At 42.7% G+C, this 245,934-nt stretch overlaps 4 protein-coding genes and 1 pseudogene across 5 annotated transcripts; 3 read left to right on the top strand and 2 right to left on the bottom strand.

The window, feature by feature from the left end:
• The first annotated feature begins 32,691 nt into the window (after positions 1-32,691).
• On the top strand, positions 32,692-42,035 carry SGO1 (shugoshin 1). 2 transcript variants are annotated; one of them, XM_056129647.1, is made up of 7 exons: positions 32,692-32,833; positions 32,911-33,107; positions 37,077-37,159; positions 38,569-38,630; positions 39,338-40,120; positions 41,479-41,668; positions 41,915-42,035. In XM_056129647.1, the coding sequence occupies exons 1-7, from the start codon at positions 32,692-32,694 to the stop codon at positions 42,033-42,035; spliced, it is 1,578 nt and encodes a 525-aa protein (XP_055985622.1). The 2 variants fall into 2 exon arrangements, with proteins under 2 accessions (XP_055985622.1, XP_055985623.1); XM_056129648.1 differs by lacking the exon at positions 39,338-40,120.
• A 12,083-nt stretch (positions 42,036-54,118) lies between these two features.
• KAT2B (lysine acetyltransferase 2B) lies at positions 54,119-169,619 on the bottom strand. Its single transcript, XM_056129308.1, has 19 exons — positions 169,561-169,619; positions 167,824-168,280; positions 134,601-134,727; positions 118,660-118,805; positions 112,655-112,747; positions 111,055-111,236; positions 101,361-101,552; positions 94,486-94,592; positions 88,503-88,628; positions 85,267-85,403; positions 80,855-81,063; positions 79,212-79,338; positions 70,661-70,771; positions 66,750-66,893; positions 63,805-63,919; positions 62,436-62,472; positions 62,139-62,202; positions 61,955-62,039; positions 54,119-56,199 (listed from the first exon to the last, which is right to left on the bottom strand). Exons 1-19 carry the CDS (start codon positions 169,617-169,619, stop codon positions 56,006-56,008), a joined length of 2,712 nt encoding a protein of 903 aa, XP_055985283.1. The 3' UTR covers positions 54,119-56,005.
• A 31,969-nt stretch (positions 169,620-201,588) lies between these two features.
• Positions 201,589-207,463, top strand: PP2D1 (protein phosphatase 2C like domain containing 1). Its single transcript, XM_056129307.1, has 2 exons — positions 201,589-202,507; positions 206,685-207,463. Exons 1-2 carry the CDS (start codon positions 201,589-201,591, stop codon positions 207,461-207,463), a joined length of 1,698 nt encoding a protein of 565 aa, XP_055985282.1.
• Positions 207,464-207,648: 185 nt separating this feature from the next.
• On the bottom strand, positions 207,649-237,700 carry RAB5A (RAB5A, member RAS oncogene family). Its single transcript, XM_056129472.1, has 6 exons — positions 237,556-237,700; positions 232,971-233,225; positions 214,782-214,933; positions 214,449-214,571; positions 212,012-212,105; positions 207,649-209,089 (listed from the first exon to the last, which is right to left on the bottom strand). Exons 2-6 carry the CDS (start codon positions 233,131-233,133, stop codon positions 208,974-208,976), a joined length of 648 nt encoding a protein of 215 aa, XP_055985447.1. The 5' UTR covers positions 233,134-233,225; positions 237,556-237,700; the 3' UTR covers positions 207,649-208,973.
• On the top strand, positions 227,766-227,865 carry LOC130037915 (uncharacterized; annotated as a pseudogene).
• Positions 237,701-245,934: the final 8,234 nt, after the last annotated feature.

Here is a 245,934-nt window from a genome sequence, read left to right as displayed (position 1 = left end):
CCACCCCCATCCCCCCATCCCCCCTGTCTCTGTGGCAGGGCAATCCCCTGTGTTCTCTCTCTCCTTTTGGGTGTTGTGGTCTGCAAAAGAGGCATTGAGTGGCAAACATGTTCAGTCCATAGTCTACTTTCGACATGCATCTCCCCTCCTGGGAGGATCCTCCAAACATCCTTTATTTGGTGCTCCCTTCTCTATCTGAACAGCCCTTTCCTCTAGGATACCCGGCTGGCCTCTAAGTTATGGAGTAATCCTCCTGGTGCTGATCTCAGCTATTCTTGGGTATTAATCTCATACTTTGTTACTTTATATCCCCCAGATGAATGCAATCTTTCTATGTCTATCCCTCTCTTTCTGACTCATTTCGCTTAGCATGATACTTTCCATATTGTACCACTTGTATGTAAATTTCATGACTTCATCTTTTCTAAGAGCTACATAGTACTCCATTGTGTAGATGTACCAAAGTTTCTTTAACCAGTCATCTGTTCTTGGGCACTCAGGTTTCTTCCAGTTTCTGGCTATTGTAAAGAGGGCTGCAATGAACAAACAAGTGCAGATGTCACTTCGACTATACATTTTTGCCTCTCTGGGATATATTCCCAGGAGTGGTATTGCTGGGTCAAATGGGAGCTCAATTTCTAATTTTTTGAGAATCGTCCATACTGTTTTCCAGAAGGGCTGAACCAGTGGACATTCCCACCAACAGTGAAGGAGTGTCCCTTTCTCGCCACATCCACGCCAGCATCGGTTGCTTTTGTTCTTTTGAATGTGGGCCAGTCTCTGAGGTGTGAGATGGTATCTCATTGTGGTTTTGATCTGCATCTCCCTGATGATTAATGATGTAGAGCATTTTCTCATGTGCTTTTTTGCCATTCGGATTTCTTCTTTGAGAAAGTTTCTGTTCATTTCATTGCCCCATTTTTGGATGGGGTTGGATGTTTTCTTCTTGTGGAGTTTAACCAGTATTTTGTATATCCTGGATATCAACCCCTTGTCAGATGTGTATTTGGTGAATATCCTTTCCCATTCTGTAGACTGTCTTTGTATTTTGGTCACTGTTTCTTTGGAGGTGCAGAAGCTTCTTAGTTTAAGATAGTCCCATTTATCTATCTCTGTTTTCACTTACAAAGCAGCACTTCTATGGGTCTACTGTAAAGCTTTTATATTTGGTGTGTGTGGGAAGGGTCACAGTGAGGATGTTGGTGATCAAACTCAGCTTGGGTGCATGCAAGGCAAGCGTTTTGCCCACTATACTATCTCTCCAGGCCCTGTGAAGCTTTTTGAAACTGAAGGTTAAAAAAAAGTTCAACACATAAAAAAAAAGGAAGTAAGTGAGGTACTGAGTAAGACAGATCATATACATTCTTAAAAGACATTGTGTATATGATGCATTTTTTCATAAAAATATCAGAGAAAATATAAAAGTTAATTTTAATGACTAACTGTGACAAATAAGTTAGTTATGTCTTCTTTGTGCTGTTCTGTTATCTTTTCTATAGTTAGGGAAAAAAGTTATCATGAGAAAGTTAAAAGAAAAAACTGATATAAAAATCTCAAAAGAAAATATATATAAGCTATCCTAATCCCCTCATCTCTTCCTTTGTATGAGAAAAGTAAATCTAAAAAAAATCAGACTTCCTCCCGTTTGGCTATGAACACATACTTTACAAGTCACAACTCCCCCAAGGAAAAGAGAATCAACAGATTAATGAAGCCCAAAGACAGAGCTCACACGCATATCAGGGTCCGCTGCTTGTTAGAGCCCGTAGTCTTTAGTGATGTTTTTCATCTCTCAGATCCATGATCTAGACTCATGAGTCCCACCTGACCAATTCCTGCCTTAATCACTTCAGTAATGACCGACTATAGACCACAGACTACCAGCCGTACAAACTCTACCACTGTGAGTTCAAAATCTAGAAGAATACTAAGTCAACAACTGTCGTGAAACATTGAAGAACAATGCCTTTGAAGAACAGTCTGAGAATGTGAAGGGAGGATGTTGAAGGCTTCCAGAGGAGGGTGCCTGAAGTCAATCAGACTAAATGTGAATGAATGAACCTGCAGGAGAAATAGGGCACAGGACAAAGAGTTTCTGCAAAGTCAGAAGAGCAAGAGATAGACAGAGGGCTTCTCAGTCATAACTGTGAAATAAACCATGTTTGTTGTTTGTTTTGTTTCAGGACTGGACAGGCAACTCCTAGTGACAACTCACATAGATGATTCAATGCTAGGACCCAAGGATGTGATATTGCTCTACTGAGTGGTGACAGTGGACATGAGGGTCACCCCTGCAGTGTTCAGATCCCACCATACCAACCATAATCTTGGATGTATGGTGGTCTCCAGGTCTACAAGCCAGTGGATCAGGGTACCAGACATGTAAAGCATACACCCGTGATCTTGTGCTAGCTCCTGTCCTCTTGAGTTTCATCTTTCTTTGGAGCTTCCCACTCATGAAATAAATGTGTTTTTCATTCTGGGGCCAAAGAGATCATAGAGTGGATAAGGCACTTGCCTTGAATGTAGCCAACCCAGTTTCAATCCCCAGAATCCCCTACGGTTTCCCAAACAACACTGGGAGTCATTCCTGAGTGCAGAGACAGAAGTAACCTCTGAGCATTGCCGGATTACCCACAAACTAAAAATAAATAAATAAATTTTTTCAATTAATTTAATTACTAGACAAGTCAAAAAAATCTAGAAGGGAAGAAAGAAAATTTATTTCAGTTCCTACAGAAATAATGGGTTTTGTCTGGTTTGCTCAGCCTCTATCTTATAAATTCCATACATATACATGTTACCTGACAGCTGTTGCTATAGGTTTGTGAGTGTCTGAATTAATCTACCAGTCAACTAACATTTGCCATGGACCTATCAGATAAAAGACTTCAATTCCACATAAAGTATTTAATACAGTGTACCACAATATCAACACTGGTAGTTCTTAATAATAATATCGATTTTCCTATAGAAGTTGGCAAACTTCTTTGTTACAAAAAAAAAGCCAGCTTTTTACTTGGAAGTCATTCAGGCCTTGTTATATCTGCTCAGCTTTCCCACTGTAACACAAAAGAAGCCATAGACAATAGGCAAACAAAAGGGTGTGTATTCCATTAAAACTATTCACAGAGCTGATCCAGGGGCTATGGTGAGCCAGCCCCTGCCCTAAGGCAAAATTTCTCTGTTACTCAGATATCTCCAAAAAATCTGCCCATCTCCTGTCAAGCAATGCAAACAAGAGCAGTAGAAGTTACATCAGAGCAATAAAAGATTGATGTGACCTATTCATTCAAGGCATGTTGACAGGAGTTTAATAGCACTTTGTATTTCTTAGAATCTGACAGTTGAAGTTTTGATGAAATATAGTGTATTCTTTTCTGTTTGAAATGCCTAGAATATTTTCTGCATCGAAATGTAATACACATTATATGTAATAATACACATGATTGGGGGTATGGTGCTCCTAGCAGGTTAACCTGTACCTGTGGGGCGAGTGCATCAGCAGCCTGATGGTGCCTTCCGACTTCCAGATACCTCAAAATTGCTCTGTACCTTTGACCAGACCCCAACAACTTGGGACCAATTTCACCAAGAAATTAAATGGCCAAAAGTTAGGTATGTGGCCAGGAGGTTTGCTCCACGGCTTGGAAGCCGGCCACACATGCTAGGGGAAAAGGCAGCTGAAATAGAGAAGGGAACACCAAGTAAAGAGTGTTTGGAGGATCCGCTCAGGATGGGAGATGCGTGCTGAAAGTAGACTATAGACTAAACACGATGGCCATTCAATACCTCTATTGAAAACCACAATACCCAAAAGGAGAGAGAGAGAAAGAGAGAGAGAGAGAGAGAGAGAGAGAGAGAGAGAGAGAGAGAGCAAAAGGGAATGCCCTGCCACAGATGTGGGATGGGATGTGGGGGGGAGGGAGTCAAGGTGGTGGTAGGATACTGGGATCATTGGTGGTGGAGAATGGGCACTGGTGAAGGGATGGGTACTCAATCATTGTATAACTGAAATGCAAGCACAAACTTTACCTGGTGGTGTTTCACTAATAAGTGAAGTAAGGAGAGCCCGGCAAGCTACCGAGAGTATTGGATATGCCAGACACAGTAACAACAAAGTCTCCAATGGAGACGTTACTGGGCCCGCTCGAGCAAAGTGAAATAAATAAGTAATAATAATAAGTAATAATAAGTAAGCATACAACTTTACCTCATGGTGTTTTCACTAATAAAAAAAAAGTTAGGTATCTGGGAGACACACCTACAAACCACCTCAGCTATATAAGCTCATTTTTGGCCTTATTCAGAGGGTCATCGTCCCTCTCGGAAAGCCCGGCAAGCTATTGAGAATATCCCGCCCACATAGCAGAGCCTGGCAAGCTAGCCGTGGCTTATTCGATATGCCAAAAACAGTAACAATAACAGGTCTCATTCCCCTGACCCTGAAAGAACCTCCAATAGGGCAGCATTGGGAAAGACGAGTAAGGAGAGGTTGCTAAAATCTCAGGGCTGGGATGAATGGAGACGTTACTGGCACCCACTCGAGCAAATTGATGAACAACGGGATGAAAAGTGACAAGTGACAATAAACATGATACACATTAATAATCGAAACCCAAGCACAAAAAATTGTAAATCTACAACTGTATTTCATGGTGTTTCACTAATAAAAAGAAAAAAATGAAAAAAAAATGATACACATTAATCTAATTTGTCCAGAAAAATTTTTGTGTATCTGTAGAATTCTACTAATTTCCAAAAAAAATCACTATAGTTAGATGATTGATTGGTAAGGTAAAGGTAAAGGCCCTCCCGTTGATCGTCGATTTGCTCGAGCGGGCCCAGTAACGTCTCCATTGGAGACTTTGTTGTTACTGTGTCTGGCATATCAAATACTCTCGGTAGCTTGCCGGGCTCTCCGAGAGGGGCAGAGGAATCGAACTCGGGTTGGCCATGTTGACTGCTTGTAAGGCGAACGCCCTACCCGCTGTGCTAGATCCATAAATTGATAGGATAATTTCATTTCTGAAACTTATTCATGAAAAATATGTTATTAATTATTTAAAATCATTGCAATTTTCTGGTCTAAAATTTTTTCTGGGCTTGGGGCAGTAGCTCGGTGGTTTAGAGCTCCTGTCTGGAGAGCACTGTAGCACTGTCCTCCCATTGTTCATCGATTTGCTTGAGCAGGTCCAGTAACGTCTCCATTTTGAGACTTGTTGTTACTGTGTTTGGAATATACGTCACGGTAGCAGGAGGCTATAAATTCAATCCCCAGAGCCGCATGTGCTTTTTCTACTTTAAGCCTGGTAGTTCCTCTGTCTGTCATCACCAGTACCATAAAGCAATTTCCTGCTGCACTGCAGCCAGGTGTATGTGAGCACCACAACACAACTAAAAGATTGCAACCTCTATAAAATAAAATCACCACCCCTATAAAATAACATAAGCAAACAAAGTGGTGAGGAAGCTCAAACTGCTGGTGAGCATGTGTTTGAGAACTACAGTGACCCCTAGCGAAGTACAGAATGCATGAGAGCATCAGAAAGAGTGTGATGCCCAGTGAGCATGTATGGAAGACTGCAACCAAACTGTGACCCCCAGCAAGTATTGCTGCTAAGTACACAGGTAACACAGCCTGATGTGTAACCATTCCCAGAGAGTATCATAAGTACAGTGACCGCAGCCAGACGTATATATGACCTCACTAACAATGACTTTCTATGAAAGGAAAGGGAAAATAAATTTATAAAAACCTTTTCAGGACAGAAAAAAAATGTAATTGATTTATTTTATAGAATAGGTTTTATTCTTTAAAAAAAGACTATTCACCTATCTCTACTTTTCCATTTTTCTTCAGGATAACTAATGCCAGGTCAGTGACATAAACTGTAGCTTCTTTCAATTGTATGAAAATGGATCCCTAATGACTAAGAAAGCAAATTCATTTAGAATATTGCAATATGCTGCAGGTAGAAAAATATCTGTCAAAATGATCTATTCACAGCCACAGAGTCTGGGATGAGAAGAAGCCAGACAAACACTTGAAGCAGAACAGGGTCTGTTCAGAGGAGCTGCCAGAAATGCAAGGGGAAATGGCCAAAGGCATAGGTTAAGTAATACCTCTCAATGTCCAACCTGATCTATTTTCTCATGTAATGATCTCGATCTTCAGCTTAGTAGTGGATTCTACTGTTCAAACTGTCTACTAAAGTTTCAATGTCAGTGACTGTACTTTCATTTCTAATAGGTAAGACTTTGTTTTCTGTGGGTTTTTTTCAAACTCATTGGTTTGTTTCATAGCGGCATCTTCTTTCTCAAAGTTTTGATTCCCTATTTACATCCTATTTAATAATAATACCCTATTTAACAAGTTTATTATTTTATCCTGCAAGTTTAAGTTTTCTATCAGGAAGTTTTTGGATAATCTAGCTTGCCATATTGTCAGAAAACAAAAAGTAGCACAATGTAGCATAATGCAATAAAGATTAGTTGAATATATTGACTAATCAAGCATGTCAAATCTGGTGAGAAATAATTACATAATTTTTCAGAATTGATAAAGTCATGCAAGACTATTTAATTTTGCAGTGTTGTGAGATCCACTAATGTTGTTACTTCTTTTGAGGCATCTTACTTAAAGCACAGTAAATAGAAAGGTAAAAAACTTAGTAAACATTAAGGAGTCATGTTCTTCCTGCCACAGATAAATGGCTAAAAAATATTAAAAATAAGCATATGGTAAAACTGAGAATATATATCTTTGTCAGCAAAAGTTACTATATGAAACAAATTTTTAATTAAAAAAATTATATGATATATTAAAAGCATTACAGAAGAGTAAAAAAAATGTTGAAATAAATTATGTGATGTTGAAGGTTTGCTACATATTTTGATGAAACACTAATGTTTCTTTTTTTTTTCCCTTTATTGTATTTTATTTTTTTTTTACAGTTGTAGATTTACAATTTTTTGTGCTTTGGTTTCAATTATACAATGATCAGATACCCATCCCTCCACCAGTGCCCATTTTCCACCACCATGGATAATATCCCTCCCACCCCCATCCCCCCATCCCCCCTGTCTCTGTGGCAGGGCAATCCCCTGTGTTCTCTCTCTCCTTTTGGGTGTTGTGGTCTGCAAAAGAGGCATTGAGTGGCAAACATGTTCAGTCCATAGTCTACTTTCGACATGCATCTCCCCTCCTGGGAGGATCCTCCAAACATCCTTTATTTGGTGCTCCCTTCTCTATCTGAACTGCCCTTTCCTCTAGGATACCTGGCTGGCCTCTAAGTTATGGAGTAATCCTCCTGGTGCTGATCTCAGCTATTCTTGGGTATTAATCTCTTACTTTGTTACTTTATATCCCCCAGATGAATGCAATCTTTCTATGTCTATCCCTCTCTTTCTGACTCATTTCGCTTAGCATGATACTTTCCATATTGTACCACTTGTATGTAAATTTCATGACTTCATCTTTTCTAAGAGCTACATAGTACTCCATTGTGTAGATGTACCAAAGTTTCTTTAACCAGTCATCTGTTCTTGGGCACTCAGGTTTCTTCCAGTTTCTGGCTATTGTAAAGAGGGCTGCAATGAACAAACAAGTGCAGATGTCACTTCGACTATACATTTTTGCCTCTCTGGGATATATTCCCAGGAGTGGTATTGCTGGGTCAAATGGGAGCTCAATTTCTAATTTTTTGAGAATCGTCCATACTGTTTTCCAGAAGGGCTGAACCAGTGGACATTCCCACCAACAGTGAAGGAGTGTCCCTTTCTCGCCACATCCACGCCAGCATCGGTTGCTTTTGTTCTTTTGAATGTGGGCCAGTCTCTGAGGTGTGAGATGGTATCTCATTGTGGTTTTGATCTGCATCTCCCTGATGATTAATGATGTAGAGCATTTTCTCATGTGCTTTTTTGCCATTCGGATTTCTTCTTTGAGAAAGTTTCTGTTCATTTCATTGCCCCATTTTTGGATGGGGTTGGATGTTTTCTTCTTGTGGAGTTTAACGAGTATTTTGTATATCCTGGATATCAACCCCTTGTCAGATGTGTATTCGGCGAATATCCTTTCCCATTCTGTAGACTGTCTTTGTATTTTGGTCACTGTTTCTTTGGAGGTGCAGAAGCTTCTTAGTTTAAGATAGTTCCATTTATCTATCTCTGTTTTCAACTTGCTCGGCCAGTGGCGTAGCATCTTTGAAGATACCATTAGCTTCAATGTCATGGAGGGTTTTGCCAACTTTATCTTCAATGTACCTTATGGTTTCTGGTCTGATGTTGAGGTCTTTAATCCATTTTGATCTTACTTTTGTACATGGTGTTAGGCAGAGTTCTGAGCCTATTTTTTTGCATGTAGCCGTCCAGTGATGCCAACACAATTTATTAAAGAGGCTTTCCTTACTCCACTTCACATTACTTGCACCTTTATCAAAGATTAGATGAGCATATGATTGAGGGGAGATGTCAGTGTATTCAACCCTGTTCCATTGGTCTGCAGTTCTGCCTTTGTTCCAGTACCATGCTGTTTTAATTATTACTGCTTTGTAGTACAGTTTGAAGTTCGGGAGGTTGATTCCTCCCATTTTCTTTTTCCCAAGAATTGCTTTAGCTATTCGTGGGGGCTTATTGTTCCATATAAATTTCAGGAGTGTTTGCTCCATTTCTTTGAAGAATGTCATGGGTATCCTTATAGGGATTGCATTGAATTTATACAATGCTTTTGGTAGTATTGCCATTTTGACAATGTTAAGTCTCCCGACCCATGAGCAGGGGATATCTTTCCATTTCCTCATGTCCTCTTTTATTTCCTGAAGTAGCATTTTGTAGTTTTCTTTGTACAGGTCCTTTACTTCCTTAGTTAAGCTGATTCCTAGGTACTTGATTTTCTGGGGCACAATTGTGAACGGGATTGTTTTTTTCATGTTGCTTTCTTCTCTCTCACTGTTTGCGTATAGGAAAGCCATGGACTTTTGGGTATTGATTTTATAACCTGCAACTTTACTATACGAGTCTATTTTTTCTAGGAGTTTTTTGGTGGAGGTTATTGGGTTCTCTAAGTAGAGTATCATATCATCTGCGAATAGTGAGAGCTTGATTTCTTCCTTTCCTACCTGAATGCCCTTAATATCTTTTTCCTGCCTAATCGCTATTGCAAGTACTTCCAGTACTATATTGAACAGCAGTGGAGAGAGTGGGCATCCCTGTCTCGTCCCTGATCTTAGAGGGAAGGCTCTCAGTTCTTCCCCATTGAGGATGATGCTTGCTGTAGGCTTGTGGTAGATGGCTTTAATTATGTTGAGGAAGGTCCCCTCTATACCCATTTTGGCTAGGGTTTTCATCATAAAGGGGTGCTGGATCTTATCAAATGCTTTCTCTGAATCTATTGATATGGTCATATGCTTTTTATCTTTTCTTTTGTTGATATGGTGGATTATGTTGATTGATTTCGGAATGTTAAACCATCCTTGCATCCCTGGGATGAATCCTACTTGGTCATGGTGTATGATCTTTTTGATGAGTAGTTGGATTCTATTTGCTAGTAGTTTGTTGAGGATCTTTGCATCTGTGTTCATCAGGGATATCGGCCTGTAATTCTCTTTCTTTGTGATATCTCTGTCTGCTTTTGGTATCAGTGTGATATTTGCTTCGTAGAAACTGTTCGGAAGTGTTTTTGATATTTCAATTTCGTGGAAAAGCTTAAAGAGCATCGGGAGTAAGTCCTCTTTAAAGATTTGGAAGAATTCACTAGTGAATCCATCCGGGCCAGGACTTTTGTGCTTGGGGAGACTTTTTATTACCATTTCAATTTCCTTGATGGTGATAGGTCTGTTCAGGTATTCCAGGTCTTCTTGGTTCAGCCTTGGGAGTCTGTAGGAGTCTAGGAATTTATCCATTTCCTTGAGGTTTTGATGTTCCGTGGCATAAAGCTTCTCAAAGTACTCCCTGAGGATCCTCTGAATTTCTGTGGTTTCTGTTGTAATGACCCCCTTTTCATTTCTGATTCGGTTTATTAGGGTTTTCTCTCTCCCTTTCTTTGTGAGTTTTGCTAGAGGCTTATAGATCTTGTTAATTTTCTCGAAGAACCAGCTTTTGGTTTCATTGATCTTTCGGATTGTTTTTTGGGTTTCCATCTCGTTAATCTCTGCTCTGAGTTTTATTATTTCCTTTCTCCTGTTCGGGTTGTGCTCCTTTTTTTGGTCCATCTCCAAGCTCTTAAGCTGTGAGGTTAGGTTACTTATGTGTGCTCGCTCCTCCTTCCTGAGGAATGCTTGTAGAGCTATAAACTTTCCTCTTAACACAGCCTTTGCTGTGTCCCATAAGTTTTGGTAACTCGTGTTCTCATTTTCATTCGTTTCTAGGAATCTTTTGATTTCCTCTTTGATTTCCTGTCTAATCCACTCGTTGTTCAATAGTGCACTGTTTAATTTCCAGGTGTTTGATTTAGTTTTCTGTTTTTGTGTGTGATTTACTTCTAATTTCAGCGCATTATGGTCTGAGAAGATTGTTGATACAATCTCTACCTTCTTAATTTTATGGAGGCATGTTTTGTGGCTCAGCATGTGGTCTATCTTGGAGAATGTTCCATGTACGCTTGAGAAGAATGTGTATTCAGTTTTTTGTGGATGAAGTGTCCTGTATATATCTACTAAGTCCCTTTCTTCCATTGTTTCCCTCAAATGAAGTATGTCCTTGCTAAGCTTGAGTCTGGTTGATCTATCAAGAGGTGACAAAGCAGTGTTGAAGTCTCCCACTAGTATTGTGTTGCTATTGATGTCTTTTTCCAAATCTATGAGTAGTTGTTTTAAGTACTTTGCTGGTCTCTCATTAGGTGCATATACATTTATTATTGTAAGTTCTTCCTGTTGTACAGATCCTTTGATCAATAAGAAATGGCCTTCACTGTCTCTTATGACCTTCCTCACTCTGAAATCGATGTGGTCTGATATAAGGATGGCTACCCCAGCTTTTTTATGGGAGCTGTTTGCCTGTAGGATTGTTTTCCAGCCTTTGACTCTGAGTCTGTGTTTGCTTTGACTATTGAGATGCGTTTCTTGCAGGCAACAGAATGTTGGGTTCAATTTTCTAATCCATCCTGCCACTCTATGTCTTTTAATTGGTGCGTTTAGCCCATTGACATTGAGAGAGATTATTGTTATGGGATTTTGTCCCATTGTTCTGTTAAAATTTGGTGTATTTGAGGGGCCTTTCTTGCCTTAAAGTAGCCCATTTAGTTGTTCTTGTAACCATGGTTTTGAGTCTATGAAGTTCCTGAGCTGTTGTCTGTGAAACTGTGTGTTGTTCCTTCTATTATGAATGAGAGTCTTGCTGGGAAAAGTATTTTTGGGGAGGCATTTATTTCATTGAGTTTTTTTACTATGTCCCACCACTGTTTTCGGGCCATGAGGGTTTCATCAGAAAAATCAGCTGTGAATTTTAAGGATGCTCCTTTGTAAGAGATTTCTTTCTTCGATCTTGCTGCTTTCAGAATTTTGTCTCTGTCTAAGGTTTTTGTCATTTTGATCAGAATGTGTCTTGGGGTATTTTTATTAGGATTTCTTCTAGCTGGTACCCTTCGGGCCTCCTGAATGTGGTCACAAGTTTTCTTCAGCTCTGGAAATGTTGTAGCAATGATGTCTTTGACAGTTTCTTCTTCATCAAGGTTTTCTTCCTGTACCTCTGGGACTCCAATAATTCTTATGTTACCCCTCTTGGCTGTGTCACGATCTTCTCTTGCCATCTGTTCCCGAATTGTGAGTCTCTTTTCCATTTTCTGCTCTTTTCTGGAGAGTCTCTGAACTTCATCTTCGAGCTCACTGATTCTGTTCTCAGCAGCTGTTACTCTGCTGCTGAGGCCTTCCATTGAGCTTTTCAATTCGCCTACGAGATTTTTCAGGTCTGACATTTCTGATTGCATTTTCCTCATTTCTGCCTTCAGATCCTCTTGTCTTCTATTGGCATTGCTTTCCATTGTTTCTTTTAATTCCCTAAGCATCCTAAGTAGCTCCCTTCTGAATTCCTTGTCAGAGAGGTTGCCTAACACTACAGTACTGTTGGTGTCATCTGGGCTAGACTCTTCAATATGAAAGTTTGGTGGGCTTTTGCGTTGCTTTACCATTGTGAGAAGTGTGGTTTAGTCCTTCACGTTCACTGTTACTATTCTGCTTTGATATGCAGTGTGAGTTAAGATAGTCTTATGAGTTATTGGCTACTGGAAAAACTAATGTTTCTAACACATTTCAGTTTGTGGTATTTTTCTGGATTCTGTTTCCAATAAAATACATGAACACTTATTTTTTGTGAGTCACTACAAATAAGATCAAACATTTACTCTCAAAAATTCTTCCTTTAGGAAGATAACATTATGTAGAAAATTTCAGGCACTATTTGAGTTGGAATAATAAATTTCCCAAGGAAGGAAACAGATAAAGTACACCGAAAGAAATACATTTCCTCTGTGATTCACAACTTTTGCAACAGGTATTAATCCTGACTCCACGCACAGGAGAGTGCTTGGGGGACCATATGGGATGCTGGGGATCAAACCCGGGTCAACCTTGTGTAAGGTCAGTGCCTTACCAAACAATGATTAATAATATTAATTTGAGCATATACTTCCATTTCTATATATGTAGTACCCAATAAACTATCTATGCTATGCAACACACACCTAAAAGACATTTTATTTTTTGTTGTTTTCTTTTGGGGGCAACACCCACTTGTGCTCTGGACTTAGTCCTCGCTCTGTGCTCAGGGGATCATGCCTGGCAGTATTTGGGAGAATCATATATTATACCAGGGACTGAACCAGAATCAGCCACATGTAAGGCAAGCTCCTTAATGCCCTCTACTATATCCCTGACCTGACTCACAAAAGACATTTTTAAAGATAAAAACAAGCCAGTTCAGTTGTAACTGTAGGCTTCAAACTACAATTATTAGATTTAAAATGTGCTGATATGGAGGCAGGCTGGAGGCAGACGGGAGAGACTGGAAGGCATCTGGGAATACCAGCGGAGGGAAGTTGTCACTAGTGGTAGGATAGGTTTGGAACACTGTATGCCTGAAAATCTATTGTGGACATCTTTTTAAGGCACAGTGCCTAAATTTTAAAAAAATAAATATAAGACCATTTAAAAGCTAAGATATAATGTATAAATAGTAAGGAAACTCCAGACTACTCCAAATAAAAAAGAATTCCGTAATATCAGTGGTTGTTACCGTTCAAAATCATTAACCTCATAAAAGACAATGGGAGTTAATCTGAACTGGAGTGGTAACTAGATGCAACATGTGATCCCGGACCCAATTTAGGTTAATAATAAACATTTTAGAGAAATGAGCTAACTTTGAATTAGATCTGTGGATGAAGCAGTAATGTATATATAAATAAAATTTCAGAGATTTGGTTTTTATTGCAAATATATCCTAACTACTAACAGGTTTTTGGATAACATGCATGAGGATTATTTTAAAGTATCTCGGGAGAAAAAGCAGTAAGTATATGTGTGTTGTGTGTGCTACATGTGCATATTTGTAGAGAGACAAGAGAGAATACAAAATCTGGTTGAAAGATATATAGATTTCTATATTCTGCGCATTAATATAACTTATGCAAAATTAAAATCTTTTTAAAACAAGGTTAAAATTTACAATAGAAACAATATTATTTAAAATATGAAACAAAAAAAGAAATGAGTATCAAAATGTTCCATTTATTCATGATAAGAACTAATGACTTGATTTTGTTAAAATGTCAATTAACTTTTTATGTAAGAGTATTTTTCAAATACACCTATTTGTCCCACCCTTTCCCTTATGAAGCTATTCCAGAGGAAAATCTTCAGTGATATTTCTACTAATAAAAATGTTCCCCACAAAATAAATAAATAAATAAATAAATAAGTTTCCCAGCAAAAATAAAATTGTTTACTAATTATAAAACCAATCTTTCTCTTAAAACATTTATATTAAATTTAAATTTTTATTAACATTTAATATTTAAAATCAATGAACAAGAAAAAATGTAACTAGTGCTAATAATCATTATTTTAAAAGATTAAAATTCAATGTCTGATCAGGAGAAAGAGTACAAGAAGTGAGGCTTACATGTAAGGCTGACCCTAGCTACATGTAGTCCCTAGAGCATACCAGAAGCAACCCTGAAAGCATAGAGCTTAAAGAAACATGTAAATAATAATTTTTAAAGGCTGAAATTGTTTTAAGAAATTTTTATTTGTCCTCATGAAATAAAATATAAATTATTTCTTATAATACACTAAGAATCTTGATTATGACCTAATCATTTCCATATTCCTGATTCTGTCACTATCAAAAAGTGGTAGCAGCATCAGAGTATTTAAGATTTGAAACATTATATATGTGAAGTGATGATAGTAGTTTCAGCTGCAAAAAAATATGATCCTCAAACTTTCTCATCTAATCCCTTCTTATTCTAATCCCAACAGAATGACAGAATGGTAGAGCTATCATTTAGTAGTTACGTTCTAACAATTCCCTATTTTCTTCTTTCTTTCAGTTCTTCTAATTTTTTCTGAGTGTGGAGAGCTTCCCACCCAGAAAAAGGAGAGTATTCTATCCAGAAAATAGGGATCTCTCCTTCCAGAAAGAAAAAAAAGAGGAAGCATTTAGTAAAATGAGTGTGAATATAGGCAGTAGACTTAGAGCATATAAGTGATGTATACACAGTTGATTAAGTTAATGAACATCACAAAAAAAAGCTGTAAGCAACAATTGGATTTAAGTACTTGTTTCACCAGTATGTGGATACCAGTTTCATGATATATCATTCATTTTGAAATAATCTTCTTAATAATATGAGGTATGTCTTTCTATGATAACGAGCCCTCAGACAAAGAGCCATTTAATGTGTCTATAAATTGCCCAAGACCCAAAAGGTTTATCACAAACCTACTGTATATACTATGCTGCTGAGCACTGCATCTTATATACAGAATTATCTGAGAGAGAAAGCTCTGTGCAAGAAACCACTATTCAGCAGTTTATACAAGTACAGGTAATGAGCCATAAAGCACAGTCCATGAATGTTCATTCATGGATGCATAAGATCAAAGTTTCTTTGGGATTTCTCTCACAGATGTGAACAAACTAAGAATCTTGAACACATAAGCCACTTGTGCTTCAAACAGAAAAACCTCATACTTTTAAAATACCAGTATAATTTGGCTGAGTTGTTAAGATTGTTATACACTTCCTGTTATTATCTTGCTTGATGGTTTTCCATACACAAAATGGTAACGAGAAAACCAAAAATGTTTGTCACTAATTATTTTTCTCCTGTGGGTTGGAGCGATAGCACAGTGGGTAAGGTGTTTGCCTTCAAGTGGCCAACCTGGGTTCGATTTCTCTGCCCCTCTCGGAGAGCCCAGCAAGCTACCGAGAGTATCACACCCACACGGCAAAGCCTGGCAAACTCCCCATGACGTATTCGATATGCCAAAAACAGTAACAACAAGTCTCACAATTTGTTGTGAGACATTACTGGTGCCCGCTTGAGCAAATTGATGAACAACAGGAGGACAGTGACAGTGACAGTGACAGGTATAATAATTATCATGCTTATGACTTGATGAAGATATCCCACAGGAAATTAGAAGTCATTGGGATCTAGTACGTACAAAATTCAAACTTTTTGTTCACCAAGAATGGGGAAAAGAAGTAACCTCACAGATTTCCTTATATTTGCCAATGTTCTCCAATCAGTGACTAAATTTGAACAAAGTTAAGTTTTGATTTGTTGCAAAAGTTAAAAATGCACCCAGTACAGAAACATGGGAGGGTCTTACAGCAAGTAATTAGAAGGAATTATTGTATCAGATTAGGGCTAGTGTGAGGTGATCTGGAGAAAAGCTTAAAATAGAAGGGTTTTTCTCTGCTTTTGTCCACATTGTATGTTCTTTAGTAATGTAGCAATTCTATGATTTGGCATTTTCATTATTACCTGAGAAGACTAAAACAAGAAGACTAGAATAAGACTAAAGTATCACTAGTAAGGCAGCAACATCCAATCTGCGAGGATATGGTATTTGGTCATTTGCATAGTTTGGAAAGCATCTGTGCTTTTTGTCTTTGTTCAAACATGGTTGCTGAAAGGTCTCACTTTGTCCTGATTGTTTGTGGTCTTGTTTGGTGGTGCTATGTTCAACAGAGCACCACAGCCTGACTGTTCCAAACAAGAGACCTGCTTTTCTTTCTCATGTCAATCAAATATATAAGTACTTTAATAAAAAGTGGGACTGCTCAGTGCTCAAAATCAAAACTACTTTTAAATAAAATGTATCATCATGCTCTAATAAATTATGATGTGCCAGGAAATTTTACTGAGGAATAATAAATTATGAAGTTTAAAAAAATAGTTTGAGAGGTCACTGAGTTCATCTCCTTGCCTCTGGGGTTGATTTCTCTATCATTTTTAAAAGCTTCTAATAAAAATTATTCAGTTTCTAGTAGAAGGTATATTATTATAATAAAGAATCCCAATTCTCCCTCATTAGATTGTAAAATGATTTCTTCTTTCCAACCTTGGAGAGATAGAAAATAATCAGCAAGCATCCTCTTCAAAATGACACTCTAAAACTGAAAACTTTGCCTTCTCTAGAGAATAAAGAGCTTCTTTTTCAGGGATCACTTTTTTTACACATCTCAACTTGGTCTCTCTCCTTCTGCTCCCCATCACGTCTCACCTGGAGTACCATTTTAGCTTCCAAACTGGGCACTCCCACTCATTCTGGCATTTCTCCCCACCTCCTTCCTCACTGCTGCTACAGTGATCGATAAACTCATTTCACTAGTGTGTGTTAGGTCCCTAATACCCCTCCCCGTATTTTTCAAAAGCCAAAATTCAAATTCGTAATATCCATTACCCAGGACTTCTTGCCTTTATAATCATTGTCTTCATCTCCAGTCACATTCCATGGCACTGATTCTTCTCTGCATTCTAGTCCCACTAAGCATGTAGTTTTGGGAAATCCAGGCTCTTTAAACTTCAGTGCAGTCATACGTTCTTCCTCCTTGAGAATATCTGTCCCCCTCCCCCATATACACATACTTTACTAACTACCTTATGTTTATCTGTTGGAGTTCATTTTAAACACCATCACAACCACTCATAGCTGCATTAGATCAGAAATTCCTAGGAGATGCATTCTCTGCATCCTGTACTTCATCTGGCATGTATCAGAATTCTAGGGAACTAGCTCAATCTGAGCTATTTCTCTTATCACCATTTACTTAGGACCTACTTAACATGATACATTTGTTGACCCGGCATTCAGTAAATAATTGTTAAACAAATAGTCAAACATACTTAATAATTTATAAGATGTTTTAACTTCCTTAATAAATTTTTAACATTGTCTTTACAGAGCCTCTCCAACTGGTGGTCATTCGTGACAATAATGAGACCAGTGATGCAGTGCTGCTCAGCCTAAAAATATTGAGGGTTACCATGGCCACAGCCAGTGGTGCTAGTTTAGGGTGCAATGCAACACCAGGAATAGAATTTGGAGTCTTACATATATAAGGTATTTGTTCCTCATCTTTAAGCCATTTCCGTAGTCCCATGTACATTATTTTTAACAAGAGATGGCCAGAGCAATCGTACAGTGTCCCACCCAGGTTCAATCCCCAGCACCCCATAGTCTTCCCCAAGTCATGCCAGGACTGATCCTGAGCACAGAGCTAGGAGTAAACCTTGAAACCTAGCCCAAACAACCCCCACCCCGCAATAAAAAATAAAAAGCTCAAAAGTGACTCTGCTATTATAGAGAAAATAAGGAGGGGAGGATCAACTAAGGAGGCTAAGGAGGAAGAGGAGGAATGGGATGAATAATCAAAGTGCTCCATTCATTCTTATATGTAATATAATTGGCTGGTCTCACAAATCAATCGGATGGCAGAAATAATTAGGGGTAAGAATCTCAGGTCACTATGGGAGGAGAGACAGTTGAGACCGTTAGAAATTCTCTTTGATCCAACACGTTCCTATAAGGCATAATAAGGCATAAGCAACAACCAAAGTTCCTATAAGGCATAAGCAACAATCAAAGTGCAGGGACAGGTAATGCATATAAACTCAGGTTACTGCATAGAGGTGCTGTGTGAAAGCAGGGGCTTAGTTTTATGGTGTAGAGGAAGGAGGAGAAGAGAGAAACTGCAAGAAGTGAGAGGCAAATAGCAGAATGGGCTAGAGAGGAGGAGGAGGAGAAAAGGGACAGCATAGAGGATTGCTGTTTCTGTGACTGCTAAAGTCTGCAGAGATAAACCTACATGAACTATTAAATAAAGAGCCATTAAATAAAAGATCTGAAGACCTCTCGTGATCAGAGTACTAATTTTACGTGCCCTCTACAAGAACCCAGAACTGTCAGTATGAGCTCTGACATTACATTCTGAATCCAACAGTGGAATTTCATACATGATCCTCACTGTTCCTGTCTATGTGAGAAACAATACTACTGTTCATTCATGACTGATTAACTCAGGATGATCCATGATGACATGATTGACACCGCTAGCTCATCACACTGAAAATTTTAGAAATTATAATAGCTTACCATTTTATTGCCCATAATTCCAAGTTCTAATTTTTAATAAAGCAGTTTTGCTCCCTCACAAATCCCTCTTTTGAGATTTGCCACTTTGTTCTAAACACATTAACAACTAATCAATAACTTTATTACTTTTATTACTATATTAGATGCCATGTGAAACTATCACCCAATCTGCCTGTTTGTCTGTCGTCTATAAGCTGTTCACTCAAGTCATCCGGAATAGGATTGGCAGAACACTAGATGAAGGACAACCATGAGAACAAGCCGGGTTCTGAAAAGGGTTCAACACGATCGACCATACCCACACAATAACCAAGCTGAGAATTCAAGATGCCGCTTGAATTGACAATGTTCATTGATTTAAAGAAGGCCTTTGATTCTGTTGAGACGGAAGTGGTCATCGAAGCCCTAACCAAACAGGGTGTTCAAACTCAATACATCAGAATCCTCCACGAGCTGTATTATGGATTCACTATCAGGATGTCACCATTCTACAAGAAAGTGATCATCAACATCAAGAGAGAGGTTCAGCAGGATGATACCATTTCACCGAAACTCTTCAGTGCCACCTTCGACAATGTCATGTGATGACTGGAATGGGAAGGAATGGGAGTGAAGATAGACAATCAGCAACTACACCACCTCTGCTTCGCTGATGATCATTCTCATAACATCAAACATTAGCCAAGCAGCACAAATGCTGGCCGACTTCCACCGTGAGTGTGAAAAGGTCGGACTACAGCTGAATCTCACGAAGATAATATTTATGAGAAACGGACTCATTACTGATGTTCCATTCACTCTCAATGGAACAAACATCTCCGAATGCAGCGGTTATGTGTACCTAGGTCAAGAAGTCAACATGACGAATGACCTGGCACCTGAGTTGTGCTGGAGGAAGAGAACTGCTCGGAACACCTTCAAGAGTGTTGAAGAAATAGCTAAGAGGATGAAGAACCTCCGGGTCCAGGCTCATCTCTTCGATTCTACTGTTCTTCCTGCATTAATATATGCCTCAGAGACCTAGGCCCTGTGAAAACAGGATGAGAACACTACTTGGGTCTCCCAAAGAGGCATCGAAAGAGCTATGCTTGGAGTATCATGCTTCACTCAAGTGAGAGAAAGAATCCGGAGTTCGGACCTCCATTGATGATTGAGAATCAGGGACACCGTCTTGTTTGCCAAGGGTTCAAAAATCAGATGGGCTGGACACATAATGCAATTTGGAGATGACCGCTGAACTAGAACCATTACCAACTGGATTCCACGGGATGTCAAAAGATAGCGTGGCCGCCCACCTATGAGATGGTCAGACTTCTTTTTCAAGACCCTGAACAATCGGTTTGAGGCTCTTCATGTTCCTGGAGCAAGCAGATGCCATTGGGCTACACTAGCACGTGACAGGGATGAATGGAGACGTTACTGGCGCCTGCTCGTGCAAATCAATGAGTAACAGGATGTCAAGTGATCAAGTGTAATTAATTTAATTAGTAATGACTAGGAATTATTAGGCCACTTTATAAATCAAAACCTGAAGCCACACAACTTTAGATAAAATAATCTTAGTTTGGGCTGGAGCGATAGCACAGTGGTAGGGCATTTGCCTTGTGCGCAGCCAGCCTGCCCGAGCCGGGTTCGATTCCTCTGCCCCTCTCGGAGAGCCCGGCAAGCTACTGAGAGTATCTTGCCTGCACGGCAAAGCCTGGCAAGCTCCCCGTGATGTATTCAATATGCCAAACACAGTAACAACAAGTCTCAAAAAAAAATGGAGACGTTACTGGGCCCACTCGAGCAAAAACTCGATGAACAATGGGAGGACAGTGGACAGTGGAATCTTAGTTTTGGCTGGAGCAATAGTATACCAAGTAAGGAGTTTGTCCTGTACTTGGTCAACCCAGGTTCAATCCCTGGCATCCCAGGTGGTCACTCAAGCACTACTGGAATAATTACTGAGTGCAGAGCCAGGAGCAATCCATAGCATCATCAGGGGTATCCCCAAAGCAAAATAATAATAATAACCTTAGTTTTTTAAAAGGCAAAAGTTCAAAGGAAGCTAAATGGTACAGTTAACTAGAAAGACAGTTTTGTAAGAGGCAGAATGTATTTTAGAACTCAGATTTCACCTCAATTTTTCTACAACCTAAGATTTTCCGAACAACTGAAGTGTAATTTTTAACATTGATTGACAGTGTTTTTGACAAATTTTGGGAATTAATAAACCCATATGTGACTCATAAGGCAATAATGTCGTATATCTTCTACTATCTCGTCTTCCCCAGCTCCTTTTACTTGATCCTTCATGTCACCTAACCTTTTGAAAGAGCTTCATGTATTTACTCTTTCAACTTCTCATCTTCTCTTACGCCTACTCCAATCAGGTTCTACCCTCTCCCCTCCCACTTCACAGGCAGCTTCTAAAATGTACTGTCCAGGGGCAGGATTGTACAGTGGGTAAGGCAGTTTGCCTTGCACGCAATTGACCGGGGTTCAATCCCCAGCATCTCATTGTGGTACCCCTAACACTGCCAGGGTAATTCCTGGGTGAAGCACAAGACCCTGATAATCGCAGTTGTAACTCAAAAAAGCAAATAATAATAATAATAATAATTAATAAAATTAAAATGTACTCTCCATCAATTTCTTCCTGCTTTATTGGACATTCTTCAGTTCTCTTCACTTCTCATTTTTCTCTTCTACCTCTTAGTGCTAGCAAGCTCTCAGGCTCAGTCCATAGTCATTTTCCTTCTCTTTCCCTGTTTCCTTTTGTCATCTTTTAGCTGTGTGACATTAAACATTGTGTATCTCTGATTACTCACAAATCTTGTCTCCAATTCAGAATTTTCTCCTGACCTCCAGTGAATGTATTTTTCACCTGACATCTAAACTTGGATACGTGGTAAGTCTCTCACTTTTCACATGATTAAATCTGAACTTTCTAATCTTTGCCCCAAACATCTCTACCCACAACTCAGCAGATGACAACTCCATCCCAAAATCCTGCGATTTCCTACTCAAATCTTTGCTTGCATCATAGTCTAAATAATAAATATCTTTCCCTTGAAAACTGCACGTAGTTTCTATATTGTTTCCTCCCAAGGTATAATTTCAAAACAAAAACTTTATAAAATATCAATCAGCTTTCAAATCAAAAATCTTCAAAGTCTTCTTATATCATTCTGAGGGGGGAAACATATCTTTCTAATGGCCCACAGGCTTTAGAACATTTATCTTCTGTTGTTTCTTTTACTATGTTTTTTCTTATTTAGCATAGTGGTTCATGATTATTACTATTCCTCAAAGACTATGTTTATTCCCATTTTGAAGATGAGAAAACATTTGAATTCAGAAAGGTTAAGCTGCTTGGTCAAAGTCAACAACAAGTGCTTGAGTCAGAATCTAAAGTCTCTTTTTCTCCAAGAGATTCCTCTCGATTACACTCAGGCAGTCTCATATAAACCATTCTTTCCTTTAAAAGAGTTTCTTTTGGATGAGTGCCTGACTCTCTGGTGTGAGCTAATATCTCATTGTTGTCTTTAATTTGCATTTCTATGATTATTAATGATACAGAGCACTTTTTGTATGCCTTTGGCTATTTGTATTTCTTCTTTGAGGAAGTTTTTGCTCCATCTCTTCTCCGTTTTTGATAGGATTGGATGTTTTTCTCTTATGTCAAAGCTTTATACAACCTGGATATTAACCCTTTATTGGATGAGGGGTCAGCAAATAATTACTCCAGTCTGTGGGCTATCTTTTTATTTTGGTCCTCATTTCTTTTTAGGTACAGAAGTTTCTTACTATAATGTAGTTCCATTTGTTTATCTCTGTTTCCAGTTGTTTGGTCCGTGGCACATCATCCTTAAAGATGCCTCTATCTCAGTGTAATTCATGATGATTTAATGTTTTAAAACCATAAAAATTGGGGCTGGAGAAATAGTACAACAGATAGGGCATTTGCCTTGCATGTGGCTTACTCAGATAGGATCTTCAGCATTCTCCAAGCACTGCCAGGAGTAATTCCCAATTGCAGAGCCAGGAATAAACCCTAAGACTGCGGGGTATGATCCAAAAATCAAAAATAATAATTTTTAAAAATAATTCCTATTTGATCAGAGAGAGAGTCCAAAGGATAAGGCATTTTCCTTGAACACAGTCACCTCCCAGTACAAATCTTCAGTTCCATATATGATCCCCTGAGCTAAGAAGAGCCCTGCACATCAATAGTTATGACCCCCAAACAAAATTAAAATTAAAATTTTTTTTGTCTTTTTGGGTCACACCTGGCGATGCACAGGGGTTATTCCTGGCATTGCACTCAAGAATTACTCCTGGCGGTGCTCAGGGGACCATATAGGATGCTGGGGATTGAACCCGGATCAGCTGCGAGCAAGGCAAACACCCTATCCGCTGTACTATTGCTCCAGCCCCAAAATTAAAATTTTTAAATCCTACTCCACATTGAGAAGTTAATTATAACAAAGGTGACATATCAGTGAGTAAATGTTGAAACAACTCCTCTCTCTCTCTCTCTCTCTCTCTCTCTCTCTGTGTGTATGTGTGTGTGTGTGTGTGTGTGTGTGTGTGTGTCGACCCCCTTCTCTGCTCTCTCTCTTGTGCAAGCGTGCACGCATTATGGTTTCCAATACAGATACCAAAAGGTTACCAGGTATATCCCTTTACCTATTTTCAACAATCAGTTCCTGTCCAAAATGATTATTTTCAACTATTATTGTATACAGGTCCCTTCTCTATCATAATTGCTCTTCGACACCCCATTCTTTTGGCAAACTTCCAATTATTGACCCATCCTCTTGGCCTGTTTTTCCTGGTCTTGAGTATTAGTTTCATACTACACATTTTTTTTTACATCCCACAAATAAATGCAGTCATTCTATATCTGTCCCTCTCCTTTTGACTCAGTATGATACTCTTTACGTCAATCCATTTATAAGTAAATGTCATGACTTTTTTTCTAACAGCTACATAGTATTCCACTGTGTAGATGTACCATAGTTTCTAATTCCATAACTGGTCTTGTCTACTTCTCCAGATCACCTACTCAACCCATAGAACTCCTGATTCACAGTCAACTAACTCCCTGTCACATAAACCTAGTCCAGAATCTCTCTCCTCTTCCACCTTAAACCAATTGAAATTAGGATTTTCCCAATGATACTGATGAAACTGTAGCCCTCTCAGTAAAAGATCATGCTTTCATATTCAGTGAACTGTTTGTGGGAACTCTTCCAGGCAATTTTTACATCCTTTATTTCATCTGTTTTTTATCCCTCTTTCAACCCATTTGACTGGGGTTTGGCACTATCTCATGCCAAGTCAGACCTCTACTAAATGCTAGAGAACCTCACTCTCCATAGGCAACCCTAGGCAACCAATGTAATAACTGGCCTCAGAAGTCCAGGACTTTTTCATCTTGAAAATTCATTATTTGACCATAGTCACCCACGCCCATGATGGCATTTTGATTTTTTAATTTCCTGAAGTGACTCCTCCTCAAAAACTTACTTATAGCCTTTCCTTCCAATTTCTATTATCAACGTCAGCAGAACTTTAACTATATAAATGCTTCTATTTTCTCTCAATCAGTCCTAACCACTGCCTTTTACTTTTACTTCCTTATTTATCCACCCTGAATTCCATGAACCTTCATTACAATAATATTCTTACCAATGCCCTAACGTTACTCCCTCTTCCTCTCTCTCTCTCTCTCTCTCAGACCTATATTTAAAAATGTACATTGAGATAATAATGGTTTACAATATTTTTAAATGTTAGGGGTACAATGTAATCACGCCATAACACACCCATCAATAATTGTCAATATTCCTCCACCACTGTCTATAGAAACTCTCTTTACCACCCCTTCCACTTTGGCAACTTCAATTCTTTCTTCAGAATTTATTGTTTATTTGCATTGAACATTATGCATTCCCTCTCTTTGGTTCTATATATATCACATAAGAATGAGATCCTCAGTATTTGTCTTTCTCTTTCTAATTTATCTCTCTTACCATGACACCCTCTAGAACCATCCGTGGTATAGAGAAATGCAAGATTTCATCTTAAAGCTGTGTGTGTCTGTGTGTGTGAAAGAGAAAGAGAGAGAGAGGGAGAAAGAGAGAGAGAGAGAGAGAGAGAAAGTTTGGTTCAAATTAGGTCTGAAGTCTAGTACAGACACTTCTCAAAAAAAATTAAATAGATCTACTGCATGAACAGCAATTCCACTTCTTGGTCTCTGTCCCAAGAACACATACACAGTGATTTGGATAAATATATGGACACTTATGCTCACTGCAGCACTATGTACTATTTACAAAGACAGCTGAGTGTAGTCTTCATTTTCGACTTCTTGGTTCCTCAAGTTGTTGTAGAAAATTAGCACAGCACATTAAAAATAAATAGTTAAAAATTTTCATGGTCTCACCTACAATAATTTCTTTCAATGTTACTTTAAATATTTAAAATTGAAATTATTAGATATGTCTATAGTATCAGGGATCTAATCCAAAGCCTAACACAAGCAAGGCACATATTTTACCATTGAGCTATTCCCCTAGATTGAGTAGATTGAGTAAATCTATACCTGTAAGGACCTAAGAAGTCCTGTGATAGTCATTCTCACACTTATAGCAAATAAAGATGGTGCAAGACAAACAGGTCTTTATCCAAGAATGCTTGTGAATATTCAGCAGCCTTTCATATGTGATGCTGGTATGGTTTTCCTGGCCACTAATTCCTAGATTAAAACAAGTCAGGAATCTCTCATTGAGTCTAATGAAGATACCCTTGCCAATCTATCTGAATCTTGAAAAATAGAGTATTTCAGAAATGCAGCTGGAAGAGCAGTCTATATAAGGATATTATCAATATAACTAATAGGAAGATAATATCAGGTATTTGAAAAACACTCAAAAACAAGTTATCCATTTCACCCAAACTCAACTTAAAAAGATCAAATGTATTATAAAATTAAATTTTTCCTTTTCCAAGTAAAATTGGTTTTTTTTTTGAATGTGCAGCTATAAAATACAATGTCACTGTCACTGTCCTCCCGTTGTTCATCAATTTGCTTGAGCAGGCCAAGTAACGTCTCCATTGGAGACTTTGTTGTTACTGTGTTTGGCATATCAGTACATCACGGGTAGCTTGCCAGGTTCTGCCGTGAGGACAAGATACTCTCGGTAGCTTGCCGGTCTCTCCAAGAGGAGCGGAGGAATCGAACTCGGGTCGGCCATGTTGGCTGCATGCAAGGCAAACGCCCTACCGCTGTGCTATTGCTCCAGTCCAAAATACAATGTATTTGTAATAATGTATTATTTGTTGTTCAGCTAATAAATCACCCAAGCTATGATTATCTAACTCTGACTAGAGGATTTACAGATGTTAGTTGGAATAATAGAGATTTTGCAGTAGAGAAGGTCTCTTCTAATGGGGTTCAAGTGCAGTCTTTTGATGGTCTTTTTCAAAGTTTTATTCTAATAAAAGTCCCAAATTAATAAGTATGATGCAGTATCTTCTTTTGGAAGTGGATCATAGAAAGCTTTTGGGAACCAGTGAAATAAGCCTTTAAATACTGCATTTGTGTGGGGCCTGAGTAGATAGTACAGGGAAAGGGGTTTTTGCCCTGTACAAAACTTACCAGGGTTCAATATTCAGCATCCTATATGGTTCCCAGAGCACCACCAGGAGTGATTCCTGAACAAAGAGTGAGGAGTAAGCCCTGAACAACCCCGGATGTGGCCCCAAACAAGTGAATACTGCATTTGTATCTTACAGTATAGAACAGTGTTGTGATTTAAGACAGGATGAATATGAGAATGTCTTATTTCAGGAGATAGTATGCAGATGAGCTTCCAAGTAAGCCTATATAAGGTGTGAGCAATTAGGCACTTAATAAGAGGCATTTCTACAGAAATGAAAAGAGTAGTTGAGTTGGAACAAATAATAAACTCAGCTTCTGAGTATAAAGAGCAGGCAGTTGAGAAAATTTCCAGCTTTGAGCTTAAAGTTACTTCAGATGATAAAATGAGGAAGGTGATTTCATCCAGGATGGATTTCCCTGGTTTGTGGTCTGAATGCATTTGATGATGTCAGATTATTTTGTTGCACTCTCTGAGTGGCCTTCATAATAGCATATGTGAAGATAGTACATAAAAGAGCTGTTACATTGATTTCTTTGAAGTTTATTCCAAGTCATTCAGTTTTGGATTGTTAAGGAATGGGGGAAAGCACTATTGTAGTTTTGGGTACCCAATACTAATTCCAACTTGGAAGGATGGAAGAAAACTAGATATGTTCATTTAGACAGTTATAGTCAATTACTGGGTGAAACCAAAAGAATTCAGGAACTAGCATGGTTTTCAGGTAGATTACATCACCAAAAGGACAATGAACAGATCAGTATTTTTTCTAAACTACATTTTTTTCTATGAAATTACTCTATGTTTACCAAAGGCAATCAGACAATCACATTAAGACTAATTTGTTGGTAAAATAAATCTAATCTTATTAATTTTTTTCTGGTAGTTTATATAATTTAGAACAATTTGTATGCACATTTTATGATATGAAATTCCAGTTTTAAAATGTGTTAATATCCAAGGCCCTTAGTAACTCTATAAAGTCAACTTTTGGTTTTTAAAATTGTCTGGTAACAAGGATTTGGTTTTTTTTATATTTACATTTTGTTAATTTAAAACTTTTCAACAAGCTTAAATTTTGAGGGGAATAGCATCACAGAATCTGTGCCCCATGACCTCAGAAGAAAAGTTGTTTCAGACTTAATTTCAGATTTAATTTTAACCATGTCACTGTTACAATTGGCATGCATTTCCTTTTCGAAACCAGGCTACTCTGGTTTTGTTAGGTTTGCCACCAGGAGTCACTTTGCTGGTCTTTGCTTAGTACACATAAGCAAGTATGTGTCTTGCCCAGCCTGAATTCGGTCATCTCAGCATAAACACCTTCAATATTAATAAGGGCTCTGTGCTCAGTGTTTAAGGTTTTACAAGCACAGAGGCTGGATATCAAATATAATGTGTCATGAAAGTCATTTAGTAAACACCTTAAAAGCTATATGGCAATGAAGCAGCAAGAAGCAAGGACAATGGGACATATACCACAGGGATTTCATCTCTACACACTCCCTGGACCTCACATCAAATCACAAATCAAATACCAATTATTAGCACTCCAAGATGTTAAGAGCAGAGCATTAAGAGCAGAACCCTTCTGAGCATACGAAAGCGGCCTGTTTTTGCTTCTCACTTGTACCTTCTGGCAGTTTTTTTTAATAAAAAACTTCCTGCTCTTTCTTTCCTAAGATGCCTCTACCCAAAAGCTATATTTCAGTATAAATAGATGAAGGACTAGTGGAGGTGATATGGTGGATGATATTTGGAAAACAAGTTATTGGTTAACTGGACAAAGTTATCATTTCTTTCACTTTGTCGAAGGTTAGGATGTAATGTTACCTAAAAAAATAATCTTCAGGGGGCTGGATCCATAGTCAGCTGGTAGAGCATTTGCCTTGCACTTGGCTGACCTGGGTTCCATCCCCAGCACCCTGTATGAGCCCCGAGCACTGCCAGGAGTAATTCCTGAATGATCCCAAAAAAGGGCACACACATACAAAAAAATCTTCAGGGACCCGAAGAGATAGTTTAGCGGGTAGGGCCTGGCACACGGCTGACCCGGGTTCAATTCCCACTACCCATAAGGTCCCTCAAATCCCCCAAGAGTGATTCCTGAATGCAGAGCCAGGAGTAGTAACCCCGCCCACTGCAGAGTTGCGGCCCCAAAAGTAAACAAAAGAAAGTCTTCATAATGAATCCCTAAATTCAAAGCAATTGTTTAGGTTTCATTCATTTATTCTCTCGTTTATTGTCCCAGTGAATATTGACTACAACGAATAATGAATACTATTACTAGATACTGATGATTTAACTCTTGACAAGGGGGATATATCTTTATGCAACCGAATAAATAAGCAGCCAGTGAATGACAAGTCAGTGGCCAAAAAAAATACCAAGTCGGGGTGGGAGGCCGGGAATCTAAAGCACCAAGGAAATATAAAGCAAGGTACTAACGAAAATTTGAGGGCAGCAAATTCCGGAAGAATTTACCGCTATGATGAGAACTGCTGTATAAATAGAAGTGAGGCAGAAGGAGACTTGACTTCTGAGGAACAGACCAGCAGGAGCTAAAGCCGAGTAATAAAAAAGACATTTCCAATGAGTTCTCTTGGGGACTTCACGAGTTCGCACTTGGTTTTCAGTGTAATAGGGGGGCATGTAAGTGCGTCCTAGTCAATCAATCATGTTTGCTCGTAACTTTGAATGCCACCAAGGAGAGGACTCCGCGGTCAGCGCGCGATCAAGTAGGTGGCAGAACTGAGAACCGGGAAGAGTGGGTGGGAGTTTAGAAATGCAAAGAACTAGGCGAAGGGCTGGATCGGGAAAGGCTGAGAGCAGAAGAAAGGATTCTCCCAAACTCCTGCATCGGTCTCAGTAAGAACCCCAGTGCCTTCTTCTGAGGGTTCAAAGAAGCTGAGGTTGCGGGTCATAGCTGAATTCTTTCAGCTCCGTGCAGGGTCGCTGGAAACATTCCGCGCCCCCCCCCGCTCCCCCCAACAAAAAGGTGATCCCTCTTTTTGCATTTTTTCTTTTTTTTAATGAATCACCGTGAGATAGTTATTCACTTACAAACTTTCGTGATTATGTTTCAGTCCTATCAGGCATAGAATGATTGAGCACTCATCCTCTCCACCAATGCTCATTCTTCACCGCCAATGTTCCCAGTATCCTTCCCGCCACCCCCACCCCATCCCATCCCCTGCCTCTTTGGCAGACACATTCCCTTTTACTCTCTCTCTCCTTTGGGGTGTTATGGTTTGCAGTACAGGTGCTAAGTGGCCATCCTATTTGGTCCATAGTCTACTTTCAGCACGCATCTCCCATTCCCAGCGACCCCTACAAGCATCATGCTTTTTGCATTGAAGACGCCCAAAAGCTAAGTCGATGCACGAGGCCAACTAGTCGGGTCCACCGTCAGCAGAGGGAGCCCTCTACCACCGGCCGAAGAGCGGAGAAGCCAAACAAACTCTGGAGCCGCTGACGTTGCACGGTGGCTCCTCCCCTTAAAAAAAAATCCAACAACTCACCACAGAAAAGCGCCAGGCCCCTACCGGCTCCGAGGCCCCGCCCTCCCGGTGGGGGACCGGTTGCCCGGATGCGGAGGTCCCACCCCTGCGCCGCACGTAACTCCGCCCAGCGAGGCGGGGGGAGGGGCGGGGAGACGCGGGCCGCGTCCTGGACGGCGCCTTGGTCACGTGACAGCGCCAGCCAGCCAATGGGTGAGCGCAGCGGAAATTTCGAACGCCGTGGTGGTGATCGGCCGGCGACCGCGGCGACGGTTCCTCGGACGGGAGAGGCCGGGCGCACGGCCCTGTGTCCGGGTCACCCAGGGAACTTTGAGGAATATTGGAATGTAGCACAGAGGCGACAAGCCGCGGCCGAAGTCGTGACCAAGGTACCGTTTGTGGACGTCCCTCTGCGGAAGGCGGGTCTCCCCGGCCTGCCCCGGCAACTCCCTCCATCCGGGAGCTTTTCCCCGCAACCACGCAGTTTCTTGGGGGAAACTGAGGACGCCGGTTTGCCCGGCTGGGGACCGGGGCCGTCTCCACCCCGCTGTGTTTCTAAATTCGGTGCCCACCCCCCCGCCCACCACCCCCACCAACCATCCCGTGAGGACCGGAGAGACGAAATGCGCTTTTCCGACGATCCCGGATCCTCTTTGGGTGAAAAACCGGGCCGCCTCGCAGAAGGGAGATGTGCAGACCAAGCGTCCCCTAGGCTCAGCCTGGGAACTGCCTTTTCCGCGGGGAAGGGGTGGGTGGGACGCTTCATCCGCACACGACCCGGACGCTCTTTAGTCTGCACCGCCACCGGGTACTGGCCCGCGGCTTTCCGCTTCCTCCCTTGCCCTTACCCGAGCTGGCGCCGACCCGTGTCCTACCTGGCTTCGCCGGGGAGCGGGACTGATGACGGGGACATCCACTGTTCTAAGAAAACAAATAAATTCTGAGCCGAAATGCCGTTTTTGAGCCGGTCCTCGGCCCCGCCCCCGGCCCCTCTGTGTTCATTCCTCTGCGCCACACACCCCCCCTTTTCAGGCTAGCGCGGTGGGCTCCTGAAATGGACCGGGCAGTGGCAAGTTGATTTCTAGTTGCAAGTTCGTGAAACTGTGTCAGGAGGAAAGAAAGACTTTTTAAATTTTTTATTAGCGAAACACCCTGAGGTACAGTTGTAGACTTACAAATTTTTGTCCTTGGGTTTCGATTATACAAGAATCAAATACCCATCCCTCCACCAGTGCCCATTTTCCATCACGATGGATCCCAGTTCCACCCCCATCCCCCCCATCCCACCCTGCCTCTGTGCATTCCCTTTTGGAAGAACGAAAGATTTTTTAAAAGGTGCAGCCTGGCTTTAAAAAAAAAATCACTGGATCGGTTTACTTAAGCTGCGTGGCTCTTCCAAAAAAAAAAAAATGCGTCCTGTTGTATGTCGTTTGTGAGTGGGTTCGTTTAACGAGTTGTGGCTAGTCTCCTGGAAACATCCTGATTTATACTGTGTGTGCATTGCTGAGGGCGGGGGGGGAGGGGGGGGGCGGATAACCTAAATAAGACATGCGATATCTTCCCTACATGAAAAGCAAATAAGAGGGGAAGGAATATTCAAGAAAATGGATGATTCAAGAAACAATTTGAGTAGTTTAGAAGAGCTAAAGAGATCCTTTTAAGTGAAAATTGCATGCACCGAACTATAGAAAATTTGGATTGGAGGTTTTGGTGGGGGATGGGGCCTTCTTCATGTGAAGCATGCAGTTCCGCCTGTCCAGCTATCTCTCCAGGCCTGGAAAAAATAAACTTTTATTTAAAATATTTTTTAACTATAGAAAAAATATTTTTCAATTTTAAAATCTGCAAAGTGCAGTCTAGGATGAAAGATGTTCATGAAAAATAGCTTTGCATGCTCAGCAGCAGAATATGGCAGCATATCTGATTGGCATTGAAAGATTAAGTACACTTAGAAGTATAAATGCACTCAATAGTATATTTCATTGTCCATGCAAGTTTTGCTACTTGTAACTGCCAATTGTGACTTCATGTCTTATTTTTTATGCTCATGATTTAACGGTAGTTAATAGACCTTAGTTTTAGAAATAACTTTGAGGGAAAGTGGCATATTCCTCTGTCCCAGTTCCTGCTTCGAGCTCTATACATTCTAAACCATGTTAAGATTATATTACAACTAACTGGGTAAAATTACTAGTGCTACGTAGTTTAAACTGCTAAAATTAATTTGAAAACAAGTTCTTGAATGGGGTAAAATGGTGTGGGAGAGAAATACGTAATCAGTTGCCCTATTTTGATAAATTTTCTAATATAGTGAGTCTGAGCAAGAGTACAGTGGATTGAGTGTTTGCCTTGCTACCGGCCAACCCAGGTTTGATCCTTAGTGTCCCATATGATCCTCAGAGCCTGCTAGGAGTGATCCCTTAGCACAGAGTCAGGAATAAGCTCTGATCACCACCAGGTGTAGCCCAAAAACCAATATATAGTAAAGGTAGAATAAATATAGAGAACATATGGCAAACAAAGCCCAAATATATTATTAGCTCTAAACACTGTTGGTCATAAATACTGTCTGTGGAAAATAAACACCAATTGCATCAGGACATATCATTAAGCATTTCCAAGAGTGTCTGGTATGTAGTAATTCTCCAAGGAAAATTGGTTAAGGAATAAATAAATAGCATATTACAGAAGTTTGGGGGTTAGGAACCCAGTTATTAGTCTCCCTCAACAAATACCTGATGAGGGTAATATGCCAAAAATATTAATGAGATTTAAAACTAAAAATTCTTTTTAGCTTTAATTTGCAGTTAATCCTATATTACTATGCGTTCAGTTCATTCTTTATGAATAACCTATGTTTTCAATCTTGTTTTATGCTTGATTTATCTCTTAGAAAATTTGAATGTTTGATTATTTCAAATTTCTACTCAGAAGATGGCCAAGGAACGGTGCCTTAAAAAGTCTTTTCAAGACAGTCTTGAAGAAATAAAAAAACGAATGAAAGAAAAAAGGAATAAAAACTTGGCAGAGGTTGGCAAGCGAAAGTCTTTTATCACTGCACCAGGCCAGATAACTAGTAAGTAATTTTCATTTTGTCCTTTTGTATCACTTTTTAATTAAATATTTAATAACTAATTTTATTTTTCTTCTTAGCGAACACTTCTGCGCTACTGAAAAACTACCAAGACAACAACAGAATGTTGGTTGTAGCTTTGGAAAATGAAAAAAGCAAAGTGAGAGAAGCCCAAGATATCATTCTACAACTGAAAAAAGAATGTTACTATCTTACATATCAGCTCTATAAATTAAAAGAAAAGCTTATTTCACAACAAACAGAAGAGCTTGAGCAGGTACTTCCATTCAAGGATGCAATTTTTGGAGCAAGAGCAATAGTATAGTGTTTGCTTTGCACCTAGGTTCAGTCCATGCTACCCCTTTAGCCTGAGCCTGCCAGGAGTAATCTCTGAAACAGACAGAAGTAAGCCCTGAGCACCACCAGTGTGGCCAGAGCATTTAAAAAAAAAAAAATTATGGGCAGAATTTCTAAAGAAATAAAATCATGAATTAGTTTAGATCAGGTCATATTACTTAAATCACAGGTGACTATCTGTTACTAGTGAATTGATCAAAACATGTTCCATGTTGCATTACTCTTGTATCTATATGGCTAGTTCAGGACGCTTTAAGCGTGTAGGTAATTGAGTGTTGTGTTTGATTCACTTAGTTCTGAAAACGGGTAACAAGACAGTTCTGAGGAGTTTAGCCTTTCACACTGCCAGATGCTCTGAATATTTAACTGAGTCAGTAATAGAAAAACAAGGCTAAAAATCTAAAAGTAATCGTTGAATCAGACTGTCATTGTCACTGTCCTCCCATTGTGCATCAATTTGCTCGAGCGGGCCCAGTAACATCTCCATTGTGAGATTTGTTACTGTGTTTGGCATATCCAATACATCACAGGTAGCTGGCCAGGCTTTGCCACTTGGGTGAGATACTCTCGGTAGCTTGCCAGGCTCTCCGAGAGGGGTGGAGAAATCGAACCCGGCTAGGCCAGGCTATCGCTCCAGCCCTGAATCAGACTAAAATCAAAAATTTCAATCAATTCTATAAATGTTTTCATCATCCTGTTATTCGTCGATTGCCTCGAGCAGGCCCCAGTAACGTCTCTTTCATCCTAGCCCTGAGATTATATTCACGGCTCTTTAGGAGAATGAGACCCATCATTGTTACTGGTATTTGGCATATTTGGTACGCCACAGGGAGTTTACCAGACTCTGCCCTGTGGGCAGGCTACATTCGATAGCCTGCAAGTTTGTCCAAAGTAGGAATGAGATAATAAGATGTCATAAAAAAAAAGTTCTGAATGCGGCCGCGCGGTTCCGGGATCTGGATTTTATAGTCTCTGAGTCTTGGCTGCTGATGGGATTACATGGTGCCAGGGGGCCAGGTGGTGGGTGTGACCCCCGCCTACGGGAATTTGGAGGATCTGGATGGAAGATGCTCGACTCCAATCCGAGTAGACTTGGAGGTCTCGGCCCCGGAACCCGCGTGGCTTTGTCCCTCTGCCAGTACCTTCATGTGTGCGGAGAGTGGTCTCAGCATGGTGGTGGCTGGTCCTGGAGGTCTTCGGCTGCCGGAGCCCCGGTAGGGGCAGGGCGGGGAGGAAAGCTCAACCCGCTCCCCTCCAACTAACTATAAATGTTAGTTTCTCTGTGTAGTTTTACTATATCCATTTGGTGGGCAGTTTTTCATAAGAATAATCCTTATTTATTTGGAGGGTACTTTTTAGAAAGTCTTTTTTTTTTAAGTTAGTGAGATAATAATTATGAACATTTTGCCAGTCATGTTTTTTGGATAATTGGATAATTGGTGTGTACTAGGTTGTATTAAGAGCCAACCAAAATTATAACGAACATGAAAAAATCTTGATTTAGAATATTTGTGTTTCCTCGCGTGTTAATCCCAAGAAGAGTAATGATGAGCCAATTTCTCCTTTCTTTTTCTCAGACACCACTGCCAAGGAAAGTACATAGGAGAAAGAGAAGGAGTGGTGGCAGATAGTATCAGAACAGTTTATTTTCTTCACAAGTGACCATCTGTTTGCTATGTCAATTAAGACAGTTGTGTTGGCATTTAGGCAAGGAAACCAGACAAGAATGTGAGATTAGGGACTGGAGAGATAGCACAGCGGGTAGGGCATTTGCCTTGCATGCGGCTGAACCAGGTTCGATTCCTGGCATCCTATATGGTCCCCTGAGCACCACCAGGAGTGACTTCTGAGTGCAGAGCCGGGAGTAACCCCTGTGCATTGCCAGGAGTGACCCAAAAAGCAAAGAAAAAAAAAAAGAATGTGAGATTGGGGGGCTGGATCAATCATACCCTTGCTTTGCATGTGGCTGACCCAGTCTTGATCCCTAGTATCCCTTACGGTCCCGGAGCACCACCAGGGTTTTTCTCCTTACTGAATAGCTTACTTCCAGCTGCCATGCAAGTGTGCTTTAGAAGCTCTCACCTTAAGAGGAAAAGAAAATGCATACTCTCATGCTTCATACCCCTATATCTCATTTCACCGATTCTTTTTCAGGACAGACATGTTCTAAAGAAAACAGTGCACTTACTACCTTCTTCCTCAGTTTCCATTCACATTTGAATTCACTCTTATGCACCTTTTATCCTTAGCATGCTATATTCTGTCAAGAACACCACAACCTTCCAGTTAATCAAATTCACTTGGCAAGCCTTGTTTTACTTAACACTGAAGTAACACACAACACTGATTATTTATTACATTGTTTTCATCCCTTAACTTTCTTACCATCATGCTGTCCTGGTTTTCTATCTCTGTTCTATGTTAGTCTCTTTTGGTGACTTCTTTACTCTTTTTTTTTTTTTAACATTTAAGTTTTTTCCATACAGAGCAGCTAAATAATAGAAAATTTTAAAGCGAAGAACTGTAAAATTTAATTTTACGTTTCACACTTGGAGCTAAAGACTTGATTATATCTATGAAGTAAATTTTGAAACCAGGCAATAAGACATAAACAGGTGACTCATTCATACTTTACTGGCAATGTCAACTACATTTTGTTTTAAAGTTAGTTTGGTTTCTACTTTTAAATGTCAATTGTCATGGACCCCTGTTATTTTACTCTTACACCCCCTCCCCAAAATTTTAAATTATGTGCACATGGATAAGGGGTGGTATCTGATCTAATTAACCACTTAAATATTTATTAAAAACATCAAATGAACTGTGTGCAAAAGCACAATTTATTGCCCCACACTAAAAGGAAATGGCATATATGTACCAGTCTCCTTACGGCTGGTTAACAAAACAACAAAACCGTTTATTCATTTGCTTAAGTCGAAAGCATAAGGCTTCCCTCTTCCTCATTACCCTTACCTCTACCCATATTCCATTTGAGCATGCTGTTTTAGTTTCTGGTTTTGGTTTGGTAGTTACACCCTCAACACAGGCTTTACTCCTGTCTGTGCTTAGGGATGACTTCTGGTGGTGCTCTGAGGACCATTTGTGGTGTCAGATATCAAGCCCAGGTTGGCCTTGAGCAGGGCAAGTATCCTACCCACTGTACTTCTCCTTGGCTCTCACCACTCTGTTATCTCAAAATTTTTACTGGGCTTTACCTATTGAATTTTAGTTTTAAGTAAAGATGTCTCAACTCCTGCTTCAACTCTTTCCAGATTCCTTGCCCCATTCCATGTTTCACACATGAATAGCCAGACATAAAATTTTATTTTTTAATTAGAGCATTTTACTCTCCTGCTTAAAATTCAGGTGATTTCCTATTACACTGGTCTAAAATTAATGTTCATAGTTCGTAAGATTTTTGCTTCTCCTGTTTTCATTAACTATGTTCTAGGCACATTACTTTTCTGTATATATAACAAGGTTTCTTCTCATAATGACTTTTGAATTTTTAGTTTCCCCGATTTCTCTTTCAGTTTTCTCTCAATGACTAACTCCTTTGCATTCTTCAGATTTCAGACAAAAGTTACCCTATCTAAAAAAGCCCTCAAACCCTCATTTTTTTCTTTCACTTCATCCATGAGTATTTCTGTTTAGCCACTACCACTATGTGAGATTATTTATATATCCTTTTTCTTTGGTAAATATCTTTCCCTCTACTTGAATGAAAGTTTTAAGAAGATAGAGATTACTCTTAATTTTTAGCTTCTATAGGCCTGGTTCAGATACTGGTATCCAATACCAGTGAACTGTCAATAGTATTTATTATTGTATTGGATGCTTTGTTATGAATATTTAAGTTATAACAGTGTATTTGTTTTAATACACTTAGCAAAACCAAGAATTATATCCCTCTGGAATGGACCCCACAAGTGACGACAACAACTCTGGTGATTTATTTGTGAAGGATTTAATGTTAGTATCAAATTCATTATTATTATTATTATTATTATTAACACCAAAACTTAATTCTGTGATCCATTTATAAATTTAAATATGCATCATATTTGGAGTCTAATATTGTCTCTACTGGTTATCTTTTAAGAAAACTCATGTTGAAATTCTGGCATATATAGCAAACTAATTTTTTTTTAACTTTTTTAATTAGTCTTGAGTTTTTAAACAATTATTTTTGACCATGCTTGTCTTAATCTTTTTGAGAGAGGTTTTGCATTCAAAACCTTATTCAAAAATACCACGATGGCATTCTGCCAGTACTAGAAATTGTCTAGTTTAGAAGACAAGTGTATATAATTTGCATATTAAACATTATTGTTAACATGTCACCCACTGTCTTGCTAATCTAATTCATTCTTAAAGTCACCACTAAGTATACTTAGCTTGCTTATGAATTATGGATACAATTATGTACAGTGAAATACACTGATATTAACTGTGCATGGCACCGTCCAATGAATTTGACACATATAGTATTATAACCTAGCCCTAGTTACCTTTTTTTTTATTGTTGCACTCAGGAATATCTCCTGGCAGAGCTCTCAGGACCATATGGGATGACGGAGATTGAACCAGGGTTGGCTAAGTGCAAGCCAAATACCCTACTCCCAGCACCATCAGCCCCACCCCAAGTGGTTACCTTTTGGACCTGATTGTTCTTTATGTGGTGGGATGTCCTTGGCATTGTGGGATAGCTCACAGCATCTTGGGCTTCTACCTACTAAATGAGAGTAGCCCTTGGAGAAGCATACTGCACCTAGTAAGAATACATGCCATAAAACAATGCCATGTGTATCCCTTTGCATATATGCATCTCTCTACTCATAGAAGTAATAACTGCCCCCCCAAAAAAGTAAACCCACCTCCTAAAAAGTAATCAAACTGTTTTTTGGTTTTTTTTTTAATGTTTTATAGATCAATTCTATATAGCTTTTCCTCTAGTTAAGTTCAAGCTTATTATAGATTATGGCCTGTTTTCGGATGATGTTTCATCTTCTAGTGGGCGATGAATGACAATAACATATCAGCTTCTATGTAATCACACATAAATCTCTTTTGGTGGGGTGAGGGAGATGGCTTGGGGGACTGGAGCTCATGCTTTGTACATTGTGGGAAATGCGGGTTCAGTCCTCTGTACTGCATGCTCCCTTGAACACCACAGGGTCCATGCCCTACCCAATCCCCCTCCCCACCCCACACACACCACTCGCGCACGTGTTTTTCCTTCCTTCAACAGCAAACAAATACACTAAATTAGAATGAGATTTGGAAAGGATACTAAAGGGAAGAAAAAACTTAAAACATTAGATTCATTTCTGTTGCATAATGGCTAAATAAATGCCTATTTTTCACTGATATTTTCTAAGGCAAGTTCCTCATCAAGAAGAAACTCATCTTCCAGATCAAATAGAATCATGCCAAGTAGAAGGTAATTAAATTTCTCGTTTCTTTTTGTTTGATGTTTTATTTGTGTTCATGTGGTATTTCTCAAAGCTAAGCTCTCTCTATCTCTCTTCGTTCTCATGGGGAAGGGGTTTGGACCCACAAGCCAATGGTACTCAGGAGCTAATCCCAGCTGGGAGTCACTCCTGGTAATGCGCAGGATGCAGTGCTAGGGATTGAACTTGGGGCTTCCTGCATGTAAGAATGATCTCCAGCTCTTTACTCTCTCTCTCTCTCGCCTGCTAGCCTCTTATATAGAATAAGAGTTTTAAAATACATCCATTTATTTTGCCAACTGTGTAATCAGCAATATGGGCCTAACTAGACAAGAATCACTGATGGAGTCCCTGAATTTCGGAGCACTTCTTGTTCTCTGAGATGTTCTTTTTCTATGAATCCTATATATACAGATATATTTAGACTACTCATTTTCCTTGAAGCCTTTAAGTCAGGCACATAAAATCCCAAGCTAGCATATTTTTGAGGGTTATGTAAGATTCTTTCACAGACATAAGCCAATCATTTATATTGTCAAATAAATGTTACTATTAAGTTTCCAGGTATTTATTTACAGTAAATATGGAAAACCAATAGAATGACTATTCATTTTAGTTTTAGCTTTGAATTCTAAGATTTTTTGAAATTAAACTTTCTGCAGAGTAAAACTTTTTTCTCATTTTTTTAAATTCTCAGAGCCAATACCTACTATTTCTCATGATAGACTGGAATTTAATTTGGATTCAGATGAAGTAAAGTGTAATGATAATGCCTTACCTAGAACTGTATCTCTCCGCCACAACGTAAATAAAACTTTTAACAATCTAGATGAATTCGATACCTTGGATAATTTTGAAGTAAATCACTTTTCAGTACAGTACTCTGAATTGGAAAGACTTAGATTTGCAGACCCACTAATGAACAAACATATTTCTGCAAATAGAGGAGGAAGTGCATGTCAGTGGAATACAGGTCAAAATAGCCTATCACCAAAGATGATTTGCCCAGAAAGAGCTACTAAAGAAAGGGAGGATGTCTTAGAGTATGAATCTGCACAAATTAAAAGTGAACACAGAGATGTACAACGAAGAAAAAGAAATAAGAAAAGGCGTGACAGGAGAAAATCAAAAGGTGTGCCAAAGAATAAACGTGCAAATAAAAACCTCATTTCTCAAGAAAACGCTCACATTGATGCTTACAATTTTAATGTGGAAGAGAGTGTTCATCTTACTCCTTTCCGTCAAAAAACCCTCACATCTGAAAGGGAAGAACACAACAGTGACTGTGAAGTGGACAGCATCTGCCAATCAGGTAGTTCAGATGATTCTGATGACCTCTATATCCCCACTTGCAAGTACGATCAAGAGCACTCCAGCCAGCCAAATAGCCCCATCACCAGGCATCGATCCAAGAGAGGACTAAAATTTCCAGATACAGAAAATGAAGTGGAGGCCTCCAAGCCAGCAGATAGTCCGAGCAGTAAGTGATCTACTTCTTTGCCTATATTTTCAGTGTTTATGATATATTATCACTCGAGATGTTTATGTACTATACATGCCATCTGTTTTTCCGGGGGAGGTTTAGACCCACCATCTGCCTCATTGGAGAGAGTTACTATCTGATTAAATAGTGTGGGAGAGAAGGATGCTGAAATCACAGTTGTGTGGCTTTGACTGCTTTGAGCTCATTTAAATCCTCTTGTTTGTGGGGTTTTATTTTGAAGCTTACTCCTGGCTCTGTGCTCAGGGATCACTTGCGTGGGGGCATATCCAGTGCCCAGGATTGAACCCGTGTTGCCATGTGCAAGGCAAATGCCAACTGCCGTCCTCTGGCCCTTTAAATCCTCTAACAGCAAATACTACTTGTAATGAAGTCAGGGGAACAAATTTTGTGGAGTAAGGTTGAATTAAAATGTTCTTTTTACACACACCTGAATTATCCCCTTGAAAATGAATCTAGTGACTCATCTATTTTTTTTTCTAGTTTAGGTAACATGATTATGATAGTGTTTATGATTTTGACATATAAAATTACTATATCTTCACCACCAACCACCTTCACCACCACCAAAGTGCTTACTTAAAAAAAATTTTTTTAATTAAAAAGTTAGGGACCAGGAAGCTAGTACAGCAGTTACAGATGCATGCCTAGCATGCATCTGAACTCTGGTACCACATGGTCCCCTGAACATCACCAGGTACAGTGTTGGAGACCCAAATCACGCCTGGAAAGCCTGGATAATCCCCAGCACCTTGGCATATGAGCAGCACCACAAACTCAGGACTTACATTGAATCGCTGGCTCCAACTAGTCAAGAATCATCCATGGGGCCCCTGAATCTTCTGAGCACTGTTTGGTAGGCCCCAGAAATAAAAGGCAACTTAAGAGCTGAATGATTTTCCCAAGGTCAGCCAATTAGTATGCAAATATCTTTTGAGCATATGCTTTAATTATATTGAAATAAGCAAGAGTGGCAAAATGTTGATAATTACTAATGCTTGGTAATAAGGGCAACCCATTATATCGATTTGTTATTGGAACAATGTCACTGTCACTGTCCTCCTGTTGTTCATCGATTTGCTCGAGCGGGCCCAGTAACGTCTCCATCGTGAGACTTCTTGTTACTGTGTTTGGCATATTGAATACATCACATCACGGGTAGCTTTCCAGGCTTTGCTGTGTGGGTGAGATACTCTCGGTAGCTTGCCGGGCTCTCCAAGAGGGGTGGAGGAATCAACCCAGCTCAGCCGGGCTGGCTGTGCGCAAGGCAAACACCCTACCGCTGTGCTATCGCTCCAGCTCATTGGAACAATATTCAGTAAAATTTGTTTTTGTAGGTGAACTACCTGAAACTCCTCAATCGCCTCATTTTAGCCTGAAGGATATCACCAATGACCTCTCTCATCCTGTAGTAAGAATCAGAAAACTCTCTCTTTCTCCACAAATGACTAAAGAAAGTCCAGCAGTATCTCTGCCTAAGCGTAGATGCACAGCCAGAGTGAACTATAAGGAACCTACACTTGCTTCGTAAGTATCTGACCAGTGGGAACTCACTTTAATAATATATTTGTGGGGCAGGGCGGGGTGGGGGTTGGGGGGATTGTGCAACTTTGCTCAAAGATGAGTCTTACTTGAAGCACATAATTTTTTATTTAAAAACCTGCAGTGGGATATTAATATTGGCATTTTTTACATACAGTAGCTTCTAATGAAGGGTGCTTTAATATTAGACCTTCGTTACTATACATAAGATCTCTTTTTTTACCCTTATAGGAAGCTGAGAAGAGGGGACCCTTTTACAGATTTGTGTTTCTTGAATTCACCTATTTTCAAGCAGAAAAGGGATTCTAGGCGCAGTTCTAAAAGGAAAAAAAGTATGCCCCACATACGATGACATGTTTGTTCACTGCTCTTTGAAACTCATCCTTCACTTCCTTCGATGGCTCTAGGAGAGAATCTGTAAGATAATACCTGAGTGTCAGTTAAACTATTGTCATAGAATATTCTCCTAACAGGACTCTAGATCATGAACATTTTTTCAAAACTGTACTTCAAATGTTATGTTTATTCTTAGCAAATCTGGTTATTTTTAAAATATAAATAACTAGACCAAAAACGCTGTAAGCTTCATACTTTTTCTTTAATTTTAGTACAATATAGATTCTAGAAAAATTTTGGAAATTACGATCTATTCATATGTTTCTGCCAACTTTACTTTTCCCTAAGTGAAAAATATTCCAATAAATGTATCAGAACAGGACCATAACATAAATTCTTGACGTTGAAAGTAGAATATTCCAAGTTGCTTATAGATTCCTTAAACTGTTCTACTTAGTTTTTCAATAAAATGTATATAAAAATCCTAATTAAAGAATGCTTGCTTGTGGGGTTGGAGCAATAGCACAGCGGGCAGTTTGCCTTGCAGGTGGCCGACCCAGGTTCGATTCCCAGCATCCCGAGCACTGCCAGGAGTAATTCCTGAGTACATGAGCCAGGAGTAACCCCTGTGCAAAGCCGGGTGTGACCCAAAAAAGAAAAAAAAAAGTGACTAGTTCTGAGCCCCAATCTCTATATATTTTTCAAATTGATAGCTAAAAAAATCACAATATATTGTAACATGAACTATCAGAACAATTTCCTACTTAGTCAAAAATTCAAATGTGTATGTATGGGTAGGAGAACTGAAGGCAGCTGAGGTCACACCCAACTGTGCAGAGTTACTACTGGCTCTGCTCAGGAGACCATATGTGATACCCCAGATCAAATCAGACTTCAGCCAAGTGAAAGACAAGTGCCTTTATCCCTGTGTCCCTGTGGCCCAAATAAGCCCTCTGAGTTTTTCACGATTTTTTAAATTTGGGTTGAGGTATTTTTTTTGTTGGTTGGGGGCTGTTGTTTGGGGCCATCCTAGTGGTATTTATGGCTTACTCCTGGTAGTGCTTGGAGGATCATATGTGGTACCAGAGATCAAATCAGAGTTGGCAGTATGCAAGGCAAGTGCCTTAGCTCCTGCACTCTCTGTCTCTCCAGCTTAAATGTGTATTTTTGACCAGCCTATTTTTAACAACCTATAAATTGTTCTGTTCTAAAAGTACAAGCTTCCACTTGTATATACTTATTAAATTTTAAGGCATTTTAGGTTATCTTTTTAAAAAAAAATAGTAGTAATAAAGCTTGTCTAAAATAGCACTTTTTTTTCTTCTATTCTCTAAGGATCAAAGCTACCTGGCCTCTGACCTTGTAAAATTTATATACTTACCTTGTAAAATTTCCTGTAAGCATTATCCTAAACTCAGTTTGCTCACTATACTTTCACCCTTCCACTTCTCTCTTCCACAAATTCTTTACTGAACGACTCTTCCAATCTTGACACCCAAGTTTGACTGCATCTCCATCTTTCTGCATTCCACATTAATCACAAACAGAATCCTTTTTGTCACTCCAAATTTTCTATCCCTAAAGGAATATGTATATAATTTACACTCTATATATAATTTAACTTGTCCTGTCACAGTTTTTTCTGTTTGCTCAACCTTTGATTTTATATAAACATGAATTTCTCAGCCAAAGATGGCTCAACAGGTATTTCTGTTTTGCCTGCAGAAAGCCAGAGTTCGAACCTGGGTACCATTTGGTCCCTGTGTACTTATGGGAACAAGCTTTGAGCACCAAGTCAGGAGTGATTCCCTGAGCACTGCTAGCTGTGGGACCCCAAAACAAACATGAGTTTCTAACTTAAGGACTAAATATAGTTTGGGATTCAGTCCCCAACACCAATAAATTTAAAATACAAATAAAAATTCAATCTCTTGGTCCCAGTAGCCTCATTTCATGTGCTCAATAGCTACTTGGCTGCTAGATACTATGTTGAGGACATCAGATAAAGAAGAATATTTTTACCTAGAAAATTACTGAACAAGCTGCCCAAGGCCAGTTGTGAGCCACATTCCGCCCTCTGCCTGGGTTTGTATGGTCTACACGCTAAGAATAGTTCACTTTTTGTGGTTTTGAAGCCATACTGGATGTTCAGGGCTTACTCCTAGTGGAGCTCAGGGGACTCATAGGGGTGAAACTCAGGTCAACTACATGCATAGCAAGTGCCCTGCCCCCTTGTACTATTTCTCCAGCTGCTACTAAGAATAGTTTTTGTTTTTTAAAAAAGAAAATTAAAAAAAAATTTTTTTTGGTAAAACACCAACTTTGGACCTCAAAAAGTATATAATGTATTTAATTTTTTTTCGACCTGCAAACCCTAAAATACTTTCCATCTCTTTATTGACTTTGCCAGCTCCTGCCCTAAATAATCAACTACAATTACCTTTACTTTACAGATCCTTCACTCCTGACCTTTTTTTAACCTAGCTTTGATCCTTCCCTTCCCTTTATTAAGTCAGTTAATCTAAATTTGGTATTTTTTCCTTTGATCTTATATTTTTATATTTCTATTTTTTTTATAATGTTATGATGTACATATCTTTCTGTAACTTTTAACTCAATGTTGTTTTTGGATTTATCCATGTTGGAAGATGTAGATTTTCATCATTGTTTCACTATATAAACCATGTTTAATCCTTTTGTGAGTTTGCTTCAACTTTTTCATTGTTACATATTCATGCTACTAAGAATTTTCTCTATCCTTGTACACATATGACTAAATTTCCATGGAACTGATACCTGACAGTGAAGTTGCCATCTAAAGTGGTTGTACCAGCTAAGAGAAATAGCACAGGGACCAAGGTTCCTGCCTTCCATCCTGCCCATCCTTATTCAAATACTGGCATCACTAACAGTCGGTCCGCTGAACACAGCAGGATGTGGGCCCAGCACCTCACAAAAAAAAATTTAAAAACAAAGTACTAAATGGTCATTCTCATTCCTTCTCAGATTGCTTATCATTTACGGTCAGAGAGATAGTATAGCATGTAGGGCGGATTTCCTGCATAAGGCTGACTGGTTATGATTCCCGGCATCCCATATGAGCATCCCATTTGGTCCCCAAGCATTGCTAGGAGTAGTTCCTAGGTATAGAGTCAATAACTCCTAAGCATCACTGGGTGTGGCCCCCAAAAAAACAAAAAGAATTGCTTTTCATTTTCCTACTTTTCTAACATAGTTTTTCTTCAAATGTTTTCTAGATACTATTCTTGTCCTTATTCATATGAATTATAGATATCTTTCCTCAGTTTCCCCTTGTTTTTATACCATGTTTATGTTTTGATGTTTAACTTAGTATTTTTCATTCCTTTTTCTTAAGGCTTTTGTCTAAAACTTATAGTTTTGCTTTTACTTAGTTCTTTAAATCAGATGCATGTATTATAGAAGGAAGACTATTATTTTTCTCATCAGAACAGCCTTTGGCATGTCTCTGGCCCCATATTTGTCATTTTATGGCCTTTATGCCTGCTTTCTTTTGTATTTAAACCATTTTGCTCACTTTGCTTTTTTTGTTTTGTTAGATTTTTTTCAAAAGACCAGATAACTGTTTTCTTCCTTTTCTATCAATTTGTGCTCTACCTTTTCTATCAGTTTCATTTATGTTCTTTGGGTTTGCACTTCTAGATTTCTAACCTCACTCTAACTCCGAAATTTTTATGCCCTTCTTAACTAATGTTTTCACAAAGATGTGTTTCTGTCCCTCTTTATCACACTGCCTCTTTAGTCTCATATAATTGTATTTGTTTCCTTAAGTTTAAGTATCTTCTCTTTTTTCCCCCATGACTTTTATTAATCTATTGATTACTTAAAATTATTTTGTGTTTTTTTTTGTTTTGTTTTTAGGGGGTAGGGTTGTTCAGGGGCCACACCCAACAGTGGTCAGGGCTTTAAATGAGGGAGATCTGCCACATTTAAGATCTTCTGTACTGTCTTCAGCCAGTTTTCAGAACTACGAAAGTGGCCAAGTGGAAAAGCTTGAGAACCTATGTTTGAACTGCAGCACCATGGAGGGTGGTGAGGGGGGAATTTTTTTCTTACACTTTGGAGTTCATCCTTGGTTGACCCTGTTAGACAGCCTATTTAAACTTCAGTGTTTGTTATAGTTTAAGTAACATGGTGAGAGTAGTCTTAACTTCCAAGATTTTGATTTACAAAGTTTCTAAACCTTTAAAACCAACAAAGAGCCCAGGACCACTACTTAGCTTACCTCTAGCCCTCCTTTTCCTACTCCCCCTCACTATTTGGAAATCTCAGTTCTTCAGTCCGGTGCAAAGGATTTGTCAACCATTGATAAGGTCTGTTCCCTTGTTTTGTCTCTTTACAAACTCACAGATGAGATCAGACCACATTTGTTCTTCCTCTGATTTATTTCACTTAACATGAAGTAGCAAGTTGTAGCAAACTGCATTATTTCATTTTTTTCTTACATTGTGTATACATACCACAACTTCTTTATCCATTTTTTTAAATCACTCCATTGCCATTTGGTTGGCCATTCAGTTATTTCCATATTCTGGCTACTGTACTGGCCATAGCTCTGACTGTAATTGTGCATGTATCTTCTTGAACTTTCTGCTTTCTTGCATAGATCCCAAGACTTTTTACAATTATAACTAATTTTCTTTTAGATTCTAGTTCTTTTATATTAGGTTATTACTTGCTGCTTGACAACCACTGTAGCTCTGTCCTCCTGTTGTTCATCGATTTCCTCAAGCAGGCCCAGTAATGTTCTCCATTGTGAGACTTGTTGTTACTGTATTTGGCATATCGAATATATCATATGTAGTTTGCCAGGCTTTGCTGTGCAGGCAAGATACACTCAGTAGCTTGCTGGGCTCTTCGAGAGGGGCGGAGGAATTGAACTCAGCTTTGCCGGGTCGACCACATGCAAGGCAAGCGCCCTACCTGCTGTGCTATCGCTCCAGCCCTGACAACCACTATTTTATATCATTTAAGGATATACTTTGGAATTCTAAGGTCATCTGGAAAATTTAAGCCCTGAACCCCAAAACTGTTTGGGGTCACTGTCCTCCCGTTGTTCATCAATTTGCTTGAGCGGGACCAGTAACGTCTCCGTTGGAAACTTTGTTGTTACTGTGTTTGGCATATCGAATACATCACGGGTCGCTTGCCAGGCTCTGCCGTATAATTTGAAACTTCCAACTCCTTAAGAAAATTTTTAGTTTGAACTTTTCTAATGTATACCAAAATTTTGTAGATTCTGAATCAGGATGGGAAAAATATACATTAAATCTTTTCTCTATATGCATTGACATAAACACCTATGCCCAATTACAGAGATAGCAATTTTCCCACCAATGGCCAAAGAATAAGTTTATGTGTTGACTGCCATTTTTAATTTTCCTGGTGCCTATGACCATTTAATATTGCCATCCTCCATCCCTACAGATTCATCTATGTCCCTAAATAGATTAGATTATATCTAATATATACAGGTGTTTTAAGGGGGCAAGATCTTTAAGTCATCATACTCTTTGATCTTGTATATCAAATTTTCTAATTCACTGCCAAAATCATTTTTAAATTTAAACAACCATGATTTAAAATACTATTTGTGATAAGTTCATGCATGCAACTTTTCAACATCATATGCTCCACCAGTGTCTGCTTCCCTCTGCGATTGCCTCAGGGACCCTTCCCACACCGATTCTCCTTGGTAGACTCAGTTTTATAGACCAGTTCTTATAAACATTTTTTTTTTACTACAGTCACAAGATTTGACTATGCTTCACAGTCATTTCCAATTCCCCACCAAAGAAAATCCTGTTTTTCTCTATCTGCCTGGTAGACATGACCTTACCCCATCGTCCTTACTCCCTCTTGCTCCCTACCCCCCTGCCAGGTGGGCATCTTAGTTCTCTGATTCTGTGCTGCCTGAAGAATTTTTTAGCCTGTAGTTTTCTACCTGCCTTCCTCCAAATTTTGCTCTGTCAATGTTTATTATCACATCCTTCATCACATAGCTGCAGTCATTTCATCTGGGAAACTTCCTTAAGTTCCATCTAACCTAATATGCCTTCCCTTTCTTAGCCTCATAGCACTGGAGTGATAAAAACTCCAGAATTTCTTCATAAATAGGACCCCATGTTAGTGATTCTAAGATTGAAGAGGGTGCCTAGGAAACCGATCTTACAGCCACATTTGCTTAACAAGTTTTCATTTTAGTTAAGATGTAATGTTGACAAAGCCACCATGAAGCTACTGCTGTGAGTTCTACCTTCTGCTGCTACCCTCCTATCTTGCTCATTGCCTGACCTCCCCATGAAAAGTTGCCACTTCAATTATATGCTCCCGGCTCACAAAGGCATTTCAGTAACTGATGGGTCCACTGTTAAAAGTCCTTACCAAGGAAATGGCTATCTTAACTGGTCCCAACACATTCAACTACGTTCTCACTTCTGAATTCATAGTGTTGCTTTCTCACAGTTTACTTTTCTACTCTATATTATTAGTCTTAAAACATGGCAACTTATCTTTGTATCCTTATCATTTATATATTTAAAAATGCCCTTTAAAAAAAATGCCCTTTAAAAGTGGAGTGGAGGGGCCAGAGCAATAGTATAGCAGGGAGGCATTTGCCTTACACACAGCCAACCTGGATTGGATCCACGGAATCCCATATGGTGCCCTAAGCCCCGCTAGGAGTAAGCCCTGAGCACTACTGGGCATGCCTCCAACCTCCCTCCAAAGAAGTTGAATGAAATAAACTTTCATAGTAAATAGCTAAAAATGTAAAAAGAATTACATTGCATTTAAAGCCTTAATAGCCTAAACTCCACGCTGCAAAGAACTAGAACAATAACTAGGTGTGTATCTGCCATTAACTGGCTTTTAACCACAGACTCTTGACCCAGAATACCTACAATTGAGTATTTGTGGGGGAATTCCCTCTCTGTATCTCAGTGTTTTCATTAAATTGGTGCCAGGAGTCAGAAGTTAAAACAGAAATGCTTGGCTGGAGAGATAGTTCAATGCATGGCATGCCGGAGACCAACTCAGATCCCTGGCACCACATAGTCCCCTGAGCACCACCAGTTAGAGCCCAGAAACAGACCCCAAAACATGACAGAAATGCTGAGAAGAATGCCAAACACCTATCACAGCTTGGTAAGTGGTAGATTCCTGTGCAAAAAAAACCCACAACATTTTGTTTATATGACTCCATGTAGCATCCAAAGACTGTAGCACTGTAGCACTGTCCTCCCTTGGTTCATCGATTTGCTTGAGCAGGCCCAGTAACATCTCCATTGTGAAACTTGTTACTGTGTTTGACATATCAAATACGTCATGGGTAGCTTGCCAGGCTTTGCCGTGCAGGCGAGATACTCTCAGTAGCTTGCCGGGCTCTCCGAGAGGGGCGGAGGAATCGAACCCGGGTTGGCCAGGTAGGCAACGTGCAAAGCAAACACCCTACCACTGTGCTATCGCTCCATCCAAAGACTATCTGCACCAAATTCTAGCTGCTAGGTCAAATGCACTTAGCACCAGTACAGATAAAGTTCATTTTACATTAACAGGATTTAACATCTTTTGGTAAAGGGTCTAATTTTAAAACAGGGTAGTGTTAAATTTCTGAATGTGGATATTTATTTAAAAGCATCTTCACATACATTGTTTTAATAACCATCCTTACAATAGCATTGAATGAAAATGTGACATCTAGTGAAGGAAGAGGAAAAGATGATGACTGGTTTCTGTTACATGCATAACTTCTAAAGGTATGCAAAACAAATATATATGTGTGTATATGTATACATATATATATGACATCAACTGTAACTTGTCATTTATTGAAAGGATGAAGAAATGTGGCTTAGTTAGGCAGTCAACCCCAAGGCATCTCAGAACTTGGCATCTACAGGATATTAATAAAAAGTCTCTTCCTCTCCACCTTTTTCTATTTTAATCAATAATAGAGAAATGATTTTTAAAATTATCAAATATGTAAGTACAAAATCTAGAGGAATCAGCTTTATATGAGAACTGAAATTGAGAAAATTCACAGGCATATACACAAACAGGAAATTTTCTATTAAAGCTGACATCTACTTTGTGTCCGAATAGTTCTGCACTTTGCGTTTTTATTTTTTATTTATTTTTTGCTTTTTGGGTCACATCCGGCGATGCACAGGTGCTACTCCTGGCTCTGCACTCAGGAGTTACTCCTGGCAGTGCTCAGGGGACCATATGGGATGCTGGGAATCGAACCCGGGTTGGCCACGTGCAAGGCAAACACCCTGCCCGCTGTGCTATCTCTCCAGCCCCTGCACTTTGCTTTTTACACACACAAACAGAAACGTGTTTTTTCCCTACCCCCTAAACAAAAACAAAGCACTGTAGCACTGTACTCCCGTTGTTCATCAATTGGCTCGAGCAGGCACCAGCAATGTCTCACAACAAATTGTGAGACTTGTTGTTACTGTTTTTGGCATATCAAATATGACAAAGGTAGCTTGCCAGGCTTTGCCGTGCGAGCTAGATACTCTCGGTAGCTTGCTGGGCTCTCCAAGAGGGGTGGAGGAATCGAACCTGGATTGGCTGTGTGCAAGGCAAATGCCCTACTAGCTGAGGCTATCGCCCTAACCAAAACAAAAAACTATACAAAAATGTATTCCAATAGCCCCAAACTGGAAACTGCCTAGTTAACCACTGAAGAGTGAGTAAACACATTGATTACTTGAACAAAAACTCAGCAATAAAAAAGAACAAACTACCGTTATATGCTACATGTGTGGCCAGATTACAAAAGGCACCTACTTTATGTTTTCATTAAATAAAAAAGACCAGAGGTGATAGAAATCAAGCAGTTACTTGAATTGGGGGGAGAGGAATCCTCTAGAATGAGGCATTGGGGAATTTGAAGTCATTAAACTGTTTTACTTAAGAATTATGCATTTTACTGCATATTCAGTTGTGCACAATGCTGCTATTGGGTGTACTGAGGAGTATGAGTAATGGTGGCACACTAATGGCTCTCTCAGAAAGATTTAAATTAGAACTTGATCATACACTTTGTATGAGCAAAATGTTCTCTAAATTCTTTGAAGTGGTCCATGCCAATCTAACATATGCACACCTTTACTTGTTTTGTTGCCAGATAATTCTGATGAATCAAAAGACAGACATTCTCGGGGCTAGAGCAATAGCACAGCACTCGGGAATTGATGCAGTTAACAGGACCGGAAGTTCTTAAAAAGAGGTATTGACTTCTTTTTATCATTTGAAAATATATTTAGTTTTCTTGATTATTAAACATTTCCTGGTAGAGAGAGATGTGTGCTTGTGCGTGTGCATGTGTGTGTTTGATTTTCTGAGTTGAAGATGATCAATTTTCATGTTTCTGTTTGAAGTTCTTAACAGAAACCGTTGGGTACCTTGTTATAGTGAACGACTGTAGAAATTAATATATATATAATCTTCCTTTCTAGCATAATACTTGGTTGGTTCTCATAAAACCAGTTAGTTTCTTTCTTTTCTCCTTATTAAGAACTTCAAACAGAAACATGAAAATTGATCATCTTCAACTCAGAAAATCAAAAATACACATGCACACGCACAAGCACACATCTCTCTCTACCAGGAAATGTTTAATAATCAAGAAAATTAAATATATTTTCAAATGATTAAAAGAAGTCAATACCTCTTTTAAGAACTTCCAGTCCTGTTAACTGCATCAATTCCTGAATACTGCTGCCCACTCTCCTTGCAGGGTAGGGTGAGGCAGAAAATACTTTTCTAGGAGAATACTAGTTTAAAGCTAGACTAAAACAGCTTAGAACATATGGGAAAGACCAAGGACTACACCCAGTATCTCCTCCTCTTAGAATCACTCAAAAATAAAGATTATTCTGAATATTAACAGCTGAAAGGGGTAAGAATTTATCACTGTCCTGCGCATCTCAGACTAGTCTTGTTTATACTTCTTGAGTTCCATAATTATATATCTTACTGCTGGGTAATATGGAAAATTCCAAAGCTTCATTTCCACTATTATAATAAATAAATATTGCTAATTTATGTTGAATAATCAAAAATTTATATCATTTTTTTTGTTTGGTTTTGGGACCACATCTGGTGATGCTCAGGACTTACTCCTGGCTCCGTGCTCAGAATCACTCCTGGTGGCACTCAGGAAACTGTATAGGATAGAACCCGGGTCAGCCACATGCAAGGCAAGAGCTCTACCCACTAGCAGATCATAGGAAGAAGACTACTCTCCATCCCAGATGTTTTCTTTGTTGTAGAAGAACTTCTGTTGCCTCCTGGCTTCCCTCTGGTTCTCAATCATTCCTTCTCTGGCAGAGACTGGATAAGAAGGGACCAGGATGAGGGACGAGAATGGTAGCTCTGCATCTCCTTTCTCTGTGCCTTGCTGGAGCAGGCCTGTCTTCAGGGAGTCCTACCCAGGCAGTGCAAAATTACTGCCACTGGTGACTCAACCACATTCTGAGCTTCAATTGTTAGTCCATTTTCCACAGATTTTAAGTCACAATCTCCAATATCCATTTGATTAATCATCAAGGTGGTATTTTGGCCATCCTATAGACTTTGTTGTTTTCACAACAGAAATGAGGAAGGAAGAGGGTTGATCCCCGTGTCTCATATGTGACAGGATACAGAGTTCTTTCTCACAGGCAGCATTTGGAATAGTACTAGAAGCACATATGGGTGATGTTTAAAAAACCAGCTGTATTTTGATCTATCTCAATCTTCCTCTAACTCACAGATGCAAAGTAGAAAAACTAGGGAAATACTTTTCATTTATAAACCACTTATTGTTTCCTCAGCTGGGTTTTTTCTCTGTTTAATGAGTGACCATGGGCAAGATGTTTTAAACAAATGAAGAGACAGTGTCTCTCCTCACTGTGATCACTGTAATCCATTTGTTCATCGATTTACTCAAAGCGGGTGCCAGTAATGTCTCCATTCGTCCCAGCACTGAGATTTTAGCAGCCTCTCCTTACTCGTCTTTCCCAGTGCTGTCGTATTGGAGGCTCTTTAGGGGTCAGGGGAATGACGTCATTGTTACTGTTTTTGGCATATTGAATACGCCACATGTAGCTTGCCAGGCTCTGCTGTGCAGGCAGGATACTCACGGTAGCTTGCTGGGCTCTCCAAGAGATATATATACATATACATATATATATACATATATATAATTCCCTCTATGATTGGTTGCCTACTATCTGAACCCCATCAAATATAGTGTAGAATGGATAGGGAGTATCTTATAATGTGTCCAAGAATATGTTCACTCATATGTGAGGGTAGGCCTGAGCGTGTGGAAAGCAGCCTGGACTATGGCAGTGGTTGAGTAGTGGAGGTCGGCTACTGGGGCTGGGTCCCTTAGGGCAAGGAGGGCTCTCACCTGCCCCCCTCTGGGGTGCTCGAGTGAAAGCAGCCTGGCACGGAGTCCAGTGACATGATTATGGGGGCCTCATTTTATGCTCCCTGCCAGAGAAGCAGCAGTAAGTTCTAGAGGGTGGCCTATGAGGAGATTATCTGGCGCTGGCAAGAGGTGGCTTGAGTGTGACCCCTGGGTCGCCGGAGACTGGGGAAAGCAGGCAGAGGATCTCTGATCCTGGGTCCCGTTGAGTCCAGACTTCAAGGTCACAAAGTTCCATGTTACCTGGGTGCCGTAGGGCTTCACTCATGCGTGAAGTCTCTCCTCAAAAAAAAAAAAAAAAAACATTCTCACTGGGGCCAGAGCAATACAGTACAGTGATAGGGCGCTTTGCCTTGCATGAAACTGACCCAGATTCGATCCCCAGCATCCCATATGGACCCCTGAGCTTTCTAGGTGTGATTCCTGAGTGCAGAGCCTTAGCACTGCTGGGTGTGGCCCCCAAACAAACAAAATTCTTAGCGATGAGCTGTGTACTTCAATGTAATTCCCCATAAATTCAACAATCCTCAGCATCTTCAAACAAATGCTTGAGAGCTAGGGCTCCATGATCATCACTCACACAGTACACTAATCCTATTACACTTAATCTTCTAAATGAAGAAAATACCACCACATCGAGACGTTTTTAAAATATAATTTAAAACTATTTTGTACCAGTACAATATATTAATTTTACAAATGTAAAATTTTATCAGTTGTTAAAGCATCTGCAAAAACCACACAGCCTACTTGAGCTTTATTGCACAGTATCTATAAGAAAATATTAATTTTTAAATTAGAAAACATAAAAATGCTTTCAATATAGAAGAGACCATCTGATTTTAAAGACAATACTCTATAAGAATGTCTACCCAGAAAATAACAAACTTTCACAGGATACCAAACTGGACTGATGTTTCAGCAGATCCAGTACAAAGCACTATCTGAAACAGTCCATGATACTTCATCCAAACTGTATCATCATTCTTCATTAGAAATCTAGATGCCACTCAAGGCGGTTTCTTATACTTAAGGAAGTTGAGGCATTCTTCATTGTGAGCATTCTGAATATCCCTAGCATGTCGAAACAACACTTCAACACTTCAAATAGTCATTTGCTGGGTTTTTTCCTTTGTGCAGATTATCTCTGGCAACTGTTTTAAACAACTATTCGATGATGCTTTACTTATGCTGGTAGAAAACATCCAGTTAAATATGCTTTTAAAACCTAGTTCCTTTACAAAAATCAGTTTATAAATTTGTGTCACAAAAGTTAGTGTCAAGACCATAAAGATGGCCTTCATTTTGTTTTTCACTGGTTGACTCTCCCAGAGTTGGGATGGCAAATCGCACACTTTTATGTAGTGTTTATTGGGAAGACATCCAAGAACTAAGCTGAAATTCCAAGACAGTTAATAGGTTGCATGATGAATTTTAGTGGGAAAATACCCTGAAACTCTATACCAGTATAGGTGTTAAAATACTAATAAGTAAAGCTATTGATGGTAACTGACCTCATACATAGCCTGGAGTCTGTAAATATACATTACCTGTGGGGTTGAGTGTATCACAAAAAATAAAGGGGGCGTGGGTTGGGATGGGGGAAGATGCATCCTTGTTTATTAGAAAAAGGATTTACCAGATTTAGTTTATATAGATATTATAGATCATTTTCTATTAAAGTCTGTTGACCCAATCTCAAGTGTTCTCAAAGTCACACCGTTTAGATGTGAAACAGTTTTGTGGCCCAGGATAGTACAGTTTAAAACTTATGGCCTGCATAAGCAAAGTCAAATATAGTCATACACCTTTGCGTAGAGAAAATAATTATTAAAATAGTGGTTATGCACTCACAAGTCTGTTGTAGTAGATAGAATTATCAAAACCCCAAATGCTTATTTAAAAATTTTTGCATTATTTAGAAGGCTTTCCTTAGGAATCAAAGCAGTTGCTCTTCCGGCACTGCATTTTTCAGAACTGCTCAAAGCACCTCATCTAGATGAGTGTTTTTTTAAAAAAATATATTAAGTCTATAATGTGACTTCAAGCATCACATACTTCACCTTTTTTGGGTTGTTTTAATCAGGTCTCCCTTCCCTACAAGTCCTTCAAAATAAAATAAACATAAACTCTCACATTCCATTAGGAAAAAATGGAAACATTCATGGTCTGAATATTTTCTGAATTCCCCCAAATCTTGGTACTGTGTGCAATTTCCTCACTTAAGGGTTTTGCGGAAACCCCTGACCATCTATTACTGAAAATTCAACTAATGGACATGCCATAGAAAATGAACATTAATAGTAAACAGATTAAAGTCTATTCCATAAAATAAAAATGTTCTATGACTTCAATTTAAAGACATATCTGAAAAGTTAAGAGGTTTTTGTTTGTTTTTCAAAAGTGCTAATTATTACATTTACAAGTATCTTCAATACATTATGTCCAATTCTTTGTAAAACTAAACCACCTTGCTTTAGGCACACTGCTTGATGAGTTTCTAAGAAGCAGAGGAAAAAGAATCACTTGTCAATTAATCCAGCTTCCTTAATTTTACTGAAGAAGAATTTCTCCAGGATATTGGCACATTTGTAGTATTCACTCTCAGGGGGGTTGTATTCTTTGCAATTGGTAAAAACCCGCTGTAAGTCTGCCATGAATAATTTCTTAGACACGTAGTACCTATTCTTGAGGCGTTCACTCATGGTTTTCAGATCTGCACAGGAAAAAAAAAAAAACATTAGCAATCTTTTTTATGTTTTTTTTTTAGATTTTAATATTTTTATTTTAAATTTTTTGCCTGAGCGGGCCCAGTAACATCTCCATTGTGAGACTTGTTGTTACTGTGTTTGGCATATTGAATATGTCACGGGCATGCAGGCAAGATATTCTCAGTAGCTTGCCGGGCTCTCCAAGAGGGGCAGAGGAATCAAACCCGGCTTGGCTGGGGCTGGCTACGTGCAAGGCAAACACCCTACCGCTGTGCTATCGCTCCAGCCCCTACAGCTACAGACTTATAAACTTTTGTGTTTGTGTTTCAGTCATACAATGCTTGAGTACCCATCCCTCCACCAGTGCCCATTCTCCACCACCAATGATCCCAGTACCCCTCCCACCTCCCCACCCCATCCCCCCACATTAGCAATCTTTAACTCCATGTACACAACTAGCTGACAAAAGTAAGACGGAGAAAGGAATCTATCATTAGTTTGATCACATTTGTACCAAATCAATGTCTTTGTTAAGACAGAAAACTCATTGTGATCAAGAATATAGTTCTCAAATCTTATGTCTTTTGTGAGAGCTTCTTATATATTATCACAGCATTTTCAGATTGAAAGAATCATCTTTAGTTATCTGGCTCAATCCCCTGTTCATTGCAAGTTAAGGAGATTAGCAGTAATAAGTAAAATGAACTAACTACTAGTAGGAATTCATTAAGAAATACACAGAAGAGATTCTATCTACAAGAAAGAGAGCAGGCAGAACACTGGATTGAATCATTATTTAAATCAAAATAATCAGTTTGTTTTTTACTAAATTCAAAGTTGTTTTTGGTGCTGTAAAGACAGAACTAAAATAGAAAAAAATGATCAATATTCCAGCAAACCTGCATATATAATGGTACATACTAATAAATCAGGGCTGGAGTGATAGCACAGCGGGTAGGGCATTCGCCTTACACGCAGCTAACCCGAGGACCCGAGTTCCATTGCTCCACCCCTCTCGGAGAGCCCGGCAAACTACCAAGAGTATCACGCCTGCACGGCAGAGCCTGGCAAACTGTCCGTGACGTATTCAATATGCCAAACACAGTAATAACAAGTCTCACAATGAAGACGTTACTGGTGCCCACTCGAGCAAATGGATGAATAACGGGAGGACAGTGCTACAGTGCTACTAATAAATATAATCAGGCTCCACTAATGTCAGAAGAGTGAGAACTGTACTTATTCTGTTTTCTAAAGCAAGGAAGTCTTGGGAGACGACTGTAAAATAAACATTTTCCAAATATGTGTTTTCTAGAAATTTATGTTTTACAAATAAAAACAATACTTCAGGTATGCTTATAAAAATCAAGACAAAAAGAATTCTTCAATCCTCCCTCTCTGGACCAAATTTAAAGAATTCTATATAAATAGGAAGATGCTATCATTTATCTATAGGACCCAGGTTACTTTTAAGTCTTATTTTCTTATTAAAAATTAAAAGCAATCCTGTGGGCAGAAATGCCAACTACACACAGTGTGAAGTCGCTGCCAGAGATTTACTGGTCCCTTCACCCTTAAGACCTTAAATTCCAAACTCCAGTCAGCCTGGCCACCCCCACTATTAAAACCAAGCAAGTGTGATAGCAGGAAGGCGCTTTGCAGCCTTTTTCTGTCAGGCAATGCCCTGATGCAATGTCTAATGCCATTATCAAGTCCTTGGAAATTGTATTGGTTCAATTTTAAGTGCAAGTAAAATGTGAAAGAAACTGAATCATGAAAAAAAAAATTAAACTTCTGCATGGAAAAATTAAGTTAAAATGGGCTATGGAAAAACTTCCAGCAACAAATCACACCAGTTTCCACTATATTTTCAAAATGTTAACAGGGAAAGGAAATTATAACCAAATGCTCTGAAATTATCAATTAGTAAGAAAAAAGTATTATGTGAAACATCCCAAAATGGGGAGAAATTCATTTGCATTAAAATCTTAAATCTACCACAACACACACACACACACACACACACACACACACACACACACACACACCCCAAAATGGTTTAGGCTATATTTTTCTTATTTTTGGCTGAAGTCTCTCTTAGTTAGAAGTATGTTCTCTCATCTGTAGGTTCAATTTCCAATTTGTTTTCTTCTCTAACTGAAAAGGCTTGGAGGGAAAGAAAATGGGGAAAGTGTTAAGAATGACAAAGGTTCAACAAATACCCTTCCAAGCCTCCCCCAGTACCCCCAAATGTGACTGGGCATCAAGAGGTCCTTTCATTTAAGACAATGAGACTGTGCTTTGAGAGGGAAAGGTCAAGGTTTATCCTGCTGCCACAGAGATGCTGACCCCTGGCTAAGCTGCCTGTCTAATGGAGGCTTATGGTGCTTTCAAGGACAATACTCAGACCCAAGAAAACCAACCTTACACAGGAGAAAAAGAATGAAACTTGACTCAAAAAATTTATCTAAAAGCTTGGCAAAACTATCTTTTGGAAGCAGAGGGATAAGTAAAGAGTCTACATACTTTATCATGGGGGTCTCTCGCACCTCGGCCTGGGACGTGTGCCCGCATCTGAAGAAGCCCATGTTCTCTCTTGAACACAGATTTCTCTTTCCCCTTGTTCCATCTCCCACCTTTCTCCCTCCTTCATATTTCCCTACAACTATTTTACTTCACACGCATAAAAGAGGTATAAAGTAAGACAGATATAAAGTAAGAATTATAGGTAGTCTTCGGAACTTTCTGGGATTACAATTGATTTCCTTTCTCTATTTCATTTTTGTTCTCAAGCTGCCATTAGCTGTTTCTTTCTCAAGCCTTCTTACATTCTTTCAACCAAAACAGCGTAAGTTTAAAAGGTGATTAAATACCAGTGACAGTCAGTAGAGAGACCAGTTAAATTATTCCATTCTGTGAGCCAGAGATACAGTCCAGCAGGCAGGGCACTTGAACGTGGCTGACGGGGCTTCTATCCTCAGCACCCCATATGGTCCCAGGAGCACCAACAAGACTGACCCCTTGAGCACAGAACCAGAACTAAGCCCTGAGCACCTGCAGTGTGGCTCAAGAAGCAAAAATTTTACATTTCAAAAATAAAATTATTCTGTTTTCATTCCACCGCCCTACCCCAACGCCCTTTCCAACTTGGAAATTCTGAATTTGAAATCCTCGCCTAGTAATGAACATATCATAAGCAGGCATGCTTGGGCTAGCACAATCAAAAAATGCCCGTGAGCAAGTCCTTAAATGAGACAGATCAGAACTCACTCATGCAGACACTTGGGAGGCGGGGGGAGGGCGTCGTTAGGTCATGGGAAAAAGAAAAAAATGATTTTTGGAAAAAGTCACAGTCGCAATAATGGGGAGAAGTAAAACTACTGATTTTTCATTCTTTTCCTCAAAAAAGAAAGGCTATCATGGGAGCAAGACTACATATTTTATTTCACACATATTGGATGTCACTCTACAACTAGCCCCCGCTCCCCAATAGCAATGCTTCACTAAAGCATCCCATTTACTCATTCAGTTTCCTTTTGCTGTCACCCAGCTCAGACAACCACTGGCCTTATTCAACTGGTATGATGTCTCCTCTGCACATAGATAGGGTTCCACTGAAGAGCCTCTCAGAATCCATGCCGATAAAAAAAATCTTCCTGGCAGCAAGCTGAGAACAGACAGTGACAGACAGGACCTATGAAACCTACTATTATCTCAGGTCTCCAGGCAAGACCAAGAATGGGCAGAAAGAGAGCGAGTCTCACCCAACTCAGACTCTCTCCCATGAGGGTTCACGAAAGGAGCTGAGAGGGCCCCGGAGACAAAAGTCAAGTGAGCTTAACAGTTTTCACAACAGAGGAAAAGAAAAAAAAAAAATCAATTCCCAAATCACCCAGACTCACTTTGGGTCTTCACTTTGGGTCTTGCTGCACCAAAGTAGAAGGTAGCACAGCAGAGAGAAAGTGGGAAAATCATATAGATTATGTTCACTTTTAGACTACTGAAAACATTATCTGAATGACTATCTTACACACCTTCATGTGAAAATAAATGTCACAGAAAACATCTACAGATAACAGGGAGCTCTTTAGTTTTCCTTTCTTTACTTGCAACACACATAAAGTTTTAATTTCAAATAGGAATTTTCTAATGAGCTCTCTGTATAAGGACGGGAAGAACTTGACTTAGGAGATTCTGGCTGGTTTTTTTTTTTCCCCACTTTATTTTAGGCACCTTGTGGTTAACAAAACTGTTAATGACAGAGCTTCATGCATAAAACATTCTACAGGAGTGTCTGCTTCCCTCCACCACTGCCCCAGTGTCCTCTGCTCACAGCCCCCACATCCCCCAGCCCCACCCCACCATGGTAAGCTTCCTACAAGACTATATCTCAGTTTCTGTTGTCTTTGGGCATTTATCGTTCTCCTACTATGTCTCTTTTCATCGCCGCATAGGAGAGCTCACTCTGTCTATTGCTCTCCCTCTGACAAACTTCACATAGCCTGATACTCTCTAGATCCATCCACATAGCAGCAAATTGAAAGAATTCCTCTTTTCTTATTAGAGCCAAGTAGTATTCCATTGTATATCTGTGCCATAGCTTTCCTATCCAGGCATCTGTTCTTGGGCACTTGGGCTGCTTCCAGATTTTGGTTATGGTGAATCATGAGGCAATGAACAGAGGAGGGCAAATGTCTTCTCTAAATAAATAGACTTTTGGGGTCCTTGGGGTAGATGACAAGAAATGGAATTACTGGGTTATATGGAGGCTCAATTTCTAGTTTTTTGAAAAGTGTCCATATTATTCTACAAAATTATTCTACCTTCCACATACTAACCCTTCTGCTGTTCTTAGATTATAGGAAATAGATTACAGGTAGAAAGGAAACAAAAGATAGACTGTCATCTAAAAATTGGCCACACAACTCATTGAAAACACTTCTTTTAGTTGTGTATCATTGGTACAATGTCAAATTAGCCTAATTAGGGAATTCTCAATGGATTCAATTATCTTTTAGTAAGGTGCAGATGGAACAACAAATTCCCCAGTTCTATGTTTCCATGGGAACTTTTTTTGGTCTGGTTGGTTTGGGATGTGGCACAAAGCTTAAAATAGAAATATAAATAGTGTGCTAACAAAAATCTATTAAGAGGAAGAGCATTAAAAAATTCAAGAATTGTATTAATAATAATTTCTCCCTCTGAAAGGGTAACACTCACGCAATGTAATCTCTTTTCTTTCGTATTTTCAACGATTTTCAGATTGACTCAAAATATATCAAAGGACAAGCTGATGTTTTTCCAGCTATAATCAAATGAACAGGTTAGGTCCCAGCAACCAGCGTTCTTATCTAGTGCTCCCTGCCGTTTTCAACCTGGGTTTTCTGCATATAGAGCTCACTGGGGGCGGAGTAACAGTATAGCAGGTAGGGCATTTGCTTGTATGAATCCCCAAGCAAATGCCAGGAGCAACTGCTGAGTGCAGTGCCAAGAGTAATCCCCAAATATCACTGAGTGTAACCCAAAATGTAAAATATATATATATATATTTAAAATATATATATATTTTAATATATATATATATATATATGACCCACTTAATCATCACTGGCCCTGGTCCTCAGGGGCACATGCAAATACCCAGTCATCACACATATTCCTACCCTACAACAGAGGAGCACAAACCAACTTCAGCAACACTTGTTCCCCACACCACCAGAGAGTTTTAAATCTATATTTAGAAAATATTAATGGCATTACCCATGGGGAACCTTATAACTTCATAATATCCCGGAGCTTCTGTTCTCTTCACTGGTTCCATGAAGGGCCAAGCGCTTTGATGGCTCTTGGGTAGAGAAAAGAAGAAGAAGATATCTAATATGGAAATGCCACGTGGGTAATCATTTCAGAATATTTCCAGAAGGTGAAAGGGAAGCAGACTCACCTTCACCTGCTGCAGGATGCTTTTGAGGGTGCTGTAAAGCTGGTCAGGGTCTTTGGGCTCTTTACTTGAAAGGAAAAAAGAGTAAACAACAAGAATTGATCATTAGGCTTTTATCCACTCATCAGCTCATTCCTAGTTAGTTTTTACAAAAACCTAACATTGGAACCATTGCATAAATTTTTATGAAAATAAAAACCCAAACTGTGTTTGGAATGATGATTAGAATCACTTTACTCTTTTTCTCTAAGTGAGGGAAAACCTCACTTCCATTAACATCCTCTCACCCATCATACTTACCTTTTCTCTTTTCCACTCGGTTTCCAGCCTGTCTCTCCTATACATCAACAAAATTAAACACTGAATGAGAACTGCTTTTTATCAAGAGAATAATAAAGTTAATAACTTATCAAAAATACAATAAATTACAGCCATGTCTCAAAAGAGTCTATTTCTGGGAAGAGACTGAAATTTAACTGTGGTTAGTGACTTCCTTACACATCTAACAATACAAAACAATTCTAGGACGACAACACTGCTGTGTATGTTAGTGTTTTTAAAAATAGCATAAACAGATACGGTACTGTGGCTTTTTTTTAACTCTAAGTCCTTTTTTCCCCTGTCTAATCACTATGTGAAAGAGTTATTTTAGGTTGGAACAAACTCTATCCTGGTCTCTGTCATATTTGGCAGAGACTCTACTTGCAACACAGGATGGTTTGGTACAGCAAAAAGAAAAGAAGGCAGAATCTCAAGTCTAACAGGCCTGGATTTGATTTCTTGTTCTCTCCTTAAAAGCTGACTTACAGTTACTTAACATTTTATCCTTGGTTTTAATAATCTACAAAGCAAAACTCTGAAAATTAAGTGATGCTATCCCTTTGGAGATTAGCTGATATACATAAAAACAAAATTCTTGGCACAAGCAGGCATGCAATGACATGGCAGCTATTCTGCCATCAATAGGAGTAAAATGAACATGGAACATTTCTGGGTCTGCTACAAAAGTAAAATCTGCCTTTGGGCAGATTTTGTCATTGAGAAACTTATCTTAACCACAACAAGATCATTTTTTTCCTCTGAAGAATTTTGGTTTGTTTGGTTTTATTTAGTAAAACTTCAATACACTGCACTAATATCCTGGATTTGAACCAAATAAAAAGTTTCCAAATGAACCAAATATGTGATGGTCAGAGTCTGACTTTGATGGTCAGGGTGTGACATAACCATTTGGAGATGCGGTTTCCACATGTGTAAAATAATTTCTCTGCCTTCATTACATCTTAAGGGAAGTCATGACACTGTGCTACAAACACAGAAGTATCACTAGGGTCCCCAGGCTGTTTTTGTTCTATTGGCCTTGGGAGGCAGAGAAGGGGTATAAAAAGGAAAGCACTTGCTTTCTTCTTAAAAAATATGTCTAAGGATGTATCCCAGGTGAGACCACTTGCCTTCCATATGTAAAGCTCTGAGTTTGATCCCCAGAGTCCCTCCCCCAACCCCACATACACACACACACACACACACACACACACACACACACACACACAAGACAAGAAAAAATACCACGGGGAAGGGCAGAGCCAAAGCTCTCCAAAGTACTGCATTCTGCTATTATTTCAAACACATCACTAAAAGAGTTCACTTTTAAAAGAAGATATATACATACTAATTCCAGGAATGCTTTCTATTGGAATCTGTCGAACTCCATCTTTAAAGCATGAAAGTCCGGGATACACTTTTCGAATCTGAGCTTGTTTTCTTTCTATCAGCTTCTTGATGATCTGGAAGTACAGGAAGAAAATGCGCTCAGAACAGAGTCTGCAGTTAAGGTTGGAATCAGTTGATCTAAGGAATTGTTTGCCTAACAAAGTTTAGTCTTTGGGAAACAAAAGGGGAGGAAAAGGTGAATGCTGTTGTTAAACAAAAAGATATATGATTACCCTATACCCCCATTTTAGTATCAATCAGTAAGTAGACCTCTTGATCCACTGCCATTGCTTTTACAGTTTTCCTAAAAAAGGAAATTGGGGGAATATCCCCATCTTTAATAGGACACCAAGTCTTAGTTATTTCTTCTTATTGAAAATTGTCATTGGGGCTGGAGCGACAGCACAGTGGGTAGGGTGTTGCCTTGCACGCAACCAACCCAGGTTCAATTCCCAGCATCCCATATGGTCCCCCAAGCACCACCAGGAGTAAGTCCTGAGTGCATGAGCCACAAGTAACCCCTGTGCATAGCCGGGTGTGACCCAAGAAGAAAAAAAAGAAAGAAAGAAAATTGTCATTCTTTTCGTGTCAACCTCACTTTGGTCTTCAAACCCCAGTCCCTGCAGCCTCACAAGTAGATTGTGGATATAAGAATTACACCCTTGCCATTCTAACATAGAGACACGCATGTACACTTAGAGACACAATTCTGTCTGTTTATTGTTTTCCATCACCCACACAGCCTTGGGCCTGGTTTATGCCCATGAGTTTCTTTATACGGGACTTTTAATCTGCTGGAGTTTGAATCATTCTATTAGGATTCTACCACGACTTTCCAGTCCAAATAAATTCCCCACCACAGTCATCTCCGGTAACTTTGGCCAATTACGGACCTGCTTTTCCCTTGGTTTCAACGCTCACAAGAAATAGTCAATTCTCCACACTTCTCCACTTGTTCAACTAAACAGGGTTTCTCTCTCCATCTCCATTCAAGAAAATTACAGCTTTAATCTTGCTACTGATGCGTTAAAGGGCTAGCAAAGCTCTCCATAAGTTTACAGTTCACTTGCTACACTATTAGAACATATCTCCCGGGACAGGGAGGGAGGGGGGCTCATGGGGGAACTCAAAATAGGAATGATAGTCTTATTTTAAAAATCATTTGAGTTAAAAGGAAGACGATACTCTGTGAATCGAATATTTTATTATGTGGACCTTAGAACCCTTTCAAAAGAACTAGTTTAGCAGCACCAATGTAGCATCATCCATTCAATATTGTGTGTGAGAGAGGGCTGGAGTCAAGAGGAAAAGTGACGAGAGAGAGAGAGAGAGAGAGAGAGAGAGACCCCAGAAGAGAGAAACAAGAAGCGGAGGTGGGGGGCGGGAGGGGGGAGGAGAGCAGAGTCTTCTAGAGCTCGTTTTCCCCCTTAGCTCTGTGCATATGGCTTTCCCCTTGTATGTAGAATTAGTCCCCAAGGCTGAGTCCACAAGTCCCCTGTGCATGTGCAGATCTGCTCAGGAAAAACTTGCTCTCATCTTTTATATCGCGGGACGCACTGGTGCTATAGTGAGCAGGACTGAGGGAAGAGTCGCTGACGGCACGGCAGTGGCCTGAGTGGGCCGCAGCCTCCCATGCTGGACAATGGGCTGTTGAATCCAGATCCGCTCCTTAAAGCCCACAGAAAACAATGAAGAAAGCCAGAGCTTCGGAGCCCACTTTATTAACTCCCCAGGTACCCTGTGTGAAATTCGCCCTTAAGCTGACATTTCTGCCCTAGAAAAATAAACATTTTTATGTTCTCATTTTTCACTTTTTAAAAAAGTCACTTGCTCTCGTCTACAGGAAATATGGGAACACAGGTGAGCCCCGTTAAGTCAAAGGGAAACACTTAGTGAGCACCTGCTCTGCATCCCACAACACGAAGTAGAACAGCTTCCGGCCACTACATCAGCGACGTAGGACCAGTCTCTCATGACTGTGATTAGGGGACTCCAGGGAAGACCCCAAAACAAAGACAGTCTCAGGCAGATGTTTCTTTCCATTCCTCGCTAGAGAAAAAGACATTAGAATGAGTACCAGATGTAAAGTAGAATGCACGAAGGATGCACCACCTCCCAGTTTCGGAACTCCAACTGAGTCAGGGGAGGGTGGGGGCGTTTCCAGACTTAACTAAGACACAAAGTTCATCGCTTTAGCAAGCAGCCACTGTGTGCTTGTCAATTATTATTATTATTATTATTAATTATTTTAACTGTAGGAGTACTGCTATTTATTCAGCCCCTGATTAAGCTGACTGAAGTGGGCATGAACTCTACTCAATTATTTTTAAGGGTTTTTTTTTCTTTCCCCCTGTCTTGGAAATTTTTTTTTCTTTCTTTAACAAGTTTAACAGGTTTCTGCACAATCTCAGATAACAAATCACTCACTATCTAGAAGCTTACTACCCAGAAGTATATATGCACATATATATGTATATGTACACACATACACTAAAAATGCATGAAAAATAAAATCCAAATGGGTGAGTTAAACTTGTACAGGACAATATCAAAGATGGGACCAGACAGGGGCTGGAAAGATTCAGTTTCTGTGTGTGCTGGGAGAGGGAGATGGAGAGTAAAGGAAGACAATACACAAAAGGATTAAAGCATCAATAACAGCCTTTGGAGAACAATTCATACAGAAAAGTTGAGATAATCTTGAGAGAGATGGTTAAGTCCAAAATGGAAAAGGCTTAAAGCTAAAATACATCATCTTATTTGCAAATCTTGCAAATCAGCAATCACAGCAAACTCAGGTTATGTTAATTTAATAGACCTCTGGACACAGAGCCCAATGATATGTAATTCACTCCAACTGGTGCTGGCCTAGAGAGAAAAGGATCTAGTCGGTCACCTGCTTACCTCTTTCTGCTTCTTAATGATGACAGAGAATTCTGTGTACGGGATCTGTGGGTTGAGCTCACATCCCATTAACGTGGCTCCTTCATAATCCTTGATGTAGCCAACATATTTGATTTTAGGTATTTTAATTTCCTTGGAGAAACCCTGAAAGGCAAATAAGTTCATTCATAAGGATACGCAACACATCTCTAAGTACTAAACAGATGCCGACAATGTGTGAGGTATCAGGATAAACATCCTTCCACTCTTACTATTCTGGGAAGGATTAGTTTGAAACCTTTGAAGTTCAAAATCATCAGAAATCATACTGTGTACACAGGAAGCGAGACAACACAAAAATAACCCTAGCAAAATACAACTATTAAGAAAATCAACAGAAATAGCTAGTAGGTAAAAGTAAGGCTTAATCGGACAATGAATTGCATAACAGTTTATCCCAAGGTTAAATCCCTAGGTTATTCCTAGGACATCAGTAACTAATGCTGATTTGACTTTGATAGAGGGGAACAGGGGAAATGACTCCATGTCAGAGAGCCTGTGTGATGGCCAACACTGCTCCCCATGCTGAGGACCAGGCCGGGGGCATAACCATCAGTGATCTTGCTGCCACAGCAAAATGTACTGCCACCAGAAGCATGGACAAGCACCACAACCAAGTGTGCAACCCCGGGCAAGTGCTGAAATCAAGCAAGTGTGACCAATTTCCCCATCATCACAAAAACAAAATCAACAACAAAGGGAAACAGGAAAGGGAATTTTTTTTTAAATAAATAAACTACCCAGCAACTACAGCAATTAGAGTCTTGATTTTGAGGCAATGAAACCTCTCCTTTTCAGGCAAAAAGCTCCAACACCGTCTAATGGATAGACTGGTGAGTGATGTTATGCTCTGCTGGATGTTTATTCACATTCTTTAACTTTTAATAGTACAGTGTCACAGGGGTCACAGTCATATATTCATTATAAAACATAATTATCCTGTTGGAGCCAGAATTCAGCAGGGAGGAAGTTTGTGTTGCACGCAGCTGACCTGGGTTCGATCCCTGGCATTCCACATGGTCCCCCAAGCACCACCAGGAGTCATTCCTGAGTGCAGAGCGAGGAGGAAGCCCTGAGCATCGCTGGATGTGACCCAACACACACACACACACACACACACACACAATCTCATAACATAATTATCCTTATGTTATCTATTTTAATTACCAGAAAATTATTTGAACTTAGTTTTTTGTCTTCTCTTCCAAGCAAAACACTGTTTTCAAATAATTATTGGCAACATCTTAAGAGGATAAGAACCATTTAAGAACTAAGGCTCATGGGGGCAGAAGGCACTTGCCTTCTATGTGGCAATGGTAGCAACCCTGATTCAAACCCCTGAGCACAGCTGGGGGTCACTCCTCAGCATAGAGCCAAGAACTGCCCTTGGGCACCACTAGGTATGGCCAAACCACCACTCCTGATATCTAAAAAGAGAGACCCTCACACAGACAAAGCAAGCTTTCTATCACTGACTGCATCTCAGCCCTTGCTATCTCAGCTGTCCACTCTTCTGGGCTGCTAACAAGAATAAGTCGTTGGGCCAAGGAAATGATGCCAAGGGCTGGAGCACAAGCCTCGCATATTGGAGTCCCGGGTTTGATACCTGGCACCACGTGGTCCCCTAAACACGTCCTGGAGCAACTCCCTAAGCACTACGACATGTGGACCAGAATCAAAGAACAGAATAGAAAATGGTACAGTATCTGGTAATATACCCAAAAAATCCTTAAAGATGACTGAAAACAAATATTTTCTACTTCTTAAAATTTAGCATTAGCAAATTACAATACATAGGGGCTAAATATACGGATGTGAATATATTTACATGTCAACACCACTAAGTGTCCGAACATGTAGCACTAGTTAAATAAATGATCTTCACACTACGGAGTGAAAATTTAAAGTTATAGGAAACAAAAATCAGAATATAGGCATTAAAAACTAAAGCTTTACACAGAAATCAAGTCATATTTACAAGAGACACACAACTAGTACACACAGGAAACAGTATTAAAAGAGTATAAACTAAAACACTAACAATGAATTTCTCTGGGTAATAGAATTATAAGCAATGTCTCATTTGTTTTCTTACATTCACAAACTTCTAGAATAAACATAGAATACTTTTGGAGACATCAGAGCAAATAAAAAATATTTGGAAATTGTGAAGTACTATTCTTAAAACTAGATGCAGGGCTGGAATGTGGCTCAAGGTATTAATAATGTATATCATGCATGGGATGAGGCCCTGAATTGGATGCCTGGCACAGGGAAGGAAGGAAGGGAGGGAGGAAGGGAAGGAGGGAGGGAGGCAGGGAGGGAGGGAGGCAGGGAGGGAGGGAGGCAGGGAGGGAGGGAGGGAGGGAGAGAGGCTGGTGAAACAGCTCACTAGGCTGAACTTTGCATGTAAGAGGCTCAAATTCAATTTGAGCACAAAACTAGAAGTAGCTTCTGCACGCTGCTGGCATGGCCCAAAACCTCAAAACAAGAAAGAAAAAGACGCCATCAAAGAATGACTCTCCAAAACTCAAGTTCAAAGCTTTTGATAACAAAGGCACAGAAGCTCCTGGCCTGCTGGGCACAGTAGTGCTGGGGTGTCTGGGGTCATTTGGAACTTCACATTTCCCTCTCTACTGTAGCAAATAGAGGCCTTCCAGAGGCAGACTCGATTTCTTTCACTCAGGGACAACTCTACTTGCTTAGCCCTGAGGAGTTCTCAGTTTGGGGATGCCAGGCTTTTGAACATGAGGCGGCAGTATCACAGATGGGCAAAATTTGTTGGTTCACCCCACAGTTTATTTTAGTATTAACTATGTGCTGAGCTAGTCCAGTCGGAAGCTTACTTGAATTTAAAACCTACAAAATGGCAATTTTCAGTCATTCTGATGAGGATGTGTCTTGGGGTATTTAAAAAACACAATCTGAGGGGGCTAGAGTGATAGTACAGCGGGTAGAGCATTTGCCTTGCACACGGCTGACCCGGGTTTGATCCCCAGCATCCCATATGGTCCCCTGAGCACCACCAGGAGTAATTCCTGTGTGCATGAACCAGGAGTAATCCCTGAGCGTCGCTGGGTGTGACCCAAAAAGCAAAAAAAAAAAAAAAAAAAAAAGAAAGAAAACCACAATCTGAGAGGTCAGTAGAAACAAAGGCCAGGAGGACTGGTCCATGGTTGGAAGCTCGCCACAAGCACTAGGGATACAGGGATAGAGGGCAGTTAGGAAGTTAGGATAGAGAAGGGATCCCTACAACAAGGATAGTTGGAAATGATCACTCTGGACAAGAACTGAACGCTGAAAGTAAGGTAAAGGGACAAACATGATAACCTTTCAGTACCTATAGTGCAAATCATAATGCCAAAAGGAGAGGGAGAGGGAGAAGAGAGGGGGAGAGAGGGGGAGGGAGAGGAAAGGGGAGGAGAGGAGGGGAAAAGGAGGAGAGGGGAAGGGAGTAGGGGAAGGTGAAAGAGAGGGGAGGGGGAAGAAACAGAGATGAAAAGAGAGAGAGACAGAGACAGACAGAGAGAGACAGAGAAAGGGGGGAGGGGGGAATGTGTCTGCCATACTGCCATAGAAGCAGGCTAGGGTTGGGGGGAGGGAAACTGACTGGGGACATTAGTCGTGGGAATGCACACTGGTGAAGGGACAGGTTTTGGAACACTGTATGACTGAAACCCAATCAAGAACAACTTTGTAACTGTATCTCTCATGGTGATCCAAAAAAACAAACAAAAAAATTTTTTAAATAATAAATAAAACTTATAAAATGAAGCAGAAAATACTGGGGAAATATGGGAAATCACTGAAGCTACCTAAGTAGATATAAGAAAAGGAAAGACAGGACAGTGACAGGCAGTGAAAAACGTTACCTGTTTCTTGAAATATCCAATGGCATATTCATCTGCGTAAGTGAGGAAGTTCAAGATGTCATGCTTTATATGATACTCCTTCAAATGATTCATCAGGTGTGTTCCATAGCCCTGTGTGGAAATTATGTATACAGAAAAATCCATTAGGCTCTGGAGACAAGAAATTCCTCTAATGCGTGAGAAACGTTGCTATATTGGAGGGTTTATACTTTGATATCTTTTACCAAGGTGACACATACTCCTGTGCATTTCTGAAGACTGAAAATAAGCTATAAAACCAAACAACTCACAATGGCTAAATCGACACGCAATCATTATTTTAAGAAGACAAAGTTTGGGGGTTTTGAAAATAATACTGAGGCTAAAAGCTGCTAGCTCAATCTTAAAGAATGCCAGTAAATATTAATCAAAAGTTTTTTTATCGGGGTAGGAAGGGTGGAGACAGGGAACCCTGTGGTACTGGCAGAGGGTGTGGAGTTGGGACACTATATGCCTGAAACTCTATTATTACAGTATTGCAAACAATGCTGATTAAATAGTGGAGGGGGGAATGTTACAAATAATTAGGTGAAATAGATCTGAAGCAAATACTGATCATGAATTTCCACTTATTTTAGAGTATTTGAGAATTTTAGAGTACTTGAGAAAAAGAATATGCAAATGAAAAGAAACCCTTTTTCAAGAATATCAACTAATCTAAGTATTTCCTCTACGCTACACACCACCAGTCTCTAAAGAATCACATCATCATATACATTGATTATCAACTTGTTCTGATCAGACCTCTCCACAGTATCAGAGAAGCCCAACATCTATGAAAACCTGAGATATTAGCAAGTAGTTAACTAAACAGTGAATACTGTGGAACAAATTAACGACTGAAATACTTTTTTCCAAGCAAATACCAGATTTTGAAATAATAAACAAAACCTAAAGAAAATCTGTAAGTTTAGGGGAGAGGACGTTTGCCTGGCACAGAGCCAACCTGTGTTCAATTCCTAGCAACCATGTGCCCCCCCCACCCCCCAAAGCACTACCAGGAGCAATGCCTGAGTGTAGAGCCAGGACTAACCCCTGAGTCAGGTGTGTCCCCAAAGAAAACACTGTAGCAGTGTCCTCCCGTTGTTCACTGATTTGCTCGAGAGGGCACCAGTAATGTCTCACAACAAATTGTGAGACTTGCTGTCACTGTACGTCATGGGGAGCTTGCCAGGCTTTGCCGTGCCGGCGAGAGACTCTCAGTAGCTGGCGGGGTTCTCCGAGAGGGGCGGAGGAATTGAACCCTGGCCGGCCATGTGCAAGGCAAATGCCCTACCGCTGTGCTATCACTCCGGCCCAAAGAAACAACAAACAAAAAACCAAAGAAACAACAACAAAAAAATCAGTTTACAGTGATTATGTTGGGTTATTTTGGGACCTCATAGAAAGGAGTGAGAATAGTGCAGAGAGAGAGAGAGAGAGAGAGAGGATTAAGGTGCTTGTCTTACATGTGGCTGACCCCAGCTTGCTTCCCAGCATTTCTAGTAGCAACTCTTAACCACTGTGATGAGGTCCAAAACGTTCCCCAAAACAAAAACAAAAAAAAAGAGAGATGAAAATAAACCCAAGGGTTGGAGCAATACACAGCAGGAGGGCATTTGCCTGGCACGCGGCTGACCTGGGTACAATTCCCAGCATCCCACATGGTCTCCTGAGCACCGCCAAGAGTAATTTCTTAGTGCAGAGCCAGGAGTAACCCCTGTGCATCGCTGGGTGTGACCCAAAAAGCAAAAAACTTAAAAAAGAAAAAAAAAAGAAAAGAAATCCAAGCACCCAGACAGATACTATCACCTAGTTATTTTTGAAATATGTGCTTTCCACATATGATTTCATGGTACTGTACTGGAATCCTTGAAGGACAGAAAGATCTCTGAAAGTCATCTGTTCTCTGTCTCTCAGGTGAGGTTAAGAAATCCTTTGCCATCTATCCTGAAAAGGAAAGCTTCGAGAATACCTCCTTCCAACAAACGATTTCTTGGTTCTTAGAACAATTCAATTTCAGACAGATCTTCCTACCATTCACCCAAGCTTTGACCTCTTGGTGTTCCTACTACTGCACCCTTAGACCTGCTATTAGAGGAACAAAGACTCAATTGTGTTTTTTTTTAAAAAAATATTTATTTGGGGCTGGAGTGATAGCACAGCAGGTAGGGCATTTGCCTTGCACGCGGCCAACCCAGGTTTGATTCCCAGCATCCCATATGGTCCCCTGAGCACCACAGCATCGCAGGGGTAATTACTGAGTGCAGAGCCAGGAGTAACCCCTGAGAATTGCCGGGTGTGACCCAAAAGACAAAATAATAATAATGCAATAGCACAGCGGTAGGGCGTTTGCCTTGCACGCAGCCAACATGGACGACCCGAGTTCAATTCCTCAGCCCCTCTCGGAGAGCCCGGCAAGCTACCGAGAGTATCTCGCCCGCATGGCAGAGCCTGGCAAGCTCCCGTGACGTATTCGATATGCCAAACACAGTAACAACAAAGTCTCCAATGGAGACGTTACTGGGCCCGCTCGAGCAAATAATAATAATAATGATAATAATAATAATAAATATTTATTTATTTTTTTGGTTTGGGGACCATGTCCAGTGATGCTTGGTTAGTCCTGACTCCGTGCTCTGGGTTTGCTCCTGGCTCTCTGCTCAGAGATCACTCCCGATAGTGTCTGGGGAGTTAAATGCAGTGCAGTCTAAGCACTGCAGAATGTGGCCCAAATATAAAAAGCAAGTAAGAAAAAGAAGTAGTCTACTGGGCCAGAGAAACAATACAGGGATTAACGCACCTGTCTTTTTTTTTTTTAAACTGAATCACTGTGAGATAGTTACAAGCTTTCATGTTTGGGTTACAATCACATAATGATCAAACACCCAACCCTCCACCAGTGCACATTCCCCACCATCAATATCCCCGTTATATCCCCCCTTTCCCACCCTCCCCCTGCCTTGATGGCAGGTAATATTCCCCATAATCTCTCTCTACTTTTGGACATTATGGTTTGCAATACAGACACCAAGAAGCCATCATGTTTGGTCCTTTATCTACACATCTTCCATCTCGACCAATTCCTCCAGCCATCTTTTTCTTAGCGATCCCTTCTCTATCCCAGCTGCCTTCTCCCCTTTGCTCATGAGGCAATCTTCCAGCTATGGAGCAATCTACCTGTCCCGTGTATCTACTATCCTCAGGTGTCAGCCTCATGTTATGTTGTTTTATATTCCACAAATGAGTGCAGTCTTTCTATGTCTGTCCCTCTCTTTCTGACTCATTTCACTTAGCTTAATGCACTTGTCTTGAACACAGCTGACCCTGGTTCAAATCCTGGCACTGCATATGGATCCCCAATTCCAACAGGAGTAATCATTGAGCACAGAGTCAGTAGTAAGTACTGAGTACCACAAAGTGTGGCCCTAAAAGAAATATAACATTTAAGATGTATTTAATGAAAAATTGGGGGAGGAGAGGAGATTGGAGCAAAGTGCACTGGCTAGCTGGAAAGAAATGCACATATACAGGAATACGAATGTCTCAACATTGAGAACAAATGTATCTGATGAAATTCGCTTTCCTGGATATGGTTGATAGAAAAGCACTATTACCATCTTATAAGGAGTTAACAGAACTAAGCATTTTCTTCCTTTTGTCTACAATGGAATGGTTTTAGTAAAAAACAGGAATAATGTTTCTTTTGTAAACAGCTTCTAAAAAAATGCACAAAATGTTTTTCCATTATTGGCCACTAGTTTGTCCTCTCTCCAAAGAAAATTTTCCAGTTCCAACTGCTTCTGAGTAGAGGTTGAATCTTTCCATTTGAATCCTCTCTGTGTGCAGTACCAGGACTGGTAGCAGTGGTAGCTTAAATATTTCCTTGATTGAGAAGGATCAACAGTATGAAGCTATTATCAACAAATGTTTAGGTTTCTACCCAAAACCTATTTCCTTTGGTGTATGCTTCATTTTTACCTATCATCAAAAGGATTCTTCTACAAATTCTTCATCTAGTAAAGTAGGTGTTTAATTGTTCATTTAAAAAAAAAATATTGGCCATGTAACTTTAAAGTTTTACACATCATGGGGGCTGCAGTGATAGCAGGGCTGGAGCAATAGCATAACGGTAAGGCGTTTGCCTTGCACATGGTCGGCCTGGCCGAGCCGGGTTCAATTCCTCCGCCCCTCTCAGAGAGCCTGGCAAGCTACCAAGAGTATCTCGCCCGCACAGCAAAGCCTGGCAAGCTACCCATGACGTATTTGATATGCCAAACACAGTAACAAGTCTCACAATGGAGACGTTACTGGGCCCGCTCGAGCAAATCAATGAGCAATGGAGGACAGTGTGTTATAGACACATCAGGGACTTTAGTGATACTCAGTAAGAAGGACTTTTGCCTTGCACGCAGTTAACCCAGGTTTAATCCTCAGTATTCCATATGGTCCCCTGAGCATTGCTAGGAGTGATTCCTGAGTGCAGAGCCAGCAGTAATCCAAGATAATCGCCAGGTGTGTCCCCAAACCAAAAACAGAATAAAAAAAAGTTTACCTATCAAATCCAAACAGTTTTTAGATGATGATATTCCTAAAACATGTTAAGAGCTCTAAGAAAACTTTGAGATATTGTCTTGAGTATAATTTGAGCAAGGGAGTTTCAAATACAAATCCTCTTTTCAAACACCCAAAGGAATTTGTAGGCAAGTTTGATTCTTCAAAGACTTAATACATGGGCTGGAGAGACAGCTCAAAAGGCAAGAGAACATGCTTTACCTGGAAGAGCCCTGGGATCATCACTGCCCCCCAAGTACCATGGGAGTGACTACCCCCCCCAATTCAAGTGTGCCCCACCCCCCCCAAAAAAGGAGTGAATATAAATTTTAAAGTATTACTGAGTCACGACTTTAAGCATGTTAAAATAAATTGAAAATTTCACTTAAAACCCAGCTGATTTCACAAAAGAGGTCCCACCACCAGTGGGTCCAATCAAGTTTATTCTCTATTTTATTTTAAAAGACTAATTTTCATTTGCAAACTTAGAGTTTTAAGTCGTTTTGGGTTCCAGGGCTAGGGAGGCAGTACAGTAAGTAAGGTATCTGCCAGCACAATGCTGACCCCGGCTTGATCCCCAGCACTGAGTATGGTCTCCTCACCACCCACCACCTCCCCCCATGCCCTCCTCCATGCTCCCCGCCCCGCCCGCCCCCCCCCCCCCCCCAGGAGTGATCTCTGAGCAGAGTGAAGAATAAGCCCTGAGCACAGAACACAGCCGGTTGTGGGCCAAACACCAAAAAACAACCACTTCCTCCCAAAGCAGTTTCAAGTACCCACAAAAAGTGGTGGGGTTTTGCTTTGATTTGTATATTAGCTCTTAATCCAAGCTTGTGGCATTGGCCATCTTCTCACAAGTCTTTAGAAATTTCATGGTCTGGGGAGAAAAATTAATTGCCCTTCTGGTAAGGAAAGAAGACAACCCATCCAGTATACTCATATTAAAAACTTTTACTTTCCTTCTGGTACCCCTGAAAGTGTTCACGTCAACCTTGGGCAACCTTTCTAAACAAGGTGCTTGGTGTCATTTTCTTTAAAAACAAAAATTATACAATCTTCTTCTGAAATTATCAACCCAGGACATCCTCTCACTATAAAAAAAACAAACGAAGAAAAAATCAAACCAATTGTTCATTTTAAGTAAATTCCTTAACTCTGGACATTTGGGAATCATTCCTCACTCTGGCTGAGGGGAAATTTAAAAGTTGATCAGCACAGCAACAGCACCATCTAAAGACAGATTGTCAGCACTTGTTGAGAGAAAGCCAGAGATCCATTTCAAGCCAATTTGGGCCCCAGTCTGAATGCAAGAGTGTTGAATCCTGTTTGTCCTTTGATGTTTAGAACTGTGAGTCAAAGACAAAAAGCGCTATTTGTGCTATGTAAGACTAAACCGCACTATAACTGGCACCGGCTCCAGAGTAAAGCTGTTTGTGAAAGCGCTCACTGTATCCCTCAAGCACAGAATGCTTCCTTCCAGTGATTTTTTTGGGGGGAAGGGGAAGGGCAGGTGAGGCATGTAAATGTTACCACTTCTTTGCAACTGAAAGAAGCAATGATGTCCTTTGACCAGCACTGCCCAAAATCTGAGTTCCACTGGCCATGTGTGCTCAGCTGGTGAGCAACTGAAATGTGAATCTCGTCCAACCTGAAACATGCAGCAAGTGTGAACCCTACACTGACTACAGAGACTTGGTACCAAAAGTGGAAAATATCTCCCCCAAAATTCTTCATGACATGAGTACCTGCCACAGTGACCATACTCTGTAAATACTGGATAATATAACTTTCATTTTAAAGATCAATTGTCATCTGTCTTTTTTCCCCCTTAATGCATCTTTAAAATTTAAGTCACCTTTGCATTTCACAAACTTATTGCCCTACCAGAAGGTTCCAAACCTATCTGGCTTACTTCGCCATACCCCATGCCCCACTTTACAGAAAAATAAAATAAATTTGGTGCCCCTACCCCCCCCCCCCAAATCTATGCTCCTTAAGTGAAGAGAAAGCAGTCCCCAACTGCACCGAACACCCTTACTGTTCATGCCCATCATTCCACCTCTTCCCTGGGGGTGTATCTGCCCCTCTGGGAAGCCCTGCCTTAATCCATTCAATCACGTTTTTCTTAGCAGTAGTCTAAACCTGAATTGTTTATTTCCACCAAGCACCATTTTTCTGCATCATATTAAGGCTGGAGCGATAGCACAGCGGGTAGGGCGTTTACCTTGCACCGGCCAATCCGAGTTTGATTCCTCTGCCCCTCTATGGGAGCCTGGCAAGCTACCGAGAGTATCCAGCCTGCACGGCACAGCCTGGCCGTAACGTATTCGATATGCCAAACACAGTAACAACAAGTCTCACAACTTGTTGTGAGATGTTACTGGTGCTCGCTCAAGCAAACTGATGAACAACGGGAGGACAGTACTACAGTGCTAGAGTTAGACGGAAATTAAGGCTCCAGGGCTGGAGCGATAGCACAGCGGGTAGGGCGTTCGCCTTACAAGCGGCCAACATGGCCGACCCGAGTTCGATTCCTCCGCCCCTCTCGGAGAGCCCGGCAAGCTACCGGGAGTATTCGATATGCCAGACACAGTAACAACAAAGTCTCCAATGGAGACGTTACTGGGCCCGCTCGAGCAAATCGACGATCAACGGGAGGGCCTTTACCTTTTACCTTTACCTTAATAATATCCTAACCAGTACTATTGGGGCTCAGGAGGAGGGGGCTGTAGAGATGGGTCAATGAACGGAGCATAAGCTCTGCAATGCTCCGGCATCCTGGAGCATTGCCAGGAAGGGCTTCGCCAGCACAGAGCCAGCTGCAGGCACTGCACCCAAGTCTGAGGGAGCACCACAACCAAAGAGCACAACCCCACTCCCCACAAGCACATGCGCAAGCACCAAGGGGTCAGCAACTACGGTGACTACAACAGCATCACCATCAACAAAGGGAAGGGAATACATTTTTTTCAAAAATCAATTTAAAAATAAGCTGTTATGGGACATTTTCCCCCGTTCCATTTTCTTATGGGCAAAAGAGTAAAAATGCAACAGAATCTAGGCCCGAGTTATTTCTAGCAATTGAGAGTCTACTTTACTCCAGTTTGGAGACTGGGACCTACAATCAATATAGAATCTGCAGAGAGCCTGCGCCAAAGGCAGGTGGGAAGGTGAATGAGTCATATTATCCCATCCCAATAACCCTGCGTGAATACTTCTAAAACTTAGTCAAAAAAAATCGATGGAGTGTTTTCAAGACTTGTGTGAGAGAGGTAACTCAATGGGCCGCAGAGCATGCTGGGCATGCGGGAGGCCCAGGTTTGCTCACAGGCATCACCGGATTCCCTGGCTCAGCTGGCATGACTTCCACACACTGCATTAGGAGCAGCCTCGAGCCCTGCTGGTGTCTCCTCATTCTCTCCCCACAAAAAGAGAAGTTTTCAAGACTCTCTTGAGAGAATTTCTTTAGTCCTTTTTTGTCTCTTGCAAAAGTGACTTAAATTTTAAAGATGCATTAAAGGGGGGAAAAAGACAGATAAGAGGATAGGGGTCATAGGAAATCCTTTACAAATGTAGGTAGCCTAAATAATTTTCCTAAATCCACAGCACATTACATCCTTTCTGCTCAGTTTTACTAGGTGTGTGCACATGCATAAATGAATTAAAACAAATAGTGATTTATTTCAACATTCTTCCTATTGCCAGAGACTATAGGTGAGATGCATTTGGGGCTGGACAGTCTCTACACATAGGTCCAATGTACAAGAGAATCTTGGTCATGCTTTGTTCATAAGTAGAACCATTTACTCTCCTCACACACATATATGCAGACTCAAAGAAAGAGGACACTTCTCAGAAAGCCCTAACCTCCACTTTGAACCTTCTCTAGACATAGCACAGAAAGATTTTCCCAAACTGTGCCCCTTTAGTAAGAAGTCCTATATACTGTGTTTCTTCTAGAAACCTGAGTTGCCCTTACCTTGACTTGTTCATTTGAGGTTACAGCACAGAAAACAATCTCTGTGAATCCTTGGGATGGAAACATACGGAAACAGATTCCACCAATAACACGGCCATCTTTAATTAAAGCAAGAGTTTTGTGTTTCCTGAAAGAATAAGATAATGTCAAATAAGCTTTGAGTTAATTATAGAAATATATTGTGTGGGGTTCTCAATTTAAAAAAGGGCGAGTGCCTTGGTTCTATAGAAAAACCCAGTATTCTGCTACTATCATGCCAGATAATTTTTTAAGTGAACTTTTTAGAGCAATCTTATCTGCACAAGACTTGATCAGAGCTTCCATGAGAACAAAATGCCAAGCACTCAAGAAGGCTCTGGGGCTTATAAAGAAGAGGTATAAATGGAAGTGTTCATTGGTACTAGAAAGAGGATACCCAGCACCAAAGAACCCCTGGTGGCAGGCAGGGAAGATCAAAGAGCCATGGACAAGCATGGCAAACTTGCAAACTGTGCAAAGAGTGACTCTTACTCAACATTATTACAGAAAAATTATGAAAGAAAATACAAAATCCATAAGCACAATTTGCTGATACTGGCAGTCAAGAACCCAAAAAGGCCTAAACAGCACCGTGCACTGTTGCATGGCATAGATCACAGGCTATGTATGTTAAAATATATTCAACTTGAGACATTTAGTTTTGGATTGAGGGGGATTTTGGGGTAATAAGGGTTCTAGAAGGTTGAGCCATAACTAGCAGTGCTCATGAACTACTCCCAGAAGTGCTTCAGAATCATGGGTTACGGGGGGCGGGGGGGGGGGGGGGGTGACGGCAAACCAGGGTCAGATACATGCAAGGCAAGCACCTTTACCCCTGTACAGCTTCTCTAGCCTTGCGGTTTTTCTTCGTTTTTAAAGAAATCTATTTTCATAGTCAATCCATCTGATATCTCACTAAATTTCCCCAGAGCTTACAGACATGGGCAAGTTAGGAAACCCAAAGGGAGAATGTTTTCATCATGCGAAAAGGTGTACACTTTCTTATTATCTCCTTTCTTCCCTTGCTATCTATGATGAATAAAAGACAGGACAATCACCAGAAATTTAAAATACTAAGCTTTGTTGTCATTAACAAAAGAGTATAAATCATTGAAAAATTCATCTTAATCCTTTTAGCCAGGATAGCTATTCAGTGAAGAGGAAGCAGGAGTCAGTGGGCGGCTCTGCTGACTGTCATTACCGAGGTCATTGATGACGTTCTTCATTCTCTTTCATTTGATAAGGGAATAAAAGGATGGGAAAATGGCTCAAGAGGTCGAGCACAGTTTAGTATGTTGAGGGGAGGGCTGTGTTCTATCCCTGTACTGCATGGCCCACTCCACTCCCAGCACCACTAAATCTGTCCCGTATAAAAGACAAAGATGATGAAGTCCCCTGAGCACTGCCAGGAGTAATTCCTGAGTGAAGAGCCAGAAGTAACCCCTGTGCATTGCCGGGTGTAACCCAAAAAGCAAAAAAAAAAACAAAGATGACCAGAGGTATAACAAAAGTGAAGATGCATGCTTGCTGCCTCAGTGACCCTGGTTTGAGCGGGGAAGGGAAAGGAAGGGAAGAAAAGGTGAAGGGGAAGACAGAGGAGGATGGGCGGGCAAAACACCACTCACGGATCAAAGACAAGCCGTGTGATGTATTCTTTGGGCATTCGGGGTAGCTGATGGGAGAACACGTTCTGCAGGCCGACAAGCCACATCAAGATCTTCTTGTTGGGTTTCTGGTTCAGGGAATTGCCAACCACATGAAATTCAATCACGCCTCTGCGTTCCTCCAGCCTCGCCGCCTCATCCCGAGCCGAATGTGCAGACAGAAAATTCGTCTGGGAAGCAGCAGACAGAGAGAAAAATCACCCAAAAAGCTCTTCTCTTCCAATGGTGGGGAGAGCATGTCTCAACACTTCTCTTCTTGGCTCTGATTAAAGACATCCTGTGAATTTGTCTATACACACATACACACATTATGAAAGCAAAAATGTAGAAAGGGAGAAATGCTTTTTGAGAGCTCCAAACAGCATCTAAGTGTGTGAAAGGCATTTATTATATAGCTGAAGTCAGGAAAGGTCTGGAAAGGGTCAGAGAATAAATATGTTAGATGTGATAAGCCATAAAGCCCATGTGTCCACTACTCTCTCCCACCTGGCAGTGCAAAAACAAACGTGTGTGCTGGTGCCCAAGGAAACTTCACTTAAAAAAAAAGGGAAAGGGGAAGAGGGGGAGACAAACCCAGTATGTCTTTGCAGGCTCTTGTTGGCCAATCCTGATTGAAAGGAAACTCACTAAACTGAAATAAGATCTCTGGGGATAACAGATTCCCAAATCCCATTCCATACCCTGAGTAGCTGTCACATTTATATGGTCACCATCTCTTTGTGGAGGATAGTTTTCTTTCAGGAGGAGTGTCTGTTGACCCACTCTCCACTGTATCTGGGCATACAACCTTAATCCTGCACTTAGACTGCCATTCAACCCAGTCCACTCTGCAATGTGCAGGTAAATATTTCACAAATATTTCTCCAATAAAGAAAACCCCTAATGCAGAGCACTGACTAGCTGTCCAGGTGACCTAATGTCACTGGGGTCAATTTCAACTGCCAACATATTTCACAACTAGCTCACAAAATTCCTGAAAATTTAACAATTAATTTGTGTGTGTGTCATGGCAAGGCACCTCTGGTCTACCATGAAATCCACTTAATAAAATTTGAAATGTGTAACTGTGTACACATTTTACAGCTGGAAAGAATAAAACAAAACTCTAGGCTCAGCTAATCTGTGCAGGTTACTACCTCTATGAAGGACAAGTCTATAAAAGGTACTGCCGTCTTAAATCCCCAACTGGATAGAAGGAAATTAGACAGTTTTATAAGAAGATCTATTTATAACATAACAGTCCTCTGAGTTATTCTCATATTCTGAGTTATGCCAGGTAATACATATCTAAGGTAACGTGCCAAATTAAAAACTTGATACTTTAGCACTCATACTAGAAAAATTTAAAAGATCCTTTGCAAAAGACTCTCTAACCCATTTCTTCATTTTATGGAACTTGTCAGGAATGCTTTAACCAGCCCTCTTTAGAAACTATGACATGACAGGAGTACTTTTAGCAAAAATGCTTTCTTTGAATCAAATTATAAGCAAACAAATGAGATAAGTAATTTCAAAAATAGGGACATTATATAACACTAGTGACCAGGACAATTTCAACTGCCAATATATTTCACAACTAGCTCATAAAATTCCTGAAAATTTAACAATTAATTTGTGTGTGTGTGTGTGTGTGTGTGTGTGTGTGTGTGTGTGATGGCAAGGTACTTCTGGTCTACCATGAAATCCACTTAATAAAAACAGAAGAGCTATAAAAGACCAACAATGGGCTATCACACTGTTCTACATTAAAGGAGATGAAAGAGATGAAAAAATAAGGACAAAGCACAATTCTGAAGGGATCTTTCCACTATAGTAACAAATGTCCTAAGGGACATAACCTGGACATGGGAATATATTAGTGAAAGAGTCAGCGAACTTTTCTATAACAAGTATTTCAGGATTTCTGGGCATGTAATAAAAACTGTGTTCAAAAATATAGCCAGTGGCTAGAATTTACCAAACTTTATATTGAACAAAATTATAACCTAATGGGGCTGGAGCGATAGCACAGCAGGTAGGGCGTTTGCCTTGCACGCAGCCAACATGGCTGACACAGGTTCAATTCCCAGCACCCCATATGGTCCCTTGAGCACTGCCAGGAACAATTCCTGAGTGCATGAGCCAGGAGTAACCCCTAAGCATTGCCGGGTGTGACCCAAAAAGCAAAAAAAAAAAAAAAAAAAAATTATAACCTAAGTTTTCTGAGTGCTAACTACATTCTCATCCTAAAAGAACAAGCTTTATTCTTGAAGAGACTGGCAAAAATAGAACAAAGGAGTGTTATGACTCCCTACATAATCTGAAATCAAAAGAAGAGAGCAAATGAGAAATAATGTCAACTGTTGGTAAATATAGACAAAGGATCTTATAGAATTTTTCTAAAAGTTTAGTAGTTTCAACAATTTTTTCATGATAAAACTAAGAAAGATTCTTGAATAAATGGTATTAAACACCAGACATGCAAAAGACTGAAACTAGACTACCAGCTAAAGCTACACACACACACACACACACACACACACACACACACAAAATTTTTTTTAATAAGTTAAAGAGTTGGATGTAAGTTTTGTTTTGGTTTTGTTTGGTTTGGTTTGAGGACCACACCCAGCAGTTCTCAGGAATTACTCCTGGCTCTACACTCAGGAATCACTCCCGGTGGGTTCAGTGGAGCATATGAGATGCTGGGGATTGAACCTGGGTCAGCCTCATGAAAGGCAACCATCTACCTACTGTACTATCGCTCTGGCCAAGACTTAGATGTAAGACCTGAGTTACAGGCAAGAACATAAAAGACATAGAAAAAAAAAAACATGCAATACTCTCCATGACATCAGCATTAAAGCATCAATGATAAATTTGAAAAGTTGACTCTTTGCAAAGGACTCCAATAGGAAAATAAAAAGGAAGGAATTTTAATAATGGAGCTACATCAAACCAAAAAGGATTCTGCACAACAAACAAAACCTGCAACAAAACAAAAAATATCTAACCCAATGGACGGAGGTATTTATGCAGCATATATCCAACTCATAAAACCTGACCAAAAAAATGTTAAAAATGATCAGAATATCTGAAGTCACTATTCCAATGAAGACATACAGATAGCCGATAGGCGTAGAAAAAATGTTCATCTTCTCTTATTGTAAGGAAAGCATAACTCCAAACAAGAATGAGGTATTGCCTCTTAAATATGAGAATGGCTGTTATCCAAAAGACAAGAAGCAACGAGTGGTGGAGAGGAAGTGGTAAAGAGAAAATTCTTGTACACTGTGGGTACAGGCAAACTGGTACAGTCATTATGGAAAGCAGTACGGACATTTCTCAAAAAACTGAAAATATAAATTCTATATCATCTAGTTCCCTGGGCATTTACGCCCCTCCCCCAACCCATACAACAACCGCAACAACAAAACATTAATTCAAAGAGATCTATTCACTCCTATGTTATTGCAGCATTATCTACATTAGCCAAGAACAAAAGCAATCTAAGTGCCTATAATCTGATAAGCAGATAAAGATGCAGCACATACATCAATTAATTAATACACACAATGGGGTGCTGTTCAATTATAAAGAATAATGAAATCCTGCATGTACTATGGTATGTGCAAAAACTATATAGACAAATTCATATGTGGAATATAGAGAAAGCAAAGAAAATAAAATATGTAAAATAATAATAAATTCTTGGATTATAAAACCAATATTTATTGGGAAAAAAAATTGTTTGGATTAGAAAGTCAGTAAGTAGTTACCAGAAGAGAAAGAGGACAGGGGGTGGGATTAAAAAGGGACAAGTGGGACGCAAATGTGGATTTGGGAAGTGACGGAAGTGCCATACCAGATGGTGCTCAAAGCTTACTCCTGGCTCTGCACTCAGAGATCACTCCTGATAGACCACAGGAGACCATATGGGGTGCCAGGTATTGAACCCTGATTGACCGTGTACAAAGCAACTCCCCTACCCACTATACTATTGCTTTGGCCCTCACACATGTTGATTATTTTTTTTTCTTTTTTGGTCACACCCAGCGATGCTCAGTGGTTACTCCTGGCTCTGCACTCAGGAATTGCTCCTAGTGGTGCTGGGGGGGGGCCATATGAGATGCTGGGAATCGAACCCGGATCGGCCATGTGCAAGGCAAACACCTTACCCGCTGTAGTATCACTCCGGCCCATATGTTGATGTTCAACAGTGCACATCAAAATATAAAATGTTTTCATTTTATTTATTTCATTTAAAATGTTTTCATTTCTAACTGCAAAGCAGGGTAGCATTAAAGAGCAAATTCTCAGTGATACCACCTCCATTCTGACAGCTAACAGCATGTACCTTCTACCAGGTGTCTATTTTGGTTTACCCTGCTGACCTCTGGTCCGAGCATGGCTGCAGGGTCCGTGATGGTAGACATGACCTCATTGATTAATTCCATTGGAATATCCCCCATAACTCGGGGTTTCTTGACCTCCTCCGGAACATGAGAGTCATTCATTTTCCTCTTTTCTCCTGTGATGGTTAAGATAAAAAGGGCAAAAAAAATTGGTTCTTTAGACACAAAGCAGAAAATTCATGACAATGAATCCTCTTAATTTTCTAACACTGGTGGATGTGGAAGTGAACTCTCAAATGACCTGAAGAAGAGAAGGAAGTGAAAAGTGGAAAAGCAAAGGCAGGTGAGCACAGTGACCACTGACCACAAATTCATCTGGAATGTTTCTACTGTCTACAAAAATTTAACTTGATGTATGTGTTCAGGTATGTATTACCTCTTCTGCAAATACAAGAAGTGAGGCTAGTTCTCACTGGTCTAATCTCTAATTGGGACCATTTGAATTCAGAGAGCATGTCCAGGTGATACTAAATGTTAAAATATTAGAATTTTTTTTCTTTCTTTCATTCTTTTTTTTTTTCTGCTTTTAGGATCACACCCAGTGATGCTCAGGAATTATTCCTGGCTCTGTACTCAGGAATTACTCCTGGTGGTGCTTGGGTACCATATGGGATGCTGGGGATCAAACCTGGGTCGGCCCCATGCAAAGCAAAAAGGCAAATGCCCTACCCACTGTACTATCACTCTGGCCCCTAAATGTTAAAATATCTGAGACCTCAGATATAACCTAAAATGAAACTAAATTTTTATAAATCCATAGTATCTTCTTGGGAAGAAAATGTGTATTTTCTTATTTTAGAAGTCAATATCGCTATAGATTAAGTTACACTTATTGACCACAATTTCAGAGCTCACAACTAGCCTTATGGATAGTTTTGCCTGCTTGAATTATGAATCACTCAGCATTTCTTCCATCCTTCCAGTTTTGTTGGTTTTCTCTTTGTTACAAATAAATTTATTATAAATTGTTAATTCTTGGAAAGCTCTTGCCCTGCATGTGGTTGACTTAAGTTCAATCCCCAGAACCACATCTGGTCCCCTGAGCACACAGCCAGTAGTAACCCCTGCACAGGCACTGAGCCAAGAATGAGTACCATCACAGGTATGACCCAAATGCCTCCCTGAGTATCCCAATTTTTTTAAGTGTTTACTCCCCTTCTCACACCCTCTCTCATGTTGACTTAAAAAAAAAAGGGTGGGGCTAGAGAGATAGCACAATGGGTAGGACGCTTGCCTTGTATGCGGCAGACCTGGGTTCGATTCCTAGCATCCCATATGGTCCCCTGAGCACCGACAGGAGTAACTCCTGAGTGCAGAGCCAGGAGTAACCCCTGTGCATCGCTGGGTGTGACCCAAAAAGAAAAAAAAAAAAGGTTCAGGGCTGGAGCAACAGCATAGTGGGTATGGTGTTTGCCTTGCACGTGGCCAACCCAGATTCGATTCCCAGCATCCCACATGGTCCGACGAGCACCACCAGGAGTAATTCCTGAGTGCAGGAGTAACCCCTGTGCATTGCCGGATGTGACCCAAAAAGAAAAGAAAAAAAAATGTTCAAATCTGATTTATTCCTGAGAAATTAATGCCACTATACACTTTTCTAGATACTAGTCACATTAACTTTAGTTGTAAAGGATCAAAACAATGTAAAATAGTTTGTTTATATGAGACAGTTCCATGAACATTACATTCCTTTCTACATAATATTGTTTTATTGGGCCTTCCCTGAGCATGTGTGCCCTAGTGAGATAGCCCATCCGCTGGGCAGGAAGTACTGGGGCCAAGAGAGGGCACTCTAGCTGCCTGCGTCAGGCTTATTCCAGAGAAAGCTTTGAAAAATGGGAGGGCCAATGCCTGACTGGTCAGTACTGGAAGCTGCTTGTCTGACACACAACTGGGGGGAGGGGGGGGCTAGCCTTTGCTATTTTTCTTTTCTTAGTGTTGTTAGTGAGGATGAGAACATTTTAAATCATCTGGTCAACTAGTCTTCCAATTCAACGATCTTATTTAGTTATTTTTTGGCTGAGTTATACTGGTCATCCCAAGCCTGGCAGGAGTGATTCCTTACTGCAGAGCCAGGATAAACCCTGATTACTGCCTGCGTGGCCCAAAATACAAAAATTTTAAAAAGTGAAACAAGAAAGAAAACTGCATCCAGAGCCACTGAGAGAGTTTCTAGATCAATTACAAAGTGAGAGGATGGGGCACATGTCCTAACTAGAGGTTACTTCATAGGAGAATGTCTTTCGAAATCATCTTTCTCTTTTATGTTAAACTTTGGTCATACCCAAGATTTGTTTGAAGTGAAGCCATGCCTGTGGCAGAAATGCAACTTTTAAAACATTCTATAGCAGTTCTGTAATACAGAATATATATATGCAGACGTGTATGTGTTTGTGTATATACATGTGTGTGTGTTTGTGTGTGTGTGTGTGTGTATACACACACTCCTATTTTTGCCTGTAACTTTGCAGCTTTTCAGATACAAGAAGCACATTTCTCTGCCCTTTGACTATGGGTTTGACTAGATGATTTGCTTTAAATGTCAAAATGAGACAAAAGTTGTAGTACAACAAGGTTGAACCCAGGCTTGCATTTCTGTTTGCTCTCTAGTAAGAACATGCCCCGCCTCAAGAAAGAGAAAAGATGTCAGGATATGAGTCTGAGAGAGGATATAAAGCAGATACTCAAAGACATCCAAAACAGAGCTCTCAGTTCCCAGACAAACTCATGAGCAAACTGAGCTGAGCACAGCTGAGGTCGGCCAATTACCAGGCAACTGCATGAGGGGTGAACTACGATGATAAATCTCTATGGCTTTGAAAGTTTGCAGTCTGAATTTTGAGGTGATTTGTCATATAACTGTAGCTAACCAACAGTGCTCAGGGTGATTTCCAGCCATTAAAATCCTACACACGCACAATCTGTAGTTGAATGAATGCTACCTTTGGCACTCTTTAAATAGTGGTTTGTTTTAAAGCAAGAGCAGGGAAACCCTTTTTCCTGCCAAGGGCCATCTGGATATTTATCATATTATTTGCAAGCCATACAGTACAGACAGCTGGGCCATGGGCAGCCGAAGAAGCAGCATATATGTCTGCACATCATGTAACAGCGTCAGACCATGTGATTTCCTGTGTCTCTTAAAACCCACAGGACATTCCCCACCTGTTCGAGAACAAGTCACAGCCCTTTATTAGGTCCCCTTTAGAGCTTACCTGGGTTTGCCTCAAGCCCAGAAGAGGCTTTGCAGGAAGGACTAGGGCTACCTCCATTCAGTTGCTCAATGGAAGATGAATTTGAGTTATATGTAATAGTCCCAACCACGGGGGGTGGACTGATAACTGCTCCAAGAAAAGGAAAATACAAGATTAGATCACCCAAGTTACTTGGGCCAAAAAGGAATACATGCATGGGAGACCATTTTATCACTACCCAACACCACAGAGAAATCATCTGAAAACCCATGGGGTGTGGCCAGAGAAACAGAGTGGGTCAAGATATTTGCCTTGCATTTGATTGAAGAGGGTTCAATCCCCCTATGGCCCCCTGATCACCACCAGGAGTGATTCCTGAGTGCAGAGCCAGGAGTAACCCCTGAGCATTGCCAGGTATAGCCCAACCCCCCCCCCCAGAAAAAAAATACCACCCACAGGGCCCACATGAGCATCAATAGCTAAACAACTAATTACACAAAGATGTCTGAGTCCACAGTTATAAAATAACGAATGCATACATAAATATGGTGAAGGTCTTCCTTACAAGATAATACAAACAAAAAAATATCGGGGGGAAAAAATTGACAGCCAGCATTTAATAAGTGATTCAAGATAGAATCATCTGTGCAAGCTAAATCTTGTGAATATCATCTGATACAGACAGGATAATCTCAAGCATCTCCCCACAAAAACACATTTGCTGTTACTAAAGGAAAAATAGTAGCACTGTGGTGGAGAAACCTTGTAAACACCAACTTAACACAGAGATCTAACACTATAACAATACTTATGAGAGGGGAGAACATTGCAGGCCCCCTGATGTGAGGCCAAGTTTGCTGTAAGCTATACCACCGAGATAAGGGGCAGAAACGGGAGATGGCCCGTATATAATAATATTTCATCAAGATGAAAGTTCCTTACTCTGGCAACTATGCGCTCATGCAGAGAAAATGTCCACGTTCTTGGGAGAAAGCCACTGAATATAAATGGGCGCAGTGTTTGCAACTTTCAAATGGCTTAAAGCAACAAATATCTAAGTACAGCAGGGGTGGGTGAATGCCGAAGCAAATACAGCAAGATGTTAATAAACGGTGAATCTGGAGGAAGGATATACAATATACAGGAACTCTTTGTTTTATTAAGACTTTTCCTGATGTTGTGGAGTATTTCCAAACAAAAAGGTCTTTTTTCCCCCTGCAAAGCCACATTACAGAAGCACCAGTTGCAGTAGCTGTGCCGCTGCCTGTAACTGATGAGGTGAGAGCTGATGTGGATACAGACAAGCTCCGTGATGGCCTCACACACAGACACAGTGGTGCAAACAGCTGCCATGTTGGTCTGAGTTTCAGTGTAGCTACAGCAGAGTCTGCAACCAACCTTCCTAGCAGCCAAAAGAGAGATGAAATACATAAAGGAAGCCATGGAAGGTGGCTGGAGCAATAGCACAGTGGGTAGGGCATTTGCCTTGCACGCAGCCAACCTAGGTTCAATTCCCAGCATCCCATATGGTCTCCTGAGCACCGCCAGGAGTAATTCCTGAGTGCATGAACCAGGAGCAACTCCTGTGCATTGCCAGGTGTGACCCAAAAAGCAAAAAATAAAAGTAAGCCACGGAGAAGCACCACCCATAGCACCTTTGACTGAGTGGCGGCTGGTATAGAAAGAATCGGAAGAGAGCGGAGTGCCAGGCTATGTGCTTTTCCTTTTTCCTGAATTTCAAAGTACACTACACATTTTACACAAAGAGGAAGCCTGAGTGATTTCAAGACATCTGAGTATCTTCCAAAACTTCAGAGCCATCATTATAATTGTCATTTATCATTGTTGTATCGATGTGCAGACATGCCAATTAAGGAGATGATTATACTCTTCCTCCCAATACCCTCAGAGTGCACAGCAATTACAGCCCAACAGGGGAACCAGCCTGCTCCTGAAGGTTTAAGGTAATGCTGAAAAGTACAATCAGCCTAACTGCGTTGACAACCTTGGCCACAGTAACTAATATGAAAGTCCCAGAGGATCAGAGCCAACCTCTGCCTTCTCCATTCTGTGCAGTGACAGATAGCACGGGGGCACTTTGAGCAGGTGAGGGGTAAAGAAAAAGGCTTTTTACATAGAAAGCCACTCCAAGAGACCCTTCAGGGAAAAAAAAATCCCTAAGTGAACCTTTTGGATGTGGATCAGTTTTAGCATCCCCTTGCTTGAGTGGAGGAAACTGTGTTCTTCACTCATTCCTCCAAGAAGCATGTACCTGTATGTTGGCAATGCCTGCTAACACTGTGGTGGGAACCCAGACCCCAAGCATAGCGTCAAAGTCAGGACTCCAAAAGATCCGAGTGTAGAAGCCAGTACCACCGTCCAGGAGCTCTAATCACTGAGTCCCTTGTAGTCCGTCTTTTGTTTCTTTTTCACTTACGTGACGGCAACAGAAAGACCAACTTTCGAAGGTATAGTGATAAGGCTTAAAGGTATGAAGTGAAACCAATTGGAAGTAACAGTTATTATAGTTGCTGAAACAGTCTCTGATATCTAGAAGTCATACTCATAGGCAAAAATGTAGGGAGAGGAAGGGAAGAGAGGGAAATGGGAAGGGAAAGGAAAAAAAGTGAAGATGAAGAAAAAAAGGGAAAGGGAAAGGGAAAAAGCAAAGAAAAAGAAAATGAGGTCAGAGTAGAATGAAGAAAATATTTTAAGACAGTAGTTCTCAAGATATTGCTTCACCTCAAGATCCCTGGTACAGTTTTATTTATTTGTTCGTTTGTTTATTTTGAGTCACACCAGGTGATGCACAGGGGTTACTCCTGGCTCTGCACTCAGAAATTACTCCTAGCGGTGCTTGGGGGACCATATGGGATGCTGAGAATCTAACCCGGGTCGGCCACGTGCAAGGCAAATGCCCTACCTGCTGTGCTATTGCTCCAGCCCCCCTGGTACAGTTTTAAATATCTCCATATCCAGGCTACCTTCCAGGATGTGGCTGTCTTGGGATGTGACTAGAAAAACCTGTGTTTTAAATCTCCATTGAACATGCCATGTGTACCGAAGGTCTTAAGAGCTAAGGAGGGCATGGGGCTAGAAAGATAGTTCAGCAGGTAAGGCGTTGTCTTGTATGTAGCCAAACCAGGTTCGATCCATGGCATCCCATATGGTGCCCTGAGCACTCCTAGTAGTAATTCCTGAGCCCAGAACCAGAAAAAAACTGCTGAGCATTTCTCGTTGTGGTCCGTAGACAAAAAAAGAACCACGGAGGGCCAGAGAGATAGTATAGTGGGTATACTATCCCACTATTTCCAGCATCACATATGGTTCCAATGATCCCTGAGAAGATAACAGAGCCAGGAGCAAGCCCCGAGCACAGCCAGTATCCCCCCTCCCCAGCCCAGTCCTTGAAAAAAAGAAGAATCGAGGAGCGTATATATTCCAGGTCAAGGTTCTGTGAAAGTTTATAGAAAAGGAGATTCAGTTCTTGCTAGAAGACAATGAAGAAATTAGGAAAGGAACTAGGTGAGGTAAAACGAACAGCATGAGTGGAGATAGGATGATATGCCCAGTGACTAGAGAAAATACATTCAGAAAATTCTAGCAGCTTGGAGCAGGAGGGAGCAGGCAAAATGCACAGATGCAGGCCTCAAACACTGAAGGTGTTGACTAATGAAACACACAATTCCTTTCTACGATTTAGAGTGGAAAAAGAAAACGCAAAGATGTTTTGACATATTCATATTAACAAGGATTGAAACAAAGAGTTTGATCCCAATCAAAATACCTCATCTCTTAATTATTGTACTTTGTAGAGATTTAATTCTGTTTATATCCTAACTTAAACTCCCAGTTGGGAAAAAAACTAAATCACCTTTTCAAATGCACTATGCTGAGTGATAGTGGCCAAAAAAAAAAAGCTACATACTTTATGATTCCACTCATTTAACATTCTGTAAAACCAAAATAGCAAAAAAAAAAAAAAAGTTGGTAGTCAACCTGTGGTAGGGCAAAGAATAGACTCACAACAGATATAACAAAATGTTATGAGGTAATGTAATTGCTTAAGGTGTGAATCTCACTGCCTGCAAAATATACCTCAATGTGGTTTCTGGGAAGCAAGGAATAAGATTATGTTCCCTGAAGGTGATATTCCTTAGTGCCTGGATTATACACTGAGCTGGAGCTCTATTTAAAAGTCTTCCATCTAAAATCTGTGCTCTGGGGCCAGAGAGCAAGCACAGGAGGTCAGGCACTTGCCTGTGCATCAAGCCAAGCTTGGTTGGAATCCCTGGAACAGTAGAGGATCCCCTGAACATCACCAGGGGTCACGCCTATGGACAGAGCCAGGAGAGGCCCCTGGGCACCACTGATTGTGGCCCCCAAACAAAATAAAATGTAAGGATATTAGCTCTATTCATCTACATGTGGAGGTGTCACAACTAAAAAAGTCTCTCCCGTATGTGGGAGAGGAAACATAATAAGAGAACAACAAATGGCCAAAGTCATGGCCAAGGTTATGTGTACTAAACTGAGCCTATGTGAGGGGTGAACGGGGTCCTGAGGACATGGGTGGAGGGAAGTGGCTCTCTGGTGTCAGGTGCAGTGTTGGAATGAAATATGCATGAAAAGTATAATTAAATAGTATTGGAAATCCCAGTACCTCGATAAAAGGTATAATTAATAGTATTGGAAATCCCAGTACCTCGATAAAAATGGTTCTTTAAAAAAAAAAAACTGCTAATAGGGTTGGCGAGAGAGTACAGTGGGTAGGGCATCTGTCTTACATGTGGCCCACCCAGATTCAATCCCTAGCATCCCATATGGTCCCCTGGGCACTGTTAGGAGTCCTTCCAACTACAAATGTGATCCAAATATAAAAACAAACAAACAAAGATTGCTTACACTAGGAAAAGAAAAGAAGAGGCAAAGAAGAAAAACTGGGGAGATAGCTCAGCAGTCAGGGGTACAGGGCTGCCATGTGCAGGGCACCTAGTTCAAATGTGTAGTGACAGAAATGAGACTTCGGTGGTGAACAAATCCTAAAGCCACATGCCCCCAGAGCAGTCCTGAATCCTCAGGCTATGACACTGAACCATCTAGCCAGGTTGGCTGAATATCACTGGAAGTGGTCCCGGGGCCCAGAGATACAGTACAGCAGTTAAAGTACTGGAACGTGTCCCATATCTCCCCCAGTATCCCTCCAAGTACAGAGCAGAGGATAGCCCCCAAAATCCTCTGGGTGTGGCCCAACTATTCCCTTACTTGCCTCCCAGATCAAAAATGAGAACGTTGAAATTAAACTGATATTGCAGAAATGCAAAGATTCATAAGAAAGTTTTAAATATCTATAGATATAGATATAGTTCCAAGACTGAGTGAAGAGGAAACAGAATGCTTGAATAAACCAATCATAAGTGCAAAAATAAAAACAGTAATCAGAAGAGTCCCTAAAAACAAAAGCCCAGTACCAAATGGACTTCATGGTCTTCACCAGGGAATTCTAAAACTTCAAGAACTAATACCCATCTTGCTCAAACTCTTAAATAACCTAAGAGAGGGAAAGCCAGAGATTTGGGCCCGATGGTAGAGCACATGCTCACATGAGCAAAGCCAGCATTTGATCCCCAAAACTGCCCCTCATTCCTGTGTACATACATTATCTTGCACAATAGTACAATTCCCCGTCATCATAATAAAAACAATCACAACAAAAATTCCAAACCAAAGAAGAAAAACAATTCCAAACACATTTGGCAAGGCCAATACCACTCTAATTCCCAAGCCAGAAAAGGGCAGCATAGAAAAAGAAAATGCAAATTAAAAAGAGTACAGATCAATATCACTAACGAATGCAGATGCAAAAATCCTCACAATGGATGTGAGTGCGAGATCTGCCAGAGGGTCTCCTTTATGCTGGCTCTAGACTTCCACCTCTTGACTACAACACAAATACATGCAGAGTAAGCTATAGGTTAACTAATTGATGCAAAAATAAATGTACCTGTTTGGATTCCTAGCTGGTTGGTTCTGGAAGACGCTGAGAGAAAATCCTGATCCCAGATGGGAGAATTCTGACTATATACTTCTTCTTCTAACATGGACAGAAACCTACACACGAGAGTAAAGGCAATCAATAATAAATTTTTTAAATTAGCAGATCATCAGAAAGACAAAAGCAATTGATAGCAAGCTCTGCACATCAGCTTCTTACCTTCAAAGCAAAAATATGCAAGTGAATTCTGTGTGAAATAGTGATTTAGCAGGGCAACCCTGGTCTGTATACAAATGCATTCCTACAAATGTATCCCCCTTCAACCTGGTGTTTTTGACACTACTTAGAATCCACTCAGCATGACGACAACAGAGTGAGCATTAGATCTTGTCAATAAATCTCAGCACAAGCTTCAAGCCCTCCATGTAGCTGTCACTGTCACTACAGTTATCATCACAAACCTTGCTGATCTGTATTAAGTGCCTGCTGTATACCTACCAACTCCTTGAATCCTCACATCCGGGGTTTTTTTTTTTGTATTATAATTCCATTTATCCCACACATATATAACCTTCACTAAAAAATACGCTGCTCTGAGAAATTGATAAATACTAACACATTTAATCTTCATAACAACCCTATGAAATAGATCTGTTATCACACCTATTTTATACATAAAAAAGCTTTAAGACACAGAGAGATTAAATAAATAGTGCAAAGTCCTAAATCTAGATAACTGCAGGGTCAAGATTAGAACCAATGATCTACACTTTCTATCACGTTACAACTGAATGATGTCACAATTGGATGGTGGGGTCATAAAAATCCTCTCAAAACTTTCAGATATATAACTACGCAGGGAGATGGCCGAAGGGTCAGGGTGTGGGTCAGGGTGTATAAAGACATATGCTTAATACCAGCACTGCTTGCCTGAGCAGGAAAGGTCCTAGCAAGAAACCATTCACCTGGATGGCCTAATGTCCCTGGCCCCCTGTTGCCCTGAAAACTTCTTAGGGACCCCTAGCACCAAGAAAATAAATGAAATGTGGCCATAAGGCCTTCCCTGAAAGGCTCGCTGAACCTCAGGCAATAGTTACATATATCAAAATTAAAGAATGCTGGTTTAAAAAGCAAAATAAAAATCAAATCAATCTAGGAGTTGGAGCAAGAGTACAGTAGGTAGCGCGTTTGTCCCGACATTTGATATGGTCTCCCAAGCATCAACAGGAGTAATTTCTTGAAGAATGTCATTTGAATTTGGATGGGTTCGTGTTCAGTCAACATAATAGTGAATATAGGATGGTCAATATTGATTTTTCCAATCCATAAACATGGAATATTTTCCCATTTCCTAAGGCTTTCGCTTTAAGTGACTTGAAGTTTTCATGGTATAGATCTCACATCTATTTTTTATTAAGCACCACTGGATATGGTCTTTATATATTTATTTATTTATTTATTTATTTTAAGGATTTACCACTAGACTGGTTTAATATATGCAAGTCCATCAATGTAATATGCCAAATCAATACGAGGTAAGAAAAAAATCAAAGATCTATTTTAATAGATGCAGAAAAGACATTTGACAATATCACTGCACTGCACTGTCCTCCCGTTGTTAATCGATTTGCTCAAGCGGGCCCAGTAATGTCTCCACTGTGAGACTTTTTGTTACTCCGTTTGGCATATCGAATATGCTTGCCACATGGGCTAGATACTCTCAGTAGCTTGCCAGGCTCTCTGAAAGGGGTGGAGGAATCGAACACAGCTCGGTCAAGCCGGCCTTGCACAAGGCAAACGCCCTACCGTTGTGCTATCGCTCCATCCCTACTACCCATTAATGATTTTTATTTTTTTTCTTTTTGGGTCATACCCGGCGATGCTCAGGGGCTACTCCTCGCTTTTCACTCAGAAATCACTCCTGGCAATGCTCAGGGGACCATATGGGATGCTGGGAATAGAACCCGGTTCGGTCGCGTGCTTACAAATGCCCTACCTGCTGTACTATCACTCCAGCCCCCCATTAATAATTTAAAAATAAATAAATAAATAAATAAAACTCTTGTTCTCTTTACTGTCTGGACCATGATAAAATTTCTGAGTAACTGTGTAAAATGAGTATAGAAATTAACATTCCTCTATATAGTCAAATCCATATACCACACAAAACCACAGCAAACAATACTCAACAGTGAAAATCAAAAGCCTTCCCTCTAAGAACAGGCATACGACAAGGTTGCTCATTCTGACCACTATTATTCAACATGGTAGTGTAAGTCCTTGCCACAGCAATTAGAGATTAATTTATTTAGATCTCACATATTTTATTTGATTGGCAGTTTAGAGGCAGTCTGGTGCGTAGGAGGCAAAGGAGGTGGGATGCAGCCTGCACAGGCATTGGTAGATGCAGGTGGGAACTGGTGAAGGAACTGGTGTTGAAACACTGTTGGAAATCCAATCATGAACAACTTTGTAATTTTACAGTGACTACATTTTTTTAAAAAAGGAAACTGACTCATAGGTACTTGATTTTTGGGACACTATTTTGAATGGGCTGGAGCATTGGTACAGCAGTAGGGAGTTTGCCTTGCACACAACCCGCCTGGCCAAGCCAGGTTCGATTCCTCTGCCCCTCTCAGGGAGCCAGGCAAACAACCGAGAGTATCTTGCCTGCATAGCAAAGCCTGGCAAGCTCCCCGTGATGTATTCGATATGCCAAACACAGCAACAACAAGTCTCACAATGGAGACGTTACTGGGCCCACTCGAGCAAGTCGATGAACAATGGGCGGACAGTGCCATGCTACAGTGCCATTTTAAATGAAGTAGACTCTCTTCTAGTTCAATGCTTGCATATAGGAATGTGACAAATTTTTATGTTAACTCTAGCCCATTTTATCAGTTACTGTATTGCTGTACTGGTTGTTTCTAGAAGCTTTTTAGTGGGCTCATTTAGGGTCTTCTATGTATATTTTATCATGTTACCTGCAAATAATAATCATTTTTTTCCCAATTTGGACCCTTGATTTTTGTTTTCTTATCTGACTGCTATTGCTAAGAATTCTAATATCCTGAAAAAAAGTGATGACAGTGACATCCTTGTCTTGTGATGCATTAATTCTAGTGGGGGGATTATAGGATAATAGCACACAAACTGAATTCTGGAGTCCATCTGCCACACTCAGCACTTATATGGATAACTCTGGGATGAGTCCTTAACTTTCTTTTTCTTCAGCATCCTCTTTCTTAACGTGAAGATTTATTTAAAAAGAAAAAATTTTCATAAAGTAAAAAAAATTAAGAGTAATTTATCTCAGGCAAAGGTGAGAAGCATGCCTGAAATCATGTCTAAAAGCAACATATGGAGAGTAGCAAGATAAGGAAGCTCTGACCCCAAGTAAATGTTTGACTCTCTCATTCAAAAAAAAAAAAAACCCTCTTGGGGCTGGAGCGATAATACAGTGGGTAGGGTGTTTGCCTTGCACGCGGTCAACCTGGGTTCAATCCCCAGAATCCCATATGGTCCCCCAAGCATCGCAAGGAGTAACTCCTGAGTGCTGAGCCAGTAGTAACCCCTGAGCATTGCTGGGTGTGACCCAAAAAGCAAAATTTAAAAAAAAAAAAAACCCTCTTACTAGCGATCTTCTACATGTCTCACATCGTACTCAACTATCCTTCAATGTGTAAGTCAGTTTCCTTTCTCTTCCTAGGTTCCAAATCTCTTTTATCAGTAATGGCAAGATAAGAACTCTCTTCACAAAGCCCCACAGAACTTCGCCAACAAAGCCTGCCATTAATAACTTATGAAGCTATTTATGTATGTTATGCACACAGACATAGCACTCTGTAGTTATTCCGCTACAATTAGGAATGGTCTCATATAATAACACAAGAAAGTGTTTGTTTTATATAGAGAGAGAATATAAAATTATATGCAGAATAAAAGAACACTAAAAGGTAGAGAAAAATTAGAAATATACAGTGGCCAGGCAATACCTCAATGGGGTGGAACGTATGCCTTGAAAGTTTGAGGACTCGAGTTCCTTATATGCCCCCCATAAACACCACCCTGTATTCCTGGTTGCTCTCAGCACCACTAGGTCCAGCACTTAACCATAAGACCCAGTACTGCTTGGCCAAATGTCACAGGGAAGAACCGGTGGGCTTCTGGGCACAAGTTATGGAGGCCCAACTTCCACAAAAATAGCAAAATAAATGTAATGTCTCAAACTCAGCATCATAAATTAAAAACTAGAAATGTATTTTTAACGCACGATAAGTAGTCAAAAGCATTAGATCATGGGGTGAGTTTTATGCTTCCTTTTTCTTATGGCCAAATTTTCTTTACTTACTACTTTAAAAATGAAACAGATACCAAACCTTTGAAACTAGGTAGCTGGGGGACGAGGTGAAGGAGGCACAAGTTGAAGCCAAGGGACAGGAAGAGCAACATACGGAGAGTAGTAAGATAAGGAAGTTCTGAAAATGCTTTTGCGAATCCCAAGGACCTTGGTGGGTGGGGAGAAGTCGGCTGCAGTCCCCTTGAGACAATGCCCAAGACTCAAACAGCACCTCAGGCTCAATGTGCATTTCTGCTGCCAAATCAGTAGGTATAAGTCCCCAATAGCCTTGAATGTTGTCATTTTCCATGAAAAGGGATTGAAAAGGAGAAGTGGGTGGTAGCTTTACCCGACCATTAGTGATAGGAAAGAAAAGAAAGCAGCATTGATTTTTTAGCTCAACAGTACATGCATGCCAGAACTATGGGTTGAAGGAACAAAACACTATAATTAGCAAATATCTCAAAGAAGCAAAATGAATTTGCATGGGGCGAAAAAAACCTGTTACTACGCAAAGTAATTAAAATTTCTCTTTACATTTAAGTACCTTAAAAGGTATGGGTGCGTGGGGAGAGACAGACTCTTTATCCCTTAGCTTTGAGATGGGACAACAACTACAATCTGAAAACATAAAATGCTGACTACGTGTCAAATATCATAGAGAAAAGAGTAAGAAAATGTGCGTATGTGTGTGCATGCGTGTGTGCGTGCATGCAAAAAAAAAAAACAGCCACTGAAATATATGCAGTTTCCCCAGAGACCAAAATCCAGGTTGAGGCATATCTAAATTGCAATTTAAGAGCTTCTGAGTCTTTTTTCCATAGAGGATATTGAAATGTTCCTGCCAAGAGTGTCTCACGGGTGGACTAGCATTAGAAAACACTGAAAGCCAGGACATGAGGATGTACGTGGCACGTTGGTGGGTCAGCTAAAATTATACATCATCCCCGTTAGCAAGGATTTGTGTAGGGATAGCACTGTAGCACTGTCTTCCCGTTGTTCATGGATTTGCTCGAACAGATCCAGTAACGTCTCCATTTTGAGACTTGTTACTGTGTTTGCATATCGAATACGTCATGGGTAGCTTGCCAGGCTTTGCCATGCAGGCGAGATACTCTTGGTAGCTTGCTGGGCTCTCCAAGAGGGGCGGAGGAATAGAACTTGGGTCTGCATGCAAGGCAATGCCCTACTGCTGTGCTATCGCTTCAGCCCGTGTGTGTGTTTGTGTGTGTGTGTGTGTGTGTGTGTGTGTGGATGCAAATCATAAAATCATCCTTCTTGCTTTTGAAGCTCATTTTTTAAATGAAGGCCTCTTATGTTTCTGCTTTGTTTCACGTGGGGGACACATCTGGCAGAACTCAGGGACTACTCCAAGCTCAGCATTCGGGAGTCACTCCTGGTGGTGCCAGGGATCAAACTCAGGGCCTTCTGCATGCTACCTATAAGTTCCAGCCTCTTCCCATATCTTTCTGGTCCAAAATAAAAACTTTCCTGAGATGCAAACAAGTGATCCAGTCATACTTAATAATCACTACTTTTCTCAAATAAAACAGGATTTTACCAGTCTTTGGTCGATCCTCTTCTTGTTTAAAATCTAGCTCCTACACCTGCCATTACCCCTACAATGGTGTAGGGAAGGAAGACTATCGGAATGAGAAAGCATTTTCGAATTAAAACATATGCCTGCCCATTCCCACCCGAGTCCGCGCCCCCGCCCAACACAGCTCTGGGCAGAATGACAACTAAAATATCAATGTCTCTCTCACGTCCTGCTGGCACTACTCCAAGTCACCAACTCTACCCCTACCTCCTGCCGTCAGCCCCAAAGCTTCAGTTGTTGGTTCTTACACTGAGAACATATTTCCAAGCTCATCGGTGCCATGACCTATTTCTCTGACACATTTCCTTCTTTTGAAAAAAAAATATATACTGACTCAACTCTTTCAATGCCGAGGCTCTAAAAGGTACAAAACGTCAGATGCTGGTCCACAATAAACTGCGTGCAGAGGTTTACCTCCTCCAAAGAGGTCTGTCTGCTCCCATGCAAAGGGAGAAACCCTTTTAGTTTACAAAGGGTTAAGGGACAGGCCTCCTAGAGCTGAGGGGGGACTGATTCCACAGTCTTAGAAGAAGCGGCTGCAGAACTGGAATGGAAAAAAACTAGCCACTTCAGTTCCCTTGGAGCACATGTGAGTCGATGGAAACTGCTTCTCCATTCTTTCCCTCATCCTCCTCTTCCTGACAGCAAATAACAACAAAGCTCCACCTTTTCCATGAGACTCTGAGACAATTACCCAGGTGAGATGAGGTGGTGCTGAGGAGGCCTGGCGGTGGTAACACCAAGTCAAGGTTCTAAGGGATGGGGCTGGAAAATCCCCACCAAGGCTCACAAATGGGAGCCAACAAGGATTGGGACCTTCCTTCACCCCTCTCTGAGAGGTCTTCCCATTCATTCCTGATCGTGTGGCTTCTGCAGACTTGGGCACAGATACAGCACTCTCGAGCGCCAGGATTCAAACAAAGCCGCACCAGAGAGCTTCCTTACTTTGGGAAATGGGTGAGGATTAGAGTTCGTTTCTCCAGGGGCAGTTTGTCTTTTTCCTGTCTTGCTTGTTCCAGGAGCTGCCGCCGCATAACAGTGAAGACAGAGCGAAGCAGTGTTCTCCCAAAGACCTGGGTGGTTTCATACCGAGGTAGACTGTCACAGAACTGTGGCACATTGCAGTAACACAGCCACCTAGAAGAAGAGAAGACCAGTACCATCAATACCCTGCAGCTCCCCCAATAATCAGCAGAAGTGACAGTCTGCAACAAGCACCGGTCTCACTACTCACAAGGGAAATGCACGCCTTAGAATAGCTCTCAGTACAGCAGGTAGGGCATTTGCTTGCATATGCCCGGGTTCAATTCCTACCATCCCCTCCAGTCCCCTGAGCACTGCCAGGAGTAACTCCTGAGTGCAGAACCAGGAATAACTCCTGTGCATCACCAGGTGTGACCCACAAAGAAAAAGAAAAAAAAAAAGAATAGTTCTCTCGCACACAACCAACTGGGGTCCAATTCCAGGACAACCATTCTATTCTGCAGAACCAATCAGGGAATTGCTTGCAGACAGGCCTGGAATGGAATCCTGGATTTGCCACCTTACTGGCTACATACACTGGTTATGCAGGGACATCTTACATCTTCATTTCCTTACTTCTGAAATGTGGGCAACAAAACCAACATCATTGGCTGGTAACGAAAATTATAGGAGATGATGCACGGGAAGTAGAAAGGACAATTCAAACATCCGGCGCATAGATGGGAGTTGAAATTAAAGAAGAAAATAAAGGGGAGGCCGAGGAAGTCCCTTTTGCATCAGGAGCTGAATTCCATCATCAGGAGGAATCCCATGACTCTTCCTCTGAATGAAAATTAAGATCTCTTTCACACGCCTACGCAACATTCACAATACCCCCAAAAGCTTGGGGTGGGGGGGGGGGGGATAGGGTGGGGAGAGGGGAAATAAAGATCTTCAAGACTGTTCAGAAAACTCAGTCAAAATGCAGGAAATAAAAGCTTCCACCATCTGTCGATTAGGTACAGTCATTTCTCAATGAATCAGACTCAATGTCAAAAATGCTTCTTGGCACTGCGGAAGGCTGGACGGGTGCCCAGGCCTGTAGGGCAAACAGGGAGGTGCTTTCTTGAGATCTGACCACAGTTGTGGGGGCAACAGAGCTACAAAAGCTGTGAGACCAGGAGAAGCTAGAGCATCGACATGTATTCATTCCCAAGCAACCCACTTTCTTTGTGGGTTTCCCAGAGATACGAAAGCCAGGCATATGTGCTGACAGAGGGAATTCACAGGGGGATGCCTAAAATCAGAGGAGGAGGACCAAAAGCATCTTTCTTGATGGTGGATCCAGATCCTAGCACTACCGGCTGGTCTGCTTTCAAAAAACTCACCTCACTCTTCCCTGATCGCTGCTTCCCCAACTCCTTTCAAGTGGGAAAATGTTGGGCTAGAATGATGGGACAACAGGTAGGGTGCTTGCTTTGTAAGCACCTGACCTGGATTCAATCCCAGGCACCACAGACAGTTCCCTGAGCCCCTGTCAGAGTGATCCCTGCACGCACACTCAGGAATAAGTTCTGGGCACATCTGGGTGTGGCCCCCAAACCAAAAAACATATCAACAAAAAATAAAAGTGGAGAAATGCTTTAAACCCTGGCTTCTCTGAGAAGCCATCTGATCCCTCTGTAAAGAGTGGAATAATGTGAATTTATTCATACCTACTGACTATTTTGTTTGGTTTTGGGGTCACATGCAATGGTACTCAGAGGCTGCTTCCAGCTGGGTGCTCATGGAACGTTAAGGTACCAGGGCTCAAACACATACAATGGGCTCCTGCATACAGTGTCTGAACCAGACCACTGAGCTACCGTCCCAGCCCTTGACTTGTTTTTACACCTTTACACTGTATTAGTTTATGTGTCGCCTGTATTGTCTGTGGCAGGTGAAGTGATGGTGTTTCACCTTGGGGAAAGAGAAATGTCAGTGCTGAACCATCTGGCCTAGACTCAAAACTGACGTTGAACTCCTACTACTATTTCTACTCTCTCTCAACTCTTCTATTTTAATAATTGATGACCAAAAGACCTGTTACTATTACAATACTGAAATGGGTACCTTTAGTATTATGTCCTACCCTGTCAAGTTTGAAAGAATAATCTTGGCAACAGAAAAGGGTAGCAAATATATTCGCCTTGACATCCGCAGGGCACTTTGAACAGAAATACACTGTCCTCAAGGCCAATTCTTGAGGGGACCGTGGTTCAGTGAAAAGCACAGGACAAAAACAAAAACAAAAGTTCTAGGGTCACTACTGGTAGCTCTCAGGAAGAACCTGGGCTTCCTGCATGCAGAGTGTGCTCTTTTATTTTATTTTATATTTATTTTGTTCTGGGGTCACATCCAATGATGCTCAGAGGTTACCCCTTAGTAACCGACACTCGGGAATTACTCCTGGAAGTGCTCAGGGAACCATGTGGGATGCTGGGGACAAACTTGGGTTGGTCATGTATATGGCAAACTTCCTACCTGCTGTACTATCAATCCAACCCCCGCTCTGTTACTTTGATGTAATATAGATAGCACAATGATTTGTGAATACATTTCTTTCTTTAAAATGTGAATAGAAAGGCTGGAGTGGTAGCACAACAGGTAGGGCGTTTGCCATGCACACGGCTGACCTGGGTTCGATTCCCAGCATCCCATATGCTCCCCTGAGCACCGCCAGGAGTAATTCCTGAGCGCAGAGCCAGGAGTTACCCCTGTGCATCGCCGGGTGTGACCCAAAAAGAAAAAAAAAGTGAATAAAGGGGCTGGAGAGATAGTACAAAGGGTAAGGCCTTACATGTGGCAGACCCAGGTTCTATTCCCAGCATTCCATACAGTCCCCCAAGAACTATCAATAGTTGTTATTGGCATTGCTGGGTGTGACCCCAAAATTTAAAAATAAATAAAATAAAATGTGAACAGGCTGGAACGATAGAACAGTGGTAGGGCGTTTGCCATGCACGAGGCTGGCCCGGCCAACCCAGGTTCAATTCCTCCACCCCTCTCGGAGAGCCCGGCAAGCTATGGAGAGTAACTCACCCACATGGCAAAGCCTGGCAAGTTACCCATGATGTATTCGATATGCCAAACACAGTAACAAGTCTCACAATGGACACACTTCTGAGCCCACTCGAGCAAATCGATGAACAATGGGAGGACAGCGCTATACAGTGCTAAAATGTGAATGGATGCTTGCTCTCCAATCCCATGTTCTCCCTTGAACACGTGCCTCACTTGCTAGCCTCTGTGTCTCTCTGCTTACTTAGTGCCATTCTGAAGAAGCCTGTGTTCTCTCTTGAAAGCTATGCCCCTTTTTCTCTCCTCACATCTTTCTATATAAATTTCAATAAAACCTTTTTTTGCGCCACAAAAATAATAACTTACATTAAAATGTGAACAGAACTTGAGGGCAAAAGTTGCATGCCATTTTGCTTACTTGCAGAGCCGAAAATATAAGGTTTCCGGGACATCTCCTAGCTCACCTTAACCCAAACTAGTCACTCTTGAGAGTCTGGGCTGAAAGCCATGATGCTTGTCTGTTGTTCTGTCCACACTTCCTGGTCACTACTGGAGTTCTGGACAACTCAAATCTGGGATGTGACATTTTCCTCTAGCAGATTCTGTTGATCCCATACAATATAATCCTATTCCCCCTGTACCTGATTTTCATGTCATTTCCTGATGGAGTTACATTAGTGTAATATTATTTCAAAATTCAGAGAACTCTGAAATATTTGCCCATGTTTTTTCCTTCTAAAACCAATGAGTTGGGTAGTATGTATCTATACCAATTTTAAATAATTGTAAATGTGTACATTTAGTATACACAAGAGTTATGAAATATATTAATAGCAATGTCATAAGTATGTAAAATACTCATATTTTTCCATTATGCATAAAGAAGAGGTCACTTAAGCAATTCTACTAAACCCGCATTTAATTTCTTATCATCTCATCCTTCTCGGTTAGCTGTGATAAACCTAATCACTTTCTAGGTCAAGTGTTTTCCACAAAGAATCCTGTTTCACCCCGATTTCATGCTGATGTTGGGTTCCAGAAGTTTGTTCTAATTGCTGCAACTGCTGTAAATTATCTGCTGTGGCAGCATTACTGGCCTGGAGGTTCACTTACTCATCAAGATAAAGCCTTGTGGTGCCGGCACCCTATAATATTACCCATTTTTGAGAAGATTGCTATCGGTGAGACACCATGTTTTCGCGGTATGTGGGTTTCTTACATTCCCAAGTTGTTATGACAATGTGGCTTGCTCCAAAAAACAATCATTGATTCTGGTCATTTCACAGGTTGTTTCTCCTCACTTCCCTTTCTTCATCAACACGGTGGGATGATGGGGCAGTGGGGGAGGGGGCTGTCTGCCTTCACTTCCTTATTTATTATTAATGAAGCCTCTGGGTCTATACTCCACCCAGAAATCAGCAGGTTTCAGAAGTCATCCGGGGATATTCATTTCAGTCTCTCCCGTGAAGCTTCTCCTGGCCGCCTCTCCGCTCCTGCACCTTCAGGGACAACCTGAGTTCGAGTCTGCAAGGACTCCGCAGTTCTCTGTTCTCTTGGGTTCTACGGTGACCCTCAAATCATTTCTCTCTCGTACTCTAGCTCTGGCTGCACTATCCCATGTCGGCAGTGACTGATTTTTAGAGAGCGACGTGAGTGGGAGGAAGGTGATGACTAACCGGAACCCTCCCCGTTCCCGTTCGTGGTGCCAGATACTATGCAGCACCGCCTGGAGGAACGCTCACCACACTGAAGTGGCTGATCTCAGGTTCACCAAGCCAAGGGGAAGCTGGGGCCATGACTCCTTCCAAACCCAATACCTTAATACCAACTTCTGAGTGCCTCCCAGTTCTTGAAAGTTGGTAAATGCTACCAAAAAAAAAAAAAAAAAACAGTAGCACCAGGCTGGGGAGAAAATGCCAAAGGAAACCCTCCAGGCCCCTGAGTCCCACTGGGGTGGTTCCCCCTAAAAAAATACTATCTCCCATGATGCCTTGCATTTCCCTCTCCTTCTAGATGAAACAATTCATTCTCTGTTCAAAGTGCCAAATACTCTATGGGGGTTAGCTCTGGCAAATATCCAGCTATTTGCATCATTCACATATAAAGGTAAAAGAAAAAAAAATGTTGCTGTTGTGGTTTTGGTTGGGCCAACCTGGCAATGCTCAGGGTGTACTCATGGCTCTGCACTCAGGAATCACTCCTGGCAGGGGACCATACGGGGTGCCAGGGATTGAATATGGGTTGGCTGCAAGCAAGGCAAATGCACTACCAGCTGTATTATCATTCAGCCCCAAGATACAAATTTTTAACATCTATTATCTCAGTTCTTATAGAAAAAGTTATAAAGTAGAGGAACAATTTATTGTAAAAGTAATTTTAACTCTGAAATGATGATATAACCAAAAATCCTTCTTTTGGAAAAGTCTAATTCCTACAAGAGTCAATTATTTCGAGAGACGTACTTCACAAATCAAACTTTACATATTATAGGATGGGAAATACCAGGTAAGGAGGTACTCCACTTGAAATCAGACAGTAATCAGAGAGCTTACTGTAAAATATACCAGTTCTGGGGCTGGAGAGATAGTACAGAAGGTAAGGCACTTGACTTGCATGTGTCTAACCCATGCTCAATTCCTGGTATCCCATATGATCTCCAGAGCACAGCCAGTAATAACTCCTGAGTGCAGAGCCAGGAGTGACCCCTGAGCATTGCTGGGAGTAACTCAAAAACATTAAAAAAAAAATGCTAAGACAAAAGTTACCTGGTACCAACAGTCTTCACAGGTGCTCAGAACACACTGTCTACTTTAAATTAAAAAAAACAATATGGTCCCCTCAGCTGGTCAGGAGTGATCTCTGAGAACAGAGCCAGGAGTAAGCCCTGAGCACCACTGGGAGTGTCCCCCAAAAATAAAAAAATAAATAAAATACGTATTGTGTGTACATGTATATTTTATGTGTATGTGTATATATTTATGTTTATGTGAGGGGGAATCTATGAGGGAGATTGTGGGATTTGGTTTGTCTGGGGCTATACCCAGCTGTGCTCTGGGATTTCTCCTGGCTAGAATGTTCAGGGCTCACCTCTGGCAGTGCTCAGGGAAATATTCAGTGCTAGGGATGGAACCCAAGGCTTTGATGCAAGCAAGCCATGTGCTAAGTCCTTTAAGGATGTGTCCTAAAACTTCTTAATTACCAGCAGTGTGGCGTTTGCTTTGCGTGCAGCCAGCCCGGCCGAGCTGGGATCGATTCCTCCGCCCCTCTCGGAGAGACTGGCAAGCTACCGAGAGTGTCGCTGGCACAGGCAAAGCCTGGCAAGCTACGGGTGAAGTAATATGACAAACACAGTAACAACAAGTAACAAACACAGTAACAATATGCCAAACACAGTAACAACAATTCTCAAAATGGAGCCGTTACTGGGCGCTGGAGCAAAATTGATGAATAACAGGAGGACAGTGTTTGGATAGTGTTTACCTTCTGAGGTAAGCTTGAAGAGCCTGTAAGTTATATTGAGGGAAAAGTTGGGGCATAAAAAAATGTTAAAGAGAGTCCCAGCAGCCACGCCCATATGTCACAGCTGCCACCGCTCAACACCCCCAAACTCCACAATACTGACAGCCCAGTAGGAGCACACCAAATTAGGTGGGAAAATAACATAGCCAACTAAGCTCAATAAACAAAAACAGTAACACAGAAGGCTCAACCAGCAACAAACAGTTTAGGAAGCCCTCAGGCAAGGACCTAAGGACCCCACAGTGTGGTTTCGCAATTTTCACTAATTTTCACTTACTGGAGTATTTCTCGATAATTCCATTAGCCAGTTAGATGTAACAAGCAATACAGAATAAATTCTTTCCTGTCTGCTGAAGGAGCAGACTTGAGGGTGGGAGAAAAAAAAGTGGGGGAAATAGTGAAGAATCACACTGGTCATGGGACTAGTGTGGGAACACTGACTGCCCAAACAACTGTATTATGAACAACTTTGTAAATCATGGTATTTAAAGAAAGAAAAAGAGGGGCTGGAGAGACAGCACAGTGGGTAGGGCGTTTGCCTTGCACGCAGCTGACCCAGGTTCGATTCCCAGCATCCCGTATGGTCCCCTGAGCACCGCCAGGAGTGATTCCTGAGTGCAGAGCCAGGAGTAAGCCCTGTGCATCACTGGGTGTGATCCAGAAAGCAAAAAGAAAAAGAAAAAGAAAAGAGAAGAGGCTGAAGAGATAGTATAGAGAGTAGGGCGCCTCCCTTGCATGCAGCCAACCACGGTTCAAATCCCAGGCCCTATAAAGCATCACCTGAGCACCGCTAAGGGCTCACTACTGAGCAGAGAGCCAGAAGTACCCCTTGAGCACTGTCAGCCATGAGCCAAAAGCCAAAACTCCGAAAAGTTAAATAGAATGGATAATCCTAATAATTAAGTGACTCTCTTGAATGAAAACAAGTGTATGTCACTCAATTTGATGATTCATACTTAAGATTTTGTAGGTGAATTCCATTATTCTATGGTTCATAAATAATTAAAAATTAAAATAATTACATATTTTTATAATTAAGTTAAAAATAATTAAATTTTTAAAAGTATATTTGAGCAGAAAAAACAGTTCGAAGATATACCAATGGGGAATGGTTAGCTAAATTTTTTTTTCTCTGTCAGTTCAACAGACTGTAATAGTATCAGAAAATGCTTGATATACAATACTAAGTGGAGGACAAAAAGATGCATATATTCCTTTCATTAAGACTAATGTAAGGATGGGAGATGTGTGCTGAAAGTAGATAAAGGATCAAACGTGATGGCCTCTCATTATCTGTATTGCAAACCATAATACCCATAACCATAGTAGAGAAAGTCACTGTCACTGTCCTCCCGTTGTTCATCAATTTGCTGGAGCGGGCCCAGTAACATCTCTATTGTGAGACTTGCTGTTACTGTGTTTGGCATATCGAATACATCACGGGTAGCTTGCCAGGCTTTGCTGTGCGGTTGTGATACTCTCGATAGCTTGGCCGGGCTCTCCGAGAGGGGTGGAGGAATCGAACCCAGCTCGGCCGGGCCGGCTGCATACAAGGCAAAAGAGAGAAACTGTCTGCCATAGAGGCAGGGGGAGGAGTGGGATGGAGGCATACTGGGGACATTGGGGGTGGAAAATGTAAACTGGTGGAGGGATGGGTGTTCAATCACTGTATAACTGAAACTCAAACATTAAAGTTTTGTAACTGTAGCTCACAGTGATTCAATAAAATAAATAATTTTTTTTAAAAAAACTAATGTAAGAAAGAAAAATTGGGGGAGGGTCACACCTGGAGGTGACCAAGGTTTACTCCTCACTCTGCAATCAGGGATCACTCCTGCAGTGCTTGGAGGAGCATATGAGGTTCAAGGGATCCAATCCAGATTGGCCACATGCAAGGCTAACGACTTACCCACTGTACAACTGCTGTAGCCCCACTAATGTAAAATGTTGATTTAAGGGAACAGAAAACTAGCCTCAACAGGCCAAAGTGTATATGTGCATGCAGAAGGCCTGGATCTGACCCCTAGCATGGCATGGCCCAAGGAGCAACCCCAGCACGGAGCCAGGTGTGGCCTAAAAATCCAAAACCAAAACACATATAAGTCATACATAGAATTGTAAACATCATAGGTTCACAGTAAAAAATAATTAAAAGTAACAAAGTTAACCTTAATTTTTATTTTAGGGACTAGGGATATAGTTGGGTGGTAGAGGGCATTGCCTACACATGTGAGAACCTGGGTTCAAATCACAAGACATGTCCCACCCCATCGCATTCATCCCAAAATACACATACTAATGCATACACCCACAAATGATTTAATCTAATTTTAAATATTATATTTAATATATCTATTCAAATTTAAATCTAGATTTAAAATATTATCTTTCAACAGAGAATTTTTTTCTTCTTTTGCCTTTTGGGTAACACCCAGCGATGCATAGGGCGTTACTCCTGGCTCTGCACTCAAGAATTACTACTGGTGGTGCTCAGGGGACCATATGGGATGCTGGGAATTGAACCCAGGTTGGTCACATGCAAGGCAAATGCCCTACCTGCTGTGCTATCGCTCCAGCCATGAGAATTAATATTTAAAAACTTGTAGTGAGTGATTTTCCTTTCAGGGGGCAATCTTCCACTCAGTGGAGACTGGAGCAATAGCATAGCAGGTAGGGCATTTGCCTTGCACACAGTCAACCCAGGTTAGATTTCCAGCATCCCATATGGTCCCCAAAGCACCTCCAGGAGTAATTTCTGAGTGCAGAGCCAGGAGTTAAGTAAGCCCTGTGCATCACCGGGTGTGAACCAAAAATAAAAAAGGGAAAAAAAAGGCTCAGTGCCCACAGTGGTTGGCAATTATTATAGGATCTACAGGTCTCAATGATCTGTATCCCCTCATCCTCAAAGGAAAAAAAAAGAACTCGATATTAATGAAAAGAATGAAGAGATTCTAAATTATACAGCACCCTCTCCAAAATAATGGCATGGCACCACCATGATCACTGGGCAACCCTCTATCTTGCAGAGACAAGTACCAATTTTATGTCGGCAACAATGTCTGCAAGGCCAAAGGCAAAGAAGGGATCATCTGATTACCTTGTGTAGTTCTCTTTGTATCCAGAAATATCATCATTGGGTGATCGCAGTCTTCGTTGAGATGGTGCCTCCAGATGCCAGTAGTTGATGCGGTTTAAGAACATTTTTGCCAGCTCCACTATTGTTTGCCTTTCTTTGGATGGCAGGTGACTAAATTTGTACTGTACAAAGTTATTCACACCCTTGAAAGGAGGAAAAGGCAATTTATTCATGCAGCTCTGCAATCAGACTCATTCTGAACACCCACATAGTCAGTGCTACTGCTGGTTACTAGCGAAAGAACAAACATTTCTCTATTCACAAAATCCTCTTCCTTTTCCTTATTAGAAAACAGGAATGCCCAGAGGGACTCTCCCTTCAGATCACAGTGGACAAAAAGCGACCAGGGAGAGAGGAGGTGAATGAAGATTCCATGTCTGCTGCAATCCTGAAGCATCAGAGAAAAACAAGATCCCAGGCTAAAAAGGTCAAAACCTCCTACCCAATAAAATATGACTGTTTTACAGATGAACCCCTGCTGTGTTACCTGCCTGGTAACTCACTGAGAAGGGCAGCTGGTGAATAGGTATGTTAGTAAATTAACCAAATTTTCATCAAAAGGCTGCTAGTATGCCCTGCATTGACCCTAACTATGATCATTCCTCTTTCAGTTTAGCAAGTTTACCCTGCAAAAAAAATCTTACTGTAAATTAGAAACTTTTCTAAAGAAGATGTGGATTAATTTATTCTTTGTAAAGAATAGTGCGATAGCACAGCGGGTAGGGCGTCTGCCTTGCACGCAGCCAACATGGCCGACCCGAGTTCGATTCCTCCGCCCCTCTCGGAGAGCCCGGCAAGCTACCGAGAGTATTCGATATGCCAGACACAGTAACAACAAAGTAAAGAATATTACCATCTAATTTAATTTCAATTTTTTAAAAAATCCTATTTAATAGAACTTGAGAGCAAACCTGAATTTCTTCGACCTAAAATGACTGATAAAAATACATTTGTACTTGTAAAAACCCTAATATCATGTCTTCTGTAATCAAAAGCCCTGTCAAAGAGTATCTGAGATTTATTTAGCTGAACCATAATAGATTAAAAGTGATGATGATAAAAAATTCTGACATCTTATAGAATTGTCTATACAAGTCACCAGATTCTAAGTAAATCAGCATCTTTTCAAGAATTATAAAGTAGCAAGAAGTCTACCTTTTATTTCTTTGCTTGACTTACAGTGTTTTTCACATTGCTACTAAATTCCCTCACTTCAAATAAGCTTTTTCAGATGGTGCCAAACAAAAGAATAAAGTCAAAATTTTAAAATAAGCAACACCAATAAAAAGCACATCACATGTTTTCTTAGGAACTACATGTTCTATTTTATTTCCCCCCTCCCCCCAAACACAGTGAATTGTATTTCTATACCAAACAATCCTTAAGGACAAAAGCTAGATCATTTCTTAAATCACGTCCTTGCTTCTGACCCACAGGGGTGTAGACTTGGTGAGGTGGATGTGGAAGAGATAAAGGAGACCCAAGTAGAGATGAAAGTGGAAGACTGCAAGGCTTGCTCAGTCTTCCAGCCAAAGAAAGGGCTACTCCTTTTCCTTTTTACCTGTTCGATACTAGGTTTTTCAAAGGGAGGTTTCTTCTCCAAAGAGCCTTCAACCACAGGTTTTCCTCTCTGTAAAATAGACTTTCTCAAGAGCTGCAAAGAAATCATTGGAGAGGGGAAAAATTCAGTTTCTCTCAATTTCTTTCCTCTCTCCCTCCCCACAAACACATGCATCTTCTCTCTCTCTCTGTCTCTCTCTGTCTCTGTCTCTCTGCCTCTGTGTGTGTGTGTCTCTGTCTCTTTCCTCTCTGTCTCTGCCTCTGTCTCTCTTTCCTTTCTCTCTCTCTCTGCCTCTGTCTCTCTCTGTCTCTTTCCTCTCTGTGTCTATCTCTGTCAGTCTCTGTCTCTCTGCCTCTCTCTCTGTCTCTGTCTCTGTCTCTTTCCTCTCTGTCTCTGCCTGTCTCTCTGTCTCTCTTTCCTCTCTCTCTCTCTGCCTGTCTTTCTCGCTCTCTCTCTGCCTGTCTCTCTCTCTTTCCTCTCTCTGTCTGTCTCTGTCAGTCTCTGTCTCTGTCTCTCTCTGTCTCTCTGTCTCTCTCTGTCTCTCTGCCTCTCTGTCTCTCTCTCTCCATCATCTAGAGGGAATAAATAAATGCTGTAATCAAAAGCCCTGTCAAAGAGTATCTGAGATTTATTTAGCTGAACCATAATAGATTAAAAGTGATGCTGATAAAAAATTCTGACATCTTGTCCATCACCATCGAGGGACTTTTTTTTTTTGCCAGATTTCAGAATGAAACACCTTTCACGTCTGTGCATCACCCTTACTTACTCTCCTCTTGCCTCCCTGTCTCTGACTTCCCACAGACCCAAAATGTTTTGGGGCTTTTGAGGTGAGCACTGGACACACCTCAGCCACTCCGGGCCCACTCTGCACGGAGCAGGCAGAGAGAGAGAGGGTGCCTGGATGCCCTGTGCACCACACGGGGCCCGGCCTCATTGGAAGGAATTCTGCCGGCTCCCAATTGGCAACTTTCGTGGTTGCGGTCTTTCTTCATTTCCTCTCCATCTGCAGAATGCAGGCCAACTGTTCTGGCATCTCAATGTTCACAAAACAAAACAGGGCTCTTAATCCCTGCCACTGGAATTTAAAGCCCTCAAAGAGCAAACAGCAGAGAGAAAAGGGAACACAGAGCCGTTAATCAAGATCTATTTTGAAAATAAGTGTGATATTAAAATTCTTCAGTCTCGATCTGTGCTTGCATCTTTTGTAACCTTTACATGTGGGCCAGTTAAAACAGGACCATGCGATTACTCACGGAATTTCTTTCCCTCCCTTCATTGCACAGAGTTTTTTCAGTAGAAACAAAACATGGCAACCATTCTGCCAGGAGTCACTGAAAATGGTCAGGCCTGCAAGGACAGCGATCGGTGTGCCCTGGGAGCTATGCCTGGTGCTATAGGTCCAGGCTCCACAAAAATTGTGAGTAAGGGACATTTGCTTAGTCTTTTGGTGCATTATGGCTATCTTTAAAAAATTTTTTAAAAAAACGTGCAGGGTAGGAGCAGAATACAGCAGATAAGAGGGTGCTTGCCTTGCACACTGCCAATCTAGATTCAACCCCTGACACCCCATCTGGTCCCCTGAGCCCACCTGAAGTGATACCTGAGTGCAGAGCCAGGAGTAAACCCTGAGCATCACCAGGTGGGCCCCCTCACAATTTAAAAAAAGAAAGTGCAGTAATGATGTTGTGTGTATATGAGTGAGGGAGGGAGAAATATATTTTAAAAATTCAAGTATCTAGGGATAAAAGAGATAGTACAGTGGGTAAGGCATTTGCCTTGCACATAGCTGACCCAGGTTCGATCCCCAGCAGCCCATATGTTTCCCTTGAGTACCACTAGGAGTAATTCCTGAGTCTTGAGCCAGGAGTAACCCCTGAGCATTGCCTAATGTGACCCGAAAACAAAACGAAAAATCCAAGTTTCAATAATTCTTTTTGTCTCCACTTAGCCACCCCACCCCAACCCCACTCAAGTTAAAAAAAAAAAAAAGGAGTATTTGGGCACTTGGCCCATGGAGAAATTCAACTGGAAATGAATTGATGGACTGGGAAGATGATGAACCTCAGTTTCTTCATGATAAAATGATGGTGGCTGGGATAAATGGGCACCTGGGAAATGGTACTAATAGCAGCAATCATTTGCAATCTTGCTTTTGTCAGGCTATCTCATTCTTTATAGAAGTATTATCTGTCACTGTCACTGTCACTGTCCTCCTGTTGTTCATCAATTTGCTCGAGCGGGCCCAGTAACGTCTCCATCGTGAGACTGTTGTTACTGTGTTTGGCATATCGAATACATCACGGGTAGCTTGCAAGGCTTTGCCGTGCGGGCGAGATACTCTTGGTAGCTTGCCAGGCTCTCCGAGAGGGGCAGAGGAATCGGACTCGGGTCAGCCACGTTGGCTGCAGGCAAGGCAAATGCCCTACCCACTGTGCTATCGCTCCAGAAGTATTATCTAATGCATGATTATACTCCTAACAAACTTTTGAGGGGCTAAAGAGAGTACAGCAGGTAAGGCCCTCCTGCCTTGCTCATAGTCATCCAGGGTTCAATCCCCAACACCCCATATGGTCCCCCAAGCCCCACCAGGAGTGACCTCTGAATGCAAAATCAGAAGTAAGCACTAAGCACTGTCGGGTATGGATCAAAAAAACAAAAACAAGACAAAAGAAAACCTTTTGAGGTATTATTACTATCTGTATTTTCCAGACAATAGAACTATCTATAAATTGGGAAAATAACTGATCCAAAACTGCATCTAGTAACTGTGTTTGAGCCAGGATTTAAAGCCAGAGAGCTGGGCTCCAAAGTCACATTTCCAGCCACTGGGATATTCTGGGTTTGGGGAAGTACTTTTTGCCTTGAGATTACTCTCAACATGAAAGAACAAAAGTTATAAAAAGCAACCAGAAATGTACAATCCATCTTAATTTTCTTAGTGAGATACATGAGACCCAGGAGCTAACTTTCAACAACTAAGGGATAGATGATTTATATAACTCGTTTGCCCAAAGTTTTCTTTTGAAGGGAGGGACGGGAAAGAGCCTTGCATATTTGGGATTTTGTTTCCCCGAGCAAATTTATTTGCACTGTGAGTTAAAAGATGTAAGGGAAAGAGAGAAAAGAATGAACTTCAAAGCCCAGCAATGCTTTCGCTGTTTGGTTGGTTATAAACAGAATCAAGAGGAGGCTGGCAGGATGGAAACCTTGACACCACCTTCACTTCTAACAGGCAGCGGGGATGCCAGGAAGCTTCGTGCCAAGACAAATAATAGCTGCAGTCACACAGACGTTGTTTTTCTTCAACTAAGATCTTTTTTCCAAAAAAGCTCTACACAGTATGAACCTGCCAGGGTTCAATTTGGATGACTCAGGCCTCACAGCCATGTCAGCAAGTTGTCACCTGGAGTAGCCCAGTGCTGCTAATTACTCTAGGGAATCTAGTTGTTGGGGTGTGTGTGTGTGTGCGCGCGCGCACACATGAACACTCTCTGTCTGTCCGTCTGTCTGTCTGTCTCTCTCTCTCTCCTCTATCTTCACCTGCTCTCTCCTCTCTCCTCTCCCCCTTCTGCTGTCCACCAAAAAGCCCAGAGAGAGAGAGAGAGAGAGAGAGAGAAATGCCTTCCATAAAGGCAGGCTGGGGGGAAGGGGATGGAGGTGATAGGAGAAAAACTGGGGACACTGGTGCTGGGAAATGTACACTGGTACAGGATGGGTGTTGGAACACTGTATGACTTAAACCGAATCACGAACAGCTTCCTAAAGATCTCAATTTTTTTTAAAAAAATCGTAGAAATAAAATATATATATAAAACACAGTGGGTAGGGCATTTGCCTTGCACGCAGCCGACCCAGGTTCGATTCCTCCGCCCCTCTCAGAGAGCCCGGCAAGCTACCGAGAGTACCTCACCCACACGGCAAAGCCTGGCTTTGTGACGTATTCAATATAACAAAAACAGTAACAAGTCTTACAAATTTGTTGTGAGACATTACTGGTGCCCACTTGAGTAAGTCGATGAACAACAGGAGGACAGTACCACAATATAAAACAGTTAAAAAAAAAAGTTAGGGGCTGGAGCAGTAGCACAGCGGGTAGGGCATTTGCCTTGCACGCAGCCAACCCAGGTTCGATTCCCAGCATCCCATATGGTCCCTTGAGCACCGCCAGGGGTAATTCCTGAGCGCAGAGCCAGGAGTAACCCCTGTGCATTGCCGGGTGTGACCCAAAAAGAAAAAAAAAACAGTTAACATCCCCACATGCCCCCACAACTAAAAATAGTTCTCCCTTCCATTCTTATCACTATCTACTCCCAAGTCCCCATTCATGCACTAAAAGATGTATGCAAATAGAAAATGAAGAAAAAAATTATGTGGCAAATAAATTCAGACCCTCCCCCCCCCCAAAAAAAAAGCTATAGAAACTGGGTTTTGGCTGACAGGAATCTCAGTGAAAATTTTTTGCCCAGTTCCTATAGCAATTTTTTGGGTGAAGGGTCATGCAGAAGCAGCAACCTTTTTTCGGCTGGAAACTCGAAGTTTGGTTTGTTATAGCTGTTACTATTGTTAGTGCTTTGGCAATTGTTATTTTTAAAGCTCCTTACCAGGGTCACATAGCAAAATAATCAGCAGTGCCCTCAATACCTGGAGTTTCTTCTGTTCTAAAATTACTACTGTCCGTTTCCTTTAGGAATCTCCTTCTGCCAGTCCGAGATCTATCTGTTATCTCCACCAGTTTCCCTCCCACACCAGTGAGCCCAGACCCCAGTGAGACTGGGAAGACAATCATCTGTGGAAGCAGGTGATGAGGTTAAGCCATTCAGAGGCAACCATGGGGCAGGGTAGCTACAGATGGGTCAAAGTGAGTAAGATGCCAAAACAAGGGCCAGAGAGACAGTACAGTGGGTAAGGCCAGGTTTGATCCCATATGGTCCCCCAAGCACCACCAGGAGTAATTCTTGAGTGCAGAGCCAGGATAACTACTGAGCTTCGCTAGCTGTGACCCAAAAAGCCAAAACAAACAAACAAACAAAAGATGCCAAAACAATTTTGCATAGTCCAAATTTTTGAATGCCCTTTCTTCCCTTGAATCATGCCCCAGAGCCCATCTTATTCCACCCTGCACTTGCTCCCTGGCTGCTAGAGATGGCCTCCTTTCTGCCCTCACCACATTAGGCTCAATCCATGCACAGTGTCCAGGCCTCAGGCCTGCTCTTTCCTCTGCCTAAAAGGCTCTTCCTTGCCTAGCCCTTCTGAGGCATGGCTATCCTTCACTGTCATCTCTTCACAGAGACACCCTCATCACAGTAACCCTCACCCACCACCATCCTCTGGCCATCCTGATTCTCTTTATTCTACTTCACTTTTCTGCATGGCATTTATCGTTGCCTGAAAATACAGTATTTACTTGCTGGTTTCATCCTCTTCTACAAAAATGTGAGACACACAAGGCAAGAACCCTGACTTGTCAACTGACCTATCCACTGTGTCTCCATGAGCTTAAGAACCAGGCAGATGTGTAATATGTATTTGTAGGATGAATGCATGGATGGGTGGAGGGGAAAAAAATCTACAAAATATGCAATATATTTAAACTTCCGTATAAGTATGAAGACTCTTGAGGGAAAAGATGTATTCAGAATATGGTAAACTATTTTAAAGGTTCCCTAATGAAGAAAGTTATGTTTTAGCAATCCATGTGGGCAAAATGTATCATGAATTGGGAGTGTTCCTACCCCAAGACCTAGTATATTGAAATTGAGCATATCGAGACAATGACAGAATAAAGCCATACCTTTTAAAATGTTTTTAAAATCTCAGGGCTGAAGAGATAGTACAGTAAGTAAGACACTTGCCAGGCATGTAGCCAACAGAGGTTTTATCTCCAACACAATATATGAACCCCCCTGAACCCCACCAGGAGTGAATCCTAAGTGCAGACCCAGAAATGAGCGCTGAGCACTGCCAGATGTGTTCCAAAAAAGAAAAGAAGTGAAAAATCTCACCTTGAATAAGTAGAAATAAACTTGTTTGGTATCAGCATCTTCTTCCTTATGGACACAGGTAAAGAGATATTCAACATCCAACACTATTCCCAGGAGTCTATTCATTTCTTCCTCGGACACATTCTCCAAATGGGAAACATGAGCAGCTAAAATGCAAAGAAACATATGTGAAAAGTCACTTGGAAACCACTAACAATCTACTTTAAAATAGGTTTTCTCTCATGAGTCTTCCAGAATACCAATCCATAAGATTGTCTTTTAAACAGAAAATATATGAACACTGTAAACCAAAGTCTTCTCACAAAACTAACTGATAATCAAGAAGCCACCATCACGCTGAGTCTTATAATTGTGACCAACATCAAAAATCCACGAGCAGCTAAGGTTTTACATAGTCTAAGGTCTGGAATGTGTTGGCACCAACTCTGGTTGTGACTGTGTTAAGTTTTTGCAGGTTTCCATATAAACAAATTCTTCACCATGCCAAGACAGTCTAGAGGTGATTCTAAGATGTGTGGGCCTGTGACTCACAGGGGCACAAAACCTTGAATCCCTTAATGCTGAAAACTAACTTCAGTGAATTGTTCAGTTGACCGAGAATAGCATTACATTAGTATAAGTACTGAGTGAAGCACTTTACCTCAGCCTTCCTAACAAAGACTCTATAATGTCACTGTCTCTTCACTAAAACCCCAAAGCCCTTCTGAGATCCCAAATCCTTCATGACTGAAACCCAAGCCTACTTTTGACCTTTGTTCTGTTATCAGACAAAACATAGGTTAAATAACTCTCCTATTACTCTCCCATGCTCCTGTTCTGTTAGTATCCAAATCCAGTTCATTTTCAAGATTGTCACATTGGATCTTCAAATAATCCCATGAAGTAGGTATGAGCAATCCTACTTTATGGTTAAGAAAACTGAGGATCAGAAGATTAAATGCTTTTTCATTCAATGTTACATGGCCAACTAGGTAATGTCAGGATCCAAAAGCAAAGAACTTGACCCAAGTATTAAAGTAATCACAGAGAGCAAAGGGATTAAGGCATTTGCTTTGCACATGGCTGACCCCGTGAGTTCAATCTTGGACATCACTATGGTTCCTTGAGCATCACCAGGAGTGATCCCTGAGCACAGAGTCAAGAGTAAGACCTGAGCAGCACTGGGTGTCACCCAAAAGCAAAACTAAATCAACAAATAAACCAGTCACCCAAAAATGTCTCTGTTTTATCTATATAAAATCAGCTAATCCACTTCAAGTCCTTTCGACTTGGAAAGTGCTGTGTAAGTAACATTTACCTGTGGTAAATGACCACCCTGTAGCCCAGAAGGTTCTCTGGATCACATTGGTATTTCTCATTCCTATATCCCGAGCAACTCTCTCTATGCTTGCCACACAAAAGGCACCAGAACTTCAAGAGGGACTAGGGGTTTTGTTGTGTTTGCTTGAAACTCCTTGATGTGCTGGCCTAAAAAGGCCTGCCTAGGGGCCGGAGAAATAGTACAGAGAGGGAAGGGCACCTGCTTGCACAGAGCCATCTTGGGTTCAATTTCCAGCATCCCCTCTGGTCCCCCAACCCAGCACCACCAAGAGTGATTCTTGAGTACTGCAGGTGATACCCCAAAACAAACAAACAAAAAAAAAAAGGTTGGATATAGAAGTGTAAGGGAAGGATTTTAGAGAAATAATCAACTACAAAGAAGAATGATTGTTTTTTTCCTTGCCTTTTTAAAGGGAGACGGGACTAAAGTTTATAGAGGAACACCTGCTAGGAGCTGGTGATGGAACTGCTTTGAGGTAGTTGTTAACCCATAAAACTCTTGTCACTAAACCATGAGAAGGCTGCCATCCCTTACCTAGATGCCCTTCCCTCACCACTTCAGGACATACCTCCTGATTTCCACCAGCAGCTCCAACTCCCATCACTGTGATCCACTCAGCAACCCACATGAGCAGACTTCAAAGATTAAAGAAAAGAGTAAACAACGCCCCTCAACCCTGCCTTCGTGGAATCACTCTGAGATAAGAGAGAGTTCTCACATGCTGCCCCCCCCCCACTGAGTGCATCCCCCACCCCACCCCAGCTAAGCACTCCTTATCCACAGAGGACATGATATAGTAATTCATTTTTTTATTGGGCACCTTTACTCTTAGTTTTAACTGATTCACTTTCTTCCCAAATAAGCCACTTGCCATTAAATTCTTCTCTTGGGCTTTTTTCCTCCAACTTCTGAGAATATAAACTAAGATACCTAAGCAGCAGCATTTTTAAGACAGTTAAGAGGACTAAATACAAAAGGATGGACCTTCCAAATCTCCTAAGGAAGATTTAACGGTGAAAGCCGTTAAAATTTGAGAGGCCATGGGCCGGAACAATAGTACAGTGGGGAGGGTGTTTGTCTTGCACACAGGCGACCCTGGTTCCATCCCCAGCATCCTATATGGTCCCCCGAGCCCTGCCTGGAGTAATTCCTGAGCACTGCTGAGTGTGACCCAAAATTCAAATAAATAAATAAAATAAAATTTGAGAGGCCAAAGGACAGTTAGTCTCTTTCAATCCAATCCGTTGGTCTTTCTGAGAGAAAAGTAACAGAATGGAAAAATCAATGGCCCTAAGGCCCAAGGACATGTACCAGCCATGGCTAACAGGAGTTGCACACATCTCCACAAGCATGTGTAGAAGCATTTTTGTTTGTTGTGTGGCTATTCGGGGAGCTATTCCAGACCATATTAGTGCTGGGGGTCAGCTCAGCGCTGGGGGGAGAGGGGGTTTACTCCTGGCTGTGCATGGGGAAATCATGCTATACCAGGGACTGAACCCAGGGCTCCTACATGCAACACGTGTGCTTCAGCCCTTGGAGGCACTTCCCAGTATCTCTGGAGGAGTCTTTTCAAACAGGGAGGAAGGAAATTTAGTAATGTCTGCCTTAGATGCTTTGGAATAAATCTAGTGGATAATCTAAACTTGAAAACACAAAGCCTTTATTATTATACAAACAAAAAAAGGAGTGGTTGAACTTTTTCTGAGAACATGATTTTTATCATAGAAGAATTACATACACATGTATATAAACATAACGATTCATATTGTAATCTCTTACCGTAAACTTAACTATACAATGCGTAGCTCTGTCACTCACTAAAGGATGCCCAAAATTAGACTTCCTTTTACACAGAACATTTGCGAGGTCATTTTTTTCCTGAAGATCGGGCAAATTTCTCCCTGAGGTCAGTCTGAGGCCTTTGGGAGACAGGCCTCATTGTGGAGATAACTAGGCCAAATTTTTCATGTCAGTTATTTATGGAAATAACTGTAAGACTATTTTTGCCTGGTAATGTTTTCATTTCTTTCCAGTGATAAGCTATGAAAACAATATGTCTACAACATTAAAAAATTCCCTCACATTTCACGTGAAACCCTCTAATTAAGCTGCTACCACATAGTGAGTTTCACTCAGGGAAGTACAAGCTGATTTATTTTTGAAACCAGTTGTCACACTTAGCCACTAAACCCTTTACTCAAATAAATTCTTCAGTCAGAATCATAAAGTTTTTTATGGCAGAAAGGTAATGGAACCTCTCATTTTCAGGAGTCTGATGAGTGGTGAAGGGGATTCCCTTTTCTTGGAGACACACGGTTTGAAAACTAATTTGGAATCATCTTGCATATTTTGTTGTTAGTGATGGGTTGTTTTGTTTTGTTTTGTTTTGGGGCCACATCTTGCAGCCCCTCATCTTGCATATTCTGGGGAGCAGGCCTGATAAAAATGCTTAAGAAGGGACTGGACCAATAACATAATAGTATATCAGGTAAGGTGCTTGCCTTGCATGCAGCCAACCCTGGCTCGATCCAGAGCATCCCATATGGTTTCCTTTCCTGAGTGAAGAGCCAAGAATAACCCCTGAGCATTGCCAGGTATGCACCCCTGCCTCAAAAAAATGCCCCTGACTGTGTCCATAACAAATCTATGATCTCCTCTCAAAAGTTCCAGCGTGCAAATTAAAAAGGAACAAGAACGAGCCAGAGAAATACTGCAAGTGAGGCAAGAGGCAGACCCGGGTCCGATCCCGGCATCCCATATGGTCCTACAAGCACTGCCACAAGTGATCCCTGACAACAGACCCAGGAGCAAGTCCTGAGGACTGCTGGGTATCACCCCAAAACAAAAACAAACAGAAATTTTATTTTGCAACCCTTTGGATAGACAGCAAGAAATCTAAGAGATGCACCTCAATTGTTCACAGGCCTGGGAGCATATAATTAAAATATTAACTATTGAAACAAAAATGAAACAAAAATCCATAAACTACACTACAAAAATCTCTAACAGTACTTTTCTGCAAAGTAATAACACTATGACCTAGCTATTATTTACTGCTGTTTATTGTTTGATACACCCCCTAAGCCACCCCCAGCAGGAGCATTTATGTCAATAATCACTAGCAGCGGCTTCCCTCTTTCCCCCATTTGCCTCTTTCCCCCATTCTTCTCTCCAGTCCAGAATTCCTCCCACTCGCCCCATCTTTTGAGAAGCCATGACGGTCTCCCACTGTTTTGATTCACACTTACTGGAATGCCCTTGGCTCCTTTGATTTTTCAGGATACTGGCTATTTATTCTTTTGCGCCAATTCATGTCCTATGTCTTTTTTTTTTTCGTCTTTTTTTTTTAGAGGGAGGTTTTGGGGACTCATCCAGTTATGCACAACGCTTACTCCTGGCTCTGCACTCAGGGATCACTCATGGTGTGCCATGCCTGGGATTGAACTCAGGCCAATATGTGTGAGGGAAATGAATGCCTTACCCACTGTTCTATCTCGTTCTGGCCCCTTTTCCATTTTTAGGGTACTGGGGCCAGTACTTAATATCTGGCAAATGCTTCTGGGTTTTGGTGGTTTCTTTTTTATTTGACTATTTAGCCATAAAGGAATTTTATATTTTTCTAGAACACTAAATATTAATTTAGCTTTGATTTTTTTTCTTTCTTTTTTTTTTAGGGTTCATACCCACACCCAGTTCAGTGGTGCTCAGGTGGGCAGACAACTGGGCCATATGCACCAGTGCGGGGGGCAGAACATGCAGGGGGCTTGGGATCAAATCCAGTGTCTTAAGACACATACTCAATTGCATGTGCCACACCCCAGCTGCCTTGGCATTCCTTCAAGATTTTGTTTGAAAAGATTTTTCTTTCATAACCGAAAAATGACAAAACCTATTTTCTTCTAGTTCTTGAAAAATATTAAAACATTCAGGTCAGTACCATGCAGCCCTCTGAGCACTGTCAGGAGTGACCCCTTCTCCACACCCTTCCTGCCTCCCAGCAAAGAGGCAGGAGTAGCCCCCACAGGCACCATGGGATGCATGACACCCCCCATCCCCATCTACCAAGAAAAATCCAAAACTAAAACATTCCTCCAAAAAAATGTCAATGTCTAAGGGTATGGTGCTGACTAGGTCAACCTGTACCTGCGGGGTGAGTGCATCAGCAGCCTGATGGTGCCTGCAGGCTTCCTGACACCCCAAAATTGCTGCTGTGTCTTTGGCTAGATCCAACTTGGGGCCAAGTTTACCAATAATTTAGACAACCAAAAGTTAGGTGTGTGGGAGCCACGCCCACAAACCACCTCCAGCTCAGCTATACAATCTCATTTATTGGCCTTATTTCAGAGACTCATAAATCTCGAAAGAGATCAAAAGTCGTAGTTAATCTCAGACTAAGACCTGCACATGGCTGAACAGACCAGGGTAAATCAAAGGGACGTGGTTTAGTCTGCTGCCCACACAAGCAGAGCCCCCGGCAGCCACTTGCTTCCACAATCTAAAATTGCCACCATACCCCCAAGCCTGACTCCACTGTCTCAGGAAGAACCTCACCAATATATAATCTGCTGAGAATTCGGGTATGCAGGTTTTGTGACTGAAATCTCCAGGCTTTCTTGAGGTTGGGATGGGCTACCTCCCCATACTTTCCTATACTTCCAGAAGTCTTGGCGGTCACATCCACACCCCAAAGTTGCCACCCAGTTAAAAAGCCACTCCAGCCTTACAGTCTCAATAAAAATACCGAATACCCTGAATAAACACCATGACCTCTTAGCACCTGTATTGCAAACCATAGTGCACAAAAAGAAAAGGAAATGGAGAGAGCAAGAAGGAAAGTGTTTCCCACAGAGGGAGGCTGGGGTGGGGGGTGAGGTATCAGGGGATGGTGGTAAGGATACAGGGGACATTGGCAGTGGGAAATGTACACTGGTGGAGTGATGGGTGCTGGGTCATTGTATGACTGAACCTCAATTATGGACAGATTTGTAATGGTCTATCTCACGAATATTCAATTTAAAAAAATTTTTTAAAGATACAGTTTGGAGTTCATGCCCAATTCAATCAGCTTAACCCATGGGTGAATAAATAACAGTACTCCTACATTAAAAAAAGAAAGTCAATGCCACAAAAACAAGTCAAAAAAAAAAAAAGCTAAGGGCATGTGCCACACATATTAAAAGGATGCTGAGGAGACAGGCTGTGCATTGTGATTTAGAGTAAAATAGATATTTGGTCCCTTTTCTGGCACAGTGCTCCAAAAGCCCTGGGGCTAAGGAGAGCAATCAAGGTGAGTCCTTTTTTTTACTAATATACCTTTCAGCCACACTTGAGCTTAGCATAATAAATGGACCCCCCTCCCATGGGTTCCCACCTTGAGCTTAGCATAATAAATGGACTCCCCCTCCCATGGGCTTCCACCCTCCCAACCCCTTTACTCTCTACCCCCCATCCCCCCCAAGCAGGGAATTGGTTGCAGGGGAACAGAACAAATGAGTTTTGAGCCTCATTCCACTCTCTCTCCAGGAGGGGAATGCATTGAGCCAACACCAATAGCCAATGATTTGCTCCCTTGTGCCCCCCAAGGAGGCGTCCAGGAAAACCCTACTTGAATGGGATTCGGGGGCATCCAGGCTGGTGAACACATGGAGGTGATGGGAGGCGGAGCACGGAGTGAGGGAGTGCAGGCCTGCTGCCCCCATACGGCTTCTCCATCTGTCCTTCCCAGCACACCAGTCAGAGTAAGAGAACTACTTTCCTGTGTTTTGTGGTCACCCTAAAACACAATGGGTCCCAAGCAGCAGGTCCTGGGACCCTCCATTTAGGCTGGCTTAGGATAGTCAATATCTGAAGGGGGTGGCAGGTAGATTCGACAAACTCTATTTTCCTTTTTAAAAAAGAAATTGTTTGAAAAAAAGAAATTTTACTAAAATTGTTTTGAATTTTAAAAATTGGGGTTGAGGGGCTGGAGCAATAGCACAGTGGCAGGGCATTTTCCCTGCATACAGCCGACCCGGATTCAATCATCAGCATCCCATATGATCCCCCGAGCACCACCAGTAGTAATTTCTGAGTGCAGAGCAAGGAGCAACACCTGAGCATAGCTGGGTGTAACCCCAAAAGCAAAATAAATAAATTAAATTAAATTAAAATTGGGCTTGAGGGCTGAAGAGATACTACGGCCAGGTACAACACATGCCTTGCATGCAGAGGACCCAGGTTTCAATCCCCATCACCCCATAGAGTCCCCTGAATCCTGCAGGGAGTGGTACCCTGAGCACAGAGCCAAGAGTAAGAAAGTTCTGAGAACAGCTGGATACAGTGCAAAAACCAAATAATTATGATAATTAAATTTAAAATCCCTACTTTTAGGAAATAGAGACTAAAGTGTTTAGGGGGAAAGAATCCTGACATTTCCATAGTTCTCCCAAGGAGAAAAAAAAGACATACATACAAATACACATGTATATCTGTGAGTTTGTCTATACGTCTGTGTAATATAGATCAAATAACAAACCTAACAGACTAAATTGCTACCAAAAGTCTGAGAAAATGATATATGAAATATTCTTAATTCTTACTTTCATGACTTCTTAAGGTTTAAAATTATTTCTAAAGTTTTGTTTTGGTCTGGTTTTTGGAACACAACTGAGAGTGCTCAAGGCCTACTCCTGGTTTTGCACTCTGGGATCACTCTGGGCAGGATTCAGGGGACCATATGGGATATTGGGGATCGAACCCAGGTAGGCCTATCCACTGTACTATCTGTAGCCCCTCCATATAACAAGTTTTTTCTTTTGGGGTCACACCTGGCGATGCACAGGAGTTAGTCCTGGCTCTGCACTCAGGAATTACTCCTGGTGGTGCTCAGGGGACCATATGGGATGCTGGGAATTGACCCTGGGTCGGCCGCGTGCAAGGCAAACGCCCTACCCGCTGTGCTATCGCTCCAGCCCCCTCCATATAACAAGTTTTTAAGAAACATTTCTTTGTGGGTGAGAGACGAAGACAGCTCAAGAAGCCGAGCACACAGTCTGTACTGCACCACAAACCAGGAACTGATGAGAACAACCCCAATTCAAAGCTGGGAGAAGACCCTGAGCATGGTGCATGTGGCCCCCAAAAGCCCCGAAAGATCTCTCTCTCTCTCTCTCTCTCTCACACACACACACACACACACACACACACACACACACACACACTAAACTCTTTATTTCACATGGAATTTAATCATCAAATGTAAAAGACCCTGGTTTCAAAGTCTTTCAAGAGCCTGGTTTTTAAAAAAAAAAAAAAAAGAAAAAGTCAATATAATTACCCCAGAATGGCCAATCTTTCACTTACGAGGAAAGCCCACTCTTCCTGGTTAGCCAGAGCCCCTCCCCCACACACACCACCCAGTGTCTACCCTGTGTGAAGCATGAGGGGCAGGAGAGAAGGTGTTCTCCCTATTGAGAGACTAGGAAAAGCATTGCTTTCTTGTTTGGCTGTTTTTGTTTATCTGTTTCTATTTTGAGGCCAGCCCTGGTGGTACCCAGCTTACTCCTGGCTCACCATTCAGGGATCACTCCAAGAAAGGACCAGGGGACCATAAGGGGTCCTGGGGGGGTTGAACTGAGTCTGCTGCATACAAGGCAAGTGCCCTCCCTACTGGACTATCACTCCAGCTCTCTGCTTGCTTTCTTTTCTTTTTTTTTTCTTTTTGGGTCACACCCGGCAATGCACAGGGGTTACTCCTGGCTCATGCACTCAGGAATTATTCCTGGTGGTGCTTGGGGGACCTTATGGGATGTTGGGAATCAAATCCAGGTCGGCCATATGCAAGGCAAATGCCCCACCCGCTGTGCTATCCCTCCAGCCCCTCTGCTTTCTTTTGTTTTGGCGACACCTGTCGGAGCTCAGGGCTCACTTCTGCAGTGCTCAGAGGATCAAACCAGGGTTGCCTGGGCCCTGCATTATCTCCAGGTCCAGCACTCCTTCTTTAGACCTCTCAAGCAAGGTGTAATACCTTAGCACCTCTCCCACTGGATTGCACCTGCAGATGCGCACAGTGCCACTGAGCAACCGCCAAACGCCTGCTGCCAAGTAGCACAGGAACAGGAGCTACCTGGCAGGGGGAGGGAAGCACATTGCACCCATGAGCTGTGACCCCTCAGAGCTCCGCTCCATGGACTGCCACCTGCATTTCTCCTGAGGTCAGCCAGCCAGTGCTCACATGCCTGCAACATGGACGGTGGCAGCTGGGCAGGCAGCGAGCTGGTCTCTGCTCCTTTGGACAGGGAAGAAAGCAGGAACATGACATCTGTAGCCTTTACAAGCTATTCCAAGACATGGGTGGTGGACGGGGGAGGGTTCAAGGCTAGAGAACAATAAAACTTTTAGAATCAACTCGATCAGAAAGCATTTAAAGTAGGAGAGGTTTCATCTTTTGAAATCTCAGATCCAGAATGAAGAAAAAGATATGTTCAATAAGATTGAGCTCTTTTAAGAGCAGTCCAATAAATGATATCAGGGACTAGAGTGAAGGCGCTTGCCTTGCAGGTGGCTGCCCCAGGTTCAATCTTCGGCACAGCATATGGTCCCCTGAGCCCTGCCAGAAGTGATCTCCGAGAACAGAGCCAGGAATGAGCTCTGAGCACAGCTGGGTGGGCCCCCAAACAAAGCAAAAACAAACAATAACAAAATATAACACATACATAATGTCAGCCACATATGTACATTTAAATATCCTAGTAGACACTTTTCTAAGGTTGAGAATAGTTTTCAAAATATATTTCAGTCAAATGAATGATTATCTCAACATGTACTCAAATTCTTAGTATTTTACACTGTTTTGTCATGCTGTCTTCAAAATGAAGTAATTTCACAATTACTGCATACTTCCACTCAAAATAGTCGCTACATTTCAAGTGCTATTGCGTTAAGACAGCACAGACATAGGTTATCAATCAGAAGTTCCCAAACTTATTTTGTGTACCAACCTCCTTTAAGGAAATTTTTAAAAAAGAAATAAATGACTCAGCGCCCACCTGAAAATCTAACTTCTTCAAGCCAACAAACTGAAAGCACCCCCAACTGCATTGAGATTACTGCCCCTCCCCAGACAGAATTATTTAAGCACTCACCACAGGCATACTGTTCATCCTGGAAAACACTGATATAAACTATTAAAGGCCTTCTGCAAAGAAATGCCACCTCATATTGCTAAAGTCAGTATCACTCAGTAAAAGAATATATCCTGTGTGCTAAAGACACTAAGTATATTAAAAACCTGAGGGGAAAGTCAGTCCTTAATTTCACAGTCCAGTGCCAAAAAAAAATTGGAAAATTATAGTCATCCAGGAAGAACACTGCATTAGAGTTTAAAATCTTTGTTCTCAGGACAACTATGGAATGACAGAAGCCATGGCTTGGAGGATGAGAGGTGCCTGGCAGAAAAAGAAGAAAAGGGACCTAAAGGAGAAGTTAAGTGTAAAGAATCTTCATAGAATATGAGCAACGTGGTGGCCAAAATGCAACATAAGCTATTAGGGGCAAGGTTTGCCAGCAGAGGCCTGAAGGATCCTGCATTTCAACATGTCATCACTGTTAATGAGATCTCGCCCGCTCCTTCTTAAAGCCAAGCTTTCAAATTCTGGCACGTGTCTGACACAGAACAACTCACTTTGGAAGATCATACTTCAAGTCTCTACTAACCATATGTAACCTCTGTCTACAAGCTTGGACAGCAGAGATCTCAATCAACCATTTTATTCCACATCTAAAGAAACTAAGTACAAAGAGTCTGGGGACTTTCTAACTCCCTATTCAATGGTTTTCCACTGGTCAGACTGTCAGTCCTGTACTTCACAGCAGGAGACACAAATCGTGGCCAACCCCAGGGTACCTGGGAAGGAAGGAATGTCAGAAGACCACAAGAAACCAAAGAACACCATCAAAAGAACAGGCCGAGGGGCTAGAGCGAAAGCACAGCAGGTAGGGTGTTTGCCTTGCACGCGGGCTGACCCAGGTTCAATTCCCAGCATCCAATATGCTCCCCCGAGCACCGCCAGGAGTAATTCCTAAGTGCAGACCCAGGAGTAACCCCTAAGCATCACCAGGTGTGACTCAAAAAGAAAAAAAAAAAAAGAACAGGCCAAACTGAGCCCAAACACACCCAACAGAAAAATCAACAGAATGGAAGAAGCCTAAAAGCTTTGAGACATCCAGGCATGATACCTACTGCGGCATGTGTATAATTGCTGGTGACTGAAATTAGTCAAGCTCAGTACAGTGGCTGTGAAAACGGAACAGTGTACACAAATGGATTCGAAAACTTCAAAGGCTTTTCTAGACCTCAACTTCACTCTGTTGGTAATAATTATGAAGCAATTTGCGTGAATTAGAAAAGATGTCTGGAACTTCCTTAAAATATTCTGTCAGAAAAGAAAAGGTGGGTGGCAGATGTTAATAATTGTGAAAGTTAAGTGATGGGATGCAAACAGGATGGTTTATTAATCGACACCTCTACCCTTTCTGTTAAAAAGAGGGAGGACACACTCTCAGAAGAAAGTTTCTAGAACCCTAACACTCAGAACAACTAATAAATTATGGCACTCTCGAAATACTTCAAAGACACTTGGAAATGTGCAAACAATTCCATTTTAAGACAGTAGAATGAAGCAGGAGAGAGAGGGCAGAAAAAGAACAAGGAAAGGAAAAGGGAGAAATATTTTTCAAACACTTATAACCCCAGGATCCTGAAAAAATTACTATCAACAACTCAACATCCTTTCAGATCTTTTCCTGTTCATATATATTAAAATAAGCCATTTTTAGGGGCTGGATAGTACAGTGGTAGGGCATTTCCCTTGCATGAGGCCGACCCAGGTTCAATCCCCGGCATCCCATATGGTCCCGCAAGCACTGCCAAAAGTAATTCCTTGAGTGCAGAGCCAGGACTTAACCCCTGAGCATCGCTGAGTATGACCCAAAGGTAAGGTAAAGGTAAAGGTAAAGGCCCTCCCGTTGATCGTCGATTTGCTCGAGCGAGCCCAGTAACGTCTCCATTGGAGACTTTTTTGTTACTGTGTCTGGCATATCGAATACTCTCGGTAGCTTGCCAGGCTCTCCGAGAGGGGCGGAGGAATTGAACTCGGGTCAGCCATGTTGGCTGCTTGTAAGGCGAACGCCCTACTGCTGTGCTATCGCTCCAGCCCAAAAAGAAAAAAATGAAAATAATAAACCATTTTTAGAAACACGTAAGATGAGATCCTGATGGTGTTTATGAATCAGTCCGCCTCCTTTGGGGAACTGCCACTGCCCACTTGGGGGTCTGAAGCCTGGCCTCCTACGGGCACTGCACCCTGCCTCCCCTACCCTGGGAATTCACCCCTGAAGCGTGTCTCCCTGGGCACAGAAATCCACACTGACTCGTCCAGCAGCAGTGCCCTGGACAGAGGGCCTGCCAGTCCTTGTTTGGTCCTCAAACCAAACAAATCAAGTTTCCTTTTGTTTGCAGCTACTGGGAGTTACCAATCCTTCTTATAAACATTTTTTTCTTGTTTAAATTAGCATTCGTATTTGATGTTTGAAGTGAACGAACTGGTAGGACCGTGATACCACTATTAGTAAGAAAAGCAGATGATTATTAAGAATAATGCAGGGGCTGGAGCGATAGCACAGAGGGTAGGGCAATTGCCTTGTACACGGCTGACCCAGGTTCGATTCCCAGCATTCCATATGGTCCCCAGAGCACTGCCAGGAGTGATTCCTGAGTACATGAGCCAGGAGTGACCACTGTGCATCTCCGGGTGTGACCCAAAAAAAAAAAAAGAAGAAAAAGAATGCATGGGGGCCAAAGAGATAGTTCTAGTGGGTAGCACTTTTGCCTTGCATGGAGCCAACCCATACGGTCTTTCAAGCCCTGCCAGGAGTGAACCCTGAGCATGAGCCAGGAATAAGCCCTGAATACAGTCAGCTTCTAGTCCAAACACAAAAACAAAGAATAATGCATTAACCTGTTAAGTACTGTTCTAAAATTTTTATGTGTTATCTCATTAAGCTTTAAATCCTATGTGGTAGATGCTGCTGTGACCTCTACTTCATGCTGAGAAAATTAAGGTCCACACAGACTAGTAATATGAAAGCATTAGCTATAAAGTCAGGATTTGAACTTGGGTTCATGGGTCCCAGTTCATTTGGTTCTAAATTATTCAACTTCCAATTAAGCTGCTTTAGGGCCTGTCTTTTTCTTTTTGGTTTTCAAGCCACATCCAGTTTTGGTCAGGGTTTGCCCTGACTGTGCACTTCGGGATAACTCCTGGTGGGACTCATATAGTATATGGGGTGCTGGGGATTAAACTTGGGTCAGCTGCATGAAAGGCAAATGCCTCATCCCCTGTACTATCTCTCTGTTCCTAAAATAAGATCTTGAAGCAGCAAGTACAAAGGAAAGATTCTAAAACTTTATTGAAGCACTTTTATTTATAAGTTGACCTTTTTCATAATTGATCCATAAGTGAATGCCACTTATAATTGATTCAGGAAATGTCATGCAATTAAGAAAAAAAAAGGACTGGCTCAAGAGCTCCTTAAGCCATAGTTTTGAACTACATTTGGTATTGACTGAGGCGTTCTATTACCCGGTGTCAATTAACGTTCAGAAGCAGTCTTCTTTCCTAGCTGAGCATATTGTCTCCATTTGAAGCTATAAATACCCAGGAGTACCCAATGACAAAAAACAGTCTTTAATAAAGAAAAGCCAATTTGTCCCACATTTACTTTTTCTTTCCTTTTTCTTTTCCTTTTTTTCAGTTGTGAGGATCAAACCCAAGATTCGACACATGCAATGAATGTGCTCTACCACCAAGCCACTTCCCTGACCTCCCTCTCATATTTCTTAACAAGCTGTGAAAATAAAAACTGTAATCTGACAGTATATAATTAATAGCTCAACAGATTGAGCACATACTTTGCATGCAGGAGTCCCAGATTTGAGTTCTCTCATTGCATGGCTTTCCTCAGAACTTCTGACAGCGACCTCCAAGTACAGAGCAAAAACTGTCCCGGAAGCACTACTAGATGTGCAGCCGTCCAAAAGGTCAGGGAAAGTACATTGTAAGAATCATGATTTGAGTTCATCTATATTATAGCATTTAATATGGTTGTTGAAAAATACATGTTCCATTATGGAAAGACATTTTTCTTTTCTTTTCCTTTCTTTTTTGGTTTCTGAGCCATATTTGGTTGTGGTAAGGATTTACTCCTGGATCTTTGCACAAGGATCATTTCTAAGGGTAGGGTGCTAAGGGGACCATATGCCTTGCTGGGAATCAAACCCAGGTCAGCTGTGAGCAAGGCAAGCACCTCATCCCCTGAACTATCTCCCTGGCCCAGAAAGACATTTTTAAGATGCTAATGAAAAAGACATCAAGAAGGGATCCCTGAGCAGAGTCAGAACTAACCCTTGAGCTCTGCCAGGTATGGTCCAACTACTCCTCCACCCTGAGCCCAGTTATCTAAAAACTGAACTGAATTGTATGATTTGTGTCTGTGGGGGGGGGGAGAGTATTATTAGTTAGAGAAATGGGGGTCAGGGGGAGGAGAGTTTGCTCAGTGCAGTAATTTCATACAAAGTTCACACTATTTTTTTTTAAATCTCTTAAAAAATATTTAATCGGCAGCTGAATACAAATAAAACTTCAGGTTCACCCTAGCACCAAGCACCATTTGAAATTAGCAGGAAGCTTGTAAGAGAGATAAAGAAGCCTCAGACTTTAAAAACAGCCAGGTGGGGAAAGTCAAAGTCCAGTACTAAGAATGTTCTGCCCAGTGCTACATCCTTGCAACATCACCTACTGGACAAATAACATCTTTGGGAGGCCACGCAACTGATGGTGGGGGGCAGGAAAACATCATATTCTGCGATCCCTTATAAACTGAAATTGTAATACTAGGAAAAATGACTCATTACCTTTAATCAACTCAAACAAAATAAGAATTTAAGGGGGAAAAATTCTCTTAAAACTAGTATGAGGACCCCAAACAAATTAGTACGGTCCTGTTAAGTCACTCTGACAATCCTGACCATGTTTCCATCTAGGGACAGATAAGAAAGCTGAAAGGGAAAACACAAGTAAACATTTACCAAACGTAACCCCAATAAAGGAAGAGCTACCAGACAGGAAACCAAAAACCATGGAGCTTCAACTAAGCATTTCCAGAGAGTTCAAGGAATTAGAAAAAAATAAATAAAATAATAATAATAATAATAATAGATCTTAGTAGTCACAATAACAACGAATAATGAAAGCAGTGGGTTGCGATTTCAGTGCTGGCCAGCAAAGCCTCGGGCCCATCAAGATGAAAAAGGGCACTTCACATAACCAGCTCAGTTGCCACATTTCCTCTTATGTGGCAATCCTCCAGTCCAGCCCAGCTCTTGGGGAAAGCAGGAAGAGCTGGACATGGAACCCCGGCGAATCGTGTGCTGCCATCTCCAGCTAATGCAGGAAAGAGATTCTGCTTTTGTTCTTGCTGTTGTTGTCATCTTGCATAGAGGTGAAGTGCACGCACAATCCTTAAGTCCAACTTTCAACTAGTAAGGACCCTGTGGGTTTCTTCAGGGTTTGCCAAAACTCACCTAGGGCATGGCTACAACTCCGGCAGGATTCTGTCAGACTGACAATGATCTGCTGGAGGTCGGCTCTGGGGGGAGTGGGAGAAGGGTTGGGGTTTTTCCAGCCATTACATTTACAAGACTCCTCCGCCTGAAAGAGAAAAAAGGGAGAGACCAAGTTAGGGAAATAGTCACGGAGACGTTTGGCATTAGAACACGACACACTAGTTAAAGGACGGCTATTTGGCTCACTCCCAAATTTATGATTTTCTATATAGGCACCAGCAAAACACACACGCACGTACGTACACACAAACACACACACACACACACACACAGAATGACAGAGAGTTGGGGGCGGGAAAGACAAAGAGGCTTTTTGACTCGGGCATTTTTGGGTTTTATAGTTTGGGCTTTGTCTTCTGCCAGCTGGAACCCAAGGACTGAAGCTCAGATGGCACATCGACACACACTTTGGTACCACTGCCCCCAAGTACACGTGGATGGGGTGGTCAGTACAGATGGATTCTATCCAGAAGCTTCCAGAAGCAAAGAGCCATGGCCCCTGGAACACAGCTGGGACACATACTGCGGTTAAGTCTTGCATGTTTCCAGACTCCAGCTGCAAGTCTGCCCAAAGGACTGGAAGGGAGACCAGCAGGGAACCCTCGAAACTGCAGAGAGCAGTCTTGGGCATGTGAAGGGCGACACCCCCATAGAAGCCAAAATCAGCAGATTCATGTCACTCTACAGTGGGCACGCAGGTCAAGAAAGGTAGCAGGCCTGGTGGTGCCATCTGGCATTTCCCCTGAGGCGCAGAGTCCAGGCTTTCTGTCCTAATACACTCTTATTTCAACCACACGGGAAAGAAATTGTCCTTTTTTTTTTTTTTCACCTACTGTTCATGCTCCCTGCATTCTTAGAAGAGTGAGCACGAGTTAGCCTTTTTGTGATGATGGGTTGAGTGGAGGACAAGCATGAAAGGAGATTTTCAATTATTCTACCAAGCTACCACCTGGTATACTGAAGGGATCGTAAGCTGTTTATGGAACAAGAGCATGCTTTCCATTAAAAGACTCCAGCCGTTAATAATAATTTTGCCTGTTATCCTTTCCCATTCCATCACTCTCATCATTAGCTCTTTGCTTCGATCTGCAAGACTGGGCAACCAGAAAATTAATTAGAATTACACAGAACAAAGACTGACTCCTTCTGGGTTAGAGCCTTCTGTGTATATTGTCCTTTAGGAAAACCTCAAGCCACATGTGGTTTTGGAGCCTGAAAACATGACTAGTCCACACTAAAATATATGCAGATATTAAATACACACTTGGTATAGATGTGCTAAAAAATAAGTAAAATATATCAATGTTCATGCTGATTCACATTGAAATGCTAATCCTTTTGATAATGGAATTGGGTGAAAGATACTAAAATTTATAAATTTATATATTTATATTGTTCTTTCTTTTTACTTTTACAATGTGACTACAAGGACTTTTGAAAATTACAGATTTACCAGACAGCACTGGCCGAGGAGACAAAGATGTTCTTGCGCTTAAGCCTTGTTAGAACTTGTATTCTTTCAAAGGTCTTTTCTCCTGCCCGCCCCCCCCCCCCACACACACACACACTGTGCAGGAGACAACTAAAGTTACCATAAGTCTAACATGTAGAAAATTTCAGAGTGGCTGCAGCTTTCACCTCAAACCTAATATTTCCCCAAGACTGGGGCAGTTCTGCAGGGTACAATGTACAGAGAAGAAAAGGCAAGATAGAAAAAAAAAATCAGCTTCTGAAGTTAAGCCTATTTCACAGGGAGGGACCCTTGTATCCTGCAGCCCAGCCTGGCTGCTTCTAACATTACAACACAATAAAGATGGAGCAAGCAGGGCCTGAAGGAGGAACTCTGTCACTCTACTAATAGCACAAGCCTCGGTAAGCAGCTCAAGTGACCCTCTTCTGTCGGCCAGGCATCCAGCAGAACCCGACAGTTCTCCCTCCTGCTGCTATTAAGTCCACTTGGGCCTTCACACCTCTGTGGTCAGTCACTGAATGCTTCAAAGACTGCAAAGATTTCAGAAGCCACGTTCTTGAGGGCAACCCTCTTAAGACCTTGCACCCAATGCTGGGTAAGGTATAATGGTGGTGGGATTGGTTTAGGAATATAGAAGGCAGTAAAGTATTGTGAACAATCTTATACAATTAAATTAAAAAATAAATTTTTGCTGGGCTGCATATCCTCTGGCAAAGTCATTGCTGTGTGTTTTCATATTAATTTTTTATTTTATTGAATCACTATGAGATAGAGCATTACAAAGCTGTTCATGATTGGGTGCCAGTCATACAATGTCTCAACACCCATCTCTCCACCAGTGTAATTTCTCAGCTCCCATTGCTGTGTCTTAAAAGTCATTTCAAACTGTTTCTCTGAGAGATTAAGCCATTGCCTTGATACTTAGCAAGCTTCGTTTGTTTGACTTTGCTTTAGAATTTAAATAGTACTTTTAAAATTACTTTATTATCTAAATAATAAATGAGGTAAATGAGGGCATACTCCTTTGAACTTGTCTTTTCCACCTTGCCATTTATATGACAATTTTATTTTACCAAGAAATTCTGAAATATGCTATCCTTTAGAGACATAGTTAAACTTTAAGACCGAACAAACAAAAAGACCTTGCACCCAAGAAAACATCCCTACAGTCCCAGTAGGGAAGGCAGTAAACTCGTCCACTGTGGACCATAATTCCTAGAGTTGGTGTATCAGAGACTCTCCAGCTCTTTGGTGAGTAGTCGGTCTGATCCAACAGTCCTTTCCAAAACAGCCCTTGGAGAGGCAGAGAGATAGGACAGGGAGAAGAGTGTCTGCCTTACACGCGGCCAATGCGGGCTCAATCCCCTTCCCCAATGCTGTCCCCCAAATACTGCCATAGTGCCCCCTGAGTGCAGAGCTAGGATTAAGTTCCAACCACAGCCAGGTATGCATAGCAAAAAAAAAAAAAAAAAAAAAAAAGTGGCCTTCAGTAAAAAAAAAATAGAGAGAGAGAAAGAGAGAAAATAACTCACCCCTCTCCCCAAAACCAATTGATTTTCTGAATGGAAAGGAATATCATTGTTTTAATCAAGATCTACTAAGGGGAAAAAGGCATTCTCCTTGAATAAAGATGCCAGGTTGCCTATTCATGGTTTTCATTACTTTTTAAGACCCAAGTTTTACTTCAGGGTTAGGGATCAGGTCAGCAATAAACTAAAGTTTAAAAATCCAATCAGGTAATTTGTGGAGTCCGTTCTCGTTTGCCTAGATAGGTAATCACTTGTGCTTTTGACAGGATGGATTTTGCATCTGGGGAAAATTTAGCAACCACACTCCTTCTTTGGCAGTTTATTTATAGGCAGGAAGCAAACCTGGCAGGATATCTATATGGATCAGAATTAAACCAACCACAGCCAGCATTTCTCACTCTAGAAATGCTGTGACCATGACCAAGTTAGGCATGAAGTTCCAATATTACTAGGAAACCTGGGAAGCCAATTTTCTCAGACTCAATTGAAAAGCAACTTGCATGTAGAAAACCCTTGTTTAAACCCCGGGCACCACATATGGTCTCCAGAACACCTCCAAAGATCACTCCTGTGTACAGAGCCAGGAATAGTCCCCTGAGGACTACCAGGTATGACCCAAAAACACCCGGTCCCAAACAAGTCAATTAAAACCAAAAGCAACTGCTCAACTCTAGAGCTGTACTCCTTGATGATGAAACAGTCTTGATAAACACCATCTTTTGGTTCAAAAAGTAAGAGAAGAAGGTAAGGGCGGGAGATATAGCACAGCGGGTAGGGCGTTTGCCTTGCACGCGGCCAATCCAGGTTCGATCCCGGCATCCCATATGGTCCCCCAGCACCACCAGGAGTAATTCCTGAGTGCAAAGCCAGGAATAACCCCTGAGCATTGCTGGGTATGACCCAAAAAGCAAAAGGAAAAAAAAGAGACGAAAGTAAGAATCTCTTTGTACTGTCCTTGGGTTGATGCCCACTGGCCCACACAATTGTTTTTCATGAAAGATAGCGTTAAGACCATATATCCAAAGTACTCAACATCCAACAGTATTGAAAACATGAGATCTAAGCTACAACCACTGTACTTCATAATGTCTCTGACAAAGGGGAGGGGGGCTTGTTAACAGGAGGGATTGGGGAAATTGTGAAGGGGCATGGAGTATGGAAATACAGGTGGAAGGAAGTTGACACTGATTGGTGTTGAAATATTACATGCCTAAAACTCAACTATCAATTACATTGTAAACCATGAGTCTTGAAATTAAAAATTATTTTTAAAAATAATTATAAGGTAAAAAAGGTAAAGGCCCTCCCGTTGATCGTCGATTTGCTCGAGCGGGCCCAGTAACGTCTCCATTGGAGACCTTGTTGTTACTGTGTCTGGCATATCGAATACACTCGGTAGCTTGCCGGGCTCTCCGAGAGGGGCAGAGGAATCGAACTCGGGTCGGCCATGTTGGTCGCTTGTAAGGCGAACGCCCTACCCGCTGTGCTATCCACACAGAGTGTACCGAGAGTATTCGATATGCCAGACACAGTAACAACAAAGTCTCCAATGGAGACGTTACTGGGCCCGCTCGAGCAAATCGATGATAAACGGGAGGGCCTCAAAAATAATTATAATTTTTAAAAAATAATAATAATAGTGTCAAAGGGGCTGGAAAGATAGTATAGTGGGTAGGGTGCTTTCCCTTGTATACAGCTGACCTGGGTTTGACCCTCAGCAACTCATCTGGTCCCCTGAGCCCCACCAGGGATAATCCCTAAACTCAGAGCCATGAATAAGCCTTGAGCACTGCTGGATGTGGACTAAAAGAAACAAATAGAAAAAAAAAAAAACTTAAAGAGAGTGTTAGGACTAAATTGTCTCAGAAGAAGGCGCTAATGGGTAATGTTTTCTCTGTATCAGAAAGGTAGATGGGAAGAATGCACTGGGAAGAAAGAGTTAAGTGTCTGCTTCCTCTGGAAAATTTTTATGTCACATGAGACCAGAGATGCTCACCTGGTCTCATGTGACATAAAAGAAAAAAGAGCTGTGGGGAGAGAGAGGCTAACTCCTTTTCTCTGTGCCATGCAGGATTTTTCTTTTCCTTTGTTTTTTATAGTTAGCAGGGATTGGGGGGGTTGAGGAGTACAGGGGATGGGGGGACACCCAGCAGTGCTCAGAGGCTACTTCTGGTTCTGTGCTCAGGAGTCACCCCTTTCAGTGCTCAGGGGATGGTGTCAGGGCAGGCAAGATGCAGGGCAAATGTGTTAATTCCTATACTATCTCTCTGGCCCTATCCAGGACTTTTCTTCAATCCAAAGAACATATGTAGTTTAATATTCTATAATTATCATGTAAGTGAAAATGAATTAATTTTATTCATTTACTCTTGCTTTATTGAGTTATGTTTTTTTTTTTTTATTATTCAACCCAGGGCAGAGAGACTGCACAAGACTGTAAGGCACTTGCCCTGCATGCCAGGTCCTTGGGTCCCTGGCACAAAGGAGTTTCCCTGTGCACCTCCAGGGGCAACCCCAGGGCACTAAACCAGGAGCAGCTTCAGAGCCCCACCAGTTATAGCACAAAAGAAAAACAAACATCAACCTCAGGGTATGGACATCTGGTTCACGGGCAGAAAACCTGCCTTGAATGCAAGAGGCCTGAGCACAAACGCAGATGGAGAGTAAACCCAGACTCAGAAGCAAAGTTAAGTGGTCGTGGAAAATGAAATTAAAAACCCCATAAGAGGGACCTGGAGGAGCGGCACGAAGGCTACAAGTGCCAGCAAATGGCCAAAAGTCCAAAGCCACAGTGTCCACCAGTGACGAGTGTGATACAGCGGGTCCTCTGTGGGGGCTCTGCTGTCCACCATGCCCAGCACATGTCATTTCCACCCACACCACAGTCACATGTGTGCAAGACCACCAAAAGCAGTACAGGTCCTGGTGAACACTGCAGCTGAGATCCACAAGATCAGAGCCAAAAAGTGCGACATCCGGGGAGCCAAAGAGTGAGCACCCTTGTGATTCCGGGAGCACCACGGCCATCAGCTGTTTGCTCTGCCAAAGAGTGTGAGCTCCAGAGAGCACGTGTGCGACAAAAGGGGCACACACCTCAGGGCGCACCGTGAGCAAGCACGCAGGCGACATCAACTACGAGGACAAAGGGGATAACAGACTAAAAATAAATCAACGGGGCTCGAGAGATAGTACAACGGGTAGGGCATTTGCCTTGCATGCAGCCGACTTGGGTTCGATTCCCAGCATCCCATATGGTCCCCCGAGCACCACCAGGAGTAATTCCTGAGCATTGCCGGGTGTGACCCAAAAAGAAAAAGAAAAAAAAAAGAAATGAAAAGCAGAACTGGTGGTCTGCAGGAGTTTGCCACTTGCAAGGGTAGGGGGTGGAAGGGATAGGCCAAGAAAGGGAACACTAGAACAATGGTGGAGGTGGAAAGTGGAAGACAGGAAAGATAGTGGGGACACTGGTGTAGGGAAGTGGACATTGATGAAGGGATTGGTGCTGGAACATTGCACATCTGAAATTTAGGTACATCAATAAAAATTTCCACGTGGTCCCCTGAGCCTGCCAGGAGCAATTTCTGAGAGCAGAACCAGGAGTTGACACCTAAACATCATTGGTGTGACAAAAAAAAAATTAAAGAATTATGAAACTCCAGTATTAGCAGCATTTTAAATTATAGTCCCTAAATTAAAAATTAAGAATTTAAATGTAAGTGTACGTGGACATAGAGGAAGTAGGTGGGTTCTTATGGAGAGGGGCAACAGTGGGGAGGGAGAAGACACAGCCAGGTTGAATTCCACTGACTTCTCTAGGATATCATAGGTAGCATTGAAAATGCTCTTTTCTCGGGGCTGGAGCAATAGCACAGCAGGTAGGGTGTTTGCCTTGCACGTGGCCAACCTGGGTTCGAGCATCCCATATGGTCCCCCAAGCACTGCCAGGAGTAATTAATTCCTGAGTGCATGAGCCAGGAGTAACACCTGAGCATCACCAGGTGTGACCCCAAAAGCAAAAAAAAAAAATACTTTTTTCTGTTCTGAGGACAGGGCTGGAGCGATAGCACAGCGGTAGGGCGTTTGCTTTGCACGCAGCCAACATGGCCGACCCGAGTTCGATTCCTCCGCCCCTCTCAGAGAGCCCGGCAAGCTACCAAGAGTATCTCGCCCGCACGGCAGAGCCTGGCAAGATACTACCCGCGATGTATTCGTATGCCAAACACTATTAAAAAAAAAAAGTCTCCAATGGAGACGTTACTGGGCCCGCTCAAGCAAATCGATGAACAACGGGAGGACTGTGTGACTGTGTGTGTGTTCTGAGGATTGGGTGTGGATAGGAGACTTGCACACGGTGCCCTGACCCACGGCCACCCACAGCAAGGCAAGCACCTTTACCCTGGGCACTAACTCTCCCGTTCTTAAAACTTTTCTTAAACAATAATTCAAAGAAGAAGAAACAGATAATTCCCCCAAAATGTCCTACAGGAAGAGGCTCTGCACAAATCAGCTGAAGAACGGGGGAGGTGATAACTACCACCTTATCACAAGCAACGTTTTAGAATTCAAAGGTTCAGAACTTTTCTCCCAGGGCGTTGTTTATAAACCCCCACCCCTTGCTCAGGTTTAAGCTGAAAAGTCTCAAGTTTGCAATTCTTGAAGAAGACAACGGAGATTCTTTTTAGAGATAGAAATTTTAACCTCCTTATTGCAACAGACTGAGAGCTATGGGCCCAGAAACAAACAAACAAAAAGTGTCTGCCTCTTCTTGTCTTAACATGACAGGGAATAAAGGCATGTTCTTGGGGGGCGGGGGCGGGGGGAGAGTGATAAATGAGTGGGTCACAAATCTCCTGGCAGAAAGATTTCTAATACGACTAAAGTCTTTTATGCCACCTACTCAATAAACAATGTTCCATCACAAATACTAACTGCACGCCTTGTGATGGGGGTGGTAAATGAATTCTACCAACAATAAACACTAATACTTTAAAATGTAACTGAATAAAGGGCTTCTTCTTTCATAGCTGACTAACTTTGCTTCCTCTATTGAGTCTTGAGATCCCAGCAGCTTTGCAAAGTACATTTTTGTTACTTTTGTTCAGAGTGACTGAGACATTTTTTAAAATACATAGAAAACTCCCTGAAAACTAAAAAGATGGGGGGGGGGGGGTTGGGAGCGAGGAATGGAGAAAACGCGTGGCAGAACTTTGAGAAACTGAACAGATTTTTCAGCCCACAGCACCCCAACTGACCAGTCCAGGCTAACAGGGAATAAATTTTACTGCATTTCAACGGGTTGGTACCAAAAAAAAAAAAAGGAAAAGGTTAAAATATCTCATTAAGGATTCTTTTGGCAGAGTCTCCTGCCCCTGCGCCTGGCTGTCCTCGCCAGGGCCCCTTGGAGGGGGGCGAGTTGAGTTTTCCTCCCCGCCCCGACCAGGGCTCCTGCAGCCGAAGACCTCCAGAACCAGCCACAACCAAGCCGAGACCACTCTCCGCACACATGAAGGTACTGGCAGAGGGACAAAGGCATGCGGGTCCCAGGGCTGAGATCACCAAGCCTGCTCGGATCGGGACTGAGCATCCTTCACCCAAATCCTCCATTTTCCAGTAGGCAGGGGTCACTGGCCCCCTGGTGCCGTGTAATCCCATCAACGGCCAAGACCCAGAGACTCTAAAACCCAGCTCCGGGAAGTGTGCGGCCGCAATCGCTGCCGTGGGACATCTTTTTATCTCATTCTTGTTTTGGAAGACCTGGCAGGCTATCAAATGTAACCTGCCCACACGGCAGAGTCTGGCAAACTCCCCGTGGCGTACCCAATATGCCAAATACCAGTAACAATGATGGGTCTCATTCTCCTAACCCTGGAAGATCCTTGAATGTGGCACTTTTTAAAATCTCAGAGCTAGGATGAAGGAGACATTACTACTGCCTGCTCGAGGCAATCGACGAACAACAGGATGATGGTGATCGTGAAGGATTCTTTAGATAGCTCAATGGGCTGGAGCACAGGCTCTGTATGCAGGAGGCCCAGGTTTAATCCCCAGCACCCGCATGGTCCCCTGGGCACTGCCACAAGCAAGCTCAGAGCACCACTGGGTGTGGCTCAAAAACAAAACACAGAAAGAATTCTTTCTTGGACTGGAGGGAGAGTTCAAAACATAATGCTCTGTAAACTGGAGAACCAAGCTTAAGCCCCAGAACTGCATGGTCCTTAACAATGCCAGGAAAAATGCTGAGCACTGTGCCAAGAGGAGCCCGTGAGCACTGTTCTGCTCTGCCTGGCTAAGTGTGCCCACCCCCATCCCCGCCCCCTGCCCATGTCTTCTGCTCCTGGCCTTGTGCTCAGGGATCATTTCTGGTGGTACCTGAGGGACCTTATAGGGTGCCAGGGATCAAAACCAGGTTGGCTGTGTGCAAGGCAAGTGCTCTACCCACTGTACTATTTCTCCTGCCCCTACAGGAATTTATTTGGGGGACGGGGGCGTTTTGGGTCACACTCAGCGATGCTCAGGAGTTATTCTTGGCTCTGTACTCAGGAATTATTCGTGGCCATGCTCCGGGGACTATATGGAATGCCAGCGATCAAACCCAAGTCGGCCATGTGCAAGGCAAACACCCCACCCACTGTACTATCACACCGGCCCCAAGAATTATTTTCAGCTCTGAACCCTGGCAGGAGTAAGCCCTGAGCACTGCCAGGTGTGGCTCAGAAACTAACAATAACAGCAACAATAATAATTCTTGTATACTGACTGCATGTTGGAAGAATGGTATGAAATTATCTGGTTTGATCAAACATTAAAATTGAAAAAAAATGATGGCACTTAATTGCTGTTTTTTCTCATTGTTTTCAAAACATGGTAGAGTGGGTTGTCCTCCATAGTTTGTGTCCACCTAGAAGCTCAAAACGGGGCCTTATTTGGATACCGAGATTTTTGCACATGGGAGTACTTACGGATTTTAAGATGAAATTCTTCTGGATTTAGACTGGGCCCTAAAATCAACAACTGGTGTTTTTATAAGAGAAAGGAGAGCTGGGACATAGACTCTGAGTCACAAGCATGTGCAGACACAAGCAGAGATGCACGTAGAGCATCTGTAAACCTAAGAACACCAAGGAGCACCAGAGACCAACAAAGGCTAAGAGGCAAGGAGGGGTTTCTGTGTTGTGAAGGAGCATGGCCCTGACCACCTCCAAAAACATGAAGAGGGCAACAATTATGACTAACCCATCCTATCTGTAACTATTTAGTAAGGCAGCTCCAGAAGCTGATGGCTGCTTGAAAAGATTAAGTTACAGGGCTGGGGGTGGGGCTCACTGGTAGAGCACTTGCCTGCCAGGTGTATGGTACTGGGTTCAAATCCCAGCACTGCCAAATCAACCAATCAAAACCTTAGAGAAGCCTAGAACCCCAAGTTCAACTGTCAGTACACCAGAGTCCCCCAGCAATGCCAGGAGTGAGCTGGAGCACTGAGCAGACAGTAGCACTGAGAAAATAGCCGTCCCTGAGCATAGCTGGGTGTGCCTCCCACAAAACCAAACAAACAAATATAGTTTCTATCTAAAACTAAGGGTTGGAAAGATACAGTAAATAGGGCGCTTGCCTTGCACAGGGCCAACCCAGGCTTGATCCCGGGCACCCCATATGGTCCTTCAAGCACTTCAGGAATAATTCCTGAGTACAGAGCCAGAAGTAATTCCCTGAGCATCACTGAGTGTGGCCCAGAAAACAAAAAATAAATAAATAAATAAATAAACAAATAACCAAAACTCTCAGACACTGCAATCCACCCATAAATTCAAGTCCATACTAAGAAACTGAATGGCCTAAATACAGAACCATCTCAATATCCTAAATAAGTCTATGGGATTCAAATTCTACCCCCTAAGATCTTTGGAATCAGTCTAGCTTCACTCAATAGCTCCATAATTTCCCTTTTCGGTAAGTGAACACCCAAGTGCATGAAATTTTTAATACCTGTGGGACGTACTGATCCATGTACTAAAGACAAACTAAGTCCTTTGGGAAAACATTCTGTGTCATTGTCCACCCGCATATTATTTTTGGTGCCAGGTCCAAGCTACTGCGACCCTGCCCTCTGCCTGAGCATCCTATCTCCCGCCCAGGCCTTCATGCCCTGTCACTGTTCGCGAAGATAAGAGAGGTCTTCCTTCAGAACACCACGTGCTGAGTCTCTCCTTAATTAGGCAAGACAGCTGCTGTCTAAGGGAACTAACTCCCAGGAGGGTTGGCCTGGCAGCTCTCACTAAGTACCAGCTGAAGGACAACCTTGCAGAGAGGGCACTGCCAAGCCAATTACTGCAGCAGCGAGCAAGTCGGGCCCAGGATGGGGGGGGGGGGGGGGGGGAGGGGGGAGGGGGAAGCTGCCAGGAGGACTTCATCTCCCTGAGAGCAAGTCTGCCAACGTGGCAGAACCAAGAAACAGGAAAAGGCCACCACATTTGGTCTCGACAGACGGAGAAGAAAAAACTGTTTTGCCTGCAGAGGGACGGGAGTTAAGAGGTCAAGAAACGCAACTGACTTCATCAAAACATGCAGAAGCCAGAACGGAGAGCAGGGAAGGAGCCAAAGTGTCTGAGCCAACGGCCGCGACCCAAACAGCAGACACAGGAGAAGGGCAGTGGGCAAGGGTGTGGGTGTGGGTGGGAAGCCAGCTGGGTGAGGGCCAGATGAAAGAGGGGGAAAAGACAAAATTCTGCCTAGAAGAATTCTGTTGTGCTTCAAATACTGGAATCCCATTTGCTGGGAGACTGACAACAGTGTCCATTCTGCGTCAAGCACACACAGAAGGGCCAGAGTGATAGGACAGTGGGTAAGGCACTTGCCTTGCACACGGCCAACCCAGGTTCGATCCCCAGCACCCCATAGGGTCCCCTGAGCCCCGCCAGGAGTGACCCCTAAGCACAGAGGGAGAACTTAAGCCCTGAGCACCTAAAGGCATGGTCCAAAATCAAAACAATGAAATAAAAACCCACTGGAGGTAAATTTATGAAGTTAAAAAGTTGTGAATCCAGGAGCTAGAGCGATAGCACAGCAGATGGGTTGTTTGCCTTGCACACGGCCGACCCGGGTTCAATTCCCAGGATCCCATATGATCCCCCGAGCACCACCAGGAGTAATTCCTGAGTGCATGAGCCAGGAGCAAGCCCTGAACATCGCTGGGTGTGACCCAAAAAGCAAAAAAAAAAAAAAAGGGTGTAAAGCGAACATTCATCAAGCACCAGAGCTGAGATGGGACTTGTTCTCTGCTCACCCTGGGTGAGGAAGGTCAAAACGATTCCCCTGATTCGGAAGAGAAAGTGGACACTGCTCAGAGACTTGCCTGCGCTAAGTTGGTGAATGCTGCAGAAGCGTTGTGTTCAGGTGGGTAACTGGTTCTTAATAATAGGTTTTTTGTTTTGTCAAGGGCTTGGGATAGAAGAGGTGGATCTCCTTATTCCTTTTTACTGCTTTTCTGTTCTGGGTTGAATGCCGAAAAGCAAACGAGCAAAAATCTAATGAAACACACCCACAAGGTAGGAAGATAATCATAAGAATAGGTCATTATAAACTATAAGCGCATGTTCACATAGTGTTCTCTTACTTGACAAGAAAAAAAAAGCTGACATATGTTATATAAAGTAGATGAATCTCAGTAACATTATGCTGGGCTGTGGGTGGGACACTTCCTTGCAAGCAGCCAACCCGGGTTCAATCCCCAACACTCCATATGGTCCTGAGCCCTCCTAGGAGCGATCCCTGATTTCAGATCCAGGAGGAGCCACCGAGCACCTCTGGATGTGGCACCCCACACATACACACTCACAAAAGGAATTGTGCTAAATATTGAATGCCACCCACCAGGGTTGGAGCAATAGCACGGCAGGTAGGGTGTTTGCCTTGTAAGCGGTGAACCCTGGTTCGATTCCCAGCATCCCATATGGTCCCCCGAGCACCACAAGGAGTAATTCCTGAGTGCAGAGCCAGGAGTAACTCCTGTGCATCGCTGGGTGTGACCCCCCCCCAAAAAGGGAAAAAAAGCCACCGACCAAAACACCAGTATTGTCTAATTCATTTACAGGAATGTTTAGAAACAGACTAGTAGTCTGGAGTTGGAGTTGTGACTTGCGCGGGGAGACTTTAAATACGAGCAGTGGTATCTTTCAAAGGGAATGAAAATCTGAAATTGAACTGTGGTATGATTACAGAACTCAGTTACTGTCCTACAAGTCACTGAACTTAAAATTAGACAATTTAATAGCACATTAATTAAAACTTAATAAAGTCACTTTCTGAAAAGGCAAGGACTGCCAAGAACTAATTATTTCAAATACTGGTCTTCTGCAAAATTTCCCTAAAAGTATATGCTAAAAATAAGGCTTTTTATCTCCCCACAAATTAGGGAAGATTAACAACCTACAAAGGCAAAAAAAAGACCAACACATGGGGGCTTCCACCTCTGTCCTTTTCTGGTCTGAAAAACTAAAGAGATATACGTGTCCACACAGTCACAACTCCACTGTCAGAATTTATCTCAGTAAAAGATAAAAGAGCAAGTAAGAAGAACTGAGTTAACCAAATTAAGTTAAGTAGTCTTGTTTTTAGTGGAGAGTTTGAAACAATGAAAACTGCAAACAACAATAAAGCTATGTGGCCCCTTTTGTGTGTCTTCACACAACACCATGGACTTCCCACCCAACCTTCTGGCGTGTTCACAAGGCCATTCTAGCCTAAGTGAGACCTAAAACAGATTTTCAGGGTGGGCAATAGCTCAGCCCAGGCATTATATTGTCCTCTGGGCACGCCAGGAGCAATCTTCAAGCGCAGAGCTGGGAATAGGTCCTGAGTGCCACTGGGGTGTGGTACAAAGTGCCCCAAATTAGATGAAATGAAAGTAGATTTCATTGTGCAAACCCCCTCCCCCCCACTAACACGAAAAAGAAATATAGTGGATTTCTAAGGCCGGAAGATGGCTCAAGGGCTTAAGATGTCCAGGAGCACATCTGAACACTACTAAGATTTGGCCTAAAAACAAAACAGTTAAAATGGATTTCGGGGGAGGGAGGGGTGGAGCTGGAGCAATAGCACGGGGGGTAGGAGCAATAGCACAGGGGGTAGGGTGTTTGCCTTGCACAGGTTTGATTCCCAGCATCCCATATGGTCCCCTGAGCACCATCAGGAGTAACTCTTGAGCGCAGAGCCAGGAGTAACCCCTGTACATAGACGGATGTGACCCAAAAAGCAAAAATAAATAAATAAAGTGGATTTGGGGGTGATGGGTGGGGTGGGGAGGGGAACTGCTCAACGGGCTGCAGCTTTGCATGTGGGAGGTCCAGATTTGACTTCCTGCACTGGGAGCTGGAAGTGGGCCGAGTACCACTGGGGTGTGTTGCAAAGCCCCTCAAATTCGATGAAATGAAAACAGAGTTCTATATTGCTAATCTAGCTCTCTTTCTTGAATTTCGGGATTAAAAAGTTAAGACCCAGGCATGGAAGTGGGTGAGAAGGGAGAGAAACCATCTCGGAAATAATTAAAGGGGAGTGAGGAGCGAGGCTGGGGATAAGGATCGTTGAGAGTTTACATTTTCAGGCGTTTCCATGGTGAACTGTCCAAATTTCCCTCTTAACTGTGGGCAAGTATTTCTTTGGGAGTCTAAATAATGCTCCGGTTAACTCAACTGGAACAGTGCTTTTCTACTCATGCATCATCTGGAGATCTTGTTAAAATCCAGATGGGGGGGGGGGGGGGGTTTGAGATCCTGCGGGAAGCACAGCAAAGGTTTGGAGGGCAGAAAAATGATGGCCTGAAGGACTTAGGGGTCAATGTTTCTCTTTCCCTCCCATTAACTTTAGCTTTCCATAAATAGTTTCAATTCAAATGGCCAAGTAATCCTTTCTGGGGAGGGAGGGACACTAAACTCTTTCTCTATTGGGTGATAATCCTTTCGGTTCACACAGTTGTGAAACTCCACTGAACACCACAAAGTTATGATTTCAAAGCAAAACGAGGATTTTTAAAAATCCGGAGACTTCTGGCACAAATTAAAGACAAGAGAAGGGAAGGGGGAAATCCCCTCAAGGCCTCAAATCTTTGTGGAATTGTCAGTGTAAAACAGATTGCAAAAGAGAGAAAAAAATAAACTTAGTGTAGCCAGCATCTCTGAAGACCTGAATTAGAGTGCCATTTGATTGGAATCAAATAAATAAATATATATATATATATATATATATATATATGGCTGGAGCGATAGCACAGCGGGTAGGGCATTCACCTTACACGCGGCCAACATGGCCGACCCGAGTTCGATTCCTCCGCCCCTCTCGGAGAGCCCGGCAAGCTACCGAGAGTATTCGATATGCCAAACACAGTAACAACAAAGTCTCCAATGGAGACGTTACTGGGCCCGCTCGAGCAAATCGACGATCAACGGGAGGGCCTTTACCTTTACCTTTACCTATATATGGCAGGGGGTGATCAAGGTGACGAGAGGAGAATGGAAATCAGGTCGTGGTGAAGTGACATGGAGCCAAACTCCTCAGGTGACACTCTTTTCAAGCACTTCTTTTCCACTAAGATTACTCCGACATCGAATCATGGGTGAACTTTCAGAACATGCCCGTCTGGAACAAATCCTGTGCTGTGCTGGACCTCAATGAGAAGCTGCCTTCTATATGCTTAATACTCGGTTCGGGCAGAATCAAAGGCCCAGGACTTAGACATAATGTCCTGATGGAGCAAAAAAAGCTGCAGAGGACCAGAGTAGTACAGGATACAGGGCGCTTGCTTTGCACACAGCTGACCCGGGTTCAATCCCCAGCATCACATATGGTCTGCCAAGCCCTCCAGGAGTAGTCCCTAAAACACAGAGCCAGGTGTAATCCCTAAGCACCAATGATTGTGACCCAAAAACAAAACAAAAAGGGATGCCAAGAGACCACACAGTGCCTAAGGCTGGATCAGACCCTTCATTACATCTGAGTCACCCCTTCAAGAACCAAACCCAGCATTCATCATCACTCCAGAGTGCCTCAAGGGCTGGAGAGACAGTACAGTGGGCAGGGCACTTGCCTAGCATGCCTAGATCCCCAGCATCCCCCCAAACACTGCCTGGAGCCATTCCTGGGTACAGAGCCAGGAGTAACCTCTGAGCATTGCCAGGTGTAGCCCCCGAAAACAAACCAAAAAGTCTAAACATTAAAGAATGTTTCTTGGGGGGGAAAAAAAAGTTCCTTAAGAGGTCCTGAGTGAACACAAGGAACAAGACACTGGTATTCTAGAACCTTCAATCCAAGACAATTGCTGGAATCTCACTTAGCAGACACACACCCAAATCTCTGATTTCACTGGTGGTGTTTCCGTGCAGTGGGTTCAAGCTCGCCACAGTGGAAAGATCTGTCCAACTGTTTGGCTGGCGTGAAGCAGCCCGACAAGCAGCTGACGGGCGGAATTTTTCGGCCTGCTCTTTTCTGGCACCATGTCAACCGGGATGAGCAAAATAAACAGCGCCGCGTATGTGTCCCTCAGACAGCTCCCGTTCTCAGGGTGTCAGTCATTATCTGCGCTGAGATGAGCAAATCCACAGAACCAGCCCAACCTGCAGAGCAGAACTTCCAGTTCACATTCCCCACTGTCTACTCGGCCTCTGCGCCCCGTAAGTTTCACATTAATCCGTGCCCGCCTCTCCAATGCCCCCTTGCCAACTGCCGGGTGCCCTTCACTCTGATGACGTTAATTATATCATCCCTTCAGCACCTGGGGCTTGACTCATTTACAGTCCATGCCCTGAGCCAAGGTCAGGCCCGTGATAGCTGTCAGAAGAAAGGGCTTCCTGCCCACCTAAACACATTCCCCTACACAACCTCCCTATCTAACACTACTGTCACATCCCTCTGCTCTATAATGCCATTCAGGCCTGTCTCGGGTAATTCCCAAGGCAATGTTGGCCTACACCACTTGCCTTCCCTCCTGACAACCCACAGTAAGGCAAAGCTTGGAGAAGGGGAGTGGCTTGCCTGAATTCACCTGCTGGCAAAGGAGTAGAGAGCCAAGCCCAAACCTGGAACTCCACCTGGCATTCCAAACTAACCTGTGTCTCCTTCTCAAAGTGCAAAGACTCACCACTCTGAAGTAGATTCAGACCACAATTTTACACTTGAAATTAACCAATGCCTTCCTTATCTAGTGCATCTTAATTCTTTCCCCTTTTTCTCTCATTTGGCTAGTCACTTTAAAAAAAAAAAATCAATAGCAGGGCTGAAGCAATAGCACAGCAGGTAGGGCGTTTGCCTTGCATGCAGCTGACCAGGGTTCGATTCCCAGCATCCCATATGGTCCCACTAGCACTGCCAGGAGTAATTCCTGAGTGAAGAGCCAGGAGTAACCCCTGTGCTTCGCTGGGTGTGACCCAAAAAGAAAAAAAAAAAAAGGAAACGGGTCAGAGAGATATAGTACATGAGTCAAGCGCTGTTGCCTTGCACACAAGTGAGCCCAGCTGGAGCCCAGGCACCGACGGGAGCGACTGCTTAGCACAAAACCACAAGGAAGCCTGGAGCGCTGCTGGGTATAGCGCAAACCCCCAAAACTAAAACAATACTTGGCTAGTAAGTCTGAGGCCCCACCAAATATAACAAAACAAAAAGCACCTGACTCCGTACTTGTTTTCTCGCATGGTCTTGCCCACCTTGGAAAATGGAACAACCCCCCTATCAAATGCTCAGGTCACCCATCTACACACTCAAATCCCTTCAGACTTTTCCTCCCACACCACACACATCTGTCCTGCTGACTGATGGTGGGTCAAGTCCAATCGTCTCTGTGCTTCTAACCCACACTGTCTACCTGTCACCCAGTCCACTGGCACCACCTAACCCACAAAATCATCATAACCTTTAGAGTCCTTTCCTCATCTATATTTAGGAGGGTGAGGAGGCCCACACTGGGTGGTGCTTGGGGCTGGGACCACGCCCTGCTTAGTGCCTGGTAGGGCGGGAGAAACGTGGGGCACCAGGTACCTAAGGCAGGACTCCTGCATGCAAAGGCACGTGCTCCAGCCCTCTGAGCATCTCCCTGGCCCTCTCACTCTTTATTTCTTGTAGATCTGGTTCCTCTCAGAGAAGCCAAAGAGACTGCATTAAAATGTGAGTGCTATTTGAATCCACTGTGAACAACCCAGGTGTCCATCAAAAGTTTGAACAGATGGATAAATAAACTTACATTGGTACAGTGGAAGATGTCTCAGTTAATTTCAATAAGAATGCACTGATGCACACAACAAGATGGGTGACTCAAATATTCAAAAATCGTATGCTGGAGAGGCAGTACAGCAGCTGGGGCGTTTTGTCTTGCACGTGACCGACTGGAGTTTGATCCCTGACTGGAGTTTGATCCCTGACTGGAGTTTGATCCCAGAGAACCTCAGGCGCATTCCTGACTGTAAAGTCAGGAATAACTCCGAGCCTCACTGGGTGTGTCCCCAAAGCAAACAAACAAACAAACAAAAAAATAGTAAGCTGTGTGAAAGAAAATCAAGTACTGTGTGATATCACTTATGTGGCATTATACAGGATTAAAACTAGCAAACAATGACACATATTACTATTGGCTTCTTGGGAAGAGGGACGTAAGTGGCAAGGGGGGGAAATAATTTTCTAGGTAATAAAATATCAATTGGGAAATCCTGAGCACTACCTGGTGTCACCCCCCCACCCATCCACTCCCCACCCAAATGCCACGATAGACATTTTCCAAGATATTTCCCAACTAAAGATCATTATCATTTTCTTGGTGAAAATGGATCCTTGGACTCATCCATGTGACCCTGCCCACCGCTATCTAGCAGTCCTTGAACATGCCAAGCCTTTCCTGTCACTGAAGTCTTTTGCACTTCCACCTGGCACCACACTCTCCACCCCCATGCACCGAGAGCTGGTTTCTCAGCATCATCCAGGCTCCAACCACTCTGCAGAGGCCTTCCTGGAGCACAGAGATGAAGACACTCCTTGGGCACTCTCATTGACAATCTCTGCCCCCCACCCCCACCCCGTGTTCAGAGATGCGTGAAGCACTTACAGTTATTTTCCTCTTTCTTTCTTTCTGCTTCCTCATTAACTACTACCAGAAAGCAAGCTCTGCACGAGTCTGGACCCATCTGTCACGGTATCCCCTGCATCTAACCAGTGCCCGGCACTTCAAAGAAAAATCTGCAGAATGAATGGGAAGAATTGACATTATGACTCTCTCTATTCACAGCTATGAAACCTGAGGCTTGTATGGGCTAAGTCATCTCCCCAAGGTCACCCTGGCAGCAAGCAGCTCCAGAGTCAAACCAATCAGCCAGGGGGCCAACTGCAGCCACCCCCAACTCCGTACCCCCCATGCCTGCTTCTCTCTGTACTCACTTCCTGACTGGTGCAATTCACTTGGATTTGTCTTCCCCATCTCCTTACTGCCCAGCAAGATCGGGGCTTCTGTGAGTTTTGTGACCTTTAGTCACTCACCACACACCTAGCCTCGACAGAGCCAGGCACAGACGCCCCACCAATACATGTGGATATGTTTCCTTGGAGGTGGGGTGAGTTCAGGTAGGGCTGTGGGTCTTATGTGCAAATCCTGGATTCTGTGACTCACTTCACTATTTCAAAGTAAACTGACCTTGGCTTCCTTGGAACGTGGCCATCAAATTTCAACACCAGCTTGTTAGAGCTGATGCAAATGAGAGAGGCCAACACTAGTCACTATGACTGGTCCAGGCCTCCACTTCTGGAATCTCCTGCATACCACAGAAGCTTCCTTAGAAGGTACACAGGCTGAGGGTTCCCCAGGAATGGGAACGCATTAGGTCATTGTGGAATTAAAGCAGGCCTCCCCATCCACCCATCTGGCCCAGAGGTCGCTGAAGAGAGCAGTCAAAGCCTCTTCTAAAACAGGGTGAAAAATCATTCTAAATCGATCACTAGAGATATTACTCGTACTTCCAGAAAAAATGTATTCATTTCCTGATTTAATAAGCCCTGTGTCTAGGCTCTCCATACAGAGAGAACAACTTATTTTTAAAAAAAAAATGTTATTTAAGAAATTATTGTAGCATATGGTATGGCAAATGCCATACTACATACATTATTTATTACATTAATAATATATATACATTAGTTTAGAAAACATACCGTAATAGGTCTGTTTTTTGTTGTTGTTGTTGTTAATTGCATTAACAGAGCTTCTTAGAATACATGTTGGGGCGTTTTTCTCATTTCACAGGTTTTAAGAAACTAACTGGTCTTAAGAAATATAAGGCCAGTAAGATAGCACAGTGGCTTGCTTTGCTTGTGAGTGACCCAGGTTTGATCCTCGGTGCCCCATGGTCCCCCAAGCATAACAGGGGTGATCCCTCAGCACAGAACCAGGAGTAAGCCCTGGGCACCAGAGTGGGACGGGAGGGGGAACCCTCACAAACCCCCTTGTGAGAATTTAATTTACAGGAGAGAAACGGGCGGTCAGAGTTGTTCACATCTTTACTCAAAGGATTACAGTGCGGGTGTGGCTTGTTGCTCCCTGCTCTCGCGGTAGCAGGCCAGGTCATCACACAAGTACTGCAGGTCATCAGGGCTGCAGTGAGCTCCAGGGAACTCCACACAGAGGTCAGAAGCTGCAGTTTCTCTCCAGCTCAGGGCTGACCTGTTGCTGATCATGGGCTCCAGGAAACTCACTAAATCACCCTGAGCCTTAGTTACTCTGCCTTCACATTTTCTATCCTCCTATCTCACAAAGTGATTAGGAAGTTCATTGTAAATATGAAAATTTTCATGTATTCAACAAACATGGACAGAGTACCTATTATACGCCAGGGCCCACCTGTGGACCTGTGATATGCCAGGAACCAAAGTCCTTGCTTCCCAGAGCTTCTACTGTTAGAAGGGAAATATGGAAGAACCGGTTAATGTAAGTGTAGAGGTAAGCTTTCCGTGAGTTCTGCTTGACCGAAATGCAGAAAAACAGAACAAGGCCAGAACTGAACGAGGGGTCTATTTTAAATGGAGAGAGGGAGGCCGGAGCAATAGTACAGCAGATAGAGCATTTGCCTTGCACGCAGCTGACCCGGGTTCAATTCCCAGCATTCCATGTGGCCCCCTGAGCATTGCCAGGAGTAATTCTTGAGTGAAGAGCCAAGAATAACTCTTGTGCATCTCCGGGTGTGAACCAAAAAGAAAAAAAAAAAAGGAGGGAGGGATGTTTCAAGAAGGTTCTCTGTGAAGTTAGCATTTAAGAACAGGCCTCAATGAAATTTGACAAAAAGCCTTGCCAACACCTGGAGGAGAAAAGTACGAGATCGGGGGTAGTAGTTTCAAGCCAACCAGATGCCAGAGATGAAAGCAATTCAACAGAGTCAATGCTATTCCAGTTAGAACGAGGTGATGAGTTGTCACGAGGAGCTTAGACAGGTGCCACCTGAGCAGAAATCTCAGACCACCTGTGGAAATGCACAGTCTAACCAACAACCCTAGGTAAACTCGCACTCTTAGTAAAACAGAGGAAAAGCCGACTGTGTTCAATACTACAGAAAAATTATAAGAGAATGGATGATCCATGTGGTTCCTTTTAAGAAAGGCATGACCTAGAATAATCTCTTCCAAGATCACAGAATGCCAGAATACTGCCCACTGGAACATATATAGTGGCTTCCAGCTGGCGTTCTAAGAACCCTGCCACAGCCCAACATGTAAGGGTCTACTTAGTTTACAACACAAAATCTCTAACTCTGGCTAAACCACAGGCAGCGGCAGCTAAACTTGGACTCACCAGTCCAGACTAGGAGCTGAGCGACGACGAGTTGGGATTCCACCAGCTGTAGAATCATTCTATCCTCATGATAAGTGCTTGGCCAAGTGCTGGCTTGTTTTATTTTTTGGTGGGGGAGAGAGGGCACACTTTGCAGTGCCAAAGGCAGTACCAGTAGCAAAGGTTCACTCAGGTCTGCTCCCAGCACTCAGATCTGCTCCCAGCATGCCAAGGGTTGAGCCAGGGCTCCCCGCAGGCAAAGCCTGACTTCCACCCTTTGGGTCAGTTCCCTGGCACTATAGCACTGTCCTCCCGTTGTTCATCGATTTGTTCGAGCGGGCCCAGTAATGTCTCCATTGTGACACTTGTTACTGTGTTTGGCAGGCTTTGCCACACGAGCAAGATACTCTTGGTAGCTTGCGGTGCTCTCCAAGAGGGGTAGAGGAATCGAACCCAGCTCGGCAGGGTCTGTCACAGGCAAGGCAAACGCCCTACCCGCTGTGCTATCGCTACAGCCCATATCCTGGATTTTTCACCCATATTTTTGCTTTTTTGGGTTATTCCCAGTAAACCTAAATTTCTCATTTTTATCATTTATATTCTAAGCCTAACTAAAATTTATTATAGTTGAGTTACACTTAATAAGACTTTTTGCTATCTTTACTTTCTTTAGTGAAAAAACTGGTGTCTTTGCTGCTATGGGCAGCAGAATGGCTACAGCTTAGGGGAAGGGTGTCAAAGGACAGAGGCCAGAGGCAGAGGGTTCAGATCACATGATTCCATTGACACGAAGTTTAAGAAAGAAAAACTAATAGAAGCCAAATTTTTAAGAGTTATCAGGAGTGAGAAGAGGCATATAGGAGCCCTCTGAAGTGTTGCAAATGCCAGATAGCTCTATCTGCATGGTTGCTGCATGCATGCATGCCATTAAAAATTCATTGAACCAGTGAGATAATACAGTCAGTAAGCCACTTGCCAGGCAAGTGCCCAACCCAGGTTCCAACCCCAGCACCACATAAGAAGCCCTGAGCATTGCCAGGAATGACTTCTAAGCGCAGAACCAGAAGTAAGACCAAGGCTTTCAAAAAGAAAGACTAAAACTATTTATTGAGTTATGAACTTGTGGTATGAATGCTTTGCTGTGCACATAATAAAATTAAAAGTTAGGGAAAAAAAATACTTGGTGACTGGAGAGAGAATATAGTGTGGTAGGGCTCTTGCCTTGCACCCAGCCAACTGAAATTAGATCTCCTGCACCCCACAGGGTCCCCCAAGCACCACCAGGAGTAACTCTTGTGTGCGCAGCCAGGAGTTCCACCTGAGCATCACTGGGCGGAACACAAAAACAGAAGCAAACAAACAAAACAAAACAAAAAATCACTGTCACTGTCATTGTCACTGTCCTCCCGTTGTTCAGCGATTTGCTCGAGCGGGCCCAGCTACGTTTCCCTTGTGAGACTTGTTGTTACAGTGTTTGGCATATCGAATACATCACTGGTAGCTTGCCAGACTTCGCCATGTAAAAAAATCTTTAAGTATAAAAAGTAAGTTTTCTTTAAATTGTGCTGAGATCCTGTTATGATATGGTCTTATCTAGAGCAATTTTGATCCTTCTAAAGATGCAAGAGAGTTCACTCCTCACCTCCCCGGCACATCTGGCACCTGGAGCATCTAGGTATCTCATCTCCCCTTAGTAGAGATTTCTATTGGGTCAGCACAGTGACCATTCTAGATTGGCAGCTTTAAAACAATCAAAGGCAAGCATCTTTCTGCCCTGAGCAAGTAGTAAAGACACTTAGTTTGTATGCTTTATGGCCAGCACAGTTTCAATGAACCAGAAAAGCCTTTGAACTTTCAGAGCACAATAAGTCAAGTGAGGAGCCAAGGAATGCCGGAGATAAAGAAAATTCTCTCTGTAAACCTTTTGGAAGAACAGCATCACCATCCACCCCATGAGAAAGTTCTGGAAGATGATGCAAAACAATAAACTTGAAAAGCGCCTCTGCAGGGCCCTCTATTCTCTGAGCAGTCACAGCAGCTTGAGAAAGTGGCTCAACTTCTCAGTTCCCTGCCTATAAAATGCCTTTCCTTGCCTTCCTTCATCCCAAAGGGGGTGTGTGGGGGGGGGAGGGTCTTGGGGAGGTTAAAACAGTAGAGGCATCATATTTTCAGCAACAATCACAAAGCTGTGGATGCCAGTGGAAACTTTTGTGGGTTTTGTTATTTGGGGGTTGGGAGGTAACATTCAGTGGTACTTAGGAGTTGCTCCTGGTTCAGCACTCAGGAATCCTTCCTGGTGGGTATTCAGGGGACCATATAGGACACTAGGGATGAAACCTGGGTCACATGTAAGGCCAGTTGCTTTACCCGCTGTACTATCACTCTGTCCCCACAAATAGAAAGGTTTTTGCTGTCGTTGTTGTTGTTGTGCTTTTTGGGTCACACCCAACAATGCACAGGGGTTACTGCTGGCTTTACACTCAGGAATTACTCCTGGCGGTGCTCAGGGGACCATATGGGATGCTGGGAATCGAACCCGTGTGCAAGGCAAACGCCCTACCCACTGTACTATCGCTCCAGCTCCGGACAGTTTAAAAAAAAAATTCGATAGATATAAAGGGAATGCCTATCAAATTTTTATGCAAAATGCTTCACTCTTCACGTTAAGTATTCCAGGTGGCAACCTGCCTACCAAGTCACTAAAGGGGACACTACAAGGCAAGTCGGAAAGTGGCTGCCTAACGGCGCCCAGTGCAGAGGGAGCAGTAAAAGGATTCTCAGGAGCTCTGGGGATCGCAAGTACAATCAAGGCACCTGCCATTTCACCACAAGCGCCTCCTTGCTTGAGTTCGATGAAGAACCACGGAGAACTAGGCCTCGAGGTCTACCTTCCTCTCGTGGAGAGACAACGGAACTGGAGTCTGGAACGCCAAACTGGCCATGTGCTGCTTATTCAGGTCTTTCACCCCAAAAGCACATGTCCTGATTGTTCCAGGGCACCTCCCAGGAAACTGTGTGTTTTACCGTCCGTACTCCCAGGGACCAGAGAAATCTGGTGGGTTTTACCTAAATTAATCCAGTCAATTCAATATGGACAGGTAACCAGGTTTTAAACTACTGAATGATTAACAGTGAAGCAAAACAAAACAAACAAAAGTGCCTCACAAAAAGCTATTTAGCACACGCTTCCTTAAGCAAAACAGTCTTCAGCAGATTTTGTTCTGTTTTGCCCTATAAATGGCTGTCTCCGTTACATAAAACTGCAAATTGCAATCTTAAGATTTTACAGGCTTAAATTTCCATTTTCCCAGAAAGCTTATAAGGAAACAAAATTCAAATTGGTCATCTTTCTCTTAGGCTTTTTTGTACTGGGGCCTGCCAGATAAAACATTTCTTTTGCATATGCTCAGCTCTATGAGGCCACTTTTTTTCCCTTTTCTTTTCTTTCTTTTTTTTTTTTTTCAATTTAGGTTCACACTCCGCAATGCTCAGGGCTTCGTCCTAGCTGTGCCTGGGAGCCTGAACAAGGTTGGCTGGCCACCGTGTGCAAGGCAAGCATGCTACCCACTGCACTATCTCGACAGCAGCCTTAAGGCCACCTTTCAGAGAAACCACAACATGAAATAATAGCTACAAACTTGGTAGCTAAAGACTGATTTGGGTTTGTTTGTTTGTTTGTTTGTTTGTTTTTTGGTTTGGGGCTACACCCCATAGCTCAAAGCTAAGGGATGCCAGGGATTGAACCTGGGCTGGCAGCTTGCAAGTCAAAGGACTTTCCAAGTAGTAACACTTGTATGTAAATTTCATGACTTCATCTTTTCTTGCTGGAGCGGTAACACAACGGCAGGCAGGGAGTTTGCCTTGCACACAGCCAACATGGCCGACCCGAGTTCTATTCCTCCACCCCTCTCAGAGAGCCCGGCAAGCTACCAAGAGTATCTCGCCCGCACGGCAGAGCCTGGCAAGCTCCCCGTGACATATTCGATATGCCAAACACAGTAACAACAAAAAGTCTCCAATGGAGACGTTACTAGGCCCGCTAGAGCAAATCGATGAACAACAGGAGGACAGTGACAATGACATCTTTTCTAACAGCTACATAGTACTCCATTGTGTAAATGTACCAAAGTTTCTTTAACCAGTCATCTGTTCCTGGGCACTCAGGGTTTTTCCAGATTCTAGCTATTGTAAACAGTGCTGCAATGAACAAACAAGTGCAGATGTCACTTCGACTATACTTTTTTGCCTCTCTGGGATATATTCCCAGGAGTGGTATTGCTGGGTCAAATGGGAGCTCAATTTCTAATTTTTTGAGAATCATCCATACTGTTTTCCGAGATGCATGCTGAAAGTAGACTATAGACCGAATATGATTGTCACTCAATGCCTCTTTTGCAAACTACAGCACCCAAAAGCAGAGAGAGAACAAAAGGGAATGCCCTGCTACAGAGGCGGGGTGGGATAGGGGATGGGGGATGGGAGGGATACTGGGACCATTGGTGGAGGAGAATGAGCACTGGGTGAGGGATGGGTACTCGATCACTGTATAACTGAAACTCAAGCACAAGAAAATTTGTAAGTCTACAACTGTACCTCATAGTGTTTCACTAATAAAAATTAAAAAATTAAAAAATTAAAAAAGCCCTACCCTCTGTAAGATCACTCCAATTTCGACTGATTCTTTTTTAAACATTTTATCTTCCTTGGGGGTGCAAAGATAGCACAGAGGGTAGAAGGCTTGCCTTAGAGCAGCCTACCTGAGTTCAATCCCCAACACTTCATCTGGCCAGGAGCAGAAGCCCTGTGCACCACAGGCTGGGGCCCAAAAACAAATAAACCTGATCTTTCCCCCAACTCCAAGGTTTGAGCTTGGCAGTAACTAGATGGTTGATCTGAAGGAGTCTCCCAAAAGACATTTTTTATTTGGTTTCCTTTTTGCGTGCCAACAATCTAGTGACACAAAATATGATGATCTTAGAAAAAGACACTTGGGGTACAGGGAGGGGAATGAAAGAACTATAAGACAACGTGGGGATAGATGTAAAATTATATACACTTATCAAAACCGTCTTGACTGCACACTTGCACTTCATGAGTTTTACAATCTGTTAGTAAAGTAAAGCAAAAGTAAAGGCCCTCCCGTTGATCATCGATTTGCTCGAGCAGGCCCAGTAACGTCTCCATTGGAGACTTTGTTGTTACTGTGTCTGGCATATCGAATACTCTCGGTAGCTTGCCGGGCTCTCCGAGAGGGGCGGAGGAATCGAACTCGGGTCGGCCATGTTGGCTGCGTGCAAGGCAAACGCCCTACCGCTGTGCTAGTTAATTATATCACAATAAAGCTGTTCAAAATATGCTCATGATTCACAAAGGGGGATTCTTCCAATTTCGAGTGTTCTTCAAATTAACATTAAATGCGTTCACTTTTTCGACGCTGCACATGTATTTTACGGTATTCTGAGAAAGCACACTTTTCCCCAGAAGGAAGCGAGTTGCTCAACCCCAGCCCTGTCACTGGGGCCGGCTGGGGCCTGTGGTGGAGGGCTGTCCTGCACGCGCAGGGACTTGGAGCAAGGCCCCAGCCTCTGCTCCCTCACTGCCAGCACATCCCCCCACCCCACCACCACCACGACAATGACCCAACTGTCTCCAGACATTGCCAAATATTCCCTGGAGGACAAAAGAGCTCCTGGGTGACAGCTACTGCTCTGCTCAGAAGGCTGAGAGATTTGCTCTCTGGAGGAATCTCTTCTCTCTCTCTCTCTCTCTCTCTCTCTCTCTCTCTCTCTCTCTCTCTCACACACACACACACACACACACACACACACACACACGGGGATGGGGGCCAGAGGGCAGTTCTCCCCAAGTAAAGGCTAGGTCACTGGCCCAGGCACCCGCACCTAACCCCCAAGCAGGGTTGGAGCCTCTCTTCCCAAGGGTGTGTGTGTGGGGGGGGGGGGGGGGAACCTCTGCTTCTGACTGGTCAGTGAGTGTAACTCTGGAGTGAAAGGCTTTCAGTTTTTTTTGTTTTTTGTTTTTTGGGTGTTTTTTTTTTTCTTTTTGGGTCACACGGCGATGCACTGGGGTTACTCCTGGCTCTGCACTCAGGAATTACCCCTAGTGGTGCTCAGGGGGCCATATGGGATGCTGGGAATCAAACCCAGGTCATCCACGTGCAAGGCAAAAGCCCGCCCTACCTGCTGTGCTATTGCTCCAGCCCCAGGCATTCGGTTTTAAACAAAAACTAATTTTATAGTCCTGGGTCTATGTCATTCTCTAAAGATGGCATCAGAATGAGAGCCCAGAATGAGAGCAAATGGGTTCCTCCTAAATACTTCTTGGCCACTGCCCCCCCCCCCCAAGTCACAAGGCAGAAAGCAGCAGGTAATTCTTTTAGTCTGCATTATTATCGAGGGAGGTTGGGGGGGGGGGGGTCGTTGAGTGCTTGAATGCTGAACTTCCAGGCTAAAGTCTCCCTATTAAAGTCAAGTGACTGGAGCCCATGATCCCCAATTGGCAGAGCTGGGCTTCAAGGCTCCCCAAGTCCCATGTTCTTTCCTGCCTCCATGTCACTGATGGGTCCCCAAGTCTAAAGTGCTGTGATGGTCTGGCCAGGTCCCCACTTGAGTATCTCGTACAAAGCACCTGCATTTAAATTTCGGGCAGGTGGTAGAGATGGATTATGAGTCTCACTTCTCAGACCAGGAAACTGAGTTTGAGCTGATGGCCTTGCCCGAGGTTCACAGCTAGAATTCTGAACTTTGAACTCTGTTTCATCCCAAACTCTGAAACACTTGCTCCTGGTCACTCCATTTGTTGCCTCGAGCAAGGGCCTTCGGAATGGCCAGTCTGGAAGAGAGTTGAAGTGGCAGAGCATAAGTTTAAGTGGTAGAGTGTGGGCCTCCCATCTCCCAGGCCCTGCGTTCAATCCTCAACACCAACTGTCTCGCCCCAGCGCTGCTGAGAAAGCCTGACCAGATGAGGTCCTGCTGGCTGAGAGCACTGCCAGGAGCAGCCAGCATTTAATTTTTCTTTAAAGGTGGACAAGGAGACTGCAAGACTGCTCAAAGGGATAAAGCAAATACTTGCTTGTGGACTCAGTTCCCCAGTACCCCGCACTGCTTGGTAACCAGAGCAGGGTCAGGAGGTGACCCCAGAATAAGGTGTTGAGAATAGTCCCTGATTATTAATGGGTGTAGTCCAAAACACTCCTTCCTTAGCTTTGCATGCTGGAGCTCTGGGTCCCAGCCTCAGCACCTCATATATGCCCCCTCCCCCATCAACACTGGTAAGTGACCCCGATAACACCACCTGTATGGCCAAAGAAATCAAAACAAAAAAATAAAGTCAGTCAATGGTTAGTTCTGTTTTTTTTTTTTTCAGTAGGTAAACTGCATTTTTTTTTCTTTCTGGGTCACACCCGGCAATGCACAGGGGTTACTCCTGGCTCTGCTCCCAGGAATTACCCCTGGCGGTGCTCAGGGGACCATATGGGATGCTGGGAAACGAACCCGGGTTAGCCGCGTGAAAGGCAAACGCCCTACCAGCTGTGCTATTGCTCCAGCCCTGGTAAACTGCATTTAAATTCAAAGAGATTTGGACCATGGTTTCTCACACATCTACTTGGGGTTCCTTTTATTATATTTAAAACCTAGTCCTACAGATCCCTGTAAGATTCCTAGGAGTGCCAAAGATGCCATCACCCCACTGTTGAGACACGGTCAGGCTAAGAGTTTTACTAGAATAGTTACCCTAATTACTAATAAGTGACTCCATTTTCTCTTCTCTCATTCATTCAATCAATCACCCCATCATTTAGAACCCATTCACAGAGAAAAGCACTTATTAAATAATCACGCAACTGAAAGCCGGCGCAGGGGCTAGAGAGACAGTGCTAGCAGTCACAGCAGCAAGCTTTGCCTGGGGGAGGTCCCGGTTTGATCATTGGGTGTGATTAAAAAAAAAAACAAGCAAACAAACAAAAAGCATAATAAAAAGATCACAAAGGCAAAGCAAGAAAAGTTCGGTAGCTCTCAGGAGGAAAGCTGAGGATCCTGAGAAGCAATCCATGGGGAAAGCGCTTGCCCTGCACACAGCCCATTCGATTCCACACATGGTCCCCCAAACACGACCAGGAGTGATCCCGGAGCAAAAATCCTGCAGCAGACCCGAGAACAAGGTCAAGCATAGCTCCGGAGCACCACTGGGCGTGGCCCAAAAAATGGAAGTAAGGAAGGTCACAGTGAACTGTGTGTGCTAAGGCTCTGGGGCAGAAGGAACCAGATGAGCAAGACAGATATAGCGGTGGCCATGCCAGACAGGTCCTGTGGACTCCAGGAAAAATAAATGAAGCCCTCAGTGAGGACATAAGAGGATCAGCTCAACGCTTTTTATAAGCATTCATGTAATGCGGTGTCTCACTGAAGCAAACCTCTGCAAGAGTCCAGTTAAAGAGATCTCTCCCTGGGATCCTGCAAAACGAGTTTGTTTCTTTCATTTTCTTCTCTCCAGGGTGTGGTGTACCCAGCCAGGAGGTGAACTTGCTCCCTTCTTTGTCAGTTTCACTTGTGAAGTTTAAAGACCAGATAGGTTATGAGTCTGGCACCTGTCTGCCCCCAAGAAAGCAACACATCTCCTTCCCTATCCCTGGCTTGCCCACCTCTCTATTGCCAGCGGCTGGTCAGTGGCAGAGAATAGCTTTTGGAGGCTTTATCTTTTGCAGGCTTTCTTTAATGAAAGGTAGGGAAAAGCTAAGAAAAAGAAACCTTCTGCCTTCTTGTCCCCTCCCCCCAAAAGTTTTCTAATGAGGAAAACTTTGTGGGTTTGTTCGTTAAAGCAAAACTAAAGAAAGAAAAAACAACCACCCCCCACCTCCCACTAAGAGTTCAGGATTCTGCAACACCCTCTTAGCCACGCCCCTGCCCACACAAGGCACCTCAGCCAATGCAGTAGTGAGCTCCAGCTCCAAGCTTTCTTAATTGCTTTCAGTTTCTCCACTTCAAGACTCTTCAGCTCACCCCACCCCATGTTGCCAATAGCTCTTAGCACCTGTTCACGGGACCTCCAATAAGCCACTCCTACCCAGCAGTGATTCAATCCAAGACTGATTCAATCCAACTCTCTCGGTTCCAAGGCAGTAAGTTTTATGAACTTCTTTGTAACTGGTTCTCTACCGCCCCAACCCCCCATCCCTCCACCCCACCCCCCACCACCATCACCTGCATACACACCCATATACACAATAGGGATTAACAGGTCCAGCACAGATGTGAGGTACTACTGCCCCAATATCCACCTCAATGCATGCCAATGCATGTGTGGCATCCAGCTGGGACTCCCTCATTCAATAAATGGGGAGAAAAAAAAACTGATACTCTGCAGAGTCTAGGGGGAACAGAAAGGCAGACCCTGCATAAGCCAAATCGTCCTTTGGGCATGAAAGTGAACAAAGACTCAAGCCACAAATTTCAGGGGGTAAAGTGCTGTATGATTGAAATTTGAGAAGATTAGGGGGAAAAAAAAGTTCAGGAGAGGCATATACACTCGTGGTCTTAGACAGAACACAAACTTCAGGAAAGTTCTCCAATATGAAGGCAATAGGCAGCAGGCAGCAAAAGGTGCTCATGATGGAAACCTAATAAAAAGCCAGCCCAGAAACAGTGACACACTTGCTCCAGGGGCTGGCTGCAAAACACCAAGTCCACTGTCCTTGTTCTCCATCTTGTGCAGTTCCCCTTGCTCCCTTCCAGACTCAAGTCTGTTCCATGAGTCCAATGCCCTTCACTGCCAACTCCCAGTCTCTGTCTCTCTGTTTCTCTGTCTCTCTGTCTCTCCCCCCCCCCCCTCAATTTTTCTCCGCTGAATTCAAGAGAGATGAGTAACAAGAGACTTAGCCCAGGTCTCACCTAGGCTTGACTGGCCATCGAGTCCTCGAAATTCATTCAAACGCAGAACCTCAGTCCCAGCCCAGAGCCACCGCACTTTCCCCAGCTCCTTCTCCCCGCACACCAACGCCTGGGAAGCGCTGAGCTATAGAGCACCGCGTCCGTTCAACCAGCCTTGGCCCCAGCCGGTTGCAAGGCACACGCACCGCGACGGTGGGGGGCGGGGGCGGGGAGTGCGGGACCCCGACATTCCATTGCACTTGACCAACTCCTGCGGCTCGTGCCGGGCGACAGTCTCGGGGCGAGGTCCCAGCAGGGGGCCACCCTCGTGATTCCCCCCTGCTCCCCCCCCCCCCAACTCAGAAGCGCGCTAGGTCGCGGGGAGCCGGGCTCGGGGACCAGGCCGGTGCGCGGGGAGGGAGGGAGGGAGGGAGGGAGGGAGGAAGGAAGGAAGGAAGGAAGGAAGGAAGGAAGGAAGGAAGGAAGGAAGGAAGGAAGGAAGGAAGGAAGGAAGGAAGGAAGGAAGGAAGGAAGGAAGGAACGCCGAGAGGTGTGAGTGTCTTCCCCAGCCACAGGCCGCGGGAGCCGACGAGGCCAAGTCCCCGCCCCCCTCAGCTGTCACCCTGTCAAAACAAAGCGGCTGCTGACAGCGCGGGGCCGAGCCTGCCCCGCGGCCTCGGGGCGACGCTCCCACCGCCCCCCCCCCGCCACCCCCGGGAGCTGCAGCGGCGGGACCCTGGGCGTGCCGAGAGTCCGCGCGGGCAGGGCACGAGCCACGCCACGCGAGTCCCCAAACGGAGCGCGACCGTCACCTCCCCGAAGCCTGTTTACAGTAGCCCGAGAGCGGCCGGGACAGCGTTTGTACGAAATAAGTAATAATGCAATAAGCAACGGGGTCGCCGACCGCCCCCCCACCCCGAGCCCCGGGCGCGCAGGCAGCTCCGGGACCCCCACTTTCCCACCCGATCCGTGCCACCCCTTCGAACCCCACCAGCCCCCCGCCCCTACTCTCTCTCGGACTCGGGAACCCATGCACGCTCACTCCTTCCACCCAGTTCCTGCCCATGGGGCACGCCTCGAGGAAGGACGAGGAGGGGACGCTCAGAGTCCCCCCCAACCCGTCCCCCACCTCCAAATTAATAATCATCATAATAAATTAATAATAATAAACCTGGTGCGCGGCGCTCGCCGGCACCTCGAGGGCGGCTCCGCTCCCAGCAAGGAGCCTCGGGCGAGCTCCTACAGAGCAACAAAGCCCCAAGAGCAGCGGCGCGGGAGCGCGGTCGCACGGGCCACTCTCCCTCGGGGAGGAGGGGGAGAAGGGGGAAGGTGGGGACAGGAAGGAGAGCCGGGAGTCCCGGCGACTCCCTTTTTTTCCTCCCAGCCCGACCCGAGTGGCGTCGGGTCGGAGCGGCGGCGACACAGGGCACCGGCGACAGCGGCACTTCCGCGGTGCGGCGGCGGCGGCGGCGCGGGGGGAGGGGCGGGGCGGGGGTCCCGCGGGCGGGCGGGCGCGTACCTTGCAGGCGGAGTACACGCCGAGTTTCTCCAGTTTCTTGGCCCGCGGCGCGGAGCGCAGTTGCGCCTTCTTCACCGCGATCCGGGCCGAGCCGCCGCCTCCCGGTCCCTCGGCCGTGCCCGCCGCCGCCACCGCCGTCGCCGGTCCGCAGGCGGCCGAGCCCCCGGCGGCGGCGGCGGCGGCGGTGCACGGGGAGCCCTGGGGGGGCGCGGCGGGGGGCGCGGGGGGCGGCGGGGGCAGCGCCCCGAGCCCGGCTCCGGCTCCGGCTCCGGCTCCGACCCCGCCGCCGCCGCCGCCCGCCGCGGCCCCCGCCGCTCTCGGACATGCCGCCCCGGAGCGCCGCAGGAGGCGCCGAGTGGCAGGCGCCGCGGCCGCCGCCAGGGTCTCGCTCGCGGGCTCGGGCCGGCGGGAGCGCGGGACCCTCCCCCACGGCCTCCCGCCCCCGGCGCCCACCCCCCTCCCCGCCCCCGCCCGCCCCCGCGCGCCGCCCGCCCGCCTAGCTCAGGCCGCGGCCCGCGCGCGCTGCTGGTGGCGGCGGCGGCGGCGGCGGCGGCAGCTGCTCCCCCAGGAGGGAGGGGACTAGCGGCTCCGCCGCCGCCGCGGCACACGCCCTCCCCCGGGTGTCCTCCCGGGGCTCCGCGCCGCGCGCCGCCCGCCCGCCGACTTGTTCCGCCCGGCTGCCTGCCGGGGGGTGGGGGGAGTGCGGGGAGCGCCCCCCCCTCCTTCGCCCGGGCCGCCGCGCCCCCCCACCCCCCGGCCCCGCTCGGCCTGGTTCCCGCTGCCCGCGGGCTGGGCACCCCGCACCCCGCGCCTCGGCTCCCGAGCGCTCACCCGCCCGCCAGGGGGCGAAGCCGAGGGGAAAGTGGGGGTGCGGCCCGGGGGAGTCGGGGGTGGGGGCGGTGGGGGTGGGAGCGGAGAAGGGGGGTGCAGCCCAGGCACCTGCTGGCCGGCTCCTTCTCGGCACACACACACACGCACACACACCCTCTTGTGCCGACCCCCGCAGACCCGGGTCTGGAGGAGAGGGGAGGGGGTGGGGTTCCCGGGAACCCCCGGCAACTTCCTCCACCCTAGCCGGAGCCTGAGAAGAAAAAAAAAACAAGATTTTTGAAAAGTACCCATCCACGCTGATCCCTTTCTTTGTTACAGATTACCAAACCCCAAGCGAGGGCGAGATGCTTTCTCTTCTTATTTTAAATGCTTTTCTGACCAACTTTTTTTTTTAATAGTGTGCCCCTCCCGTCCCCCCCACCCGCCTCCCCTGCCCACTCTCTCGCACACCCCCTCCCCACACACACACATACACACATACGCACACAGAGAATTCCACTTGCCAAGGGAAGGAAAAAGCTGTTAATATTTTCTGTATGTTTCCTTAGGGAGTACTCCAAGGAAACGTCCAGAAAAAAAAAAACGTTGTTAAAGAAAGGCACAAAGTGAAAACTATGAGCAGTGGGAAGTTTGATTTTTCTTTCTTAATTGAGATGCTGTGGTTTACAGCGCTATTAATGATGGTTTCTCGCAGTGGGAAAAGTTTGCATAAACTTTATTATGGTTTATCTCTGTGCAATCATGCTTTTCTACGATGTCTGAGCTTCTTCAAAATGGTTATCTCTGGCATGCATATGAACTACAAATTGACAACAAAACCAAGCAGCATCCAAGAATGAATGTTGTTTTCTGTCCTCAAGCTGGGTAGGGGGGAAAAAGTCTCAACTTAGCACTTACAAATGCTACCAAATTGTTGAAGATGGTGGAGGTTTAAGAGTGTTGACAATGATGGTAGAATTAGTCATGTAGAAATCCTAAATTTCAGGATTCCACTTGAAAGTTTCATTCCATTTCATATTTATTTGAGCGAAGGTCAGCCTTTCCAAAGCAGCATTTTGGAGCTTGAGGCTATTTCTTGGGCCCCTTGACAAATGTCCTACTTTTCCTAAAGTGAATCAATATTTTTTTTTGTAATATGGGTCATAATGTGCGTATTACCAAGATTTTTACACGCCTCATTGCTGCAACCAAGGCCGCATAAGGAATATGTATGCGCTTTTTCCTGGAAGCATTGCCTTTAGCATGCTGCCTTTTCCAATCAATAGGATCTTTTGGGTTTTAATAAGGTGATAGATGGACTTAGAGAAGAAATTTAGGGATCTAAATTAGTGCAATTAGGTCAAAAAGAAATAATCTCTCCCAACCTTAATCCTATCTGCAGGTGGGAGGAAAATGGCAGTCACTTCCTTTTTCGGCTGCTTCTGCTTTCTTGTACCACCCAGATCCCTGCTGAAATGTTTTGCAGATCTTTTCTGACATCTGTTACAATAGAGGGTGGGTCTTTAAAAACTGTGATCCATATCAAATCCAAAGGTCACTGGAGGTCACATGCACCTCTAGGCATTTGTCAGACTGATGGTGACCTACTGAAGATTTGTTCGGTTCAGGACAAAAATTATGAAATTTGCTTCACCGTGGATGGAACTAGAGGCTATCGTGCGGAAGTCAGTCAGGAGAGGGACAGACACAAAATGATCCCTGTCTTCAGCGATCGATGAAGACGCACAGCAAGGTAGCAACAAAGATCCAGGTATCACAACTGGAGAATTGATCCACCTAAAGGAGTGAACGCTGCAGGGGGGTGGGGAGAGCACTTAAAGGGAGGAGCCTTGAGGAACTTGGGCGGAGGAAGCAGAGACTGGTGATGGGTGTGGCCTTGGAATTCAGCACACATGAAACCATCACTAACAGTATAACTCATAGTACTTCCACCAATAAAGATTAAAAAAAAAATTGGGGGTTGGAACGAGAGCACAGTGGTTAGGGCACTTGCCTTGCACGTGGCCCACCAGGGTTCGATTCCCAGCATCCCATATGGTCCCCTGAGCACGCCAGGAGTAATTCCTGAGTGCAGAGTCAGGAGTAACCCCTGAGCACCACTGGGTGTGACCAAAAAAGAAAAAAAAAGATAAAAAATTAAAAGTAAAAAATTTTAATGATTTGTTCATCTCTGCCCATTTCAGTGGGTCAGGCTCTTGCCTTGCAAGCAGGAGATCTGGTTCTAACACTAGTACAATCCCCATTACTACATAGGGTCCTAAACACTACCAGGAGCAAGCCCTGAGCACCACTGGGTGTGAACTCCTCCCCCTCACTCGTCCCCCCCACAAGAAAAAAAAAATTGGTGACAGGAATGTAGTCCATGGGTAGAGTATTTGCCTTGCATGTACTGAGGCCTAATTCAATCCCAAGCACCACCCAAGAACAAAAACAAAAAAGATTTGTGCGTTTCAACTACCTATAAATTTCCTTCAAGGTCCCCTCCCTTCCAGCAAGGTTCTGGCAACCTCAACACCCCCCACCTCTGCCAGATTCAGGGGCTCCTGCACAGCTCCTGGACCTCTGCCTGGGACTCTGTCCTTCCAGGCAAATTCATCTCTGTTTGACCTCTCCGAGGGCCTTGCTCGGGACTGGAGGCAGAGCCCCTCTCTTCCCGCTTGGTACCGGCAATCGCCAGCCCTGACCTCCTTCATATTAACGGCAAATTTCACACTGTTCGCAGTTATACTTCCTGTCACTAGGTGAAAACCGGCAAAGAAGGAAAAGAGCAGCCCTCAGCCCAATCCCGTAGAGTCTCTCGGGGGTCTGACAATAAAGACTCAGTCTCAGCACAGCAGGAACACTAGAAAACCATTGGCGAAGCTGTGTAGGAGCCCCGATGTTCAGTGAGCAAACACAAAAGGCACAGCCATCACCAACCTAGTCTGTAAATCCTCAGAAAATGACTTCAGGGACATCATGGTGAGGATATTTAATGAGCTCAAAAGGGGAAAAAAATGGCACAGGAAGTCAGCACAAGAAAGTATGAGAGCCAGAAAGAGAAAACTGAAAGTAGGCATGATAGAAATGAAGAGGATGGTATGTCATAGAAAAACTCATTAGAAACTTTGAGCCGCAGGGGCCAGATCAATAGTACGGCAGGTTTATCTTGCAGGAGGTCGATGGGGATTCGATCCCTAGCACCCATAGGGTCCCCTGAACCCACCAGGACTGATCACTAAGGCAGAGGCAGGAGTAAGCCCTGAGGACAGCAGGATGTGGGCACCGTCCCCTTCCCCTCACCCCCATCCCTACCCGCCCCCCCCCACACACACACACCACCACCACCCCCACAACCAAAAAGAAAGAAGGAAACTCTTAGTAGCAGAATAGTATCAGCTGAAGGGGAAAAAAATCAGGGTGCTCCAAGGTGAGATGGAGGAAACCACTAGAAAATGATTGAAGGTGGGAAAATGTCTGAAACACATCAGAAACCTATGGGATGAGTTCAAGGGGAACAATATAAGAGTCACCAGAGTCGTTGAGGACCAGGAAAGCAAATTTAATAGAAAACTTAAGAAATTTAGAGAAATCATATTTAAGAACTTCCCAGAGTTGAAGAATACAGGCAACCAAATACAAGAGGCCTGAAAGGTCCCAGTAAAAACAATTCAAGTAGGAAAACCCAAGACACGTTGTATACTCAAAATGAAAAAACCAAAGACAGAGACAGAATATTGAAAAGCAGCAAGATCCAAAACGGAACTTACATACATAGGAAAGCCCAGAAGATTTACAGCCTATCTATCAAAAGAAATTTTCCAAGCTAGAATAGAATGGACACGGTACACCTCACCAGAAATACTCTGGCAAAGATTCTCATTCAGACTTGCAGGAACAGTACAGAGCTTCAAAAAGGCAACAGCTCCGGGACTCCATAGCCTTGAAGCCAGTTCTGCAAGATGCATTAAAAGAGCTTTTTTATGTGTTTGTTTGTTTTTAGGCCACACCCAGCTGTACTCAGGGCCTACTTCTGGGACCACCTGGGGTGCCAGAATCAACCCAAGCCAGCTATATGCAAGGAAAGCTCCTTATCTGCTGTACTATCTCTCCAGCCCAGAATTTTTTTTTTATTTTGCTTTTTGGGTCACACCCGGCGATGCTCAGGGGTTACTCCTGGCTCATGCACTCAGGAATTGCTCCTGGCAGTGCTCAGGGGACCATATGGGGTGCTGGGAATCGAACCTGTGTCGGTCATGTTGGTTGGGTGCAAGGCAAACGCCCTACCCACTGTGCTATCGCTCCAGCCCCCCAGGAATTTTTTATTTTATTTATTTTTTGTTTTGTTTTATTCTTTTTTATTTAATTTATTTTTTTGTTTTGTTTTATTCTATTCTATTTTTGGTTTTGGAACCACATCAGTCATATTCAGGAGCCAGAAGTATCTGGCTCTGCTCAGGAATTACTTCTGGCAGTGTTTGGAGTACCATATAGGATGCTGAGGATTGAACCTGAGTCAGCCACATGCAAAGCAAAAACCTTACCCACTATACTATTGCTCTGGCCTCCACGAGATTCTATAAAAGATAGGACAGGGGGCCAGAGGAACAGTACAGCAGGTAGGGCATTTGTCTTGCATGTGACCAATCTGGGCTTGATCCCCCGGCATCCCATATGGTCCCCTGATCAAAGCCAGGAGGAATGCAGGAGTGCAGAACCAGGAGTAACCCCCGAGCATAGCTTGGTGTGACAAAAAAAAAAAAAGGTAGGACAAAAGTTCAGCACATAGCACTGAGTATGACACTCACTCGTGGCACTTATGACTACCCACTACTAGATTAAGAATGGTATGTTTCCTCCTATATTGCTAAGGAATTTTATACATTTTCTATAATGAAATAACATCTCATTTATGTTGAATGTTCTATGTCTAATTAGTTTTTTCCATTCATAGAGTTTTTTTAACAATCTTTTACTTATTAATGCAGACACTAAAGCAATATCTAAACATAATATTTTCTAAGAGATGTGCCCGGAGCCGGAGGTTCTTCGTCCTCTTAGCTATTTCCTCCGGCTCCGGGCACATCTCTTTGATTCCACTGTTCTTCCTGCATTAACATATGCCTCAGAGACCTGGGCCCTACGCAAACAAGATGAGAACGCTATTCAGGTCTCCCAAAGAAGAATAGAAAGAGCTATGCTTGGAATATTACATTTCACTCAAATGAGAGAAAGAATCCGGAGTTCTGACATCCGTCGACGATCAAGGATCAGGGACGCTGTCTCATTTGCCAAGGTGTCAAAAATCAGATGGGCTGGTCACGTAATGAGATTTAAAGATGACCGTTGGACTAGAGCTGTTACTGATGGGATTCCACGGGATGTCAAGAGACCGCGTGGCCGCCCACCTACCAGATGGTCAGACTTCTTCGTCAAGATCATGAACGATCGGTTTGAGGCCCTTCATGTTCCCGGAGCGAACAGATGCCATTGGGCTACACTAGCACGCGACAGGGACAAATGGAGACGTTACTGGCGCCCGCTCGAGCAACTCGACGACTAACGGGAAGTTAAGTGATTAAGTGATTAAGTGAATATTTTCTAACATAAAGCTAATATTCTTTTGGGGGGAGAGGAAGTTTGGGGACCACACATGATGGTGGACTTACTCCTGGTTCTCCACTAAGGGATCATTACTTGTAAGCTTGGGGGACCTTATAGGGTGACTGGGATCAAACCAGTGCAAGGCAAACACCCAACCTGCTGTACTATCACTCCAGTCCTCTTCTTAGAATAAAACATACTTTGTACTGTTATAAGTCTATTCGGATTTTCCCCTTTTTAACACTGTCTTAACCCCTGTCTTAATTTAGTAAGACGCTCTTACTAAATTTTACATTTAGAGAATTTCATCTAACCTCTAAAATGTATTAATGCAGAATTATTCATAATATTTTTTAAATTTATATGCTTCTAAAAAAAGATTGTTTTCAAAAAAAACTACCAAATTTTTTTTTCTTTTTGGGTCACACCTGGCGATGCACAGGGGTTACTCCTGGCTCTGCACCCAGGAGTTAATCCTGACTCCTGGCAGTGCTCAGGGGACCATATGGGATGCTAGGAATCGAACCCGGGTTGGCCGCGTGCAAGGCAAACGCCCTACCCGCTGTGCTATCTCTCCAGCCCCCCCAATTTATTTATTTTATAATTTAGTGAAATTTCAGAGGATTAAACTCTATTCATCCATATGTGTGTTGGTCTCACTACCTCTACAAAACAGAGGAGAGAGAGAGAAAAAGAGCGAGAACGCGCACGAGAGAGAGAGAGAGAGAGAGAGAGAGAGAGAGAGAGAGAGAGAGATTTCCCATATGTGGAGCAAAAAAAAAAGCAAAATGAGAACAAGAAGTGGTCAAAGTCGGGATGGGGGGAATGGAGGGAGAGGGAGGGATACTGGAAACATTGGTAGTGGAGAATGGGCACTGGTGGAGCAATGGGTACTCGATCATCGTATGACTAAAACGTAAGCACGAAAGTTTGTAAGTCTGTAACTGTAACTCATGGTGATTCATTAAAAATATTTTTTTAAAAATTTAAAAAATTAAATTTTTTTTTTTAAAAAGCAAGTGGTCAAATTCATGGAAAGATTTTTGTCTATGGAAATGAGCTTCCATGGGGTGTAGGGTTGGGAGGACACTGGCAAAGGGAAGTGATGAAGGGTGTAGTGTTGGAATGATATTATCATAAAAAGTGTGATCAACAGTATTGTAAACCCTGGTACCTCAATTAAAATGCTTTTAGAATTTTTTTAAATTTGAAAACTTAAAATTTTAAAAGTAATTTGAATTTATACACTCTATAACTTTTAAGTATCTAAAAAATAGCTGATGATGAGCTTGTTGAAAGTTTAGAGGTACCGCATCCTAATATCTGCACCATGGATTGAGATGTTTCAAAAGTAAAATCCAGGACCTGAGCAAGAGTGCAGTGGGAACTCTTGTCTTGCACATGGCTGACCCGGTTTCAATCACCAGACCACAGTCACCTGAGCACCCACCCGGAGTGAGACCTGAACACTGAGCTGGTGTGTGGCAAAACCGAAAAAAACAACAACAATGAAATAAAACCAAAAACAAAAAATAAGATCTATAAACAGGAAATAGGCTGGTGAATTGGATAAGCATAGAGATGTGATAAGGTCAATAGACTAAATGTTAATATTTAAATTTAGATGGTAGGTGTAGGAATGTTCACTGTGTGGGTCTTTCAACTTCTCAGTAGAAAGAAATTGTCTATAATAAAATGTAGGGAGAAAATCCCAGCTTTAGTATTAATTCACTCATTCCTTCCCCCACCCACACCACTCACAGAATTCAGGAGGCAGGCTATTTCCGGAATGTCTTGCAGCAAAAGAAAACAATCTCATTTCAACCCACCCTAAAAACCATCACTGTCTGAATGGTGAATAACTTGTGACATCAACTGTGCATTATTTTTCATTAATTTCCTGCTCAGAGTCCCCAGATGACAGAGTACCTTAAGCCCACCGTTTCAAGGCTGATTCAAAATGTGCTTTGAACTCAAGACAGGAAAATGTCAAGGGCAAAGGATTCTGGAGGATCCTTTAAGTACTTAAATAGGTTTTCGTGAGCATTAATAAGCTCCTATATGCAGATCCGTACTACAGAGTGGGTACCAAGAAAATAAGAGGTGATGCTTTCACTTGTGAATCATTTACAACTTAGTGGAGTGAGTTACAAATAGAAAATTAAAAGCGATGGGTTGGCATATAAGCTCAAGGACTGGCATCATAAGCTTTGCATGCAGGAGGCCTGAATTCCATCACTAGCACTGCTAGCAGTGATGTTTGAGCACTGGCCAGGGCATATAAGCTCAAGGACTGGCATCATAAGCTTTGCATGCAGGAGGCCTGAATTCCATCACTAGCACTGCTAGCAGTGATGTTTGAGCACTGGCCAGGGCATATAAGCTCAAGGACTGGCATCATAAGCTTTGCATGCAGGAGGCCTGAATTCCATCACTAGCACAGCTAGCAGTGATGTTTGAGCACTGGCCAGGAGTAGCCCCTGGCAGCACTGGGTGTGGTACAAAAACAAACAAATGAACAGAAAATATAAAAGGAAGAAGAGAAAGAAGGGAGAAAGGAAGGAAATGGTCATTCGCAAGCTGCCAGTTCAAATCCCAAGCACTGCCTATGGTCTCCCAAGCACCAGCAGGGGTCACTCCTGAGTATAGAACTAGAACTAGCAGCAGTCCCTGAGCACCTCTGGGTGAGTCTCCACCCAACTGCCAAAAAGAGCTGCTTGGGAATTTGTGGGGGTGTATTGATGCTTGGAGGAATATATGTTTAGCATTTTAATGGTACAGAATATGACACAACTGTTATATAAAAAATAAAACACTTGTCATACATATGTAATAGCAGAGTTAGATCTCCAAGAAACACTGTTGATTGAGTCAGTGTACAGAGTAATACCATTTATGTTAAAAGCAAACTAAACTTGATAAATACACATAATTGTGTATTTCAAAGTACAGAATTTGGGAGCTGGAGACAGAGAACAGTGGATAAGGAGCTTGTCTTGTATGTACATGGCCAACCCAGGTTTGATCCCTGGCATCCCAGATCGTTCTCTGAGCCCACCAGGAGTAATCCCTGAGTGCAGAACCAGAAATAACCTCTGGACACTGCCAGGTGTTATGGCCCAAAAAATACAGAATTTGAAGAAAGAGCATTTCTTTTTCTTATGCAGTTGGAAATCATGTGATCAAGTAGGACATTTTCACGTTATAATTGCCCTTTTCTCCTTCTCTGAGCCTACTCCAGTTCAAATCGCCAGCACCATATATGATCCCGAGTATCCCTAGGGGTCACTCCTGAGAACAGAGCTCACAATAGCCCCTGATCACCAGGTGTGGCCCCAAACCAAAACAAATGAAAAAACCTTTATTTCTGGTTATAGTCATTTCTGAGGAACTAAAGGATAGACCTTCAATATAAAACTTTGGGTGGGACCCAACTCAATTAAAAATATTCAATAAACATATACGGCTTTTTGGGTCACACTGAAGATGCTCAGAGGCTATTCCCACCTCTGCACTCAGGATTTACTCCTGGTGATGCCTGGGGAACCATATGGGATGCTGGGATCGAACCCAGGTCAGCTATGTGAAAGACAAATGCCCTACCTACTGAACGATCACTTTGGTGCCCTGGCCAACACATTTAACCACTCCAGGGGCTGAAGAGATGTCTTTTTTTTTTTTTTTTGCTTTTTTGGGTCACACCTGGCGATACACAGGGGTTACTCCTGGCTCTGCACTCAGGAGTTACTCCTGGCAATGCTCAGGGGACCATATGGGATGCTGGGAATCGAACCTGGGTCTGCCTCATGCAAGGCAAATGCCTTACTGGCTGTGCTATCTCTCTAACCCCTGAAGAGATGTCTTAAAGAACTAAAAGTTTCCCACCTGCCATCCCTCGATCCCCAAAAGTCCCAATGCTCTTCTACTGTCTTCCTGCAGTCTAGATTTGCTTCGTTGGAAGCTGAGCACATCCTTCGGTAGTTCTTCCAGAGAAGCTCTAAACAACTAATTAGTCTTCCTACAGAAAGCCTTAAATTATAGATGAACTATATACAACAAGAATATGATATAGCTGGGTAAGTTGAATTTAATATTTTTTATTAGCCTGCAAATAAAAGTAAGTCTTCTACAAACAAATGCTATTTCATGTCTAATTTGTTGGGGATTGGGGGTGAACAATAACTGACAGTGCCCCCTGGGGCCTCGCCTGGCAGTGTTTGTGAAACCCAGCAAGCAAAGAATGTGCTCCATCCTGTGCGTTATCTCCCAGCCCTAATGATAACTATCGCCTCACTTTATTTTATTTTGGTTTGGGGCCCATACCCAAAGGTGCTCAGGGGCTACTTTTAGTTTTGTCTTCAGGGGATTACTTCAAGTGGTGCTCAGGGAACCAAGACATACTGTGGGCTGATTTTGGGCCCTCTAGCAGCATGCAAAGTGACTGCTCAGCCCACTGAGCGATCTCTCCAGCCCTGATGCGAACTTAAAATAAACATTTAGGGGGCAGAGAGACAGCTTGGCTGATTGAGCAGATGCTTTGCATGCAGGAGGCCTGGCTTCGATCCCTGGGCGCCACTGGTAGTGGCCTTCAAATGGCAAGCACTACCAGCTGTGGTCCCCAAACAAAAAAATAAAATATAATAAACATTTGTGGTTTTTTGATGCCCAAAGGAAAATGAATCAGATTCCAGCTTGTTTATATCTTCAGCTGATTTTAATTCCTTTCCTCCCCAGTCTGGAGAGAAGACTGTTCTATTTTTGTATGCTTTTTTGGAGGATGGGGGTTGTCTTTGGGCCACACTTGGTATTGCTTAGGGGCTGCTCCTGGCTCAGAGCTGGATGTGTCCCAGTGATGCTCCAGTGACCATACTGTGCAGTAGATGGGACCTTGACACCCTACATGCAAAGAATCTGCTCAGCCCATTGAGTTACTTCCCTGGGCCCTCAGTACACTTTTGAAAGCTAAAACATGCATTTAGTTGAGTCCTTTAATTTTAGCTTTCCAGTTAATTATTTTTTTCTTTTAGCTTTTGGGTCATACCCATTTATACTCAGGAGTCACTCTTAGCTCTGTACTCAGGAATTCTCCTGGCAGTATTTCAGAGACCATATGGGATGCTGGGGATCAAACCCAGGCTATGCACATGCAAGGTCAGCACCCTACCCATTGGACTATCTCTCTAGCTCCCAGTTAACAAATTTTTGTATGTGCTTATACTTTACCACTCACCATACAGATCGATACATAAAACATTCCCAACACACAGAAGATTTCCTTTTGCTCCTTTTTAGTCAATACCCTAAGGCAATCATTTTTCTGACCTGGCCAGTTACTTTTTAGTCCAGTCTGTTTTTGAACTTCATATAAATATAATCATACAGATGGATTTTGTTACTTGGGCTGCTTTTGAACACCAAAATATTTACAATGCTCATCACACCATTCCACGTAGCCATGACACTTCTTATTGTGGTGTAACATTCTATTTCTGTTGTATCATAGTTTATTCATCTAGGATCTTTTCTTAATTAAAAAAAATTGGGGGGGGGGGTGACACCCGGCGATGCTCAGGGATTACTCCTGCCTCTACACTCAGGAATTAATCCTGGTGGTGCTCAGCGGACCACATGGGATACTGGGGATGGAACCCAGGTCGACTGCATGCAAGGCCCACCCGCTGTAGAATTGCTCAGGCCCCAATTTTATTTCTTTTAATTAATTTATTTAATTAAATCACCATGAGATACACAAATTTGTTCATGACTGGCTTTCAGTATTACAATGTATCAACACCTGTCCCTTCAACAGTGTACATTTCCCACCACCAATGTGCCCAGTTTCCCTCCTGTCAATCCTCCCTTTTCCCTTTCCTTTCTTTCTTTCTTTTTTTTTTTTTTTTGCTTTTTGGGTCACATCCGGCGATGCATAGGAGTTACTCCTGACTCTGCACTCAGGAATCACTCCTGGTGGTGCCTGGGGGACTGTATGGGATGTCGGGAATCGAACCTGGGTCAGCCGCGTGCAAGGCAAATGCCCTACCCCCTGTGCTATTGCTCCAGCCCCAACGCTCCCCTTTTTTGATGGACATTTCACTACTATGAATTAAATTGCTATGAATATTCTTGCAGAGAGCAAAGCTTCCACATGTGGATGACACCAGAGATCTAACTCATGAACTCATGCTTGAAGGGAAGCACTTTTAACCACTGAACAATCCTCGGGGGCCCAATTTGTGGTAGATTTTTTTTCTTTTTGGGTCACACCTGGTGATGCACAGCAGTTACTCTTGGTTCATGCACTCAGGAATTACTCCTGGTGGTGCTCGGGGGACCATATGGGATGCTGGGAATCGAACCTAGGTCGGCTGCGTGCAAGGCAAACGCCCAACCCGCTGTGCTATTACTACAGCCCCTAGATTTTTATTTACTTGTTTACTTGGGGGCCACACAAGGCATTGCAGAAGAGCTACTTCTGCCTCTGTAGTGCTCGGAGGAAAAATGTTCTCTGGACAAAGACAGGGGAAAACTCTCTTTGTCATGCTTTTTTTCCGTTGGTTGTGGTGGTTGTGAGCTTGCAACCATATGCTGGCAAAGCTGACGATCCAAACTCCTAAAGGAGGACAAAACGTTTTTAGGATAGGGTGATAGGAGGAAGAGAAACCCAGTGGTGCTCTGGAACCACTGGAGGGATTGTAGGGTACCAGGGACTGAACCCAGGGCACCACCTGTTGAGCTATCTCTCTGGCACATGGCCTAAATATTTTTGTTTCTTTATTTCATTTTGCAGTCAAAATGAAATATTATTTCTGCATCGGCAGAGCCTAGCAAGCTCCCCGTGGCGTATTTGATATGCCAAATACAGTAACGACAACAGGTCTCATTTCCCTAATATCCTGAAAGAGCCTCCAATCATTGGGAAAAGCCAAGTAAGAAGAGACTGCTAAAATCTCAGGGATGGGAGGAATAGAGACGTTACTGGTGCCTGCTCGAGTAACTCCACAATCAATGGGATGACAGTGACAGCGGCAGTGATTTCGTTTTGGGACCACAGCTGGTTCAGTGCTAGGAGTTGGAGCTGCTTATGGCTTGTGCTCAGAGGCTGTGCCGAGGATAAACCCAAATAGCTATTGTCCCCAGGCCTCCCTCAACTCCCAAACTACTTTTCACATTAAAAAAAGTTAGTTGGGTCTGGAGAGCTAGGACTGTGGGTTACACACTTGGCTTACACGAGGCTGATCCGGGGTTCGATCCCCAACACCACATAGGGTCCCCCAAGCGCTCCATCAGGAGTGACTCCTGAGTGTAGTCAGGAGTCAGCCCTGAGTTATGGGGGGTTTTGTTTGTTTGTTTGTTTGTTTTTTGCTTTGTGGGTCACACCCAGCAATGCACAGGGGTTACTCCTGGTTCTGCACTCAGGAATTACTCCTGGCCATGCACGGGGGATAATATGGAATACTGGGAATCGAACGCAGGTCCACTGCGTGCAAGACAAACGCCCTACCCGCTATACTATCATTCCAGCCCCTAGAAGTGATGTTTTGAGTGTGAGGAGACAGTTACCGTCTGGAGCATGTGCTTTGAAGGAAGCACTGCAAGGTTTCCTGGGCGCCTCTCGAATGACCCCCTGAGCACCTCCAGGTGTGACCCAAAACCCTCTCCAAAAATTTCAATTCGAATTCCTTCCATAATTTTAGAAAAGTCTTCACATACCTTGTATTGTGCTCATCTATTTGCCCATCGAGGGAGCCCTGCGTGCCCTCCATACGTCTCACTGAGATCTATAGACGTGTACATTCGCGAGTGAAATAATTTGTTCAGTATTGCTAAATGTCCCTAGGACACCCCGCGTGCCATCGCTGAGTACTGTTAATGGACCAGGCGCTCCAAAACCCAGAACTTGAGCACAAAGAGAAGACCGAAAGGTGGGGCGCTGCTCGGCACGCTGGGAAACAATACTGTGTTATGCAAGAATCTTTTTGTGCTCATTCTAGGAAGGAGGAGATGACAAGTTAATTAATTTGTCTTTTCTCTTACCTAAGCATTCCTGTCACTCAAATCCTTCCCGGTCTCTCGAACTGCCTCTTTGCTATGCAAAACTACTCATTCGGGTGCGGGCGCCTTCTGTCTGGTAGAAGGATCTAGGACAAGGCTGCACGGGTGTTTTCCTTTTCCTGTGACGCTGTGAGCCAGCAAGGTGACTGTCTAGGCTGACAGGGCTGCGTGCTGACCTGGGGTTGATCCCCAGCATCCCATTCGGTCCCCAGCCCTCATTCCCCCAGGCTGCCAAGGGGGATCCCTGAGTGCGGAGCCAGGAGCAAACTCTGAGCACTCCCAGAGGTGGCCCCCAAACAAAACAAAACAAAACAAAATAAAAGAGAGGAAAAGCGTGAGGCAGGACTCTTCTTGCCTTGCTCAGCCACGAACACCGCCTGGCGTATGGACACATCAGCAGTGCATCTAAGAGGTGTCCGAGCACCATAATCACAAAGGGCAAGCACAGGAGGGCGCATGTGCAAGCCCCACTGGGACCCAAGAGCAATGGTGAAAAGGTGTGACTCCTGCCAGGGTGCTTGCAAGCGTTTCTGCAAAATATGGGTGGCTCTGAATGAGAGCTGTGCTTAGCGAGCCAACACTGCCACCTGACGTGTCACCTCCACAAGCATCACCACGAAAAAAAACCATGGCTATGCATGGACGCAGAACCCCCCACCCCACATTGTGTGTGTGTGTGTGTGTGTGTGTGCGGGCGCGTGCGCACACGTGTGTGTTTTTGGGCCACACCAAGTGGGACCATATGGAATGGCAAGGATTGAACCCTAATCAAGAGCCTTACCAGCCGTGCTGTTCCTCAGGACTCTTGATACTTTTTAATAATTTTCATTTAATTAAAGAACTGTGACATACCCAGTTATTGATAACATTTGAGTTTTAGGCATATACTGTTTCAACAGGTTGAAGCGATAGCATAGAGGGTAGGGTCTTTGCCTTGCACGCTGCTGACCCGGGTTCAATTCCCCCCACCCCTCTAGAGAGGGCAAGCTACAGAGAGTATTCAGCCCGCAGGGCAAAGGCTGGCAAACTCCCCATGAGGTATTGGATATGCTCACAGTGGAGATGTTACCGGTGCCTGCTCGAGTAAATCAATGAACAATGGGAGGACAGTGCTTTGGTGTTACTACTTCAACGCCAATCCCGCCATCAGTGTCAACTTTCCTCCTCTGGTGTTCCCCTACTCCCCACCCCTGCCTGTCACCTTAACAGGCTTCTGGTCGACTTGAGGCTTGAGGGACCATTTGGAGTGCTGGGGATAAAACCCTCCTCTGACGCATGCAAGCACCCTAACTGCTGTGTTATCACTCAGGGCCCAGACTTCGCCATTTTACCACCACCAACAACAGTGAAAAACGCAAGAGGGAGAGAATGTAAAACAAAAAAAGAACTTGAATTTTTGACACAAGCCATTCACATATTTGGTATGAAATCAAAGTTTAGTCAAAGACAGACTCTGTCAGTAGAAAACAGCAAATATTTGTGGAGGGAGAATTAATTCCTTGTATGAAATATTCATGTGTTCGTCCAAAAAGAGAAAAGACATTCAAATTTTATACGCTTTAAACTGCATGGCACTTTAACCATGTACAAGTATTATTTTGATTTCAAATTAAGAAAAAAGAAAGTCTGTAATAAAGAAACAATCAAACCTTTGCAACGATGTCAATAAATGGTGGGTGTTCAAGTACTGTGAAGGATCTCCCTTCTGCCTCACACTTTCTCTTTCTCTCTCTCTCTCTCTCTCTCTCTCTCTCGTTTTTTTATTTTATTTTGGGGTCGCCTTTGGGGTGCTTACTCCTGGCTCCACATTCAGGTATCCCTCCTCGCAGGGTGGGGGGATGGGGAGGCATATGGGATGCTGGGGATCAAACCCAGGTCAGCTGCGCGCAAGGCAAATACTATCAGTCTAGCCCTTGGTTTTAGTTTGGCATTAGGTAAGCATCATCTTCCACCCTCCTTTTACTACTCTCAACTTTCCAACTACAAACAAACATATCCTGTTTGGAACTTGGCTGCCTGAGAGAAACAAGCCTAAAATTTGGAAGAAAAGAGAACCAGCAGAATTGACAGGAGTTGTTAGAAGAATTTATTTCAGGTCAAATTAAAAACAATGAGATAAAAGTTGAATTAAGATGCGGACGTGCACATCCATATGTGTGTATGTGGGTGTGTGTAAATATGTCTGGGAAAGTAGAATTCTGAGATGTAGCATGTGTTATTAGCTACTTCTTGACTGAGTGGAGGAGACAGAGATCTCAGAAATGGGGGTGTGGGCTAAAGACCGCTCAGTGGGCTGAGTTCACACTTTGCGTGTGGGAGGCCCAGGTTCAATCCTCACACTGCACGGCTCCCTGAACTGCACTGGGAGCAATGCCCAACCACATAAAACAAACAAACAAAACACAAGACATGGATGTGACGAAGGGATTTTTTTTTTTAATTTTTATTAGTGAAACACCATGAGGTACAGTTGTAGACTTACAATTTTTTTTTTTTGCTTTTTGGGTCACACCCGGCAATGCTTAGGGGTTACTCCTGGCTCATGCACTCAGGAATTGCTCCTGGCGGTGCTCAGGGGACCATATTGGGGTGCTGGGAATCGAATCTGTGTCGGCCACGTTGGCTGCGTGCAAGGCAAATGCCCTACCCGCTGGGCTATCACTCCAGCCCCTAGACTTACAAATTTTTGTGCTTGGGTTTCAGTTACACAATGATTGAGTACCCATCCCTCCACCAGCGCCCATTCTCCACCACCACTGATCCCAATATCCCTCCCACCCCCCCAAACCCCCCATCCCACAGACATTCCCTTTTGTTCTCTCTCTCCTCTTGGGTGTTGTGGTTTGCAAAAGAGGCATTGAGTGGCAATCATGTTCGGTCTATAGTCTACTTTCAGCATGCATCTCCCATCCTGGGAGGATCCTCTCAACACCCTTTATTTGGTGCTCCCTTCTCTATCTGAGCTGCCTTTTCCCCTAGCATGTGCGGCTGGCCTCCAAGTCATGGAGTAAACCTTCTGGTACTTATCTCAGCTATTCTTGGGTGTTAGTCTCCTATTTTGTTACTTTATATTTCCCAGATGAATACAATCTTTCCTTGTCTGTCCCTTTCTTTCTGACTCATTTCAGCTTAGCATGATACTTTCCATGTAGTACCACTTGTATGTAAATTTCATGACTTCATCTTTTCTAACAGTTACATAGTACTCCATTGTGTAGATGTACCAAAGCTTCTTTAACCAGTCATCTGTTCTCCGGCACTCAGGTTTTTTCCAGATTCTAACTATTGTAAACAGTGCTGGAATGTACAAACAAGTGCAGATGTCACTTCGACTATACTTTTTTGCCTCTCTGGGATATATTCCCAGGAGCGGTATTGCTGAGTCAAATAGGAGCTCAATTTCTAATTTTTTGAGAATCGTTCATACTTTTTTCCAAGAGGGCTGAACCATTCGGCATTCCCACCAGCAATAAAGGAGGGCCCGACCAAGGGAAATTTAAGGACAGACTAAAAATATAGCTTACAGCCTTTGGCAGCACCAAATCAAAGTGTCAAAAAGTCAATACTATGGACCACATCTACACAGCTCAGATGCATATCTAGAATTCTTAGTAGCTAGAATGCAATTTTAGAGGGGGATTATGAGAAACTGGAGTTTGTTATGTCACACTACAATAAAGAGAAGAAATAATAGTTTGGGTACACTGGATATTTACTCGTTCATTTTTGTGCTAACCCCCCTTTTACAATATATTTCATATAATCCCTAGTGGGATGTAAAAAGTAATTTCCAGCATTGTGAGGGGGGATGCTTGGTGTTGGGGGTCGCATAAAGTTCTAAGGACCGCTTCCTGGCTCTGTGTTTAGGAAGTGACCTCTAGCATGCTCAGGGGACCCTGCATCATGCTGGGAATTGAACCAGGCAAGCTCCTTTTTGTTTTGCTGTGGTGGTTGTTTTAGGGACTCAACTGCATTGAGGTAACTCCCAATGATGCTCAGGGAATCATATGAAGAGCCATGATTGAACCCCAGTGGGTTGTGTGCAAAGTAAGGTTTTAAGGAACCCTTTATTTCAACATTTCAGAGGTGAGAAACCTAAAAGCCAGAGACATGTCTTATTCTTAATCATTTGACTTTCAGCCAGTAACAATGGTGGCTAACATTTACTGAGAGATAAGAACCAGAACATGCTCTTCATAACAGCCCTAGTTCAAAACACTTAGGAATTCTGCACACAGATGATGAACATTTAGCCGCAACATCTAAATGTGTGTGAAGTGTGTGTGTGTGTGTGTGTGTGTGTGTGTGTGTTGTGAGTGACTGTGTATGCATGCATGTGCGCTCAAGTGACAGGCAACCATATATGGTACCGGGGATTGAACTGGGTAGATTCTGTGCATGGCAAGAGCCTTAATCCTTCTTTTCTTTCTGCCCTGGCCCTTAACTTTTTACAACAGGGTCAAAAGCATTGGTTATAGTCTTGCTGCAATACCTAATTTGAAAGCGGCAAGAAAAGAGGGCTTTCTTTTTCAATCCTGTGGAGTACCTCCTCCTCCTCCTCCTCCTCCTCCTCGTCCTCCTCCTCCTCCTCCTCCTCTTTTTCTTTTTCTGAAGAGGTTATTCTTCATTCTAGAGCAGCACTATTAAATAGAACTTGCTGTAACTGTGGAAACGTTCTACCTTGACACTGCCCAGCAGACGCAACTGACCACAGGTGTCCACTGAGCATGTAAAATGAGACCATTTACTGGGATGTTAATTTTTAATTCCGTTTATTTTGGAGAATGATCTACTGAAATTCTCAATTTAATTTCACAGGGCGTGAAGGGTTGGCGGGGGAGGTCTCCCAAGTGTCACTCAGTGTGTCTGTGGTCCTACCTGGCAATTCTTAGTCAACCACCTGGCAGGTAAATGTAGGAATTGGGGACGCACAGCTGCTCAGGTCCTGCGTGGCCAAGAATACTCCAGGACACCTCAGTGGGTTCCAGGGGCCTGCAGGGTCACACTTGGGGATATTTCAGGAGAACCTGTGATGCTGGTGATCGAAGTAGAATTGACCACATAAAAAGACTGCAGGTTCCTTTACCCTTTAACTATCTCTCTACTCCTCGATTTTATTTAAGTTTCACCAATTTAGAGACTATGAGAGGCATTAAAGGGCTGAGGTGTTGTCTGCCTGTGAGTACAGGATCCTGGGTTTGATATTTTTTCCAGATACCCAGAACAAACCCAAATTGGGTTGGGGTTTGAGTTTACACGTGGCACACTCTGTATTTAGTCTTGGCTCTTGTGCTCAGGGACCACAGCTGGCACTGGTGGTGCTAACAATCAAACTGGGATCGGTTGGGAGGAAGGTACTGACCTTCACCTTTGTACCATCCCACTCTCCCCAAACAAATTGAAATAGTCCTTGTGATGAGAGGCTACCATGGAGGACAGCATTGCCACAGACAGTTTGTTGGATCACCCGGGGAGTGTCCATGGCTTTCTGAAGAGGTCAAGGATGTGCTTAGAGTAATAGAGCACATGTTTTGCAACTGCGAGGCTCTGGGTTCACTCCTCAGAGTTGCCTTCCCCGTCTCCACCCAACCCCCCCAACCACCATGTGGGACATGTGAGCATTGCCTAAAGTGATCCTGCCCCATGAGCAAAGTAATTGCGGAAACAACAACATCAAGAAAATAAAACAACAACAACAAAAAGAGCATGTCTGGTTCAATTCCCAGCACCATGCACGGTCCCCAGTGACAACAACAGCAAAAGTAGTGAACACCCTAATGACGGGGGTCCTGGGACACCTCAGTTACAGAGCACTGGCTTCGCAAGTTGGAGGCTGTGAGGCCATAAGTTCGATCCCTGACACTTCCCCATATGGTTTAGTGCTATTCCAGGTACTCTGCTGCTTAGAATCCCAGATGCCAACATAAGGTGTGAGAGAGCACAGGAAGTAAGAGTGTGCGACCTCTGGTCATAGAATTGAAAACAAGTACGACAAAGGAAGGGGGCACAATAAAACAGTGCCAGAGAAGAGTAAAGGGAGAAGTCATTTCATCAGAGCAACTGACCATACCCAGATGACTGCCCAGAGAGCTGCAGTCATCCTCTTTTCTCTTGGTTCTGCCATTACCCACCTTCAGACTTAGGGTACCATTAAGAACGGAGAGAGAGGGGAAAGAAAAGGTTCTTCTTACTCCTTATTCTAAAAACAGACCAGGTAAGTGTCTGAACCCTTATTTCACTTGTTCCTTAAAATTTTAACCAATAATTAATGGAATTCGATCTACAGAGTCAATGTACCTGCTATATACATCAATGCATGGGCTTTGTGGTCGTTAAGACAGCGAGAAAAACAGGACTGGAGAAGCAGATACTCTCATCTTTTAAGTACAGAATACCTCAGACATTCGAGTTAAAAAAAATTAATAAGAGGGGCCAGAGCAATAATACAGCAGGTTAAGCTTTTGCCTTGCACGAAACCAACCTGGGTTAAAACCCCGGCATCCCATATGATCTCCTGAACACCACCAGGGGTAGTTACTGAGTGCAGAGCCAGGAATAACCCCTGAATATCACTGTGTGTGTCCCCCACAAAAACAAACTAAGAAAAAAACAAAAAGAAAAGAAAAATAACAAGAAATTGTGAAGGCATTTGCTGAAGATGGAGGAGTCATGTAAGATGTTGGAAAAATACTTTTTTGATGATTTCATGAGGTTTTTTTTCAGGGATGGGGGTTGGACCCAGGATTTGAACAAGAAAACATCCATGTTAGGGGCTAGGAATATGACTTAGAGATAAAACACTTGGCTTGCATGCGTGAGATCCTGACTTTCACCACCTACAAGCATAACTAAAGAGGGGAGGAGGGAAAGAAAGAGAGGGAGGGAGAGAGAGGGAAAGAGGAAGAAAGAGAAAGCATACACACTGCCCTTTATGATTAAGTTCAGCTTGTGGAAATGATGTTTTAGCTAAGAATGTGATTAGGGACAATGGAAGGCAAAGCGTTCAAGGTGGAAAGAACGTCCTGGCCCGAAGCAGGCAGAGTCTGGGCCTATCCAAAGAAACTTTCTGGCAAGTGAAGCAGGGGTGAGTGGAAGCTGAAGAGCCCTTCCTATCAGGGCTCTGACCTTTAGCCTGAAAGCAGGGGCGAGCTACCGAAAGGGCTGAAGCCAGAGGGACATGATTAGAAAATAAACTTAAAAAAACAAAACAACAAAAAACTTGGCTTTTCACAAGGGTCTCATTGTTCCCTGTTCCTTCCTTCCTTCCTCCTCCATCAGGCAGGCAGGTGCCTTCTCCAGGCTCTGGGCTGCAGCTGGCTACTGGGTCAATCCTCAGAACAGGCTCGGAGGGCTTGGTTCTGGGCCCAGAGCATGAATGGAGCCGGGCTGTGTTCTTTCCTCTAATGCGCTGTGTGTTCTCTCTGTGTGTTGTTGCCATTAAATAAATACTGGGGTATTTATAAAAACTGTCAGCAAACTACCCACTCCATTCTCACTGTTGTGGGCCCAGAAGCCCCCGAACAGTAACAGCCTGTACCCAGAATCGCTGTGCAATCCAAAGAGACAGCTCCTAAAAGGACTACCTGCTAAATATAACTTTCTTTCACATGGGCTGGTACGTCCTGCTTTGGTGTTTAGGATGGTAGTTGTGCAGCATCTAGGAAACCTGAACTTGACAGGCAGGTTTTAAGCTGAACGAGGGTAGCCTACTAGAGACTCCGGCATTTCGTGTTTACAATTCTGTGTGCTTTTCCACTGAGCCACAGAGAGTTGGGTTGACCTTCAGTTTGCAGAATGACAAGTCAAGGAATTTGCTCTAGTAGAGAAATGCACAAAAAGCACTTTTTGACGTTGATACTCTTACCAACATCAGCAAAGATGTATGGGCGTACATGAACTTCAAAGTTTCCCAAGAGTAAAAATTCAGGCCAGAGAACCCTCACACTTTGCATGTTGGGAGGCCTGCGTTCAATCTCCAGCAACCACACAGCTCCCCTGAGCACTTTCAGGAGTATCTCCTCAGTACAGAGTCAAAAGTGGTCCCCTGAGCACCAGAGGTCCCCTAAAGCACTGGAGGGTGAGGTCTGCAAACCAAATAAACCAAAAAACCAGATTAAAAATTCGATTTCCTGAAGCACAATGAAGGACTATCCTTTTCATCCAGAGTGAATTGATAGTGCCTCTGTGTCAGGTAATAGCAGGGTCACCCAGAGTTGATTCCCAACTCTGTCGCCTAGTCTCCGTAAGTTAATTCACTTTCCAGAGCTATAGTGTCCTTGTCTATAAAAGAGATGAATAGTGCCTGCTCTCGGGACTGCAGGGCTGCAAGCCAACGTGGACAAAAGGGCTTAAAATACTCTGCACAAGGTAAGCGCTGGCGTTGTTCACAGCCAGTAATGCCTCTGCCTGCCTGTCTTCTCCAAGATCTGAGCAACTCCAACAGAAATACCTGCCATTGTCTTTGTCCGGCAGATGTTGAACATATTAACTGATTCATACCGGGGCCCAAGAAACAGTACAGCAAGAAGGGTGCTTGTTTTGTACAGAGTTGACCCAGGTTTGAGCTCTGGCACTGCAATCAGATTCCCCCAAGTCCCGCCAGGAGTGATCTCTGAGTGCAAAATCCTAATTAAGCCTTGAGCACAGCTGGGTCTGGCCCATATTACAAGAATAAATAATAAATAATAAATAAAATAAATTTATAAAATAAAATAATGCATACAGTTCATCACTCATAGTAAAGGAAATGTTCCCAGCCATTCCAATAGAGCCAACCTTCGAGTTTCGACAATCGTTGTTGTGTACTTGTATCTGCTTCAAAAGGCTAATTAGGGAAGCAAATTATTGAATGGTTTCCCTAGAATATATCTTTTTAATGATTAGCATTTATTTATTTATTTATTTATTTATTTTTGCTTTTTTTTTTTATACGCCATTTCGTCGGTAAAGAAACAAACAGCACCCGGCCCAGACAAGGTCAGACCTGAACACCTGAAGAACCTGCCGTCAGTACTCATCAATACACTGGCTCGGCTCTTCACTCGCTACCTGTCTGAATGCAAGGTTCCGTCCCAATGGAAAACCAGCAGGACCGTACTACTGTTCAAGAAGGGAGACATCCATGACATTGGCAACTATCGTCCGATCTGCCTATTGTCTGTCATCTACAAGTTGTTCACTCGAGTCATCCTGAATAGGATTGGCAGAACACTAGATGAAGGACAACCATGCGAGCAAGCAGGGTTCCGCAAAGGATTCAGCACCATCGACCATATGCACACGATAACCAAGCTCATTGAGGTTTCTTGGGAGTTCAAGATGCCGCTCTGCTTAACGTTCATTGATTTAAAGAAGGCCTTTGATTCTGTTGAGACGGAAGCGGTCATTGAAGCCCTAGCCAATCAGGGCATTCAAGCCCAATACATCAGGATCCTCCGTGAGCTGTATTGCGGATTCACTACCAGGATCTCACCATTCTACAAAGAAGTGATCGTTGATGTCAAGAGAGGGGTGTGGCAGGGTGATACCATTTCACCGAAACTCTTCAGTGCCACCCTCGAGAACATCATGCGACGACTAGAATGGGAAGGAATGGGAGTGAAGATAGATGGTCGGCAACTACACCACCTCCGCTTTGCTGATGACATTGTTTTAATAACACCAAACATCAGCCAAGCGGCACAAATGCTGGCCGACTTTGACCGTGAGTGTGGAAAGGTAGGACCACAGCTGAATCTTACGAAGACAATGTTTATGAGAAACAGCCTTGTTCCTGACGCCCCATTCGCTCTCAATGGAACGACCATCTCCGAATGCAACAGCTATGTGTACCTAGGTCGAGAGGTCAACATGACAAATGACCTGGCACCCGAGCTGCGCAGGAGGAAGGGAGCGGCTTGGAACGCCTTCAAGAACGTCAAAGAAATAGCTAAGAGGACGAAGAACCTCCGGCTCCGGGCACATCTCTTTGATTCCACTGTTCTTCCTGCATTAACATATGCCTCAGAGACCTGGGCCCTACGCAAACAAGATGAGAACGCTATTCAGGTCTCCCAAAGAAGAATAGAAAGAGCTATGCTTGGAATATCACATTTCACTGAAATGAGAGAACGAATCCGGAGTTCTGACATCCGTCGACGATCAAGGATCAGGGACGCTGTCTCATTTGCCAAGGTGTCGAAAATCAGATGGGCTGGTCACGTAATGAGATTTAAAGATGACCGTTGGACTAGAGCTGTTACTGATTGGATTCCACGGGATGTCAAGAGACCGCGTGGCCGCCCACCTACCAGATGGTCAGACTTCTTCGTCAAGATCATGAACGATCGGTTTGAGGCCCTTCATGTTCCCGGAGCGAACAGATGCCATTGGGCTACACTAGCACGCGACAGGGACAAATGGAGACGTTACTGGCGCCCGCTCGAGCAACTCGACGACTAACGGGAAGTTAAGTGATTAAGTGAAGCTTTTTGGGTCACACCTGGCGATACACAGGGGTTAGTCCTGGCTCTGCACTCAGGAGTTACTCCTGGTGGTGCTCAGCGGACCATATGGGATGCTGGGAATCAAACCCGGGTCGGCTGTGTGCAAGGCAAATGCTCTACCCGCTGTGCTCTCTTCAGCCCCATCTTTCCCTAGAATATTTTGACTTACATACACATAGATGCTTTCATTAATAAACTAAATTTTAAGTTGTAGGATCACAGAAAAATTGAGCGTGTAGGTATTGACTTCCAATAGGCCTCCTCACTATCTCCCCTCTGTATTATTAATATCTTGCATTAGTTGTAGTATATTTATTATAACTGGAAAACAGATATTGATACATTATTATAAACTGCAGAGTTTAAATCTGTGTTTTTGGGACAGAGAGATAGTAAAGTGGGGAAGGTGCTTGCCTTGTATGAGGCTGACTGCATTTCTATCTCCAGCACCAACTGGATTTGGTCACCCAAGCATGTCTAAGAATGATCCCTGATCCCAAAGTCAGGAGTAAGCACTGAGCAACCTCTGAGTATGGTTCAATCTCCCCACAAAAGGTTTAAGTTGGTGTGAAAGGTATAGATGACTACTGGGCTATAATTTGAAAATATGCTACTTGCAGAAAGGATTTTTTTTTCTGATTTGGTTTAGATTTGGGGCTACACCCAGATGTTCTTAGGGCTTACTTTTTTTTTTGGCTTTTTGGGTCACACCTGGCTATGCACAAAGGTTACTCCTGGCTTTGAACTCAGGAATTACCCCTGGCAGTGCTCCGGGGACCATATGGGATGCTGAGAATTGAACCCGGGTTGGCTGCGTGCAAGGCAAATGCTCTACCTGCTGTGCTATTGCTCCAGCCCCTGGCTCAGGAATTTTTTTCACATAAAGTCTCCTGTAATAAAAGCATTGTCTGCCACATGAATTTTTATTAAGTTTATTTCTTTTTTTCCTTTTTTTAAATGAAATTGTGTCACTTTTTATTTTTATTTATTTATTTTTTAAATTTTTATTAGTGAAACACCAAGAGGTACAGTTATAGACTTACACATTTTTGTGCTTGGGTTTCAGTTAAACAATGATTGAGTACCCATCCCTCCACCAGTGCCCATTCTCCACCACCACTAGTCCCAGTATCCTCCCCAACCCTCACCCCCCCCCCATCCCACCCTGCCTCTGTGGCAGGGTACTCCCTTTTGTTTTCTCTCTCCTTTTGGGTGCTGTGCCACATGAATTTTTAAGGAAGAGGGGCCGAAGAGATAGCCTAATGGGTAGGGTGCTTGCCTTGCATGTGGTGAACCCAGATTCAATCCCTTATATCACATATGGTCCCTTGAGCACCACCAGGGATGGTCCCTGAGCATAGAACCAGGAGTAAGCCCTGGTCATAGCTGGGTGTACCCCGAAACCAAATAAAAATTTCTCATTAATTTGAAAAAATGCATGCCTTTCATCATTGATAGAGCAATTCTAGCACTGAAAATTTACCTTTTAAATGAATGCACACATTTTTTTGTTGTTACATCAACTTTCTAATATACTTTTTTGGGGGGGGGTTGGGGCCATATCAGTAGTGTTCAGTGTTCGCTCCTGACTCTGTGCTTAGGGGACCATATATGGTGTTGGGGATCAAACCTAAGTAGGCAGCATTCAAAGCAAGATTCCTACCTGTATTCTCTCTCCAGCTCTATATCATTCTTCTTACAAAGTAAATTATATGCCAGCCCCACCTCTCCCACTTTTTAAATGAAGGAAATAAGGAAAAAAAACAATCAAATGGCATTTCCTATGAAAATAGGCCAACACGATATTGATAAGGGAGAGAGGGCAATGAGCGCTGAGGATGAGGAAGAAAATAAAAGAGGCCCTATTAAATACATTAAGAACAAGGGGAAGGCAGTTGTATCACGTCTGACTTCTCTAGGGGTGTGGACTAAAAGGCAACCAAACTGTATTTGAGCAGCTAGAAAGTCAGTACAGGAAAAGTATTTTGACACCTTGAACAGTGCGATTGATCTGGGCAAGGAAACACGTGGAGGAGTAGGCACTCATGAAGAGAGGTCTGAGAGGCCCTAAGGAACACTTGCAATATCTTGAGCAGGAGGACCGGATGGCGGGGGTGGTGGGGAAACGGATTCAGTAGAGCTGAACCTTAGACATTAGGGGATAATGGACTCACTGTCAAAATTAGACCTTGCATCGGTCATGGGACAATCTGGGGGACATCCAGGAAGGGGAGCTGGAAGATGAGAGAAGTCCCTACCAGTCTGTCTGAGAAGCGAAGATGTCTAGGCATCAAAGCAGGACAGTTAAGGGGCGGCTGAGGAACTCCTTGCAGGTTCCCAGACTTCATCAGAGGTCTGCTAACTGGGGGTTGTTGTTAGTCAGCAGGGGTTGTGGTCTGGAGGAAGAGCTGAGGCAGCAAGGACAAGCTGAATCCTGCCAGGAACCTCCACATCTGTGAGTCACCTCACCCTACAGCTTTGGCGGTCAGGATTAGGTAGCCCCCACAACTCATGTGAATCCCTCCCCCCTCCCTTTTTTTTTGGAGCCATACCTGGCTCTGTGCTCAGGGATCTCTCCTGTGGTACTCAAGGAACCTTGTGTGGTGCTAGAAATCAAACCTGGGCTAGCCATGTGCAAGGCAAGCATGTTTCTTTTTTTTTCTTTTTTCTTTTTGGGTCACACCTTGAAATGCACAGGGGTTAGTCACTCCTGGATCTGCACTCAGGAATTACTCCTGGCAGTGTTCAGGGGACCATACGGGATGTTGGGAATCGAACCCGGGTCAGCCACGTGCAAGGCAAATGCCCTACCCGCTGTGCTATCACTCCAGCCCCAAGGCAAGCATGTTAACCGATGTACTATATAGGTCTCCAGCCCCTGGATTCCTTATTCACCAGCTATATCCTGGAACTACACAGCGATGATTCTGGGAACCAGTTTTCAACCTAATTAAACTGATATGAGGAGATTCTGGAGGAAAGGCAATCATTTCCCTTTTAGACATGTAGACTCTGAATTGATGTCTACATTCCTGCAGATGGCCAGTATGCTGTTGGCTTGTCCAAACATCTTCAGTGTGCAGTGAAACTAGTCCAGGGTTCTTGTTCGAATTCAGTTTGTGGTGACTGAGTAGAAAACACCTGTGGATTAAGAACGTAAGAACTGAAGATACTGCCTACGAGTGAAGCGACTCGTAGATAAAATAAGGGGCTGGAGATAATGGTGAAAGATAGTACGGTGAAGCACTAGCCAAACTGGGTTCAATCCCTGACCACCTCATATAATCCCCAAACTGTCCCAGGATTGATCCCGAAGCTCAGAAGCCCTGAGAATTGCCAGATATGGTCCCAAAACAACACGAAGAAAAGTCTAACCAATTTCTCTAACTTCCAGGCAGTGAATGACTAGGGACAGTGAGACAGAATGTTTGACTTCACAGGCAGGTAGGGAGACAGACTAAAGCCCCCTCTCCACACCCCCACCTCCGGTCTAGAATATAGCTTGCTTTCCGGAGTCCCTGTTTTGAAAATAGCACAAGCTGTACAAAGAAAAACGCTTATTTGTTACTTATTTTTTAAAAATCCCCTAACACAGCATTAAGACTGTATTTAATGGAAGGTTTCTCTTTCAAACATTTCAAAGAGAAGTATGTTACTTAATGCAATTTGTGACCTCATTGATTCACAATCCTTCGGAATCATAAAGTGAGTTCTGACTAAGGTTCTGGTTGATGTAATGAACATTCCATACACAGATATATGTAATGGGGTTCAGAGGACCAGAACCCCCTACCATCATTACTGCCTCCATGCCATCACCATCCCTGCATTGTAGAACTAAAGCTGGGGAAAAGTGGGAAGGAGAGGACAAAGAAAGGTAACAGTAATTTAATATATAGAAATAAAGTGAATTTTCATGCCAATTTTCATCTTTATTGGGTAACAAAGGTAGTGAACAATTATATCTGTGCCATTTTTTTTGGTTTTTACCTTAAAATTTTTTTGTGGGGGCGTTTCTTATCCCATAGTGTTCAGAGTTTACTCTTGGCTCTGAGCAATACCGGGGATTAAATCTGGATTGGCTGCTTGCAAACCAAATGCCTTACATGCTGTACTATCTCTTCTCTCCCACATTTTTTTTTAAAATTTTTGCTTTTTGGGTCACACCCGGTGATGCACAGGGGTTACTCCTGGTTCTGCACTCAGAAATTACTACTGGTGGTGCTCGGGGGACCACATGGGATGCTGGGAATCGAACCCAGAGTGCAAGGCAAATGCCCTACCCCCTGTATTATCGCTCCAGCCTCTCTCCCACATCTTTAAACTATGTACGTTGATGGCTGACATATTTCTCGACTTTATATCACTTCCTTCTATTCTCACTCTGCTACTTTCTTCATCATAGTACTTACCTTGCATCACACGTTTACATTACATGCTTCCATTCTCTTTTCATTGTCATTCAGAGTAGAATATAAACTTTACTACAGGATATGTCCGACTCAGTGCTGTATCTCCAGCAAATAGAACCATATACAGTACATGCTCATGTGCTTGCTGAATAGACAAACAGATAAACGATCATCTGAATTATACTCATTACATTCTAAGAATGGCTTCAAGTGAGGGCTGTATTGTGGCTATCCTCTTTGTAGAAAAATTAAGCCCTGATTCGACTCTAGATCAAAATATATGAAAACGGCTTCTATGTTGTGCCAAAAGTTGATAGATCCACAGAAAAACTCCCTTATCAACCAGCAAGATAGTCCTGCAGGTAGGGTACTTGCCTTGCATACAGCTGACCCGACTTCAATCCCTGGCACCCAGGTCCTGCCAGGAGTGATTCCTGAACACAGAGCCAGGATTAAGCCCTGAGAACCCCAGGGGTTCTCAAAACAAAATACTAGTTTATGTGAATATTACCAGAAAATAGCTATTAAAATATTTCACACACACTTTGGTCAACACTTAAAAGCTTTATAATTTGCACTTATTTTTATCAATAGTTCTCTGGTTGACTGTCCACTTCCTTGCCAGGATTTGTCTAACTGGTCATTCCCTTAAGTTTGCCTTGGACCTTCTGCTAATAACTCTCAACTGACTTCCTCTATGTCATCTTCTCAAATTTCATGTCATTCATCGAACACTGTCCTAAGGCTTTGTCCTCAGTTCCATCTGACCTGTTCTTTTTAAAAAATTTAAAATTTTGTTTTTATCAAGTTGTTGACGATTACATTCAATATTCCAACACCAATCCCATCACCATTACACCTTCCCACCACCACCACCACCACCACCACCACCACCACCACCACCACCACTATTTCCAATTTTCCCAGCTACCACAGAAACCTGCTTCAATAGCAGACTTAATTTATTTTGTATTGCTTGTTATAATTTGCTAAAACTGATCAAAAAAGATATCCTTAGAAGTGTGTGAAGATTATTGTATCTCACCCTAGAACCATTAAACCCTTCTATGATTACTAACATATTATAGGTTGAGCCTTATGCGGCTAATCTTTTCTTAATTGAGACCAGTTCCCTTCAACTTTACATCCCATTTAATGTGGTGTGCTACTCTTGGTATATCAGTGGTGTAGAGTATAAGATGTTGCAATAGGAATTCTAAAATTTTAAAGGGATCATATAGCCGGAGTTAAATTTTTAACTGGATGGTAACTGGGGTTCAGAAGCATCATGCAGCTTGTTGATCTTTTCCAAGATTTGAGTCTCTGGATCATGGCCAGTTAATGAGCTTAAATGGTACCAGAGGCAGTTCATGGGAGTGACTGTCACAAAACCAGCATACCTGAGTTTTTCAATATATTCATTCCTGGATGAGGATTGTCCTCAGTCTGTGGAGTCTGGCCGTGAGCTTGGCATTGTTTGGGATCTGGAGGATTTTGGCTGCTGGGGCTCTGTTTGGGTGGGTGGTGGGCTCATCCAACCCCGCCCCTGCCCCCCCCCGCCCCCCCCGGGCGGGGTGACCTGAATGAGACTCAGCCTGGAGCTAGGTCTGGAGGCATCTCTCCATCTGACATACTAATCTCTTGGATGAGTATTAATGATATTTTCAACTCTTTCCCTCATAGCTTCAAGAGCAGAATATGAGCTGTACCATGCACTGGCCATAGCAGCTGTCCTAAAAATACACAATAAAAAATATCTGCATATTATAAAACACAAGTAGTGCTTAGAGCTTGCTCCTGGTTCTTCACTCAGGGATCACTCCTGGCAGGGCTGGGGTACTATATGGGATTCCAGGGATTAAATCTGGGTCAACCAGGTGCAAGGAAGCACCCTATCTGCTGTACTGAAATCTCTCTCCAGTCCTAAAAATATTGAGGAGGTTGAGTCACAGATAATACGAGAATAAAGAAATATTGATAGGCTCCCTATACTACTCTTTGTGATTTAAATTTTTTTTTACGTAAAAGAGAAGCAAAAACACCTGTTGGTGAAGCAATGCCAGGAAATCTTTCTTGTATCCTCATAGTTCTAGAAGCAATTATGAAGTGAAAATTTCACTACAACAGACTATAGAAAATTTGGTCCAGATTTGTCTATTTTCTATAGTCAGTATATTATTTTATTTATATATGTATTTTATTTATTTTTGCTTTTGTGGGTCACACCCGGTGATGCACAGGGGTTACTTCTGGTTCTGCACTCAGGAATTACTCCTGGCAGTGCTCAGGGGACCATATGGGATGCTGGGATTCGAACCTGGGTTGGCCGTGAGCAAGGCAAACGCCCTACCCGCTGTGCTATTGCTCCAGCCCCCTATATATGCATTTTAAATCTACATTTCTCCAATTGTATTGTTTGTGCAGTATAATGTAACTGGAACAAAGTGATAATATACACAATTTATCTCCACATATTATGAATACAGGACATTTAAGATACACAACTCTAAATATTTACATTCAGGTTCTGCTATTTAAAAATAAAACAAAACTTCTTTCCTATTATTTTTCTTAATTTTGTACTACCAGAGTGGTAGTACAGCGGTTTGGGCGTTTGCCTTGCATGTGGCTGACCTGGGTTCAATCCCTGGCATCCCATATGGTCGCCCGAGCAAGACAAAGAGTACTTACTGAATGCAGAGCCAGTAGTAATCCCTGGGTATCACCGGGTGTGACACAAAAAGTTTTTTTTTTTTTTTTTAAAAAAGGAAAAAAACCCCAACAAACCCCAAAAACAACATAATTTCATTAAGTTATGTTCTAAATATCACCAACACAGGGCCAGGAGTACCCCTGAGCTCCACCAGGTGTGGCCCAATTGTCCCCAGACCTCACAAAATGAGAAGAAAGCAGATGCTCAGATAAACGGAGTAATTTGAGGAAGGCCATCTAGTTAGTAAGAGAAAGACCTAATTGCGGGCTACACCTAGTGGTGTTCAGGAGATCATCTAAGTTCTGTAAATTAAATCCAGGGTTCCTGAATGCTCTTGTCCCAGAAAAGATATTTTTTAAAATTCAAAGTCTACATTGTTCAGCTATATCACTTTGTCTCCATATTGAAACTTTTGATTCCAGACTATTTTTTCCTTTTCCTTTCCTTTTTTCCCTCCCGCAATCCCATCATCCCCCTCTTTCTTCCCTTCCTCCTCCTGTCCCTCCCAATTTTTAAAAGTGGCAGTTGCCCATATATACATATAAATATTATAAATAGGTATTTTTTGGGTAGAGATTAACATGCTAATTACTACTGGTACTAGGTTTTGAGAAGAGTCGGGTAGGGGACAAGAAAGACTATTCTTTCAATTTTGTATTCTATATTTCAAAATAATCATGCATACTTTTATGCTAAAACAAAGTACTGTTCTCTTTTTATCACTATTATTAAATGAGCTCATTTCTTGGTAACAATCACCAGCATTCTTAAATAACTATTGTTATAACTGGGAAGTTTGTTTTTTTTTTTTGAAGGGGAAGGGGGCCACACCTGGCTGTGTTCAGGGCCAACTCCCAGTTCAGTGCTCAGGGTTTACTCCATTTTATACACTAATTTGGGGGCGGTGGGGGGAGGTTTGGCCACACTCAGCAATGCTCAGGGGTCACTTCTGGCTCTGCATTCAGGAATTACTCTTGGTGGTGCTTGGGGGAACATATGGGAGGCCAGGGATCAAACCCGGGTAAGCTGTGTACAAGGCAATTGACCTACCTACTATACTACTGCTCCAATTCCCCATTCCTTTACTTAGGACCCAAGTGTTAAGTAAGACAAACCTGAGTACAAAACTCTATGTTCATGGGACCAGAGTAAAAGTATAGCAGGTGTGAAAATGAATCTCTATTCAGATTTGAAATCAAAATCCTAAGCTCCAAGTATATACCTTCTCGTAATTAGGATAAAAATGTGCCAATTCATGAGTACTTGTTCTTGAAAATGTCTATAAGACATTATGGAGTTTCTCCCTGATTTTAATCAGGCACACATAAGATAACCTTTAATATATTAAATACTTACTACACATGTAGTAAGTACTTTATCACAGAACGATGCCTTGGGACTAATTCTATGTAGAATCAGACTGATGTATCAGAATATTCTCTTCTATGTGCAATTTAGAGGCACCAAAGCAAAAACCAGATAAGGAACTGCTTGAAAAGAGGTTCACTGCACCGTTCCTGGCATGTAAATAACTTTCGTCTTTGAATTTTCAGAGTGCTTTAGAACTCAAGGCAATGGTATAAGAACTGAAGACAATAACTTGAATCAGACGATGAAGCTCTATACTGCTAATGGGAAGTAAGCATTCTGAAAAAAAAAATTACTCAGGAACACTGAAGACCAGCATGACATGGATGAGCAAGGGATCACAGTTCCCTGTTCTATCTGCAAAAATGAACTTACTCTCCCTGAATTTTTTCTTCATCGGAAGCAACATGTAGCTCTGTATACATTGGGTTTTGAATGGAGCGAAAGAAATAACCTAGAACCTGTGGTGGTTGCTGATCATAGACAGGATATAATTACTAAACTACTAGCAGTTGAGAAACTCAATGAAAAAACCCTCAAGAACATTAATAATGCTTTTGAGCTACTCTGGGAGAAACAATTAAGAAGCAACTGTATGATTACTGATTATATTCAGAGGAGTGCTACGCAATTAAAAAATGTGTGCCATCTACTGGTTAAAGGAGTGGCCGTTTGTAATGACAGGAATACGACATGGAAAGCTAGCATGAATGACAGATTCACCATAGTGAATGAATTTGGCCGTAAACCAGATGTGTGTTTTTTGGGTTTGTTTGATGGACACCACGGTGCCACAGCAGCAGACTTGACAGCAATGGAACTCCACATTTTACTTCTTCATCAACTTGCCCAATTTGATCCTTCTTACCAAATGACCCTGGAAGAACAAGCGGTGATCAATTCCTTTTGCACGGTGTTTAAAAAAGAATACACATGCATAGAAGAACTCTTCTCTACAAAGGAAAGGACAGAAAAGAGGTGTCGGTACACAAGAATACACAATGCCTTTGCTAAAGCATTTTTGAGAATGGATAGGCTTTTACGTCTTGGAAGGAAAGAAGACTCCAAGGTCCGGTGGAGTGGCTGTTCTGCTGTTGCCTGTGTACTAGAAGGAAATATTAAACATCCCAGTGTTACCCTGACTTTGAGAGGAAATGACGGTGAAGACATGATGGCAGAGAACTTCCCTTTTGGGAAGATGCCTCAAGTAGTTTCTGGAGTGCTACATGTTGCAAATACTGGTATGTACGTTGAAAGGTGCCAAATTCTATCTTGACATATTTCACTCCTGGCAGGAACACTTGTGCCTTGAGAATTTTTTTGACCTAAAATATTTCAGACCAAGTCAAGAAACTAACAGTAGTTCGAATGCATAGTACAGGGCTGGAGAGATGGTCTGGAGCACATGCTGTGGAGGCCTAAGTTTGAACCCTGAGCATCTCCTGATTCCTCCAATCACTGCTGTGACAAAGAGCACAGAGGCAGGAGTAGCTCTGGAGGACTACTGGGTGTGATTCTCTCCCCCCCCATGCAAATTACAGACACAAAAATAACCGTTGGGGGACCAGAGCAATAGTATAGCCGGATGCCTGTTTGCCTTGCATAAAGCCAACCCAGGTTTGATCCCCAGCACTCCATATGGTCCCCTGAACCCGCCAGGTGTGTTCCCTGAGCGCAGTTCCAGGAGGAAGTTCGGTGTGCCCCCAAAGCAACAAGAAAACAAAACAAAAATAATTGTTGGGGTCTGTAGAAAAGCACAGAGGTTTAGGCGCTTGTCTTGCATGCAGCTGGCCCTGGTTTGTTCCCTGGCACCACATACAGTTCCCAGAACTCACAAGGAGTGATTCCTGAGCATAGCCAACAATGACCCCTGAGCATATAGCTAGGAGTAAACCCTGAGCACAGCCGATAGTGGCCCAAATCCCTCCTGCCCCCCACATCTCTGAAAAGAATCATTGTAAATTTTTCCAGGATGTACATATATGATAAAATGTGATTAAAATCTTAAATTCCCCTCATGGGGCATAACATAAGCAGGGATGCTGGGGGTTGTTTTAGAAAGCAATGCTCTTCACAAAACAGAAACTGGAACTCTGTTGTGCTGGGAATACAGAAGCAAGGTAGAGGGAAGCTTGGGGCTTTGAAATCAGTAGCATCATTTAATAGACCCTGTTCAATCTCAGGGTTACTTCTGGCTCTGCCCTCAGGGATCACGCCTGGTGGGCTGGGGGACCGTATGGCATGCCGAGGATGCAACCTAGGTGGGGTGCATGTAAGACATATGCCCAACTGACTGTACTATCTGGGCTTCCCACTTAGACCCTCTGAATTTTATTCATTTCATGTACTGGCCTCAAGTTGACTCAGCTACAATACTCACCAGCAGGTTTTAATGTGATTTACTATTAGTGGCTGGGCTTTGTGACTAATTGTTGATAAAGGCAAAGCCTTGGTGTTAATGTGAATAACAAAACAAAAACCATTTCCCTTTTTCAAGAAAATGGGAAGTTCTTTATTATTGCTATTTTAATATATTTGCAATCTGATTTCTCTTGTGCTCCTTGGCCAAGTGGTGTCAATTTTGTCTTAGGCAGTTTGGGGGAGGGGGAGTGTTTTTGGAACACACCTGATGATGCACAGGACTCCTCTTGGTGAGTAGTTGTGTGGGATGGAGGAGCCCTGGGGATTGGTGCACTTTGAAACAGGGTGCTGGGATTTAACCAATCCTCCTCACGCAAAGAACATGCACCAACATTGCGCACTACCGCCAAAGCCCTCCTTTAGTTCTTCAGACACATGAACACAGTGGTTTTTTAAATCTTTTTATTGTGGTTATCAAGAATCTATTACGTGAGCCACACTGTAATTCTCTCTATAAACAGTTGACCTAATCTTGTACATCACAGAAAAGAGGCCATAACAAAGGCCTGGGGGGGGGGGGGGGGGTGTGGGGAGGTAATCCACAGTGAACTACCGAAAACATGTTTCAGAGATCGAAGGTCATGTTAAAGGGCTTCACAAGGAAGCTGCCTAGAAACAGCTGTGTACATGTGCCTACGGCAACCAACTTGCCATTGACTGTGAATTTCTTCTTTAATGGGAATAGTGCAGACTCCCCTGAGGTCCAGACAACCATCCAATATGGCATTTTCCCTTTGAAGTACACTGGCGTGAGTAAGTGTGGAATGCTGCTGCTTCTTGGTTGCCTGGGCAATCTTTTATCCTTCTCCTCTTTCCTCGGTGCCACTGGACCTCTGCATCCTACCAGCTTCTCAATCACAAAGATACCAGGAACTCTAATCCCGAGTGCTGTTTTTCTTCAGGGAGCAGTTTCAGAGGCAAGAGTTGGGGGTCAAAACCCTGGGTATTCGATGGGCCATACAGGGCTAGGGATCAAACGCTGGTCCCCAACATACAAAATGTGTTCTGACCCTATGAGCATCTTCCCAGCTCTTGGTCATTGTTCTTTCAGCATATTCCCCTTAAAATCCCATTTATAGTTAACGCTATCCAAAACTCTCAGTTTAAAGGAATCTATCAATTCTCTGGGGCTGGAGCGATAGCACAGCGGTAGGGTGTTTGCCTTACATGCAGCCAACATGGCCGACCCGAGTTCGATTCCTCTGCCCCTCTCGGAGAGCCCGGCAAGCTACCGAGAGTATCTCGCCCGCACGGCAGAGCCTGGCAAGCTCCCCGTGACGTATTCGATATGCCAAACACAGTAACAACAAAGTCTCCAATGGAGACGTTACTGGCCCGTTACTGGGCCCGCTCGAGCAAATCGATGAACAACGGGAGGACAGTGACAGTGATCAATTCTCTACACACTTCCATGGGCCTGAATCTTCTCTTCTACATCTGGGCTACATGAATAAATAGTTGATAGTTAAATAGTTTCTTTTACCCAGCAGCATCCAAAGCAAGTGTCCTACTTGTTGCCCTATCACTCCAGCCCAGTAACTTATACTTTCCAACAACCTCATGTACCCAGGTCAGGTTTAAGAATGAGTTCATTCAGAAGCGCTATTCTTTTTATTTTTGGGCCACACCCAGTGATGCTCAGGGTTTACTCCTGGCTCTGTGCGTAGGTTTTACTTCTGGCGGGGCTCAGGGGACCATATAGGGTGCCGAGTATTCAATCTGGGTTGGCTACCTATAAGGCAAGCACCTATAAGGCCAACTATTGCTCTGGCCCCCAAAGTAAAGCTTTTTGAGAAAGTTACTTATTTTGAAGTAAAATAGTTTTTGAAAAATATGAGGGGAATTACAACATGGGGTTGTCCAGAGAGGAGAAACCACTATGTAGATTTTCAAGAACACTGAGAAGTGTATCACCCAAATACTGATATTAAGTGGCATTCGAATTTGCAAACATCCAAATCTATGTATTCAAGTATTACCTTTTACCAGTTTTGTTTTGCTTTTTTTGGGTCACACCCAGCGATGCACAGGGGTTACTCCTGGCTCTGCGCTCGGGAATTATCCCTGGCGGTGCTCAGGGGACCATACGGGATACTGGGAATTGAACCCAAGTCAGCCATGTGCAAGGCAAACGCCCTACCCGCTGTGCTATTGCTCCAGCCCCCACCAGTTTTCTAACAAATTGCATTTTTGGTTCGTGTTGCTCTGGAGTTTCTTCACAGGGTCTATTTTGGGGCTCTGGGCCACTCCCAATAATGCTCAGGGGTCACAGCTGATTGTGTGTGTGTGTGTGTGTGTGTGTGTGTGTGTGTGTAGAGACTAATATGTGGTGCTGGAGAGCTTGAACCAGGGGTTAGCTACATATTAGTAAGATAGATAGGGATTTCCCCTCCCTCCTTTTTTGGGTCACACCTCGTGATGCTCAGGGAGTTACGCCTGGTCTGCACTTAGGAATTATGCCTGGTGGTGCTAAGGGGACCATATGGGATGTTGGAGAGCAAACCTGGGTTGGCAGTGTGCAAGGCAAATGCCCTCCCTGCTGTACTGGCCCCTAAAAGTTATTCTTGACTGAAGTATTTGAAGGTGTTTCAAACATTTTTTTTTCATTCAAGTTAGACTAATATTGCTGATTTAAACACTAAACTTCCAAAGGAGGAATGAACTGGCTTGCTTCAAATCTGAACTAAGTCAAGTTCAACAATTATTTTACACGCAACATTCTTTTTGATTTTGGGCCACACCTAGTGTTTTTCAGGGCTTATTCCTAAGTTGTGCTGCTCTAGGATCGCTCCTCGTGGGCTCGGGGAACCAAATGAGGTGCTACAGAGATCAAACCCAGGTCACATTTGATTAGATGCCTTACCTGCTGTACTAACTCTCTGACACACAAAATTGTAAGTGTCCTGTTTTACTTTTACACTAAAACAAAGAACAGTTAACTTGATATGATTTACAATTAGTTGCTCACTGAACTCAATTTATAAAACAATCTTTCAGGTAATGTTGAAGCAGTCTTATGTAGAAATGGAAAAGGCTTTTGCCTAACCAAAGAACATACTACACGAAATATCAACGAACGCAGAAGAGTTCTTCAGAAGGGAGCTGTAATTAGTTCAAATGAACCATATGGGCTCATAGAAGGACAAGAAAAATCAACACGGGGACTTGGATTTCATGGAAATCCCAAACTGAAAAACGTCATTATTCCAGCACCTCAAACTATCTCTGTCCCAATAGATGACTTATGTCAATTCCTTATTTTAGCTACTAATGGACTTTGGGAAGTTTTAGATAAAAAGGAGGTTACTGCACTGGCGATAACAATATTTCAAGCATATAAAAAAACCTACTCTTCAACCCAAAGGGTACAAAGCAAAGAATTTTTGTTTTCCCAAAAAAATGAACCTTACAAATCAAAAAGTAATAGCAACATACTGAATCAGTCTACACCTGACTCTGAAAGGATAATATCAACTATAAATCCAGGAGTTACTTTATCTGATTCAAAATTACCTCAAAGTATAATCAGTAACCCTGAAAATACAGGCCCTCTTCTATCAGAAATGACTGATTCTGAAAATGAGACTTACCAACATTCTGCACCAGAAGATTCAAATGGAAAACAAAAAGAATCATGTTCTCAAAATTTCTACGAAAGAGCAGCTGAATATCTCAGTCATGAACTTGTGAATGCAGCTTTAGCAGCAGGGTCAAAAGACAACATTACAATTATGGTAATACTTTTCAGTGGACTGGAGTATCAAATTAATCTATGAAAGATAAGGATGATTATGCAAAGCAAAACAAATAATTTCATAAAGGCAATTCTTCCATGAGCCAGACTAATGCATTAATGCATGCATATCCTTATAAAGAATGTAGTAAAGAAAATGGAGTAGATTTCAGATTCTTAACCATTTATATATGTTCATTATTCTATGCCAAAAAGAGAGAAAAAAAATTTGCTTTTTCATACCACTTTATTCCAACCTGAGCACCTCAGTATAAAACTAAACACTGGTGAACTGTTTTCCTTACTAATTCTGAATTATTATAAATGTACAAGTTCCGCTAGCAGTTCAACACTTAAATAGATTAAATCATCTCATCTCTGACTCAAGGTAGATTTCATATAATGAAAATATCTAAAACAATTAGTGCAATATACTGAACTGAACAAAATAAAAAGAACTTTGGAAACAAGGTTGCAAGATCGTTACTAACATGTCTCAATACTTTATGTTACAAATTACAGATACACCCTTTCCTTATGGTTCTAGGCTCCGTAGGTACAAGTGAAGGCCCTTTCTTTCAAAACTGGATAAGAGGAGGAAAAAATTAGCTGTTTTAGTAACTGTACATTTTGTATACTTTTAAGTCACTCTTAAATATTACAGAAAAGTAATAAACATATATGGAGACTATGATGCAGTACCCTATTTACAGTACAGCTGAAAATTAAATTTAAAATGATCAAGTTTGAATGTACATAATTGTTAGTGCATTGCCTATATTATGTCCAAAGGGATCAAAAGCCCCTTCTCCCTCCCCCAAACCAAAACCACCTACTGTAATGGCAGCAGTGATTAAACAGAAATCAGACACGTGGTTGCATTTTTTGTTGAAGAGCTAACACGAATGAAGGGAACACTACCCATTAAGATGCATACATACTAAAACAAGATGGGATTACATTTGTTTTTAACCGCACTCAAAAAATTTAAATGGCTGGTTATTAATTTAGATGCCACTAGTATTAATCCCCCTCCCCCCATGGAGGTGTGGAGTTCTCTTGTGGTTAATTTGTTGAAACATAGAATGTACACTTTAAAATAACTATTACTAGGAGAAATTACAGTTGCCTGAATACTGAAGCCAAGCATAAATACCTTTGATCACCTTCTAAAAAAAAGAAACACCTTTCTTTTTAAGTCCAAATTTTTTAAGTTCTGAATCACTTTCATAGACTTCTTCACAGAACTGGCTGGTTACCGTGGATCAGGATATTCATTTGTCTATATGCCTGGTGATCAGAAATGATCCCCTAAACCTTCCAAGGAAACAAGTATACACGAAGCTCTTATTTTCCCCTTTCTACCGCTGAAACGTTAGTCACATGCATGTTATTAAAAATTAAGTTCAAAACACTTAAAATAATTCTGTATTAGAAAGTCGACTCTAAAGTCTCTTCTTTTTGGAAGTCATACTGGGCTGGTTAGATGCTCCAAATCCTGTTATTAATATTTAGGAAGCAGACGGATATTCCAGCTGGTTCAAACTGGAGGTTTAGTTACTACAACACTGACTCCTGGTTGGCTGTGTGGGTTCGGTAAGGTCTACTCCTCTTCCTCTGGCAGAGTTTGCTCCTGGATTCTGTGGTTCATTCTTTGGCAACTTTTTAGCTAAGGGGAAAAAAATAAGAATAAACCCAGTCAAAACCCAAAAGCTACAATTACTTTTATCTACTCATATTTTTCCACTTTATCTCAAGTAAAATCAAAAAACCTCATCTTCGTTCACCCAACTTCTGTTGAGCACCAAAAGCACCAAACCATGGTCACTGTCCTCAATTTACTCAGTTGTATGACAAGGCCCACTTGCAGATACAAAATTAACATGGAACACGGAAATCTTTAATTCTTTATATAGATGGCCTTAACTCAAACTAGTACCAGAAAGATGTGCTTTTCTCTTTTATTGATCCAGGGAAATAGGACCAGGGCCTCACACATGAGAGGCATGAATGTGCTCTCTCACGGGGATTTTCGGAGAAATAACTAAAACCTTTTACAAGTACAATACTTTGTGACAGCATATATGAATAAAGTATAAATCAAACGAAGCCCATCTAGTAGTTTTAAAACCATAAAAAAGCTTTTAGCCCAGTCTGATTTGAGGGTCCTATTATCTTGTTTCCTGCTAACTACTGTGGTTCTGAGTATAATCTGTCCCATATATAAAAAAAGAGCATACTGTTGCACATTGTTTTACAACTGTGTTAGCATCTCCTGATAAACTGTAAGTCTGAGCCTCTCACAATGAACACACTTTATCCTAAACTGAACACCATTAAAAATTCCCCTGTGGAAGACATTCAAGGGCTCCTGTCACCTTTTGTGGTTTTTGGACCTCACCTATTGACGCTCAGGGGTTACTCCTGGCTGGCTCTGGGTTTAGGAATCACTCCAGGCTATGCTCAGGGGACCACCTGGTCAGCTGTCCACAATGGAAATGCCTTACCATCTGTACTATCTCTTCAGCTCTGACTCTTGTCACTTTTACTGTTTTCTTTAGCTTCTGAACCAGGTTACTGTTTTAATTTTTATGATTTCATCTTGAGAGCATGGAGTCCGCCGCAGCTGTGGCCGGGGTCACTGTGCTCACGTGGGCACCAGTACTCCCCCACTCTCCTCCCGCTGTCCCCTAAATCAGCAGACACAGTAACAACAAAGTCTCCAATGGAGACGTTACTGGGCCCGCTCGAGCAAATCGACGATCAACGGGAGGGCCTTTACCTTTACCATCTTGAGAGCATTTATTTGCTGACAGAAATGTAAACATCCTGGTTATCAAACACGTCTGTACAATAAAATGCTACGAGATGAAGAGTGCTTGGCAGTGTAGGTAGTAACCAGAGCCAAGGTGGACCTTTTTTTAGGGGGCAGGGTGGGGGGAGGGGCAGGGATGAAATAGTGTCTTTAGTGGCCAGCAGCACTCAGGGCTTGATCCTTGCAAGCTCAGAGGAACATATGGGGCGCCAAAGATGGAGGAAACTTCCTTATTGCAAGTACCATTTCACTACCTATAATTCAAAATCTGTGAGACAGACATCACCACAGAAACATTTTGGGGCCAAAAGAGGTGGTAGTGCAGGGGCTGATTAAGGTGTTTGCCTTGCATATCGCAAACTCTAGTTTGATCTCTAGTACCACTAACTGACCAGTGAGCCCTGAGCACAGAGCCAAGAGTAAGCCCTGCACGCATAACCTGGGATGATCCTAAACCCAAAAGTAAAATAAAAAATAAACAGGTGGGAAAAGTGAATAGCCATTTTCAAAAGAATCAAACTAAACCACAACCTCATACTGTATACAAAAAATATCACAAAATTGAACAAAAGCTTTAATACAAAGACCCGAGGGCATAAAATACACAGAATACAATATCGTGCTGTTTTGTAGGGAGGGTCTCCTTGTAATACTCAGCCAAATCAAGGCTGACGGTCAACACTCCAGCTCAGAGATGTGGTACTGCTCAAGCCCAGCAGCGCTGGACAGGCATCAAACTTGGGCCTTACATTTGCAAGGCACATGCCTCTGACTCTGGAGCTACCTCCTTGGCAAGGTAAGAATGTTGTACACAATCTGAAAAAAACATGACTTAGCTAATTTGAAGAATGGATGTTGTTTAGCTTTCTCTCAACACTGTGCCTCAAAGTTCTGAAACCTTTCCCACTATTTTTATTAAAATTTTCAATCAGCATTATTTATGTACCTTTTTCTTAACATTTGTCAAGAATCACTAATTTGTTTTTTCTTTCTTTTTGGGTCACACCCGACGATGCACAGGGGTTACTCCTGGCTCATGAATTCAGGAATTACTCCTGGTGGTGCTCGGGGGACCATATGGGATGCTGGGAATAGAATGCAGGTCGGCTGCACGCAAGGCAAATGCCCTACCTGCTGTGCTATTGCTCCAGCCACAAGAATCACTAATTTATTTAGGGGGTAGGGCACTTGAATTGATGTGACTGACTTTGGTCTGATTTAAGTCATCACCAGTGCCCACTTAGAGTCAGGAACAAGCCCCTGATCAGTGCTGCGTGTGACTCCGCCATCCTCCTCAAAAACGAAAACCTAGCTACTTAAAAAACAAAATAAATAAGTGCTCTATAAAGGGTAGTGGAGATGTAAGAAGTTATTGATCAAGGAGAGAAAACTCAACTGGGCCCAAGAGGATGCTCTACAGAACACATGTTTTGTGTGTGGCTGGCCTGAGCACGGTCCCCTGAGCACCACTGGGAACAACCCACAAGCACAGAGCCATGAACAGTCAATGGGAATGGTCCAGTGTTGGCCAAAAAAAGAACAACAAAAATTTCCCAAACAAAACAAAAACCTCTTGCTACACATTGCCCTAAAATGTACTGCGGAGGTCTGGGGTTGTGGTTCTGCATGAAAACGGGGGTCAAACCCTGGTGTGCGCGCATGCACACAATGTTTGACAGCAGTCTAGAAAAGCAGTGTAATGATTAAAAAAACACCTTTTAAAGATAGCCAAATGAAGCATACTCCCATATAACTACATTTACCTGTTTGTCTTACCTATTGCCATGAATATTTCATTTACATTCATTGATGTTTTAGCTGATGTCTCCATGAATAATAAGCTGTTGTCATCTGCATAGGACTGTGCTTCCTGTTTTCAGGAAAAAAATGACATTCTTTTTACATATTATACCTGATTTATTTTTGCTATAAATAAACAAACTCTGATTATTACTACAACTTGATTAGAAAGGAAACCAGAAGCCAATGAGAGATACTGAATGGGCTAAATGCATAAAGGAGGCCTGAACACTAACTGGATAAAGAATCCTGAGCATAGGTTGGAAATAGCTACTGAGAATTGCTGGGTGTGTCCCCCAACTGGGGAAAATGTTAAAAAATCGAAAGGAAATCCAGAGGATGGAGGGATAATACATCAAGGTACTGCCTTGCATGCAGCAGACTTTATTTGGATCCCCAGCATCAAATACTACCAGTGATTACTCCTGAGCAAGGCCAGGAATAGCCCTAAGCACCACCACCAAGTATGGCCCAACTTTCTCATTATCAAAACACCAAAGCAACGCCTCAAGTAACTAAAAGCTTAAACACTGTAAATTTAAAATAAGAAAGAAAAGGGAAGCCTACTATGTAACACTGGCTCCAATCACTAAATGGTAACCTCTGGATCCCATTCTGAATCAGACATTCAAAGATGTGTTTAGATTTTATTTTTTGGACATACAGTGCTTGTGGACTACTTCTGGCTCTGAATTAGGGGGTTGCTACCTGTGGTGTTAAAGGGACCAGGGCTTCCTGTAGATAAGCATGCTTTGTACAAGCTATCTTTTCAGCCTGAAGTATGTTTAATTTTTGTTTCTGGGCTACACACAATAATGCTTCCTGGCTTCCTGGCTCTATGCTCGGGGATCGATCACTCCTGGAAGTACCAGGGATAGAACTAGGACTGACTGTGTTTAAGGCAAGCATCTTGACTCCAGTACTGTTTGGCCCCAACACTTTTAAAAACAATCATTACTAATTAATCATTTAAAATGCTAATTTTGAATTCTCTAATGAATTAAAATTAGTTTTTTAATCAGTGTATCTCATATTGCCATTATAAAAAAAAATCTCATCACAGATTTACTGGCAATCATAAGCAAACTCCCTTTCAAAGAAGCTTAAGAGAAAAAAGCAAACTTTAAAAGGTCTTTACAGAGACACAGCAGTGAATCCTGGAAGACAGCAGCTCGATAGAGATCTTTCTGGACCCCGTACGGAGCCAATTCCACCAGGGCACCTCAGATAGAGCAGATGTGCCCTCTCTGCCCACTCCAGATGATGCCCTGGTGGCCACATGCTTCCAGAAGAAAAACCTAGATACACAGTTCAGGGACTACAACTCCAGCCACATGTTGGCAGCGGAGACAGGCTGTCCCTACCTGCTTCCCTGTCTGCTTGGGGTCCTGGCTGTCATGCCCACAATCTGCCTCTGGGCGCCATCTCAGCGCATCAAAGGCATTAATCCAAAGACTTCCAAATGAATCTCAAAATGGATTAGCTCCTACAGAGATGTCTCTGGACTCCAACCATTTATAATTTTAGAATTCCAGAAGTGACCTCTCATGATATTTATAATAAGTAATAGAAAATAAGTTTTCTAGCACCAGCCCCTGGCTTGAATAGTAAAGGGAAAATTCAAAATAATGGTGGTGGGATTGGTGCTAAAATATTGAATGTATTCAATTAATGTGAACAACTTTGATCACTTGACTTCCCATTAATCGTTGATTTGCTTGAGCGGGTGCCAGTAACGTCTCCATTTGTCCCTGTCAAACAACTTTATGAAAATAAAATGTCTTTAAGTAAAGGTATCTGCTTTAAGTGACTTTTCCAATAGGAAACATTCTCAACTAGTTATATTAGGTAATGTGAAATTAAAGTTCCCACCCTTCATTTATAAGCCACATTTGGTACTACTTAGAGGTTGCTTCTGGCCATGCACAGGGGACCTTATGACGTGGGGATGAATTGCAGGCCTCTGGCATACAAAGTATACACACTAGCTCTTGGAGCTATCTCCCCTGCAATTAAATATTCTTAATTTGTATTCTGAAGGGTCCTTTAAGAACAATCAAATGAATGTAGGTATATGCATACATATATGTACATACAGATATGTGGGAGTGAAAGGATCAGATCAGATAAAAAAAAAGAGGGTGGCTTTAAGAAAAAACACATTTTTGCATTGTGGAGAGCAACTACTTCCTTTGTAATTGTCTAGAGACAACAAAAAAATTTAAATCAAGGTATATGTTACAGCTGTGTAAAGTTATTTACCAATGCAGGCTTATAGGAGGCATTTTGATAAGGGCATATTTCTAAAATCTGCATTTGCAGCTTCTAAAATTGTACCTAACTCAAGTGTAAATACAGAAGAGAAAAATGACTATAAATATGTGTCTTGAAGTGATAGTTCAATCTAACATACCTGGAAATCAACAGCTCTTTTATTTGCAAGGTCGGCCTTGTTTCCTGATAAAGCTATTACGATGTTAGGACTGGCTTGCCTCTGAAGTTCTTTAACCCAGTTTTTGGCTCTGGCAAAGGACTCCTAGGAAAACAGAGAAAAAGCCATTTGGCATGGGTTTAAAAACATTAGGAAGCATCTTTGAGAAATAAGGCTTAAAGCCTGTCCATTTGTAGATTATTTATTATTTCAAAATAATTTTTCTAATTCAAACAGTTCTAAAATTTCTCAAATTGAAATGTGAATAGAAAAAATGAGTAGTAAGGCCAGAGTCACTGCAGATTGTCTACTCACCTCATTTGTAATATCATATACAACAATGGCTGCTTGTGCTCCTCTGTAGTACATTGGTGCTAGGCTATGGTATCGTTCTTGACCTGCTGTATCCCATATTTCAAACTTTACTGTTGTGTCATCGAGACACACAGTTTGGGTAAGAAAAGCAGCTGAAAAAAGAAAATGTTTGCAATAAGTTAATCATGTCACACTCAGTATTTTCATAATATAGACCATACACGCAATTATGTAAGATCTTCCTAGTAAAGGCATAATCTACTTTTGCAGCATTTAGTTAGTCAATGTTTTGATACTGATTTTCCTGTTCCATTTTGGGACCACACCCAACAGTGCTCAAGGGTCATGTGGTGCTGGTGTCAAGGATGGAGCCAGGGGCTGTCTGTGCCCTGAGCTAACCCCTGACCCTACTTCTTATGCAAAGCAGTGTTTGACAAGTTGTAAACCATGTGAGACTTAGTACTAAGTGCATCCTTTTCAAGTGTGAGGTCCAAAGTGTTGGATTTCTGGTACTGCAAAAAAAAAAAAAAAAAAAAATCCCCAATACAAAAAAAGAAACAAAATCTCCACACACCAGCCAAAAATATAACTTTAAAATCCAACACACCCCATACTAAAGACCCCAAATTGTATATAATATTAAGACATAAATGTATACTGTAGTGCATTTACTTTCATATCCACATTTCAATTGCTTGAAATATTATTTGCATAAGGTAAATTCTAAGGAAGGGAGAAAGACCATATCCATAATTAACAAATAACACTGAAAGAATAAATTAAACAATCTATTTTATAATTGTTGTTTATATCACTGTGCAAATTCATAATTTAAACTTTTGCAGGTATGTATTAGGAGAAAGTGTACATACAGAGTTTGGACTGTCATGGACTCAGGTATTCAGGTCGATAAGAAACTACAGCACAAATACTTTTGAAAAATGATGGGGACATTTACTGACCTAATACCATCAACATTGCTAACAACATGCCTTTTGTTTTATTCTTTTGGTATTTATTAGCATACTCGAGGGAACTTAGATCCAGTTCATTACCACAACATTAATATTTTTGTTACATATTACTGCTTTAAAACAATGACACTTTATCTCACCCAACACAATTTGTTATATACATATTCACTATATTCCATTCCCTGACATTAGAACTTGTAATTTTTTTTTTTCAGAAAAAGATTTTTTTGTCTGGTGTCAGGGATCAGATTCAGGAAGACTTCAAATGCAAAGTATGCACTCCACCACTGAGCTGTATCAACTACTCCTCTTTTTCAAAACAAAGAAATGACAAGATTTTGAATTTTAAAATCAAAACGGCAATTATAATGAGAACACGATGAAAAAGAACCTCTAGATACTTATTTTAGCTATAGATAACAGAAGATAAGGAAAGACATCATAGTATAGATTTATGAAAGTGATTTGTAAATGGTAGGTATAACCAACTAAGTAAATAGTTTTGTTTTTGCTTTTATTTTCTTAGGTCACAACCCAGCAGTGTTCAAGGCTTACTCCTGGCTCTGTGCTTAGGGATATTTCTGGCAGGGTTTTGGGGACAATGTGGGGTGAGAGCAATTGAGCCTGGATCAGCCACGTGCAAGGAAGAGACTTACCTGCTCTGCTGTACTCTCTCCAGCCCCTGAACTTTAAAATAATAGTGCAAATCCAGCTGTCGCTAGCTTCTAAAGAAAATTATATACAAAAACTAAATACAATACTTTTTAGCTGCCTGCAGGCCTGACAGTAACCACCTCTTACAATTTTGTCTTCTCCATTACCTTTGGTAATTAGACACCTTAACTCTATCATTCATCCTAAATTACTACGCTCCTTCCTCCCTTTTGCTTTCAGCTCAAGGTGTGGTATTCAATGCTTTCCCCAAATTTTCACAGATGTAAGTTATAAAATTTTCTGAAACTCTTATCAAAGACAATGATAATCCACTTCATTAAGGTGTAGCAGTTTGTTTTAAGGACACCAATGTTTTATAAGAAATTCACTAGGTGGTGGAGCAAAGTGAACACTGGTCAAAGGACTTTCATTTTTTATGAAAGTCTTGACTGTAAGCTTGAAATTCAATCATGAATAAGTAAATTAGATGGTGATTCAACAAATTAAAACAATTCACTAGATTATATCAAATGCACTGAATATTAGGCAGAACATTTTTTGGTGCTATTTTTAGGTCAACTGGAAGCTGGTTTTAGTGCCAGCAATTGCAGTTATCAACTCTGCAATAATATTGTAACTGGAAATGTCTTTGAGCTAGATCCTTCTAATCAATAATTCTGTGAATGCACACATGTGGCTGGCTAGTCTAATTAAAACATTTATATTCAAATTAATTTTGCCATGCAGTAGCACCATCCTCCTGTTGTTCGTTGATTTGCTCGACCAGGCCCAGTAACGTCTCCATTGTGAGACTTGTTGTTACTGTGTTTGGCGTATCGAATACAACATGGGTAGCTTGCCAGGCTTTGCCATGGGGGCGAGATACTCTCGGCAGCTTGCTGGGCTCTCTGAGAGGGGCGGAGGAATCGAACTCAGGTCGGTCAAGCTGGCCGCGTGCAAGGCAAATGCCCTACCGCTGTACTATTTACTCCAGCCCTCTGTGCTATCGCTCCAGTGCCTTGCCATGCAGTATTAGCTGAAATATCTATTTTCTAAAATCTTGCATTTCATGGCAAGGATGCTGAGAAAGCACTGTCACTTTTTATGAAAGGCAGAACTAGAAAGTACTTTCAATTAAAATTAAGCCATTAAGATGTACTCCTTTTATTAATAAAGGGGGGTAAAAAAAGAACAAAGAAATAGACCACTTTGGATGGGAGCAGGTAGGGCGCTTGCTTGTATGCATGCAGCCGACCAGGGTTCAACCCCCCTAGGGTTCAATCCCCAGCATCCCAAGTGGTCCCTGAGAACCGTGGGGAGTGATTTCTGAGTGCAGTAATAAGGCCTGAGCACGCTGGGTGTGGCCCCAAAACGAGAGGAATGGATGACAAAATAAACTTTCTTTTAAGTTTGATGCAATATGAAAAAAATGTGCATTCAGATGCTTTCTCTTCTGAGATACTACATCACAGAGCAAAAAGGTTTACAAACACATATATCAACTCAAAGCTCTGGAAAATAAAACTATTAGTCATGTTGCCTTAAAGAAACAAGAATCCAATTTTCAAACCACTTAAAGATATCACAGAAGGCCACCAATCCGTTCTAATACATGCATGCACAAAATGCAAAATACAGGAAAAGCAACTTCAACAAATACATTCAAGAATAGCCTGTGACCAAGTATCATTCCTTCAAAAATGCAAAGCTATTACTCCAGTGGGCTAAAGAAAGAAAAATCTTTATTATTTAAATAAATTACAAAAGTGCATATGACTCTATAAACATCCTAATATACATATGTACATGTCTTTCTTAGAATTTAACAAATGCTTATTCTATTTTGAGATCTGAAATCAACACTTTGCTTGTGGTATAGGAGAGAACAATGTCGTTATTACAAATCTTATTTCATACAATTTCAGACATAAACTATAATTAAATTATTAGAAAGAGTACAGTACTTGAAAGAGTTAAGAAAATGTGAAGGGATCAGCAACAATAAAGGAGATAATTTCTTTATATTGTTTGGAACAGATAAAATTCAACAAGTCTTAGAATAAATTAGCAATGAGCAGGCACTTAGTGTTATGCTTGTAGAAGAATGGATTCCAACCAGGTTTATAGAAAACAACTCACTTAACGTCTCTTACAAACCCTCCTTCAATCCCTCTTAAAAATCCTATTTCTATACTACCAGACCTTCCTGTGCAATGAATTTCATACTTTTAATATCAGTTTTTATTACTCATTTCTACTCATGTGCAAGTTACCTGAGAAGTATTGGCTATTCTTCTCCAGACATTATTTGAAACAATCTAGAGTTCATAAAGATGTATAAAATATTTGCTAAAACACAAAAAACACGTCAGACTATTTTACATAATATTTGGGTGGGCAGTAACATCTCTACTCAAGTACTCTCAAGCAAAAAAATACCATCTAGAGCTTTTTAAGTTGACAACTTGTCGTAATGCTCATTTACTACAATCAATATATTAATTTGAAGGGGGAGGGGAAGTAAAGATCAGTATTATATTATAGGTCAGTGTTTAGGGTATATTAAAAACACAGTAAGATAAAGGTAAGCGTACAAATATTATGGACCAAGATAATCCAATATCATAATAAAACTCTTGCTATGTTTTATGATACCACACAGCTCCCTAAGGGTTCAAGCTTTCCAAACCAACTAAGCCATTTAGTGTCCCTCATAGAATTCAGAGAAATATAGCTGACATCTTCAATCCTTTAATGCTTCTAAAAATATTAGTCATTTATAAAGCTATAAAAATTAATTTTGGCACTCAAAAACTACATGAAGATTGTAGCAACATTAACCAACCACAAACTTACCTGATTCTGCAAAACCACTTTAATTTATCCAAAACGTCTATTTTCTGGCTAAGAACCATCACTTTCTTAGACCTCTTCATTTTATCTTCACTTCCATCACCAGCACTAGCAGTTGGTTGGTTTTCTTTTCGGGCCCAAAATTCACAAAGAAACAGCTTTTATCACTTCGAGAGTTACTGTGTACGCGACGACAAGTAGAGAAAAACAAAGCTGCGTTGAGATGCGGGTGCTGGCCTGTCTAATAGGCTCCCTCTTTGAACTACATCATCTGTTCGTATTTACTAGCCCGGAAGCAGACAGTTCAGCCCCAGGAAATCGACAAATGCTGAATCATAGACTTTAGTAATCAGCTGAGATATAGCCAAAGTTGTAAAGGGTAAATCTACAAATACTGAAGGTATAGAATGTATATGACCTTAAATAAGGAGACGCTGCAATAAATAATACTGAAAAGGCAAACCTAAAGGTTAACTGAGGAAAAAACCCTTTAGCTCCCCACCCCCACAACCATAATGTCTTCACATGAATCAAAAAAGGGTGAGAAAAAATACACCCAACTCATAACTTTTTATTTATGAAATTGATGGAATTACTGTATTAAAAGTGGCCTCATATCCTACAGATATCAAGTTATACTTAATAAATACTTAATCCAAAACACATGGTTCCAAACATATTACGGAAAGATTTCTATAGTGATGCTGAGATGGATATCTTAAATGTACAAAGCTCACATACATTGAAGAAAAGCCCTAAATGCATCAATGATAAATGTATAAAGAAAAAAAAAAGACTAAGTCAACATTACTAACAGTAATCAACAAAAATTTAATTTCTTAATTTAGTAAAGTTAAAATGAATGAAAGAGGGAGTGGCAAAACTCAAACATGATACTGTACTACTACTCTTGGAAATAAATTTGTCAATGTGTGGTAAGTCAAGATTATATTGGTATTATTAATTTACTACCTCATGGTATCTAGAAGTTGGTGTGAAGGGACATGCCAGAAAAACTAAAATTTATGCTAAAAAATTTGCAACGAACAAGACTGCACTGTAGCACTGTCCTCAGGTTGTTCATCGATTTGCTTGAGCAAGCATGAGTAATCTTTCCATTATGAGACTTGTTACTGCTTTTGGCATATTGAATACGTCACAGGGAGCTTGCCAGGCTTTGCTGTATGGGGCGAGATACTCTCGGTAGCTTGCTGGGCTCTCTGGGAGGGACAGAGGAATTGAACCTGGGTTGGCCAGGGAAGGCCGCATGCAAGGCAAACGCCCTACCCGCTGTGCTCCAGCCCGAACAAGTATAAACAACCAAAATATATATAAAGTCACTGGTAGCTTGGTATTAAAAATAGAGAAGAGGTTTGTTGAATCCCAGCACAAGGTGCCATCCTGGTGCAAAGAGTAGCCCACTCCCCTTCCCCCCAAAAGAGGGGGTGGTGTGGAGGGAAAATCATTGAAAAAATTAAAATAATTATAGTGTACATAAATAGGATTGTGAGTATTTCGCCTTTGTAGAATGGCAAGAAACAAACAAGTTGCATCAAGAACTTGAAAACAGGGCTGGATGACACTAATAGCGGGTAGGGCATTTACCTTGCACGTGGCTGACCCAGGTTCTATTCCCTGGCACCCCATATGGTATACCCTGAGTCTGCCAGCAGTAAGCCCTGAGCCTTGCTGGGTGCCTCCCCCCCCACACACACACACAACAAAACAAAACAATGCTAATAAATGAACCAGGTTATCAGTAAAAGTAAAAACTGGCCTGCTGGGAAAATATAAATAATAACAATTTATATTTAGACCTAATTTCTGTGTCACACACTGTGGCGCTCAGGGCTCTGCACTCAGGAATCATTCTTGGAGGCTCAGGGGACCATAAAGGATACTGGGAACTGAACTTGGGCCAACTGCATGCAAGACGAGTGCCTTAACTGCTGTACTACGGCTCCATCCTTCAATAATAATATAAAGATTTTTCTCAGACATATGTACTCCAATTTCGTATGATAAAATTATGTAGAGAATTGGATGATCCATAGCAAGCATGAAAAGTGAGGTCATTTAAATAATTAAAATATTATGTGTGGATAGAGTGAAATGTCCAGTGGATTATAAGTAGCACTGTCATAGGTAGCACTATAGCACTGTCCTCCTGTTGGAGAACCATAAGCAGTGCCAGAGATCTAACCCAAGTCTCTAGCATGCAAAGCAAAAAGTCAGCACTCTGAGATATCTCTGGTCTATTTTGCCTTTTCTGAAAAGGAAATTTGGGCATGACACCCAGTAATTCTCAGGTCTTGCTCTGGCTCTGTGTTCAAGGGTGACCAAGGTAGTGCATAGGGAACTGTTACCCCTATACTAGTCTATCTGGCATCTGAAAAGTGGATTTTAACAAGTTACAATATAGATGGAACTTGAAGCAAGTCACAAAACATAACTTCTCTTGATTCCTAGGAATACTCAAATTCATAGAAAGGAGAATGTTATTTGTTAAAGGTGGAAACGAGAGAGGTGGGAAAAGGGAGTTCATTACTTGAGAAACACAATTTTGACTAGAGAAGATAAAAATGTTCTGAAGATGGACAGTGGAGATGGTACATCTCCATGTGCATAGTATGTACACAAGTTTTATGTACTATAATTCACAGACCCATGAGGAAAGTTATTTAGCATATCTGGGAACTATTAATGATAAACAAGGGAGAGACTACATGAAATCAATCAAAATGTAAGCAACAATTTCCTATACACTGTCTAGATGAATTTCATTGTTTACTTATTGGGACAAGGGGTTAGGATGTTGCTTGGGAACTACTCCAGCTGGTTGCACTTGGGAGCAGCTCCCATTGGTGAGCCACTCAGGAAACCACGAGTGCTGGGGAATTGAACACGAGCCTCTACGTGCAAAACATGTGTTCAGTCATTTGCACTATCTCTCTAGCCTAGTTTGTGATTACCCCACCAATAGCACGATTCTTACAAAGTCTTTACTCTCTAGATTACATCTTTCTAGTAAGAAGGTCCAGATACTGAATGGGGAGGTGGAATGAACACACAGCTCACAGAGAGGAAAGGTGAAGCAATGGGGAGAAGAGGAGCATAGAGATAGTACAGTGGGTAGGACACTTGCCTTGCATGTGGCCAACCCAGATTCAATCCTTGGCAAACCATGTGGTCCCCCAGAACCACCAGGCTGAAATCCTGAGCACACAGCTAGAAGTCCTGAGCATCAATGGGTGCGGCCCCAAGACAAAACCAAACCAAAACATGGGAGAGGTTATTTAATCTAAGTCATTAACTAAGTCTGACAAATAATACTACCCACAAGCATCAATAGAAGAAAAAAATTAACTTAGCTTTAAGAGAAGATATGAGAAAATGTCTACAAAAGACTTATCTATGAACAAAGACACTGCATTAAACAGCTCAGTATTCAATTCAATTCCTAACATGTGCAAGGAAAAAGGAATATTTTTGTGTGCTTTTTTTTTTTTTTTAAATTTTGGGGTTGAGGACTCTTTCAGACTCTGTTGGGTACTTAAACAGTGCTGAAGACTCAGGTCAGGGCATTGGCATACAAAAGCACATGTTTTGAGCCCAATAAATAATTTTACCAGACTCAAGTGTTAAGTTTGGAAATTGCCACTTGAATGCTAAACAAAGGCCAAGAAATGTGGCTCAGTGGAGAGCTCTTGCCTATGAGGCCCTGATTTTGATCCCAGTGCGGCCAAAAATAGAAAAGGTGAGTTCTGACTGGGAATACAGCACAGAGTCCTGGCATGTAGTAGGTCCCGAGTTTGATTCCAAACACTGTGTGGTCCTTAAACACCAACTGGGCCCAAGAAATATTACATTAATGGGCCAGAGCACTGAAGTTCTTTGTCTGGTCTCCAATGTCAGGTGTAGTGTCACCAAAAGTGGCTCTGTGTCCCTAAGTACTGCTTGGGAGTGACACCCTACCCTCACCCCTCAGGATGGGAAGAACAGAAGGGAAGGAGCAGAAGAGGAAGGAAGGAAATGGGTCACAGGGAGAAACTGCTGACCCTAAAGCTGAGGACAGAAAACCAAACTGAAAAACAAAACAACTCACAACATCACAGTGCAGTGTTGGGGTAGGAAAAGTAGAACATGGTAATAACTGCTGTTGTTAGTTGAGGTTAACTCTGTGTTACGAACATAACTCTGCCTTACAAACTTATGCTTCCGGTAAAATTAGGGCAGTGGAGGTGGAAACAACTGCAGGTAGCTAGATCCCAACTCCTACATAGGAGAAAAAAAATACGCTCCAGTCGGCTACACTCATCCCATTCCATCTAAGGGGAGTAGCACTGTAGCACTGTCTTCCCGCTGCTCATCGATTTGCTCAAGTGGGCCCTTTAACGTCTCCATTGTGAGACTTGTTACTGTGTCTGGCATATGGAACATGTCACGGAGAGCTTGCCAGGCTTTGCCATGCAGGTGAGATACTCAGGTTGCTTGCCGGACTCTCTGAGAAGGGCGGAGGAATCGAACCTGGGTCTGCTGCGTGCAAGGCAAATGCCCTACTACTATGCTATCAATCCAGTCCTCTAAGGGGAGTAAGGGGGAAAAATTGTCCAACTCCTGTGAAGTTCACTGTGCAGATGCAGAGGTCAGCTCACTAAAAGATGGAGACCTAATCACAGGGCTATGGAAAACTTCCTAATACCTGACCATCATGTTATCATTTTCTATTCAGAACAGCTGCTTTTCCAACTACTTCAATTCCAGCCAATCAGAAAAAGGCACATTAAGGCAAACAAAATTTGAAAAGACAATAAACACTGGAACCAGATATAGCAGTCACGTTGAAATGATCAGATCAAAAATTTAAAGCAACCACAACTACGTTAAGGAATCTAGTACACAAAGAATAGACAGGCAGCATAAGGGGAGAGATGAAAATCCTAAGAAATAATTAAAAAGGAGGCGTGGAGGAGAGATAGCTGAAAGGGTTGAAGCACAGGTTTTGTATGCAGGAGGCCTGGGATCAATCCCTTAGTTCTTTTTGGTACATTGAGTATCATCAAGAATGACCCCAAACCTAAGAATAAACAAAAATTCCCCAAAACCCAAACACAAAACCCCATTAACTCTCCCACCCAAGCCCCAAGACATTAACTAATATTAAAAATGTCTACTAAGCATCTTGGTAGATTGGGTGTAGCTGAGGGGAAAAACCCTTAGAGCTTGAGGATGTATCAACTGAAATATCTAAGACTTAACTGAAGTACAGGGACGGGAGAGACAGTACTAGGGAAAAGATACATAAGTCACACAAGTCATGCATGTCACCCCAGTTTGATCCTGACACCTGACTGCATTCAGTCACCTCCCCTCCTACCCCTCAATCATCACCAGGAGTGATAAAAACAACTAAACCCACCCACCAAAAACTTAATCCCCAGACCACTCGATGTGACCTCCTCCCCCCAAAATCGCAGCCAGGAATATTAAAAAACAACAACAACCAAAAACCAAACAAAAAGAACTATGGGGTAATATAATGGGTATAACATCAATAAACAGTAACATCCAAAAAAGAAAAGAAATAATGCGGAACGGTAATGACTTAAGAATTTCCCCCCATATTAACATCAGACATCGAACTACAGACCCAAAAAGCTTAAAGGACACCAAGAAGGAGAAATCCTGAAAAGTCTATGCCTAAGCATATCATTTCAAACTATAAAAAAATATCAGGGATCTGGGGGGAAGAGATAGTACAGTGGGTAGAGCACTTGTCCTGCATACAGCCAACCTGGGTTTGATCCCAGGCATCTCTTATGATCCCCCCTCCCCCACAAGCCCTGCCAGGAGTAATCCCTGAGCAAAGAGTCAGGAGTCAGTCCTGAGCAAAGTGTGGCCCCCAAACCAAAAACCAGCAATAATGTGAAAGGATAGTGCCTATCAGGACATTCTGCTGACCAAGTTTCCTCTCCCCGCTCTTTAGATGATCTTTCTTCTTTAGGTTCAAGAATCTTGCATTTAATGTTTCACAGAATGTAAGTGAATCTCCCAACCTTTAAAACTTTATGGGCCATGAGAATGAATGTTTAATGCTTGGTCATAAATAAGCCTTACCCACTAAATAAATTTAAATACTCAAGTACCTGAGAATTTTGTAACAGGAAAGAAAAGGGCAAGTTGTGGATAGGAGAAGAGAAACATTAATATCCAGAGTGAGGAAATCTGTAATCCCAGAACATAATTATTTACATCAAGCAAGGCCTAAAATAATTAGGCCTTTCTTTCTACCGGAAGAAAATAAGTGATACACTGATTACAATCTTTTCTAATCAAAAGAAGAGAAATTCTTTTGATTTAGTAGTATCACTGAGAAACTGGTATTACAAAAATAAGTCCAGTGGGAGAGAGGGATACAAGAAAATGCAATAGTAGATGACAAGAACATACAGCAATCCAAAAAACTGCAAACATTAACCGTCCAGCAAAAGTGTACAGATTAAAAATAATGTAAAATTGTAAGTTACTGAAGTCTGAAGGCAGAAAGATTAAAAACTATACCATTTATCCATGTAATAAAATACAACAGGATAATTATTATGATGGATACCTAAAACATTTAAAAAACTTCATTTACATAGGGAAAATAAACATAAAAGTGTATAGTGTATATAAGACGGCAAAGAAAAATTTTAAATGACAGAAACCAGTAAGAATGATAATACCCTGCCACACAAGTAGGGTAAAAAAGCATTCTGTACATTGTCAGTTGGAGGGCAATTTATATAATAAGAACAGCAAATAACTTCTTGGAACTTATACACAAAACATACTAGGATTTATGAGAAGTATGATTTGCATTCTTTGTAGGCACTGTTAACAGTCACAAATACAAAACAAGCAAATCCCAAACAGGAGAACTCAATAAGCACATATTAATATAGTACATACAATAGAAAAGTTACAGTCCCCCAAAATGCAGATATATCCTATAAACTGAGGTGATCAGAGCTTTGGCAGAAGTGTTCTTCAAGATGTCAACAAGATTTCCCACCCTTCATTCTTCTTACAAGATGACACTGACATTCCTCTCCCTAATCTGTGTGAGCTTCTTATCAGAGCAACTGATAACTTAACTCCACCACTGAATCATGAAAGGTAGCCCAATTTATACGTTTAAGACACTCAACTCTTAACCCAGACCTTACTGTTAAGAAATCCAAGCCAGGGTGTGAAGCTAGCTACATATAGGTGTTTGACAGTGCCAGCTTATGTCCCAATCAGTAGCCAGGAGCAATGCAAGACAAATTCTAGCCCCAACACAGTGAAAGAGAACTACCAACTAAGCCCACTCAACACTCTGAACCTTAAGAATAAAATGATTATTTAAATCACTAGTGTTTGGGATCATCTCTAAGTATACTTGGTCTGATGCTTTAAATCATGCAAAAGGAAAATATAGATTTCAGTGTAGAAAAGTTATTACTTCTTGAAAGGATATACAGCAAAGTACTACTGGGGGGGCGGTGGGACGCAAAAGAACACTTTGGGGTAATAGTTCAAAGGAGTGGAGCACAAACCCAAGAGGCCTAGGTTTAGTCAACAGCACCACACGGTCTCAGAAGCAGCACTCCGAGAACAAAGCTGGAGTATCCCCTGAACACTGCTGAATGTAGCCCACCTTTACAGCAATCCTGTGAAATAAGGAGTGACTAGGTAGGACACAGTTCAGAGATAAAGCACATGCTTTGCAAGTATGAGGCTCTGGGTTCAACCTCCAGCAGCAAATAAATTAAATTGATCTATCAATCTTTTGGTAGTGCAAGGGATCTAATACAGAGTTTCACACATGGCAACACATATACTTTAACAGTAAGCCAAAACCTGATCCAAAAGACTATTCGTGCCCCCCCCACCCCCGCATAGCACAAAGTTGGGAGCAGCCCCTGAGCACTTCTGCGTGGTGTGGCCCCAAAACTAAAAGGACACTTGACTTTTCAATATAACCTTTTAAATTAAAAATTTTGATGCCCAAGAACAAATTAATGAAATAAAAACAAATCTCACACATGGTATAAAAATATGGTGATTTTGGAACATGATGATTAAAATTTCAAAATACGTGACGTAACAGAATGTTTAGAAATACATATCCTAACTTAACTTTGAACATTGTCAGGTTCAACAGCTTGTCAGTTTAGGAAAATATACATTCCAGAACACAGAGACATTAAAGAGCAAGCTGTCTGTAATGTCAGCTATCATTTGGCTGCAAAACCTCAAGTGGATTACTTTCCCAACCTCAGTTCACTCATTCGTAAAATTTAGTATTTCTTTATATAATCATGGTAATGTCCTGATGAGAATTGTGAAAATGGTAAGTTCCACATGCACCACATAATAGCAACCATTAAAAAATTATCTTAAGCTATCTTATTATTCTTTTACGTTCTAGAAGCCTAAAAATGAAATTATGAATGCAACAGATGAAAGTGAGCACTGAGTGCTTCGGCAGCACATATACTAAAATTGGAACGATACAGAGATTAGCATGGCCCCTGTGCAAGGATGACACGCAAATTCGTGAAGTGTTCCATATTTTTAAAAAAAAAGTCAGCACTGAGTTCAGGTCTTCAAATAGTAAAGTCTTTTGTGTGTCTAAAATATGTAGTTACGGGGCTGGCGTGATAGCACAGTGGGTAGGGTGTTTGCCTTGCACACGGCCGACCCGGGTTTGATTCCCAGCATCCCATATGGTCCCCCGAGCACCACCAGGAGTAATTCCTGAATAGAGAACCAGGAGTAACCCCTGAGCATTGCCGGGTGTGACCCCCCCCCAAAATAAAATAAAATACATGGTTATATCTCAAGAAACAAGATTATCACTAAGTGGAATTCCTAGCTCTAGTTTTAGGCACATATAAACTGTATTATCTATTTTTTGACTGATGAATGCTGAAAGTTTCTGGTGATCACATAATGACTAGAATCGCCAATCTTCAGATTACCCTATTTTTGAATCCAAAGAATATCTGCTATGTTCAGGTGTGGAAATAGGCTAAAACATGAGTGAGGGCTAAGACTAGCCCAAAGGCCTGACACACATAATCTGCATGCAGGAGGTTCATGTTCAATTGCTGGACTGCAGGACTTCCCAAGCACCACCAGGAGTGACGCCCAAGCACCAAAACGACCTCTGAGTACTACTGAATATCGCCCCCAGACCAAAATAATTAAAAAACCTCGAATGACTGGTTCTTCATTCTATATTTACCCCTTTCTTATCCATGTCAACTTGGAAAAAGGGTGAGGGCTGTTCAATATTTACTTAAAACATTCTATTCTGCAATACCTGTGAAGCACCAGAGTTTAAATGAAGTTGTCCTATGTAAATGAACTCAATACGCAGTACAAGCAAGACTACATATAAGTAACCAAGTTACTAAGCTATAAAAACTCAAAGAGGGGATCAGAGATATTAAGTACAGCATATAAGGTACTTGCCTTTCATGCAGCCAGCCTGTCAGTGTGTTAATTTACCCTAAGCACCATCAACAATGAATACTGAACATAGAGTAAGGAGTAAGCCCTGAGCACTGCCAAACCAACCAACCAAAACACCACGTCAAAGGAGAGGAAGAATAATTTTTCCCAGAGTTATATTTTATAACCCTACCATACCCCTCAAATAATATTAAAACCAAGTATCTTTTATGCCCTCTATTATAGCTATGAAAAGGTCAATTCCAAAAACCTTAACTATGCGTAAGGAAAAGTAGCAAAAATGAACCAATTACTCAACAGACGTCATAAAGTTTATACACGCAGAATTTAGATTTCTACAGTATAAAAAGTACATATTATTTTTATAATATATAACTACTAACACATAATATGTAACCACTAATATTATATGTACATTATATATGTATATAGTAGATGAAGTAACAGGAATAAAGATTAGTTGGGGACTTAAGCTTAATTTAAATAGTACATGGGTCAGAGAGACATAACAAGGAGTGAGAGAAGCACTTGCCTTGCATGGGGCCAACCCCCAATTGGATCCCTGACACCACATATGATCCCAGTAATACCTCCAGGAATGACCTCTGAGCCCACTGTTGCCAGTATTCCCTGAACACAGCCAGGTAAGGTCCCAAAGCCAAAAATAAAGAAGCAGCAATATCCAATTATCACTATTTTATATAGTACCAGAAAATGTAATATTTGTTTCCCATAACAAACCATGAATTCATCTTTGATTTCTGGTACTGAACAATTAGGAATCTGTTAAGTTAAAATAAGTTCAGCAGGACCAGAGAACTCCGCAAGGCATAAGGCACCTGCCTTGAAAGAGGCCACTTGTGTTTCAATCCCCTCACCTTCTATGGTCCTGGGAGCAACGCCAGGAGTGATCCCTAGCACAGAGCCAGGTAGTGAGGCCCAACTGCTCCCATGCCTGCCTGCCCCTATCCCCTGCACCAAAGCCACAGAGCTGGCTCAACAGGCTGAGCGTAAGTGACTAGAGTTTGATCCTCGACACCACATGGGCCTTGAGCATAGTGTCAGGAATAATATGCAGGCGTAGCACAAAACAAGAAAACCAACTAACATCCTCCAACCACAAACTTTACTTATTTTTATTTTAAGGGCCATACACAGCAGTATTTATGGCTTAAAACTCACTCTGCACTAAGGGATCACTCCTGGTGGTGGTGGGGAACCATATGTGTCAGGGATTGAACCAGATCAGTCATGTGCACGGCACCAAATAACACAAATTAAAAATATACACATATATGTATTAGTTAAAAGAATGTTGATTTTAGGAGTGGTAACAATCACATATACAAAGATTACGTGAAGTCCCAGAAGTTTCACAATATTGTAAATCAGTAAGTTAATTTTAATACTTATATTCTTTAAAAAGATTAAATGGGCTGGAGAGATAGTACAGTGGGTAAGGCGCTTGTCAAAATATCATATTTAGGAAAAACACAAATTACAATCACAAAGCATTTCATATCCATCTTTTTTTTTGGGGGGGGGGGGGATCTGTTCTTGGGCCACACTAGGGAAGTACTCAGGGTTTACTCCTGGTTCTGCACTCACTCCTGGTGGGTGTGGGGGACCACATGAGCTGCCGGTTATCAAGCCCAGGTTGGCCTCCTCCCTTACCCATTGTACTATCTCTCAAACTTTGAAATTCTGGAATGCTTAGAATATACAAAATTTAAGAGTTTGGAGCTGTTCCTAACTAAAAGAACAGGCTTCTAAGAAACATGTAGCTAGTCTGTATTTGTTCACTTTACATTTATTTATTTATTTTTTTGGTTTGGGGGCCATGCTTGCAAGATTTAGAGGCTAATTCTGGCCGGATGTTCAAGGGGCGATGCTGTGCATGCCAAGGATTGAATCCGTGACTCCAGCAAAAGATGCACTCCCGCCCTTTGAGCAACTTCCTTGGCCCATGTTGTTCACTTTACAATGACAACATGCTATGTTACAGCTTTTTTACAATGCTCACAACTGTAATCATAATACACTGACACACCATCTGCTGATATTATGTACTCAACATAATGAATTATCCAATAACCCTGAACAAAGAAATTTAGATACAAATTCCTTAAAAGTTAAAAAGCCAACCTTTATCCGTACAAGTTGAAAATACTAAATTTTACATAGAGAAATGAAAATCTTTTGAAAATTCATTCATGACCTCTGGACAATAAAAATGCTTGTTAATTTCTATATACTGGTAATGTATATGATTTTATGTACAGTTACCCTACACATATACACAGTTCAATTTTTCTTTTAAAAGTTACTGAGATGTCATTAGGAAAAATCTACCTTAGGAGACAAACAGAATAACCAAAACAAAAATTGTAGGTTTAGGTTGCTGCAAAGATTCCCAGTCTGGAAAATAATAATAATAAATAAATAATTTTTTATAAAAAGATTCCCAGATGAGAAACTCAGGTTTGATTCCTGAAACCTCATACTGTCTCCCCAAACCCACAGGAGTGATCCCTGAGTGCAAAAACAGGAGTAAACCCTGAGTACTGCCAATATGACCCAAATACAAAAAGAAAAAGAAAAAATTTGACAAACAGTAACTTTCTATTGGAGTTTAAGGTGACTGAAATAACCTAGCACCGTAGCACTGTCGTCCGTCCCTTTGTTCATCATTGTCGTCCCTTTTGCTCGAGCGGGCACCAGTAACGTCTCCATTGTGAGACTTGTTATTACTGTTTTTGTCATATAGAATACGCCATGGGGAGCTTGCCAGATTCTGCTGTGCAGGTGGGATACTCTAGGTAGCTTGCCGGGCTCTCCGAGAGGGAGGGAGGAATTGAACACGGGTCGGTCGCATGTAAGGCAAATACCCTATCCACTGTGCTATCACTCCAGCCTGATATAACCTAGTAGTTTTAAAAATACTTCTTGCCAACTTAGGCCAGTTAACATTTGCCCAATCTGCTTTCTAGTGGCTCAAGTTTGAAGAAATATCAAAATGAAATTTAGTATTTCATTACTAAACCACATAGACATTAACAAAGAAACCACAAAGGATGTACACTACTCATTAAAGAATAAAGGTTTCTGACTCAAAATAAAAGATCCATACTACTACTTTGAAGTTCACTAATGATAAAAAGATGAAACACTAAGTAACACTGTAAAATGATATACGAACGTAGACTGACAAGTAATATCATCTGCTGAGGTGATCTAGGGTGAAAAACCATAGATCCAATATATTCCCTATATGTAGGGGAAAATTGGGAGTAGTACAATTCCATACTTCAACTTCGGAGAAGGGTCTGAGCTAACAAAATTTCCAAGTATCATTTCCTGAAAACATATACTAAAAGCAAAGTTATACTTCTGAAAGATGGATTTTAAGGTGCTACATGATATAGTCTAGTCTGAGCACTGAAATGTTAAATATTTTCACATACATCTGAACAAATAAAGCACAGTTGAACTGTATACCCTTTGGAAAATATTTTGAATCTTAAAACTATGATTCCTAACATCTAATTTAAAAGCTTCACTGAACAGCTGAACCTCAAGTTCCCCAGAAGACTAGCACTTTGCCCCAATGCCATCTCTAGTTATGATTTCTATCCACAACACCACACTATAGTTTCCTTTTCAGATATCTAACCTGCCCTTACACAATTACCACAAGTAAAACCGAATCTACCGCTTCGCCCAATTATTTTTAATTTGGGGAAATACTCCCCACTCTGTGCTCAGGTGTCAATCCTGGCAGTCCTGGGGATCAACCTGGGTCTCTTCATCCAAAACATTTACACAACCAGTTGAGATCACTCTGGTCCCTAAGGTAAATTCTCTTACTAGTTAGAGAATTATTACTAGTTATTGGTTATTCCAAGGCCAATATATTTTATACAAACATGTATAATTTCAATAAATTTGTGATATTATCAAGATGTCACAAAGATTGTTACTTAATTCTGCTCTTATTTGGTATCTACATCCTAGCTTCTATATAATCATCTTTAAAGGACAATCATCAAAATGGAAAAAGTTTTAATATCAAGTTACTTTTAAAGTATGTGCCTGTTGAATGGCTGTTTGCTTCAGTGAACAATTTATTACCACACAAAGTGCAAAATCACTTTTGCCTACATATGATTCAACTAAAAGAATTAGGGAAAAAAGAAATTCTCACCCCCAATGGTACTCTCTTGAAATTCATGAAACTGGCCTTTCACAAAACGAAGCACTAGGCTTGATTTGCCAACAGCAGATTCTCCAAGAAGTACTAGTTTGAACTGGCATATTTTATTTCCAGTATTTGGCCCATTGGGTCTTGTTGCTCCTCGATTAGCCATGTCCAAATTTGAAATAAGTCCCTAATTGCAGTCTCTTAAATAAATTTCCAGGATGCAAGGTGTCGATTTTTTCTTTCCAGAGTTAAACCAACCTGTAAAGAAACACAGAAATTTCACAAATCAGTAAAACAAAATAAAAATAACCCTAATAAATCTTATTTATTTCTGCAAGATAACTGCAACATCAGCTGAACTGTGTATGGCATTTAGTTTAATTCACCACCTTCTAATTTTTTTGTCTTTAGGGTCACACCTGGTAGTGCTCAGGGCTCACTCCTGGTTTTGCACTCAGGGATCACCCTGGGGATCATATGAGGTGCTGGGGATTAAACCCGAGGTAGCCACATGTAAGACAAGAGCCCAAGCCACTGACTTCAGCCCTAATTCACTACATTTTAAATAAAGTAAAAGAAAGAAAGGAGGTAAAATTCATGCTGCAATTTTCAGAAATTTTTATTTATTTTTGCTTTTTTGGGTCACACCCGGAGATGCTCAGGGATTACTCCTGGCAGTGCTCGGGGGACCATATGGGATGTTGGGAATCAAACCCGGGTCAGTCGCGTGCAAGGCAAACGCCCTACCCACTGTGCTACTGCTCCAGCCCCCAGAGCTTTTTATTTTTTACGTTGATCTTTATTAAAGATTTTTTTTTCTTTTTGGGTCACACTTGGTGATGCTCAAGGGTTACTCCTGTCTCTGCACTCAGGAATTACTCCTGGCGGTGCTCAGGGAACCATATAGGATGCTGGGAATTGAACCTAGGTCGACAGTGGGCAAGGCAAACACCTTGCCGGCTGTCACAGCGGTAGGGCGTTTGCCTTGCACGCAGCCAACATGGCCGACCCGAGTTCGATTCCTCCGCCCCTCTCGGAGAGCCCGGCAAGCTACCGAGAGTATCTCGCCCCCACGGCAGAGCCTGGCAAGCTCCCCGCGACGTATTCGATATGCCAAACACAGTAACAACAAAGTCTCCAATGGAGACGTTACTGGGCCTGCTCGAGTAAATCGATGATCAACGGGAGGGCCTTTACTTTTTACTTTACTTTTTATTTTATTAAAGATTTAATCTTATGCCAGGAACTGGTAATACTTAATAGTCACTCAATATTTCTGTAAAACTAAGACTATTAGTGTCCTTCAAAATAAGGAAAGAGGCTCAGATAGGTTAAGTAACTTCATTGAGGTCACATAGTTATTGTGACAAGAGCTGTATTTAAAGGCCAGGCAACCTGAGGGGTGACTCAAGACTTCAGGCTCTGGAATTAAAAACAAACAAGAGTTTTAAGTTCTGCAGCCAGATAACTTGGTAAGCTCTTAGAACAGATCCTAGAACATAGTAAGAGCTTAAATAATGTTGGATTGTTTGAAGGTCTCTGAGATATGGTACCTCTATTTCCCCTCACTGGTAATTTGTAGTAGCACATTTTAAAAAAGTTATTGCTGTATGTAACATAAAACACCAGTATTAATGCTTATGGCCTTGGTGTAAAACAGCACCCACCACTACCAAACTGCCCAATACCTTCCTTCAATGTCTTTATATTCTTTACTTCAAGTTGACCTCTTTATTAAACTTTTTCAAGTTTAATGCCAACTCCCTCCCTTCTGCTTGGTAATCTCAGTTTTGTAATTCAGAGCCAACTGTTTATCATTGTTAGCTACTATCTATTCCCTTGTTTTGTTTCTAAATATTCCACAGATAAATGAGGTCAACTTGTATTTGTCCTTTTCCTTCTCATTTATTTCACTTAATATGGTATTCTAAAGTCTATCTAAATTGCAGCGAATAGCAAGATTTCATCTTTTCTTATGACTGCATAGTATTCCATGGTGTATATATGCCACAACTTCTTTAATAATCTGTTGTTGGGTATTTGGGTTGCTTTGAAATCCTCGTTACTGTAATGAACACTGCAATGAATACGGAGCAACACATTCTGAAACCCCCAGGTTTGTTTAAAACTGTCTTCTTCTGTGGTCATGTACATCACACTGAAAAATGTTAACTGTACTTCTCTATAAGGTGAGGTTGTTAAGATCTCTTCTTACATTATTCTATAATCCTGGGGCCAACAAATGTCATTTTTAATTTAACACATTCGGAAAAAACTAGCCTGAGGGACAATGTGTTTTCTTATTTAATCTTAGTTTACAACCTCACAGGAATTAGCCAACATTTAAAGAACTATTCTTCCTGGGACTAGAGATGTAGCTTAAGCTTAGAAGTGGACCATTTGTCTTGTACACCTAAGACCAGAGGTTTGGGGCGATCCCCAATGCCATAGAAGTAAAAAATGGTAACAACTTTACAAATCTACTCAGACTTTCTTCTTTCATCTTCCTTTAAATCTGATCATTTAATATTACTATATTAAATTATGGAGATTCCCTCCCCATAATCCTGCTACATTTTCATCTTCGTTTCAGAAATTTGCCTTCCTAGTAAGTTTGTAAGAACACTCTCCACAATTGATTAAAATACATCTTTAAGATGTTACACTCTGGAATCATAAAATTAGCAGGGCCTTGTTCAAGTCACTTTTGAACAGTTCCTACTTATCTTTGGTTATACACGCTCAAATATAGATGAAACGATAGGAGTTGTTTCTCAACAAGAAGACTGGACTTAGGACAACTGAGGCTAAGTGACAGGGGTTCAACTATGGTATTCTCCCTACTTCCCTATATAAGAAAAATAAGTACTGAGATTTTAAAAGTTCTAATTCCCCAACCACCAGTTTTGGAAAATTTACACCCCCCCCCCCCCCCCCCGCCCCCATCAATCTCCACAGCTGCAAATCCTTTGATTTTCAACTGTTTTGGAAATACCTGACACAGAGCTGCTGTGAGAAGATACCCATAATATCTAATACAGTGGCAAACACATAGCAGACTGACCTACACTGGCAATTAGCTGGCCCTTCCGTGAGGCAACGACCCAACATCCGGTAGAATGGAAATGCACATAGACTGAAAACACACCAACACCCTTTCAGGTACACATAATAACCCAAATACTTCCCAAACGCCAGATGATCGACAACATCGACCCATTAGCAAACTAAACAAGAACATGCTCTAAATGTCTATGGAACTTCAAAACTGCAGGGAAAACTTCAGATCCCACCTCACCCCCTCCGACCCCCCACTCCCCAAATCAGCCAGATCTGCAGTGAGCTCTGCCTTTTAAGGTTTAAAGGTATTGGGTGCTGGTCACCCTCAAAAGACTCTCGAAAGAGGAAGTAACAATCATAAACATTCAGCACAACAAAGCCAAAGAGCCACGTACATTTCAAGTCACTCCGTCACCATTTACTGAAACTTATCTGGCAGAAACGTCCTCCACAAAACGCATGCTAGTCCTTTAAAAAGAACTGGTGTCCTACGGCTAAAGACGTCGGGGTGCTCTTCGATCAAAACCATTATCAGGGCGGCTATTTTGCGCCGAGACACACTCTTAAGGACGCTGCTTTACAGCAACCCCATGAGCTCATCTCGATCCGTTTTACACCGAGCACGACAGTTTCTGGGCTTCAATACTGACAAAACCCCAGTAAGGGGAATTATGACGTTCGAGCTTAAAAAAAAAGTAGAAGGGGGGGCGGGGAAGAGGGGCGGGGAGCCCGGTGCAGGCTGCAGGCAGGAACAATCAGTTCCAGGGCGGGGGGGAAATCACTACCTACTCCGGCTGCTCCGCGGCCCGGCTTAGCTGGAGTTCTCCAAAATCGCGGTGCGCCAACTCTCTTTCGACCAGACAGGGCTCGAGACAGCCTTATTTGGGGGGGTGGGGGGGCTGGGGGTACCGCCTTCCCCCTCCCCTTAGCCGCGTCTGGAAGGCGGAGGTAGGTGGAGCTCCTCTCGTTTCACACCTGCCGTAAGCTCCCCGCCCCGCTTCCTTCTTGGGTAGCACCAGAGTAACCGGGAGCCAACTCCGGATCCCCCGACCCCGACGGATCCGCGAACCCCCACCGTGGCCGCCACCATCTTCCTGCCTCTCCCCTTAAAACCGAACCAGGCGTTGGCCCGGCCGCCCCCCCCCTCACTCCCACCCCCGGGCTGCCGGGACATGGGCGAGGCGGAACCGCGGCCTCCAGGACGCTCTCACGGCGCCATCTTGAGAAGGGAAAAGGGTGACACCCGTCGCTCCCCGCCCCCCCAGCCAGTCCCCCCCCAACCCCCAATCCTGGTCTGCAGAATCCCTACGAGGGATGAGTCACAAGGGCCGGCGGGGAGGAGATGCCGGAGCCCACGGCGCTTGGGTCCAGCGCACTGGCGCGTGTGAGAGAAGGCGAGGGGTGGGGGGGGTGGGGAGAAGGAGAGGGACCCGCGGCGGGCAGGGCCGCCGACAGGCTGGGGACCGCGGAGCAGCAGCCCAGGGTCCCGCGCACACGCAAGGGCGGGCCAAGGCGCCCGTGGCGTTACCTGAGATCGCAGCACGCAGGGCCGCGGGGCTGACGCTGTCGGGCGCTCGAGCAGGTCCCAAAGTGGCCCGAAGGGCGAGGCCGAGCCGGTGTCTGCAGCTTTGGCGACGGTGGCGGCGTCTTTCTGGAGCCGCTCCCCTCAGACTGGACGGTGCGGGGCTCGTGTCGTGGTGCCGCCCCCGTCGGGCTCCGTCTCCGCCTCTCACCGCTCCGCCTTCCTCTTTCCTTTCTCCTCCTCCGCCTCCGCTGCCGCCGCCGCCTCCGCCGCCGCCGCCGCCGGCCCTGGAGTTCCGACTAATTCTTCCGCCTCCCCTTCAGTGCCTCCTCCCACCAGGCCGGCTGCCGGCTGCTTCTCGAACCAAAACACAAACACTCCTGTCCCAGCGCGGGAGCCACTTCCGCCGCCCGGCGCCGGCCTCGCCGCCACGTCGCTGCACGTAGCGAGCTACGCCCCTCCGTCACTTCCGGCCTCTCCAGTCCGAGAGCTCCATCCGCTTCCCCAGCCCCGCCCACTGGGGGGGAATGACTCGCGGGGCGGGGCGGCAGCCGTCACGTGACCCAGCGAGCCTTCCTTCCCCCCCGCCTTGGATCCCGCCGCCGCGCGCCGCCTCCATCCTTCTCGCTGGCTCGCGCGGCGCGGCCCCGCCCTCCCCGGCGCCATTGTTATCTAGGCGGCGGTCTCGGGCTGGAACGCCCGGGGAGCTCTGCGTGTCCTGCCTTCGGACTTATCCGGAAGAACTTGGGTTTGTGGCTCCCCGCCTTCGTGGGCGTTCGGAGTTCCCTCACTGAATCTTAGCTCCTGTTCCCTCCTCCCACTTGACCCAACTCGCAGCTTCCTCCTCCCCCCTCATCATACACCCTTGTTGATGGGTGGGTGGTGAAAGGGTGTTTTTTTTTTTTCTCTCCAAAGTCTTCTGTCTTCCCCAAAGCTGTCTTGGGGTGGAGAAAATTCGAAGTTTACTTTTGAGAGTTCCTGTTGTTTTGTTTTGTGGGCGGATGACACCCGGGGGTGCTCGGGGGGTTGCTCCTGGCAGCGCCGGGCATCGCACCAGCTGGGCGTCCGGGTTTGCTCAGCACTTGGATTCTCCTGCCGGTTTCCTAACTTTTGTAGGGAGAGGGGAAACTCCCAAATAATCGTAGCTTTCATCGTTTTCCTTCGCGAGTTGCTGCATTGGAGATGACCTTTCATTTGAAGATGCATTCTCTTTTTTTTTTCTTTCCCTCACTGCGAGGTTTTCAATCTGAAGCTTACTTCTAAGTCCTCGGAGGTCCTCCCCGACCTTAAAATATTATCACCACTACCCCCACCACCACCAGTGGTCCCAGCCTTGAGTGCCTTGCTGACCGCCCGGTCTTCAGTCATGGGTATGGAATGAATGAGGCGTGCCTGTTTTGCAAGTCAAAGAATGTAAGGCACAGAGATTGAGTAACTGGTCCCACATCACTGAGGAGCTGGAGTTTGAACTGAGTTCTGATTCTGTTCTGCACCGCGATTTCTGTAAGAGACAACCCCCGACATTGGTCTTCTTCCTCTGCAGACCACTGTAAAGTGTGCTGTCTCGGTTAAATCTCACACAATTGGCAGTGTCTGACTAGGCAATTAAAGCAACAAAATGAAAATTTTTTTTTGGTCATTTGGTAGAATGCTCAATTGGTTTCCCTGGGGCTGAGGGTGCCGGGTAAGGTTGCAGTTCTCACCATTCATAGCTCTGTTTGGAGGATATCTGTATTGTCTTTGAAGTGAATTTGGGATAAAATTATCTTCTGGGTGCCCAGAAAGCATTATGCAATGAAGATCTGAACCCGGTTACAGCCAGTCTTTCAAATCAACTCCTTATTTACTAACCAGTAGAGTCTAATGTGTCATACCCTAAGTGGTATCTGTGGCACTTAATCCCTAAGGGGTTGTTTCAATACAGTGTTAGTCATGGTTATACCTCTTGGACAATCCCAGGAAGAACCAGGAAATAGGTAACTCACTTCCGTTTTGGCATGGCAAGCAGTATGTCTAAAACCAAATTTATTTCCTCCCAAACCTGCTTCTGCTTGGTGACTGCTATTGACAGCCTCCCAGGCCCCTGGACTTTAAACAGCAGAATCTTTAACCCTTCCTCCTTTTCCTCAGATCATTGTAATGCTACCACCAAGAATTCTCTAATCTGGTAAAGTGATATGTTTGATCCTTTCAGTAACAGTATTCCAACCACAATGCTGGAAAGGAAAAGGGGGGAAGGGAAAGAGAGAAGAAAAGTATCTGCCATAGAGGCAGGCTGTTGGTGGGGCCTAGTGGAGGGGCAGGAAACTGGAGACATTGATGGATGAAAACGGACACCGGTAAAGGGATGGGTATTGGATTATTGTATAACCGAATCATAACCAATTTTGTAACTATATCTTTAGCGATTCAATTCTTTTTTCAGTATTCACTTTATTTTTTATTTTTTAATTTTTATTAGTGAGATACCATGAGGTACAGTTGTAGACTTACAAATTTTTGTGTTTGTGTTTCAGTTATACAATGATCAAATACCTATCCCTCCACCAGTGCCCATTTCCCACCACCACGGATCCCAGTATCCCTCCCACCCCCCATCCCCCCATCCCACCCTGTCACTGTGGCAGGGCATACTTTTTTTAAAAAATGAAGAAAAAAAAGTCTTCAATCTGGCCTGGAAAGATAGCTCTAAGGGCTGGAGTCCATGGTCATCATGTGGGAATCCGGGCTTAAGTCCCCAGCACCAGTCACCTAAGCACCAAGCTGGGAGCAGTCACCAGCAGCACTTGGTTCAAAAATAAGCAAAAAAGTTTCCCAGTCCTTAAATGAATCTGAGTTTGAACCCCAATGCTTAGACTGTATTAATATAAACTGGTATCAACATACGCTTTTGCCTTTTGAATCTATTCTGTAGCTCAGCCTCTTAACTCTCTTGCTTACAATTGCCCAATGATACCTCATTACTATCACTCAGTCCCAACCCATGTTTTTTTCATTCTATTTCTGTATTTTCTGTATTCTCCCTTTCCCCAAAGTTTTGCTCTGAGCCTACCCAAATCATGTCTATCTCCTCTGTTCCCCAAATGTTGTTTGTATGTTCTCATATTGGCATCTTTGATTGCTTTGTTCTCTTGCTACCTGGAACATCATTATCACCCATCACTACAAGTCTCCCCTTGACTGAGTTGCCAGCTCCTTTGGATGGCATCTAAGGAGGACTCATTGAATTTGTCTTTTCTCTGTCTTGTCAGAATCCTTTATTTTGCTCTGTATGGGTTCTTCTACATAGTACTTCCCTCTTATCCATGAGGGCTATGTCTTTTAGAGGATGCCTAAAGCTGCAGATAATGCAGATTTTTCTTATAGTTTTCCTATAGATACATATCTATGAAAAAGTTAATAATTGAGACAAAACAAGTGATTAACAATAATCAATAAAGTAAAACAGCCAGAACAATACACTATAACAAGTGTGTGAACTTTTCTCTCTCTGAAAATTTCATAACATTTTTAGGCCACAGGGGTCATTGGTTACTGCAGTTGCAAAAAATGAAAACATGTAAATGGGGGCCTGCTGTGTGTCTTACTGTACAGGTCGGAAATGCCTGGACTTTTTTTTAAAATTCCCATTATAATTTACAAGTTCCTAAGAACCTGGACTATATTATTTTAATTCTGCACAAGGGAATTTTGACAGATGCGATAGATTCCCTCAAATATTTGTTAATTATATTTAGAAAGGTGAGTATTTAACTTAAGAAAATCTTTGAGGGAAGGAGCGATAGTACAGTGGGTAGGGCACTTGCCTTGCACGTAGCTGATCTAGGTTTGATCCTTGGTATCCCATATGGTCCCCTGACTACCACCAAGAGTGATTCTGAGTGCAGAGCCAGGAGTAATCCCTGAGCACTTCTGGGTGGACCAAAAACCTGCCAGGTGTGGAAGATAGCTCTGTGGACTGAGTTCATCTTTGCAAGTTATATGCCAGGGTTCAGTCCCTGACATAATGTGGTCTCCCTCAGCACCAGTAGGAGCAAACCATCCCATCCAACCGCCCGATACCCAACACTGAGCACAGTTTGGTATGGTCCCAAAACAACAGCAAAAAAGAGAAACAGCCTCACAATTGGACTAGGGATGTGGCTCAGGTGGTCGAGGCCAACCCAATGCTGCTTGCCTATCTCACTACAACAATTTTATTTTCTTGGTTTTCTTTTTTGGGGGGGAAATCAGAGCAATTTGAGACCACATCTTTTGTTGCCCAGGGACTATTCCTGGCTCAGCATGTCAGGATCATTCCTGTGGTACTTGGGGAATCATACGATGTTAAAGATCAAACCTGGTCTTTCCACATGCAAAAGTACACACAGTCCATTAAGCTGTCTCTCTAGCCCCAATTTTATTTTCTAATTCACCTGCATAATACATTTTACATATTTTATAAATTGACCATAGTTTTTCTGGGAGAATGCTTCTCTAGTACCTAGGATTTCTAAGATCAATGGTAATTTTAGAGAAGTACTTAAGGAAAGCAAGTATTGCCATACACAATGTATCTTATTTTTTCCTAATCCAAGATAAATTGAGGAGGCATAATTGTATAGGTTAGTGTCAAATGTGGATTAGTCCGGATATAAATATACATGCCCTCCAGAATTCAATCACTACCATGTTCCTAGCCAATCTTCACAGGCTCAGGTGAGTCTCACCCATGACTAAATCTGCTGAAAAACTCAGGTATGCGGGACTTAGGACTGAAATACCCAGGTTCACATGGAGTTGAGAATGGTCGGCCTCCCCTCATCTCCCTGTGTTTCCAGTAGCCTGGCAGTCACACCCACGAGCTGCCTCTGGTACCATATAATCTCATTCACTGCCATGATCTAGAGACTCAGAAATAAATCTCTTGCAAGAGAGCACAGAACAATACACCATAGAGATGCCTCTGGACCCCAAAGTCATCATCCAGTTGAAAAAAATAAATTAACCTCATCTTTATAACCATGTTTAAAATTTTAGAATTATTGGAGCACACAGCCACATTTGCTGCCACATGACATCATATTCTTATACAAGGGCTTAATGGAATTTATTTTTTGGATTAATTTTAGTGGATTATTTATAACAAGCAATATAAAATAAATTATTTAGGTCCTGCTTTGGGGGAGGGGTTGAGGGTCTGGGAAGAAACATTTGAAATATGGTGGTTGGTAGGTGTAATGGTGGTGGGATTAGTGTTGGAATATTAAATGTAACAAATTACTGGGAACAGCTTTATAAGAATAAAATTTAAAAAATAGGCATGCTTTGTGTATGCAGCTGACCCTAGTTCAAAGCCCAGCACCACAAATAGTCCCCCAGACACTGCCCAGGTTCATTTCTGAGCACAGAGTCAGGACTTAAGCAGAGCACTGTCAGGTGTGACCCAACCCCCAAATAAAAAAATGTATTTTAAAAAATGGTTCTTACCAATAAAATTAGTTAAGGATGCTACAAATGAATAAGCCCAAATTAAGTGATACAATCTTGAATATTGTCCTTAGTGTACTTTGTCATCTCTAAAGACCCACTCATGAATCACCAGCACCATGTATGGGGTGTCTTAATCATATCTTCTATCTTTAGTTCCAGGAACTCTTTTCTTTTTGTATAGTTGGAGACTAAATATTTGCATAGGTGATAATGAATGGTAACATTATCTTTGAAATGACATTTGCTGGAAACAAACTGAAAGATAGCTAACAAGAAAATTGTAAGTATGATAGCAAGGCAAAAAGAGTAAAAAAATACTAGAAACTTGGCATACTCTTTTTTGTTTTAAAAGCTAGTGTCTTTGCATGGCATCATACTCTCTATAGGACTTCTAATCCAATTCTAAAGTAGCTTCCCTTCACACCAGAGCACATCATTTTCTTAATAATACTAACCATTTCATTTCATTTCATCATCCTGTTAATCGTCGATTGCCTCGAGCAGGCCCCAGTAACGTCTCTTTCATCCTAGCCCTGAGGTTATATTCACGGCTCTTTAGGAGAATGAGACCCATCATTGTTACTGGTATTTGGCATATTTGGTAGGCCACGGGGAGTTTGCCAGACTCTGCCCTGTGGGCAGGCTACATTCGATAGCCTGCAAGTTTGTCCAAAGTAGGAATGAGATAATAAGATGATTCGCGGCCGCACGGTTCCGGGATCTGGATTTTATAGTCTCTGAGTCTTGGCCGCTGATGGGATTACACGGCGCCAGGGGGCCAGGTGGTGGGTGTGACCCCCGCCTACTGGAATTTGGAGGATCTGGGTGGAAGATGCTCGACTCCAATTCGAGTAGGCTTGGAGGTCTCGGCCCCGGAACCCGCGTGGCTTTGTCCCTCTGCCAGTACCTTCATGTGTGCGGAGAGTGGTCTCAGCATGGTGGTGGCTGGTCCTGGAGGTCTTTGGCTGCCGTAGCCCTGGTCGGGGCGGGGAGGAAAGCTCAACCCGCTCCCCTCCAAGGGACTCCGGGAAGGAACACCCAGGCGCGGGGGCAGAGACTGCACTGTTCTCGTCCGGGATCTGGATTTTATAGTCTCTGAGTCTTGGCCGCTGATGGGATTACACGGCGCCAGGGGGCCAGGTGGTGGGTGTGACCCCCGCCTACTGGAATTTGGAGGATCTGGGTGGAAGATGCTCGACTCCAATTCGAGTAGGCTTGGAGGTCTCGGCCCCGGAACCCGCGTGGCTTTGTCTCTCTGCCAGTACCTTCATGTGTGCGGAGAGTGGTCTCAGCATGGTGGTGGCTGGTCCTGGAGGTCTTTGGCTGCCGTAGCCCTGGTCGGGGCGGGGAGGAAAGCTCAACCCGCTCCCCTCCAAGGGACTCCGGGAAGGAACACCCAGGCGCGGGGGGCAGAGACTGCACTGTTCTCGTCCGGGATCTGGATTTTATAGTCTCTGAGTCTTGGCCGCTGATGGGATTACACCCCCCCAATACTAACCATGCGTTTATAAAAACAAATGTCTTAATTATTGATTCACTTGGCGGTTATCTATCCCCATTATATTGTAAATTCCAGGCCTGGAGAGAGCTTAATGGGTTGGTGTGTGCTTTGTATGCTAGAGACCTGGGTTTGATCCCTGGCATGGCATGGACCCCTGAGTACTGCTGGGAGTAACCTACTTCTTTGGCACTGCTTAGATGTGGCACCATGTAGACACAAAACACACACACACACACACACACACACACACTTACACACATTCCTGGAGCTAGGTATTGATGTACTTATTTGTTTATCCAATACTTATACAATGTAAGAATTCTAAGAATTCTTTTTATTTTTTAATGGAGGGAGGGGAAGTACACACAGTGATGCTCAGGGGTCATCCCCAAGGATCGTAGCTGATTGATCAGTGTCTGGTGAGCAAAACATGCAGACAAGCTCTTTAAGCAATCTCCCAGGCCCCTCAAAGAGTTCTTAAAAACAATGGGCTCTAGGGCTGGAGCAATAGCACAGCAGGTAGGGCGTTTGCCTTGCAGCCAACGTGGCCGACCCAGGTTCAATTCCCAGCATCCCATATGGTCCTCCGAGCACCGCCAGGAGTAATTCCTGAGTGCATGAGCCAGGAGTAACCCCTGAGCATCGCCGGGTGTGACCCAAAAAAAGCAAAAAAAAAAAAAAACCAATGGGTTCTAAGGAGACAGACAGATAGTATAATGGGTAGGGCTCTTTCCTTCATGTGCCTATTCTTAGTTTGATCCCCAGCACCCCATAAGGTCCCTTCAAGACCAGCCTGATGTGGGCCAAAAACAAAACATGGGACTTTATAAAATTCCATTCAAATTTTAAGGTAGTTGTTCTGTATCACTTTCTGTTTAAAACATGACAAATATTCACCAAAAATATACATTCATTGGGGCTGGAGCGATAATACAGTGGGTAGGGCATTTGTCTTGCACGCAGCCAACCTGGGTTCAATAAACAGCATCCCATATGGTCCCCTGAGCACCGCCAGGAGTAATTCCTGAGTGCAAAGCCACCCTGTGAATTGCTGGGTGTGACCCAAAAAGCAAAATATTCATTATGATATGACAGTATAAAGACTAGGAATGTAACTTGATGGTTATGCCTCCAGGAACAAGAAGAATTTAAACAGAAAACAATTAAAAGACAGCCCCCATACTTAACAGCAAAATTTGCTACTGGAGAAACAGCTCAGAGGTTGAACACACTCTGTACACCCAGGGGCCCCAGGCTTAATCCTATGTACTGCAGGTCTCTGAGCATCTCCCAGAGCGGTCCTGAAGCATTGAGTTGGGTGAAGCCCCAAATACCGCTAGTTGTGCCCAAAAGAAACAAAACAAAAAATATCACCCTAAACCAAAAACCTGGCAGTGCTCAGGGCTTACTTC

This window comes from Sorex fumeus, unplaced genomic scaffold (assembly GCF_029834395.1).
Source record: "Sorex fumeus unplaced genomic scaffold, SorFum_2.1 ptg000072l, whole genome shotgun sequence".
Taxonomy (NCBI): domain Eukaryota; kingdom Metazoa; phylum Chordata; class Mammalia; order Eulipotyphla; family Soricidae; genus Sorex; species Sorex fumeus.
The sequence above is the reverse complement of the archived record's forward strand: the minus strand, read 5'-3'. Positions and strand labels throughout refer to the sequence as shown.

What these genes read in the sequence shown, in the direction of transcription:
- PP2D1 (XM_056129307.1), top strand. Translation starts at nt 201,589, where the DNA reads ATGGATGAGCAAGGGATCACAGTTCCCTGTTCTATCTGCAAAAATGAA. An exon ending in GCTACATGTTGCAAATACTG is followed by an intron (nt 202,508 to 206,684) that starts GTATGTACGTTG and finishes ACAATCTTTCAG; the next exon opens with GTAATGTTGAAGCAGTCTTA.
- RAB5A (XM_056129472.1), bottom strand. Translation starts at nt 233,133, where the DNA reads ATGGCTAATCGAGGAGCAACAAGACCCAATGGGCCAAATACTGGAAAT. An exon ending in TCAAGAGAGTACCATTGGGG is followed by an intron (nt 214,934 to 232,970) that starts GTGAGAATTTCT and finishes TTCTTTTTTCAG; the next exon opens with CTGCTTTTCTTACCCAAACT. An exon ending in AAAGAGCTGTTGATTTCCAG is followed by an intron (nt 212,106 to 214,448) that starts GTATGTTAGATT and finishes TCCTGAAAACAG; the next exon opens with GAAGCACAGTCCTATGCAGA.
- SGO1 (XM_056129647.1), top strand. Translation starts at nt 32,692, where the DNA reads ATGGCCAAGGAACGGTGCCTTAAAAAGTCTTTTCAAGACAGTCTTGAA. An exon ending in TGCACCAGGCCAGATAACTA is followed by an intron (nt 32,834 to 32,910) that starts GTAAGTAATTTT and finishes TTTTCTTCTTAG; the next exon opens with CGAACACTTCTGCGCTACTG. An exon ending in GCCAGCAGATAGTCCGAGCA is followed by an intron (nt 40,121 to 41,478) that starts GTAAGTGATCTA and finishes TTGTTTTTGTAG; the next exon opens with GTGAACTACCTGAAACTCCT.
- KAT2B (XM_056129308.1), bottom strand. Translation starts at nt 169,619, where the DNA reads ATGACTAATTCTACCATCATTGTCAACACTCTTAAACCTCCACCATCT. An exon ending in TGGGCTTGAGGCAAACCCAG is followed by an intron (nt 85,404 to 88,502) that starts GTAAGCTCTAAA and finishes TAACCATCACAG; the next exon opens with GAGAAAAGAGGAAAATGAAT. An exon ending in CAGCCATGCTCGGACCAGAG is followed by an intron (nt 81,064 to 85,266) that starts GTCAGCAGGGTA and finishes GCTGCTTCCCAG; the next exon opens with ACGAATTTTCTGTCTGCACA.